The following is a 242,989-nucleotide window of genomic DNA, read 5'->3' as shown; positions in this document are numbered from 1 at the left end:
GTTTGTTTTGAAAAAGCTCAGCGCTGCAGCTCATGGCATTGTAACTGGGTTATCCTGTGAGTAGCAAATGACTGTAAACGGATGCTTCACTTGAAATACAAAGCAGATTCTGTGTTTCATTGTATACTACATGCTGTACCACATATTGTATCAAACATGAAAAAGAATAGAAAGAGAAGCACAATAATATTTCTGTGTATGCAGTTTTAATCCAGTCTGTAGAACATACAGAAAAACATAAATGGGATCTCTCTGGCTGCTTATGTTCAAGCTCATCTGTCACAGATAATGACCACATACAGTATTTTAAAATACGTCTGGAGTTTCTGAAGCTTGTCTTATTAGATTTCCTCATTTCAATCAAATGTGCATGTTGTCTGTCATCTGTTAGCTTTTATTATATTACTATTAAGAGAATCAGATGAGGAATGGACAGTGACAGACTCGCACAATGGAGACACAACCCCTCATCCGCGTCAGACATGGTACGGCCCAACATTAACTGTCATACTGAATGCAAGCTGGGCATCCATTAAACAACTTTGCTAGCATCCTCCCTGTGCCAAGCACTTTTAATAAGCTTCAAGGGCATTTGAACGGGTCCAGAACTTTGCTTTGCCAGAGATGGACTGGCCCACATCATCCATTACATTAAATTGGGTGGCGGCCTCCAGCTCATATTTATGATTTAATTAAATTCACTTGTGAGGCGTATCAGAAGCACTGCGGCCTCCCTTTTAACGCCAGCCTAAGCAGCAAAACACACACACGCAGCTACACACGAGTGCATGCACAAGCACAGTGTTTCTGACACTCGCCCAAGTGTGAGACTTTGTGGGCGCTTTGGCAGGGGCGTTCTCAGGGGTTCATTTAAAGCAATATAATTACACAGCCCCCAAGTATTCTTCCATCAGAAAGCAGCAGAATGGATGGCTTGCTCAGAGATAACTTAGCCTGGCTGATCCTCTACGGTGTCGTCGCCTGAACATAGCCTCAATGCAAGTGGCACTCAATGCTGCTAAGAGCCTGGCCGGTCTTTAGTGGAGCTGGGCAGTCGGGCCAGATGTTTGGGAGTAGCCGAAATGCCATTGTTCTTGTCCAGGATGTGTGCGAAATGGCATTTTGTTTTTTCGTTTGACAGGCTAATACCCATGGTCCTCTAGGGGAAAAGAGACAGCCTGTGTTAAGACTTTATTAAAGAATTATGAGATCCTACTGAACCTGTGCAGTATGTTGCCACCCAAGAAGCTGAAAATGTGCCACTTTATCCCGTACGAACAACCTGCACAAATGTAAGTATGCATTCAGCGCTTGTCCCTTGTGTTCCACTGTCCTTGCTATAACTCTTCTTTGGTGCAAAAATTTAGTTTGGTGAAAACTCCACATTGTTAGGCTGCGCATTCCTCCCACTGAAGGAGACCTCAGAGACCTCTTATGGCATTCAATATGTGCGCCCAAGCGTGAGATCCAGATCCATTTGGCCGAGAGATCCATAGGGAGTGTCTGGGGTAACCCAATCTCTCACACCGGCACTCCACATACAGAGAGCCATCTTTTCACTTCAGAACTGTGTCAGCAAAATGGAGGCCTCAACCTCAGTGCGCAGCCCTGCCACTGTGTTTATGGATGGAGCACAAGGGCATTTGCTATTGTCTTTTGTGTATGTCCTGTGTGATTTCGTATACACCCTGGGTCTATGTCTTTAGAATGACATTGCAGGAATGAGAATAACATTTTGAGAAACAGTTGTGAAAGCTATAATTCAAATTGTGCTCCCCAAAGAAAAAGACATTTCCTCTGCAAATGTATGGACGGTAAGTTCTTAGGTAATAATTAGAAAAGGGGCCTGGAGCATCAGAGGATGCTCACCCTCATTCTACACTTCAAACTACAGAACTGGAAAATGCAAAAAAGGAAAACCTTCATTCATAGTTGATTTATGTAGGAAGGATGCATCCCTCATGTTTCCATCCATTTTCTAAACCGCTTACCCTGTTCAGGGTCACAGGGGACTTGAGCCTATCCCAGCACACACTGGGCAGGGCACACTCTGGACGAGTCGCCAGTCTATCACCAAGCCAACACACATATAGACAAACAAACACATTCGCACTCTTCGCCTCCTCTGTAGCCCCTCCTAATGATCCCCCCTGTCTCCTGAACTGGGAGAACTGAAGGTGAGTATCCCCCTCCAGTCATCTCCCTCTGCCTCACCAAGACAAACACTTGAAATAGACAAGGCTCTGGATTTTTTTTCTTTTTTTTCCGTGGACGGGATGGGGGAGGATTTTCAAAAATGTATTAAACACCAAGCAATAAAATATAGACCAGGTGGGGTCAAATTCACTGCAACTCTCCAGGCTCCACAGCCAGTGTGGCCAGTGTGATGATATGAGGACAAGGGAAGAGTCTAACAAGAGGAGAGAAGAGGGAAAGAAAGTATCAATAATGCAGCGTACACCGTATACAGCTGACAGTAAAAATGGAAAACACACTGCCTGAGAGATAGCAGGGCAAACCAAATTCTAGGCTGAGTGTCTTCTATCAATGTGCCAGAACATGAATTCATTGGTTAAATGATTTGAATTTCTTGTTGCTGCTGAAACCAGCTCAAATCTGTCAGTGCTGTGGGTGCTCGTGACCAAGTACGCAGACAAGTCGGCTCAGATTTCTGCAGGATGCAGTGCATGTCTTCAGCCACGTCTTATAACGAGCAGGAATGTCTGCATGTGTACATATTAACACTGATGCGAAGTAATATTTGCTCTCTGACATCTGCCATGTGTTTATTTAATGATCATGTGGCAGATCAACGCTGATATGTGTTGCAAGGAATGCAGAAAAGGAGGCCAAAGTCGAATACAAAAAGGACTTATTATTTTATTACTTTATTTATGACTTTCTGGAATGTCAGTTAAACACATCCTGTCAGCTTCACATTTATTTTCCTCTTATTTGTGATGAACTAAAAAATGCTCCATAATGGAGCCCCGTGGGAGAACAAGGTCCTCATTCTCCCAGTGTTTCCCCTCTCTCTCCCGTCTCTTCCTCTTTTCCTTTTTCTTAATTCTATCCCTAGCTTTTTTTTTTTTTTTTTTTCAAAATTTTAAGAGCTCTCGCTCTTCCACCACCCCTCCTCTCCCTTTGCATCTCTTGTATTGTAAACAGCTCACAAAAGCATGACAAGGTCTCAGCTCATGTTCCCCCTGCCTCCCTCTCTGTTCTCCCAGCTATTTGTTATTGTCTCCTCGCTATCGTGTGTGTTTGTCTCTATCACGCGTTCTTTATTCTGTTTTTCCTCTGCGTCAGAAAAGCAAAAGTTAATTAAATATGGAACGAGATGGAGCAGCATCTCTTTAAACCATCATGTCATTAAAATGGCATCCCTGGGAGATCAGCTTAAAAGGAGTCGGAGAACAATGTCTTCTCCGTCAGATATTTATGGGCCTGGTTATGTAAACATGCTCCCTTTATTCTCTATGTATATTTCATGTAATTATCACTTTTTGTAGCGCTTCCCCCCTGAGATTCGTAGAGGCAAGAAGTTACTAGGGGAATGTCATTAGAAGAGACTATTGTTACAGCTCTGCTATGATACTGCAGCAGGAAAAAGGCAACATTCCCGTCCTGGTGAAACCTTTTATCTATATTTGACTTCTTCATATAAAAATCATCGGTGTCTTGTTACAGTGTATCTGCAGCTGAGACTACAACTCGTGGCCCATTCTCGGCAGTTGCCCATCTTTATTAAAACCAAGAAACACACTGACGAAAGTATTCAACAGCATTCTCTCCTCCTTCCAGCATGCATCTGATCTTGATATCAGGAAGTTCACAGATGATTTACAGGTTTGCAAAAACCTTGAAGCCTCTTGCTCAGCCCGCCCATGTATCCATCTGTTAGAAAAGCTGAAGATCTGGAGTGAACTGGATTCCTTCAGCAGCAGAGGCCAGTCGCTGGTGCTTGAAGGCCTGGGTGCCAGCTGACGGAAGCCGCTAATTAAGAGGGCTGGGGAGCCAGTGGGGTGCCTTATGAAACAGGGGCACCTGGGTTTCACAGTAGGGGGCTGGGTATCCATCGCAACTCATCTGTGTTGCACAGGGAAGACTAAAGTCCACTCCACGTACGTTCGTAGCACTCTTTCATTCGAGTGTAATGTCAAATACGGCTCAGACAAAAGCCCTCCTTTACCGTGTGCCCTCTCCCAGCTTGTTTGCCATCACAGAGGGAGAAGTTATTGCATGGCATGATGAAATTGTATATGTCAAGGTGCATTTCATTCAAGCCAAATGCACTTCAATGTGGCTGCAAAAAAGAAATAGCTGTGTATGGGCACAGATACAGATATGCAGTGTAAAATAATGCGCGCACACACACACTTGCACAGGATCTGGGCTCCCACATGCATAACTTAATGTCCCACTCCTTTCTATTGTTCCTCGAGTCTTCTTTGCTGTAGGGTCAAAATGTCTCCAAGTAATCTAACTAGCTCTGACTTAAGGGACAATATAAGGTCTGCTATGAGTTCTGTCATTACTGTTTTACCCGCCACAGGCAGATACAGCTCTCGACCACCACTGAACCTGCCATATTGCTATCCAACCTGACCCCACAGATGCAGTAAACCTATGTGAACCACAGTTTCGAAAGTCGACAGCAATAACCACTGCAGAATTGCTTTTAATCAACGTCTGAAATGAGGGTGACTTGAAGCGTCGCCCCATGCTGATTAAATGTAATTGTTTAATTGCCAAGTGCTGGGAACCCATCCTAAGAGGATTCCAATGGAATTATTTAATCTCTAGTCAGGAAGTACACTGCAGGAATAGGCAGAGGGAAAAACGGAAGAGCGGAAAAGGCAAAAAATCAAGCAGAAACAGTCTGTTTTTCTTTTTGAGTATATCCCTCATGAAATATTAACTGTGGTTTACATTTGGTTAGCTGAGAAAGTGAACGGCCGACTCAGAGGAACAGAGCGTACACTAAGTGACACTCCAACTTCAGAGAGGTCAAAGTTTTGACCTGTATCTGCAGACTAAAGTGGTTTAATCTTGTCTGCCAGTTCGCTTTTATAGCCCATCTTTACTTTAAGATAATAGTGTAGAATATTGTTCATCACCTTGTTGTAAAGCATGCTGGTATGCTGATATTAGGCCAAACATTACAGCCACTGCATTCCACATCTGTCCTCTTTTATTTATCTATTGTGTGCAGCAGAGGTGTTATCCAGCTAGAAAACAAGACTTCAGCATTAAGTCATTCTAACAAAGTGCTAAAGGGGAACCTCTAAGAGTTTAACTATTCAGAGATTCTCATGGGGAAGTTATATAGGGCCTCTTTCCCCCTCTGAACAGTGTCTGAGTCTCTACTAATGGGGCTCTATAAACTTCAGGGGCACAGGTGCACTCCATTTGGGGTCACAGCTTTTAGATACATTGCTTGAGGTCACAGACATCCAAACCCCCCATTAACACATATGCACACTTGAATATGATTAAAAGGATACACACACCTTTGCATGCGCCCATAATTACAATTTCTCATCTGTATTTTTCATGGTGCTACCCATCCTTGACCAATTTAACCTGGCATTATCCCCAACATAGCCCCCAGTCTGTTAGCCAATCGGTTTGGCACACATGCCATGACATTTCAATCCATCAACAAAATCAATAGCAGTAGCCCCCCTAATATAACTGCACACAGAGCAAGCTCTCCTCACAGTGATACGGCTCTTGCTGTCACATTTAGATACACAGGGAGTAAACCCAGGCTTGCCATTCTGCTGATAAATGCAGTTCTGTCACCCCCAGGGAAATGTGCCTGCATCCCTCTGGTCAGAAGTGTGCTTCTGTCCCCCGCCTCCAACCAAGCCATGGGCAGAGAGGGAGTGAGGGGGAAGCACAGGCCTGTTCTCTGCAGCTGTGCCCTTATTCCCAGCACCTGACCAGGGGCCCAGATGTGCACACGGGCAACAGCAACAATTTGAGCAATGTAAGTCCCCTGTGGGACTCAGGCACCTGCAAACGTAACCCCACTATCTAACATGATGGCGTAATTACATGTCTAATAAGTCTACATCTGGAAAGAGCTCTTTTAATCTATCAAATCAAACCTACCTAGACTGCGGAACAATACAAAAATGGTATTGCACTCTCAGCATTTCATCTGCACATCAAACAAAAAGCCTCTCGTTACACGGCACTGACCCAATTAGCCATCAGGTAGACAGCCACTATAGGGCCCATTTACGATGCATCATCTAGCTTAATCAAATTATTTTATATTATGCATAAAGATCACCAGCCAGTAACAGACATATGTTTATTATTAAAAATCCTAAATTTCATTCACTTAAAATAAGCACAAAAAGTGACTATTTTTCAGTAATGATATCATCATTTTCTTTTGAGCCAAGAGGACAACATTTAGGCTACGACTCAAATATTTAAACTACACAAACAGGTACCAAAAATATGTAGCATAACAGCACTTAAGGACTATAGAAAACATTTGCTAAAGCATAGGACGTACTGTAACTGTTCAAGTTTTGCAATCACAAGTGACACTATGTGACAGTCAGAGGACTCACTGGGAGAGCACCATCAAGTTTACAGACCTTTGATTATTAGGTTACAGTCATTACAGTCAGGGCCCTACTGCAAAAATATACCGTGTATTTAACTTACAATTCAAACTCAAAAAATAAAGTGAGACAGTTAATGGAAACCATGGCCCATCTCAAAGACTGACTTCAACTACAACATGATGAATGGAGGCTAAGTGCTCAAACGCTGCACACACAGCAAGCTGTAAAGGTTAATGGTGACATCTAGTGGCACATAAGTATACATACACCTGCTGAGCACAGTAAAATGAACTTTGTGCACTGCTTGTAAACACATTCTTCTCTTCTGTCTCTTACATGAAGCCAAATATTTGTATGTAAATTCAACAATAACAATCGAACATTTTGTGCCCTAAAAACAGAGAAAATAAAATGTAACACATTTCATTTTACATACGTTTCTACGTAATGGCACTTTGTGTTGTCATCACTGTGCTTCTTGAACATTAAGAGTAGTAAGCTCTCCAACAGCAGAGGGTGATAGTGATCTGTTTTACTTCAGCTGAAGCAAGGATGTCACGATGTGTTCAAATGCAAGATACAATCTGGGTAATATAAAGAACAAGACAACATAATCAATGAGTTGACTTCTGGACTGTATGGTATTCAGTAAAGACAAACTTAAAATCTAGAGCAGTTGTGTTTCATTTTCTACGGTATGTCTATCACATAACCTACATACAGCAAGTGAACAATGGATGTGGCAAAGAATGTGGCACTTAGTCAGCGATGTGTTTATTTCACTTTACTCTGTTGTTTGTGTCCTAACCAACAAACGTCACAACAATGCCAAACTGATCCAGTTCTTAGAGCAGGTGAAACCTCCATTATATTAATTATCAGGATCCTTCTGTTGGTACAATGAGATTTTTTAGGAGACTGCCTATGATTAATGTTCAATACATACTTGATGTAAAACACAGAGAACTGATTGACAGTAAATTACATTATACTGTACAGTACCATCCTTGTACATCCAAAAACACGGAAAAGCACATTTGAAAACAATTAATTATGGTCTATATGACAAATTGCGGTGCTCAGTTTTGCTTCATCGGCTGAAACTGTGGAATTTATGGGTGAGATGTGAATACTTCCATCCATAGTTTTGGCACATTGTTCATCCCCATCCATTCATGGGTATCTGCTTGTCACTGGCCAGCACGAAGGACAGATGATGGGGGAGTAGTATGTCGCCTTGGGCAGAGAATCTTGCTAAAGGCCCTGCGGAAACTACTGTGGCAAAGTGGGTACAAGAATGGATTAATAGCAGAGTTGAGCCACAGGAGCCAGAAGGTGACCTCGTACCAGTGATGCTGGATGCACCGCCCTCTGCAGGCAGCACGGATGATCATCAGTAGGGTGTACGGTGCCCAGCAGATGGCAAACACACACACTATGATGGCCAGGGACTTAGCAATTTTCTTATCCCTGGACAGACGGCTAGGCTGAGCGGCCCTGCTGGTTGAGGGATCGAGTTTACCCAAACTGGGAGAGGAGGTCTGGGAGTGGATAGAGCCTCTTACAGCCAGTTTCATCCCAAACCCCCAGTTGTGGGACAGGGGGATACCTTCCCCCTGGGCAGAGGCAGCTTCGTTCAGCTGAGGATGAAGCTGGGCCTCCCTGCTGTGGAGCCTCCTCCTGCGAATGCTGAGGTAAATGCTGAGGTTGAAGAAAGCCACTGAGATGAAAGGAGAGAAAAACTCCAGCATGGAGGCACTCAGCAGGAAGTACCAAGAGTAATAGAACTCCGCAAAGCACTCATCCTTTGGCACGCGGCTTCTGCCCACTACCAGCTCCCAGAATATGATAGCTGGGCCATACAGGACAAAGGCTAGCACCCAGACAGCAATCATCTTGATTATGGCTTGATGAGTCATGCTCTGTCTGGCACGGTAACTTATCTGCAATAAATATAAGCATAAAGCAGAAATATATATTTTCAGTCATACTGCCGCTCAATTTTATGTGCAATTGCTTCATCCTACCATTATTGTAGAAATAGGGGGCAAACTAACAATTTATTCGCCATAAAAGGCCAGGTGATGTTCATTTAACTGCAGTGGTGGAGGAGGTTTAATAATTCCTGCACTTATAAACACAACTCTGATCTCCTTGAACTAATCACAGCACAGTGGTACAATGAACATGGAGGCCAGCTTTCAACCAGAATCTACAGCTTCAAACCACCATGTCACTGATAAGCAAACAACGGGGAATTGTAAGATAATCAAGTATTAAGCTAATAACATTTAATATGCACCTTTTGATTGATACATACAGCAATTATATGTTTTTGAAATCACATTTTGATGGAAACACAGAACATATGAGCTGTTATTTCCAGCATGCTGACATTGTGTGCTGCAGGCAAGTTTATGAATGAGTGTTAAGTCCATGAGGTACCTCTCAGGACCACTCTCAATTAGTGTCCTGCCCTACGCTCCTGTCCACATTCTCGTTGAGCGGGCAGCACACTTTACATCCTCTCCAGCTGCTCTGAAGATGCGCCCATGCTCTGAATGAAAAAAATTAGCCGCAGTTCATCTTCAAAGGAGATGAAAAATGGTTCCACTTATGTTTGTATAAATTAATTGGTATACCGTGCTTCTTGCCCCCTCTTCATGTAGTGACGCAGCACTCAGTGGAGAAGAATCAGGTGTGCTCATAAATCCAATCTGAAATGTTGCATTATCTTCTTAAATTGTTAGATTCCTCCTGAGAGCTTCTAGGGTTCACCTTAGCTCACTCTTGAGTAAAATCTTCTCTCTCTAACATTGTGCAGTTAGTGCTTCGCTAATGCGCTGACATTTCATCAAACTGCCAAATACGTGCATCTAATCTGACTCCATCTTTTCTTTTAAAAGACAGACTTTGTCCTGTGGCTGTTGACGATCCTTTGTCTTTCAGTATTCAGAGAGGATTGCTTTCAGGAAAAGGCAGCTTGGCTGCCAGTGGCCTGTTTCTGCGATGATTGATCTCTCCAGGTTGGAAGGACCATAGCACAGAGGAGGATCTCTATGATCAAAGCTAGCTAATTAAAGAAGAGGCTCTCTCTCTCTGGTGTTATTTGTATTCATTGCTCTGATGTTAAGTGTTTGCTTGTGAAAGGAAACAGAACGCTCTCTTTGTCTGCTATGCCAAGCCTCATCCCACCTTTGAGTTAACACACAAGTGCATAGGATACAGTCAGGCAGCTAACGCACAGACAAGCCCCAACAAAAGGTTGAATAGGCCAAACAACAGCAGAGGTTTGGAAATGTATGCTAACTACAAGACATGCGCCAAGACAGGCAGAAAATGGAAAATCGACATTACTGTTGCTGTACAATTGTATTTCAGAAATCTGAAGCAGTGGGACATAGTTGCTTGGAGATTAAACTGTTTTAAACTGTTGAAGTGGAAATGAAATGAAAGGTATTTAAGTTCAGTCATCTAATAATGGATTTTTCACAGTCACATGTTGTTTCCTGCGGTTTTTTTTTTTCTGAAGCCCAGTCTCTCCCAAAGTCGAAATGTGACTTTTTTTTATGTTCGTCATGGGGAAGGGCTATAATTAGGGGTGGCACTGGGCCCGAATGGGTCAGGAATGATTAACCTCTGCAGATGGGCTCATTTGGGAGAATGAGGTGGCATTGCCCCTACCAATGACCTGGGAGACTCCAGTCAGAAATTAAGCCACAGACCACAAGCAGTGCACATTTGTATGGCTATGAGGGAAAGGGCTCTTTAACTTTTAAAATTACACTTTAAGAGCTTCACTCGAATGAGAAGTTTAGACGTAATTCGAATCATACTCTGGTTTTTCAGATTCTTTCACACATATGGCAGGCTACGTCTTCTGTGAGTCACAATCCTAAATTGACTTTGATGGCCATGTGCATCACAGATGTGAGGCACAAGATGTTCCACTCACTGCTCTGGTGACCGACAGGAAGCGGTCGTAGCTGATGAGGACGATGTTGAAGACAGATGCAGAACAAAGCAGGTAGTCCATGACCAGCCACAGCTTGCACAGCCCTCGGCCCAGCATCCACCTGCCTGTGAGGATGTAAGGGATGTAGACTGGGATGCAGAATGCCCCTACAGAGACAGATATACAGGCAAATACAGTAGCGCCCCATTTATGATTTATAAATAGTCTCAAATAACATTTAATAAATTCACTATAGTGTGGTATAATGTGTGCAAATATAAGTATTTATTAATAGAGACTGGCATAAACAGAAAATCAGTGAAAACACAGTAAAACTCAGTTGTCTAATATGAAATATGTCACATGGGAGACATTATAGTATAGTTAGGCTGTCTCTTATTACATTATAAAATCATCTTCTTTTTTTTTTTTTTACGTTACAGAACTATAAAGGAAGGAAGGTGATGAACAGTGATGAGTGAGTGTGTAAGAGCAGATCATACAAAGACTAAGCAATGCCACGCCAAATAAGAAAATAAATAAATGAAAGAAAAATGTGTCAAGCACTCCAATTATTTATTGTTGGTCCCACCAGTTGAACTCATTTGTAACTAATCTGTGAATATAAACCTCCAAAACTACTGCAGTCTGCATAGTGTTACACATCTACAGTACAGCAGGACTGACAGCAACACAAAGGAGCACTAAAGATACTTTAAAGACTTCAAAACTTAATTCATCATTCATCAATCATAATTCATCATCATCATATATCAACATGGATCCATATGTCATAGCACAGAAAACTGCCTTTATGGCAGAAATAACACATTCATCTTTTAATTTTACTTGTTATTCCAGTGAGTATTGAAATGAAAAAAAAAAATAAAATAAAAAAAAGACTCAGAATGGACTTACCTACAAGAAAATCTGATATTGCCAAATTCAAGAAGTAATAATTGCATTGTCTTCTCAAACTCTTGTCCACTTTAAAGGCCAAAATGACCAGCGCATTACCCAAAACTATCACAACAACCAAAGTCACCATCATCACCATCAAAACGACAAATATGGGTCCTGAAAACACGAAGCTGCTCTGGACTCGAGTTGAGGCATTGCCAAAATGATACCGACTGGAGTTAGAATCACTTTCCTCCTCCGACATGGCCCTGATGCTGTCGTTAAATCCTCAATAGACCAGCGCTGGGGATAATAAGGCAGCAACAGGTGCCGGGCGACAAGACACTGCATCCAACATCCCCCATCTGTCCACTGAAAGCGTCGGTTTCCTGCCGAAACTGAGCACAGTGTCCAGGAAAATCCACCGGGGAGCGCACAACGCCCTTTACAAAACGCAGGACCGCATGAATTCACGCCTTTGCCCGCAAATGCATTGACGTAAAGCTTAATATGATCACCTCTGCACGCAAAAAGTAGATTTTGTAGTCACACATTGTATGCAGTGTCACATTATGATTTAATTGCGTTTTTATGGCAAAAATAAGCTTTATTTTGGCTCTCATTACTTGTGTGAAAGAATTATCTGCCTTCATCTTAAATGGCCACACTTTGCTCAAGGCAAAGAGGTTTTGGAAACACAGCAAACATGATTAGTGTCTTAATGCTGACATGTAAACTGACACTGGGACTTTTAAATAAATTGGCTGATGTGCAAAGTTCTATTTCCTTCTCTCTTTATTCATTTTTATGCTGTGGCTGTCCTCCAGTCTCCAGTCTTAGATTTTCCCTTGCTGAAATCCATTCACAGAAAGCTCATTTTTGATGCATGAGCACACCACCACACAAGCAGCCTACCAATTTCTCTTGTTACCTCAAATGAGCATGCAGTGGGCGTGTGGACATGGTGTGAAGGCACAATCAAACTGTGATGACCCTTACCACATCCCACACTGTACAAAGTATGAGGGTCATTGCCTTCCAGCCATAAACAAACAACAAAATAACTACAAGTGCAAATTACTTTGTGTTTTGTTGTTTTTTTTTTTTAAATTTCAGGGCTATAGCTATTTTGTTTCATCAAATCTGACACTCTGGATATTCAAGTTTTTCACCCAGCAACATTTTTATGATTTATATTGGTTTAGAGATATGTCACCCAAAAATAAATCCCACATTTTGGCTTTTTCATTCCACCCTGCCAGCAGCCAATGTCTTCAGTCTGACTGGCATGGAAAAGGTCAGCAACATCACAGAGGACAAAAGTGGAGTGAGTGGGAGGAACACATACCAAGGGTCTCTCGCTGAAGCCCACATCAACACACCTTGAAGAGATAGTTTAATAAGGCATGATCAAATATTCAGCATTTTTGCTCACGGCTGCTATAAGTCCAGTTATCATGTGATAATCAGTGTATTCCATGTACCTGCTTGGTTACTGGTGTGTGAGTATACAGCCTCCATCTGGCACACAGTGGAAGAAGCTGTAGGTCTTATTTTCACTCTGATACTATCCTGTTAGTCCCCGAGCCGGGGTCCAAGAGAAATTGGAAACACCTCAAAACAGAAGAGGTGACTGAAGGAGCCAAGCTTGAATTACTGTTATTTTCTCACAAATGGAGCCACCAGTATCTCTCCGAGTTAGTCACGTCACGGTTGCAAGACAGGAATCAGTGCAGGCAAAGACACAACCGCGAGAGCGGGAGTTCAAATGCAGCTTCGCTCAGACTCCTTACCGCTGTCGTTCACAATGAGCTCGATTAAAGTGGCATGTCTGCTCTCAAGACATGACCACAGCTGCTTTCAAAGCTTCTCTTAACCAGGTGGCGTCATCCCGCGCTGCACTTTTCATAGCCAATGTGTCAGTTTTGGCGAAAGAACAATGATTGAGGGCTTTATCACATGATAAAATGTGTTAGAATGAGCAAATACAGGAATTTGTACATGATTTCCACATCGTAGTGGCTTATAGAAATCATGTAGAAAATGTTTTTTGGATTTATTTCAAAGGCAAAAATGTGAATGCTTCTACATTTGGTATTGAATGTTGAGCAGCACTCTAAGGGATACAGTCTCATTTTACATACTATAAGCTGACAGCACTAAAATTCATACAGTATGATTAACTGCTCTCCTTTTACTAGGAAAAGGATGCCTTACAAATAACTTTTGATATTTGAGTAATCTCAAACCCTGCTGAATCATAACTGCTCATATCCATAAACTGTCGCTTAAAGGCCAAACTTAATGGTCAGGTAGCCTAGTTTCTGGCTGCCATAAAAAGCCGAGTGATACTTAAATACACATTTACCAATGTCAGTCATTCAAATGTGCAACAAAGACATGGAGATGTCATGGAAACTGGCGCCACGCCGTCATGGAAACTAATGCACAATTTACAAGATTTACACCAGTGCTGCACTTTTGCTGTGCTCCAGAGAGCGTGTTCGCAGATAATGTTGTCTTCTTGTCTGCCATCATGAGGTGCCTCGACCAAACTGTAAATATTCCATTCCCAAGAATTAAATAAACATCATATATAATGTAAAGATCATGCAGGTGTCTCTACCCAACATTAATATTAGATAATTTCTCCAAAGGTCATGCTAAAGGTGTTCTCGATAGCATACAGAGTGGAACAATATTGGGAACAACATCTCCACAGCCTAAGGTGTATTTATTTTTTATGTAGTCGTGTTGTGCCTGCATATAATATGTTAAACAACTGCATACATATGAAAGTGTGTCAGAGAAGCAATCAATTTGGCAGGTGCGTTGTGGCTGGATTTGGAAATGCAAGTGCAGTGACTCATCTGAAAATGGAGGGCACTCAGAAACAAAGCAGTGCCACGGAGGGTACACAGAGGCTCTAGTGTTGCCGATTATACAGTGCCCTGCTGTGGCTCTCCATTACTCTAGTACTCAAGTGTTTGTGTTTGGATGCTGGGCTGGAGAACTGATGCTATCATACTGTACCAGTGTGCCTATCCATAGTAATCACAGCTAAAATTAAATGATTACATGTGCAGTGCATGTCCCATTTCTCCCTTGAAACTGCACTGGAGGCTTTGCAGGAGTTCTTCCAAAGTCATATTCATAGTACAGTATGCTGCACAGATTAAGAGTACAAGTTGTCTCCATATCATATCTGACGTTCACATCATAAACATCAGTCTTTAGACTTGTCAAAAATCTATTATTGATCAGGTTTTAAGGTTTAGAAATGGACAAATTTACCTGAAGATATTAAAGCTGAACACACGACTGCAAACACCCAGTGCTGACATTTAAATAAATTGTTGAGGATTAAAACACACTAAAACTAAAAGCCTTTGTCAGAGAGAGAGAGAGAGAGAGAGAGAGAGAGATGACAGATCTTCAAGTCAGCTGCGATAAGATGAAAACATTCAAAACAAGTAAACAAAACTATAAAACAGACCCAAGATTGATTATTTAACAATAATGTTATTATTTAGTGTCTGAGCAGCCTCAAAGTAACCAACTGAGAACTGCATTCTTTATAAATTTCTAAGTGAGACCTGACTTGGCCGATGACTTTCCACTGTAAGACATGTGAATCCAGGCTGCCCTCTCATTTGAATTTTAATTTAATTAAATTTTGTAGTAGTGTTTGGGCCATCAAACCTCTTAAATTCTCATAATGTAATGCTGGACATCTATCAGAAACATCAAAAACTGTCTCACAGATGGAACTGTATTCATGCCAAAATGGCAAAGTCTTGAATTTTTGCGTTTTCCTCGTTCCCATCTCTGGGAATTTTGCAGTTCACCGAAATGAACAAGTGATATTCTCACGTTCGGCAAACAGAAGCATGAACAAAAACATTACTTTGGATTACTTTAGAAATTAGTCCTAATCTCGTTGTGTAGATTTGCTGCGACTTGGCTCCATCCAGTTCTGAGTAATACTGACAAACCAACTGTGACGCCAAAGTCAGAAAAGACAACAAAAAATGTAGTCATTCTGCAAGTGAAGAGTACGACAAAACATCTTATGATTCTTCTGAATGTACATGTTGTATATACATTTAATTGCTATGAAAATGCATTTGGAGATTTACACTGAAATAGGAGGACTAGGACATTTTACAGAGAAAAGCATACTCCAACTGTTGAACGTACACGGCTGCATCACTGTGCTGGCTTTGGGCTAATTGCCATTTGAACACAACAGAACCATCCCCTGGTAGTCTCAGTATCCACATCACATCAGAGCTGTCACAGTTTACATAATAAATGCTAATCATTAATGAGAGAACTGAACTCATAGTTGGATGGCTTCACAGCCTCACAGTCTGTTTGGCAGAGCCGCTTGTGAGATGAAGGGTGCTGGCATTTACCTTGTGCTCCAGATCCACAGAAGCTCATTGAAATGCTGTGGGTGTGCCTCATTCGTGACAGTATTTTGACTTGTTAAATTTTTCATCTGATTTTCAAAAGCTCCAAACTGAATCACTGTACCCTGCACTCATATCCAAATGTGTTGAGCAAGGCATCATTGTAAACATCACTGTGCAGTAATCATTCATGTGAGACTTATGTAAGCATTAAAAGAAAACCCCTAAATGTTAAATAACTAGAATACACCATGCTTCAGCTCACGGGAGAATTAAATGCAGTCGAGGACATTTTTGAGCTATTTATATAATCCAAAAAACGAAGACAATTGTATTGTGCAATCAGTCCTTTTTGCAAAGGGACACAATAGCAATTATAATGTATCAAATGTAAATACTATGTAAATATTATGCAAAAATTATCTTTTAAATGCTCGCTTCCACCATGATGCATACAGCACTGGTGGTTTGTTTTCATTTCTACTGAGATGCTTTGGCAAGACTTGCTGCTTCCACTTGCTTTTTAATAAATCTCACTTATTATTATGCAAATATGCATTAAGAATGCTTTAAAATGAAGTTGTTTACTTCAATTTCCTTGCTAAAGGTGAACAGACAAATAACCGCAAGTAATTTATCCCAAAATAGTGTCACATCTATGCTGCAGCATCAAGGTCGTATTAAAGCAATTATTTTAGAATAATATTCCTCCTATGAATATAAATGTGTTAGGATTTTAACAACTATCAGTGTTATTGACAATACCCCGGTGAAAATAATAGCTAAACCTGATGATCCACTGGGGTTCATTCAAAGAAGAGACAATGCATTTGAGAGCATTTTAGACAAACAATGCATATATCTGGAGATGAGTCACATCTGAAGTGAAAGTTACTTTATTAAGAATCGTAAACTTTATGATAACTGTGGCACCTGGGTTCATTTCCATATAAAAGGGCCACAACATTGAAAAGAGAAGACAGGAAATAACTAATTACTTGCATCATTTATTTCCTTAAAGACCTTCACCGTCAGTGGTGCAAAGCACGGTACCATAAAGTAGATTTTAAAGGCTCCATACAGCCTTGGTCCTTGCACACAGTTGTATTCACTTATTTTGCCTGACTGGACTTCACTTGAGAACTGAGTGGGCTTATTAGTGCACAGAGTTTGATGATATCACTTAATTCCCAGTGTAGCTCCATCCAACATCCACCTGCCTTGAGGTCTGATCAGCCAAAGTAATCGCAAACTGTGTGGTTGTGCATGCCTTTTAAGGACACAATAGTACCCATCAAGGCTGAACAGTGGCCCCTTTTTATACCTGGTACTGACATGTGATCTGTATCCAGACAAATTATATGGATAATGGGATCTGATCCATGGGCCTCTGCATTTTCAGCTTGCTTCAGTGTTTTCATTATCTCGATTCTGCCCCCATTTTGTTTTAATCTCAATGTGTAAATTGGTTAGATGGGGATGGCAGACAGCAAACATGGCTTGTCCCTGGTCAAGGAAAGCAATGCCACGAACAGGCACCATTCATCCTTAAATCACTTTTTCTGGGGTAAGACCTACTAGCTAAGTGCTAACTGTTTTTGTCAGGGTTGCTTTAAGAGAGCAGGAAAACATATGAGGTGATTTTTCTCTGAAGACTGTGGTCATGCTGAATGGTTTGTATCTACAATTTACATTTAAATACATGTAATTAGCAACAGCAAATACATGACAAGTGCATTTGTTGCCTAAACCTACAGACCCACAGACATTGTGGCTGCGAAACCTGGATTCTGCATTGAGTCCAGTGTCACACTCATGCACTTCATACACTTGTCATCCTCCCCAAACGCCTCCCTGCGACTCTGGTGCAGTACATAAATGCAGTGTTTCATTCAATCAAAGAAACAGTGTCACTGAACATAATGGCAGCGATTATGTTTGTCAGCCCAACGTAATTCTGTATGCAAATGAGTCGTATATAAACAGAATTTCTAGGAGGCAGTGTTGGCACATCCGATGTGTTGTGGTCATTTATATTAGAAATGTTTCCCTGCACAGTGCTGCCTACCTTTTTGACAGTTAGCTTTTCTCGATTCTTGGCAAGAATTCAGCTTGCAAAAGCTGACTCTAAAAAAGCATTATCTCTGGTGAATCCTAGTTGGAATAAGCTTTTAATAGTCTGTGTGGCCCACAGGTGAGCATGCCGCATGTTGGACTCGAGGAGAAAGAAGGACAATTGATCTGCGGTTGTTAGCTGAAACCTCCACTGAGCTCATGCTGTACGTCAAGAGAAATATAGAATCAAAAGTAATTTACTGTCAGCTGTTGTCATCAAAATATTTTTTACATGTGGAGTACATAAGAAATGTGCTACCTGTTTCATCAGTAGGCAGTCACTTTACCAAGCAGTCAAATAAGCCTTTTCTACTCAGACTGCTCTACTGTATGTGAAGGGAATACATGCTGTACTTCTTTCCCCTACCTTTCCCTCACTCACTGTCTCTCTCCCTGCCTGTCCCTAAAATGTCCCTGCTGGGGATTCTATCTCCTGGTTCCTTTTGAAGCGGTGGCCTCTCTTTGCCTCCATTATCTTGTAATTTGTGAGGGATTACGCTCTGGAGCACACACAGTCCACCCCATTGCTTAAGAACTGTGACAGCTTACAATAATTGCCATGCTAATTAGCAGGAACTAGCCCAGTGCGCTTCTTTCCCTCGCCAGACCTGATTTGATGAATATGCTTTGATTAATGTCTGTGTTTCCATAACTTCCGAACCACTGTAATTAAATATGTCACTGATGATAATGACTGACTAATATATGTTAACAAATAAAATTGAGAAACGATCGTTTTTGAAGGACAAAGAGAAAACCTGCATTCAATCCTGCCACTGAGGGGGTTTTATTTAGGTGTTGGACCAGTGTAAGGAGCAGTATTGTAATTGCAATAAGATCAATACAAACATCCCTGGAGTGTGAGGCAAATTATGGTCAGCTCAACTATAATGACTTGAAAGAGCCACCTTTAACCCATCATGCATTTCTCATTTGATGGAAGTGGTCACTCCTTACTTTCATCAGCCTTCAATCTGTACGTAGAGCATGAAAATAATTACTCTCAACAAGCAGACATGTACGCTGGCTGAAAGTTAAAAGGAAGCTGTGAAATGGCTTGTTCTTCCTCCCAGCATGGGGTGGTCCACATGGACTTGTCTGTGTAAACAGGTGAGAGGAGCAGCATCGAGCACATTCTCTCACTAATAGTCTGCAACATCATTTTGGCTTAACAGTCATAACATTGTAAGAGGATAATGATGCTTGAGCCAACAAACACACGACGCACATTGCTTGTTTTCATCAGTGATTGCTTACAGCAAAACCGTCAAATCTACATTTTTATTAGAGAAGCTTGTCTTTGTTTGGTGTAATTGTCATAATTTCCGAGACTTGTACCCTGTGACTGTGAATTCTGCAGTCATTGTGACAGACGCATCCACAATAATGGCACAGTGGAGTTAGCCGTTGTTGTGGTGTGTCTCGTGTTGCTTTGAAAACTCAAATAACACAGCAGCGATTTACCTTTATTTTACGGCTAACAAATGCTGCTGCTGCTTTTCAAACTCATGCATTGTGCTTCCGCATTCAGGTCTTATTCCACTGGGAGTTTATCTTGTTTTGTCTACCCAATGCAGCTCTACTGTGTACGAGCTCTGCCTGTGATCGAGGGTCCTGGTCAACACGTCCACTCCAAAAGACATCTCTCTCCTCACAGGTGAAGCACTCCGTGACACATTCATTACAGCAATATCCTCCCATTGCTCTCTCTGCCAGATATGCACATTCCTCAGGGGACCTAATTGCTTGAAGGGCCTTCAAAGCTACTCACAGAGAACTGACCTTCAATACCTAAAAATGTCTGAATATACAGTTTTCTACATAGAACGGTGCAGCCCAAAATGTCGAGGATGAATGACCTTTAAAACAGAAGTAAGGTAAATTAAGGGTAGGCCAAAATGTGACATTGATGTGCAGGTTTCTGTGTCTTGCTCAAACTTTGTTGCTGTCTCTCTGACAGAAGCTTGGAAAATAAACATTTCTCCGACCTGAGTGGACATCACCTGGTGCAGCAAATACTTCCATCTAGTGTACCAAAGAAGAATTGCTCTGCTGAGCAATTAACAACATAAACTCAAGACCAACAAAGTATTGTATGCTATATATATGACATGTTACATGAGAGGATATTGTCTCTGATGTGGTTATACTGGGGCACAGATGAGGGAACAAAATACAACAAAGCTATCTGGTGTAATGAGCTGTAGTAACTGAGTGGGTGTGTAGAGTTTTTGGTGTTATTGGAACAAAAGTGAACCTGCTCAATTAGCATAACAGTAGGTCAACTTGTGATATTTAAGTTTCATTTAAGAAAGTGTTTTTTGCATATATTCTGTGTTTTATGAGTATGTACATTTAAACTGCATATACAGTACAAATATATACACTAAACATTATAGCTTTTGTAGCCAAGTACGAGCAAGAAGAAAAATAATTGGTCCTACAGTTTGTTTTGTCAGTATAATAAAAATCAAGGTTACAAAATTGAAAATATTAAGCTTTTAAAAGTCTTTTATCACAGATCCTACTGAAGTCCTGTCAAGCTCAATCGTACTCATCATCAAATCATTGTTGAAAAACGAAATAAACAAAAAGATGTGAAAATTTAGGTTAAAAATAACTGGGATTTGGCTGGGGCAGTGGAAGTCGGCAGTTGAAGAGGGTTAAAAAAAAACATAAATAAATAAATCCGGAAGTAGCTTGGAGCTTGGAAGTACTTGAGAGTTTCTTTGAGTGTTGGGAGAGGCAGGATCATTTGAGGGGTGGTCGGGGATCACACAGCTGGCGACGTCCGTGCACACACCTGTTCATCTGCTGCGTGGTCACATGACGAACACCGACGGCTGTCAGCTGATTTGCATGCTCAAATTACTGCTGCGAAGTGTGTTTGGTCTCTCAGCTCTACCTTATCTAGACCAAAGTCTGCGAAAGTTGGGTGAATAAAGAGATTTAAAGTTATTATCTGTAAGTCTGAAGCTGTTATCTCATTCTAGCTAACAGTAGCCAACAAGCTAACCTAGTTAGCCAGCTTGGTTTCAAGTAAATTAGCCCCATGTCCTCTGGACGTTGTGTTTTTACGCTTTAAAAGCAGCTTCAACTCCACACTCGAGCTAAAAGGAAGTAAACAGGTTAGCTAAATAAACTGTGTGACATACCATGTAGACGACTTAAGGTTACGAAATATTTAAATTAGTCTCTAAAGACTTACTTTCCTCGTGCGCTTTTAATGGTTGTATTTACGTCTGTCTAACACTTAGCATTGTGCCACTAATATCTTGGACCGGGATTTAAAGTTATCAAAGGAAGTGAAGTGATGGAGGAAGACACACTTGAGGACCAGCTTCTCCTGTATTCTCAAGCGGGCAGCTGTTCTCATGTTCAGAGGCTCCTTCAGTCGAGGATGGACCAAAGCAGCTCTCTCAACATCAACTGCAGGTGTAAGTGAAGTAGATGCTAATACACGGCTAGCACTTCAGGTAGCTAGCAACAGGAGAGTGGTGTTCATGTCGCTGTCTGTCTCTGTAGCCAGGTCTAAAGTCAGTCCAGGATGGACACCCCTCCATCTGGCCTCTTATTTTGGACACAGGGATGTTGCGGAGCAGTTACTGAAGGTGAGAGCTGATGCTGCTCTGCATGTAATGTCCAGGGCATATTTGCACATATGTGAAATTTAGCTAATGGAACACGTTTGCAGGCAGGTGCTGATGCAAATTTGCAGAACAACATGGGTGACACACCTCTACACAAAGCAGCCTACACTGGGAGAAAGGTAAGACATGGAAAAAAGCACAATCCCCAGTCTGCTCGGAAACTTTTGATTTACCTTTTTCTCAGTAAACCTAATTTCAGATGGAATCACAGACTTTTCTCTTCCCCCCCTTGGAGCTTTTGAGTGATGACAAGCGATGGTCAGATTTTTTTCTTTGCTTTTGAACCTTAAGGAGATTGTTCTGTTGCTGCTGCGGTATGATGCCTGCTCCAACATAATCAATGGAACAGCTCAAATCCCTAAAGATGTCACAGAAGATGATGAAATTATTACAATGCTGGAGGGTATGAAATGATGGGAGCATTTTTTTTTTTCTTTTTCTCATTACTGTAGATCAGTTGCCCTTGTTCTCAAATAGTGTTTGGTTTGTGCAGCTGCAGAGAGAAGAGAGACAAGGCGGCAGGAGGAGAAGCTTCTGGAAGCAGCCAGAGAGGGAGACCTCTCCACTCTGTCCAAGATGGTCAGCCTCTGTCCTTTCTAAGAGCTTTAGCAGACTATATTACACTTTGACAGCATCTGTGCTTTTCGTGGGTTCCACCGTCTCAGAGATAGTGAAAATGAACAAACTGCAGGATTACAGTCAGACAGCCACAAACAAGATAACATGTCTTAGCGTCTTGGTGACCTGACCCTGTTTTAGCAGACCAGAGCAGATCTTTGAAAAGTGTTTCTGTGTGCTGTTACTGTCTTCAGGTGGCTCGATGTGTAAAAAAGGTGACTGTCGGTGTCTTCTTCTTTTTTTAAGTTCTCTGTCTCTGTTCTCTGTCCCCCTGTCTTCTAATCTTCAGCTCAGTGGAAAAGAAGCTCCAGATATTCACTGCAGGGATCCGGTGGGGAACACGCCCTTGCACTGTGCAGCCTACAGAGGGCAGAAGCAGTGCGTTATAAAGCTGCTCAAGTCTGGAGCCAGTCCCAGTATTAAGAACAGAAATGGTATATCACTTAACTTTAAGCATCACCTCTTACTATTCTGACTGCATTATTAGTGCAGCAATATTTTGCAGTGGTTGTTTTAAATTGTGTTCAAAGAATACACATTTTTGTAAATACTGCAGTATGTTCAGCTAGTTTTGTATGATAATTGTGTTGCAGAGCAGACAGCATTAGATCTGGCCCGCAGTGATGAACTCAGACTGATTCTAGCAGCGTATCAAAACAAGGTAAGAGCAGATGAGCAGTTTTTAATTACTCTAGTCATTAACCACATGTTAAATTTGGTACTTGAGTCGTGCTCCACAGAGGATGATTTCTGATTATTTTAGTGATCCTCTGGTCTCACGTTTCCTAGAGGATATTACAATTTCTGTCACATACCTTATTTTACTTAATTCTACCACCTTAATCACAGATTAGTTGTTTGAATTTTCTTCTTTTTAGGAAAAAGTGGACTCTGCTGTCCTGCACTGGGCCTAGATCCGGGTGCCCAGTACTTTCTGCACGCTCCCTTTTCACACATTTCTGTACATCTTCACTTTAGGTCTGGTGGCTGTGGAGTAAAATCTTGCAAGTCAGCAGTCTGATGAGCCTGGCACAGCTTCAGTGCAGTGTTGCACAGTCATGCTGGAAATAAAAAAAGGCTAAACACTAAGCTGTTAAGTAAATTAGAAATATTTATTATTAACCTCAGAAACTGTGCAGGTTTTTACTGTAATACCAAACTAAGCTCAGTTTCTCATCACACCAAAAACTCTTGAAAGCTGTCGATCAGGTTGTGTCTGTACACAAGTCAGAGAATTATTGTTTTTCCCCACTCAGGATGTGAGCAGTGGGGTGCAGAAGATTGAAGGCCCTCTGTGGAAGGTACCCAGATGTTGAAGTGTATTCGTTTCCACACTTAATATGTCGGGCAATGTGTTTGACTCCTTCACGTTTGATGATATAGACTTGACTTTTTCCCTGTCACTCAGCATACAGTATGAACAAGTCCCATTAGACTGTAATAGTATTTTTTTCTCTCCATCCACATATGATATATTTATACATTTACATGATTTACTTTTGCTGCATCGTGTGTCTGTCCTTGACTTCATGTGTCACTGGCAGAGTTCACGCTTTCTTGGTTGGCGGTCCCACTGGGTGGTGCTTGAAGATGGAACTCTCTCCTGGTACCACAGACAGTGAGATAACTTTATATGTATGCAGTTTTCTTCAGCTAGGAAAAGTGTAGGATGTGCGTGTGTAGTATATCTTTAGATTCTGTATATATGCCGTTGCCATGGTTGATGTTTCTCTCTTGCTACTCATCATCCTTGGTTCACTGTGTAAAAAGCCAGACAATGCTTTGTTACCTGCAGTGGCTGACATGAAAGCGTTTCCAAATAATTCCTCATTAGAGATGGAGGCATCAGTAGTTACCAAGCCTGCAGTGAAGACTGGAACTTTGAACAGTGACTACATCTTTACTGTAGGTAGATGACTGCTGTGAGGTTTTTTGTTTTGTTTTGTTTTTTAACACAGTGTGTCTAGAGTCTGATGCCATGTCAGAATGCGTTTGTCTGTGTGCTCTCTCATCTGTTTGTCTTTCTAGGGCTGATGCACTGGCTGGTGTCCGAAAACAAGGCTCGAAGTCTCTAACACAAGCCTACTGCATGGTAGGTGGCAGAGTTTATATGCTCATTGTGATCAACCTTCATGATTACGCAAGGATGCTCACTCTAAATGTTCCAGTTTGGGTCACATTGTACTTGTACACGATGCTGTTCGACATCTAGTGCGGCAAGCGTGATTATGTAATTTCACTTTTGTCATTGTAGGTCAAACCATGGGATCATTGCTTCTTCATGCTCAGGTGCTTTGATGACACTGTACATTATTTTAAGGTCCCCTCAAAGACACATTCAGTGGCAACAAGAAAAGTGAGATGAGATTCACCTTCTATGCTGTTGCTATACCCCCACCTCCTGACTGATTTGTCTAAGTGTACCTGCAAGGCTTTACAACGTTGTAAATCTTACTGATATTTGTCCACGTAGAAATGGTTGGATGCTTTCGAGGCACATTCGTCTTATAGCACTCGCCACTGCACCCAAGAAAAGGTTATTGACGATGCAGACGCTGACAGTGGCGCAGCAGTGAGGAATCTGCCACAAGCCCTTCAGGTGAAATTAAGTTCAGACCCTTTTAATAGTGTGTATTAATAGCTGATAGTAGAGACAAAGTGCTATTGAGGGAGGACGAGTCCAACGTTAAAGTGTCTCTCTTGTCCTATGCTCTTGCAGGCAGCCAGCGCTTTACAGCAGAAACTGGACAGTGAAGTGTCAATATTTCTGTCAATGGTGAAGAATGAGGAGAACTGTGGTAAGAGTCCTGGAACTGGTCACATATGCTTGTAGTTAATCCCGTGTCCTTTTCAATCAATGGATAGAAAATTAATTGCAAGCAGCTTTGATGGACATACATAATCCCAGCTCTGTGTTTCCCCTCAAGATAAATCTGAAGGGTCGAATGGAATTAAAAATAAAGAACAGAAGAAGGCAAAAAACATCTCAGCTGCATAGAAATTTTCAGATTTTTGTTAAATCATTGCTTCTTATTGTTAAGTACCCTAGAGTACATCTCCTGACCTCTAAAAAGTATTTAATTGAAATAATCTGATGAGCTACATTGCAAATCTTTAAGGTGTGGATTGGTGGTCAGACAATTTGAAAACCTCTGGGACACTTTGGGATGGGAAGCCTTTCATTATCTTTTTCTGACATTTTATTGACTAAAAGATTAATTTATGAGTCATGACAATCGTCAATAGATTAATTATAATTAAAAATAGCTGTTAGTTGAAGCCAAATTCCTGTTTTGTTTTGTTTTTTTCCTTCCGGAAGCATTGGCTGCCCCTCTGTTACTGAAAGCCAAAGAGACCAGTGAGCTGTCCAGTGAAACCTGTGCTGCTCTCCATCTGTGCCTTGAACTGCTGTCAAAACAAGAGGAGGTAGGGAAGCATCTTCACCGTCTTAATCAAGCCCTTATGAGCATGTGAACCAACAAGCACCATAAAACACCGCTGACTTTTGGATTTGGGCTACATTATCCACATCATACCATTCCTCACACATAATTAAATGCAGCCAGAATTATAAAAACGTTACAATGGTCTGTCTGGTGAATAGACTGTATTACTGTAATCTTTGCTATGGTTGTGAAACCGTCTTAGCCTTGTGATGCATAACAAATTGTACTTGATGTAATAGTTTTGGAAGCTAGTTAGCTGCTGCCCACTGAGCATGTATGAGTCTTCATCTCATTGACTCCTATACCCTCACCCATGTGCTGTGCTCCCATTGGCTGAATAAATCATATTGAATGATTGTGAAATCCTCAAGCCCCTCCCCTTTACGTTAGCTTCCTTTTTCCAATCAGGTTTGAGGTGTGTGTGTGTGTGTGTGTGTGCGTGTGTGTGTGTGTGTGTGTGTGTGTTTCCCTGTCCACCTGTCCCAGTGGCTATGTCGTGCCCTTGGGGGAGCAGTGGAACCGTGTGGTAATCACTGGCACGTCTGTAGGAAGGACACAGGCAAGATCCGCTTTTATGCTTAGGTCTGCACTCAGCTTGCAGATCAGTGTAGACACACACACACACACACACACACACACAGACACCCTTGGACTTGGACCCACACTCTCCCGCTCTAGGGAAAGGCTGTGCATTGAGCGAGGGAACTGAAGCGCGTGCATATTCACAGGCTCAGCTGGAGATACATGCATTCACCCTCACACAGTGATAATACACGCTCGCAGGCACACTTCCACATGCCAGAGCATCTGAGCACAGGAAGAAGAAGAGACAGTGGAGGCACTCTCGTCCAGTGTCCGCTCAGGTACAAGCCAAACACTTGTTCTTGTTTCGTCTTTATCTCATTGTTTTTTTGTTTTTTTTTTATAATTAGCTAAATAGCCTGGCTCTGTTTGCAGTGTGCTGTTCCCTGATGACTTATCGTGAGGTGTTTGAAGTTTGGCAGAGATGAGATTCAGTGTGATGGTTTTAGTGTGTTGTAGATGTGAGGGCTGGTCTGAAGCGTTGGCATAGGCGAAAGCTGTTCATCAATATGCGGAGGTCATTCCCATGGATTTAATTATCTGGATTTAGAGTGTGAAATTGAGCATGTTTGAAGTGGTACTGGTTGCTACACTGCTCATTGCATCTTTTTAATGAGATCAATTTATATTGTAATGAATTCTGTCAAAGTAAGAGCATGGGAAGGGATAGATTAAATTGCATTGAGGACTTATTGGTATGGTAATACTTAAAGTCAAGCTTTTCAGACAAAGATTGTGGGTTTAACCATTTTCACACATCAGTTGTTCTGCTGTGATTCACTGCAATGTACCACTTAAATTAAGACCTTGTGTCAATTACCAATTCATTTTCAATTGGCACTCTGTCAAAATCGCACACTGAAATGCTGAGACTATGTCTGCTGATGGTTATAGTATGTTATGTACTGCAGCTCTCTTCTGTTACACCTTTTGCAAAGCAGGGATTAAGATTATATTTAATTTGAGATGCAGATAATGATTCCTGTCTACATGTGTGTGGTTTTGTGCAATGAGGTAAAAATAACTGAATTAATTCCTCATCAGATCCAGTAAAACTCTGTTTTGAAGTTAGTTGGATATAATGCTCCACAACAATGCCAAATGCAGCATGTTTACTCAGTGATACGTGCATTGCCAAATCACATTAACTTCGTATGAACTGGCCACAGCTGCTGTCCTGTCACAAGGAATAACCCGGCATTGTTATCACAGGGAGGCAGAGAACATTCATTGCAGTCTCATCACCTAAGAAGCATCGAAAGCGACATGACAACAGACACTGAATTCATTTCTGGCAACCAGATGCTATAATGAGATGAACATGTCATAACAAGCAAGCTACATGCACTGGTCTCATACTAAGATGGTTCCACTACATGTACTAACTGGATTACATTTCTCTACTACACTGCTGAGATTGGCTGTATTAGGCAGTATTAACTCTAATCCCACATTCCCATTGTCTCACTCCAGATGCTTCTATTTGCTGCCATTTGCACATTTGTTTTCTACAAATACAGTAGGCGCATGCTGATGTAATTGTGCCCTGACATTCGGGCAGATGTGTAATAGTTTTGCAGCAATTACAGTGTTACCCTTCAGCAGAGTATGTGGTCTGACCCATTTCAGCAGCTGCTGCAGAACTATAGTGTGCCAGTGTAAGTGCCACATTTATACAGTACACGCAGGGCACAGTACGACCGGTTGGTTAGATTGAGCTGCAGAATGACAGTCCTGGGCAGAATCTCTGGTGGAGCTTGTGGCAGTAACACACACAGATTTGTACAAGCCCAACTGAGGCAGCGGGCTTCCACACCTGTCAAGAAAACAAATGGAGGCTTACAGCATGAAACCACTTAGTGTGACATGCAGTTAAGCAGATCTGTCAGTCTGTATTGCTCTGAAGGCAGGAGAATGGCAGGACAGTACCTTTTTTTTTCTTAAATTTTTCTGTCAACAGACTGTAAGACAGCAGATTGTCCTTCAAACCCTTGAAGACTGGAGTGAAAAGGAAGTAGCGTTTGGCCGTTGCTTCAGCCATAGTCACGTGGTTAACTGACCTACTAACTGTCCTCTCACACCCTGGAGAGACTTCACTGGACTCAGCTGAATGTTCTTTTAGGTCCCTGCACTGACCTCCTTGTTTGTTGGGTCATACGAGATCTGTATGAGAGGAGATGGTGTATATTCAACCTTGTGTATCTGGATTCTGACCTTTTAGCCAAGTAGTATTTCTATGTATTTGGTTACTGCATGGCTTTTCTGCACCTGTACTTGCATTACCCTCAAATGACATCATTTTTTAGTCGCTTAGCCCCCAGCCATCGCAATCATGTGCAGTTTGGCGTAGGCACAGAGTACTGTATAGAGCTATAATAACTGTGCCTCTGAGATTTGCTTCCCCTTCAGCAGAGGAAACAGATTTTAGAACAAAGTAAAAGCTCTACCCTTTGGGGTGTTGGCCAAGGAGAAGCTTTCCTCCCAGGTTTCAGCAACAGCTACTGCACACAGCCTCAGCAGGGCTTAAAATAGGGCTGTTTGTGCTCAGGCGAGAGGCTGCAGTGAGAGCGAAAGAGCTGGCTGGGATAGTTACACAATAAAGTGTTCTGTCCCTGGATGGGCTCTTAAGCCAAGTGCCTGGGACAGGGAGTGTTAACACAGGCTCCTACACAGCGAGCTCATTTACTTTACACCAGTCATTCAAAAAAAGAGTCTTGCAAGGACAATCTTCTGGACACATATATGTCAAATGGGGTCTTCTTAGCCGCTGCCACAGTGTGTTCTTGCTGCTGTTAATTGGAAGCATGTTCAAGATCAATTAACTTGCTCAGAAATGTGACTTTTTCTTCTTCTGGAAGGAACAGATTCTGCACATCTACAATGGTACTGCATTTCTGTTTCTACAAAGAACATGACCTGAAGGGGCTGATCAGAAAATATAACATATATAAGTGTGATGACAGTAAGAGCAAAAGTGTGAAGTTTGTCGTGGACTCTCGGTGCCAGACTGTTGAACTGTATGTGAATGACACTGTTTTCAATATTTTGTCTGTTTTTCAAGTATACAAAGATATCGGTGTATATAAAGTGACCGCGAATAACATTTGATTGCGAACAAACTGTGTTTGTGGGTGTTTTGGTTACATCAGATGTGTGTACTTGTAGAAAGTGGTATGTGGCAAGGTCATAAATGCTTCAGGTCAGATAAACTTAATGCAGCTTGAAGTGTTAATGCTCTCTGCAGAGTTAGCATCTGCATATTGTTGCATGTAAGTCATTCTCACCTTTCTGTGTCAAGCCTTGGGCGCAAACAAAATCACGAAACCACCCGCCCACCCCCAACCATTTCTGCCATTTTATGAACAGAATGAACCCTTAGCTGCTATTAGGGTTGCTCCAATCAAGTGTTAATGGATTAGAATCATTCAATATTCATTAGCCAAAAATGGCTGCATCGGCAGCCTTGAAGTTTGCTGATCAGGAAAAACAAATCAGCCAATACGTTAATACGTCACTCAGTGTTTTCACCGCCTCATCCATCATGTGGCTGCACCACACAAGAATCTGAAGCAGTTTATGTTCCTTGAGTGAAGTTGGATTCACTGACTTCAGGGTCATTACCTGTATGCTGTACAGTATATTGTCTTATGAAAGTCTTGTCAAAACGAGCACTGTTTAATCAAAATGACAGGCACAAGAGTGTATTTCACATTAATAGTCATGAACATCTTGGTGTAGAATTCCATCAGAATAACTTTTGACCTCAATCACGTAAAATGTCCTAAAACTTACTTGGTTATAGGTGTGAATTATAGCCCACCTTGAGTACATCAGCAGATGTGATGACAGGTGTTTCTGTGTGTGCACACAGCTGATCATTCTTCAGGCAGTGTAAGAGATGATCTTTAATAGAGGACATTGGTCTGCTTTGCAGTCTCAGATTTACGGTGTGATTTTAAGCTCCTCTGTCTCTCAGACTCCACTGCCTTCCTCAAGGTGACTCTGAGAGGTCCTCTAAATCATGGAAGTTAAGCTCCATTTTTTTGATCAGTGCATTTTTTTTGGCCTGTTTGTAATACTTAAACATGCTTGTTCATAATGATTTTATTTAAGGTTTTGATTTTTTAGGAAAAGTATGTTGTTTCTCTGTATATTTTTTGGTAGCACGTGTGGACTTTTTGTTTAGTCGCCTGTCTTGTGTTTTGTTAGTAAAGGACGCAGAAATGGCAGCGTTAGACAATTGGAAACACTGATCTGCTCTGTCCCACTGTGGCCTGGCTCAGGTTGCTCCGGAGGGACACTCAATCCTGGTCTACGGAGCTCTCTGAGACTGGGGTGTTTGGTTCCAACTGGAGGAAACCAGATCTGTGGGCAGGGTTAGAACAATGACCTGCCATCAGAAGCACAAAGACGCGCACACTGTGACAGCAACAAAACCAGATCAATACCTTCAATCAAACCATCAGTCAATCACAAATTTGCCAGCAATACTGTCTGTACTGTACGCATGTTGGCTCAAAATAGAAATGAGCGTACTGTGTTCATGTCTCTGGTGTCTGTGCATCGTCTGCTCCTGTATTTGCAGGTGTGGAGTCTGAAGTTAGAGCAGGAGGTGGAGAAGAACAAAGCTCTGACAGAAGCTCTGCAGACATTAGCAACCGAGCACCACGAACTCAAGCAGACCCTGTGTAAGAGCAGGAGGTCATCTACCCTCACTACTCTCACTGAAGATGACTTCTATGATGCTGTGTCAGGTCAGCAGCCCCTAGGCGGACAGTTAGTGAAATAATCAAAAGTTAATATCTTACTGGGGTTACTTCAGATCAGTATACAGTACATCTTGTTCTTCATGCGGTGTCTTGGCCAGGTCATAAATTATAAAGCATTTTCTGAAGCATCTCTTATAGCTTTTTTTAAAGGTATCTCGTGGGTTTTTTTAATCTCTAGTAGCCCTATAGAGCAATGCTTTTACAAGTGGGTCCCTATTGTGTTTGTATCATGCATATGCACCAGCCTGCAGGCGATACCGACACACATTCCTGCTGCTGAGAGGAGGGCGAGCTCGCAAACAAGGATGTAAACAATGTGGAATTTTTAAACTTTAAAAATGTTTTACAAGGAGGATATTTAAGAAGTTTGTCAGGCCTCCAGCATGAAGACAATACATTTTAAGTGAACACTGAATGTAAACGTTTCTTTGTTCACGCTAAAACTCCACAAGGCAACTTTAACAATTGTATTTGCATGGAGTTCAAACGCTACTTACAGAATAGTAAGCATGTGTTTGTGTGTGTGTTTACACCCAGTGGCGCTCATGGGAAATGAGATAGTGATTAGCCTGACACTCTCTCAGCTTCAGTTTTTCAAGGACTATTCATCAGCAGTTAAAGGGGATTATTTGACAGTGTGTACTGCGCCATACATTTACCATGCACAGTATTGTCTCTGGTGGAATGGATCGTGGAAAGTTTGCTCCGTCGTATACCCCAAAAGCCTCGCCATGGTGATTATGTACAGTAGACTTCATTCTACAAAATGCTTGTGCACTGTGGACCAATGTTTCTTTGGAATCACTGCATTATTCATAGATAGCCCTGAGTTATCTACTAGCCAGAGACACTCTGCCCATAGACTCTCAGCTGTGCTCGGCATACATATGAGAATCACATGCCGGGCTGAGTGTGTAAAACCCAGTCACGTGTTTTTGTTCTTATATTTATGAAGCTGTTTTGTATGTGCTGCTCCTTAAACACAGTCCGTTTGGTTCAGCTGAAACTTAAATTTCTTCAGCACATTATTCCGTGTACGACTACGAGGACTCACAATAAGCACTCAGACTAGCATACAAAAACCACACTATTCTCCCTCCCTTTGTGTGTGTGTGACAGTACCTGTACTGCACTGACAGTGCTGGATAGTGGGAGGAGTAGCATCCAGCAAGTGCAGAGCAAACAATGTCAGAGGAAATGAAGCCTCAGTGTGGCCTCTCATTGGAACACAATCCTCAGGTGGGGTTTGGCTGGCAGCAGGGAGGGGGAGGTTGGAGAGGAACTCGAGCACACAAGTGCTTATTTGCAGACAGTGCACTTGTTCAGGCTGCTGCTTTTGCGAGCCTGTACGTATGCGTGAGTGTTGAGCCGGCACACTTGGCATGACCTGGCACCTGCCCCCTCTCATCATCCCACAGAGTCGGAGTCGGAGCTCTCTGTGAGCGGCTTCCTGTCTGTGGCCAGTCACTCCTGTGAAGAGGACGAGGGGAGAGACACCCCCCTTCTCAGCCATCCCAGCGCGCTCAGGGGGCCTACCGGAATGTCAGGAGAGGGTGACCATGGCAACCAACCAGCGCAGTACAATGGAGTCAAGAAGCACAGGTGGGACACGCTCCAGTTATGATGTCATGCTTGTTTACTGGCTTAAATGATGGGAAAGAGATGAGTGGAAATGGGATGTTGGCCATGCCGAGTGCTCCCCAGACAACCTATTCATTTAGCATGTGCTTTGTTTAAGATGCTTACCACAGCTGGTCACAGGAATCAATAGAATATGACTGGAAATTGCTGAACTTCAATACATACTGTAAATGTGACTTTTTAGTATGCATGTCTGATGATGGCGGGTTGCAGATCTCAATTAGCAAAAGGATAGGCCGGTAAAGGGCAGAGCTGCTGTAATGGGATACCACCTTTCCACTCCGGTCCTTTTTATGTCATCAGGTGTTTTTTGTTTGAGCGCCCAATCCGCAGAGAATAGCCTGTTTTGTTTGTGACAGATCCAACTCTCCAAGCGAACAACCGACGTAGCGCTTGGTGTTTGGTGGCGGCGGTCGGGGTAGTGGTTTCGTGAAGATTTGACAGTCTTTTTCATTTTCCGTGGATGCTGATTCTGGCTTGGCCTCTCTTCCTTAATCCAACAAGTGACCCATGAATAATTTAGCATGTGCTGGCTCAGAGAAGAAGTTGGAGGAAAGGGGACTGGCTGGCTGGCTGGCTAGCTTTGTGTGTGTGTATGTGTGTGTGCGCGTGTGTGTGCGTGCACGCGTGTGTGTGTGTGTGTGTGTGTGTGTCATACATTAAAGATTTATGAGGTGGTCTGTTTATTTGGAATTAGTCCTGTCATTCAGACATATATTTGTCCCTGGTTGCCTACTGTAGATCTAACATTTCCCTCAATCTTTACCTTTCTATGATGACACCATTCAATAAATTCTCCAAAAAACATCAAAATAATTTGTCCTTGGCTTAAGGGTGCACATATACAGTAGTGTAGCTATGTATTTTCATGCATGTAATAATAATGATTTGAAGAGTGATACAGCTCAACCGTAGACAGCGTTGGCTAACAGAAGCATTGATGTGGCACGTTCACGTGTATGGAAAATCCTGCCTCACTTCCAGGTTGACTTGTGTTTCAGTAGCCTCTGCTGAACACAACCAAAAACTACAAGTCCCATGAATCTTCAGACATGTACAAGCGCAGTAATATTGAGCCTTAGAAAATCCCCATTGTCTCGTTTCAGTTTCTGGAATAGTCCAAGCAAAGAAATCCTCTATGTAAACATACATTTTTGGGCCGAGGCTGATGGTACACAAACTGGGCCAGAAGTATAGTCTGCAATGCATCACTGCATCGCTCATCCCACAAACGAAGCAAACCCCCACCCCCTACCTCTCTGTTTATTTAGCTGAAGCAATGGCTTTTATTTGTATAGTTGCCTCGGCACTCAATTTTAACAAGGACACCATCTGCCTCCAGCCAGCATACCTGTAAAACAGTCCACTCTACGGTTGTTAGCAAGGCTGGAAGATAACTCAGTCACAGCACAGACCAGATTTAGTCAAATGGGCTGAGAAAGTTTGGTCATGATTCATCTAAAGGGTGTCCAAATGTAATAATCTTATGAGAGTGTTTTGTGCCCAAACTTCATATGCAAAAATAACAATTTAAGGACTCTTGAAAACCAGCACACACAGATGCAGTTGTACATCCATTCATGAGTATTGCATGAGGCTTGACCAGTCTCGTTAGCTTACAGGTGTCAGATGACTTCGTTCCCAAATGGTGGTTCAAGCTATGTTGTCTGCTCTGCAGCATTTAAATAGTACAATCTCTCAGCACGCACTAGACAAAATAATGGTTTTAATGTGTGCTTTACCCAATACTTGGATAAGGTATTGGATTTGCGCTCTGTGCCATATTAGAACAGTAAATCATTTTGAGTGTGGAGGAGATGAGATCACATGCCCTCAGGTGACAGCGTCGGCCTGCTATAAATTGCACAATCCTGACACAAAATAAACCATCCAGTGATCTCCCTTCAATAGAGTAGATGGATATCATGGCACACAATATGGGCACTGATTGAAAACCTCTTCATTATTTTAATTCTAGTAGTTAGTAGAATAATAATAATAAACTTTATTTGTGTAGAACTCTTTGTACAAGAATGCAACTCAGTGCTTTCCGACAAAGACGTCCGGCCCATAAAAAAGGCAGAAGGAACATAAAAATAGGGATCGAAAATGAATGTAAAATATGACAGAACATGCACCTAGAATGCATAAAATCAAGAAATTTACAGCATTTTTAGTGCAGCAGTGCCTAAGTGTGAGGCAAAGCGCAAACAAGAGTTTCAGACCTGTATCAGGAAAGTCGTAGCTTGTTAAAGGCTGAAGTGACAGTTGCAGTTTACAGAGTTTCTCCCTCTCCTCTCACTGCTGTCCCACAGAACGTGTCTGCCGGCTCCCATGTTCTCCAGGAATGACGTCAGCATCTGGAGTATCCTGAAAAAATGCATCGGCATGGTGAGAACAGACAGTCCTCCTCCTTTATTTGCTGTGCTCCGAACCACTTAATGAACTGAGATATTATTTTTAAGCAGGTTTGTTGAATTAAAAGCTAAAACTAATTGTGAGAAATGAGTTTTCGTACATTCTCCTTAACTTCAGTGGCTGTCAGAGTACAGTCATTAGTATCAGTGTGTTGGAGTCCTAAGGGATCTCAGTCATCACTCAACCTCTGCCTGGATTTAATTACATTTCATAATGTCTATTAATGTTTTATCCCCCAATTAAATGTAGCTAATGATTCTTACATACACAATAGAATGAGCAGGCAGATAGATATACAGACACACATGGGGTATGCATGAGGTGTTTTGTAGAGTGCAGCCATCTTATATTGTAAACCTGCCAACTACACCTGAAGTACAGTGGACATAAATCCACACCTCAAGCACCCAAGAAATGTCTTTAACTGTGCTAAACACGTGTCAGTAAACTGATTTATATGAGTTAGATGTTACCTGGTAACGTGATAGTTCAGAGTAGAAGTGCACACAATCGTCTGCCTATTCAGCAGTCTGTGTCCTCAGTTTCTTTCATCAACATCTTTTTCAGGAGTTGTCAAAGATCGCCATGCCTGTGATATTCAATGAGCCTCTGAGTTTCCTCCAGCGGTTAACAGAATACATGGAGCACACCTACCTCATCCACCAGGCCAATGCCACCACAGACTCTGTCGAGAGGATGAAGGTACCACAAATGCACTTGTTTACTTTCTTCAACAAAAACATAGACTCAATAGTTGTTTTCTGTCAGTGTGAAAGAGTGAGTTACTTCCGTGTAAGTTGGTCATCATAAGTCAATGCTCTGCAGTGTGTTGCAGCGTTTGCTGTGTCAGCTGTAGCATCGCAGTGGGAGAGGACTGGAAAACCCTTCAACCCACTGCTGGGTGAGACCTACGAGCTCATCAGGTAAGACATCGCTCCATTAAATGTGCAAAACATTTTGCATTTCGTGAAGATGTATTTTTTAGTTCTGTCCCGCGTCCTCAAACGTGTTCCCTTTTCTCCATCAGAGACGATTTGGGCTTTAGGTGGGTGTCAGAGCAAGTAAGCCATCACCCTCCAGTCAGTGCCTTTCAAGCTGAGGGCCTCAAGGACGATTTCATCTTCCATGGCTCCATCTACCCCAAGCTCAAGTTCTGGGGAAAGAGCATAGAAGCTGAGCCCAAGGGAGTCATCACACTGGAGCTGCCCAAGTGAGCACAAGACCGCTTTGTGAGTCAGATTTGAGGTTTGCGTCAGCTTTTGTTACTTTGGTCTTTACCTTTTTGCTTCTTTGTCCCTGCAGATATAATGAAGCCTACACCTGGACAAACCCCACCTGTTGTGTCCACAATATCATTGTTGGTCAGCTTTGGATTGAGCAGTACGGCAGCGTGGAAGTAATCAATCACAAGTAACAGAAATCCCTTTCTCTTTGTGCTGTCTGCAAACGCATGCTCGTCTGGTGCATCTGCGCGCACAGAGACTTGCATGAATGTCTTTCTTTCTGCTCTCCGTAGCCAAGTGTTGATCCACTTTGAGATTCAGCTTATTGATCATGGGAGCAGAACTGGGACAGTTGCCGTTAGAATAGAAGAGCAGGATAATTAATGTTTGAAAGCCTCAGCGAGCAGAAGGAGAACAGTGAAAGAGAATTGGTAAACAGTCTGTCACTCTGTGGTAGGACCGGAGAGAGATGCAGCATGATGTTCAAGCCCTGTGGCCTCTTTGGAAAAGAGCTCCATAAAGTGGAGGGATACATTCTAGATAAAAGGTATCTTCTTCCTTTAATTGGCAACAATTTCATTATTCATCTGATGTTTTAATATTGCCTTAAAGTAATGGAAATTTGCTAATTATCTGTGCTCGTATGTTACATAAGATTTGCTCATTGTATCATCAGTTTTACTCGTCAGTGTTGTCTGAACTGTAACGCTCAGTAGCTGTGTTTCCATCAACGTTTTATTTTTATGGGCATTTGGAAGTATCGCATCAGAAGAGGTTGATAGAAACAGCAAAATTCAAAAAAAACTTTCTCAATTTCACAAAAAGGTTTTTACACGTGCTTGTGGTGGTGAACATTTATCTCACATGCTCAGCTGTTTCTGCTCTGTGAGAGGAGGAAGCAGCTGTTCCACACAGATCTGATGTAACCTCCCTCACATTAATACATGAAACTACCAAATTAACCATTTGAGGTTCGACTTCTGCTCTAATTACGTAATCTTGTTACATCTTCTTCTTCTTCTTCTGCAATGGCATAATGGTTTTCTAACAGGAGAAATGGCGCCACCTACTGCTTGTTTTTGTTTTGGTGAAAAAACTCCTGATTGCACAGTGGTAGTGGATGGAAACACAGATTCATTTGCTTTTTTTTTTTTTTTTTTTTTTTTTTCAGAATTTCTCGGCAAAATTTGCGATACATCTGGATGGAAACCCAGCTACTGACGATGTATCTGAAGCTGTGTTTACTTACATTTGTTTCTGTGGTTTCAGCAAGAAGAAGCTCTGTGCAATATACGGCAAATGGACCGAATGCTTATACACAGTGGACTCGGCTTCCTTTGATGCCCACAAAAAGGCCGACAAAAAGAATTCAGAAGAAAAAAAAGGCAGCAAACAGGTATCCAGTTCGACTGCTTTCAAAGTCGACTTTGTTCCGTCTCCATTTGATCCAAGTTAAACGAAAGTGTGTGTATCTCTGTGGCCCCAGAGCAGTGTGGATGAGGAGCCAGAGGAGATGCCTCCACCTGATGCTGAGACGGTCCAAGTCATCCCAGGCAGCGAGCTCCTCTGGAAGATAACGCCTCGACCTGAGAACTCCGCCAAGGTGCGAGAGGACAGGAGGGGGTGGAGGGAGAACACGGAGAAACTCAGGCATAATATTTTTTTAGATTTTGTTCTAATTTCATTGTCTCTCTGGCAGTTCTATGCATTCTCCACATTCGCCATGCACCTAAATGAGCTGGAGAAGAGCATGGAGGGAGTCGTTCCCCCAACGGACAGTCGCCTCAGACCTGACATCCGCGCCATGGAGAATGGAGATATAGGTGCTTTGTATGACCTTGGTTTGACTTCCTATTATACCACGCTAGCTTAAATACAGCCTCTGGTGATGTACAGATTTCTACATCCATGCGCTTCTTTATAGATCTGGCAAGCGCAGAGAAGAAGAGACTTGAGGAAAAGCAGAGAATGGCCCGGAAAAATCGCAGCAAATCAACAGAGGAATGGAAAACAAGGTTAGTCTCTAAGTAATTTGATGTAAAGCCTTTGCCCCGTGGCTAATTTGTTTTACTAATTGCCTCCCTGTTGTCTTGTGTTACCAACGATGCCATCCTCTTTATTATACTTGAGAAGGAATGCTGCACTTGGCCCAAGGTTTGATTCAAAGCTTTGCTTGTTGCTGTTGTTTTCTCTGGTGTGAAGTTGCAATACACCGCCCTCTTCAGGACAAAATGCACAGCTGCAAGTGTGTGTTCTTCAGTGCATGTGTCAAGACGCTGTCACTCAGGAAGATGTTTGATGCTGGATAATTGGTTTGAACCAGGAAGACTAGTGCCATGCTGTTTGCTTGTGTTTTGTTTTGTCTCTCTGTCACCACTGTTAAGAGCTGCAGTCATACTAAATAAATCCTCTCGTTAAAACTCTGCAGGTGGTTTCAGCAAGGACCCAACCCTCACAACAAAGCTCAGGACTGGCTCTGCTTGAAAGGCTACTGGGACAGGAACTACACCCACCTGCCTGACATCTACTAATAAGTAGAAATACACACAAATACCATAAATGTGGATATCTACTTTTACCACCTTTGGACTTTATCTGCTGTACAATCATTGTGTTTAAGCAGTCAAAGGCAGTAAAGCACTGAATGAACCCAGAGACATATATTCTTCAATAGATGTGTGTGTGAACAATAAAGCACAAAAACTCTCATTTGCTTATTTATCGTGGTCCTTGACCACTTGAGTATGGTATAGGCATGTATTGGAAAAACTAGAATGTATTTTAGAGATATTTATATATATATATATGTTAGATAGATGGAGTGTTTGAACAGCAACCTTGGTTTTGTTGTTGGTAGTCTGGTCATAATTCCTGCTGGTCATGAAAACATTTTACTCATCATCTTCGATGCAGAGACACACGAAGCTACGAACAGCCACGGTGGAGTGCAAGATGCATCCTAATTAACTCTTATTCTACTTGTGCATACATACTATAATGCAGTGCAAAGTATTAAAATGGAGCTTTTGGGAAGATTTGCCTTGTTTTCACTGTCTACTACAATGAATGTTGCAGATAATAATGAGTGTTTAACTGGATGCGTTCAATATCTGCTCGTTTGCAATTGATTGTAAATCTGCGACACGCTGTTTCTCTGCAAAGATGATGATGATGGCAAGTGAAATGTTACCACATCTGACAAGAATCATGGCTCGTACTCCAGCAATAAGACTTTTCACAATAAAATAAATGTTTAAAACATCATTAAGTCCTGAACTATGTACTGTATAGGTGTTTATAGAGACTAACAGCATTGCACATAAGCCTACCTGACTCTGTGGATACAGTAGCACTTTCTTCTAACTGTACTTAAGCAGGGACACTGGCTCTGCACTTACTGATTTGTGTGTGCGTGTGCGTGTGTGTGCGTGTGTGTGTGTGTAAAGGTCTTGCCATGGTTAAAGGATAATTAGCTATATTCCTATTGCTGTTGATCTAATTGAAATCTAACCATCCCAATAAATGCATGTGCATCACTATAACTATGCAAGCCTTACCTCCTCCACAGTCGAGCACTTCACTGAATATTCCTTTTCTCATGTTGTGGATAGCTGTTACAAGTTTTAGCTTTTTTTTCTGTTATCACTCTTTTGGGTATCAAAACAGAATTTCTATTGTTGCTAAATAAAAGCTTAATGTTAATTGAACTCCTTTGGTTCTGTCTGATTTGCATTCATTTTAAGAAAGCCTGTGTGCACCAGGTGGGTGGTCTGTTGGATTATATTGTTACGAGTGGCATTAAAATTTTTAATGTTACTAGATCCTGTCTACCATGGGCCATGTCCTACTTCTGCCCCCAGCAGCCATACATAAAATCTGTCTTTGCCTTCCTGTTTTAGTGATTTACCACCAAATTATGCATATGTTCTTTTTTGTGATTCATCCATGGATCCCTTGGGGATCAGAAAACTCCAGACTGAACATTTTTGGCAGTAGTTAGAATTTTCCCATAACACAATTATTTCTTTTATGTTTTGCCATTGTAAAATGCACTCATTTACCAGTTTATTAGGTGCACCTGGCTGAAAGTAATGCAGTCTAATGCACCAGTCCTGCATTAAGTCCTGCCTTCATGAAGGCTATGATGATCAGTTTTTGTTTAAACCGTTGCAGAGGTGTGGGTTGAGCGTTATGTTCCTTTTGGAGGCTGAAGTTTGTGCTGCAGTTGAACTATATTGCAGTGGGAGTGAGGTGTTTCTAATATTTTGTCCATGCCATCGGATTGATTGAGGGTAGACTCATGCAGTCGATATTGCCTGCAGCTCATGTGTTATTAAAAGATCATTTGTTGTTGCACGATGCAGTGTATGAATTTCTCATGTGCACGGTGTCCAATACGACAGCTAATCAAGCGTAGCGGAGAAAACAATATTCCATTTTACATTAATTTTATTATTTTAAAACAAATATAAAGGAGAACCAGTTCACAGCCAATAGTATTATTGTGCGCACAGGCCACTCAATAGCAGCCCAACATGGTGTTGGCTCATTAAAACTTGTGTGCAAGACATATTTACACAGTTAAAAACAATTCTGCTTAAAAAAGAGACTATGCTTGAAAAAAAAAAAACAGTTTAGCACTCATGCCTATGGATGAGCGAAGCCTTTACAGCACGAATGTCAAAAGTCAACAACCAACGCAGAGACGTCATAGGCTGAGGCGGTTATTTTAATTGCTTTGTCAATTAACACTTCAGACGTGCCATTACCCTACTTGACCTGGCTTGTGTCCATATCAGAGGAAAACTGTCCCTCTGTGGAAGCAATATGATTGATGCAAGTGGCATCTAGATTCGAAATTAACCATGTAAACGATAAAACCCAGATTTATTGTGAAATACAGATAAGTTAAACTCCTCTTGTTGCTGTTCTCCCTTAAATCATTTATATGTAGCACACATTTTAAAATGATACATTGGCTCAGAATATGAAAATAAAAATAAATTAAAAACAAAACTAACATTAGTGCCCAGAATGGTTGTCGCTCTTCCAGTTGTTTCTGAGGTGCAGATAAAATGTCAAGGCTGGGCTTCAGCCTTCATAGAGGCCAGAGCGGAGTGAATACGAACATGGAGCCTGTTCTCAAAGTCATAGCCGGCGTAGTCCTCCTGCATAATCCATGAAAAAGACAAAATAGTGAATAAAATAGTCTTACTTTGCTTGCTCCTCAAACAAGCCATGCCTCAGTACTCTCAGATCTATCGATGCACTCGCCACCCAATCACGTAGCAGCGTACCCATTACCAAAGCATAGAGGCCGCTGCCCGGCTCCACCCGTTCTCCTGTCAGACACTGCTGCATCTGCTCTGGCATGCAGAACGGGCCGCTACAACAACAGCAGAGAGCGTGAGATCTGTGCTCCGTCAATGTCAGGTGTCCATCCACTGACAAAGTCAATGCTGCTGCACCAGACGTCAGGTGGGTGAGGCTGCACCTCAGCAATGCAGGTAGCATTTACTGTACTTGGGCCAGGGTGTAACTACTTTTTTTTTTTTGCTATTAAAAAATGTTCAGACACCTCTCTGATATTCTTGAGCAGGGCACTCGGCTCGGTCAGCTCAGTGCAGACGACGTGCGGCCTGCTTTGCTGTGTCATGACTTCATGCTGAGGTCAGACAATGCAAATACACCGCAACTAAACCAACAGGGCGCAGTAGGAAGCAGAACAGCTCTGGTTCCCTAAATCACTGACCACTCCGCGAAGACACACAGACAGGAACCTTGTTAGTGCCTCCTGGTCTGGTGGCTGAGCAGGGAAGACGAGCTTCTCTTTGATCATGGAGGCAGTTTCAGTCTACATCTATAACCTGCACACTCTGGTTCAGTGCCGAGCCGCCCCACAGTACTCAGCTCACTGACTTCAAGGGGAACCCAGCAGCGGGCTTGCTGCTCCCTTGTTGGGTATGCTATTACTTAATCAGACAGTGAGTGCATTGATCTGTCGGACATGTACATCCCAAGAACTCCAAAAACTTTTAAGGCAGAAATAAGGTCAAATCCAAATGCTACTAATGACTGTGAATAAATATAACAAAGCATTTTTTTTCAGACCTTTGCCAGCTTTTTTCAGGGCTAAACCAATAATGAAAGTGTTGGAGGAGAATGAGTTATAGAACTTGAAACCAATTGACATTGAGCAAAGAAGCCAAGCAATAAAGAAAGCTACTGTACCTTGGCCTGAAGCATTAGCATTCTGCCCTTCCCTACAGACTGGAAAAAAGACAGAATAAAATATTTATACTATGTGACTTCTCCACCATCCCAGACAACCGAGTCTCTCTATCACACACACACAAACAACCAAAAAACTTGCCTCTGGGGCATTCAGCAGCACACAGCCCAGTTCATAGCAGGAGTAGGGCTGCACGTAAGAGTTGCTCAGACGACCCACCTCATCCCTCGCAGCCAGGTGGAAATACTGCAACACAAAAAATGGAGAAAAATCAGTTTATGTCTTATCAGCACAGCATTGACTTTTATGTGAGGGGCAGACTGTTTATCAGTCCTACAGCTACTGTTGCAAGTGCATCCTGCAGTGCCTCATATTTCCAAGCCCTATACAATGTATTAATTAGACATGGGAGTACCTGAATGGCATCTTTGGTATTTTGAAGACATTTGCTGATGGCACCGAGAAGCAGGTTTTTCAGGCCTGCGCACGAGGCATCGTCAATCCCTTGCAGGACTGGAACAAGGAAAATGTTAAGCTACATTCAGTGAAACGACAACAAACAAGGCTGCAAAACGACACACAGAAAGTGCAGCTGGTTTGATTTAAAAGTTTTAAATCGGAGTACCTTGTGTCATTGTCTGCAGCTTGGCGGCGGAGCAGTTGGGCAGAGCTTTCCACAGGTAAAGAATCTCGATCACAGACAGGATGCAGAGTTCTTTGGATAGGCTGGTGCTCCTTAGCTTCTCCGCCTGATTAAACATGTGCATACATGCTGATTTTTATCGTATTTCATACCAAAATTTTGCAATTGAAAATCAGCTGGATACACACTCACCCTCTTCATGGAGAACAACTCAATCTGATTATTCTTGCGTTTGAAAAGTTTCTGAACATCCTTGAACACAGAGACAGCTCCTTCCAGGTCACCTGTGGCTCCCTGGCATACTACAACACAACAACATATAATCTAGATTAGGAGCCAATCCCAAACTCACCAAAAATACTGTTAAAGCTTATCCATTTGCACTGTTACCACCTCCAGTTAAATAGGCGTAGTAGCACTGGGACCAGCGAGACTCGGTCTTCAGTCGCTCAAACGCTCTGTATGCTTCTCTGTAGTTCAGTTCGATCATGCTGCACCAACCTAAAACGTTCAACAACCAGAAATTATGATGCAGACTAGCGCTGAGCAAGCCGGTTTGAAATCTGAGAGGGAAAGTAGTACCTATTTCATATAAACACACGTGCTGAATCTCCCTCTGGTCAGAGGCCAGATCTAAGGCATCACGGAAGGACGTCAAGGCACTACTGATCTGGCACTAGAAAGGGGAACTTTGTGGTGTGAGTTATAGGCTGAGACAATACTGGCTTCCCAAGTCAGGAGAGAAGGCCACATAGATGATAAGGTCTATTCTTAACATGCACTTACCTCAAGGCGTTGAACTCTGCCTTTGAAAAACATGAAGAGGGAGGAGTTTGGATAAATAGCCTCCCTTTGTTGGAGAATGGATTTGGCTTCCATCAGGCCAGCCTGTGTGTCTGTGCCGTCCAGAGCAAAGAAGGGCTGCACTACTGTGTGGTACCACAAGAGGGCCAGACTGTAAGGGAAGCACAGAGACGGTACTAAGAGGGATTATGCTGTGCAGCCAAAAAATAAATAATTTTCCAGTTAGAAATATGACACCATCTGGTACGAAATTAGAACAATTTGTAATGATTACTAGCTGTCATGTTCTGCATTTCACTGATTTTTTATTTGTCTAATGTTTGTCCAGTTCTACATGGTTGAAAAACTGATTAATCAGCATATAATGAGTTAGTGATGAATATCCTGGTAATTTTAGAACAGTAACTCTCAATTATGGCGTGATTCATGTTAGCCACCAACACGACAGTTCTTCATCTCCTGAAGACGACATGTCATTTCTTCGCTCGACAAATTATGCTTCCATAACTTTGTCACATTGTTTAGTCTGAATCAGCTCATGTTTCAGTTTAGTCTGAATACCGATACACAAACGTACTCACTCACGTACTCACGTAGCTAAGGGGGCCTTCATGTCCTTACTTTCACTGGCGTACGTGAGCGCTGACAGGCCTTGGAGGCGGTCTCCAGGAAAACCCAGCAGGTTGACGATCTTCAGTAGGTGCGGCGGCACCATCGAGATGCAGAGGTGGAAGAGGCCGTAACCGAAGCTGACCGAGCCTTTGAGCCGATCCAGAGCCTCTGGGCTGACGCCGTCTGGTCTCTGGGACGGGCTCGGCCCGGGCGAGGAGGAGCGGCTGTGGTGGGACATGTCGGAGGAGGAGGAGGACAGAGATGGAGGCGGCATTGCTTGCTGTTCAGACGCTCTTCTTCTGCAGCCCTCCTGCAGCTGTGTGATGTCGCTGTAACATTTGTTGTACATCTTCCAGGCTTTACGGAGGATCCAGCCTCCTTTGATGTATGCTGTCAGGAGATTGAAGTTGAGGTCAGTGAAACATGCCATCGTCGGAGAAGGCATCTGGCAATATTAAACCTCTGATTGGAGATCATTATTTTTCATTTCACACTGACAAATGCGCAGTCTTATCGTGAACCGACAAGTGCTAACGGCTCGCTTACATGACAGCTCCTGTTTGATGAAAGACAGCACTGCAAGGTAAACCTGGCAGTCTGCAATGATGATCTGCCTCTGGAGTCGGTCCACTGCCGCCACCCCCGACCTCTGAGAGTCCATCTGCCCACACAAACACCTCACACTCAGACCGATGTGACAAACAGACATGTCTGCAGGCTAACAAACCTGGACGTCATGCTAAAACGTCCCTTTTCAGGCAAATTGCATTTGTTCTATATATTATGCACGTACATCATTGAGTTCCACTCAATCAAATTAAGTGTTGAAGACGTTACTCACACTCCTTTTGATCTTGTTTTTAATGGCTTCAATGACACCAGTGTTTTCACTCTCACACAGTCTCTCTGTAGCTTTCAGGTCCTCAAAGGCCATCTGCATTTTCTCCTCCTCAAATGTCATCATGGCGTTCTACAAAAAGGGGAGCCAGAAAAATACCCCTTTTATTAACACACAACTACTCCACAGTAAATGAATAAATGTTGATGATCCACAGGTCTTAACAGTGAAGCAGAAAGTCTAATCCTGGATTGAAACCTGGAGCCCAGAAAGCAGGAAAATAAAGCAAAAGTGAGCTAATCGGTCTTCTTACTTTTCAGATTTTATGCACACACAACGTGTAGGCGTCCTGCTCTATATTTGAGGTCAGTGTGTCACGACCTTTTCAAACAACTTGAAACCAACAGCACAAAACCAAAATCAGGTCAGCTTGACCGTAAAAAAAAATACTATTTTTTTTAAACTGAAGTGATCACGAAATGCAAACTGTAAGCAAATGTTAAAGATAGGCTGACACATTAGCAATGAACATAAAAAGTTTGAACACATTTTGCGGTTAAACTTTCAAATTCAATCATTTGTTCATTACTTAAAGACAGAATAAGGAAGCAGAATTCTTAATTGGCAAATTTTATTAACTTTTTAATTAATCTTCCTTAGTTTTAAGTTATAACAGCTCTGCATTGACTATAATTAAACACTGTAAAAGTCTATATTTAATCCACTGGCACACTCCAGGCTCTAAGTATTGCTGCACTAATTACTCGTCGAGGTGAAGGATCCCCATTACTTTGCCTGCACTAACATTAGTTTTATTTCTTAATTATTAGGGTTTTCTTGAGAGTTTCTCCTTGCATGAGCTGAGGACTGCGGTGTCTGTTAGCTCTGGCCAACTCGAGCAGGTTATGTGCTTTGTCCTGTCGCTTGTTTTAAGAGATAAAAAAAGATAAGAGAGACCGCACTGGCATCTGTATAAAAGTGCAGTACAGTTAAAAAAAAGAAAGAAAGAATGATACAACACTCAGTGGGAGTGGAGCAAACATTCAGTCTACACACAAGGCGTAAACAAAAAGGTACAAAAATAGGTACAAAACAACATACAAAGCAACGTACAAACTGTTGTGCAATAGAGTGCAACGTTTTTTACAGTGTTTTGCGCTAATTGTTTTTCCAGTCAAGCTAAATGGGAAAAAGATTAAAGGTCACAAGGTTTGACATGAACCATAAATAAATTAAGGTAAACAAAAAAGTGGTTAAATGACTGTTCGATAACAGTGTAGAGTACGACAGATGGTGACATCATCTCGTACCACTTGTTGGCAACGGGAGATCAAAAATATGGTGCTGACAAAGACCTCGTGATAAGGTAAAGGCTCCGAGAGAAAGTGGACCCTCAGTTATGACATCAGGCTCTTGGTTCCTATTGAGTTTGAATGCACTTACTGGAAGTGGCTTTGGGCAAAGGAATGTAATGTAACGTCATAACAGTGCGAGTGCAAGTCCTAATTTATGAGGGCATCAAGTTTGACGGTCACATCTCCACTTTTGTGCTAGAAAAAATAAGAGATCTAGCTTTGTGTCAGGCAGGGAAATTCCTGGATCCTCATTATGAGACGAGTGCTTTTTGCAGAGCAACTTACAGAAATTTTTGTCAGCATTTGGACCACAAAGTGAAACAGTGCCACAGAAGGATGTTGCCTCTTGACTCACCAGAAAACTTACAAAACTGGCCCCGAAACTCATCAAAGGACTGTGGTTCCTGAAACAGAAGATACAGAACAGGTGACATGTCAGTGAGCTACCTGCTGTGCAAACAGGCGACACGTCTGGAGGGCAGCTCATGGGTGGAGTGATAAAAATTTGAAAAGCCTGTTTCGTGGATCAAGCGTAGAGTGAGGTGAGGCAGAAAGTCACAGCCAAACAAAAGCAACCTGATTCAACAGGAATGTGGTCATTTCAGTGGGTGCAGGTGTCCCTTCGTAACCTTGGTGGTGATTTAAAGCATCAATGAAGCCAAGTCTCAAGCTCATCCTCAGATGCCACGTACATGTCTTTCACTTTCCTCCGTCTTTTCAGCAGGAAATGAAAGCAGGATGACACCTAGCGCTAAACGCAATTAGTGGAAGAGGTGACATTTTAGCCTTCACCGGGAGTCAGGACACATGGGGGTTGCCCTTCTGTGGCATCAACATTCAAGCTGAAAGCAAACCCTTCCTAGAGATAATCAGCCCCTTTAATAACAGCACAGCATGACTGAAGGATGTGTACGAAATCCTGCAACCAGCAAGTGGACTGTGGTCAGAGCCTGTGGTTCAGAGCAGGGGTTCCCAACCTTTTTCGCTTGTGACCCCTTTAAAAGATTTAATGTCTACTTGTGACCGATCACTGTTCGCTTAAAATGAGGACACATTCACACACACAAAATAAGAAGGAAATGATAATTATGTGGGAACAAATAAGTATTATTTAGCATAGCGTAAGTGTATATTTCAGCTTTCCTATCGCATTAATTGTCTCGCGGGCCCTCAGACTGGGGGGTCCCGATCCCGTTAGATTAGATTAGAGGATCATTGCAAGAGTAATTTTTACATTTGGACACTAAATAGCATCCAACAAATGCGACTTGGACTTTCCAGAACAGGTGCAAGGTGCAACCATCCAGTGCCTGACTTGTGGTTGTGATTTGAGGGAACTAGCAGGACCAAGATGACAAATTTAACACCAAACTACTCAAAGTAAGTGGCGCCACTGCTGAATGCAAACCTGTTTAGGGGTCTCCTCTTTGAAAACACTTGCACATTCACACTGATGGTAGTCACAACGCTTGCAGCAGTATGTCACCCCACATAAAGAGCAATACTATTACAGAAACACAGTCATTGGACTGTTTGAGCATCACACTTCCTGGTGCGGATGTTTGCCCAGGGTATTCAAACAACATCCATCCTGCTTGTGACCTGATCATATGGTGCTACGCTGCACAAGCGTGACAGGGATGATGAGGTTTTGTTTTGGCAACTAAGCAAAAGGCAGCGCTGAGGGGAACTGATGCCTTCACGGCTTCTTCTCACGACGGCTGACCACAGCAGTTTGGGAACATTAGCTACGCGTGCCATGACATTTAACAACCCCCTGTAGAGAGAACTTAAGTATCCATCATTAAAATGCTTCCCAGACGTCAAAACAGACACTCGGGAGCAGAGAGACTGCTTGGGTTATTGTGTCTGAAACAGACAGCCACACACCTGTATGCCCTGAAGAGCTCGTCGCTTTCCTTGAAGCCGTTGTTGAGGAGCATGTTGATTCCTTTCAGTGCCAGCTCTGCGTCGTTGACACGGTCGGTCTGCTCATCCTCCACGCTTGCCGGGGATGGTTCTGTCGGGTCCGCCATTGAGATACCTGACACCGGAGGCGAGGAAGTGAAGGGAGAGGAGGGGGTGTGCGGTATGTCTCGTTAGTTTACTTACAGGCGGAGTAGTCTCGGACAGTGGCGCAGTGTTTTTGGAGCAAACGCAGTCACGGTCATAGTCTTACATGAGGAGCTGACAGGTTAAACTCACAAACAGCTAACTACATGCGTGTGTTTGCTAGCTGTGAGTCCAGCAGTTGTGTCCTTGTTCCGTATTCTGCCGCCTGGCCGGTGGCTCGCGCGTTCCTGCGCAGACAGGAAATGTGATGCTTTTCAGTGCTGTCGGAATTCTTCGTTTCGGATCAGATTATACATAAACGTCAAAGCAATAACCAGTTTTGAAATGGGGGAAAGTGTAAATTAACCAACGTCAGAATGTTATATGCTCCTGTTTGATATTCTGAGTAAGTATTTTAAATTGTTATGTCTCTGTCATATCATATTTTTCCGGGTAATTACAAATTGTCTGACATTTCATACGAAATTAAGAGGCGTACAGGATATACTTTATCCCATTCTTTATTTTTATAGTTATTATAAATGTATTGCTCAACAGCTATCAAAATATGTGACAGTGTATCTGTAGGATCAATTATTTTTATTTACAGCTAATAGAATTCCTGGCCCTATCCAAATGCTATGAAGGCATCATTTTTGGTAACAGATGTTATTAAAAAAGAAAATATGGGACAAAGCTGGATAAAATATTTGCTGTGGCAACACAGCTAAATTTCCTAACTGGGTCACAGAATCTGATGGGTCACAGAATTTGGTGCAGCGCATCTGCACGACTTTGCCACTTTCACTCACGACTTCTCAAAGTCCGTGAAGGCAGCATCAGAGTGGGCGTGGTTGTTTCTGCAGGAGATCCCAGCCAAGGAGATAGCTGACCATGTAGGGTCCAAAGGATCCAGGAATTTTATAAAATTTCTCCTGGTCAGGGAGATTTTCCACTACATTAAAATAGTTCTTAAATAGTAAATAATCACAAAAAATACTAAAATACTTAAATTGTACTTTTTGGTAAATCCCTGTAAAATGGTCTAAAGGCTTTGTTGAAGTCTTCTCACCCAAGAGGATAAATTTGGAGGAGTTATACACCTCCAGAGGTATATCTTACTTACTAATTATTGTTTTTAATTTCAGATGGTCAAATTTAAAGATAATGGTTCTTGAAAATATTACAAACAGCTCTGAAAGAAACATGATGTGTCATTATACCATGTAAAAGGACTTCAGTGTCCTTATTGGTAACTGCCTCTCTCTCAGTCAATTCTAAGAATATTATTATTTCCAAAGGGCCATAAAGTGTGTGTCACCAAAGAGGAAAATCCTGTTTAGAAGTGCAATTACTGAACACCATTTTAGACACATCTTAGTCTAATTCTGAATCACCCTGCTCCCAAAAATGTGGGAAGATGGAGACAAATCAACATTATGCACTGTATTCCAACACAGTAAATGTGAATGATAATTTTATCAGAAAAAAATGTATATTTGTCTGATTTTACAATCAAAAGTATACACATTTTGCTGAGTATAATTCAACAGTTAATCCCCGATGTCCGAAAAATCGCATGTCTTGGTACATATAATAATGTGAGTTGTCACCATGATCACAAGACCCACTTATGGCACTGAGAAGTATTTATAAAGAACATTAATTGAAACGATTACAAAATGGTTTACAAATCAGTGGTCACAAGATAGGAATGCATGTAAAAATATGTTCAATCATCATGCATATTTTTTCTCAAATCACATATGTTTCTACAATGTACAAAGCATTTAAGTAAACACTTGCTGGGGAACTTAAATACATCAAATACCTTTTCTATTCTTATCATGTTACTTTCAGCTTTATAGTAATGTGGGCTAAATGGTCCCAAACATGACTGACCAGACTTGTGAGTCTTATGCTATTGGAATCTATGCTGTTTTTTTCAGCTCCTAGACAATGCTCCACAAAATTCAGTGCATGCTGTTTTCTGGTGTAACTGGCGTTATCAGCCACACAGAACATCCTCATGCATGACAAAGGAATGCAACATGGAAAATGGATTGAGAAGACCAGTAATATGAAATGGGAAAAACCATGTGATTTCATGGCATCTCTATTAGACCAGTTAAAATCCAGAATTGTACATGCTGGCATGCGGATATGAATATAAAATAACCAGGAAACCCCTGAAGTGTCACTCAACTGAGCACCGTGGGCGTAAACGTAATTATTCTAGTATAAACCTTTGAGTCCTACAAACAAACAAATAAAAAAATCAACTAATAATGTTGATCTCCATTAAAGCACCATCACAAAAGGCATCATTTGTTTTCTTAAAGTGCTGGGTTGCTCATACTGCAGCCTGACCAATCACAAGCATATTTAGTAGCATTTGAATGTTGACAGAAAATGCATGGACCAACACATCCGAGTCTGAAACATCTGTTAGAATATACATTTGTGAACCGGTGCCGTGACACATGATTTTATCACAAAATAAATACAGAAATGTAGAACTGAGCAGCACATATCGTGAGCCTGTAAGCTGCTGCTCATACCTCTATTTTACACACAGGCTCACACACACTCACACTGAAACACACGCCTCATAATATACACAGTCTTACACACAAACACATTCTCTGTCTTGGTAACAGATTGCACATGGTTGGCGGTGGACATGGTCCCAAGGATTGTTAAATGACGATGCGGTGAGATGCGTTTCGTTCAGCCTGGACACTCTTTGAGGTTGACCGAACCGAACACACCCGACAGTCTGTCGAAAGAGACCGAGTCGCTGTTGATCCTCATGTCCTGGATGCATCCCACAAAGGACGACGTGACGGGGAGCGTCTGTGGCAGTGACATCTCTGCAGGAGGAGGGTAAATGTTTTTTTTTTTTTTTATTCATGCGAATAACTTAAATTGAACTAAGTCGATTAACTCTCAGATTAAAAGCTTATTTTAATACTCACCAGGAATGCCACCCACATACAAGGAGTCTTTGGTCAAAGTTGTAGTGGATGATGGTGGTCCAATCTTGTAATTGTCTATCGTGTCCACATGCAGTTGCACAACATTTTTCCTCTTGATGACTGGAAGACACATGGACAGTGATTTAGTGCAAAGGATTGGTTTTGATCTGTCTGGTTCTTTCATGAAGTGACCGCATGCATTTTACCTGAAATTTTATGAAACATTCCATCACATAAAGAAGCTTTTGGCTTCACCGACACCATGAATTCCCCTTTTCCATTGTTCACTTGTGCCACTACCTGTAAATGAGAGCCAAACACAACGCTTTTTAATCACATACACAGGCAACAAGACACTAAGAGATGTGTCTCTCCAATCCAGACTCGACTCGACTGAGTCTTTATTGTCCAAAAACTAAAATTTCAGGTTCAGAGTATCTGGCTGGAAAAACCAAGAACAGACGGCCCCATTGATCTGATGCAGGGTCAGGCCTTACCTCTCCTCTTAGCATGTAGACAGTGAGATAGTGGCCCATCTCAGGTCCAAACTGGGCCTTGCTGAAATCACCAACGTGCAGCAGGAGTCCTGTTGGACTCCGTGGACGAATATTAAACAGCAGCTCAAAGCTGGGGCCCACGACAAAAGAGTCGTCTGAAATACAGAAAATCATGTTCATGTCATCGCTGGCATTGTTACAGACATCATAATTCATGTATCACAACAATGAGGAGACAGCCACGACATGAACATATCAAGGACTCTTTCTCATTGTTTCTTAGAAGGAACTGACATGTAGCCATTTTCCTGGAAATGCCCTTAAAAGAACTTTCTAATTTGGTGCTAATTATAGAGAAAATAGAGACAGTGTTCCTTAATTATCAGTCCCCATTAATCTTGTGCAGAACTTTTCCTCAGTGGGCAGTAGGTAAGCTGAAGACGCAGGACACTTCCTAGGAAATTAAGAAGTTATATCCTTTCAGATATGTCTGTACCCCTAAATCTTTTTCTTTGTAAGCATTTTGTGCCATTGGCTTGTTCAGGGGGGACACGTTGTGTGGCTGTGGTTGCAGTTCCTACAGATGGCTGACTGGGGTAGTATACTCACTGATGATGACATGTGCTCCATTCCCTGAGAAATAAGCCCCTCTTTGTGTCTGTCCCTCAAAGCAGGGGCCAGCACCATGGTTTGTGGTTGGACTTGACATCGGTGCTCCGTTCATTTTAAAATTGCGGATACAGCCGGGCACACTCTGCTTTGGAAGGGCCTTCGACTAAAGGTAAAAATATATGTATACATATATAAAATATATATAAATATAATGAATTGGCTGGTAAAGTAAATTTCTTTGTTCTATTTTACCTTTAACTCCTTGTGAAGGGACACCGGAGCACTGCCCAGGTACACAGGTGACACAAAGTGCTGCATGGACATCAGCTCAGCGTTTGTCAGCTGACCATCCTGAGCTCTGATCCCATCCACAACCAGTCGAAACTTCTTCTTCTCCAGACTGAATATGACCTACAAGCAACATACATTAGTCACTGTGCAAATAAAGAATAAGAAAGTATTTAACTTTGTTCTATAATGTGGACTGAGTGATTCCACGGTAACATGAGATCAGTATGATATGAGTCCACTGACCGAGTGCCACTTTCCATCATTGTACTTCTCCCGGTTGAAGATCTCCTTCTGTCTGTCCACAGACAGTCTGATCCTGCCTTTGGATATGTATAAAGCGAGATGAGCGCGCCCTCCTCTGGTAGCAGCAAAGAACAGCAGGCCCTCTGGAGCTCGGGTCCTGACATCCAGAGAAAAGTGGGGCCTGGGGAGGATAAAAAAAAAAACATCATCTTTAGCCATTGTGTGTGTTGGCTCTGACATAACTGTTGTATTGTTCCTGAGATGATGGACTCAGCCAAGCAATTTTTTTTAATTAGAAGTCCTCCAGTGACAGTTTCATGTGTCTGCATGCTGCATTGTGAAATGTGCAGTGAGGTAGGACAGGTATACAGTATACTCACCTGGGCTGCAGGACCTGTAGTGGAAGGCTGTAGCTCAGGCTGCTAACAGGACCGCCCATACGATAAGCATGTTGAACCAGAGCTGGTAATGTACACGCTGATAGACTCTCGTTTATCGCATGTGTCACACCATCCTAAAACAGCACAAACATAAAGAGGCACTCAGAGCAAGGCTCAAAGTTGGCCCTGAAATCTTTGTTTGCTCACACATGTTTGGCAAGTCTCTGAAGCGGTTCCACTCTGTCAAAAAATAAAGATGGGAGGGTACAACAATGTACAGTGGTACAAATGACACAACATGTAAAACACTAAATATACTGTGTTAAAGTGGGGCCCTTTATAAATAAAGATTTGGGTGCTATAGTAATACACTTTTGTGAGAGGATTTGTTGCTACTTTGAAAAAATAAATGCAGCACCTCAACTAACAATTTTTTCATTCATCTGCCGATTACTTTATAGATGAATTGATTGTTTGGTCTGTAAAATGTCATAAGCAGTGAAAAATGTCCATCCTATTTTCCCAAAGCCCAAGATGACTTCATTAAATTGCTCGTTTTGTTCATCCAACAGTCCAAAATCCAAATATATTGAGTTTGCTCTCACAGAAGGCTGAAAAAAACAGTAAAGAGCTTGAACCAGAGCATATTTTTTGTTTTTTGCCTTAAAACATGACTAAAATGATAACTGTTGCAGATATACTGTCTATTGCCAATGCTATTAACACAGACCAGAAACAGTAGATGTCTGCCAAAGAGACTCAACTACCTGCATATCATCACATTGATAATTAGCCAAGTATAACCAGGCAGTTATGATTTCATCAGTCATATAGTTAGCACTGATGATAACTGGTCGGTCAGTATGAATCATGCAATTACAGCTACGAAATAATATATCAGATGCTTTATGTCAGTTACATTGAGTTTCCTGTAGCAGCACAACATCCACAAATCATCTGTTTATTCAGAGGTGTGTTTGGTTTCAACATAATTAGTTTAGAGTTTTGAGCTGTGCTTGTTATACTGTTGGGCACAGCGTGCAGGAAAGTAGGTGCTTATGCGATATGAGCGATTCCAGTCAGGGAAGTCACTCATACACTCAAGGACAACAGAGGTGACCTTATAATGGAAGTGCAGAGATTATGAAACTGTAAACAGACTCGAGTACCTTTTTGAAATGGCGCATTTGGTCCTGATACTATAGAAAACAGAAATAATGGATGGCTGTTGGCTTAGACCAAAAAAATCATATTACACACAGATATTACATAATGCGGTAAGAGACGCCCATGACTGAGTTCCACCGCACTGTCAACAACTGATTATTGCACTTGCATGAACTTGTGCAGCACATAAGAGTTTATTATTCAGGCAATCTCCTGTGTGTCAGGGGTTGCTGGAAACTCGATTGTGGTGATTCGGCGTCCTTTAGTCAGAAGCTCTAAATCAAATACGCGAAGCTTAAATTATGATGGCATGCAAGATCCACACTGATATGAGAAAATTGCGTAATCATGCTTTTGAGAACACAGAATGAACACAAACAGGCAAGCTCTACTCTCAGCTGTGAAATACCAACATTTCAGCGTTCCTCAACCTTAAATGTCGGGAACCCTTTGAGAGTTTCAAGAGATGGACGACTGATAAATTTAGATTTGGTTGTTTAGTCAAGTTTATTTGCATAGCTATTGGTGTTACATACAAAATCTCACAGGGCTTTACTGGCCCACAACTGCGAGGGTTTCCATTTGATAAGTGCTTTAACTTGAAATAATTTAACAAGTTTGAAATATATTATTTGCATCCCACTATATACTTCAAAGTAGAATATAAAAGTATGCTATAAGCAACTTCACCTGAATATTATCATGTAAAACAGGTTGAGAAACTCAGGTGCAGATCCTAGTGTGTTTACTGGATATTAACTGTTTATCTCTTAGATAGTAAAGGTAACATCTATGTTGTTATATAACTGGTACGTCAGTGTTTAGGTCTGACAGCAGTGAGTTAGTAGACACGTGCTTGTGAATGACTGTTAGAAAGTGGTTCATTACTGAGTCACAAGAAGGAAAGAGACATGAGGTGATTTCAAGCTTGTTATTGTAAGTGTTTGTTATTACTGGATTTTTAAATAGAACAGACAAAGATACAATACATTTAATCATTCTTATGATTATTGGGAACGTTCATGCAACTTTTTTATTCAAGTACACAGCAGACAAATGAGCTTGTGCATAACCAACAGAACATCGCGCTGCAAGCTGCCCGTTTTTCCTGTCAATATTAGATTCTTGTCAGCGTCAGCAGGTCTTAGGGCTCCTTCTTCTTCATCTCTGGAAATAAGGCAGCAAGATGTAATGTAAACAATGCCAACATAGGACACACACTGTGATTGTTATTTCACCTTCGAAAAGCAGTATTACACAGGAGTTTCGCTCTGTAAACATTACAAAGAGAGAGATAAAGGTGACTTACTGCTAGTGAGTGGACTCAATCATCAACTCACCATGTTCACCATTTACATCTACATAATAATGTACCTTGACACACAATAATGTCACTTGATTCAAAGAAAACAGAAGCACATTTTAATTACTTCAAATTAATAATTTCCAAATGTTAGGATTTTAACTCACTAATATGAATTACAGTATATGAGCGCATGAAAGACAAACACTCACCTTCTTAGAGATGCGGTCCAGCATCAGCTGAGCGGGACTGTCAGCAGTACACACATCCACAAAGACATCTCCAGACGCCGTGAAGGTGCTGAAGTCCTCAGCCTTGTACAGGTTGGCTGGCCTGCAAACAGAACAAATGACCGGTGTAAACACAATGCATAGAAGCACATACAGCGGCACCTTTGCATGCCACTGTAGATACAATCACAGTGAAATTATGGAGCGATTGCAATGCAAAGTGAGGGAACCTTACCGTCTTGTGTAGAGGTTGGAGATGCAGCCTTTGAACTTGTCTTGTCCCAGGAACAACTTGCCACTTGTGTCAGCTATGGAAGTGCTGCCACTCTGCTCCTGACCCTTGTCTTCATCATCAATAACCAGCTCAATCCTGTTTGGAAAAATCATCATGGATTTTTTGTAAGCAGACTCAAGCAGTTGTTGATTATTTGTCAGAATTTGTTCATTTTCATAGTATTTGAAACATACACCCAAAAAAACACCAAATCACAGACTAGTTAACAAAGCAAAGTTAAATATGTGTGGATGTTATTTATTACATGTTTGAATGTAAAACCATTGCCTCTCTCATACCTTCCACCTCTTCTGATCACAGTCAGATAATGCCACTTGTCATCGTGATATTGTTTGTTTGATTTCCAGATCTTGTTGTCGAAATTGAGAATCACGTGACCATTTTCCAACACAAGATTCATCCCGTTAGCCTGGAAAACAGGGAAAAGAAAAGTTCTTTTTAAATCTGGCCTGTTGTGCTAATTGAATCTGATCTCAAAAGTCAGAATTGAAACATGAGATTTCAAAATAAAAGTGATGACTGACCAGCTGTTTGTCCTGCAGAATGAGACCCTGTTTCTCGGTGCTCTTGAATCCGACGGAGACAGTGACGTCATTAGCCAGACTAAAGCCGGCAAGGTCAGCTGACAGGGAGCTCCCCAAGCTGAACTCCGCTTTACGAGTGACCTACACAACAACATAGACATTATACATCAGTTAATTAGTTACAATACAATACAATAAGTGTGGTTTGGATGGTGATGTCAGCTGGTAACTGGCTTGAGATGCAGAGGTTAACGTCCTACCAGGGAATCCTTGGGGCAACCTTTGCTGATGCCCACATGCTCAGCAAGAGGTTTAAAGTTTTGGTTCAGCTTCAGATTCTTCATGCATCCTTTGAATGGCTGCATGGTGATTTTATTCCTGTGAGGAGGAACAGAAACTCAAGTTATTCTCCATGAATGGGGAAAGGATCGGTCATCTAACTCACAATACACAGTGATGGAGGGGAAAAATGTAAAGCACGTACTTCTCCCTCAAGGCTTGTGGGGCACCACCAATATAATATTCTTTAAAGTCGTTGTTTTTGTAGCTGGCTTGAGTTGAAATCTCATCATTTTTCCCATTACTGGTCACCCGAACTGTCAGTTTTCCCTGGGCTGTGCTAATGATCAAGATGTCTGCCCATTCCTTGATCTGTAGAAAGGATAGAGGAGCAAGACACGGTTGAATGAATTATGCATTATTTACAAATCTGGTTGTTGAGGAAGGAATGCAGAAAACAAAAAAGCATCTTACCGGAAATATTTTCTTGTCCTGCTGTTGTTTAACTGGTGCGTTGAGCAAATTACCACGTAGGACAATGATGCCCTTCTCTAGCGTCACGGTCAAGTAATTGTCCTATGTTTAAGAGGAAATAGAGAAATGATATTCTTGCAAATAGTACAGATAATAGATAATACTACTAAAAATGCATCAAAATGTGAGATTCATAACGTAACCATATGAATAGCTTACCTCACTTCCGATGTAGAAGAGCAGACCGTTTTCTGCACGAGTATAGATGGTCATACTGACGACGAGGAAAGAATACTGTTTTTCAAAAACCACTTTGCCATAGCCAGTGCCTTCATAGTAGTCAGAATCCATTGGAGGTACATATCTGGAGAGAGGGCAGAAAAAGTCACAAAGTGTTTTCCGTCTGCCCTTTTTCTAGGATCACGTATTGAGGATCGCAGTGGGGCTGGAGCCCACTCAAACATTCACTGGGCAGGTAGGGCTAGCACACTGCTAAACACCAGTAAAAGGCTGCAACCAGCCTGACCTACGTGCCTTTATGAGAAAACACTCAGATCACTACAGGAAATCCACAAAAAAAACAACACGGGAAGATCAAATAAGTGCTGCATAGAATGGGCTAGTGCCAATTTAAAAGCACTGTTCAGGCAGATAAGAGGGGCGAGAGCATGAGCCACAGGTATGACATCAAAAACAGGGGTGGGGTGAGACTGAAAATGTCAAACACTAGATGATTATACAAAGATAAGTTATTTGCTGCATGTTGAAATAATGCCACAACATGCTTGTGCAGATAAGGCATAGAAGCACATCATACTCGGTCTTACCTCTTGCATGGAGTCTCCACATTGATCTTCTCTGCCTTTTGGAAATTATAGAGACTGACGATTTTGTCGTTAAGAGATGAGAACTCAATGCAGCCCTTGTACATGGGGTACCTGAGAGGAGGTGGGGGCTGAGGAGGAGCAAAACAGAGAAAGGTATTAATCAAATCCACCTTAGTTAAAAAAAATAAATGTCTTGCTGTTCTTATTTCCTTGCTGCTTACAGTGAAGTCTGCAGGGTAGCCTCCAACATAGAAAACGATATCACTGGGACTGATGTCCAGGAGGCTCTTGCTGTCGTCTCCTTGCGCAGTGCCCTTAATTGGTGCACCAGGTGTGTTTGAGGTGATATCTTTGGTGAGGACCATCTCTGCGTCTTGATAAATTCTAAATTGCGAGAGGGGGAAGAATATCCACATATTCATCATGTTTACAATCCGTTCTTCACGTTGTTAAATCAGGGTGGATCCAAGTGAAAATATAAACAGATGCATTACTGAGAACAGGTGAATGAAGCTTTCTGTTTACCTGCGTAGGTCCACTTTATCGAACTTAGCCGGCTCAGACGCAGACTTGGTGATGAATCCCGTTTTCATCTTGTGCTCGACTCCGTTGAGCTTGTACACACCGTACAGCACGTTGTCTCTCAGGACCATACCCAGGTAGTTCTTAGAGGACTGCAAGACACAGTTTGTTAACGCCATGTGTACAGTTAGAGACTAAATCTTATATTAAAACATTCACATGAAATTGGAGTTGCTTACATCTTTGTTGCCGAGGTACAACACAAACATGTCTCCTTTGTCTCTGGTCTGTCTGCGTCGGCGGCTTCCGTCTCCCCTGCCTTCAGGTCTCTGCAGCGACAAAGACAGGGCTGTGTAGGCCTTCAGATCCTCCAGATTCTTAGGTGGGCGCAGCTGCACGTGGCCATTGCCTGTGAACTTCATCGGGATCACAATCTGGAGAAGACATAAAAAAACAGAGAAATTAGACCCATCAAGGAAAATAGGGAATGAGTTGGTTTGATTTGGGCTGGTTACTCTATGGATGTATTCAGAGTGGGACCTCACCCTGTTGGCTGCGTCCCGGGCTTGTTCAATGAGCTCCTTGATCTTCTTGATGTTGTCAGTTATGTTGTTTTTGGGGGGGAACTTTGAGGTCAGGTTCTCCACCTCTGAGATCTTATTACTTAGAGATGGGATGGATTTCAGCAAGTTATTCACTGCAAGTAGAAGAGAGGGCGAGAAAACAAATTGATTCCGAGAAAGCTGGGACGGTGTGCTATATGTTCAATGTTTGACCTCATCAACTTCATTGATTTTTGTAAATATCTGCTTATTATGAAGTTGTGGAATATTCCAAAAGATGATTTTCTGTTTTTATTTACGTATTACACAGTTCAAAATCTCACCCGTCTGGTTCACATCATTCAACACATTGCTCAGGTTGGGGTCCACAGGAGTGGCACCGATCTTGTCAATTTCCTTTTTGATGGCATTCAGTTTGTCCATAGTGTCATTGGCCGTGCCATTGGCCGCAGCTGCCTTCCTCTTGGCTTCGTCGATCATACGAGCGATGTCATCTGATTTGAAGAAAAATTAAGAAAAACATGAACTCTGTGGACAGACTGGGTAAAGAAATATTCATGCTATACTGTCTTGACTTGTTCTACCTCTCTTGATGTCTTTTAATTGGTTCTGTGCATCAAGCAGGTCTCTCTGAAGATCTGTCTTCTTCTTGTCAGCATCCTTCAGGCGCTTCGTCAGGTCAGTGAGGTTTCCTGCAGCGCCTGTCAAAATAAAAAAAGAATTCATGACTGAGCTTTAGGGTTATTTTAACAGCTATCTAATAGTAGGGCCGACTTACCTTTAAGGTCTTTATCTGCCTCCTTTGCATTCTGCAGTAGATCGTTACCAGTCTTTTTCAGGTCTTTTGCTCTTTCTGTCAGCTTCTGGTTTTTTAAGTTCTAAAGGAAGAAAAATGTTAAAGTGAACCAACATTTTAAAACGTCATTATCATAATATCATTCCAAGAAGCGTGTACGGTGATTTAATGATAAAGGTATCAGGTCTGTGGCTTACATTCAAGGCATTGTCTGCTGCACCTTTGGCCTCCTTAGCTGCAGCCTCCGCAGCATTGATTGCATCTGTGATGTTCTTGTAGGCATCAATAGCGTCTTTGGCATTACGCACTTCAGTGCGTCCACTTGCGTTCTTCACAGCACTGTAATACACAATAACACGGGAAGAAAATAAACCCAAGACACAAGGAGAATGGATGCACAAAACATGAAAATCTCTAGCATAAGCAACAGACAGTGTTTTGCTGAAATCCACTCATTAGACCTCAGGTTATAATGAGCTTGTGTGTCTTTATTGTATGAACAGAAGACCTACTCCTCAAGTTCCTTTGCCAGCTTCTGAAGGTTCTTAGCGTGTTGCTCTGCAGCCTCCACAATGCCCTCCTTGGCTGCTGCCTTGGAAATATTATTCACCTTCTTGGTCAAGTCAGTCTTGGCACCATCCAGCTGGGCTGCCAGCTGTTCATATTCCTACAGAGGAGAAGGGCAGGAGAATGAGTGCAAGTTACTCATAAGAGCAGAATATGTCATTTACCTCACCTCAGGGCACAAGGAGCAAGAAAAAAAAGAAAAAGATCATAATCTGAGTAGGAAGCATGTTAGGACCTGACGGCTCGCGGGTGTGGGATGAGAGATGAGGCCGTTCATTATAACACAGCTACAGTGTGTCACAATGTTTTGGCTCATGAGAAGCAACACAGCATATGTAAGTGCAATAATTTGAGGTAAAGAGCACGTAGGCTACAGTTTTTCAAGCGTACCTTTTTGCTGTCAGACAGCATTTTGGCCAAATCCTCTGTTTTCTTCAGCTCATCTTTTGCCATGCGCACTTGGTCCTCAACAATCTTCCGCTCCTTTTTCATATCTTCGATACGTTTCTGTCGGGAGAACAAGAGTATTTACACACACTGTGTAATGACAATGAATAGCAGTTCTTTCAATTTGTTCATTCTTTACTTAGTTTACGTAATACTATTTACCACTGCTTTCCGTATTAATCATTAACCAGCAAGCCCACAAGTTTCTCAAAACTACTTGTCAGTTATTACCTGCAGATCTCCGAGTGCCTGAGCATTCAGTCCGTTCTGGGTGTTGGCTTTTTTCACCGAGTCCATCGCCTCCTTCAGAGCCTTGTCCAGGTCCTTCAGCTTGTCCTCAAACCCCTTCAAAAGGCCCTTAATCCTGTCTGCTGCATCCTTGTTCTGGTCACACTGCTTACTTACATTAGCATTGATGTGGTCCAGCACTGGAATAGAGAGTCAGTGAAAGGAAATGTGAGCAGTCCGTGGTGACTTTTTCTCCAGTCATCAAACAGCTCTCCACAAAACTAGTAGCATCTTACATTTCTTGGCCTCGTCTCTTTCTTTCTCTGCAACTGTCTTCAGTTCGGAGAAGTTTCTGTTCTTCATCTCCTTCACCATGCGCTGAGCATCTTCTAGCATTTTAGTCATGTTTGCATTGGGAAACATGTCACCACGAGTGCCTGCCTCCTTCAGTTGGTCCAGCAGAGCTTCACACACACAAAAACACGCAGTCAGTCAAGCAAATACTTATGCTCTGATAGTCAGCGACATCCTGTATTATTGGAGACTATTATTTGACTATCTATTAAAATAAACTACGCATGCTGGAGGACAAAACATAAAGACATTAAGACACTAAAAGACAAAACAGACAGAGTTGTGGTGCTGAGCTGAAATTTGCCTTTACCTTGGATTTTCTTGAGAGTCGTTCGAATGTCTGAGTCCAGATCTTTGGCCCTCTTGTGGGTTCTTCCAACATCTGCCACAGCCTTGTCTGCATCAGCAGCCTTTTTATCCGCCTAAATAAAAAAAAACATACCGACAATGCACATTTACACACATACTGCGTGCTGATATTGCAATAAAATGCTCGGCCTTGTCTCCAGCACTCTACCTTGTCTTTGAGGAAGCTGATGTCATCTGAGAGATTGCGCGTCTCATTCCCCAGCTGGTTGACTCTGGACTTTTGGGTGTTGATGGCAGAGCTGAATTTGTTGACAAGAGTCTGGAAAAAGCACGGTGGCAGAAATGTAAATAAAGTTGCACCAAGTCACATTCAGACACTGCAGGTGGTGTGCTGGAGCTTGAGGCTGATAGGGGCTGTTTTCAAATGGTGCAGCTGCGGGAATTATCCAGTGGTGTATCATGGATGCACAAAGGACGCACACTCAAATGAAGTGGATGTAACAATCGAGATTATGAAGGGAAAGAGAAACGACAGGTCAGTGCAACAAATACTAGAATCCAGCGGTGTGGTCTCTAACTCGCGTCGACACACAGGCTGTGGGACGAAATTCACCGAGATGGCTTATCAGCAGGAATCTCGAATGTTTGGACAAGCACACCCATCCTGTGCCAAACTGTTTGTGTGCCTGTGTGTGTTTGTGTGAGTGTGTATTGTACGTGTAGGAAACAGCCATGCGCAGGGTTACAGCGCACTGAGACGTTACCTTGGTGTCTGCCACGGCCTTTTCCAGCTTCTTCAGCCTGTCCTGAGAGGAGGCGCTGGCAGTGGCGTTGTCCATCTGAGACTTGATCCTTCCCAGCTCATCATCCAGCCTCTCCAGACCATTTAGTAAATTCTGAGCACAATTGTCACACTCTAGAATGCAAAAGGGGATTGGATTAAGAAAAGTTTGTCCTGTAAACTGCATGTCACAGCGTCAGACCTCAGCTCTTTTTATTAGCTCACCTGGGCAGTTCTCATCGGTGTTTGTGTCTCCAGGCTCCAGTGTGTTCTTGCAAACTGGGGAAACAGTTCATTTAAATGAAATGTATGATGATGCACAGGAATATAAATGAATGAATTGAACTAATTAATAGTGGATTCATGCATTGCTGAGTCCAGAATCTGACCTCCAGTCTTGGGATCACAGTTGTTGCTATTCCCATTGCAATTACAGGGCCGGCAACTTCCTCCTGGTGTCAGTGGATCACCATAGTAACCAGGAGCACAGCTATAGGAAAAAGAAGTGAGTGGCAAAATAGGAATAAGTTGAGAGTCTTCAAAAACACATGGTATATGCACAGGCCTGTTAACGGATCTCACCTCTCACACTTGTCTCCAGTGTAGCCTGCTCTGCATACACACTGGAAGTCTCCAAAGACCTCCCTGCAACCTAAGGCAAAGCTGCACATCGAGAGAGACGATCATGAGTTCATCCTTGAAATATTATTTAATTCCCATTTAGTTATAACACAGCTGTTTGGAGGTGTTTCATTCTTTTCACCCACCTGTTTGCGGGCACGCTGAACGGGCACGGGCAAACTCTGCATGTCCTCTGAGCCGCGCTTCCATAGTAGCCTTCTTTGCAGCGTTCACATCGGTCCCCAGCTGTGTTGTACTGACAGTTCTGAAAGTGACAGAACGCGATCATTAAACCACTTTTAAATCACATGTGTAGAATGAAGCAAGTAAAGAAAGAAAATACCGGAGAGAGAAGGTATAAAAAACAAATCTCAAGTACACCCAGCGCACTGCAGCGAGCCTGCCTCTGTCCATTTGTCTGCTAGGGTGTGGATCCATGCAGCCATTGTACACACAGGCCCGGTCCTGACTGTCTTGCATAACAATAACACAGCAGAGACGGCTGAGATTTTGAAATGCATGAAAAGGATCCTCCTCCCACCAAGGAGAATAATAAGCGAGAGGGGCCCCGTCACGGGAAATTAGGGTGCCAAATCAAATAATGTTTCTGATGTGTTGATGTAAAAAACACAAAGATGTGCCCTGAGGCTGCGAAGTCTAGACTCTGACTAAACTGTGGTCCACAGGCACACTGGAGTCCGCTGGAGGTAATCACTCTCGGTTTTAGTTGTGTGGGTGTCGGTACTGTGTACCTCTGGTCATGACGCCATTAGTAAGGGTTGAATTGAGTGTGTTTCTTACCAGGCACCTCCCGGTCTTGTCTTCACACTCATCAGCCAGACCGTTGCACTCACAGGGCACACAGCGGCCCAGGAAAGGCCCACTGCCATCTCTGTAGTAACCAGGAGAACATTTCTGGAAAAGAGAAACATAAAAACATGATTGCCCTACTGGAAATGACTGCTTAAGAGTATAACTCATACATGCAGATGTACCACTGCATATCTGGATTCAAAAGCAACGTTATTTAATCTGAACAAATATGACACTGGGGGTGGTCGATTTACTTGACAATGATATTGATATATATTATGACAGATATATATTATGGTAGAGATAGATGTTTTCTGGAAATTATAACTGAGGAACATTTAACAGGCTAAACAACCAGACAGGAGTGTTTGTTTTTGGCTAATCCAGCAAATTTAATACTTTAAAAATTAAGGCTGTTCATCACAATAATTTAAAAAACCTGTAAATTGGTAAACTGATTTGCCTGAAACTCCAATTATTAGCAGTATACGTGTAAATAAATCTCTCATAAATCTTTGACATCTGTCCAATAACGACCCAATGAGAATGATATCATGGTATATAACAAAACACCAACTATCACTGCAGTTTAGAGAGACTAAACCATTAAACTGTGAACACAGAATCTGCTTTATTTTGCCTAAACAGTGGCAGTGTTTCCAGAGACTGTGCCACCATTCACAGAGGACGACAAAAAGCTACTCTCCCAGACAGCACCTCCGTTTGGTGTGTTATGAAGTGTGAGAGCACACAGCAATGAATTTGACCTGAACTGAGTGTCATAAACAATTAAGACTGATGGGCCAAAGCGTGACCTTTGCTTTGAGAGATAACAGCCCCAGAGACAGTAACAAGACACACCTGAGACGCTGAGAAATGTGACCTGCAGTTATGGTAAAACAACATCCCTGCAACAACAAAGATCTTCACAGACTTTACCTGAATCTGAGAACTGGCACCATTGTCATTGACAGAAGGAAAGTGAACTCTCTGTCCTCTGTCATGTACCGAGGGGTAGCGCACCCTCTGGGTACCCTCGTCATTCACTGACGGATACTCTATCCGCTGAGTTCCCTGGTCATGAATTGAAGGGTAGTGTATCCTCTGAGCCCATCTGTCATGATGCCTGGTGTAGCGGGGTCGCTCCCCTCTGCCGAAGGGCCTGTGGCCAGCACAGCAGAGTCCAATCAAAGTCCAACATAGCAGGGTCTGCAACAAAACCCGGGTTCGCCACCGTCTATCCATACACGTATCTAACATTCCTTACGTTTAGCCTGTGCGAAATAATGCTCCACTCTCCCCTACCACGGCCTCTTAAACACACATACCCACGCTCACACACACGCACATGAAGAGGACACGCCCCATGTCCCACCTGAGTCAGTCTTGCAGATCAGTATGAGTGTATGCAGGCGCACAAGCACACACATGCAAGTGTGTACTCGCCGTCTCTCTCTCTCTCTCTCTCTCTCTCTCTCTCTCTCTCTCTCTCTGGCACACACACACACACACACATGCGCACACACACAAAATAGCTTGAGACACTTCAGTCAAATGTGGATGCACACACAGGAAATCAGACCAGAGAAAAAGAAAATCACCATACTGTGTTTACTTAAGGCTACAGGGTCTGGTGATAAAGCCTCGACTTGAAAAAGCAAGAAAAGCTTTCAACTGTGTATTAATATTCTGTGTGTGTGTGTGTGTGTGTGTGTGCGTGTGCGTGTGTGGTTTATAACAGTGTTTGTGCAAGTATACAGTATGTGACTGAGAAGAAAGTCAGACAACAGACTCACACCTGAATCACGCTCCTCAAACACACAGCAGACACAACTAGGTGTGTCTGCTGTACTTGCAGACACACACACACGCTGTAGGTGCGCTCAGGCGAGCACACTCAGCTTTATGAGTAACAATGTGTTGCCAGCTGCCACACCCCGTGTGTCAAGGCAAAGCCCCTTGTCATGCTGCCTCTGGGCACATAAAATCAAACTTCCTTTAAAGCACTCCCCGTCACACGATGGCTCACGTATTCATGAGTGGGTAACCACATCTATGGCAACAGCACCCGCTGTAGAACAACACTTTAATGCTTTCTTAATGTTCCTTTTTCTCTCCACTAATAAGTGATCTCTGTTACATGAAAAACACTTTTAATTAGCAGACGCTCTTTTTCTCTCCTTTTTAATTAGCTTCTGTTGGCAACGCTGCTGCCATCACGTGTGTACAAATCAAACAGGAGAAGCACACGCTCTCAGTCTCGTCAGCACTTTTCCCAGGATAAAAAGAATTCAAGTAAAGCTTTTCCTTAGCAACAACATCACGGCTGTTTGCACTATGTTTCTGTGAGCCGTAGCCATGCCAGTGATTATAGCTGTACAATCACTAATATTATGTCTGCGTGATTGTGCATCATATCCCAGCCTGGGGCTACACAATTTGGCCGCGCAGCCCTCTGGCCGGTATTTTCCAGTACATTCCACCCAAGCCTCCTCAGATGATGAATTTTTCCTCTTGGTGAAGGGTGTGGCACTTGGTTCAGGCGTGTCAGAACACCCTAAAAATATGAGGAGGAGGTCCAGCTCCTCAAAGATGACACGATGCATTGCTCCACCCTGCTTGTTGTATCCAGTGTTTCTCCGACCTGACAAAATGATTCTAATCCCCACCCCGTCACCATGTTTTTCTCAGTCATTGACACACCTATATGTACACTTCAGGTGGAGAAAAGACTTTTTTGGGAATGGAATTTTTTTTTTTTTCAGTATGTCAGTGAAGTTGGATTCCTTTCAAGTTTTAACACCCAAGCTAGGAGTCACTAACATGCTAAACTTTTATTGCTGCTACATTTGTTTGAGCTTCTTTTTTCTCTATCTGTTGCGTTTACAAGGGTCAGGGTCAATACAGAATATTTTTTGTTTTCCCAAAAAGACACAGCCTTTATGCCCTCTTTTTATAAAATAAAGAAATAAAGACCAGCATTATTGAGGGAACTCTGATGACCTTTAATTCCTCACCTCACAGGAGTCTCCGGTGTACTGAGGGGGGCAGGAGCAATCTTCCACATTGTTTCCAGGACCACCAGTCCCTGTGCTAGTTGCCCCCTCCAGGCCCACCTCGCCTAAGCTGAGTCGCTGGCTCTGAGTAAAGTACAAAGCTCGGATCCTCAGGCCAACCAGGCCGGCTAGGACCATCATCAGTTCCTCTCTGGAGACGGGCTTGTTGGTGATAGCATGGCGCCAGTTTCCCTGCAGATAACAGATCCATTATTTTCTGACAAAAGCTGAGAAATCTGTAGGGGAAGACCATACTCCAAAATCATATTTCATTAGATTTAAGATGATAGAGAAAACAGTATGAATATGTAAAGTCCTCTGAGGATGAATCTTAAATGCTTTGGTGGCTCCCCGACCTTTCCCCCGGTACCGTTATCAACATAACATTTCTACCCAAAAGTGACAAAATCTAATGGGAGATTGCTGCGAACTTTTAAACACAGCTACACTCCCCAGAAATAAACCCTTCTGGACATTCAAAGAATTTTCTAGTAGCCCCACTTTCTCTTCAAAATCTACTTCACACACACATATCTTATAATCCAACAGTCAGATTGCCAAGGAATCATAACTGCGGCTCAGTGTGCAGTTCATCCGCTTTGATATCATGTGGTCGATCTGAAATCACAGCCCTGTGGTGCTTTAGACTCTGAGTCAAATAGAGGAGCTGGTGTGTACTTTACCTCCAGGAACTGGACTCTGCCCTGATACAACCTGTCTGGAAGTGGGACTTGTGAAGCCATGTGGATCAGGGTCATATTCCGGCCCTTGGGGGAAATATTGAGTTAGATAAACTGTGTGTCTATTGCTGAAAAAAGAGGTTCAAGAGTGAAGAAACTAGCAGCCCTACGCACAGTCAGCACAACATCAGGTCTTCTGTCCATGAGAGTCATCCCCTCACTGGGAATCCCAAACGATTTGGACTGGTAGGTGAGGTAACCACCATAAGATGAAACCTAAGGCAAAGGGCCGAAGCAGAAATGTCTGTCAGCTTTGTCTGAAAGGACTGCAGAGGCCACTGGAACACAGAGCTTAAAGGAAAATTCTGTATCTCTGCAACCTGACTCTGATTTCACACCAAGGAAGTAACAGTTAAAGCCATCATTTCGATCAGTCATGATAGCGTTTTATCTCTCAGTTACGAAGATTTACCTCCCATAGCAACATTTGTAAAACAGAATCCACAGGCGAGATTTAAGAAGATAAGGCAAGCTGTTTGGAAGTGAAACATATTTTAAAGGTGTGATGGGAAGGTGAACTGAAATGTCCATTACAATCCTCTACTGCACTGAAAAAATGGGTCCATGTGTAATAATGGAAAGTGATGTAGTAGCTAAAATTTGAACTTAATAATTCATTTTCACTACCAGTGGAGTCATGACATGATATGTTTAGTGAGTACTGAGTGAGCTGTAGTGAGTAAAATATAGAGAAAGCTATGAAAATGAGACCCAAGAAAATGCTGACTTTCTCTCCCTCCTTTGACTCACTCTGTCTCCCAGGTAGGACGATGGTGCCACCCAGTGTAGAGTCTGGACTGTACGAGGCAGCTCCTGGATGTCTGCCACCACTGTGTTGCTGGCTGTGTTCAGCACAGAGGAAACCTCCTCCTGGTCAGGGCTTTCCAAACGCCAGCGCTGCATGTCTACAAACTAATAACGGGGGGGGTATTTTGGGAGTTAAAATTAGAAATCCATCTTACAACTGCACTGTACTCACAGTTTACAGGTGGCAACTGACTCCATGGGCTTATAATACACAAACAGAAGCACATTCATTGTAGTTGAAAACAGACGTGACAGTGTATTAAAGAATGTTCCCAGAGCCAGACGTTTTCCTGAACACCATGTTCAGTTTTCATTAAACAAATGACGTTGTTCACCACATAAGAGCTATCAGCCAGACAGCTTTGCAGGCATAAAACTTCCCGAGGCATTCACAGACATGCAGGGGCACGAACAGCGTACACACCTTCCCCCTGCGCTTGCTGGAGCTCTGACACCGGTCAGTCGCTCCGAAACAGAAGCAGCTGGTGCAGCCTTGAGGGTTGGAGGGGTCAAAATAGAAGGAACCTTCCCGACAGGTATCACACTTGACTCCAGCAACATTTCTCTACAAACATGGCAGCAGCGACAGAGAGTCAGAGCGGAGGAAAGACCAAACGAAGACGAACGAGTCAGGGGGAGTTTTGGATGGAATCTACTTACCTTGCAGAGACACATCCCCGTGTCTGGGTGGCACACATCAGCTGTGACACCACCTTGCTTACACTTGCAAGGCAGACAGTCAGGGAAGCGATAATAACCTGCAGCACAGCGGTCACACTGCCGGCCCCCAACCCTGGGCTTGCAACTGGAAACACACAGGCACATTATCTTTAGTAAAATCATGGATGTGATTTTCAAAACTGCACAAACCACATGTGGTTTGCACATTTATATTAGGAAAAGTCTACATTTACACATACAACCGGAAGATTTTGTGCATTACTTGCTTTATGCATTCAACATGCAGTCAGTTTCTTTATTAGAGACATCAAATGAGCGGTGGATTGAAAACATAGGTGACAGAAAAGCCAATCTATGAATGAACATGACTGGATGGTGAACTTATCCCCTCGTTAATTACTTGAAATAGTTTGGTGTCATGCTTCACTTTCACGGTGAAGAGGCTTCAGGCATCACATTCCAGCCTCTTTCATCACACAAAAAAACGAGTGACAACCATTAAATGCAAATTACAGAGAATTAAGAAGAGTTCAAAATCATATCCAATTACATATTTGAGCAACTTCTATTATAAGGTGACAACTCAACTGTACAGAGGATTACAGTAAATCTATAGCTAGCATCTAAGAAACATAAATATAAAACAGAACCATTGCAGGTTATTATTATTACTGAGGTTTGGAGTGATGTGGTAAAGAACCAGTATTTTCTCTTCCCAGGTGTGACCTAAAAGCTGCAGCTGCAACTACCATTTTGGGAAAGTATTTGGAGAGTCATGCAGTATATTCTTGGGGGCGACAGATTCCATTGACATGCGAGCCACTTTTTTAGGCAATCTGCCAGAGGGAAGAACGGGAAGTAACAGATACCTCCTGAAAATACCGACTGCAGCAGGAAAAAAGGAATCACTTGCAAATGGTTACAGACGCACCTGCAGTAGATAATTGAAATCGTGAAAGAGATTGATGAGATGGAAAGACAGAGTTTCTCACTGAGACATGACTTCTACATTGCAAGATGGACGAAATGGATAATATATTTGCTGGAAGAAAGAACGTGCTCTCTCCCCTCATCCTCACTGCTTAAAATGTCATTTATCTTCCTCCTGCTGTATGCCCTGCCAGTCAAGGAAACGCATACAGATTATATAGTCCAGTACAGACCCCCTGTTCATAACCCATAATACATTATGTTTGTTATCTGGGTGTTGTGGATGTCATGGTGCCTGGCAATATGTTGTCATACTGTGCTGTTGTTTTTGCCAAAAAACTAGCCTAATCAAATCCAAGTGTTAACAAAATTCTAACCTCCATCTGAATAAGTACACAGCCTCAGTAGGTTTCCACTCACGTGCACTGTCCGGTGATGCGGTCACAGTCAGCCCCTGAGTTGGTTTTGATGCCATTCGGAGAGCATTCACAGCCCTCGCAGCCCAGCAAAGGGTGATAGCTGAAAGTCTGAATCTGACACACGTCACAGGCTGGTTTGACCGTCTGAGGAGGGCAGATGCAGCGTCCTGTCACCTCGTCGCACAGTCGGCGGCCACACTCGCATGCTGCGGGAGGGAGGCAGAGGGGATTTTCAAGATAACTCAAGCTTTGAGACCAGGAAACTCATATTATAACCAGAACAAGACAGAAGTATCCATTCACTCACGTCTGCAGTAGGGGAAGCCGTAATATCCCGTCGCACACTTTGTGCACTGTTGACCGATGACATGCTGCCTGCAGGGACACTGTCCTCCATTCGGATCACAAGTGGTCCCCGTGGAGCCAGACTTGTCACAGTTGCAAGGCAGAGCTCCCTCGTTGTAGGCTGCTGCAAGAGAGCGGGCAGAGTCTCTGCAGAACTGGGAAGAAGTTCTGGGGCTGAGGAGGTGGACAAATAACAGGCGTTCTTTCAAATACAGATGTGGTTTTCACAGCATTATCACAGCTAGAGGGCACCATTTCCAAAAACTTCCACTGTGATGTTTATTATTGTCAAACTGCTGCACTGGTGAATAAATTGAACAAAGTATTAATATATGACAGATTAGAAGAGAGAAGAGCTTAAAGCAAAACCAAGAAACAACAGATCACATCTTTCAGATGGATTCACAGTGGATACCTACTCAATATAGAAACCTTCTCCTCTACATCGCTGTATGAAATCGGCAGATTTAACCAGCGGATTCTCTTTCAGGAGATCTGGGGTGTAGCTGCTATCGGGAACCAGCAAGATATAATCCTACAAAAAAGACACAAAATCATAACAAATGATAAAATCACACACTCTCACCTGAGACTTCCAGGTTGTTTTGTGCTTAAAACGCATTTTATCAGTATGATGGAGAGACTGATAAATGGATAAAGCGAGGATTTGAAGTGTTTAGGTCATATATTTCTGCTCAATTTTATCTGAAGGAGGAAAAGTAAAGCAGGTGAATAACAGGCATGCAAAGCCCAACCTGCCCCTGCCTCACAGAGGCTGGAAGCTTAGCTTTAACAAAGCTGTGTGGGGCTGCCAGGTAGAGCACAGTCCCTTCATTGTTGTTGTTGGGGATATGGCATAACACTGAGGAGAGAGGACCTCAGCATGCCAAGTACTGAACCTGAACAACTCTAGTACAAAACACAGAATCCTCAAAGCTGCAGACTTTACACAGAAGTACGTCTTACTCATTCATGCAATTTGTTTCCATCTTTCTCTCAAATTTGGTGGGTAAACATGACTTGTGTGAGTGTTTGACTGACCAGAATAAGTGTCTTCCTAGGTGGCACCATCACAGAGATGGTGGGTGGCTGCCAGGAATTCCTGTCAAAGTCAAGGGCAATGCGTCCATCGGCGATCACAACTTCCCTGCAGCCTGAGACCGCAGGGCAGAAGGATGCATTTATTGAACCTGTAAGAGAAGTTAAAGGAATTAAAGTAGAGTGAAGAAGGAGGAAGAAACGCAAGCATGCTGCACAATAATCCGCCCCTCCTTTAAAGCCATATAGGGAAGTGTGTCCAAGGCCTTTGATCATCTTGTCATGAGCCGGGGACGTAATCTGCTCTTAAAGGAGGAATCAACCCCTCACTGAGAGAGCTTTCCCAGTCACTGCCCGAGTAACAATGCTTATATCCAATGTGAGCCAGTAAAATGTTTAATTCAATTTCACTTGACAGAAGTAAAACCTAACACTTCCTCCAACACACTCACCCTTCCACTTGCGCCCTGCATCCACTCGGACCTCCACGGGGAAGGAGGTATGTTCAGGCTGGCGATAATGGACCACAACCACATACCTGCCTGAGAGGGGCACCTTGGGAGTGAAACTGATCTCCGTCTGCAAAAAAGAATGAGGGAAAAAAGCTTTGATGCACAGTCTTTAATGTCTGACACGAGGGGTCTCTCAACCAAAACAATAACAAAAGACAGAGTTTGATGATGTAGTGAAGTAGCATGGGATCATGGGAGTTGTTGTCATCATTGGCAATGAAAATTAATAATCACGCAACAAACAATATTAAACAGAGTGGCTAGCTCGCTAGTTCGCCAACTTCCTTCCGCACTCTCTGACGCATCATCTGGTGTTTGTCGTGTTTCCCCACAAGTTTTGGCAACTAGAGGGGTAAAGGGGATTTGACACCATTGACAGGCGATTACCTTGAATAACATTACGGATTTCTCATCTCTAACAGCAGCAGGGATTAAGTCCAGGAAAGATCAGATTATTTAACAGGTAAGGAAGGGCCAGGAGTTTTTACCTGAGGGTATTTAAGCAGTATCCCATCACTCTGAGGTTCATGGACAGGGAACGCCCCAGTTTGTCGTCTCCTTCTTAAAGCGTCATTCTCTGCTCGTCTGGGAGAAAGAGCTGATGCCGAAGACAGCTGTCCATCACGGCCAGCATACAAGATCCAGGCTGAGGTTGGCTTGTCGAACTGCCTCTGAATGCAGTGCCGACTGGAAACATAAAACAGCAACAAGATGCTGTTATCTAAAGCCTTCTGATAGTGGATGAGGTGCTGGCCGAGCGGAGCAATGTGAGGTGTTATGAAAAGACACTATGTGAATATCTTCGGGTTTCTTTACTACTCTGTGAGAGTAAAACTGATTCATCGAGAAAATAATAATTTCGTGTGACAGACAGAGAAAGAGAGAGTTTGGCCTAAAGTTCAGCCTCAGGTGCATGACCTTTCCCAGCTGGAGGAATGCATGCAAGCACACCTGGAAAACAGATGTGTGTCTCGATACGCCAACACAACATAGAGGTCTAGTCTTGCATTATCATCTCGTAAATTGCAGCTTACGTTCATGGGTGTTGAAAAAAAATCTCCATTTGTTATTAAAAGCATGCAATGATGTTTATACAAGGTGACGTACCTGTCTTCAGTGAAGCGGCCATGAGTGGAGACACAGAGCACCTTGGGTTTTACGTACTCAATGGAGAACTCCTCTGCAGGGACTGCATACACTTTATACTACAGAGAGAAACACGTTTATTTTAGATTTCATGCTGCTGTCTACATATTGAGTTATTCTAAATCTTTTGGGGAAACATTTCCCTCACCAGCAGGAATGACGTAGTGGAAATCTGCAGAAGGACTTCCGTCTTATGAGAAAGCTGCAACACTGTCACGCGATTATTACTGTCCACTGCCACGCTCCGGCACAAAAAGCTGCAAGGGTTAAGACACACAACAGCTGAGAAACATATATATTCTGCAACTTTCTAATTGCAAAGACATAAATCAACTAAAAACTAGAACAAGAAATGTTTTAAATGCTGAAGCAACAAATAGGGGACTCACCTGTAGGCACAACTGTAAATGTTGGCCCTGGCCGGAATTTGGCCACCTGGCTGGCCACTGATGAGTACGTTGACATTCTGGACAGCGTCCACTTCACTGGCATACTCCAGGACAAGGACATATGGGCCTGGACGAGGCACACGTAGACTGAGCTGGAGCTGCGACTACGGGACAGATCATACAAAGCTGTTTTCATTTTAATGAACTTCAATGAAAGGACAAACAAATAAGGGAGGAAAAACTCGATCAGTAAAAGATTATAAAAGCATGTTCAAGTGCTGACTTAAAAGGTTGAGCCTTGGTTAATTGGTCAGTAGTTCCACAGTTGTGACGCTAAAAGCCCAGTCATGTCCTTTTATTCTGGACTTTGAAACAGCTGATAAGAGCCTCCCTGAAGACCTGCTTTATAGCTTTGTGTTCAGTAGGGTCATGATTTAAAAGGTGATTCACTACAATATTGAAACCAAACTCTGAATCCAACAGCTCTAACTATATGTAAGCGTGTATGTGAATCCAGGCCCTTTACTGTACCTGTCTGCCATCGAGAGCGACCATCTCAGGGTGATCTGGCGTTGGACGCTGCACACGAGCCTGCCTCCTCTCACGACCGTTGCGGCTGGAGAGTCTTCCCTGTGAGCCCAGTGCGGAGCTGAAGCCATCCATGGCCACATGCTTATACAACAGACAGCTGGGAGAGAGACACAGAAGCAGAGGCAGAATCAGCAAGAATGATGAGAGATAATTACATGATCACGCTATTTTAGTTGATGTGAAAGTTAAGTGCTGGCTTTGAAAACAAAACCTACTTATGTCATGCATGTCTAGTGGTGAGCATGAAATAGGAACAGACCTCAAAGATACTGAACAGAAATCTTGAAGATTTACTTTTTGTCCCTGTTTGCAGTGGGTAAGTATGTGCAGGGCTGGGTGATCTTTTCCTGCAGCAAAGGTGCTTCATAGTAGTCCCGGGGCAGCAGCACTAAATAGTCCTGCAGAGTGAGAGTGACAGTGCGCATTGTAGTTTACAGCCTATTACACATTTACTATTTCAGAGTACAATATTAAACAGGAAGACTCAAATTCTTGTTCTTTCAACTCTGTTTCCATGATCATTTTGAACTCACCAGCAGAACCCCCTGTGCCTTTATGTGAATGATCCATTTCCCAGGGGTCAATGCAAAGGGCTCAGCGAAGCCCTCCCCCGGGACAGTGAGGAAGGACGGGGAGGGACTCTGAGGGAATATTACTTCCTTACTCTGATCTGACCCTGCAGAACAGCACAGCAGACATGTCTGCAATGTTACACACTCACAGCTGAGAGCACAGGAAACAAACAAGTAGGACATCATCAGCGTAGAGTAACACACGGCACACTGTATGAATGTCATAAAGGAAATGGGTTATTTACTGTATTTCTTCAACGATGGAGTGGGTTTGATGATATGGTATGAAATGCATATGAAGTGTAAGAGATGACTGAATGTCAGAGGCAGCCTCACCTGCAGTGCCTCTGTTATTGGTAGCCTTGATGCTACCTGTCACACTGGTGCTGCTCGGGTTAGTGAACCGCAGAACCACACGGAATAAGTGCTGCCTCCCGTCTTTCGGGTCAACATGCACTGTTACTTTGACCTCATTCTGCAGAGACGAGAGTGACACACAACTGACTACAATGGCACAGGTTTGAGTAGACGATGAGGGTATAATGCTAAGAGGAAGGTTAAAGATCATGCCAGGTGGGCAGAGGAGAGGCAAACAGAGTGGGTTAATCAACAGACAGCGAGCAAAGGTGAACAGTGGAACACACAGCCAAAGGAAGGCAGGCCCTTCACTTACAGTCACAGCAAGACTGAAAGCCAGCTTCGTCCACCACCAAGATCCTTGCTCTCACTTGTGCTCTCCCCTTTTGTTGGGGGGTGGAGTAGCGCATTACAATATGGAAAGTGCCAGGAAAGCCAAGGGTAAGCGTTAGGATCACCTCCGGCTGAAGAGAGATAGTGTTAATTCTAAGAGGAGCTGGTGTCCACATTCCCGCATCAGCTTGTTGTGGCTGAGTGCTTTAAGCAGAGACTTCAGTGCAGAGGTAAAAGCAAAACAATCATGGTGGTGTCAGAAAAGACTGAAAAGGAAGCTAAAAGGTTATTGAAGTAGCAGAAAGTCATAAAAAAAATAGCCATACTGTGATTTATTAGAATAATCACATCAATGTATTCAACATATTAAGGTAGTGATGTGAATATTAACCAACCTGTGACAGAGACATTATGGCATAACCTCTCCAGCTGAAATTTGGGAACTCTTGGGGGCTATAACCAAAGCGCACCGGTCTGGCATTTGGTGTGGTGCCATCTTCAATCTCAAACTTCAGTTGGTGCAGAGTTGGAAAATAGTAGTTTGGTGCTGGCCTAACAAGGTGGATGAAAGTTAAAATAAAAGTAGGTTAGTAATCAATTTGGAGAAGCCTTGAAAAAGAGAAAAATATTTCAAGTCAAATTTTCTCTGAATCCTAATGCATGATGACATCTAAGATGGCCACATCTTACTCTGTGCATTTACGGCCGACTACATTCTTCCGACACCGACACTGTCCGGACATCTCATCGCACGCCACACCAATGGCGCCACCCACATCACACTGACAGCCTGTCAGTGTCAGAGAGAGTAAAAGTCATTATTTTGATTAAAGAGTAACTAATACAGGACTGATGAGCAGTGTTTCCCTGCACTCTATGGTTGAAACTGAAGTTGGCTGCAACTCCCAGCATCACTAATGGGAGGTGCATCTGTAACCACACCCAGCGGCGATGTAATGCTGTACTGACCACACCCTTATACTGAGATGAGAACTTGGACCACTGGAGGTCAGCAAAAACAAGGTTTTCAGGTAAACCTGAATAAATCTTCTGTAGTCTTGAAGGTAGAAGCCTGCAAAGCCCGCTCTTGTTATGTGTGGATTAAATTAGAGTTTCCTCGTAAGCTATAGTAACACAGTACACAGTGTTTGTAAGTACGATGTGACGTAAGACGTGTGGATAAGGAGGATTATCTTACCTTGACAACCAGAAAACATCTTTTTCTGCAGCAGGAAGTATCCCTCCTTACAGGTGTCACATGCATCTCCACATGCATTAGGTTTACAGTGACACTGTCCACTTTTCTAGACAAACAGATGATGAAGAGAATATAAGACAAACAACAAAAATGTGACAAAACTGTGGCTGAGTACGATAACAGTCTAATCTGAATCCCAGTTTGATTAATAGGTGACTGGAGGTCTTGGAATAATCACCTGTTCACACTCTCCAACACCACTCAGGGTCCCTTTCACATCGCACTGACACTCTGGTATGAGAGAGACAGAGAGAGAGATGGGAAAGGTTGTGGAAAATATAAAGGGGATCTGCAGTGAATAGACTCTGATTACGGGATTTTGTCACTTTCACGGGTGAAACGCAACAGCACAAAAACCCCACAATCTTCAGAGATCTCCACATCAAAGGTCCAGAGGAGATTTACTATCATGGCTTGCTTTCAAGAAAAACTTCCCCTTAATGTCCGGCCACAGTCAACCAGAGGCATTCTTTGGATATTAAAAGCTCATTTCCCCCTCCTTCTTGTGTCTTCAGGCAGCGTGATAGTGACAACATTCTTTCTACAGTGCAGAACTGTAACATTAGACAGGTATCTGGACAAAGCCTGGAGCTGTTCTCTCACCGGCTGGATAATGGGAGGCAATTTATTTTCATATTAAGTATTTTCAGTGGATTAGGACGGAGCTATTTCTTGTGGGGTTGGAGAAGGGGCAAAGCAGAAGTCCAGAGGTATTGTTTTTAATGTGCCGCTGGGTACTCATTACTGCAAAGTCACAGCATGAAATCTTGCAGCTTCGACTTGCAGCTCCACACTGAGAGCTGTTAGCAGGAATTTGCCTGTATTTACGTGTTATTCCTCAGCTCCCCTCTGAGAGACAGGAAGGCAGATCGGGCCTTGTTGACAGGAGTATGTTGACATATCCTCTGGGTAAGAGAGGCCAAGACCCATATCAGTACCATGTCAGATTGCTACTGGTGATTTAATGCAGTGGAACAAAACGAGGTCGGTGATCAGAACTAATACTCTGACAGGAGGTCAGCTAAGTATTTTTCTCTTTTCTGACATCTTTTACAAAAGTCAACAATAGTTCCCTGTTCTCTTACCTATACATCCACGAGGGTTGTCTGTAGCCAGATTCCAGTAGAGGGGTTTACACCTGTCACACAGAGTTCCCTCTACATTTGGTAGGCAGTGGCAGGAGCCCTGAAACAACAGATAACGAATCTAAGGATTGTTGAGACTGGTGGCTACTGTTGAAAGGCAGGTTATACAATCAGATTGATGGAAATCAGACGCAAGCTGTTGCATATTGTACTACAGTGCCAGTTTTCTGAATGACTGGAAATTTGTGGTTTTTCTTTCTTTCAAATGTAGGCTGTGTTCCAAAACAGAGGTGAAAATGACCTTCCAGAAATTCATTGTTGTTTTACTTCCTCTTCAAAATGGAAGGAAGTCTCTTTTCCTTTGTTTTAATTGCATTTACATTTCAGAGAAAAACACTTCCTTTGAAAATCTGCTGGAAGAGCAGCACAACTGTGCTGTCAGTTATAGGACTTTGAGGGAAAGCAAAGGGCCAGTGCTGAATTTAGACTGTGATCCCTTCTGTGAAGGATAATGAAAACACGATCAAGATTCTGCTTTGGTAGACAGAAAGCTAAAGTTTATTGAGAGTGACATACCGTTTGAGGATCAGCAACCTCAGTTCCTGCTCGGTTACACATACTGATGGGGGCTGGAAGCACAACAAAGTGAAAACAAGGAAATCAATAAACTGTACAGTTAGTCTCTGCAGTAGACTATCAGACAGGGCCCAAGGTGAAATAGCTACATAATGTTGCTTTAAGGGAGGCTGAAGGAGGGAATATTAACACATTAAACACATTACGTCCTTCAATAATAGGACATTACTACATACAACCAAAGAAACACTTCCACATTAAAGATGACTGGACTTACTGCTGCTCTTGTTCAGTCCCAAAATGACTTAATTTATGACTATGATGTTCCTGATGTAGTTACCTGAGCACTGGGGGAACCTGAGTCCAGAGGCACAGCGGTCACACTGCTGGCCCACCACCCCTGGGAGACACAGGCACTGACCCGACTGTGGGTCACATATGTTGCCATATGAGCCTTCCTGTGAACACCGGCAGACTGGGGACAAGAAACAAAAAACTTACAATGTAAGCCTGTACTGTTATCATCATTAGGGTTAAGTGAATCTGAAAGAAAAGGGTTTAAAATAACCCCATTTCCATCAGTGATGATTCCCAGTTGTCTATTCTGGGGAATAATCATAACCCTAACCCTAGAAGGAAGATGTCCACATATGTCTCACGTTCCAGCTCTGTGTAAAATGTTGGAGATAAATCTATGCAGATGACGACAAAGGGTTTTACGGGATACTGTGGGAGAATGAGGATGTTTCCTCCACAGAGTCATGAGAAGAGGCCACAGTATGCCCAGTGAAACCAGAAGCAACATTTTTTCCATCCGCACAGAGATCACATGCACCCAATTGGTTTATCTGTCATAGTCAGACGGGTGGACACAGAGGGATGAAGCCCACTCACCAGCACACTCTGGGTATCCATAGTGGCCGGGTGTACATTTGTCACACTCCTGCCCCCCATAGTTGGGAAAGCAAACACATTGGCCACTTGGACTGCACACGCGGTCAGCCACACCAGCGCCATCACAGCGACACGCTGGAGGAAATTAGCAAAATTAGATATTCATATTCCTCATATAGAATAAAGTCAATCATTCATTTTATCTGCATCTTAAAATGTACTCAATCATAAAAAAAACTGAAAATGCATAAACATACAGAATTATATAAAGTGTGCATTGTAAAAGCAAGGACCTGTAACATGAACAACTAATAATTAACTTACAAAGAATAGGATGACAGACTACACATTATACAATAGACAAACACATCCTGCCAGCTGGTCCCTGAACGCAACATTTACATAGCGGTGATGTGACATGTCAGTGATGACATGGAAAGTACAACAGATGCAGTGTCGCACTTTTCAAGAGAAATGGACAATTTTTTTTTTTTTTTTTTTTTTTGTTAAAGTAAATCGCAAGCTCAAGGCTAGAGACAAGAACTGAAGTCTGCATCTCTGATTGGGACAACCTACGACTGTGAGTACCTCTATTCACGGGCTGACAGGCTCGCACGGACTGACAGGCCCAAACCTGGAAAGGCAGCTGTGAGTATCATCATCATAACTACCATCTGACATCAGACGCCTCACCAAAGCGAAGCACTTCCAGCCATCGCATTAGAGGTTAGCGTGATATATCTCCTCAATAATTTAGCATGGCCCTTGATAGGAAAGAGGTTCCTCATCTCTGTTTTGGAGCCTCAGGGTTCAAATGTCAAAAGCTTAAAATGGGGGGGGAAAGGCCTTGCTTGAAGTGTACTTGCTCCATAAACTAGTGCAAACACATTCATGCAGGCAAAGGAACACTTTTGTGTACAATAAAGTTCATACTGTGTAACTGCCAGCAATTAGTTCAAAACATCACTGAAGGATGCGGAAACATATCCCCATTTCTTTTTCTGGTATGCTACCTTAGTTTACATCTACTTTGTAACATCCTCACGGCCATCTCTTTCAATATAAAGGTCATTTTCCTTCATCATTCACTCAAGTTACACTGATGAGGTTGTGTTTTTACAGTTCATGGGGGGTGAGTGCTCATTGGCATGATATGTTTTCTTACCCTGGCAGTTTGGGAAGGAGTGGTATCCTGGTTGACAGCGGTCACATCGCTCCCCCTCCACACCCCGACGGCACAGGCAGCGTCCTGAAGCATCGCACACCCCGTATGCTGTCCCTCTGTAGTCGCATACACACGCTGTGCACAAACACATTAGAAATGTTTATTCTAACAATAAAAGCAAACAAATTAAATCCTCACTAATAGAAATTCAAATGAGTAACCCTGCTGAACCCTGAAAACTGCTTATAAATGAGCCTGAGCTCTTTCTTTGGTCCAGCTGAACAACAAGGAATGACAAATACTTCCGTCAGTTGAACTATATAGTATTGTGACACACAGTGGTCCGGCCACACTGGTGCCCAGGTCTTGCCAAGCCTCGCCTGGTATTGGTATGTGAATAGACTTGGCAGTAAGACAGAGCAGCCACCACAGAGGCTGCCACCGTTTTCTTTGCCCCGAAGCAGCTCAAAAACATTAAAATCAGCCTTTCAAAGGCCGCCGATGAAATTCCTTCTCAGTCAGCTCAAAGGACGAAAGACATGTTCTTGAGATAAGTTTAAGGAAAGTTATTGTTTGCCTACATTCTTTAACAAATGATAAAACAGAAAAGGCTAAGGGCTAAAGGTCTTTGTTTGAATAGAAATGCCATAATACTAATAATGGGTTTCCCAGCTTGGAGGAAACCAGAAAAGGGAATTTAGAACAGGGCCCATAACTAATAATAGACTGGTTATTTCTCACTGAACAGTCCCAACTGACTACTGCAATCAGGAGAGGACAGAGCCCACTTGAACTTAAATCCCCACTGACGCACATGACAATGTAAGAGCATCAGTGCTCACCAATTGCAAGAGATCTTCTGTCACTGAGCAGCAGATCTACTATTTCAACCACTGCATTAAACCCAGCCGTAATGAACCGGACGTTCTGATTTCATAAGGGTTGCAAACGTGATCTGACCTTTAGCCGTGCCTGCATACATTAAGCCTTTTCTTGACTGACCGGTGCCACGTGTTCTTAACATTTAGCTCTGCAGAAAACCGAGTCAGACTCACTGGTGCCTTACATGGTCCTCTAAAGCTCTTTTTAACAACCTGGGCTGCCTCTAAGTAAAAAAAGTCAAGGCTTGTGCTGTAAAAAAGCTCTTCAAGAGGATACAAAAGAGCAGGGATTTTCTTTTTTAGATACAGCAAATGAAAATAAGAAGAAGCTATAAAAGCAGCATAGCATAGCCGTCTGAATGACTCTATAGTAGCACAACAAATCAGCTCTAATCACACTCACGCTGACAGCTCGGTGAGCCAAAATAACCCGGAGGGCAGGCGGTGGGCCCTAAACAGAGAGACAGAGAAAAAGATGAAGCAAAACAGAAAAAAGAAGGAGCGACCGCATTTTAAATGACTGTTAAAAAACCCTGCGAGTGGTAGGAGACACTGCAAAATCTTCTTTAATGAACTTACCCACAATAGGTCCTGCAGGGGATTTGGTAGTCGTCTGGTACACGGGATAGCCTGATTGCAAAGGAAAGGCACGAAATTAAGACCTCCACGGACGGGAAAATGTGATCAAGTAAAACCTCAAATGTCACCGTTATTTATTGCAGTGGGGAATTGCTTTCGCTGTAAGATTAAAAATTCACAAACCAGATAACAAGGTAGCTTGAGGCAAACATTATTAAAATAAAAGTTCAACAGTTTGGTAAACATGATCATTTAATTTGTTATTGAGACACGGCTCTCACAGCTGTACAGTAAATATGTCGCTGGAGTCAGCAATAAATCCCTAAAACCACAACTTGTCATTTTAACGCTTTCATTTTTGTAATGATCAAACAAACAAGATATAACAGGTAAATTAGTGAGCTTTGGAGGTGCTGGTAGGTGGATTTTGTCACTTTTGGACAGAGCCATTGCTGTTTCCCCTGTATCAAACAGGCTAAGGGAACTGGCTGCAGCTAGCAGTAACACTGCAATACAGACCAATATCAATCTTTACATTTAGACTTTGACAAGAAAGCAAAAAAGTGTATTTCCCACAACAATTCATTTAACATCGTGACCCTCCATATGTAAATAATCACAGCCTTCCAACAGAAATAAACTACATCAACTTTGATGTGCTGTATCACAAACATAAATTTCATGCAGTGACACAAAACAGCAGAGAGGAATCTCCAGAAAGCCCGACGGCCTCCTGATGACTGTGTCAGCGTGTTTAGACTAGTTTGTCACTGCTAACAGCCTGGAGATGACAGAACTGTGTTTTAATAATAACTTCTAGTGATAAATCATTCTGCTCCTCACGACATGCCAAGTCTGAATTTCTCAGTCTGCAATTAATTTTGTGTTTCTGCAACATAAAGAACAATACACCTTTGGTGCTTTTCATGTATAAAAATAGCATGAACGTTTAAGATGATGCCACAGGTCAATCAAAACGGTTCACATTGAAGAGTATGATTAGCATTAGGGAAAAGGAACTCTTTACATGGCTAAGATGCCTCTCTGTGACTCATCATTTGGAACACAGAAGCTGAATGCAACAGCAAGTTCATGCAGAGATCCTGAAAAAGACTTATGTGAGGAAAAAACACTGGAAGTAAAAATGAAAATTACTTAAAAAGATTAATTATCCGATGAAAGACTGGGTGGCTTATCTTTACACCCTGGCAGCCTCTGACTCTGTGGCCTGATCAGAATGAGATAAGATGCATGTGTCTACTATCTGCATCTGTTTGTTGAGATAGAGGAATGGCATGCGGAATGTGCGTTAGTCAATACTGCACCATGTACACGCAGCCGTGCAGCATAAAAGGCATAATTCTTTGAGTATATAACAACCATAAGTCTGGTCAAAAAAAGCTTTTATTCTTCCCTGAAGGTTAAAAACTGACAGACTGGAACACAAAGGGTGGACGTGAAACAGACTCCTGCCATCAAAGGGTGGGTACAGTTTCACCCGACCGCGTGCACACTGACACACCGAGCTCCCAAACGCATCATTTCATCAAATACAGTTTGAACATTAAAGTTTTCTCTGACATCTATGATTCAAACAGACTTCATTTCTCACACTGCCTTACTCGCAGTTATCACAGATGTTGTTCAAGCAGTATAGCACGGCATGCACACCAGAATGACAGCTTCAGCACATCCACCCCTATGTTTCCCAACTGCCCATTTATTCATCCATCCATCCGTTAGGTATGCTTGGTATCCAGTGATAAGAAAAAACTTACGAATGCACTGAGGGTAGTAATAGTATCCGTCAGCACAGCGATCACAGTTTTCTCCAGTAAATTGTGGCTTGCAGAGACACCTTCCAGATCCCATTTCGCAACCGGCTGTAGTCCTTTCATCACACCTGCAGGCTGGTGGGGTCACATGTTTTGTTTATGTTTTTTTCAATAACATATATAGACAAATGTGCACACAGTAGATAAAGCTTTTAACCATCCGTCACCTCCAAATGAGATATCTCAGAAGCAAATAATGATTACTGAACCTTCACTTAGTTTGTTTTTGCCATAGAACACCTTCCTCTGTTCGGCCGACTTAATTGAGTTTGTGGATTTTATGGTTTACGTTTCAAAGCGCTGAGGGCAACCGGTTAAATTCCACTACTTTCTAATGTCCAAACACAACTGGCAGCTATTTATACTGCGAGGAGCAGCCATGGACCATTAAAGTAATGTCAACACAAGTGGAGCCCAGTTTAGCAATAATACAAGCGGTGGTGCCAGTGGTGCTTGTGCAGTGGTGCCATTTGTGTCTGTCTCAAGCGAGACACTGATGCCTCTCTTTGAATATAAGCCTGGTTTGGCTTGGATGCAAACTTTGGCGTCATGTATACTGTAGGTCAAATAAGTGCACGGGGAGACAATTTTTAGTTCCCAAACTTATGCAGTGCTGTACTGGAAATGTGACCGATGAATCAAACCAATGGCAGTGGGCTTTTTGGCTCTCATTTGTTTCATATAGTTATTTCCCCCTCCATATGTATAGAGAAGCAAAATGAAAACAGACTGCAGCACTTGCACACAAATCACAACATCCATTTCAACCCATGTCAACCCCCAAATTAAATAGAATGAGGAAAAATACCAAAACATACACAAGGCAGTCACAACTCTAAAGATTGAGACACAAATAGGCCCAGATACATCCAGGCAACATTACACCCCAGTGGTTCCTGAATAGTCCAGCAACACTCAGATCCTTGTCAAGCAAAGTTCTTTTAAAAAAGAACAAATAAAACAGAAGCAAAAACAATCAAAAAGTGAGGGAATAAGATATGAAAATGAAACTCACGTATGCATCCAGTGGGAGACTCTGGAGGTACTCCAAAAGGTCTGTAGAAACCTTCAAGGCATCGCTCGCAGTTCACTCCAGCAGTGTTGTGCTAAAGAAGGACATGGAAATAATGTGTGAGCCATAGCTCCGACATAAATGAACTGGGAGAACAGAACAGAAGACAACCTTAGACGAGCACAAGAGTCCTCTTCACTCCGTAAAAAGTCTCTCGTTTCAAATGCGCATTGACGCATATGATGTGATACAATGCTTACGCTCTCTGCATCAGTGTCATATTCCCGAGGGATATCATATCAACAAAACACTCAATACAACTTTATCTCAGCAAATGAAAATGACACAGAATTCATTTCTTGAGGGGGGGGGGGGGGGGGTTAGGGGGAAGTGTGTAAATGGAACAGCTTTGTTTGGGCCTCACAAACCCGTTCGCACAAGTTGCAGAGCAAATGGTGCAGTATCAAATGCTCCACGGACGACTCCATAAAGATATGCACAGACAACATGGAATTTTTCTTCATTTTCTTATACCCTCCTCCTCCCCTACAACCACACACATTCACACAGGGGAATCAGTTTAGACTTGAAATGCATTTCATACCTGGCAGTTGGTGCACACGCCTCCACCGTTGTACCTGCCGAAGGTGTCTAAACTTGCTCCCCTCCTTTCCACCTCTGGGTCGTAATAACAGTCAAAGGCATGGGAGAAACACTGGCAGGCTGAGGAGGAAAGCCCCGAGACAGACGCGCAAACACACACACACACACACACACACACACACACACACACACACACACACACACACAAATTATTCTATATGTCTCAGCAAATTACCTTTGACTCCCCGTCTGTATTTAAGCACCCTAAGCTACTCATTCTCGAAAAAGGAGTTGTAAGTCTGGTTGTTAAGTATTAAGAGAAACTATAAAATCCAAACTAAACGAGAAGGCACATCCTCTTCCTGTATACCACCCCAGTCTCTCATTAATGTTTATGAATGGTTAGGGTGCATTTCCACTGCACTGTTTGGATTATGAGTCTTCTTCATCTTTCTCTCTCTGCTTTTGTGGCTGCTACAAGGTCATGTTTCATGAGCAGAAAATTTGTCAGCAGTCCAAAGCAATTAGATTCCAGCTGACACAGGCCCCGCTGGCTGACTGCATGGCTCGCCGATAAGCCTGCATGGGGGACTAACCGGTAGGCTGGCGCGGGCCCGGCTAACTGGCTCACAAGCTGGCTAAGATGACAAAAAACAGTTATCCTGGAGCTAGTTGTGCACTGTGCTGCTCATCACACATACCATATGAGGAATGTCCTCTCAACTCTTGACTGAGGCTCTCCACAATACCATATCAGGGCATCCACAACAGGGCTTAAATATCAAAGGACACTTCAGTCCTCTCCGGGGGTCGTAATTCAAGGAGCCAGCAGCGTGGGGAGTAGCAGAGTGTGGTTTTGTTTACACACTGAATGAACTGTTGTACATGTACACTTACGTTGACACTCATTGGGGCTGTCAACAGTTGCAGCACGCCATGGCTTCTGGTTAAAGCCTGGGCAGCAGCGGTCACATGACTCACCGCACGTGTTGTGTTGGCACTCACACTGGAGTCTAGAGACAGAAGATGAGACAGCTGGATTTAGTGATGCTCAGACTCTCATTTGCAACACAAAATCCCAGAACGTTCTTTCAGGCTGCCTTAATTAATTTTTTAACCACTTGGGGATGGCAGAACAAGCTGTAAACACAGTATTGACAAATTATTATTACCTCATTAAGCTGTTATAGCAAACAGCTGCCTATTTATGCAGCAGACACTGACACTAACATTAATTTCTTGATTAATGCAAGTCCAACATTCACTCTACTTTTAGCTCTGTCTTGGTCTCCACCAACTCCTGAGGGTGGAGCTTTAAGCCAATGGGAACATTCATTTAAAATACCCAAGTTTCTAGCAAACAATAAAACACAATGAAGCATTCAGGGATGTTACATTGTTCTGTTGTTTAGTTGTTGAGAGTATTCTCAGCAGCAGTGGTTCAAAGCAGAGCTTTATCACACATCTTGACCTTTTACCGACTATTTACAAAGTTACAGCCTGTAATCAGGGTAAGTAAAATAACCTGGTGTCCTTTACAATGGTGATGTCAATGAACAAGCGTATGAGGTAACGCTTCCTCTGAAACAATTCACTATCACTCAAATCACTTGATTTGGCAGCATCTCTGCGGCCTCAAGGTTTCCAGCATGTAGTCATCTCAGTGCACTGGAGGCCATTGTACAAAAAGACTACTCAGCTACTGCATGTTAATGAATAAAGACATACTTCGAAGTTAACTTTTAAAATGCTTATAAGGAACACTTTTATGTTGTGTGTGTATACATATCATTGTTTAAGATAAAAAAGTGTTACTAACCTGTTTGGGCTGTCCTGGTTACGCCCCCCACCACAGACCCGTGCATGCCCATGACAAACGCAGCGTCCACCGATGCTGATGTCTTTGATACTATAGTAATACTGTCAGCAAACAAGGAAAATGTTATCATCACTGCTACTTCCAAGTAAAAGCGGCCTTATCAGCAACTCTGCAACATCACCCACACCAGAGCAAATATCTGCCTTCGCCTGGCAGCAACAGTGAGTCACACATGTTGACGAGTACAATCCGAAACCACCATCCATGAGCTAAGGCTTGTTTATGGGGTGAATCGGTGCATTATACATACAAAAAAATAAGATAAGAACAGCTGGCATCGCTGTTTCATTCTGAGACTGTCAAACAAAGAATGAATGATGTTTGGACATGAATTCTGAATTACGTCTACAAGAGATTTACAATTGTTACAGACCATCTAATCAAACATCAAATAAGAAACACAGGCTTTAGCCTCATTACTGACAGTTATTATCAATATATATCATCCTGTTGTATGTGCCACATTATGCACCTGCAGCCTGTCGGAGCTGTCCACAGCCAGTCCTCGCTGTCTCTACCAGGGGTATTACCGTGATGACTGGACAGACAGATCTGGCACTAGGCCTTGACAAGGATGAATGTGTGAGCAGGAGGGAGCAGGTTAGTGTCTTTGTGTCAGCAAAAAGGACGCTGGAGGGTAGCTGGTACAGAGTTGTAAATCTGGCTTGCCCAAATGGGAAACAAGAGTGTGCCAGCATGACACCTCTGTGTGAGGCTGTGCGGTATGTGCCTCACCCTGCGTGTGACGGTGGGATCTCTCTGGGCCTTGGAGATCAGGTGGCCCAGCAGGGTGCTGGTGCGGAGGAAGCGCAGGCGGATGTTGGTGGCCTTTGTGAAGTCTCGCAGCAGCGGAGAGTAGGTGAAGTTTTTGGACCCCGGCCGACCGTTGACCAGAGACACCACAATCTGGACGGCACATAGTTATTTCTCAAAGACTGTTCTTGATATCTTATAAAATGTAGCCGCTTGATATGTTACCTCTCCGTTCTCCAAAGGGACGATCCGTGAGTACTCTGTGGTGCAGAGCTGGTCGTTGTCATTGTATATACGAGCATTGGGCTGCTTTCCAAACTTCTCAAGGCACTCGCGCTTTGAATCTGCCAAAAAACAACAAATAAAGAATAAGTCTTTTAATCTGTCACTCCATTTTACAAGCATTTCTCATCTTAAAGTAATAACAATAATATTATCACATGGATGACTTCTGTAGAGCCACCCTCTATCACCAATTAATATAACATATCATTACCTAGTTAAAGAAACATTGACAGTTGTGTTCAGGTGCTCTCGTCTCACCTTGTATTTACAAATCATGTTGTTGGAGAGTCAAACCCAGAAGGCAAACAGCAAAGAAGACGCATGTTGAATGGATTCACCTGGATTCTAAATATGTATTATGTGAATGTCTTGCATTACTACCTGTGTATTTTGGACTATTGGTTATTGTATAAGTGATGTCAATTCTAGGAAAAGTAATATCTAATTACAGTATTTGTGACAAAGCAAGCAAAGCCTTCAAAGCATTAAAGTTAGGGGAATGAATCACGAGTGTTAAGAAGTAGAGTCTGTGCTGAACTCTTTTAAGATCCTGAATGAACATGAACTTGGATGAAGTGAACATGAGGGCAAAGAGAAACTCTGAGATCGTAAATCTGATGAGTCACAGTCGTGTCTCCTGGCAGTGTATACATGCACTGCTGCCTCCCGGATATTAGTCATCATAACTCAGATATGCCAACTCAGCGAATTGAGAGTGTGTATTCAGGTATGTAGTTCAGGTAATTTATAAATGGTATGATATTACAGAACTGGGCAATTAAGTTTGAAATTCACTGCATGTCACCGCTTGCCATGTTCTACGCAAAATCGAGTGCAAAACATCAAAGTTTTAAGCCTGACATTTCTCCTGGAATTCATTCAAGGTTTCAGTCTTTGGTTGTTAGTTTTGATTTCCTTTTAAGACGCCATAAACAAACACACTTCCTGTCTTCTTAAGCAGGCTGATCAGTGAACCAGGATTACATGTCTGCTGGTGAACAAATATAAATCCACAATCTTCACAAAGGCTCTTTTTCAGGGCCGACGTTTTGACTTGTCTTAGCAGAAAAGACACAGGTGTATTAATGGCTGCAGTGCTGGTTCCAGGGTTCTGGTATCCTACATGCTGGATCTCTGGCATGGCTTAGCGCTCCATTGTTAATGTTAATAGCTGCATCTGTGTGTGTCCTTATATAATGTATCTGCCAGGAAAAATGCCTTTTTCAAACAAAATCTGCTAATTATAATTGAGTAGCTGTTTATTACAAAGGCAAAATAATCCTCCACATCTGTGTTTGGGTGACTTTACAGGATTTTGCTAATAAGTGGCTGCGTCTGTTCTGTTTTTGCACCGCAAATCGCTTTGCAGTCACGTATGTTTATTACAAACACATTATTGTTGCATCTGAAGTGAAAACCTGCAACCAGGTGCAACGAAGAAAAAGCGTAAAAGCTTCTGCCAAGCAGGGATGAGCTAAATCACTACTGTTTTGCACAGATGACTGTGTAGAATAGCAGACATTTTTTTTAACAAGAAAACAATTTACTCCAAAAAATCCAAACACGCATTCCAGATTTACTAGATTTACCTACAAATCACTGACAGCTGGGGGACTGGTAGGTTATACTGTATGTGTAAGCAGCTTTAGCTTTGATTTTCTAGCCCATAATCTGAACAACTCCAGAGGGGAATTCAATCATATTGTTTCAACATTAGAATCATAGCACAAGTACTGAGACAGCATGCAGGAAGTGTTTGTTGAGAATACAATAAAAACTAAAATGCTGCAAAATACAATGACATGAGAACTTACGTGCAAAATACTGCCAGGGGGTGAAGGTTCTCCCGTTGTCTACAGAGCGCTCCAGCACCCAGAGGTCAGGACGAGGTGAATTAGCAAACTTGATGAGCACGTACGCCACATGGAAGAGCTAAAAACCAGAACACAAAGAGCGAGCAAAAAAAAGTCACTGCTCTGAACGGATTTTGGCATAATGTTGTAGTTTCCTGCTCTGCTTGGTGAAGCCTTCTTGTGAAAGCCTTCTTGGCCAGCAGCTCTGACAATACTCTTATTTCCTTTGCTGTGAAAGCCGGGCACAACATCAGTATGGTTGTTGCAGCCAACCCAGTCCCATGGCAATTCATGAAACAGTCACGAAATGTAATCTACAGGATTCGCGCACATTAAACATGAGCTTTCCATTTTTTCATGACTTTCAATTTAATGTATTTCAATCAGAAGTATCTTTCATGCCTGCACCACGTCCACCATCCTTCTCATTTCATGGCCAAATGCGCAATAATAATGTGTAAAGTCCAGTTAGACTTTCAAAATAAAACTTTTCACGTGGACAGTTGGTTTCACTCGGGAGTCAAACATCGACCTCCTGTGTTTACCCCATCCATCCACCCTGGCCATGGACCTCTTGCTCTTTAATGCAGCATTCATAAATTCACTTTTATGACCATGTCACGAACTGGCCCGATACCAGGCTGGTGCAGCTTGACTCTGTGGCCATACAGCAAAGCACAAACAATTCGCCAACATTTGTCAGCATGAAGTCAATAAAAGTGGTGCAGGTGCAGCCAGGTTAGTGAAAAGACATGAGCTAAGCCCACATGATCCACGTCTGTTCTCTGAAGTCTCTATCTCCACCTTCCATCAGAATATGCAGTCCTTACAAGGGCAGAAAATGATGCCAATGATTGTTTCTGCCAACACTGAGCTTTCTGGCGGGCTCATGACGCTCTGAGTAGCATGTTTCCTTTGCAGTTCATCAACATCCTCATCAAGGCCTAAAAGCGGGTGACTTCAGCTTGATTGAACATTGCACAATGGAAAGGTAATTGGTAACATTCAAAGCTCTCTTTGTTATGGTCTGGCATGGACTTGGTGTGGCTTGGAATTTAAACCCTGTGACACCATCCTGCACGTGACACCTGCAGTGTCAACAAAAAGCCTCACCTACACCTGACCACCACACCCGTCTTGTTTTTGTGAAACACAGTTTATCTCTGTTCAATTTCAGTGCTGGCGGGGATCCTAAAGCAAACATTAACATGTTTCAAAAATAGGGTGTTGTAGGCATATTTGCTGAACGTGCGTTACCTGCCCTCAGGATTGAAGTGATGAATGAAAACTGTACCTGAAATATTGTGTGCTATATAAATAAAAGACATTTCTATAGACGGTCTTCTCTTTCAGGAGGGTGAAGACAGGCCCACACTCGTCTAGCGTCCCTCAGAGCCTTGATGAAAACCCCCACGGGCATTTGAAACAGTCAGGTTGCTATCTCTCCTTGCATGAGGCACTCATATCAAAGCAAAGTAAAACACAGCAAAGGCTCTGCTGTGGAGTCAAGAAGGATCCACAATTATTTTGATGGATTTCTCCCCAACCCCTAAAAAGTAATGGCCTCAAGTTCAAGTAGTTCTTAGGTTGATGGATTGTGAGACAGGTCAGAGGTCAGCAGGGGAACTGTTGAGTCTTGTTCTGTGAAAACTGTCAAAAATCCTCAATAAACAACAAAATCATTAGGCTGCAAATAGCCTAGAACAGGCTTTTTGCACTGACCGAAACAGTCACTCTGTAAGCAAATAAAACAGCTTCGAACACCTCTTTCTGACCTCAACTTTGAGCGGGGTGTGACTTGAAATTAATCAGAGACCACTTCCACCCACACGCAACAGGATGTGCAAAAAAAGATGAACAGCGCACACAAACAAGACGTGGGCTGTCTTCCAGCTAAAAACAGAAGCAACGCTTTTCCAGAGGAGCTGCCTCTATCAATATGTTGGTTCTGCTGAGGACCAGAAGGAAGTTTAGTTCACACGGGCTGCGATGACGGTGAGGGAGGGCCGGGGGAAGGGCCGGGTGGGGGAGGGTAAAGAGGGTATGGGTGGCTAGAGACGTGCTGGCTGCCATGTGGACCCATCTCAGATTCCAAACATAGCGCCACATTCCCCATCCCTCCTAATGCCCCCAAAGCAGAGCCCGCTGGTGCTTTCAGGAACCGTACAGATAAAGATGGTAACTGCAAGAAATTCTGCCTTTTCACAAAAGTAAGAATGTCCTTTATCACCCATAAAAATATTTTGTATCGGTTCTGTTACAGTCTAACACCAAAAAATGTGCTCTCTGAGGATTTGTGGGGTTTATGAGTGGCACATTTGCTATCGCTAGCAGCAGATTAGCTGTTATTCTGTGTGCTGAACTGAGGAGTTTTAGCACACGCTTTATTCAGAAAGGGCAACTGTGTACAACTTTTACCAAGTGGACTGGTAAAAAGAGCTCAGCATCATTAGAAATACTGATGCCAACATGCTGGCTATGAATATGACAAAAGCATTTATTCTTTATTCTTTCTTTGGATGCCCATTAGCTTCCATAAAGTGGTTGCTTGTCTTTCTGGAGTCCACAAAAAACAACCTCAAAAATAAAAGACAACAACCCCAAATCACAGCATCAATAACATAAGAAAATGGAACAAAAGCCAAATCCAAAAATCTGAAAAACACACGGCAATCCAACCACATTTTCTTTTTTACTCTCACCCCTATGGAAACGGTGTAAATTCTGTGATCTAAAGAGAAATGTAAACTCCATGCAGCGCTGATGCCATTCACTGCTGTGTCTGACTTGATGCCAATAACTGAGTGATGGTGACAAGACTCCTCCGGAAACAAACCCAGTCAGAAACAGACAGCGTGATCTTGGAAAACAAGGCCTGTCCTGGCACGGCTTTCCTTAATTTCAGGCCTGTCCCTCCAACTGTGTCCTGCCAGTCTAAACACACACTCTTGAAATATGTCCAGCACCTACGTATTGTTTGCAGAGAGTGTGAAATATCGTCATGGCATGCTAACTACATCAGCACAGGATTCTAGCGCCGCACAAAGACATGAAACAGATTGACAAGCTTGTGGCAAAAACACTTGGGATAACACTTGTGTAGAACCACCTTCTGCCCCTCCCTGCATCTGCAGCCTCAAGCTTTAGAGTGTCATGCCAGGAGGTTTAGTGTAGGAGGCTGTGGATGGGTGTCAAAAAGGTCAGGGGTTGAGCTGTGGCAGGAATGGGCTGTTTGACACCTACACCCTCACTGTCTTCTTACCACATCTCAAATTCCTGACCTTGACCCCGTATAATACTGTCGCATATACAAGGTATAAAGTATCCAGATCTGCTCTAACCTTGTACTTGACACAGCACAGCCAACCAAGTCCCTCAAGACCAAACACCATTTTAACAACAGCATATTAACATTTTTCCTTTCAATGCACTTGTAGCAACGTGTACATGCATATTGACAAAACATGCACGGCCACATTCTCAAATCTGTTGACCCCTGACATTTCATGCCCACTGTGCGTTTGTGTGTGTTATTATTTCTGGACTATTGACCCCTGACAGTTTATGCCAAGTTTGTGTGTGTGACAGCTCAAGAGTGATAAATGTGCACCCTGAAGTGTGAACAGCAGCAGCACGGCGGCCTCTACACACAAACCCTGCCCTCTAACTTCATACATGCCAGCGCTTCAGGTTATAGAGCCGCGGAGGAAACAAAGATCTCAAAAAGAGGCCCGATTGCGTGACCCGTTGCCAGTTATTCTGAGCCCGCCACGTGGATCTCTTCAATTCTAATCTCTTTGTGTTGATCAAATGAAGTGTACTGTAAAACGGACTGGTTAGGAATTTCTCACAGCTTTCTCAATAAGGAAGTGTCTGCAATTACTGCTCTGTTATTTCATAATCCGCGCATTGGATATTTTAACGTTATTGCATTGCCTTTATAGCAGGTAATGGATGCCATGATGAGAAGATGAGATGTGCAAACTCAGCACATAGCTAATCTAAATCCAAGGGTGGAACTCACAAATTCCATTCACGCTTCTCACTGGAACTGGAGGTTGTTTTATAACTTTTGTGGTGAGAACAACTACAAACTTCGTGACTGCTGCATGTTTTTATTCTACTATTGATTCTATGTGGATGTGGAGGCTGCGAAGTCCCATCTACAGAAATGAGTAAAATGTCTTTAAAGTTACAGCCCTTTTACTTGACTACAATATTCTAGCACTCCTTTCATCCATGTGTAAATAATATATCTAATTTTATCTAATGTCAAACAGGAAGGAGGTGTAGGCCAACAATCTAACATCAATAAGTTCATTTTTAGAAGGTGCAGTCAAGAAGCAGATATTTAATATCCTAATCCCAAATTCCAACTAAAGGGCACCGTATAGCCAAGACGACTAAATCTGCAGTGAGATCAGAATCCTGACAGGTAGAAGCCATCTGAGCGAGCTCTGAGAGGTTGATGTGAGATCAGAGGAATGCAATTCAGAGGGGAGAGGAGGCATCGCCTTCTGTTGGAGTGGATCAGCCCTGCCAGACAGAGCGCACTGGAGCAGTTGTCCTCCACTTTGTAACAATGCAGTGTACAACTGTTTGTCTGTGTGCAACAGGTGGGAGGGGGAAGGGGAGAGGGCTAGTCCGGTGTATTTTTCTCTGTCTCCATGACAGAATTAGTTATATGGTAACAAAGAAAGGCTGGCCAGAAGTCACAAGAGCACTGTAGGTGTAACAGAAAACATACAGTATAATCAAGTTTCTACTTGTTAGCGATCTTCACGCTGTAAAAGCCTGAGGTGCAGCTGCTCAAGAATTGTCTGTTCGCTTTTCTGCATTAAACACTTTATGTTTGGCTATTTATGTGATGACATTATTAAAACTGTTAGAAAAAAAAACCCACTTCTTTCCTCAAACACCTTGAGATTTCAGGATAGCATGTAATGATTCAAGACTGCAAACTTAATATAGTATGTGTAGGATACTATTGTGATATTGCAGTATTATACTGACGCAGTATTCCCTTCCACCTCTGTCAATGACCTTAATTGAAAGCGAGCATGTGGGCAGACTACTGTTCTGTGGGTCTCCACTCCTGTTCTCTAACACATCCCATTGCATCAATGCCTGCGTCAGCAAACCTGTGACCGCCGATTAGCATTTCCATGTATGAATTTACGACAAAGGCCTTGAAAGGGTGAAAAGATCCCACATTAACCCCCATAAGCTTTTCCACATCAAGCGCTCCAGATTTAGGAGGAACCGCAGTCCAACAGTCACCCGTGATGCATTCGATAAGCCAGACTGCTATACCGCTAACTAGCGTGAGGCGGCTGTTAGTGGGGTAGTGAATATCAGCTGGGTTGGCCGGGCGCCTCAGGCAGCCTGGCTAAAGACGGGCACTTACATCACCTCCATCGTCACCACAGCATTAGGGGCACGTATAACTGCCAATCTTGTCACTAGGGTCGGACTAAGCCAGCTGCATTGTGTGAACAAATTTTTATCGCCAAGAATATACAACAAGATAAAATAGATTTGCGAGTTGAATCTATTCTTTGTATCAGAAGGAGAAGAAGATTCAAATTACATGACAACTGAGATTATGGCCTCTATTTGCTACACACCTGTTGCATGATTTGGAGAGATGCAGCCATGCGCAGTTTATCTGTGTATCATACACGCATGCAAGCGCCATGCTTGTTTCTGAATGTCTACTCCGTATGAGGGCAAATGTCAAGGGAAAATGGAATGTTTTCAGTCTGAGACTTGTGTGTTTGTGTGAGTGTTTTCTGTTCAAGTACTTTCTCACCACCAAATTACACCACCTCTCCATTTCTATCCATTTATCGAGTGAAAAGAGAGGACCAGGCCACTTTCAGGGCGGCTTAGAAAGAACCAAACCTTTGTGAGAGTCTGAGAGCACAGAAAGGATGTCACACAATACTGCCTAGAAGAATTCTAACACAAAAGGGGGCGACGGCTGCAAATAAAACATTCAAACCAACTTCAGTGGGAGGTGGACCCCTGAGAGAGTAGATTAGGTTCCAGGGGAATGTCTCTAAAATTGAGTTCTTGGAAGCTTTGTCTCTTGACGATTGCAGAGCTGTGAGCAGTGCTAAAGCCACTGCACTAACCTGAACCAGATCACTCCCATCTCCCAACTTTACCTTATTCGTATCCCCTCTTACAAAGTGAAAAGCATATATACCTAATGTCATAGCCTGCTGGGCAAACAATCTATAAATCACAGATTTAAAAAAAGACAGATCTGTAATTTAAAGCTACAAAACCATCACACAAAGCTTCATCATCAACACAATATACACCTGTCACCTACAGAAATAACCCACAGCCTTAACATTAACATAAAAATACCAGTCATATTCCTTGAACATCAATCCAGAAACTAATCAAATCTTAATTTAAACCATGAATGTCCCATGTTCATTCATTGCCAGACACCAACCAATCCAAAGCAGCTCATCAGTTGGGAGACGGACAGCAGTAAGCCCTGGTATGTTCGCCTCACATGGTCTCCTCTGGGCTCACTCAGGCAGATAAGCACATGTGGTCAGGGCTCCTAAAATACATTCCCCAGAAAAAAGGAGTGACTGGCAGTCTGATACGTGGTGTAAATGTTTACCAGAACAATGGCTTGCCTACTGTGTCCTGTAAATAGTTTAACAAGGGCAAAAGTCCCTGGAAAAGTAGCTGGTATACTGGTGGGAACAAATGCAGAATACATTATTATGGACAAGGAATGCCTTACTTGTACTTGACATATGAATGTATTTAGCTGAACAAAATGGTCAAAAGATAAGATAAACAAGTTAAAAGTTGTATTACTGAAAATCAATTAAGACATGATCCTATGATTCTCACAAAATGGCAAATTCATTCATTTTTAGCTAATTATTCTGAAGGTAAACAAGCCATTTATGCCAAACACAATCTTGATCTACACAGAAGCCAAATGAAGATCACTGAGGTCATTTCCTGATTGAAGGTAGGATTTGTCATGGGTCAATGGTCATAAGCCAAGAAGCCACAAAAACAGGGAGCAGCTAACCTGCTCGCATTGGCCTGTCTGAGACACAGGGCTCATCCAGAGGAGATTTCTGAGCCGGGGGCCATTTAGAGAGCGCTCCTGTCACTAGACGCTGTCAGTCTTTGGGCTAGTTAATAAATGTAGCACTGAGATTTGAAGATAGATAGAAAACAAGGCTGAGTCTACAGCCCTGCTGGCAGCTCTGTGAGGCTGCACAGCAGGGCTAAGAGAGAACATCAGCATGCTAACGTGCTCTGAATGACTACACATCCATGCTGGTGTTTAGCAGGGATACTGCTGACCATGTTCACAAAACACAGAGTGGTGGTTGATGGGACTGTCGTTAGTTTTCAGTCATAAACTTAAGGATTGCACTTTAAAACTTTTGTCCGGAGATCCCTTAAGTCATTGCACTTCATCGTGAGGGGGGTATGAATGTCAGGCTGACATTGCCATCTCTGGAGCCACGCTGCTAGCACGGTAAAAACTTAGCAGACCCTGCTTCAAACAATAATCCTCACAGAAAGACCGGAAAACTGCTCTGTCAAAAAGGCCTCTCTCTTTGAACCTCGCCGTTTTAACATAAACATCCACTGTGCCATTATCTAAAATATCTACTAAGAGCTATACAGATAACAGCAGAACAGCCACCTGGGTTGGTCTTGAAAGAAAACCACAAAAGTCATTCAGCTGGGCCCAGCCCACATATTTCATTGAACACTTTATTTATCCTTTGGATTTAAAAAAAATAATAATCTACAAAGCGATCAAAGCTTCACATGAAACAAACAACTTGACAGCTCTAGTCCCGTCTTCGATCATGCATGAGAGTTATTTGTAGGGTAAAGAACAGCTACAAAACACTCTGATACGTAAGTAAACCACTTATTTATACTCAAGAAGATGCCAAAAGAAAACCTCCTTCCAAGCCCAAATCAAAATCTATATATAAGATGTTGTATTCATATTCTGTGGGTCTTTCTCTCAATTTTGGCTTTTTCTTCCATTTATAGAGCAGTGCTTGCTATTCTATTGTCTTTTGTCAATAAACAAGAACACAGAGTTTGTTGATTTGATGCACCAGAGGTTAGCCAACTGATAAAGTGCTCATTACTGCACAACAAATCTGCTCCCCACACGCCAGACTTTGTCTCACAGAGTCAGTTGTTCTGCTGTTTATGCAGACTCTTTACAGAATATCAGAAAATTTAAATGCTACAACAACAACTGCTGGTCTTAAAATGCAGCGGTGACAGGTGAGCATTGCTTACACTCTTAGTGTTTGCTTCAGATGCCACAAAAAGAAAAATGTGTGTGACAGGTGTGTGCCTGCTTGAGGTGGCGGTGTTGTGGGGAGGGAAGGCAGGGGTTGTGTTGTTGGTAGTCACCATCACAGATCTAGCCATGCTCTTTTTAGCACACCATAATACAATAATGCTACTTTCCCCGCTCCCAAATAAACTGAGCATTACCACGTATTACAGTCAGACATCCCTAAGGGGCCTGAGTATGTCCATCCTCTTGTAAGTGCGGACTATATTTAGCCATGCGGGATCTTTGCTCAGCTCAGTCCGTCTAAAAACAGAGATAGAAAAGCCAACACCCATTGTCTGACACAGTGCCCAGCTGGGGCCAAATATGCAACACGTGTGAAGAGGAGCTCTTTTGTTGTTCTCTTTTTGAAGACTACTCCAAAACTGGTCAAAACCCTCCTCACACAAGAGGTCCACCTGCACTCCAATCTGATTTTCAGATCCTTCTGATCCCTAATCCCAAAACAGAATTCCTCTCTTTCCTCACAGTGGATAAGTGAGCATGAGGTGCAGTTTTATGGGCCGCGAGCCAAACTCCTGCCAGAGACACGGGTCATGATGGAAGCATATTCACCGGCCAAGGGGGGCGTGAATCTGATTCCTGGCAGGCATCCAACTGCAGCACATTATTCACATGATCACTGCTGCCTGAGGTGATGAAGCTCAAAATGAAAATATCATCATGCAACACCTTTGGAAGATTTTGTGAATGAGACACGAAGAGTCGGTTTTCTTCTTAGCATGTGCAAAGCAATTGAAGACCAGCAAAACACCGCTCTGAAAATGAATACTCAAAAAATATTCCCAGTTTCACACCAGCGAAGCTGCTCTGCCACCTCATACAAATGACAGAACTCATCTCATGGCAGCAGAGCAACCACCAAGGCATGAAACACTTTCCTCCTCTCCCCTCTGCAGCATCCAGGTGCTACATTTCACTGTCACCACAATGTAATGATTCGTCAAACTGCAGGTAGCAGCAGGTAAACAGCTGTTCACAGCAAAATAAGGTATGATAATCTCACCTGCCCAAGGTCCAGGGTAACATTCACCTCGTTGTAGCCCAGTCCCCTGGAGAGAGGAGGACTCTGCCACCACCGCTCTGTCCCGTCGATGGCGTTGGACACCGGGTGGGCTTTGTTTGGGTCAATGGAGTGGCAGTAGTCACAGAACTGACCCTAAACGGAGTCAGATTGTTGGCATTCAGATACATGCACACCCAAATAATTGCACTTAACTACATGTGGGTTTTATAATAGAGGCAAGCACTGGCAAATGCCTAACCTAATGCAAATATTTTAATATGCAACCACAAGTGACTCTTAAGTTTAGAGGAAAAAGTATTTGCATGAGCACGTTAAAGTGCTGTTCTTACAGTATTGCGGAGCCTTTCGGAAGAACTCCGGGGTGGGGGGGGGTTGAAAGGGCATTTCCTTCAGAAAACTTAACTACAATGGTGTTTAACTATTTCAGGCAGTTGTACAACTTGGCAGAGCTGTCAGAGCTTTTACTAAGACACATTTATATTCAAGGGAGAGAAAAAACAGAAATTAACTTTCTGACAACAGCAATATAACTTACTGTTCGCTATGAATCGGACTGCAGTGTAATTTCATATTTCAGTGCCTGCATATTGTTGCTATTGACGTTTTACGCACGGAACGAAAGTTAAAGCAAGATCCCATCCAGCTTTTCTTACCTGTATGTTTTGAGTAAGAACTCCAGTCGGTCCTCCGACAAGTTTACAGTATAAGTCATATTTCGGTGCCCCAGCCTCATCCTGACCGCAGGTTGCTGTGGCAGAGATTCTAGACCCCTCAGCGAGGTTGAAATACGGAGGACTCAAACTAAAACCTGTTACGTCGTTAAAAGTGTTTTGTCCGTCTGCGTGCCTGAAAATTGCAATCGAAAACGTAAAAAAAGCAGCGAGGAGATGAGCTCCTCTCATCCCACTCGCCATGTTCCACATTAGAGATCCCAGTAGATGCTGAGAGCAACCCGCAGCGTGCAGGTCTTGTCATCTATAGATCTCCATAAAATGCGCCTAATGGGCTGCGCGAGTTACGCGCGGGGCTCCTTCAGCACACGTCCGCGACTGACAGCAACAAAGCTTCAAGCTGCTCCTCTTTCCGCCACATGTTTCCACACCAACAACGCCAGCTCTCTGTGATGTGTGTCCTCACCAAACTGTGCGCTACCCTGTAGCTGTTAGACTGTCGACGGTCTGAGCTCGACGCTAATCCACAGAGTGGGGCCAATGGTCTCCTGTCACATTACACTGAGTTTCCCAGCAGCACGCCTGGTGTCCGTATTTTCTTTTCACTCTAAAAAAAAAAAAAAAAAACTCTTTAATGCAAGTTTGAAATAACCTATAAACTGTAGACTATATGTCTAAAAGTGTATTTTATGCGCATACTTGTTATTTGCAGAAATCTTAAATCCATCAACAAGGAACAACTTGAGAATGTTGTGGGTTGTCATTTAAAACGGACACTGTTATACAGTGAGATGAGAATTTCTAAGGTAATGTGTACTGCCTGTCTCTTACGAATGAGTGAAATGCAAAACAAACCACAAAATAGGTATAAATAGCCATGTTAGATAGGTTTTGATTATGATTACGAATTGGAATAGAACAGTGCAACATGGTGAATATGGAAGCTGGTTAAAAAAAACTTCTCTGTATATACTGTATCATCAGTATTTGTATTGCTACATAATATCTCAGTAGTAGTAGTATTAAGTAAGTATTGCAAATGAATTGGGCCCATTATTTTAGTTTTGTTTTTTGTTTTTTTTAACTTTGATATAAAAGTATAGTGTTCCCTCTTATAAGACGGTCTTGGAGCCCCCACACCTGCAGAGTGCTCCATCAGTGGGTTTCCAGCTTCCTGACATCACGGGTGATCTTACAGTGATCTTGGGGCGACCTCTAGTGGAGCGCGCGCTCATCACACGAGTCGTCAGTGTGGTGGAGTTCAGTGTAGCGCACGCGCACATAACTAAAGTCCCATGTTTTTCCGTGTCACTTGGCCTCCTGTAATAAGAGCCACCAGACTGAGTTACAAGTAAAACGACTCTTTTCTGTCTTATTTCATGCATCTTGTCGTTGTTGTCTACCGCCTCAGAAAGGATCCACAATGAGCGCTCATACTTATTCCATCTGTGGCATTAAAACAATGGCTCAGCAAGCTGTCCTGTAAACTTGCACGACAACAATTGCGCGTCGTGACTCACTGGCAGGAGGGTTTCTGTGTACAAGCATCGCTGTCATTCCTTTGACTGGGCAGGCTGTTTTCTGCGCGTCGTGTCAGCGCTGAGGGAGCGATTGGCAAACAGGAACTTGCCGTGTAAACGAAACAAAGCTGGCAGGGAGCGCAGGTCGACTCTGTTGGCTTGTTTATTCTCACAGGACTCCGCATGGAGCCGACGAATCTACAGGTAGGATGAATATTAACCCTGTAAGTCTGCAAGCTTCTCGTTTGTCTGTCTGAATCAAGTATGGCAGCTCACATGAGTGAGCTCCTGTGTGCAGCCTGACTGGTGTCAGTTTAGACTAACCCTTTGTAAAGGTGCTGTGTGCTTCATTAAAAATACTTCCAGTGTTATTTTGTACTTTGAATGCAGGACCTTTTGTGTCAGCATCAAGAGCTGACTGAACTCCATCACTGACCAGAAATAGTGATTCGCACGAGTCCACACATTCAATGGCAGTGTGTGATATGATTCATTCACTGTTAATTAAAAGTTTTAAGATGAGAATGTGACCAGTGGTATATTCTATGTGTGATCTGAGTGGTTTAGATCATATTTTCGTATCCAAGATAGCAATTGCACATACCCTAAAGGTGATCATAGATCAGGTGGAATTCACATAGACCCTCCCTCTTACACATCATTGCATAAAAAGCACCGGTGTAATTAATAACACTTAAAACAGCTTCATTACATTTTTGTAAAGCTGTTCTGGGGCACTGATGCTGTCCATGTGGCTCACTGGCATGAATTACTGGTACACTGTGCCATAATTAATGTCATTAATTACACATGTACTTTTCCTGCAATAGCAAGACAAAACACCTGCTGTGAACATGGTCCGTTATTACACAATAATTTACTAAAATGTTTGGATAACCAAAAGTGGAATTAATACATTTTCTAGTGATCAACTACTCAATGGGTCAATTTCTCATTTCAGCACTGGCTCCAGTGCATTTTTAGAAATTATTATGATTCATTTATAACCGCCATTACTATAATAACAACACTGAACAAAACTACTTTTCTTTTGGCTTAAGTAAATTTATGCTGTTCATGGGACTCTGAGACGATGTGAAGTCACTGAGTTTTAGGTTCCGGTACAGACTCTGTCATGTGGTGATTTTAGGAGAAGCATGAGGTGTTACAGTGTCTGAAATATTCATTAATTTCTCACTCTTTCAGAAAGCTATTGCTGTGGCACAGAAGGCCTCACAGGAGGACCAGGAGGGAAACTATGAGGAGGCCATCCGCTCGTACCAACATGCTGTCAAGTATTTTCTGCACATTTTAAAACGTGCGTCACCATGGCTGGAAAGAAAATGCATCTAATGCCAGGCTAAAACACCACACCTACAATAACTGAGACATTTCACGTCATCCTAACAGTCTGTAAATAGGTGTCCATCACTGTCATTGCCTGATGGACCAATTAGCATCTACAAGTGAAATTAATTACCTATTAGTGTTTTCTGTTTGTTTGTGTGTTTGTGCCAATTTTAAGTTATGCCATCCTTATCACTTGTTACGATAGATAGTTTATGAAATATCCGTAACAAAACTCAGTGTTACAGAATGTTATTAAATGGATGTTTTCCTTCCCATCAGGTGAACCCCAGGGTAAAGATGGCAACCAGAAGATCAGAGATAAATGTAAACTGTATCTGGACAGAGTGGAAGAACTACAGGAGTACCTAGTGAATAAAGAGGTTGCTACAGAAATTAAATACATGTTAGTTTTAAAAATATGGATATGATTTTTCTATCGTACCAATGTCACCAGTTCACAGCGGTGTGGATGTGCTGCAGCAGGAGTGGACTAAATTTAGAGTTAATTTAAGAATCAATTTAAGTGACTGAAAGAATGGAAAAATGCTTGAAGTGAGAACAAGGGGGTTAATAGTTAATTCATAGTCTGGTAGTGTTTTATTTTTTAAAACCCAGAATAAAACATGGGGAATAAATTTGACACAAACAGGAGACAAATGATCGTTAATCCGCACCGCCTCGTTTTAAAATAGAAAAAGTCATTGTAATTGTAAAAACACAGGAAGATCCTCTGAAGTCTACAGGGGCTACGTCTTGACGTCATTACATTCCGTGCACGCGAGTATCGACTTTTAATGCGGAAGTTCCCTCTTCGGTCTTCGGGAGTGATAGAAGAAACGAAAACAAGCCTCCTAAAAGCCTGGGTTGTCGAGTTAAAAGTCGACTTGTAGGGTTAAATTGCAAAGCGGTGTGTTTAAAAGTTGTTTACTCACGGCGGTGTTACATTCGTTTCGATTAGTGGACAAGTGATCAGCCCTTATGGCTACCAACAATAATTTACAGGTAAGTTGAGGACCAACCCAAAGCTGGCTAAAACGGGTAACTAAATAAGCTTAAAAAGTTGTTTACGTTAAGGATTAAGCTGAAGAAGTAGATAAATTGTTGATAATCGAAACGTTTGCCCTTGTTGTGTTGGGTGTTGTTCGGTATAAACGCTTCCAAAGGTGTAAAATGCTGTTACGTTTTTTGACATTAGCTGCTAATTAGCATGCTAAGCTAACCCAGGCAAGAGTTCGGCATTTAACTTGTGAACAACAAAAGACTACCAAAGGTGCCATTGTGGCCTATATGTAACATAAAGGCAGGTGTTATCTGTTGTTACAGTGCATGCAGATGTGGCAATTGCCGTGAAATTTCATCGTGATCTTGTATTATTCACGAATAAGTCAGCTAATGGGATTAACGTAGCTAGCTAACTAGTTTTATTTGGCCTTTGAAAAGACATCCGCTTCAAATAGATAGCAAAGCTGGCATCGTTACATCCAGTACAGAATGTGTTAAAAATGCTAATTGTGTTACAGTTACTATTTATAGCTACGGTAACCAAAAGGAAGTGAAAGCGCGTTCAAATTCAGGTTCAGGCAACCCTACCTCGGTGTGTGTCCTGTCACCACATACGACAGGTCTAGTATCCAATCTGATCTTTACATTTAGTAGATTATGTTAAGCATTTATAGGAAGGTTGCCTGCGACGTACATGTTCACTGAAGTATTTGTCCCCCTATATTTAATTAACTTCATAACCTTCTGTGGTTACATTTGTTTTGTTGTTTGTGACGACTGGCTGATATGTGTCAATACTTTAAGTCGAAGATATTATTAACCTCACACATTTTCTTCATTCAAGTACCAACAATCGTCAGCATAACCAACACTGTCCCGTATCTCTGTCATTCTAGAAAGCCATTGATCTTGCCAGCAAGGCATCTCAGGAGGATAAAGCTCAGAACTATGAGGAGGCTCTGCGTCTGTACCAATCTGCTGTTCAGTACTTCCTCCATGTGGTGAAATGTAAGGCATAAAACAGCATATTACCATTAAGTGTGCAGTCTTCACAGTCTGATAATCACAGCTGTCACATTGTCACAACAGGACCACGATCTGATAACAATCCCTCTTGATATAGCTGTAGATTGTTACAGCATCATATCTCTCACAATGACATGCAAGATATTTTGCACACTGCCGTAGCAGCGGTGAGGGCGAGAACACTGAAATGACAATAGGCAGATGTGATTTTGTGTGTGTGTGTGTGTGTGTGTGTGTGTGTCAGTGTGTGTCTGTGTCTGTGTATTCTTCATATAACCAAGTATATCAGAGTACACTGCTGAAATGCTAAGAGGAAGGTGATGTCTCATTTGGGAACAAATACTCAAGCCTGAAATCTTTTTCTGTGCCCCCTTCTCTGTACCTTTTCCTGACAGATGAAGCCCAGGGTGACAAAGCCAGACAGAGCATCCGGGCAAAATGTGTGGAATACTTGGACAGAGCAGAAAAGTTGAAGGAGTATCTAAAGAAAAAAGAGAAAGCTCCTCCTGCCAAGCCTGTCAAAGAGTCACAGTCTGATGACAAAGGGTATGTTTATGGATGAGGCAGTTAGTATATTTACTCATGTGTTGCCATTCAGACCTAAATGGGAAATCAGTGTTCTTTTTGATAGACAAAATTATACATTTGTATTTTTTTTTTCTAATTATATAATTATGTTTCCAGGAATGAGAGTGATGAAGGTGATGATCCAGAGAAAAAGAAGTTCCAGAATCAGCTCTCAGGTTTGTAACATTCCATTGGGGGACTATTAATTATTTTCATGTATTTACTTAATCTGTACTGAGTTGTCATAGTAATTGTTGATTTCTTTTGAGTTTCTTACATACAGTCTGTCATAATTAAGGTATTATTTAGACTCCTCAGTAATGTGGTGTTATTTTTTCCAGGTGCAATTGTTATGGAGAAACCAAACATCAAATGGAACGATGTGGCTGGTTTAGAAGGAGCCAAGGAGGCACTGAAAGAAGCTGTTATTCTTCCAATCAAATTCCCTCACCTTTTCACAGGTATTTAATTTCACTTAATACGAAGGCTACCTCATTACCCTGCTTGTAAATGGTAGAAGAAAATATCTATGTTGAATGCAACAGTTATGTAAGAGTGAAGTTGATGGTTCTTGGTGACATTAATATAGACGAAAGTACCGTTCTGCTTGACCAACAGGTAAGAGAACTCCATGGAGAGGGATCTTGCTCTTTGGACCGCCAGGTACAGGAAAGTCCTATCTGGCCAAAGCTGTTGCCACAGAGGCAAACAACTCAACCTTCTTCTCCATCTCCTCGTCTGATCTTGTCTCCAAATGGCTGGGAGAGAGTGAAAAGTAAGTCATTATTACGGCAACCCACAGAAGCCTGGGTCAAGCATTAAAAATATACTGCAGCCAGCAGCATGTTCCTGTTTCATTTCTTAAAACCCCACCTTTTGCTTCCCAGGTTGGTGAAGAATCTTTTTAGCCTTGCAAGGGAGCACAAGCCCTCTATCATCTTCATTGATGAGATCGACTCCCTGTGTGGCTCAAGAAGTGAGAACGAGAGTGAGGCTGCTCGCCGTATTAAGACAGAGTTCCTGGTTCAGATGCAGGGTAAGTCTGATGAGCCAAAACAACTGTTTGTAATTACTGCATATGGGGATAAATTAAATTAAATGTATTCTCCCAGCACTGCATGTTAAATGGTCCCCATATTAACTGTTAAACTGCTTAAAAATCTTAGATATCAGTGATTTTTGTTTTTCAGTAATATTCAATGTTCTGAACAAGTTAACAACCTGTGGGATCTAAAATTGCAGCTCAAGTAGAAAACGGCTGTTTATGCACTAAGTAAAGCAGCCCTTTCAGATTCAGCCTCTTTCTGCTTCCTAAATTTTTACTTATAGTTGCATAGCATGACAAACATATCGCCATACAAACTCCAGCTGTGCACAGGAGACAATTATAGCTGCAGTGGCTAGGTGACCAGAAGGTACTTCTGGGTAACGCTAAAATATTTGCACTGTTTGGTTCAATGGCTTTCAGATTAATCTATTGCATGTGCAGCGCTCTAAACAGAATCAAGCTTTACAGCATGCTGATTGTGGTCACACCCATAAACAGATGTCATAGCAGATATGTTCTTTGATGGGTGAGGCTAAAGCACCTGTTGTGACATCACTGATTGAGGTGTGGCTGGACTTGCAACATAATTATTAGGTGAAAACCCACCAACAGCAGTGACCTTAAAAGGAAATTATAGTCACTTTCTTCAACTATTGTAGCTAAAATTAATCAATAATCTGCATCAAGTGAATAATGTATATAATAAAGTTACACTTCATATATTATCCAGCCATAATGGAATTCATATGATATGGACCCAAAGTGATGAAACATTGTAAAATATAATGTAGTCCATTATCCAGTAGTACAGCATCCAGTAGCCATGCAATAAATGATATGTTAGTGAAGGTTGCTTTTCTATGATCAATATTGTTTTCTTCTTTTCTCAGTTGTTATTGTTATATGTGTTACATGTTCAGCAGCTTTAGTCCTTCTATGTGCATACTCAGTTGGCACCAAGAGGGTTGGTACAACATCACGTGTTGTGTTAGGATCAGGGCTGCTGTCCTGTAATGTAACATATGGTCCCAGATCTAAAGAAAGCTGAAGGGATGATCACATGTCAGTAAAAGCACCAGAGTATCATTGTTTAGATGATGAGTATTTAGGTGTGCATATTTACCCTGACTTTGTTGTTTTGCAGGTGTGGGGAATGACAACGAGGGAGTGCTGGTACTCGGGGCAACAAACATCCCATGGACCCTAGACTCAGCCATCAGGAGACGGTAACTTTTATTTCTTGGTGTAACTTGTTAGTAATTGTGTTGTCGTTCACCTGTGCTCACTGTTCACCCATGATACTTTCTCAGATTTGAGAAGAGGATCTACATCCCACTGCCTGAGGAGCACGCTCGCTCCTTCATGTTCAAGCTCCATCTTGGCTCAACCCCCAACAGTCTTTCCGAGTCTGACTTTGTCACTCTGGGCAAGAAGACAGATGGATACTCGGGAGCAGATATAAGTATCATTGTCAGAGACGCTCTGATGCAGCCTGTTCGAAAGGTCCAGTCAGCAACCCACTTCAAACGGGTACGTCTTTTAAAATATCCATTTGTGTTTGATGCGTTAGTGTCACATGAAGTAGTTGACTAATTTGTATCCTTTCTTATATTTTTATTTAAATAAGGTACGAGGTCCGTCAAGAACTGACCCCAACAGTCTTGTAGATGATCTCTTGACTCCTTGCTCACCTGGTGATCCCAATGCGATTGAAATGACATGGATGGAGGTTCCTGGGGAGAAGCTACTGGAGCCTATAGTATGCATGGTAAGGAAGTAAAATATTAGATGGCATTATAAATCCCCTATACTTTAACGTTATGCTACTATAACACTGTTTTTGTTTGTTTGTTTTGTCTTTTCAGTCTGACATGTCGAGGTCTCTGGCCCACACAAAGCCAACAGTCAATGAACAAGATCTGGACAAACTGAAAAAATTCACAGAGGACTTTGGACAGGAAGGCTAGGGGGGATGATTGAGCCAAGCCAAACCAAAGCAAAGGAATCACGATTGTCTCTCTTTACTGTCCTTGTCACGATTTTCTCTCTCTGTCTCATCGTAATCATTCATCAGGCCTCATGGTTTGTCATAAATGGGTAAGGTTACTGCTCCGTTTTGCCAATCTGACAACCACGCAAAGGGTGGAAGACTTAGTTTTGTTTGATATTCACCATTGTCCAAAGAAGATTAAAGACTTCCCAAATGCAGCTCAGCTGACAAGGAATAATATGATATAGGGAGTTTCGAGGGTTGTTTGATTTATGCACTAAAGATTAAAGGTATGAATGAGCAGAATACCCACCTGACTTAAGGAAACTAATGGCAGACAGACAGCAGTTATTGCAAATGAGGCTATTGAAGTTAACATAATTTATTTTAAGGCAGAACTAGCTCATGTGTCCTTATTTTCCAGCCAGAATACATCTCACTAGACTACTAAACACCCCCATATCTATTTTTATTAGGAAAAACAAGCATTTTATAGTGTATACTGTACTTTGTGGAATGTCTAAAATTGGGCTAAACGAGTTAAGTGGGATATATTGTGAAATATGTCAGTTGTCTCAAGGTGGTGGATGTTTAGAGTTTTGAGACAGAGATACTCAGGATGAGAGCTGTATTAGGCCCTGTGGACATTTGGATTGTTTATCGAGTTACCTAACAAGTGACAACTTGTATGAGATTACTCATTTGTCTTTTGAATTAAATACGACCATTAGGATGGATCACCAGTGGTGCCAGACCAGCGTTCTTTTACAATTTTTCAAGGACTCAATAGCTTTGAATTGCTTTGTCACTCAGCTTGCAAAAAGAAAAGAAAAACGTGGGTTGTTTTTTGCAATCTACTGTACATATTTTCCATTACTATCCACAGGCTTCGCTGATTATCCTTAATACATATGGCAAAAAACTAAGCCTTATTCTAAGATAAAGTCTCATTGTGAGTTTTGATAAAACAAGACTGAGGTGTTGAAGTTCAGATACTGATGGCTGTAATGGAGAGATCATATTCTTGTATACTACATAGGAATGCATCTCCAAGCATGAACTTTGTGCAGCCATAAGTGGCAGCGTGCACCATGTGCCTTCTAGAAAAGCTGCAAGATTCTTTGGTTATTGATTTATTTTTAAATTGGTCATACTGCGTATACCCACAGCTTTGTCACTACAACTAAGAAGTGTATAACTTGCACATTTCATGTAAGCTCTTTTAGAGATTGTGTACAACTGTATTCTTTTGCTCCTAAGGTGTGAAAACTGTCTCTTTTGAGTTATGATGGGGAACATCTCTTATTTTTCTGTAAATGTCTATACATATAGCCAACTCTTGCGCCTTTTCTATGTGAAGAGGTCACTCATGCATAAGATTTTCTGTTTTTCATTTCCATAATGTAAATAAAAGTTATAGCTACGTCAAGAAAAGTTGTTTACTTTTGTGCAGTAAATTAACGAGTTGTTATAAAGATTTACAACAGAAATGTAGGTTAAAAAAGAAAGATTACACAAAGTAAAATAGCTAGCGTTTACTGTCTCGTAATACTCAACATACCTGGTGGGTGGGTATGAAGCTTAGCTTGTGTCTAGCTAGCTGAAACGCATACGTCGAACGAGGAAGCGTAGCATTGCATTGTGGGAGTTGTCGTTACTGCATACACAAGAAGCGTTGGGATCCAGGGAAACGATTTCAGCTTGAAAACTACAAGTACCAAGCGCGACCGTTAGGCGTACGTTTACAGTGCACAGTTCGATTTGTTTTGGTTTATGCAGACTGCGCTTTGTCACGGGGAGCCGAAGTCCGCCGCCGTACTTTAACCTAACCGTAACATATCTTTGACTCCCTGACGAACCCTGGAACAACTCCTCCTCCGTGGTCCGTGTTTCGCCACCCCCTTTCAGGGCCGCCTCCTGTCTCGTAGCTCTGTTATCGGACCCCAGAAGCTGGCCCGCTAGTTAGCAAACAAGCTAACGATTGCCTGATTTCACCCATGTCCTCTGAAGAAGGGTTGAGCTCAACGGTCACGGATTGGCTTTTTATTAATTCGTGGTGGCTCCTTCTGCCATTCATAATGCTTCTTGTAGTTGCAGCCTTCATTGTTGCTTTTGTGTTGCTGTTATACATGATATCGCCTCTTATTAGTCCCAAACCTTTGAAACTGAACGGGGCCCACGTCGTGGTAAGTGCACCAGAGTGCTAACTAACTACTTCACTATTAAAGCTTGTAACGGCAGCTAACGTCAACTTATGACTGTAGCTTTATAGCTAGCGCTAGGTTCAATTTGAGCTACGTAACGTTAGACGCTAAGTATGTAACGTGATGCCTATTTACATGAACGTTACATCTAGTAACTACTCATAACTTTCTGACAGGAAAATATAATGTTTTGTGTGCCGAATTTATGACAGTCACCCCTCAGTTGTGAGGAGTGACACGCCCACATAAGTTAACGTTTAAGTTAACGAGCCAACGCTAACATCAGAACTTACCCAAAGCTAGTCACCTTTTTTTTTATACTCAGGTACACCGAGACGAAAAATAATGTACTTAACCTTAAATAAAACCGATGTAGTCAATCCCGGTGATACACCGTATTTCGTGACCCAGATTCTGTGACCTGAATAGAATTAGGGTTAGCAAATATGGGGGTCCTACAGTATTTGGATCATAGAATCTGGTGGATCATAGAATCTGGTGGATCATAGAATTTGGTGTAAAACCAGTCATGTATCCTGTCTTTGTCAAGGTTGTAATCAGTTGTTGAAGCGGTTGTAGAGAGGTTCTAATTAACCTTAGTCATTTTATGATTATGCCAAAGTGCTAAGCCGTCAGGCCTGTCATTGTAGACTGCCTTAATTTAGCTAGGTGTACCTAATAATCTGTCAACTGTGTAGTTTGACTCATTATTCAGATATGCACACACCATGGCAGGAATTACTTGCACATCTCTAAAAATCTTGTCTTGAGTTGCAGATCAGTTGCCTGACATTTGACCTTTGCTTAATGATCTTCTAACCCTTGAATTATCAGGTGACAGGAGGTTCAAGTGGGATTGGTAAATGCATCGCAATTGAATGCTACAGGCAAGGAGCATTCATCACTTTGGTGGCACGGGATGAGGTCAGCACACATATTCAACCAGTCATTCCTTTGTGCTTAGCCTAGGTGCAACCTGTTTGTTGTTGTAGTCAACTTCATGTCACATGAAGGATGTGCTCCATCACGTGAAATTTACTTTCTGTACTTTCTCTCTTAGGCTAAACTGCTTCAAGCAAAGAAAGAGGTGGAGAAATTTGCCATCAATGACAAGCAGGTATGGTTTAAGTATATATTTCACTGAAAGATGTTATTTTCAAATATTGTTTTAAAGCACTGCTTATTCACTGTGCACATGTTCATGTGACAGCTGATACCATTTTGCATTATATTACATAAGGTCATGTACAATTTCCCCCCTGTAGGTGGTGCTTTGCATATCAGTGGATGTTTCCAGTGATTATGGCCAGGTGGAGAGTGTGATTAAACAGGTAATGGTACACTCTTGGCAACAGTGGAACATCTCAGATAGCTTAAATAATTCAGTGCTGAAGCATTGAAATGGTATTTTCCTGCCATGCAGGCTCAAGAGAAGCTGGGACCCGTCGATATGTTGGTGAACTGTGCTGGAACATCCTTTTCTGGGAAGTTTGAGGATGTGGAAGTGGACCGATTTAAAGTAAGCACCTGATGTACACATGTTTTATAAATTCTCTTTACCAGAAAGGTTTGATTGTTATTTTGTTACCGTCAGAAAAGATTAAGAAGCGGTTGAATTCCAGACTATTACAGTATTCAGGTTGAAATGTGCAGCTGCATTTTTGCAGTGATACACTGTGGACAACTGCATTATAATATGTGGGAACTTTCGGCCTCGCTTCCAACAGAAACTAATGGAAGTGAACTACCTGGGCAGCGTTTACCCGACACGGGCCGTCATAACCACCATGAAGGAGCGAAGAATGGGCCGCATCATGTTTGTGTCCTCCCAAGCAGGCCAGATCGGCCTGTTTGGATACACTGCCTATTCCCCATCCAAGTTTGCCCTGCGTGGCTTAGCAGAGTCGCTGCAGATGGAGGTGAGTTTTTGGCCAATGCTCACCAAGCAAGCACACTGCATTGAGTCAACCTAACAATGCATCTAGTTTAAATAAAATAGCTCACACAATATCTGTTATATTTTTGCCATTTTGCTGCTGAGGGATAATAAGGGTGTGGATATTGTAATAAGGATTCCCCTTCTATCAGAAGGCGATAAGATTATTGCCTTAAATCCTTTTTGTATAACATCTTATTATCAAGATCAAATGGTTGGGCAGTACAACTAAAGTGAGTGTTCCTATTCTACTTCAGATAAAGCCATACAATATCTATGTGACTGTGGCCTACCCTCCTGACACAGACACTCCAGGGTTGGCTGAGGAAAATAAGACAAAGGTAAACATCTCTTCAGCACAGCACATAGCAACATGGGTTCATGTTCATTTCCTCCCTATATAAAGGCTTTTCCTGCTTTGTTCTTTTCTCTACCAGCCTCTAGAGACCAAATTAATCTCTGAAACCTCTGGAGTTTGCCAACCAGAGCAAGTGGCCAAAGTCATTGTTCGGGATGCAGTGGTAAGAAATCCAGTTGAACTGCCACTGAACGCATCATGCCCCAGTTATAAACGTGAAGTAAATGATTTTGGAGGAAGGTGGATAATCAGTCGTAAATTTACCTTCCCGTTATTTCCTTTGCTCTTGCAGCAGGGAAACTTCAACAGCTCCGTGGGGCCTGATGGTTACATGCTATCAGCCCTCACCTGTGGAATGTCACCTGTCACCTCCATCACAGAGGGTCTCCAGCAGGTAAAGCCACATACATTGACACCATATTGTAACATTGACCAAACTAGTGGCATTATTCCAACCTCAATTTATCCTCCGCACAGATTGTTACCATGGGATTATTTCGGACCATCGCCCTCTTCTACCTGGGGAGTTTTGACAGCATTGTCCGCCGCTGCATGATTCAGAGGGAGCAGTCGAAAGCAGCCGACAAGAGGGAGTAACAGCAGCCTTACCTTCTTCACAGCCCAGTGCCCCTCCTCCGCACCTGCCATCCCATCCCTCTCCTCCTCCTCCACCCCCCCCCCCCCCCATTCCATTTCCCTCCTCCAGCCTGTATTAGTGCACAACCGTAGGTGGGGGGAAAAGGCCAAGCCTTGAGTGAATTTCTGGTATCAGCTTAACAGATGGGGATGAAAGAAAGATGTTTACTCTTGCTTGTCCAGTGATGTAACACCTCCACAGACTTTAGTTATTTCGAGTTTTCCTCTCAAAGCATTCCAGTGACTTTTCAGTTTAATGTGTCCACCTGCTTCTTTTTGCGGGAGCAGCCTTACTTTCAGAGAATGAGGGCAGACTAAACATCCCACAGCCTGCTTTTAAAGTAGGTACCCTGTTTAAGCCACTGACATTACGGATTTCAGGCCTCCCTGCCTCCACTTGCACAGTGCTGTATTTTTTTTTTTTCTCACAGAGAAGAAAAGCAAGAGATAGCCTGTCTGACTGGTTGTGCCAAATATGGCTTGAAGTTCCTTCCTATCAGGGGCTATAGTGAAAACCAGAATGGTAACTCTCATCTTTTGTCATATTGTTCCATGTATGTCAAAACTAGGCTCTCGTCATTTTACAGTTTTCACTAAATAAGGCCCTCCCTCACTACTTCTCGAAGTCTTTGCAGGCAAAGCATCTTCCTGTTTGACTGAATAACCTCTGTGTGTGAAGCCAGCTGTGACCCTCAGCGTTTTGTTTATGCTGTGGGATGTTCTGTTTTTGTGCTCTGCGTGTGAACCAAGCCAAGATGTGATACAGCACTACATATTAGAGAGCGAGAGAGAGAGAGAGAATGTGTGATGTATTTGACTGTTTGGTGAATTTTACTAATGCAAAAACATTTCCAGATGATAATAATAATATTCCAAAATGTTAGACGCAGTGTTGGGGCAAAGATTTTTGGGTGAACTGTGTGCAATGAGTGTGTGCAGTGATCTGTTTTTGCTGTGACTGAGCCAACCCCTGGGGAGAGATAAGCCATTAGATTATATTGTCTCGGGAAACAAAACCACACCAAATTATTTTCTCACAATCCCGTCGTATTTCGCTGAGAAAGGAAAGCAGGTACCGTGGGTTGAAGCCATGAATCAAAACATTGTGGGGGCGGGGGACTGACCAGCACAGGTAATTCCACTTCTCACCTGTGAGCTTGGCCATGTTGAATACACTTTTTTTTTCCAGTAAATGTGTGAAAGGAAGCGTATCATTTTTACATGCAGTTCTGTGTGTCGGCGCACATACTCAGCCATCCCAGTCGAGACCCTAGTGGGATCCGTAATCTGTTGGGGTGGTGCCAGGCAGGGCAGGGCAAGACTTGCTGGTTCGAGTCATGTCCCTGCTGGTCTAGTGAGGGCGCTAGAGATTTGTTTTACGTAAAGGCCAAAATAGCAGAGGGACTAGCACGGAAGTGAGATCCTTGCCCCTCTGCTGTCACGCTGTCATGCACAGTTGGGACTTTGTAGCTCCCCTAATGTTGATTCCCTCCTGATTTCTGTCAAGCCTTGAAAAATCGTGTATTTACCATGTTTCTTTCTATATGCTTTGCATATAGAGGGTGAAAGTTACAGCGTTGACTCTTGCAAGTCTTCCTTTGGTCCATCACTAACAGGGAGAATGTACTTTAATATAAAGCATACAAATCAGAACATAGGACTCTTATTTTTAAATACACCAATATTTGAATGCCAAAATGTGTTAAGACAATTTCTGTAGATGCAATGCATTTATTTGAGATTCATTTCGATGACGCTGCTCTGTTGGTCTTAGAGTTAGTTCGTTAAAGCTGTGGAGCAGTGTGAGGACCCATTCTAAGCCTTAAGACGTGACTACTGATGAAGCTAATGCTATAAGAATGGACCTGTCCACAGAACAATGTGGCCTAACCCACATGTTGTTTACCAGTTCATTTAATACTTAGATACTTTTCAGTGTGAAATGCCAGCTGTTTTTCGTGCATATTGTCAATTTCCAGTCTTTGTATGACAAAAAGACGCCTTACTGAAATCCGAGATATGAAAGTGAGAATGGATGACTCGTGTTGGATGATGTTCTCATTTGATATTGGTTAAAGGCTTACTGTCCAGCACTTCAGAGCTTTTCATTATTGTACATTTATCACCATCTAAAGTTCTCTTTTACCTTGAGGTAGCAGCACATAGTTGATAGAACACGTAGCCCATATAAAAGCAGTTTTGTTCTCAATTTTTGTTTTAACCTTTAAGCTATGCAATTGAAGCCTATGCTTACAGTATGTGTGAACATACAGTCAAGATTAGTTCTGTAACAGTCACGCTAGTTTCCCCTATTTACTGGTGTCATCATCGGATACTTAATGAGTTTTTAAGTATTGAACATGAAAGTCATAATGCACTATTCTTTCATTCTTTCCTGCTTTTTTATTATTTTTTTTTTTTCTGCCAAAAAACTTAACACCTTCACCTTGTGTGCCATTGAAAGAAAATGTGAGAAGTGGAGTGTTTCTTTGTCTTATTTTCTTACATGATAAACTAAATAAATACCTGTGAAGAACAACAAAATCTAATTCCCACAGTCCTTTACTTTTTGGTGTTGATGGATGATTGTGTTTTCACATGTCGTGCATGCTTTGTGACAACTATTTTCTTCCTGTAATGTGCTTCTTTCTATATCTGCGGGAGGGCTGTGGGAATTCAAGCGTTCTGTTTGAGGTGATGAGATTTTAATCTTCTGTGAGGGAACTTTCCAGAGTAGCATCTCTCTCAGATTCGCAGGAGACACCATTTTTGTCCCGTCAGATAAAAACAAGAAATGTAGGATATATACAGACTAGACAGAGAATCAAAGAACACAGGGAAATTCTATACATCAGTTTTGTTCTGCAAGATTGGATCTCCATCCACAAGGGGGTGGCTGGACCGCATCAAAGCAGCCCTCAGCAGAGTGGGATGCTCCTGTGCTCCTCATGAATTAACCAGGACCCTCGAAGAGCTCTCCTTGCGCATCTCAAGGCTAGCGCGGCTACATTTGTCTGGATTTCACTCCTAAAACTGATGGTCTAAACAAGCAATCACGAAAATAGGGGTTATTAGCGAATTTTAGTGCAGTTCTTCGTGTGCACTTGGAGTCTCCGAGCGCAGCCAAAGGAATTACTTTGCGTAGCTGACGTCAGGAAAATACCTCACCAGCAGAGTGCGACCAACTGGCGGTGAGCAGGGAGCTGCTGAAGAGGATGTGAGGAGCAATCGTGGAAGAGGACTCAGTCCGACCTTGTCTGGCTCACAGTCCCGCGCCTGGCTGTGCGTAAACGCTGCTAAAATAGTTGGCGGCGTTTAAAGCCTCTTCGGGCGCGTATAACTTTGGCCCTCATTCATGTTTTTTTTCGCAACACATCCACGTCTGGGTGATGTGTACAGGAATAGACCAACACTACTCCAACCTCTTCCGCATATTGGATTTCTATGCAAAGAGAAGGTCGCCAATGTCCCTCCAAGGATTCGGGAAATGAAGACTGCTGCTGACACGGACTCAGTCATTTTGGACTTTTGAAACGGTGTTTTACGCAGTTTCGATCAAGAGGTTTTCTTTAACTCACGAAGCATTCGCTCCGTGTGTGGGATTACTCGCTGCATTGCTCATATTGAAATCTAATCGACTTTTGGATAACCCTGTGCTGTGCATCGTACAGTGCACAATTCGATCATAATGCATTTTATTTAGGGCAAGCTCTGTCTATACAAAGTGCCAAATTAAACCGGAATGGCGAACGAGTGTAATCGTAACATTGTGGAAAAGTATATCTGCCATAAACTCTCCAAACAGGGCTACGTGTGGGGATTTGACGATGTCCGGGATGAAGATGCTGCTAATAATGGGTCAATAGTTGCCCCTCCACCGACTTTGGTCCGCCGGTGCCGTGAGGCCAGCACCGGGCCTGACAGCGAGAGCATCCCGCACCTCTGCAAACGTCTCCCGCAGTCGGACCCGCACGCCGCCATCCACAGAGTCCTGCGCGAGGCTGGAGATGAACTTGAAAGACTATACCAGCCGGACTTCACGGAGATGTCGCGGCAGCTGTATCTGACCTCCACCACGGCTCAGAGGAGATTCGCCGAGGTGATAGACGAACTGTTCCGGGACGGAGTGAACTGGGGGCGGATTATCGCTTTCTTCGAGTTCGGGGGCACGGTGTGCGTGGAGTGCGTGACGAAGGAGGAGATGAAACCGCAGGTGGACAACATCGCGGAGTGGATGACGGAGTATTTAAACGGACCTCTGAACAGCTGGATACAAGATAACGGGGGATGGGTAGGTCTGATTCCGTGTAGTCGAGCGCTTTGCAGTTGTGTGCCACGGGGGCGCAAAAGTCCTCCTTTGCTCTGGTTGAAGAGGTTTCAATCAGTACGCTCAGTTAATGGTTATATGATTAATCAAGATCAAAACGTCGGTTCAGATACGATTGGATAGAACATAATATCGAAACCACAGCTGTAGTTCATCATTAATTAAAAAAAAAAAAAAAATTCTCAAGATGCGCCCATTACGCACGACAGCGCCAACGCTCGAGATGGACGGCCTCACATATGAGCTGCTCTGATTGGATGTTTATGGTGGCTGTTAAACTTACTTGACCAATCAGACAGCGTGCTCTTGTCACACCTCCCGACGCTCTAAATAAAGGCCGCCCTGTCAACTGCAGAGCCAGTGGTGGTCACGCTGCTGTCATGGAGGGGAGGGGACAGTCTTGTATATTCCAGTGGGAATTAAATTTACAAGAACAGTATTTAATGCATCACACTAGAGAGAACTAAATTACATTTTAATATCTACTTGTATGTAAAGCTTTATGCTACAAAGTGCTGCAATGGTGTGATGTGATGCATTAGGTTGAGGTTGTAGCGGGAAGAGAAGAGGCCAGACACATGTCAGCAAACAGAAAACTATTGAAATAATGTGTTTAGGCCTCTGGGCATGGCTGGACAGGGCACAGCTATCAGGGCTGTTCTCTGCACATCTATGTGACACATAAACCTCAGGTGCTAATGAGGAGAGGCATCTACTCTCTGCCTTTACCTGCCTACACGCAACGGCACTCACAGAGCTGTGAACAGAGAGTTGAATCTAGAAGAAAAAGTGCAATATCATGTCCATTTTTGCATTTCTGCAGCCACTTAAGAGCACAGCAGCCTTCTCTCCTGAGCTCCCCAACAGCTATTAAACCAATCTGCCATGAATTAGCCTCTAATTAGCAGAGGTGCTCTTAATGAGAGCATAACATTTGTGTTGCTGGCTTATCTTTGCTGGAAGGTATCAGAATTGGGGGGGGGGGGTCATCAATGATTCATATCGAACATTTCATCTCAAAGGGAAGGACCGTTTAACATTCCCCTTGTGTCTGCCTTGCCCCTGGAGGTGGCAGGTTGTGCCACATATCAAAGGCTGGCAACAGAGGGAGGGCCCTCCAGGAACACAGAACGCTAATCCACAGCCACTGTGTTTAACATACCGTCCTCTGTGCATCTAGGTTGGAACTCTTTTGTCTGCTTTTTTAGACCTGTGCCTCGAAGCTGGCGCAGGCTGGGCCAGCTCGAGGTCTCTGGAGCCTGTGCCCACTGTACAATAATGTAGGTCATCATAGTCTGTGTTTTCCAGCTGGGCGGAGATGGCTGTGTCTCTGCTGCTCTGCGTCCACTTTAAAGAGGGAGAATCTTTTAATCCAAAGGATTATTCAGGATTATCTGAAAGCATATGTTTCCACTTTGGGTCATTTTGGTGGATTTCCGCTCCCAGCACTTAGGAAGCCCTAGCTGAATGATTTTGGCTCAAACTAGGCTCTTGAAGAACTTAATGCAGAATATTAAACACTGGCTCATGGAAGTTTATACCTTGAATGGTTTTGAGCCTCAGTATAGACTGAACGCTGGTGTTGATTTATATGATTATTTGAAGGCCCTTCAGGTGGGGAATTTCCAGGTGTGTGTGTTTGTGTTTCACTTATTACGGTTATGACATTTAATAACTGACACTGCAGACACAGAGCATTGCCTGTGCTCTAGATTGCATTTGTGAGATTAAACTTCCCCTTTTTTATTGTTGCCAAGCGCTTGAAACACAGAAAACTCTTTGTCCCATTCACCATGTGCCAAAAAGCTTGTTTTCCCGTGCTGCTTGTAGCTGCTCTTAGACCTAAAGGGCCACTTATACTGAAGGGTCTGGAATGTTTCTTAGGTGAATAGGAAGTAAAAGTTAGTTTATTTTGTCCATATTTCTTCCTGAATTATGCATCCACACCCTGTTGCTGAGATTTCTTATCAGACACTTCCCCTTGAGTGGTCTCAGCCAAGATCTTAGAGATACTGAGATCATGAGGACCCCCCCCTCCAGTGCACCCACTCCACGAATCGAGTTCTGCTCTGGAAATGGTGAATGCATTCTGTTGTTGTTCATTAATTTTTTTTTTTTTTTTTTTTAAATTGGCTTCAGAGTAGTCCACTTGAAACATACTCAAGCCTAAAAATACTGGGATCAGCCCTTTAAATACCCATCATATGTACTTTTTTTTAATTGCAGAATGTCAACGCACCCAGCCGAACAAATTTCCAGAAAATGCGAGGACATGACCTCAGTGTCCTCAATGGTAGCTACGGTCCTGACAATGGCTGCCACTGTTTGGGTATAATCTTGCAGGCGATCTGTTTCAGTGTGAAAGCTTTGAGTGGATTGCGATGACACAAATGTTCTACGTTTTATGTTTTATCTGCTCATCTTGGACTTCGCTGAGGGTTTCCATCCATATTGGGGGGTCACTTTTCTTTCAGTTCATTCACTTTCAGCCATGTTTTATTTTTCAATCACTGCAGCTTTCTGACGAGCTTTTGGCTGCGTGAAGGGTGGATGATAGCAGTGAAGACATGAAATAAACATAGTTACATGTGTGTTTAGACAGGTTGTCTCTCCAGTCATTTACACTGTCCATTGTGTTATTGTGTGCAAGAGGTGAGTCTTGTGTTTTCCACCACCGTTAAAACAAAGGTGGAGGCTAATCAACCAATTACTGACGTTTTGACATGTGAGAGTGGTGTGGAAACAGCTTTCCATCAGCCACCCTCTGTTTCCTGTTGTTTTTGAGACAATTTGAGCCCAAAATAGGAGTGCCCACTAATCTTTGTTGAGTCTAGGCCTCACCAGTGACTCAAACATACTTTTAGTTAAACAAAACTACCTGCTCTTTAGAAATAACAAAGCAGTTACTGTATTTGCAAAACCCAGCTGAGGGTAAAATGGCTCCCGTTCTGCACTGATTGCTTCCCACACCCCGGGATGTAAAACACTGTCCTTTCATTGTCCTCAACACTCTGTTTTCTCCACCTGTATGAATTCATCCTTTGTGGTGGCAGAAATTGCACTCATCAGGGGACGATTGCATTTAGGCTGCAGCCTCACCCTCACATGGTGCACCTGTGTTTATTTACACACCCTGGCAGTAAATACCAAGTGATTGAACAAAGTGGCAGACGGCGTCCGACATCTGAAATTACATGCTTGACCTCAGACATTTGACTGGCTGAGGGGGCGGCACCGAGCAAAATGCCAAAATGTGCTGCAAGAGAAAAACAGCGGTTTCACAACTTTGGAAGGCCGACTGTGAAACGGCCTCAGAAATGATGCTGACAAATTAATTTCTTCGGTCCAGACTGAATATCTCAGCAACAACTGGATGAAGTGCCATGACATGTTGTACAGGCATTGATGGACCGTGCAGAGGATTAATCATACTTTGGTAATGTCCTTACTTTACTGGTAGTGCCACCATGAGGTTGGTGTGGTGATCTCAAGACATTCATCTTGCACCATCATCAGGTCAAAATCTGTCCATGTTATTCCAGTCAACCTCAGCTTACCTTGTGTTTACTGCTAATGAGTCATGTTAGCATGTTAAGACTTTACGCTAAGATTCCAAACATAGTACACATGCCTGCTGAACAGCAGCATGTGAGCGTTGTCATTGTGAGCATGTTAGCATTCTGAGATTAGCATTTAGCTTTGTACAGCTGCCCGTCTGCAAGCTTGCTCCTAAAGGTGAACTAGGTTGAACTTTGCTTGATGCAGGGGAAAGCCTTCATGGTGCGGAGCATCAGGAAACGGTGGGTTTCAGAGTGCTGTGGTGCCGTCGTCGTGTCTGAAAGGGCCTTCACGGAGTAGATGGCATGACTGTAGGTGTGTCGTCTTTTCATGTAGATCAGAGAAAGGAGTTGATGAAAACCATTTTTGAGGTCTCAAACAGCAGGATCGGGTGTCTGAGGAATGCTGCTAGCCAGGTGGCCTATTTCTGTGTGTGTTACAGGTGTGTGTGTGTGTGTGTGTGTGTGTGTGTGTGTGTGTGTGTGTGTGTGTGTGTGTGCAAGGAGAACACAATGTAAGTTGGCTTGGGTTGGGTCCATCCTGTGGGGGGATTCCCTGAGCACAATCTGCTCGTCGACGGGTGGGACCTGCGTGTTGCTGCGCTATTGCGGGCATCTGGCTGCGCCCTTCTCCTCCCTTGTCGAGACTGAGTGGATCTGGGACAACGAGGAAGTCATTAATCTCCATATAGGTGACACATCAGCAGAGTGTGTGTGGGGGGGGAACCCAAACAAACTCACTCACAAAGGGGACACAAGCAGCCCCTCACAAGACAGCAAGAACAAAAAATCCAAATGAGATCTCACTTACATCCAATTTGTGTCCGCTAGATGCAAATTCAGTCTGAATACTAACACAATACTAACTGTGGCGACGTTCAGGAAGTGTTCATCGCTTTCCAATTACTTTGAACTGTCCTCCCAACAAAAAGAAGTCTGTATTGACTGTGAAAGGAAAGCTCCGTTTGAGGACACATGCTTTCACGGTGTAATGAGCGCCACAAGTCCCGATTGATCCATCTGTTCTGAGCTAGAACGGATGGATTCTCTTTTCACTCTGCACGCCGCTCTTTTCATCTGCTAATTTGTAGTTGTTTATCAGCCAGGCCCCACGAAATTAGTGTGCAAGACCAACTCTGCTTTCTTGTTTCCAGCAATCAGAGGACTAAATGATTACTCATGCAAATAGCATTTAGGGGTTTTCCCTCCCGCTCGTCATTCCAAAACAGAGAAGTAACGAAACAATTTCGCTGCTGGAGAAGCGAAAAATGTCTGCACTTAAGGCTGAGTTTTGGAGATTGTGACAACAGTGTTATCTCTTGATGTGGACGCTCGGCTCTGTAATGGAGCCTGCACACCACAAAAGAGCTCAGTATGGTGAGGAGCAGCCAAGATTTTCCCCTGTACTGTACCCCATTTGCTACGCAGGCCGCGGTCGCTCGCCATCTGCCACTGTGTTTACACCCATCAGCCCAGCAACTGTAATCTCAGAAACATTTCCTACAGACGCAGGCAGCTCTGGGCTCTAACTCTCTGAATCAGTCTGACATGAATACTTTCTTTCAGGAACAGGCCTGGAGAGATCTCTAGTCTCGCTGCTATCTGGGTCTCTGAGATGCTCAAAGCACAAAGACCTTTGTTCCAAATATTCAGTCCTGTGTGTGGAAATACTTTGGAAAGCAGATCCAGTAACACCTTAAAGGTTAGCTGGTGCCGTGTGACTGACAATAAAGAGACTAGTTTGGTCAGTTTTTAGCCTGCGTTCACTTGTATCCAAAGTGAAAATAGTGGTTAATTGTTCTGTGTTTCCATGACAGTGTTCATAAAAGAAAAAACGGTGGATTTTAGACCTTTTTCTGGCCATTTTCACTATAATCAACTACATTTTCTCACAGCAAGAGCAAGTGCTGCCTTGCATTACGGCATAGAACTACAAACATAAGGTTTTGCTGCAGCTGCAATGAATAATTTAGCTATTTATTCCAAATTTGAACTGCAGTTCTTTTATTTTCTGACAATAAAATCAAGTCGATTCTCAAGCTGTAGACACGCTGTCAATCCTAATTATAGAAAAGGCTGGCATCATGAACACGGAGTAGCACCGTCTCTGTAAAGCGAAATTCACCCACACAAAGGGTTTTTATCGCACGGCTGATTAGAACGTAAGGTCAGACATTCAGTTTGATCTCTTTTCAGCTTGGCATCACGCGTGTTTCTTTACCATTCCACATGCCAAGCATTTCAGGAACACACCAGTTATGTGCACCTTTGTTGTGACTGGAAATCACTCGGTTTGCACAGAAACTCAGTTCTGTTACTGTGTCTAGAACATGACTCTGGTCCTTTGTGAGTGCTGTGTCTATTTCCACAACTTCACCTCTCCCCAAAGACCCTCCACCCCGTCCTGTGTGCTTATTTCTGGGCTTCCTCAGGAGAGCCGGAGGAACGTCTGCTGGGGAACAGCGACTGTAAATAAATAATGGAGACGACCTGGGTGTTTCTTTCCTGAGTGGCCGGTGAGGGGTGTGGGCAATTTTGGCGCTGGACGGTCGTGTCAGCTGAGCGCGCTGCATTCAGGAACCACTGTAGGCTGTTCGGTTGCTGACGTGCTCGTGGTTTTTGTTTGTTTATTTTGTCGCTCACATGTGGGCCTCTGGAGCCATGTGAGCCTACAGATTGGTGTTTGTGAATTCAGCCATATGATTGTGTTTCCTTTTTATTATTTTGTTCAAATCAGTAATCACCTCAGCCTGCTGTTTTCCTGCTTCCTGAGGGACACGTGCCTGAGCTGTTTAAAAGCACTACCATCCCAGTCAGAACACACACTGATGAATAATATATGGAGCAGATAAACTCGGACACTAAATGGATATCCCTCAAGTAGAACCCCAAAGGCTGTCTGCGCTCCAGTCGAGAGATTACCTCCTCTCTTTCCCGTCTTTTTTTTTTTTCTCATCCTTTCTCCCTCTGTCTGTCTCTTACCCGCCACCATCAACATGCACTCATTTACACACATCCACATGTCCAATCCTACCCACTAACAACACACTAATACCCTGAGACCTGGCTTTTAGTGTCAGGTAACGTTCCAGATTCCTGAAAAATGCAGGGACACGTGAGAGGCCTCTAAATATAGAAGTGTTGCCATCGCTGCTCCCGTGTGGTCCTTTAATTGTCATGTTACACATGAATCCCTGCCCTGTTTGCTTCCGTGCTATCATCGCTTTCACATCACAAACCCGCTGCCAATCTGCATGAAAAAATGTCCTAATGAACCATTTGAGACGGCAGATGAAAGGAGTTTTCCACCTTTCCTGTCATGGTGGGAGCTGGATAATGAGAAGCCCACTGAGACACTAGTTGACTTTGCCACTGGGCACACCCTTGTGAGCTGCGCAGCATATCAATATAGGGCAAGGTTAAACGGTTCCTCCCATTGTCTCGCTACTGTAGATATTTTTGGGACAAACCCCCAAAAGGGTTTTAAAAGAGATTTGATATTCTCAATTAATTTTCGAGAGCAACAACAGCGACTGCTGTTTGGAATGCAGCTGGGAGTATCTCCTAAATGATTTTCTTGTTCACAAAGAAGCAGCCTGTTGCATGCATAGGATAACCCAAATCACATAAACAAGATTTCCTGCTTACCCCTCATGGTTGACGGTTTTCTCTGGGAACTGTTTCCTGCCAAATAAATAGTCACAATATAAACCTCCAGAGTCGCTGTGACATTGTCTATGGGAAGAAACATTGGTGTTGAGTTTTCTTTTGATGCTGCTGATGAATATATCTTCATTCACCTCCATTGTGTTGGGCTTGTGGCAGAAGACTGTAAAACAGTGCTTACCTTGTCACCTTACTATGTCAACAGCATTGACATATTATTATGTCACCTATTTACACATTTAGCAGACGGGGAGCGCCATTTGCAGTCATTTTAATTCAGCTTAAACTTGATCAGTTTAAGTTCAATATTTACTCTGGTTTTGGTCTCCACCAACACCTGAGGGAAATATCTGTCTCTGTAGCTGCTAAATGCTCCACTGTGATCTCCAGCCAGTCACTAACTTTGTCTGCTGGGCAGAAAAAGATACCAAAACAATAAAATTGCAGGTTGTGAAACCAAAACAATGAGCTAAAGGATGCTAAAATGTCCCTTAGAGTTGAGAGAACGGCAGGGTCAGGCAATCATTCTCTGTTCAATACTCATCAGCGACACCTTTCCCAGTTTATGTGGACTGCTGCAGCTGCAAAGCCTACAAACATAGAACAATCTGCACGACGAGATACCACCAGGAGAAAATATGTTTTTGTGATTTGGGTGAACTGACCCTTTAAGGTTAACAGAGATCATATACATACACAAGCAGGCAAACACAGAAGCGGATGTACTGGTGCAAATCAGTTATTTGCTTTCCACAAAATGGCTGTGTACACACTCACACGCATCTGCATACACACATACACTGCGGCACATCAGCGTGTACACACAGAAGCGGATGTGGTAGTGTGAATCAATAATGCTGTGTTGTCACAGGGTGACATGTGAGCCATGGCAGGGAGCAGATGGCCCCGGGGTGCCTAGCTTCCTGTTAGCCGTGCCATTCAGCCTCACACACACACACACACACACACACACACACACACACACACACACACACACACACACACACACAGCTACCATCTCCACTGGGATTTCCCGGTGCAACTAGCCACAGCGCAGGCCATTAACAAACAGCATGCCATTATTGGCCCTTTTGTGAAATGCTGAGTACATGCCCTCCCAAAAAATGACAACAGCCAGATAATGGTAAATAGATTTCTCTGCCTTGTCCATGGAGGTCTGGGGTAAATAATTCTCTGACCCCCACCTCCCCAATGTGATTTTTGCCAGCAGAGCAAATAGCCCTCAGGAAATCTGATCTGTTCAGTGGACTCTGAGTGAGGTCAGCCATTGCTTGGATATCACTTTGACTATGTTGTATTGATTGAGCATTTCCGATGGTTTGTGTCGGTATCTCAGAGCAAAGACTCAATTAACGCAGCCAAACCGTGGCGGTAAATGTCAGGTCGTATATGAAGGCTGTTTATCGAAATTCATGCTGCAGGAAAGAGCGTCTCTGTGGAAAGACCACGGCAAGATGTTTTAGCACTTCAATGCTGACGGCTTTCAACTGGTGCAGGTTAGCGTGTGTGTGCTCTGGCTCCTGCTAAGACAGCACCACCCTGTTGGCAGTCACCTTTGATGGCGACTGATTAGGTTTGAAGTGCAAAAAAACGACACACCCCCAATGTTTGGAAGATAAAAGCTTTGCAGAGGGAAGGTTGCTGCTGCTACATATTGTCTCAGGGCAGCGTTCATGTAACTCCTCGCCATCCTGTCCTCTGAAACCTCCAACCAAATTCTGTCAGCATGCTGCAGTGCGCAGACATTTTGTCACTGTCACAGATAACCCCTGCTGTTTTCAGAGGACTTCTACTGCATGCTGCTTCTGACAGGAATATCTCGCCGGCAGGGGCGTACCCGGTGCTGCTACGGTGTTATATTACATCAATTTCACTGGGTTGACTCTGAAGGTATGCTGCCTTTAATTGGTTGTTTGGCTGTCATTACAACTTCAAATAATGACAGATACTTCAAAGAAACGGGGAGAGTTGAAAACAGGAGAACTGACAGCGATTCTTCTTCTTCTTCTTAGTATTTTGTTTAGCATTTTTGGTATTTTTTGACAATACAGTTATGCCTGTTTTCCCGGCGTATGTTCTCAGGGTGCAATCAGCTTGTGACTTATGTCAGAGCAAATTTTTTAAGATGCCTGGATCCAGTTATGTCAGGCGCCATTTTACTTTATTGAGGAGGGTTAACTGTGACATGTCTAGACGACTCTCATGTTGGCAAATTTAACCACCAGAAGTTTAATTAACTCTGCAAATTGACCTATAAAAGGCTTCATTTATCTTTCCCATTTTATGGAGAAAAGGCTGTAAAAAAGAGCAAGAAGAAAGAGAAAGAGTGTATGTATTTTCTCTGGTTTAATCAACAGAATTTCACTGTACCATTGTAAAGAAGAAAAAAAAAGATCTTTGATTGTGAACGTGCTGAATTATCAGCTCGCTTTGTGAACTCATTTTCTGATACCGCCCAGTCTATCACGACAGGCGCTCAGACCCCTCGACCTTCAATGTTTCCAGAGTTGAATTAATGTGAGTCCTGCACTCCAGGAGGACAGGGGGTTAAAAAATATTCCTGGATGAAATGACCGGACTTCACAAGGTGTCTTTGATCAGGAGGTGAGGCTAACAGGGTTTAGAAGGAGGAGAGATGGAAGGCCAAGCAAGCAGAGGAGGCTTATAAAGCCAGAAACAGGCTGTCCAGTCCCCCTCACTGCCACATGGGCTGCAACCAGGTCGAGACTGCCGGGGTAATTGCTGGAAAAAAAAGCTTATGGGTGGTTGGCAAGGCATGATCAGGCCATCGGGGTTTAAAGACCAAAGCAAATGGCCTTGATTGGAGTTCATGCTGTCGGTAGAGAGTTGGAGCAGCAGGAGTAGATTAGCTCACTCCATAGAAATTTATAGAGCAAACTCGGATAAAGTTGCCTGTTAAAGTCATCTGACTCAACAATCATCTGATTCTCAGCTGATCCATCTGCTGACTTTGAAAGCAGAGGAATGCACTCGTGAAACGTCCACACGGCATTACAAAGCACAACATGAAAATGAAAAACAGTCACATCTCAATATACAGTACGCATGCATGCTTTTTCTGGATGATTAAAAGTTTGAGGCAGCGTATTCTGATATTCACAGCAGCATCGAGGCTACGCGACTCACAGCAGGCAGTCGCTAAATGCCACTAATGACATTTTCTATGGATTACTCCAGAGAGAAAATGCCAAAAGACAACAAAAAAAACCTCCTCCATTATGAAACTGACATGTGCCTTATTAGCTTTCCGCACATTTTCAGGCCAGACCTTCAGTGTCACAATAGGCAAGTTATTATCATTCATCAGGTAGGCTGTGCTTGTTTCCCTTTGGTCTCTGCACACAGACAGGGAAGGTCACAGAGCTCCGAGTGAGTCAACCTGCTCCAGATAGTTCAAACAATCGGCCGTTTTTAAAGCATGCTGCTCAGCATAGCTCTCTCCAAGGTCTCTGTGAGTCTCATGGAGTTCAGACCAAAGAAAGGATGAAGCACCGGGAACAGACGTGGTGTCCGCCCCGGATTTTAGCTGCTTGATTAGGCTTTAATTACATTAATCTCCATCTGAAAAGGATTTAAATGTGGTTATTATGTTACATAATGCAAGTGTGTGGTGGACCTGTGTTCCTTGCTTGGTTATCTTAAGGTTCATTCCTTCTCATATCAGGCCTCTCGGGCACACACAGTGCAGTTGTTTGTTTCCACACATCAATGCATTCCTCTCATTCCTCTCCCCCTGGATGAAAATCAGCTGGTTGCCTGAGAGAGGTTATTGAACTTTTCCCCAGTACTCTCTCAGCCTGTGAAGAGAAAGAAGGGAGGGGGAAAAAAAAGTTTTCTCAGCCCGGAGTTCATTCTGGGATTGCTTTAAACACAGCTGACAAGTCGGCATCTTATAGGCTGCGGATGTACTGTATGCTTCGATTTCTCAGCAGGAAGTTAAATTGTGTAAGAATAATTATTGCTTCCCCTTCCCCCCACTGTTTGAAAATGACCTCATGCTCCATGCAGGATAGAGAAGTTTTGTCATGCATTTCACAATGTCAGCGCTCAGCCTGTGAGAAAGCTGCTTTCCTTCCCGTATTCAGCTTCGTCTTCCAGCCTTCTTTTTTCAATTCCCTGATGCAAACAGGGTAGACAGTAGACAGAGGTGGAAGAAGTACTCTTTACGGAAGTTAACAGTACCAGCACAACGCTGTAAGAATACTGCATTACAAGGCCCCGAGGACATCCCAATTAGACACTGCTTTTATTTAAGGGATCACAAGCCACTAAAGTTAATCTGTGAAAATCGTATTTTGGAAGCTTATCATGTGATTTTTAGATAAAATATCAACTGAAAAGTAACACATAACAGATTAATGTAGAGGAGTCAAAAGTATAGTATTTCCCTTAAAATTGAAGTGGAAGTATAGACTAGAAATACACAAAGTACAAGTTCCTTTAAACTGTACTTAAGTATCATACTTGAGTAAATGTGCGTAGTTACTTTCCACCACTGGCAGTAGATGTCTTCACTTTGACTGTGTGGAAAATTTTCATTGTGGTTCGGCTCCTCTTCTCCCCACTTCAAAGATGTTCCTGAGGGAGCTGCACCTCAACCAGATTATTGTTTTCTCCGGCATTATCGGACATCTGAGATCCTGGATCTGCTCTGCTCTGCTCACAGCGTGCCCTGTCCCAGACTGTGGCCTCTCTCATTTACATGGGCTCACGGGGAACACTGCTGAACCTGAAACCTGGCCTGCATGTGCTCCAATCACGTAAAGCGCTCCAATATCTTGTTGCCAAAACTGACAAGCTTTCATTTAGCGGGCGACTTTAGAAGACACGGCTCGTATGAAAGAGGAGACTGGGAGAGGCACCTCGCATCTGGCTTTGATGTTCTAATACTTTCTCCTTCGCTGACATGTTTAATTCTCTATTAGAAGAGATTACACTCGATTTGTTTGGCACTGCTTCTTAAATAACAGGGGAAACTTGGGATTTCATCAAAGGAAAAATCACAACGTTGCCGCTTTTTTGTGATCATAAAACCTGCCATCTTGTTCCAGTTTGCTTTTTCTTAGACTCGGAGCAAGGATTTAGGATTCAGTTAATGGCTCAAAACAAATACAGATCTCTTAGTTACAGTGTCTAACCAACTATAGCTCTCCGCTGCTGCTCCCCCTCCCTTTCTCCACGGTATTAGTATGACTACATGTTTGGCTTGCCTCTAGTCTTTCCCTAGTTACCCACACAGTCTGTGATTTAACCATACTTGGCTCTACCACAGAGAAGCCATAGTCTCAAACCAGACAGTGATGTCATCCCCGCAGCATCTGGCACAGGAAGTGACTTAACACTAAGTGAACTGTCAAGATCTTTTACAAAGACTTCCCCAATCACTGCTTCTGTGAAAAGACCCTTTTTGAACATCAGGTTGTGTCATCCTGTTATGTCAGGGCTTGAGACAAAAACACCTTGTCGCAAGCACAAAAAAAAAAAATGCTGAATGCAGCTTCAGAACAATGAGCCACCACATGCTCTGCACGTCGAGCATGCTACAGATGGCGTTCCCACACATCCCATTCATTATGCCGTATACAGTAGTCGATTTTGGCTCAGATCAGTCGGTCTATTTTCTGCTCCACTGCATTCGAGATGGTGGTTGTGTGGTCTTGAGGTCTTAAGGGGTCAGTGGATATGACTTTTCAGGCTTGAAGCAGCGTGCCGCCCCTGTGACAGGAAACAAGCCTCTCCCATGGGCTCCGTTTGTCACAGGAGAAGCAACAGGCCACCTGGGAATCTGCTGGTTCCCACGGTCTCTATCAGAGGTTTCTATCTGAGCCAATCAGGCGAAGCGGCTCGCCTATGTGGGGGGGGGGGGCTCCCACGCTCCCTTGTTTTGCCAAAGTAAGAGGTGCTCTGGTTCCTGCACGAAGCAATTCAAAGCTGATTTGAAGCTGATAGAGCAGCCTGAAATGTTAACGCTTTACCTCGGTGTTTAACCATTAACCCAAACTGCAGAGTGAATGAGAAACATGGCATCGCCTTTTCAGCTTGTGTGTGCTTTAAATGCCACAGTCACTGCTTCAAGTGACCGAGTGGTTCTTTATACAAGTGTCCCTGCATTCCTGAGTGCAAAATGTGAACAAAACAACCCAAGAGTGTCACACGATTATCTCAAAAAAAGCATATTTTTGGGCTTTGCCATGCATGTTTTAAGGAAACCACAAGCACGTCGCTGGAACAGTGGACGTACTATGCAAGGCTTCCTTGGAGAGAGCTCGGAGCTATTAGACAGCCAAGTGGTAGACATCCTGTCTTCACTGGAAAGCCACTCAAGCCAGCTTTAATGCACTCCAAACACACCAGCCTCCACAAGTGTGGATGATGACTCAGCGGCCCTTTTCCATTCTGTCCTCCTGCTCTTGCGCGTCATCGGTGGCCTTTTAAATGGGCTGTGCAGCGGTGATGAGAGTTGTTTTATTGGACTCGGCAGCTCTGAACAAGGAGCTCGCTTGAAGCCTCTTTATATTTATAGCAGCACAACAGTCTTGCTGCCTCTGTCCGGTTCAGTATTGTCACTTCCTCCTCCGCTGAGGGCCTCATAGGCTCAGTGCAGATATCCTCAGATGAGACAGACATCCCCTTTCAGTTGCATTGTATCTATTTTAGGAAACCATTGTGCCAAGTTTTGGCTGCCACGAAGGGTTCTAGATCAATTGTTGAGGTTGATAAAGGTTTCAAGGTCAAAATCACAGGCCTGCCTTTTTTTTTTAAAGAGAGAAAGAAACATATTGACTGAGCCGTTTGATTCACTGTGAGAGAAAAGGATTCTCTCTCCGCGGCTCTCCCTTCCCTTTGATGTCTCCTCTGCATGCAGAAGTGACTGATTGTAAATGATACACCCTGAGCTTCAGTAAGCCGATAAACCAGGAGTGCAGGTGGAGAGTAAGTGAAAGGAGAGCAAACACGGCCTGCGTCCATCCTCTCGCCCTCACCTCTGTGAGCCTGCAAGGTCACGCAGTGCTTCATTTCATGTGGGATCAAAGCTCTTCAATACGAATCAATGAGCTCAACAAGAACAAACGGCCTGCGAGGATCATATAGCTACTCAGTCAAGGTGAAGTAAATAGATCATAAATGTTTGTCTAATCAAAATCTGTTTGTGCTCTCCAAAAAAAAATAAAATAAAATAATCTCAATGCTGCTGCACAAATTGGATGGTTTAACTCCAGTGGTTCTCCTCCTCCGCCTGCCTCCAAGTGAAGCGCTATTCATCTCCAAAGAAACCACAGTCTCATGTGTAAAGTAACAGTCCTCATTTATCTGGCAGTTCAGACTGTGAAAAATGGAGACAATAAAAAAAAGAAGGGAAAAAAAAAGAAAATGCGGAGTGTCATGAGGAGTGTGGGTGATTTACTGGCGATCACGTTTCATGTTCCAGTAGAGCGGGCTCACTCCCACGGGAGAGCGTGCTGTTTTGTAAACACACAAATGCTGCTGCTGCTGCCGCTGCTGACGCAAATTTGAATATTTATGAGCCTTTAGGGTAGCATCCAACGTCAAGTCTGTTTCTGCCTGTACAGCGGAGTCCAATGAAAGTGCACTGCCAAGTCAGAAACCTGAGCCCTCAATGACACCCAAAGCGAAAGCAAATTAAAAAGGTTTCCCGTTTCTTTTGATTCAAGTCCAGACTTCTGTTCCCTCCTAATCAGACAGACTGACGTTACTCCATAGCTACCATCTTGTCTGGCCATTTAAAAGGCTGCTAATTCCCTGGGTGAATATAAAGGATTATTTAAAAGGAGCTGATGTGTTTCAGTTTGAAATGGTTCTCCTTGGTTTTACCTGTTAAGATGGGGTTCATGTTTGAACAATTGTTCATCTCTCCTGTGGGGTTTTCAGAGGCGGTTTGATGCCTCCGAAGCAGTTTCATGGCTCTCTGTGCTCCGACTTAAAAATACTTAGTTATTATGCATTGAATAAGGACTGCTTTTAATTATTATTTTCATTATTGATTGATCTACTGACTATTTTCTTGATTAACGGTTTGGTCTATGTAATGTTAGACAATATTAAAACGTGTGCATTTCAAGGTCCCAGAGCCCAAGTTGACATCCTAAAATGACTTGTTTTACCCAACCAAAGGTCCGAACTTGAGGATATTCCATCAAAGAGATGTTAAAGGGAGAAAGAAGCTGGAAATAGAGAATATTATTTCAGCGGAATAAATAGTTTTTTCATTATTCTTTTTTTTCTTTTCTTGGAAATACCCCTATATGCTTTGTTTTCTATCTATTTTGTTGAATCTGAACAAAAAACAAGGTGGAAAAAAGACAATTAGTCATTTACAGGAGTTTATGTGCTGGATTCTTTCTGCACTATGACCTGGAGCTTGTTTGTTAGCCTGACAAACAAACAAGATATCAGATATTAATTAGTCAGATGTAAGATTGTGCTACCTTTGTACAGCTTCGTATTTACCATTCTGACCAGAGTGATATCAAACTTCACATCTAACTCTCTGCCAGTAAACGAATGAGCAAATGTCCCAAAATGTCGAACCAGTCCTGTTGCAAAACTGTTTGTTTCTGTTGATCAGCTAATCTAACAGACTAATTGTTTGAGCTTTGAGTGTATGTTTTAAACCAAGGATGCCTCTCAGACATTTAAACAGGCATTACTGTTTTGTTTGTCTGAGCCACTAAGATTTGGGTGTATTTGCCAGATTTGTGCAGCTTTCCACCCAGTTTGTCTTCACTTGGCTGCGAGGCTGCTGTTTCTAAGTATTGCAGTATTGTCACAGTGTGGTGAAGGGCTCAGTGCCCTCCAAGCTGTTTGGCGCTGCTGACACAGGGGGATTCACTGGGTAATGAGTATTGCAACAAACTCCTCCGTCATCTCATTTTTGCCAGGCAAGTCGATGGATGACACTCCAGAGACCTGATCGAATGTGACCTTCTTGCCAAACGAGAGCTCGCTGTCCTGTCACTTACTGTGTCTGGAGAGGGGTGGTTTGTTTTTTTGCTTCTTTTTTTTTTATATCTGTGCATGCACTCGAAACAGATCAATTGCAAAGGACGTTAATGCCATCCTTGCAATTTTTTTTTATCCCCCATTACCCCCCTCTCAGTTCCTGAAATGAGAGTTTTGTTTGACTTTAATTAGCTGTGGAGAAATCTGCAAGAAGCTCATTAGAAAATCAAAGAGGGGCAGCAGCAGCAGCGTATGCAATATTATAAGTATGTTACCATGTGAATGCTTAGGAAATAAACAGAGCGTGGGGGGAGGCTCGGTTCAGAGGTGAATATAGCAGCGAAGCCACAACAGGCACTTTAATTACAAGTTGAACTTTAACCCACATCCCTTTCTCTCAGCCTCAGTCTGCCCGCAATTACCCACAGAAACGTCCCAAAACAGAGATGACTGCCTAATCATTTTTCTGTTTTGGCAAAGTGCTGCTTGGGGTTTTAGCTGAGCCAGCCAAGCGCACAAGATGACTCATTATCTTCCACACAAGTCGAGGGATCATTCCCAATAGCAGGGGGATACCCAAAGGAACGGCAAATGTTTGGTATTTCCTGTTTCCCTGAAGACAGCGTATGGCCATCCGAGGAAGACGACAGTGTAACATCTCTTTGTGTCCATGAGAAAGACTGAGCAAAACCCAGAGGTCTAAATCATGTGAAAAACAAATCAGAGGTCGAGGACAGTCTCTCTCCCGCTGGTGGGAAAAGCAAATCATGTGTGAAGCTTCCAGTCTGGGTAACCATGACACTCAGGGCAGCAAGTTGCCACCCCATGGCTGAGTATGGGATCCTCTCAAGTCCTCGCTGTTCAGTCGGACTCCTTTACTTTGTCTCTCTGAGGGATTCACTGTGTGCAACCGAAAATGAGGCAAAGGGAGTGTGTAAACCTGGCTAGGCATTTTCCCATTGGATTCTTGCCTTCTGTAGGACGGCTGTGACCTTTAAAAAGCCATTGATCCAAAAAATTAATACTGTAGAGAACTGCAGCCTGGACTTTATTTCCCAGATGCACACCTGCTGTGGATGGCAGATGGTTTGCTGCAGGGCAGTGAGATGAGTTTTTGAGGATTATAGAGTCTTTTGTTGATGTGATGAATGCAGATGTTTTGTCCTTTCCTGTCCCTGTCAACCTTCTGTGTCCTCCTTTACCAGCTGCTTATTATTATTTTCTTCAAAGGCTCAGGTCTTCATAATGACAGTCAATGCAGCAGGAGTGAAGAGGGAGACAAAGGGAAAAATAGAAAGTACCAAGGTTTGTTTTTCACACCGCTCACATGGTTGCAGCAGCACTGCTTGCTAACGTGTGGGTGAAAAGTTCCCGGAGCTGAAGTGGAGCATGCCTCAGTCTCATGATATCCACCTGACACCCCCCCCCCACCCCCCCGTCTGTCTCTGCTTCCCAGCTCTCCCCTGGGTCACTCTGGAGTTATTACCGTCCATGCCCTTGTGGGATTCTTTTAAACATCCATCAGCGCTCTTACGAACCTCTTACAGTAATTGGCCCGCTTTTGTTTCAGACTTAAATAGATGATAATCTATGCCGACTGTCTGGGACATATTGAGGACGCGCATCATGAGTTTGCCATTTTGTCAAGCCTTGCGAGCTGTCAGTCACATGCGTCTGCTACTGGACCCAGTGGCTGGTTTGTCTTGTTGCCTCAGCAAACTGTTATTTTCCTGGAGTAGGTGGAAAAAAAAAAAGATGGAGGCATTGTTTTTGCCAACTAATACATTCCTCTCAGCTGGAGGTTTGTCTGAAGAGCTTGGTCTCTAATTAATACCTGAATCCTGGAGAGGAGGAGGGGGGTGTATCATCACTGAAAGACAGGGCTTGTTCGGTCTCCTCTATAGTAAAGCTTTGTGACATTCTGCTCTCCATTTTTAGCCATGCTAGCAGCATGTGTTTAAGGATGGCAGTGCTGATCAGCCCGCCACTTTAGTCCAGATTGAAATGTCTCAAAAACTAAAGGATGAAATTTTGTTCAGACATTCATCATCCTTTGTATGAACCCTGCTGTCGGTGGCTGAAATTTGTTCTCTGTATTTAACTCATTCCCGAGGAGCAGTGGGCAGCTACTGTGTGGCACCCAGGGGCCATCTCCAGCTCTGAGCCACTGCCTTGGTCAACAGCACTGACCGGAGAATTGATTGGGTCAGATTGTGGGTCAGAATAGCTAAAAGCCGGCTTGCATACTACAAAATGTGACCGGATGCAGTAGGACATCCTGGTATTTTTGGCATACATTTGACAAACTAGATATTTTTCTGGCACATGCAGCAATGAGTGTATGTAGCAAAAGTGATGATCCCCTGACTTTTCGTCTAATGCCACCATGACGGTTTGTGGTTTTGAGTAAAAGTATCTCCGGAACAATTAGAGGAACTACCATGAAATTTAATTCAGATATTGGCGATCCTGCAAAACTAATGACTTTCCCATCAGCCTCAGCTGTACCTTGTGTTCAGCGCTAATCTGCACTTATTAGCATGCTAAAATGCTAAACTACAGTAGAAAAAATGGTAAACATTAAACCTGCCTAGATGTTAACATTGCCACCGTGAGCATGTTAGCATGCTGACATTAGCATTTAGCTCCAAGCACAGCTGTGTGTGATGAGTTCAGTCTCACAGAGCTGCTAGCATGACCGTAGACTCTCCGTCTTGTTTTAGCCCTGGATAATTAAAAACGCTCGGCTGCAACAAAGGAAATGCCATGCGGTTAAAGATATTGCCGGCTGATTTAAGAGCGCAGTGTGTTTTGACACCAGAGGGCCTAAAGTGGGAAGAAACTGCTGATCCTTCCTCCTCTGTGACACCGACGGGCCCCCAGCCTCAGGAATGTGAGAGGACGGAAAGGGAGGAGAGGGAAACAGGAAATACTTTTGTCTCCCCACAGCACTTCAGAATGAATGTCTCCTTTTTTTAGTCCTGTGTGGGCTTTTTATTTGATGAAAGGAAACTGTATATTAAAATGTGACACTTGTGAAAAAGAGCATAATGACCCAGTTTTGCTTCCACTAGATCAAGGTCGAATAAAACACGTGTATTCCGGTTAGAAATCACACAAAACACAATTACTGTAGTTAAATTGAGTTGAATCAAGACAGATTGAAATAGAATGATAATAGATTCCCATGGGAACTGACACAGTAATGTTGTGGTGAATTAAACTTAACAATTCGCCATTGTTCACAGATAGGTCAAGTTACATCGAAAAACAAAGGCATCAAAGGAGCTCAAATGTACAGCTTCAAAACACTGCTAATAACATGGTTACTTCATAACAAAAGAGTTGATATTCAATAGGAAACTGTTGATACACGTATCCTCTCTACACTCTGTTCTAGTTGGGTTCAACACAATCTACTTGTGTGTGTGTGTGTGTGTGTGTGTGTGTGTGTGTGTGTGTGTGTGTGTGTGTGTGTGTGTGTGGGAGAGCAAGGAGCTTAGCACCATGACTTCCTGTCCAGCTGTTCCTGCTGTCACTGCCTATGAGCAGATGTCTGTATTTCCTTGTATAAAGACACACAGCCGTGGTATTTTCTCCACAGATCTTACACACACTCACACATTCTCAGTTTGTAACGGCTGCTTTAAAATCTCCTATCAGCAGCAGAGAGCAGAGCCTCCTCTGAGCAGCATTCATATATTTATGCTGGAGCGCTGCAGCACTTGTCCACATGCGGAAAAAAAAACAAAACACCACAAAAATTTGTTGACATGCTGTTCCGAATGGGCTCTTTTTGGTGATTCCCATGTTTGTTTAGTGTGTTTCTGGGTGTGTTTTGTCTCTCTGCATGAAGGGCGTCTGAGGTTGCGCGTGGGAGGGTGTGAGAGTCTATCACCATTAATGGATCTGCTTGCAGAATGGGTGTAATAACACTCTATTTCCACCCATATTTAGTGGCAGTGGCCAAGGGATTGTTGTTCCTTCAATACAATTTGTGCAGGCACCGCACTTTATTTTGAGTCCTGCTGCTGTAAATGTCATTAGAGCACTAAATGTGTCTTAATCCACAACTGAAAATAGTCCCCAACAAACGCACTGTTGTCTTCTGCTTGAGTAATGTTTGTCAAATACTGCAGTGCCCAGCTGTTTTAGGCTTTTTTTTTTTTTTTTTTTTATAAATACAGTTATATATTCGTGACCTGCTTTTAAAGATTTACATCTTCAGTTGGAGCAAATCAAATGTCAGCCTTATCCAGTTTGGTGTTTTCTTTGGACTCCGCCCATCAGATAACTGACTGACGCAAGAACACACACATAGGTAAACACATATCCTTTGACAGCCCAATTAACTGTCTGTCTGTCTCTTCCTGTCTTTCTCCCAGGATGCCTTTGTGGAGCTGTATGACAGACAGAGGGACTCAGTCTTCAGTTGCTCCTGGCCCTCCATTAAGACGGTCTTCGGTATGGCTGCGCTCGGGGCAGCGAGCCTCACCATCGGCGCATACCTTACACAGAAGTGAACAAGCCCTCTTTCTACCGGCGTGACTTTCTCATCCTCCTTCTTCTCCCTCTCCTTGTGCCTCTTCTTTTTCCTTTTAAATACGCCCCTGACCCCTCAGAGACAACCTTCAGACTCCTCTGAAGCTGGCTCTCTTCAAAGCCCTCTCTCAAGAAAATTCCCTCTTCCTCGCCCCTCCACGTCAAAACAGACACAAATCAAAACAAAACTGAAGCAACCAGATGAAGAGCCCATACGCAGCAAAGGACGTCTTGAGAAGAGGCAGCTTAGATGTAATCGCACTAAGCTGAGCACAACTGAGGAGAAAGGAGGAGTTTTGTTGTTCTGCCTGCTTCTGTACTAGTTATAGCATGAATGTTGAGTGTTAGTGTAGACGTTGCATGTGTCAGAGCTCATGCGGGACCTCTATTTGGAGGCCTTGATGATGGGGGTGCAGGGACAATGATGCCCCACGCCGGAGAGGAAGTGGCCGCAGCCCCGCCCCTGCTTGTTAGGGTGAAGAACCCCGTTTGAACTGTGTACTCCAGTTACCCCCCCTGCAGCCCTCCTTCAAAGGACTTCCTCCACAGAACAGCTGCTCAGAATGTATAATGGAAACAGCTTGCTACAACCAGCGAGTTGTGTGTGTACTGCTTTCACTCCTCAGACAGCTCCAGTGAACTCTGAACACTGCACCATTATACGCTCCCTGGCCTTTAACAAGTGGAGGAAGGGCCAGTGGGAGACTGATCTCTGCTGATCTTTCTTTTGCAGAGGTTTCGAAAGCTCCTCGATTGCAATTTGTACGCCAGTTTTGGCTTCTGCAGCACTCCGACCCCCAAATTGTGCAGTTTTACCGCAGAAAAAGACAACAGGATTTTCCATGGAGTTAAAAACGTCAGAAAGTAGCGTGAAATGTCACGAGCAGGTGAATATACTGAGAAAAACGTTGAGCACAGCACAAAAGAGTGGGGTAGAAATACAACAAACATTGCATTTTGCATCTTAAGAAGGGATGGATGAGATGTTTAAGCGTGCATTCCTCAAGCAAAGCGACGTTAACGAGGCGGCTCCTCTGCTAAAAATTCCTCCCCCTTTAAAAGCATCCTCAGATTAGCACCGAGCGATTCTAACAGCTAACACTTCTTTTCTATTTTCTACCTCTGTTGCAGCTTTCCTACTCTTAGCTCAGTCCATTTGTGGTCAGATTGCATGGGCTCACCCAGGTTTCACAGCTGACCCTGTCAGCATGCGCTGCCGAGGCCCCACGGCGTCTCGGTAATGCTAGAATCCACTCTGACAAAGACGCTTGTTGACGTGGACCGAGAAAACCTCGCCCGGCCGCAGATGACTGAGTGGAATACCACGGCAGCAGGGTTTCAGTTTAGGACTAAAGCCAGTGTGTCCCGGGTGCTGGAACCTGAGATGTCCCTTCTCTCCGCTGTGCAGATGCATTCAGTCATTGATTTGTTCCTTTCAGCCTGTTTTATTGACGTCTGTCTTGTGTTACAGTCTGATAGAAAAGTTTGGAAATGCTCACAGGCTCCAGAATATTTTTTTTGTTGTACACCGTACTTAGCAAGTCAGTTATGGAAAAGTGATTTTTTTTTTTTCCCTTTCGTGTGTCATTAAAAATCTTCAACTTCTTTGTTGCATGGATGAAAGATCTTCACACAGCAAGCATTCACAGTGTGTAAGCATATTTATAACAGAATAGGGTAGAAGATAACAAATAACAGCAAAGGAGTTGCATTTTCTATTTATTGAGAGGTACCAGATCACAGATTTTTTAACAGTACTTTGATTTTTTTTAAATTTTTTTTTATTTTTCACCTTTTTCTATTCTATGGAATCACACTGTAACTACATTTTTTTTTTCCTGGCTGCTATTATAACAAGAAAAATGTTTAAAAAAGTGAATTTCTGTGTCGTATTAATATTGGCTTAAGGCTGCTATACTGTCGATTTAACTTTTACTTACAGCTTAAACTGCCACAGATTTACAGTATAGTTCTAGAGAGCTGGAAACCAAAGTTAACTTGTATTAATCTTTAATTTAAAAAAGAAAAAAAAAGAAGAAAAAGAGTAGCTTAACGAGAATACGTGTCGCCTCACGTCTCCGAGTCTTCGGTGAGGTTTTCTGATCTCTCTGTGGAGGGTTTGTCTAGTGTTACTGTACTATATCAGCTTAACTTTTGTCAACTTTGTGCTCCTACGATAACTCAGTGCTTATCTGTATATCTGTAAAAATGTTGGCCTGCCGGAGTTAAACCTTGTCTCAGTTATCACTATAAACCACCCCATTCTCACTACAACAGCTCACAGTGTGTGACATTCCTAGTGATGTGTATGTAAGAGACAAACAGAGGGTGATTTATGAGCAGGAACAGTTCAACAGCAATATACTGTAACTTTTTATATTCTCTGTGCATATATATATGAATGTAGGCACTATGGTTGCTGTACTGTTTTATGTCTATAATCACAAACCTGTAGCACTTAAAAAAAAAAAAGTGAATTGTGTTTCTGTTGTTTACTGCTATATCCACAATAAGCTAGCGGGATCATATTGTTCCTAATAAACCAGATTTCTCAAGCAGCTGCAGTCCAAGTTCACGTCTGATTTTATTTATCGATTCTCATCTCTGAGCTTGTCAGCAAGAGAGAAAGAGAATAAGAGATGTTTAGGTGGAGAGTGGTGCATCAGCAGCGCTCTTTTGATTATCTGTTCTCCATCCAGGGCTGTGAACTGTAAATATAAGCCTGCCTGTGTCACCGTGACAAGTCTCCTTGTGAAGGGGCTGTGCATGAGCAGCAGCCGCACCCCATCAGACATCAAAGCTGTCCCCAAACGCTGCACTTGTCAGCCTCCCTCCTCTGCTCCATACGCTGCTAAACATGAGTGCAAAAACCCAAATGCCCTGCGGCCAGGTTTTTTTTTTTTTTTTTTTTTACACCCCCTGCCTCTGTTCTGATCACACTTGTCTTCAAAGGCTACGGCACTCTTGCTGCTCGGTGGAATTTGTGAAAAGCATGATGCAGTAAAACTAATGTTGAAAGAGTTGAGTGGGTGCGAGAAAATGAGGGGAGTGAAAGAAAGTGGTGTGTGTGTGTATGTATGTGTGTGCATGTGTGTGTGTGTGGATCCATCCCTGAGGAGACCAACAGCGGAGGGAAGTTCATTTGGGCTGGAGCCCCACGCAATCCCTCCTCTTCTCTCCCACTCGCCATGCATATAAAATGCATGACACGCTCTGAAGAGGAATTTTAAATCAAGCCCTAGACTTTCAAAAGAGAGTCCGGTGCGGGTGTGGGTGGTGAATATGTGTGTGTGTGTGCAAAGAAAGAGAGAAAGATGGGCAGTGAGAAGAGGAGGAGGGGGCTGGTGAAGCCCTCCTGCCTCTTCTGCTTTAGGGCTACAAGGTGTAGAGGAGGCTTTCCCAGCGCTCGGTATCACAGGGGAGATTGGGAGATCAAAGCAGATTGTCTGGAGTAAGTCTGGTCCAGTTTCACCCCTCATTTGGAAGTCCATCAGATCCACTCATGGTACCTTCGCCTCATTTAGAGGCAACCTTTGCTGCATTAAAAAACTTCCTGCTGAAATCTAGCAATTTCCTTGAAAGAGATAAAAAAAAAAAAGAAGAAGAAAAAAAAAATCCTCGCTTGGAAATCATTCATCTCTTATTGGAGTGTAAATATTCAATGAGAAAGAGGTTGTTACTTATTACACCACTATGGGATCAACTGTGATTGAAGCCCTGCGCTGCCTGAACTGTGTACTACAGTGTCACCTTGTGGCTGCTCCACAAACACTCCAGCAGGGTTTCAAAACACGCCTGCAATTTTCTACCTCATCTACAGGAACACTGCGGAACACTGAGCAGACCACCTTCAGACACAGAGGGTGAACCATCAGCTGCTTTAGCATGCAGCTGAAATGAAAACCGGCCTTTTCTCGGTACACTCTGGCACACGGCTGCCTATCCCTGCACTAAAATATCCTCAGGGCAGCATGCCATGAAGAGAAAAGGCTCCAGGGCTGAGAGCTCAACAGCTTCCAGCTTTGGCGATGAGTGTTCATCCGTCTGTGGTTAGTGATACTCTTCTCAGAAATGTCTAATGAAAAAGAAATGTGCGAGACAAGCGTCTCAAATCTCACGCAGGATGGTAATCAGCAGGAAAGAAGGCTCGTAACTACCAACCACAAATCATGTCTGTGATCACAGACCGCTCGAAGCTGTGAAAAGTGAGATAAAACTCTCTCATGTCTAATTTAAAGTGATAGTAAACTGAAGGTTAGTGCATACCACGGAGATGTTTTAGAATTTGTTTTGAGGTGCTGCTTCTTCAGCGTTTCGGCTGAAAGTACGTATGAAATAAAACGCAAAATTATGAAACTATTGCAACACTGTTACTGTGGTCCATCATGAAAGTGGCTGAATGAGTTAAATGCATAGCGTGTTCGGCCGACAGACAGCTGAAGACTGACGGCTAAATTCTGAGTATTTTTGTGGTTTTGTTAGATGCACATTTGTCTGCTCAAACACTGTGTGTGTACATGATTTTTAAAAGCTACTTCAACTTAACATGTTCATCTACAAATGTACTGGGATGCAACAACAATTAATCATTTAGCCTGTGTGTCATAAATAGTAAAATATGCCCACTGGACCGTTGTTTGCCTTCAGAATCGTGTTTTCGTTCCCTTGGAATGAGAAAGAGTGGGTCATCTTCTGTGGAGTCCACCATGCTGCACTGCCGTGTTTCTGCAGAATGGACAAATTCTGGCTCCAGAAAGCACCTTTTGTGTCTTTCATGAGCCTCTCCTAGACACTTGGAGGGAGACGTGGTTACAATCTGCAACCTCACCACTAGATGCCACTGAATCCTACACACAAGTCCTTTAATTCTTCTTGGCATTGATTCAACAAGGTGCTGGAACATTCCTCAGAGTTTCGCAGTCCACGACATGATAGCGTCACACAGTTGCAGCAGATTCCTCGGCTGCGCATCCCTGATGGAAGTCCAAGACATCCCACAGGTGCGTCTATTGGAGGGACATCTCATCTGGTGACTGTGGAGGCCACCTGAGTGCACTGAACTCGTGTCCAAGAAACCGGTCTGAGATGATCTGAGCTTTGTGGCGTGTTATCCTGCTGTCTCAACAGAAAGCGAGACTCGTCAGACAAGGCAACATTTTTCCAGCCTCCAATTGTCCAATTTTGGCGAGCCCGTGACAACTGTAGCCCCGGTTTCCTGCTCTTAAGCTGACAGAAGCGGCAGCTGGTGTGGTCTTCTGCTGCTGGAGCCCATCTGCTTCAAGGTTAGACGTGTTGCGCGTTTAGAGATGCTCTTCTGCATGTCTTTGTTTTGACGAGTGGTTGAGTTACTGTTGCCTTTCTACCAGCTCGAACCACTGTGGCTGCTCCCTTGACCTCTGCCGTCAACAAGGCATTTTTGCCCAGAGAAACAAAAAACCATGATACATTCAAAGTCAGCGGCTGATTAGATATTTGCATTCATGAGCGGTTGAACAGCTGCCCCCAGTACCATGGTCAGTAAGTGTGTGTCCACATATCTGCGAGGCCTATCTCTTGTATATTTAATGCCAACAGCTAAAAAGTTACAAACACAGCATTCAAGTACATTCAGTGTCCATTTATTTTTCTGCAGCCAGAAAAATAGAAAAAGTAAAACAAAGAACATTCATACTGCTGAAGTGTAGTTTCTCATGCTTGCACATTTACAGTACATGTTGATCTGATACAAAGTCTCTTTGAACCGGACATATTGCAATATATTTACAAAAATAACATTAAAACCGCGGTCTCTTTAAACATGTTGACACATTCATAAAAATAAAGCTTTATGTGACACGTTTCCCGAAAAACGAACCTATTTACAGTCAAAGATGGAGATGAGTCCTGTCGAGCTACAGCTGAGATCACCGAGTTCATTTGTGTGTTTGTGAGTGTCTGAAGCGTGAAAACGACTAAAAATAAATGCCAAAAAAAAAAAAAAAAAAAGCTTATTAAACATCTAAAAAGACATGTTTCGGTCTTGTAATGTGATTACAAAAAATAATCCTCGTAATGACTCTGAATCACGACTGAAGCACTCGCTCGCAGTTCTTGCCCCGACAGATTTCTTCTCATGTACAGCTGCATTCGACTCTTGACTCTCTGCACGTTTTTGTGCTAAAATGATTCCGATTTTATTCCATTTATGATTCAAATGTAATGTATTGAAGAGAATTTCTCAACACTAAAATGAAAGAAAAAGCAACCGAATAAAAGGAAGCCGTTTCTCGAATTAGAATCAGAAGGTAGAATTTGCACATTCATATGCAAAAAAATAATAATAATAATCAAAATAATTGCACTCGTTTGACAATAAAAAGTCAAAGGACACAAATCCTGTCAGTTTTAACTGACCAGGACGGGCAAACAAAAGGCACAAATAAAGATTGGGCGTCAACGTTGGCACTAGCAAACAGCTTTCATAATGTCAAAGAACGGCCACATTGTGGGTGAAGTGTAGATCTGCTACCAAACAATAAGTTGCATCTGTGGATATTCACCTTTCTGCGACGAATACTGAGGAGAATGCAGGTTTCCCTTGATGTAATGACATTCAGTATGCGACTAAAATCGACAGATGACAGCAGCACGATGATAACTACACAACCCAAAACACCGAAGCCCTAAATCACTCATCGACTCTCCCACCTTTTCCCGGCTGGTGACCATGATGCATCTCTGTATGTGTGTGTGTGTGTGTGTGTGTGTGTGTGTGTGTGTGTCAGCGTGTATAAATACAATACACTGTGTGTGTTTATCTGATCAGTGTTCAAACAAACAAACAAACAAAAAGAAAAGAAATTCAGAAAAATCAATCCTCAGTGCAGGAACTCCACTTCATTCAGCTGTCTAGCTCTTTGGTTTCTAAGCCTCTATAGTGCACCAGTTGCAGGCGTCTCTGGGACCTTCAGACTGACTGTCAGCCTCACGCTCCCTACCTCAACCTTCAAACTTATTTACTTCCACCACGTCTTCCTCCTCCTCCTCACTCGGCCAGGTTCTCCTCCTTACAGGCGTCTGCGGAGGAGAAGAAAGAACACAAGTTAGGCGGCGACAGGGAGGCGATGCGTAAATAAGCCCGCCGTAGCACAGGCAGGATTAGTGCTGTTTAACCCAAATCTTGTTTAAATGTTTTCATCCATTTTCATCATTAATAATCATGCACAACACAACCTGCTGCAGGATCTCACAAGGAAAAAAAAAAAACACCACGATAAATCTCTAGTTACACATATTTTCAGATGTTTTATGAAAACATGTTCACATATCAATGTTTCCAGCAAGTTTTAATGACTTTATTTCCACACTTCTGTGAGGATGCAGCATAAATAAAGTCAATACAAGCAGGAGTAAGCATAATTCTGCTGCTTTTTATCCGCACAACATGTCAACATGTCTGTCTAAACTGAGCTTCCCGATTTCAAAAACATGATCAATCATTCTTTTTGAAGCCCTGAATCACTGCCCCATCGGACTCTGTTCAAACCCAGTGAGAAGCTGCAGCAGACGGGTCAGTTTCACAAAACCGAGGCTGCGTTATGCGCAAATATAAACGATGACATAAACATTTCAATTAAGCCTGGGTTGAAAAACAGTGAGCCTGAACCTAAACGCGTGTGCACGGCGTTTTCCTTCACAGCACGCTGCTGATCTGCAGCCTGAACACACAGCAAAACACTCAAACACTGAAATCACTAAAATTATGCAGACATCTGTTACTTGTTTTCAAGCGTATCAATACAAAACATGTTCACATCAAAGTAAAGCTTGCTACTGGCAAAATGCAGCTACATCTACTAAAAGCCAAACATAAGTGAGCAGAATTTCTAATACGTCGAGCCTCTGGACAGGACAGGTTATGTCTTAGTTTACTAAACTAAAATCTGGGATTCAAACCACTTATTTCAGTCAGAAATGTGTTTTTCTTCTTGTTCCTACGGTTGAATGTTTGAGCTTCACTGTCTAGAGAGAACTTCACGTATGCCTTCGTGCCTGTGTGGAGGAGATCTGTAACTTTGTTGACATTTTGCATTTCGTTTGTTTATTTCACAAAGCCCTATTCCAACGGTGAACCGCAGGCTTTAAATATAGTAACAACGGCCTCGTGTTGTGTAATGGACAGAGTTTGAGTAACGCCTCATCCCACCGCACTGACAGCTTTAGGGTTCAAAGCGAAAACAAACCAAACACAGCCAAATGAGACCTTTTCATGCTCGCTGTAGTTTACACTCTGATATTTATCTAAGTCAGAAATGCATGAAGGAAGAGTTTGATATGAGGATCGGCACAGGCCTGAAGCTCGTCTTGATTCAACACATTTACCTCATTTCGACACAACGTCTGTTCTCAGATCAGTTTGACCTCGGCTCGTGTTGTTGAGCTCGGCTTTCGAAGCATCAATGCTGCCTGACACGTGTCAGCATCCATCGCCTTACATCCACTAAACTTCAAAGCTGTTGGAGGGTTTTTGGAATTTCAGTCTCATTCCCAACAAATCGCACCACGTCTTGTGCTTTTCTCTCAATTAGGGGATGTGGTGCAAACCCAAATATGTTCAACAAATTAACATGTGTAGGTAAACGAACCACATTTTCACCGCTGGGCAACAGAGGTGCTGGCCAGCTTGAATTCCCTCAATCTTGCAACTATGAACGTATCAAATACAAACACAATTTGCAACTACCCGACAGGTGCATATCAATACATTTCAATGCAAAGTGAGAGCAGACTTGGAATGTGTCTCCAGAGGACGACACCCTCTACATCCTGACACAACACTGCTGCACACGGCAGGACAAACAGGCACCATGCCACCTTACAGCCAGCTACAGGCGACAACCATCCAGGAGTAAAGTCGGTGTGTTTCCTACCCGGGACAGGGTTAGAGGGCAGGTTGGGGAGAGAGCTCAGAGTCCGGGACAGAGGGTGAGTTGAGGCTAGCAATGCTGAGCTTCTATACCTGCAGGGCTGAGCACCAGAGCCTGGAGGATGTCCGACAGGGAGACGATGCCCTCAATGCTGGAGCGCTCATCCACCACGACCAGCCGATGCACCTGGCAGAAACATAACATCGCAGATGAACCTGAAATCATTACTGGGTCAATAAATAGATGTACACATCTTTGTGTTGTAAAAAGTCTCACTTCTGCTTTTACTATTCTGTCCACAATGGTCTCCATTGTTTCCATTTTGTGGCACTTCATGACTCCTTCGAAGTACTGAGAGCGATGTTTCAGAGCCTGCGTCACGGTGTTGTCCAGGTTGTTGTACGTCTTCTCAGCGGCCAAGTTCTGCACACAAACATGAAAACATATAAAGTGAGACAGCAAATCACAGAGCAGTTCATTCTCTAATATTTGGCATTTTGTCCATTCAAAAACAGAAATCATACAAATTTCTACTCACAATCACGTCAAACTTGGAGTAAATATCCACCACTTTGCCTGTAAGAGAACATAAAGATCTCCAGTGAGAAAGCAGGTTAATTTCTCATTATTATACATCGTCTGCACCTCAGTTCGTGATCTTACCAGACTCATCCACCACAGGCAGGGCAGACACTCGTCTCTCCACAAAGATGTTGAGTGCTTTGATGATGGGCGTGTCCGGGTGGATGAAAGCAATGTCGTGGTACGTACCAATGCCCAGCTCCCCGAGAGTCTGCTTCATGAAAGCTGGCTTTGGCATTTCACACATCTGGCGAACACAAATACACACACAATGAGACAGATTCCTCACTTAATTCGTTAATGTCACATTTTAATTAATTCCGGCGTTGACCACTAGGGGGCAGCAGACAAGTGAAAGTAAGACAGGCTCTCAGCTTGATCATCATCATCCATCATATAGATTAAAATGCTCTTCAAGCTCAACACCCATTCACAGACAGACTGACGGTGATCGTGTTGGACTCACAAAAAGCTGGAGGAACTTGAGGATCCTCTTGTGTGTGAGAATATAAAGTGCATTCCCCGTGACAGGGTCGATGACAGGCAGGCGGTGAATTTTGTTTTTGATGAGGGTGTACACTGCATCAAACAGGCTGCAACACAACAAACACAATGATTGCTTACAAGAAGCACAACAAACCCTGCTCGCTCTCTCTCTCTCTCTCTCTCTCTCTCTCTCACACACACACACACACACACACACACACACACACAGATGAAATGTGTAAAAACAGACAGATCCATTATTTATTGTCAGGTAACGCACCTTGCATCAGGCGATATGTTGACCAGAGGTTTGAATGTAGCTTGCAGGTAAACTTCTGTGTGGAGAGAAATAAACATTCTAAGTGTTTTTTTATCCTTTTGATAAAACAGTCCATCATGCATGCTACACAAACACGACAGCATGATCACGACACTAACCTCTCCACGTCTCAAGCTTATGTTCCTCTAATTCATAAATTTGCACCTGAAATACAACAAGAAATAGACATTAAAGAGAAAAACATTAAAAAACCTCAGTGAAAGAAGTAAATCTCATGCAAACATTAACTGGCAAGTGGACCTACCATCGGTGACTTATAGTATCTGTGTAGTATGATGATGAAATCTGTGATTGTCAGCATTCCTGCAATGGAAACGGCATTAAAACACATGAGAATCAGCACAACACACAGCGCCGTGGCTGCAGGCATTGTGCAATTAGGTCGAAGAGACGGCGCTTACAAGGGCGTGGCCCAAACAACACATCACTGACACCCCCCCCTTTATCCTCATGCGGACTTGACATTCATTATTCATCACAGGCTAATTTGCAATAAACTCAACAACAAAGCCAATTCACCGCTGCTTTGGCTTTTGATACAATCTTACTAAGAGACTTTTTTTTTTTTTTTAGAGTACACAATTTGTTCTCAAACTCTCTCTGAACACTGGTCAATACAGAGGAGCCATTGCTATGCTTAATGGTTTATGACAGCTCTAATGACTTCTGCTCAATATAGCATCGTGCTCCACGAGCCATGACCATCAACATTAAACACAGTTTCCTCTGTGTTCATTCGGCAATGATGCAATAGCACAGCAGGCGCATTTTCCAACTCTGTTCAGAGGAATTAACTACAAATATGTAGACTGCACACTGAAGTCTTACTGAGATACTAGAGTCAAATCTACAGAGCAAGTAAGACGAATACAGGCCTCTAAACAGCTTTTCTCTTGCAAATGTTCCATTTAATGGAAAAGCTCTGTCTCTTCTTTGGAAATGGCATTTGGCTGAAAGCTTGGCAATTAAATCTGAAATGTGCAAAGTGTGTGGAAGCCTTTTTTAAACCTTATTTGGACCAAATACTTGTAAGGATTTCTAATTTAATAATGTGTTTATACATCAAACTCAATGTAAAACTAACTTAACCTGGACCTGAACAGCAACAAATATCAGAAACCAACCTAGAAAATGTCTTTAAAATACAGAAACTACACTTCCTATACATATTAAAGAAATTATATTAGTCCGTGATAAGAGAATAAAGGTCATAAAGTCAGTTTTGTGACAGGTTTTGGAGTTCTTACCCACAAAGCTTTGCTTCTCTGTGTCCCATAGTGGAGCAGCTCGCACACCGTTGGCGACCAAAGCAAAAAACGCTTTCTTAACCTGTCAAGCAACAGTTGAAATGAAAACTCCAAATCAGATTATACAACAACATTATACACAATAATTGACTTCTCTGGAGCTGAATCACTTATTCTATTAGCTGATGGATGGAAAACTAATCAGCAACAATTCTGATAATTAATCCAATCAGTTGTTCTATTAAGCAAAGACGATAAAGCCTCTCTGGTCCAAGCCTGAAGATTTGCTCTCTGAACTTCAATTCTTCTCTTGACATTTCACAGGCTAATCGATAGAGTGAAAGAAGAAAAATCACCAAGTTAATGTGTAATCGGATGTAATCCTTGGTTCCTTTATCCTCATCTGACTTTTGGTTTTGTCACATTCTCACGAGCGGAGGAGCCACTTGTGATGCATTTTGTGAAGCACACTCTGAACTGTGGATGGCTTTGCGCTGGTTTTAGTATTTCTGTGTCTTTTAGATAAGAAATCTTAACTCGGAGCTTCTGTGGATTTAGTGGTTGAAGATCTACACATCAAAGAAGGTCGGACCTCCGCAGGATTACTGTTTAACAGCCTGATGACAATCCCACTAACCGCAGGGCTATTGAACATTAACTTCTCCTCAAGACAAGCAACCTCGATACCATATAAAGATTAATCTGCAGGAACAGTACTAACTTGGAGCGCCGTGTCGAACACAACCAGCTTGGAACTTGTGGGGACGATGTCGTAGCACTTGTGGGATTTCATAAAGCGCATGTAAATATCACTCTCAGGTTCAGCAGCTGTAAGAAGTAAAAAGCAGGAAAGTACTTTTAGAGGAAGGAGAAATCTCACAGGGAATATATAATGAGAGCCTGGAAACAAAACACACTCTGAGAGCCTAAACAACCATTATGGGTCTGGACCACTTACTGCCACTTTACTGCTCCATCTTACTGATAATTAAGCTCTACTTTAAGCACCCACAAGCAAAGAAACAGTGGAAAAACACAGACAAAGAAGTCCTGTAGGAACATGATGATTACAGTCATTTTTTTCCCACGCATGGTGCTGAAACACTGAGCAGACTAACCTGTTAGTTTAATGACAAAATGAAATTCAGAGTTATTTGTTTATCATGAAGCAAACTGTAAGATTTAAATACTCCAAGGGGTCTGGGTACTTTTGATGACCATTTGTTATGACTTTTGAGAAATATTTTCAAAACTGAATGATGCTTTAATTACCGTAAGAAAAGACAGGAGGCGTGCTGAAGATCTCTTTTAAAGGTGCAATATGTATGTTCATTATACTTTTTGCTGCAGCTATCTTTGGCTGTAGCAACCAGCTGCTGTTGGCTGGTTAGCTCAGTTAGCCCTGCAGCTAACTGAGGCTGCCTCAAAGCCTGAGCTCAGCAGGCTCCCAGTGAACACGGCCGCATCAGGACCGAACGCAGCCTGTGAGACTGACGGACGGCAGTTTGACAACAGGGAAAAGAGTGCGAAAGTGATTTACAGCAGCTCTGACCAGGACTCCACCAAGCCATGGCAGGCGGGAAGAGGAGAGGCGTGAGGCGGGAGAGGAGCGAGGAGCGAGGAGGTCGGGACCAAACCATAGTCGCCGATTGTTGAGACAGTCGAAAGTGAAACCAAGACAGTTTTGGTGGGTTTTGCTTTGTTTCTGTTGAGTATGAATAAAAGCTAAGACATTTGGTGGGTTTGGGTTTACTGTGTTTATTTAATAGGCTAAACAAGATCAGAGAGCTTGTGAAATGTAGGAACTTTGCTGATAGCAAACATCTCCCCGCTGAAACTATGACAATCAGACTTTATGTATCAGATCTGATGATAAGGCCGAGGGCTAGCTGGTTAGCATGTCGACTTTAGTAGATATCTCTGCAATACAGGTCTTTGACAAAACATCAAAACTGTTCTGGCTCTACACACTGTGGATATGTACAGCTAATTTTGGATGTTTTAAACAAAAACTATCACACACATATTACAAATTGCACCTTTAAATGGAAGCAGCCTCTCCAGCATTTCACAGGCATCTGCCATCCTTTCATCAAGCCTTGAATTCTCTTAAAAAGAAAAAAAAACTAAAAAAAAAATCCGACTGAGACATTTAGATTTATGATGGTGACAAACCGGTCAAGTCAGCCTCCTAATGGGAATCCCTCAAATTTCTTTCACAGTTCAGATGTGATGGATCTGTGTGGAGAGGACTGAGCAGACGCTGCATGCGGCGCACTGCGAACACATCTTTAAAAACACATTTATCTCCGGTACTTGAAGACACTCTGACTATCCCTCTGCCTAGAAACAACAGTCACACCTGTGATATCCTGATGTTGTGGAGTCACCTTTACATCGCATTACTAATTGCGCTGAAGGTAGTAAACACTTACCATCATCATCTAGTTCAAGTTTCTCCAGCATGCCTTCGAATAAACCGTAGACCTGTGAGAGGGGAAAATGCAGAAGTTTGCGGTGAAGGTGCGCAGCAAATCCTCCAAACAACACACGGCAGAGCACGACAAAACTTTGCTGGAAATTATGAGTGAGCAGCAGGGTGAAGCGACTTCTCCCCAGCGGCCCCAGCGGACGGCGAGCACGGTGCGCAAAACACCAAAACACGGGGGAAAAAAAAAAACGTCGTGCGCCACCGGCGTTTTACCGATTAAACAAAGCTCCTCCGGCTCCGCTAAATATACACAGGTAGTGTGACAAAAACCTTGTGCCGTGGAGCTGAAACTTCAGTGGCTCAGTATTATTAGACTACACACACCCCTTAAAACTCGGAGTGGAACAGTCCTGATCCATTTGCTGCAGTGGGGGGACCAATGCCGACACGCTGCCTAAACAGCCACTACACAGGCGCGCGAGACCTAATCCCCTCCACAAAAAAATCGGCCGAATTCATTGTTACAGTCACAATGTGCCAAACAACACTCACCACGGGACAAGTCTCTCACATGAAGAGTGGAGAAAAACCAGGAAGCTCCACGCGCTGTGGACACACCCCTCCATGCGGAGCAACCTGGCTGCTTCACCATATTAGGAAATCCCTTACGTTGCTTAGCAGCAAGAAGCTGGGGATGCCTTGTCACATCCTCAGAGTTAATTTCTTCTGACAAAACAAGCCACAAGGCTGATCTCGACAAAAACGACTCTTAGGAGCATTGACAGTGGCGGCAACATGGTGCAAATGACATGCAAATTGTGCGGTTTGCATCTCGCGCACAACGCAGGCCAGGCCCCAGCGTGAAATATGCTGTGTCATGCTGAGAGATCTGTCGATACATGATTTCTCTTGGTCCCTAATTTGCAAGTATGTGCACAACGAGCCACAGCTGCAGTATGAGACAGCCTGCATACCTGCTCTGGGATGCTAAACAGTCCCCAGTGTCGCCCTGCAACGGTGACACAGCGCTTCTCTCGCCAAAAACTACTCCTGCACTTTCATAAATCTTGTCCTGCTGCATCACAAAGCGAGCACGCAGCCTGCATGCTGTATTACAGTAAACTCCCGGGACGGAGACATACGCAAATCCATTAAACTGATTGCTTTCGAAACTGCATTTGGCAAAAAAAGTTAACAACAGCATCATTCGGATTATTCGGTGAGCTTCCCTTATGTATGATGGAGGAAAGCACAGAGGGGCTTAAAGGCACTGACTCATCGCTCTTCAGCCACAGTCATGAGTCCTTGGGTGTTAATATCAAGAGTATACAGTGTTGGTGATGAAATATTGATCTACCCTCTCTGGCTAGGATCCACAATAACTCACAGCAGACACATCGAGGCAGACCTTCAGATAATTATTCATTAAACAGGCACAAAAAGTAATTCTTCAGTAACTGTAGGAAATCTGAAACCACGCCTTAGTCGGGCTGGAGAATCCTAAATAAAACACCACTATGAAAACCCCCGTGACAAAACCCCGAATTCCCTCTCAGCTGTTATTGCAGTAGCAGTCAATTGTGCACCCGCTTAGCCCGACAGCCAACGCTGTTTGAGATACCGCCTCGATGCCGAGATAATATTTACACCCTCTGTTCTGCCACTGTTGCTCAGAGCAAGCAGTGCAAACACACACAGCATGCTCAAGTATCAGAGCTTGAATTGAAGAGATTTGCATCATCCCTGCTTTCTGTTCACCGCTGTCCAAGTAAACCCTTATGACGCTGAGTGAAGCAGCACATGACTCATGGACAAAACGCCACTGTTGTGTAGCCACAAAGGAAATATAGTTATTAGTTTCAGCATCTTGTGACAAGTATGTTCAAAAAATATGAATTGGCATTATAAATGTTGAGTTAGTGGAGAGATAAAGCACTTTACATGCAAATTTAGTTGCATACTCGGTCTTACTTTTGAGACAAAGCAATAAATATTTCACCTATCTTAGGAATTCACACACATATGCCATTCCTGAGCAGGAGGGCAGTTCAGTCATTACATGTGAACTTACACCACTCTCCCCTGAAGCTAGAAACAGGAGAGCTGACCTTTACACTGGTTTTGTACCCGTGATGTAAAAATCTCTCTGCTCCATAAACAACAAAGGGTCCACTGACTTTGTGGAGTCATTAGATGCCTAGTGGACGCACAAAATTTCATTTGATTTAACGTTCAGAGATCACAAGTAGTGACTGAACTGTCCCAAGGCAAGCAAGTGATACGGAGTTTTAAAATAGATGACATTCAGCTTTAAATGGCTTCTTAAAATGAGCAACATCTCTGCAGTGCGACTCACTTGTTGTGAGGTAGAGTAAGATGGCACGGGGTTCGAGGAAGGGATCGGGGGTTTCGCAGAGGGAAAGCTGAGGCGCTGCCCTGTGTCTGGAGGCGTGGAGAGGGAGCGGGATCGGGAGCTCGCCTCCAGGCGTTCGGGGCTGGGCCTGCTCGGAGGGGCCTCCTGGGTGAACAGGGGTTGGCTGGATGACTGGGTTGGGGTCGTGGGTGGTGTGGAGAGTCCCGAGGCTGCAAAGAGATAAAAAAGATCCACAATAGACTTATCTCAACAGCTTATCTTTTGTTTCTCTCGATGTCAATCTTTAGCGCATTCTGAGTGACACAGTGCAAACTGACATCGCTGACAGGCTTACTGTAGCTGGCAAAGGCGGAGGTGTTGCAATCGCGACTGCTGCAGACACCATCAACGCTGTCACATGCTATAACACAGAAGGAATGCATATCTGATCCATCAGGGACTGAGAGGACTAGCTACCGAGGAACAACAAAGATACACAGAGATAAAGCCTCTGCCCAGCCGCTGACAGTCGGGGATGCACTTGGTGAACCACCATCACAAAGACAGCCACAGAACTAAATTCTATTAACCTAAATAACAATAAGCAGCATGCATTAAAAAAACTTATAAAAAATTAAAAATTTAAAAACACAAAGCAACTTAAAAATGTAAAAGGACCAGCTCGTACCTGCCTCAAAAATCACCATCACATTGGAACTAAAATGTGACTTTGTTGTAGACGAAAAGTGCAAAAAACCTCTCCTTTAAAGGTAGTAGCTCCCACACAGGTGTTTTCACTTAATTTGCCTGATTGGCTCTCGTCTAAGGGCTGTGCAGGGATGTAATTACTGTATAGCTGCCTCCCCACCTTCGACTTTAATTAGGCAGAAATGAAAACACCTGCATGGGCGTCCACTGGCGTGCCTCGTTATCGTACCCTTGCTTTGTCTCTCGGTTTCTTGTTTAAAAGTTTGTTTTCGGCCACACTTTAAATTAGGGACACTCCTCAGTTCAGGAAGAGGTGGCTTGAATCCTGTGAGGAGATCACAGAGCTGAGCAGTGAGAGCGGCCTGTGACATATCCAGTGTTTACGGTGACAAACCGGCTGCATGTCTTTACATAAACATGAGGATGATAAAGAAATTGTAAAGGCAAACTTGAGTATCCCTAGAAAGCATAATGAAGTACAAATATAAGATTGCATATTTAACGGTGGTTATTTTATTTTACACGTTTAATGTACATGCAATTATCCCATTTTAAATTGCTTTAAAAAATGTATTAATCCATTGATTATATTCGACTGCTAACTCTACACTGTAATTATTCCTGTGACATATTCCTCAATAATATCACAGTAAACTGACAGCTGTTGATCTGCACGACACGGTGTTAATCAAAAATCCCTTAATAGCACTCAACTCATCTAAATGAATGCTCTACAAGTGATCAATACTGGATCAATACTGGAAAAAGAAAATGCAAATTGTCTCTTCCCTGTTCCTGGCGTCGCTTCACAATAACTAGGCCGATTACAACTTAAGCAGCCGCATTAAACTTATGTCCAGCGTAACAGTCAGCTGTCTGTGACGCAGCTCTTCCTGCAGCAGTGTCCGGTTAAAAGGTGTCAGTCACATGACAGCCCCTCACATGCTCTTTCGCATCAGGCACCACAGTCTTCCACAGGGTGACATGCGACACTCGTGCTGCCTCGCTCCACCCCGCTGACATATTTCCGAGGCCAGACAAAGAGCGCCATGGGTGATGTGGACCAAATGGTGCACATCACAAGGACTGCACCATGAGACGTCCAGTTCACTTTAGTCATGTCCAAAAAGCCGAAGCCAAGAGTACGTAAATGTCACATGAGGACTCACCCGCCGGATTGAAAATACAAGATTCAGTTTCAGCAAATCGTCCCACTTGACTGAGTCATATGAAACAACCTGTGATCATTAAGTAATTTGACCATCTGACTGAGAAATAGTGTCGTCATTCAAAGAAAACAAGTTGTCCGTACTCCTAAATAAAGCAGGACAGAAGTATCCATATCCTGATCAGTATGGGACCTTAACTCATTTCCTGTGATGAACTTTTTCCGCAATCAAAACATCTTGAAACGGAGAACTAAAGAATCTAGTTTGGAGACATTTTTCATAAATGCAGGCCCGGTGCGTTCAGCGAACAGGTCTGTCCGAGTGCACTCCACACTATCTCTTGCCATTTAGCTGGCATGCACAGGCCCTCTTTGGCGTGCCCTGCTTCCGCTGTGCAGCCTTCTTATTTTAGCCACGCTGTTGTGGCACATTCCACAGGAGGAGATAACAGCGGGGCTGGAAGCCCTCTCTGCAGCCTGGTTAATAGGGGGCAGCTAGACACCACCCAGGAAACAGGAAAAGCTGTTGATGTTCATACTCCAGTTCTTCCAACTTTATACACCCAGACAAAAAAACGCAGCACTCTGAAAAATATTTTGGAGAGAAGCTACCAAAGAACATACCACATACTGATGGACACAGCTCTGTGTGGGGAGACGAAAGCAGCCTCGATTTGTTAGGTTAAACTGTCCTTCGTCTGACACTCTAAAGAGTAAATATCTATTTCCATATCACTTCATGACGCCACTATTTGGACTAGAGATTAAACAATTAGTCAAATTAATCAATTAGCTGATAGAAATTAATCTGCAGCTCTTGAGTACAGAAACAGCCTTGGTCAAGGTTATTAATGACTTAATAATCAATGGCGAGTTTGGTAGAGTTTCTGTATAAGTGCAGCATTTTGACAATGTCTTTAAAATTGTCTCTGGAAACCTCGATGTCTTCCCGGATGCTGATCTCACTTTCCAGAGCCACATTACCAGCACAGGGAAAAGTGGACTTTCAGTTGTCTGATTTGCCCATCTTTGTATAATTTTTACTTCTGTTATTGATTTTAACTCTCTTGTCTTATCATTGACTGTTGGTCTTAATTACCATTTCTATTCAATCTTATCCCATTCTTACTTTTTAATGTGCAGCTTTTGCTTGGAATGAAATGTGATGTATAAATAAAGTTTTGCTTACTTTTGATAATTTATTTCTAAATAATTCACTAAGTAAAATGGCAAATATTCTCTGGTTCCACGTTCTCAATTTTGAGGATTTACTGCTTTTTTGGCTCATGTGAAAGTAAAGTGAAGGGTTTTCAACTGCTGGTTCAGACAAAACAACCAATTTAAAGACTTTGGGATTTAGGAAACTCTGATGGGCATTTTCACTATTTTTCTGACTTTTTAATTTACATTTTACATGAGTTTCAGTCATTCTTCATGCAAAAATAAATAGATAATGCTAAACATTCTCTGGTACGGTTTTCTCAAATGAAAGGATTTCCTAATTTCCTCTGATTTGTATCAAATTAAAACTGAATATCTTTGGGTTTGGGAATAGACTAAACAATGAAAAAATTATTGCCACATTGTTCAATAATGGAAATAAACATTAGCTGATGCGCTATTTGAATCCTTGAATAAAAATTGAGACGTGGGCAGTGATGAAAGAGGCGTAGAGGCTACTCCGACGGAACTAATCACACTGGGATGTCCTATTACAATTCACGGCAAGTTGTGTTAATGCAACACCCATAAAAGCAGATCCCCTCAGACAGGGTGCCCCCTGGGGAGTCCACAGGGGTGTTTTGAGTCCAGTGGGGCTACGGTGACACTGGGAGCAACATGAGCCTCATTGGTTGACGTCAGAGCAGAAGTGAAGCTGCTACAGGCCCAATGGATGCGCTGCTGCAGTTGTCTCTGGCCAGTCGCGTAGCACAATGAATCATAACTCTGAGCGGTTATGTTTGTGTAGGTGCACTGGTCAGAACCGGTACGAGCACTGCGAAGCAATAGGTGATATGACAGTCAGTGACTCCAGTTGGCAATAACGACTTTGCTAGGCACACTTGAATAGAGGAGCTCTGTAACAAAGGACTGACTGTTCAACGCTTCAGTTATGGCACGTTCACTGACTCATATAGGTGTGCAAACTGCATCATGGCAAAACATTCAAATGAGCAGTCACTATTCAAACTGACACTGCAAAGAATTTCTCAAGCAGATTCCAGCTTCTTAAAATGGTGCAGTGAGAGAGAGACAGATGCACCTCCATAGTGTAGAGAGGCTCTGGATCAAAGGACGTGTGGTTTAGGCTGAGGTGTCACCACCTCGTACACTGTCTTTACGATGAGCTCTACATCTTATACAGCCACATGTGGACGTACATCATCATGACAAGTCTCTGTTCCTCTCATCTACTCCACCGAGGTCAGACTGGCTCTAAATCAGGAACTGTAAAATCTGTGATAAAGTGCCACTTGAACACCACACAGTGCGCCCCAGTGCTTCACTCATGAGGGATTATGCGCTAACTCTTTACTATAACTGCATTAAATTTGAATGGTGATCTGTGCTATTCGTTTGGCATCCATCTTTTCTGTCACCGTTCATGGCCTACTTCCTGTTCTGAAAAACTGATGGCATATTATGCACAGAGATGCTGTCCCCACACATAAGGAAAAGACAGAAAAAATCCACCTTAGCATGCCCTGACTATCCCCACTTCAGCTGAAAATGCTTCCTGTCAATTTAAATAAAGATTTCAAAATGGAGCAGCTATTCTGAAATGACTCCCTGAGGATATGGGACAGAAATAATGACATTGAACTGACAACCGTGTCAGATAGAGTCACTCTAAATTACTTTAACATAAAGACACAATAACAACAAAATAAGAATAATTTTCACTTATGTTTTCCTTTTGATTGCAACGCTGCATTAACAAGACCACCGTCACAAATAACAACACTTAAAACAACACATTCAAAGTACTGGAGGCATATCAATAAAGCACAATGCATAAAGCGTTACGTGCAATAATTCAGATGCATCTATATGAATTTGGGCCAAGTGCTGACTAACCTCTGGCCCCAGGTCAGCCCCTCACAGAGAGCTTTGCCACTCTGGCCTGTGTCCTGTCACTTTGTGCAGATGCACTGCATGCATTTGTGAAACCAGAGACCAGCCGTGTAACCAGTACCTAAACTATAAGGGGCACCTCAGGCCACAACGAACCAAAATCAGCAGTACATATATATATATAGGTTAAGAACAGATTTCTACTAAACAAAAATAGATGCTCTGCTGGTGGCTTTTTGCTATATAGAAAATAACTCACATGTGACGATTACTGGAGTTTAGAATAAATTACTCTGAAGCCTTTAAAATTTAATGTCCTTAAAACGTCGTACTGGCATGTGACTGCATTCACTAGACGAACGTAATAGATTGCTGGACTACTGGACACCGCAGGAAAATAGAAAAAGGAGTCGGTGGTGAAGAGTACAGCACATTACCAGACAGACACGATGCCTCGGACTGATGCCTCCCTCCTAGCCCATCCTGCTCCTTCCGTTTCTTGCTCCTCCTCAGGCTGCCAAACCTCTTCATGGAGCGCAGTGGGTTGTGGGTTCAAAACTAAATTTGACCATGACCATCCGCATCACGATAGGGGTGTAGAGATGTCTTAAAACTGTCCCAAGTGAGGGTTACTCCATTTGCTAGATGAAGACAGTTGCACAGAAATGAAGTTGAAAAGTATATCCAACTGATGCCGGTCGACAGATCTAGAGAACGGTTTGTCTTTGAAGCTGTTTAGTCCATGTTTAGGAGAAAGACGGTCCTTCAAATCAAAGGATGAAGAATACAGATTAATGGTCTTCTTGCGACTTCAGCAGGAGAAAAACTTATTTCTGCTATTCCCTGAAACTGAATTTTACTTTCTAGGAGCCAGCGGTACTAGTTACAACCAGAAAATGAAAACCGTAGCAAGGCTAAGATTGTATGTCCAGGCCAAAAAAAGAAGAAATCCTTCAGGACCACAGAGCGCAGAGTCAGCAGCAGGAAGCAGTGTGAGCTCATACATTTGATGCGTATGAAAGCGGTATTCCACACAGCTTCAGCTGAGAAATGTCCCCCCTCGCGAGTGATGCAAACAACTGGGACCGGAGCGACTTTTCTCCCCTCTGCGCCGATGTCAGTGCTGTAAATTGTCAGGTGCAGCTGTGGGTGGCGTCTCTTTAATATAGCATGCATGTCAGCAGCCTGTAAAAGGAGGCCAGTCTCTGAAGAATACAGCAGCGATTGGCTCAGGCTGCATGTCGCCCCCCCCTCCTCTGGCTTCCACTGCCCTCCCTCTTCCCGCAGAGTAAAGTCAGCACAGGCACATCTGTCTCACTCTGTCTTCACACAATAACATAACATTCAGCATCAAACAATATCAAGCTTTCATTTCTAATTCCTCTGAGTTTGCAGCTCAGCTTTAAAGGGGACTTACAAATAAAGACAGAAAGACTGAGGTTTTGAGCTGGCAGCCCTGCAGCTCTGTCATTTGTACAGTCAGCTGTCTATAACTTTTGGGGGCCTGACCTTTAAGAGCGCTGAGGCCAGCCCCCGTCAGATGACAGCAGGGGGACATCCCATGTTCTGTCAGCTGATCAGAAAGCCTCCATTCAATACCACCAGCCTCCCCTACCCTTAACAGATGGCCCACTCAGTATTTGCTGCTCACATTAGCCACAGCATGTCCAGTACAGATCTCAATTAACATGTTATGCAAGTGTTCCACTCCGCTCAGTGGGCCAATGGTCAATGTGAGTGAGGGGTTGAAACATCAGTGATGAAATCAGCCACCTGAAATATCCCATGATGCTCGCTGTGACAAAATATTCATTATCCATCTCAAACGAACTCACTTCACTTTGTATTGGAGGTTGCTAAGTTTCAGATCCATGAGGATTTTAAATGTTTATGTGCACATCTGCGTGTTCATGGTGTTATGTTTGTTAAGCTCTTCCCTAGCTTAGCTTCCCTACTCAAAGTAAAATCATTCTGCCCTTGTAAGGCCTGCGTTTTTGTGAATTTGGAAAGTCAAAACTGCCCGCTTCCTTTATTTACTGACAACATACAGCACACAGTAGCAACAGAGAGAGTGAGAGAAGGGGGTGGGTAGGTGGGGGGGGGGGGGGGGGGGGGGGGGGGACTCTGCATGGTTGTATGAGGAGCTCCTGCGAGTCTGGTCACTTCCAGATAAGGGTATGAAAGTGCTGCAGTTCCCTTCAGCAGCGGGAGACTGACAATGTCCAGGCGAGGGCAAAACACATATTTAAAGTGGACGGGACTGAGAATTCATTCTGATCATATTTGTAGCAAATATGGATTAAAAATGCACGTGAGAACGCACAGAAAAATGAATATTATGCAAGTGATGCAAAATCTGATGTTCAGGAACACAAAAAAATCTGAAAGATACCTCTATGTTTAATAAAATGGTAAAATATCCTGTTAAGAAAAATACATGGGTTATAAAATTGACAGTTTCTTTAACACTAGTGTGAGAGCTAAATCAAGACAGGCCTATGCCTTCAGCACACCCTTGTGGCGAAAGTTGGGTGTCTACAAAAACATCCCACTAATAAAAACAGAGACGATGGTGAGCCCACTCCATCGCTGTATGATATCCACTTCTCAGCATATTTTGCTGATATTATCATTGGGACCCGATCGTTTAAAGCCACATCATTAGTCAGAAAATGAACCAAGACGTTGTAAAGTCTCAAACCACATCAGACTCTAGACGTCCCGAGCGGCTGGCACGAGAAGGCTGCAGCAGTTGGTGGGTTTTAGTTTGGTTACCATCAATAACAACATCCAGAGGAAACGGAGCATGCTGACTCTTGAGGTCTGGCCCTAGCACAAGTATTCCACCAGCCACTGCCAAAGTGACCCTCAGCGAGGAAACAGAAGAATGGGTACATGTACGAGCCAAAAACACATGACTCATCTTTGTGCCGTTTGATGCTGCTTCCAGCAGGGCTGTTTCCGTGTAAAACAGGCTGGTTTTCGTTATGTAATAATCAACCGCCCAAATACATGGAGACATGAGAGCTGAAAATCTGCCCAGGTCTGTTCTTTATAAAACAAGGCCTTGTTCTGACTAGCCTGTCTCATTTCCATTGCTTTGTGCAGTTTTACCATTACGTAATTACTGATTTTTATTTTTGACATGGAGAATGTACTATGATTGGACTTCCACCTGTGGGATGCCAAACCTGTAACTTAACCTGATAAACTGCCTTTGAAATGCACTTCTCGATGCAAGGTATTTGGAGCTGAAAATAAATAAATAAATAAATAGCCATTTTCTTTTCTTAGAAAAAGTTGCTGCCATCAATAAGAGGATGGCTGATAATGAAAGAACATCTAGTTGTAATAAAGTGATGACCCATCTGTCTGACGAGGCTCCAGACCACGTTGTCCTGCCGGAGGTCATCTAAGCTTCTACTTCCTCCAACTCCCATGTGTATAAGCTTAGAAAATGCTGCTCGACATGTTTTCATGTCACAAGCAAAAATACCTGAACTCACGAACTCGATCAGATAGATTCCTGTATGTGGCTTTACCTCTAACATGCAGCAGGAAACCCACATAATCTCTCAGATAACATAGTTTCATCTATTGTGTCTCACTTCCTTTAAAAAATCTCTAGATCTGCTTCTGCACGAAATGACAGCAGCATATTGCTGTACTTCACAAAGTTCCTTAGTTGAAGCCATGACAGTTGCTCTTTCAGTTTCCACCAACAACAAGTTGCGTGCTCGTCGTGAATGCGCAGTCAGTGCAGTGTTAGCTTTTCGACTCACCTCTCCTGGTCCTGGAGAAGAGCTTGATGCTTGTAGGTGAGGAGTTGGATGAGGAGCGGAAGATACCACTGAAGCTTAGGCGATGGGGGGACTTGGGTGGGGAGTTCTGATGGGAGGGATATGGGAAGATAGTTTTGGGTGAACCTGAGCTGGTCTTCGATTGCACGGGAGCAGACTGAGGACATGGGGGCAGAAGGGCGCTGGCTGGGCTCCTCGCTCCTTTGGTGGGGCTCGCCGAGCGGATGCAGCGCTCTCCCTGAGAGACAATAAGGAGGCAGTTTTATTTCCCTGCAGTTTTTAAGTGTGTGGTTTAATGCTCAGTGTGTACCCACAGTGTTATGTGAGACAGTGAGAGGTTGCAGGGCTATGCTGTGCACAAAACAAGATCCAAACCAAAGGCCGCACTGACGGAGCAAATTTAGAGAAGAGATTTATTGTGAAATGACAGTCGCTGATTGCACTTTTTGTGGGAGTTTGTTTTTTTGGTTACTTCTTCTTTGTTCACACATGAAATGCGGCTTTGTGTGGTCAGCCAACTCTTAATGGCATCTCATAAAAAAGCAGTATAAGAATGTGAGTATCATGTGCAAAGTGCAAAAAAGCAAATGCTCTTTCGGGATCTAGTTGTTAAACAAGGTAAGGCGATGAACGTTACTGAAAACCAACAGGGTCATATAATATAATAAAGAACATTGTGTTCAAACCAATTAAATCGGAGGCAGAACACCTCATTTTTGTACAAGGCTTACAGTAATTACAGCTGAGCACCAAACAATATTCACAACTTTGCAGTTCAATCACTATGTTTTGAAACAATTTTATGAAAAATTGCACAAATCCTGTCTTTCTCCATTTCCCCCTAAGACGTAATGTCATGCTGCACAGTGTGCTCACAGTGCATCGTGCTTAACGGCCTCACCCTCGAAGTACCATCAGGTTCACCATCAGACAATCAGCACTTCTCTAGGTTAAACAACAGTGACAACATTTTTCATTTTGACTTTCTGTGTTTTTAAGCCTGCCTTTGCAAGGTCAATAACATGTAAACAGACTGAGAAATCCCTCTCTATTCGCTGTGCAGATACCAAAACAAAACATGAGAGACGACAGCCAATCTAGCTGGAGACAGAGAGAGCCTCCTCCCACCACTGACTGCTGCCTGCTCTGGATGTGCCAACAACAAATCTTTTAACCATTTGTGGACTCTGATACAGTGGAGCATTAGGATACGCAGGGGTCTCCAGCCCGGAGCTTGTGTTTACAGAAAACAGCGAAATGTTACAGGAGTGTTTTGGTAACATTGTTCGTAGACAAAAGCCTGCATAATGACCAGTCTCAACAAAAACAGATGAACTGCAGGATGATATGAAGCACACGAGGATCCACTGCTGCACTATGGGAAAGAAAATGCACCGATAATAACAGCAGAGGCTAAATGGTTGAATTTGTAATAATTCAAATCAAGAAGGGAAGAACTGTTTTGTCCGGTCTCCTCAACGAGGCTTCAGGGTGGTATTTGCGAAAGGCTGGCCCTTTTCCATACGCACATTTTTGTGTCAACCAATCCGGTGACAGATCGGATGGAGCGAGAGCACACACACCCATCCTTTCTGTTTGCCAACAACTCTCACTCCGTCGTTGTGCAAGAGCTTGTTAAGGCAAGTGAACAGCTATCAGGGTTTTGTCTGGATATAAAATCAGCTCTTTCGAAACACAACAGAATGCAGATTTGTTTTGTTAGCATTGCACAAATATCGCTGATGTCAAAGCGAAATATGTATTCTGATGAGCATGAGGCGATGATCAGCGATTTCTCTATTCAAATCAATCAGAGCAGACAGTAGAAGAGACTGCTCTCTTTTAGAAAAATCAATTTCCTGTATGCGATCCTGCTATGGCTGGACACAGTGGGCGTAATGTTACTGTAAGCCAGTGAGGGTTGGCAGAATAAGAGAGACGGCCTTGTGTAATATTTTGCTCTCCCAAATCCTTGTCTAAATGTGTTCAAAGCCAAACAAACAAGAGCCACTGAGACAAGACAAATCATGCGCTGGAAAAAAAAAAAGCAAGCTTGAGAAAACAAACAATTGGCAAGTAAATGGCAAAATCATGACACAAAAAAATAATCAGATGAAAATAATTTCTGTACCGTCTGAGTGCCACGTTTGGCTGAGCCGCTCGTCTCCACTTGTGGGGAGGTAAAGGTAAAGTCCTGCACATAAAAGAGGTCTGAGAGTCAAGGATAAAGCTAACCTCCAGGAAACAGAGCAGAAAAACAAAATGACATGTCACAGCAGGTAAGAAGAATGCCTCCTTAGCCACTACATACTGCTGTAGCCACTGGAAACACAAAACGGACATCGACGTCCTTCTTCACCGCTTTGAGCTTAAGTAAAAATATTCAACGCCACCTTTTTAGGCATTTGGCATGTCACTCAGAAAGAAGAAAAACATGTTTCACATTCACTGAATCCCAAACAAGCAAATACAACACACTCCTCCGTATCAAGGGTTGGGCTTTACATTCCACTCCTGACGGACGGTGCTTAGCATGCTGCGGCAGAAAGTCAGTTCAATTTAACAGACAGAAATAGGTGAGCGTGCACGCCGATATCTTTTATGCAGCTGTATTAGTGCTTCCTCTGTGCTGAAGTCGGGGGAGTTCATTTAGGGGTGGAAAGCTCCAGTATTCAGCGCTAGTGCTGGCCACAGAAACAGTGCAGTATTCGCAAGCTCGCTTCCTATTGGGAAGCGGTTTTTCCAATCTGCACAGCTGAAAACTCAAATAACACCTTCTACTACATTTTTATTAGGTTGTTTTCCAATAAAGATGCAAGAAATATACATATATTGTACAAATGACTGACTATTTCGCAAAAATCTCAAACTGCAAACACAGATTGTTTCCAGTCCAGTTAGGAATAAGATGGGGAAGCACACAGTAACGCGGCTGTTGGCCCATGTTACACGACAAAACAAAACAAATGAGTGGTCCCCAAAGTGTCCGGGACGTGTTTTGACATTGAATAACAGAAGGTTCAAAAAAGCTTTAAAGGCCACAGTAATGTCATTCATTCTACAATGCAGGCCTGCAAAGCGAATGAAAAAACAATCCCACACATTAAGGTTGGTGCATAGAGGAAACTGTGTACCAGGATGGGCTAGTGACATGAAGCTAAATAAACAAAGGCCCTGAGTATACTCAGCATAATAAATCATCACTTGCTGGTTGGGAGCAGTTGGTTCCTCTGTGTCTGTGTGTGTTTGCTTTGCTTGATACAACTTGTTTTTCTTCACTGTACTTAAAATGCATAAGCTGTATTAGTTTAGTTGACAAATCAATCGGTTGATTAATGGAGCAACCAAGTCAATCAGCATCCATTTCTCTTATGATTTGCTCTTTTCTCTGTTTCATTCCATTATCATCTGAATATCTGTGATGTTTGGACAAAGCAACACATCTGAGCAGCTCATTTTCTGACAGACTATATGTCAATCGCTTAATCTAGAACACAATCCATAGGTTAACCGATAGTGAAATAGTCTTTAATTGCAGTCCTATGTTAACGTCAGATGTTAAAGCAGGGGAGTTGTCAGCAGTGACATCACATTAAAGGGTTACTGCTGGACGCACTGATGAAAATGATCGAGGAAGTCTAAAATATATTTCCAACAGCGCAAACAAACTAATGGTTACAGCGAACATTAGATCCACTTAAAATGGAATTGAAATAAAATAAAATCCACAGATTTAGGGGCAGTTATCAGACTGACAAACTGAGAAGCCGTAATCCAGAGACAGCTGTCAATCACGCACGTTCTTCTACATCGCGTGCCAAGTGCAGGCGGAGATGCAAGCAAAATGGCTAATAACGGCTAAAAGTTCAAGTCCTGGTTGCATGAACAGTTCAACTACAGCCCCGTTTTTGTTTTTTAAACAGTCGCAGTAAGAAGCCAAATTAGCTGATACTTCACCGACTCACTGGCATGTTAATCCGCAGGCTTCTCCTCTTCTTTGGCATTTTCTTTGAGCTCTCCTTGCTCGACTCCATCACCGTGCTTCCCATTTTTCTAGCTTCGAACGAGCAAAACAACAACAACAACAACAACAGCAACAACAAAAAGTGTACTCGTTAACTAGCTGCTGTATCGCGACTGCAGACCATCAACAACCGCCTCCACCTTCTGCTCAGCTGCCCACAGTGACTACTACGACAACACCGAGGCGCTGCCCCATCCACCAGGAAGTAGGCTTGGCCGTGGGGAGGCAGGGCTGCACGCATCTTCAGATCAACGCTGACCGTTCGCAGGTGTTACACGGTTTGTCCCCCCCCGAGAAACGAGCGTCCCCTGCCGAGTCATCGGCTCGCTCTGACGCCTGACAAATATTAACAGCATCATTCCGTCGTTTTTGGAGCTCTGGTAAAAACAACGCTGTTTTTATTTATTTTATTTATATCTTTTTTTTTTTCTTTTTTTTTTTTTAAATCACACACAGTCCTACAATCTGCTTATCGTTTCTTTAAAATGGGAGGCGATCATAACCACAAGTTTATTTGTTCTACCAGGAAGTAGGGCTGCATATTTGCCATGGTTTACTTGTCATTTCTTAGGCGCATTTCATTTCCGTCCTCAAACCATTTCCTTGTACGTTGGCGAAGTGAGGAAAGGCAAAAGCGGAGGACGCACAGCCGGGAAAACACGTTCCTGACGGGGAACCTAATTTCGACACACCAGCAAGTGTCACATGTGCACAGATGCCTCACCAACAGATGTCAGCACGACTCAGATTTTAACTGGTTTGATGGACAAGAATGTAAACAAATCGACAAACAACATGATCATAAGAATAAAAATAATAGCAGTAGTAATAGTAGTAGCTCGTGATGATAAGCAAGATGACAAATATAAAATGACAAATGCTGGCACTAAACATACTCAATTAAGAATATCACATTAAATACAGGGTCATCATATACTTACTTCTACCTGATACGCTTCTACGAATGGACTCCAAATGTACAGTTTACAGTATCTTGAAATCAGATGTAAAATCCAGTGGTAGCCAGTGCTCGGACACTAAAATGTGGCTCATGTTACCGGTTTGTTTAACTTTCGCAATATAATGATTATCAGAAAGAATGTATCTTGGGCAAAGTTCTCAGTTGGTGGAAACATGATTGACAAAGTTATGTATGTTTTTATTTTTATTTTATTTTATTTTTCTTTAATCAAAATTACAATCAAAAGTTACTTCAACATTGTTACAGTAGCTGAGAGTGTGGTGAGCCAAAATCACCTATATGTTACTTTTTTACACAAGGGCCCAAATGAGATGACTTGATTCGTTCATATTGAGGAGGCTGAGGACGGCCGTTTTTATGATGCAGCTACACAATTCTGACAAAATGTGAGCTCTGTTAGGGTTAATGTTGTATATGGCAATGACACGAAAGGAAAGATGTTACCAAAGGCCAGCAACAAAAGAGGACCCAAAACAGAACCTTGAGGAACTCCACAGTTTCCCTCAGAGGGGGAGGAGGTGAAAATATCTGAGACACTGTCACAAGTAGTTATTCTTTTTGAAAATCCACTCCAGGAGCTGCTGTGGCTCACTGAGTAATGAGCAGTTTAAAGCGCAGCCTAAGACTGTCATGCTTTTGACTGGTGAAATATCTTCCTCTCGCACCTTTGGCTGCAGTGTAATGCTTTTGCATTATGTCCTCAAGGTGTAGCTGGTTAACATAAAGTTTAGCATGTTACCATGCATAAACCCAGTTTGCACCTGTGGCACAAATGAGCTGCAGGTCCACTGTACATGTGGCCTGTCACTCTCAAGTACTAACGATTAAGTACAGTGCACACTATGTGTTGATTGAATCACCCAGTCTTCGTCCAAAAACTGCACAGTACTAATATACTAAAATGTTATCTACCATCAGGCATGCTGTATGTCAAGTAGGTGGTAATTTAATTAAACACTCATATTACTATGCACCATGTAAGCACGTCCTTAACTGAAATAGGAAGAGGAGCTAAAGAGAAATCCTCTAATCCTTGCTCAAAGCGCATGCAAGATGTTTATAAATTTTCTGTCTTATCGTAGCAGTATCAGAGGTATCTAGAGGCAGCAGCAGTATTTTTAGTCAGTCAAACCTGCAGTGAGACTCCCAGGAGTGTTTGTGGGAGGCTTGATCAACATCCAGGCCTCGCACACACAGCAGATTAAATTCAGTAGAATCATATCAAAAATGATCATATATCTTTGTACCTACGGGTCGGGACCCTCCACAGGGTCTCAGGATGGTTGGAGAGATATGAAAGATTAAAGCCATTAAATATACTGGCCAGTTCTTATGATGATAATTGGCACATAGTTATATCCTGCTAACTGCCTTGAGCGTGAGTTGGCTTCTTCTTCAAAGATAGGTACACAACACTATTTTACCACCACTGCTCTTCATGTTTAACAATTTAAAACATGGAATCATTGATATCACATACACAACTGGCTAACATGTAAAATAGTTTATTTTTGTAAATGTTTCTAAATTCAATTCCACAAACTCCAAACCTCATACTCTGTACACTTCAAAAGGCATTTCAAAAAAAAAAAAAAAAAAGAAAGAAAGAAAAAAAAAAGAGAAAAAAGAAAACAAAATCTGACTACACGACCAAGAAAATGTAGCACAAACACACTGGCAGGATGATGTAATATCATACAAGAGAAGAAAAATATCCAAGAAACAATTTTGTTACAACCATTCATTGAGAAAATATATACAATTGAGTCTTCGGAAAGTTAAAAAAATACATGCCATATACATTACAAGTTCTAAGACTGTCTCCAAAATTTTACAGTCAACTTGAAATTGTGCACGCAAAAACTCTTCCGTTTCTAAGCATGTGACTTGTGAAGTGTCAGTATAAGAAATATTTCTTATTAAGGAGAATGCCGTCTCTGTCCAAAAAAGGTAGAACCACCTACGGTTCCACATAAGTGTTCCCCGCGCTCTTTGTCTTTCCGTCACACACTGGTTTCGTCTAACTCACAATATCGTTAGACGTTTGCACCTTATTTTAAAAGCAATGTAAAAACAAAAACAGGTAAATACATGTCGGTGTTTCTATTTGTGTTAAAAAGTTAAAAAGTTGTTTTTGGGTTTCAAAACCTAATTCACAGTTCTTTAAAATCAAACCTGATTAACAGCAAACAGATCACACTGATCTCTTACTATTTGAAGTCTTTTTTTTTCTTTTTAAGATTCTGTAACTGATAACTCGTTACGTTAGTCAACAAAAATATTTCTTTTTTGAGTGGTCAAAGTATGTGTAAGTCACAAAACACTACGCTACAATACCTTACTTTTAATACAACAAAAATACTTTGTGAATTATTGTGGTTATATTACAAATTCTGTACAGAATAATCATAATATATACTCTCAAACTGAAATAACGTCCATCTTAAATAAATTTCAATGACAAACAGAACAAAAACAATTTAAAAACACCCAAACATCAAGAAAGGTTAAGGTAGCATTTGGTCGGTTATTCCTATAGTTTTCTTTATGTACATTTATACAAAAGTAACAGCATGTCTTCCTCAATCTTCAAAAACAATAGCAATCTAGCCTTCTTTAACTCAGTCTCATCATTTTGAGAATAAAATTCATTCACTCAGTAATAAATACAAAACCTCTCGAATTCCACACAAATCACATGACAGAGACCTATGATAAAACTGACTCATGGAATCAAGTATTTTAAAAGTTTTTGTGTGTGTTTTTTTTTTGTTTATTTTCTTTTTTTAGTGCAAGTTAATATTCCCTTCGCAGTATTCATTGCTGTACATTCCTCATTCAGTGATGTCTACATTTAGTCATACGGTATACATTAACAGTATGAAACAAAAGGGCCTGCCCTTAGTAAGCAATAAGGCCGCACCCTGCACAGTGCTTTCTCATTCGCTGGTGGATTCCGCACCCCATGTACACCAAACACACAGATACACACATACAGACAGACAGAGGCATCTCATACGACAGAGCCTCTCACATATGGCACAAGTCACATCCTGCTACTGTGTTACATTTCCCTTCCTCCACCCATTTGTTTTCCTTGATCTGGATGAACCAACATGTAAATTCATTCATCTCTCCAAGGGTTCAGGCCTTCTGCTCATTCATAAAATGACTTTAGTGTGATGCCTCTTCTTCTCCGTGCAGAGATCACAGCATCCGCACACTATAGCAAGGAATGCGTTTAGATTTGTCGTTTTTGTTTTCTTTAGTTAATCCACTTCCTGCATTCGGGAGCTCCACAGTGGCAAGCAATCTTGTGCTGACCCTCCACAGCGTCAAACTGGTAGTCGAAACACAGCTGGAAAACAGGGAGGGAAACATCAGTTTGTGAGCGACACTTTTAACACGTTCATTCATGCAGCTGCATAAGTGAGAAAAGCAATCGCAGAAATCTACCTCCTCTCCTTTTTCAATTCTGCGACTGCAGCTGATGATGATTTTGTAACCCCTTTCAAATGTGACCACCTCAGCAACACAGTTCGGAGCACAAGAGTGGTTGATATATCTGGAAAACAGAACAAAAATGAAGATGATAGTTCATTTCTTGCAACATTTTACACAAGTAGCTGTATGTTCAATTTTACATTCAAAAACATTGAAACTAGAAAAAATGAGACATTTGTAACTTAAAATTGAGTGTTTTGATTTAGGTCTGAATTACGAAGAATGTGGAAAAAAAAAGGTTTACTTAAAAATTCAAATTTTTTTAACAGGCAATTTAAATGGAAATAAAAGCAGCTTTAAAATGACATCTAGAAAATTTAAGTATGCCAGACGACATGTTTTCAAAATTCATTCTTGCTATTTATGGCTGCAGGAACGGCGGAGGGCTATGAGTCAGAGTTGGCATTGCAGAATGAATGAGGCGCCATCTTGGAAAACAGAATCTAGTTTTTTTAATATGAAGACCAGCACCATGCCGCATTCTGAGCTGCAGCTTGACGAAAGACTTTATCCTGCACACATCAATTACAAAAGCATTATCACGATTTGAACCATTATGCCCGGTATACAGTATATTTAAAAGCCACCAGCAGCTGTATGAAGACATTACAGACACTAACGCAGGAGCTCCACAGTGGCAAGCAATGTGTGATGAGCATCTGGGAAGGAAGTGAAACAACAGAAACTGTGTGTAGGAGCACAGTAAGCAGTTTGAACGGAAATTAATGGGTTACCAGCAATGTCTAAAAATCTAATCCTTTATTTTTGCTGCCCATCTTTTGCCAATACATACAATCAAACTGCCATCAGCTTCCATCTTATTTTAACAAATGATGCATAAAAAATCTTGGTGGTCATTGCAATACGAAATAGGATAACACTGATTTAACCACAGACAAGCCACCCACACATGAACGCAGGGTCACGGTTTGTGGTGCTGTGTTAGCAGACTGAAACAGATACAGAGACAGAGTGCGTTCTGCTTTTAAGACTGTATCTTCTATGTCAGGGACAACATGCTTATGTCCTGATTTGATTCTATCATGATACTTGGGTGCCGATTTGATATGTATTGTAATTTCACAAGCAGCAAGTCGATGCTATAATTTATATCAGTTTTTTTGCTTTAAATCATACACTTCTGGAGACTAAATCATGAGTCGTATTTCCAAATGTTATTTCTATGTTCCCATTAAATGTCGAACAACCAATGGAATCTTATGGTACCTTGCCAGCCCTCCAGTTCGAGTGGCATCAACAACATGTTCACTGTCGATGCGGAACATGAACACCGCTCGGTTCTGTCAGGGAGAGAGGACAATTTATTTGCTGTTTGTTTTGCAGAAAGTAACTTCAGTCAAAAGAAATCACAGCTCAAAAAGTGTTAAAAAGAAGATAATTACCTGAGATCTGTAGATCTTCTCTTTCATGATGGCAACCTCATTTCGGAGGATGGTTCCATTGTACTCAATCACCATAGTTTGTTTTTCAATGTCTCGAGCCGCAAACAGCCCCAGACCCTGTGAGTAATATTACACAAGCAGGTAATCATTGTGTTCACAGAACACACAATCCAAATACATCTGCCTTACTCTGTTAAAACTAAGAAAAAAATCAAATAACTATGTTAACACCAACCTGGATGCGGGAGCGGGCCAGGTAGACATTGGCTCTCCACTCACTCTTCATCCAGCGGTACTGAGAAGACCTGGGGTGCACTACTGGAGGCTTGTTATGGGGGGCGCCACCCTCTCCTTGGGCTACATTCTGGTTAGACCTGGCACTGCTGCTGGATACAGCCTGTGGCTGTGGCCTGTATGTTAAGAGGGCAAAGGAAAGAAAATAATTAGAATATTAGCAACAATCCAAATTAAATAATGTGTTTTGCTTTGAAGCACCTTATGCCCACAAAGATAATTTATGTCCACTCAAAGTTACCTTATCACCAGTGAAGTGTAGGAAGAGCTGGTTCTTGGCTGGGCGCGGGCACTGCCAGCTGGATTGAACATGAGAGGCAACTCCACAAGAGGGTTGCGTCCGTAACGGAATGAGTATCTGTCACAAGCCTCCACTCCTGGGAGCTGGAATAAATGAGTGAAAAATGGGTTTCAATACGCAGCTTCTGCAGAATATGATCCATCACATTTTATTTTAACTTTATACTCTTTAATTGCAAAAAAGCAGCTACAAACCGATTCAGTGATCTTGGTGACTGCAGGGACTGTGAGCCCAAACAAGTCCTCTCCCTTCAGGTAAACTGGGAAGAGCTTCAGAGTGCCTGATTCAGTTCTTTTCTCGGCGACAGGACCCAGAACCTTATCCCACACTCCTGACATGATAGTGAGACAGGCACACATGTTGGTTAAAAAGTGTACTCTGAAACACACAACAATAACATTTTTCCAAAGAATCCATGAGGACAAACCTTTAGCAGAGGTGTCAGTCAGGACCAGGTCTTGGTAGCCCTGTTCAATAACTCTGATGGTGAACTCTGGCAGTCCCTCTCGGTCCTCAACAGAACAGATGTAGCGGCAACGGCGGTTGCCATGGCGCATGCTCCAGTAAATGCGGCAAGCCTCATAGCCAACTGGAAAGATGGCTGTTGGCGAATGGAAGGCTGCTATTTGTAGAGGGGTTAGTTGGCCCACTGCATGTGACACCAAGCTGCCGACTCGAAAGGTATAGCCCAACTCTGGCTGCCGTACAGCAGTGGCAATCTGACGCACTTCGTCTCTTTGGACGTAAACACGTCGGAAGACGGCAAAGCAACGCAGCTCATGCTCCAGTGCCTGTCCGGCCGTTCCCCTGGGCCTGTGGGCATGACAAAGCATGGTCTTGTCCTTGAAGAAGGTGCACTGAGCTTGCAGAGCGCAGGTGAAATGGTAGACATTGGTGCAGCGTAGGCGGTGGCAACCGCTGGTGGCTCCAGTCTGCTGGCAGTAGGCGCAGCGTACGGTTTGGCCACGACGCAGCGCAAGCTCCACATTGATGAGGGCACCAGCCTGCGTCTCATACACCTCAGTTGACCACAGGGCACAGTTTAGGTGAACCCATACATCAAGATCTAGATTAAGAAGCCTAGCGGGGCCATCGGTGATCCCATCTCCAAACTGGTGGCAGAAACAGCACCGCCTCTGGTCCCGGAGTGAGAGAGGAGGACGCAGGGAGGCTCCGAGTTTATTCAGGAGCTCATCAATCTTGTCCTCATCTGGGAGTTGGGAATTCCCTCTTGGCACCACCACCTGGACGGTCCACTTCCTCCAGCGGAGTCCTTTCTGTCTCTTTCCCTGATGCCAGCCATCATGGGACCTTGGCCGGGCCTTCAGCTTCACTGTCACTTTTATGGCATCAGACTTGGTCTCTGTCTTAGATGTCTCACCTGCTGTGGGGAAGGGGATAGGAGGAGTAGAGGGGGGAGACTGCTTGGGCTGAAGCTGGGCCAGGCAATGAACATCCAGCGATGACATGTTGTTACTGTACTGGTGCAGAGTTTTAGAAAGGCTCTCTGTTTGCTCAGAGGCAGGGAGAAGGGACACCGATTCCTAAAAAGATGAGACAAGATCCATGATATTAAGTGTATGTTATTTAGATGCACTGTGATGCTCCTGCATAAGTTACAGTGGTACAGACCTTAGTTTCTGCAGCTGATCTGGACTGCTGTGATGGTGAAGAACAGTAGAGAAGGAAACAGCTGTGACTGCAGAAGACCAGGTCTTCTTCGGATTTCAAACGGCCATCAGATTCCTAACGAGAGAAATCAGTAGTTTTAACAGGCTGAATAAGGAATGAGCAGTTTAATCAAAGTCTGACCAATGTGAACTGCTTAAGCTCAACTGACATTAAAATAAGTTATGAAATAAACATCAAAAACATACAATATTTAAAAATCCAAAATACTCTCAAGACTGGAGTCATAGGGTATGCTGTTTAACTCACTAATTGATCTGAAATGGATTTAACTCCAGCAGGCAGGATTTACATAATCACAGGATATAGGCAGTATTACTGTGGTGCTGTGTGTATACAGATGTGCATGGCCCTTTCAGGCTGAAAGTAGATAATACATCCTCTCAAGTAAGGTCTGGATATTTAAAGCATGCTGTAGTTTATTAACCTCAGAATCACACCAAAGCGCTCCAGCTGAAAGGTGGCCTGCCTACTCAATATACCATGCTAGCGCCTGCCATTCAGAGTGTTTACGTCTAATTAATGTGGTACCTTCATGTGGGCGGGGAGATCTTTGATGGATTTCTGTACTCCATTTCCCAGAACCACCACCTTACAGTGGCAGCACCACTGGGGCTTACATCCAGGGCTGGCAGGGGTCTTCTGGTCAGGTCCTCGAGCTAGAGCTGCACCTGCAGTAACAGAAGGTATGTTTTTAAAAATGATGTCAAAATGCAGTCTCTGATAGTAAACTTTCAATGGTGTGACTTTAAGTTAGCAAATAAATATTAGCTGGGAAATTAAAACACCCTATTTCAGAAGTAAAATAAATGAGACTAGACAACTGAAGCAACTGGCCATGGACTCTTGATGAAGTGCCCACTTTGTTATCTAAATGATTCTGCGTGAACAACACTCATTAGGTCTGTTACTCATATTCTTAGAGCAATAAGCAGGAGTTTGTATGCCACAGTGTTCTAAACAAAAATCGTTTACTCTATTAGCTGAGAGGATCGCTATAATCAATAAGGATGGCTGTCAGCACCTGCGCTATATGCTCAGCACCAGACTATTGATGATATGCATGACAAAAGGGCAGTTTGTAAACCTGTTAAGAAAGGCGATTGCTCTGGACGACGTGTAAGGATAAACAATTGCATATTGTGATTGTTCTGCTGCTTTGTGCTTTTTCACGGGAAGTCATTATGTTTAGGTTAAACAAGACATGACATTTCAATTACAGGCTGTATTACAGTACTTAGGGGAATCAGAGATGCTCTTGTTTCATTTAGTTTCATTCCATCACCTGGGCTGTTGGGATGGAAACGGAAGTGATGTGCCTGCTGCGGGTGCATCATCCCATGTGCTCCACCGGGCCTCATTATCTGTCCCGGCCGTCCGTGTAGCCCTCCGCCGTCTCCTTGTCCATGGAAGAGCATGGGAGGCCGAGGCTCCATACCGTGGGGGCCCACCCTTGGACCACTTAGTATGGATAGGGGTCCCCTGTCTGGGGTGCTGCTGACCTCATAGCTGCTGGGGATCTTCACACATAGCAGGTCTGAAATGGCTGCCACTACACCTGTGATGTTCTGAGAAAAAAAAACAACAAAGAAAAAACATAAATATCTTAGTTGATTCAGTCTTTCATCAAAAATCTCATGGACAGTTCGAGCAAGATATATATTTTTTAAACAACTTTTTTATTGTTTATCTATTTGGTGTTTTTTTTTTCTGTTTATTTTTAGGATAAATATTTTGAAACAAATGCCAGTCCTCCAAACGATGCTGCAATTAAAATGTCTGAGCAGGTGAAGCCACTTTCTTTGGTTTGCATGTTGGCCTTAATCTGATGCTAATGACAGAAAGTGGTGCCCAACGTAACCTGAGAGCATGTTGTCCACCAATTGAAACAGCTAGTTTGGAGAGAAAAAGCCAAAAATTTGGACACGTACTGACCTGAAACTGTTTTTTTTTTTTTTTAGACAAAGTAGAAAATAATTGCAAGATGACCCTTAATGTCTCCACAGTCACAGGCTCAAATGACAGTTACACTAACATCTGTTAAGATAAGTGGTCTGTGTCACTGTTGTAATGCAACTTTACTCAAGACAGCCTCTTAGTAACAGTGATTACCTTTAAAAACAATTTAGATTTAAACTGAATTGGCAAGACAATCAAGACTTAAGTTAAAAGTGCTTTCACAGAAATTCAGAATAAACTTGAATATTCCTACCTCTGCTGCAGCTGGTCTCAGTGTGATAGCTACAGACACCAGCCCTTGTTTGGAATCATTAGACATGGGGCCAAAGGGGGAGCCGAAAAACATTGCAGAAGGCTCTGTTTTGATGTCCTGCAGTTTGATTTCTGACCCTGGAGAATGAAAAGGGAGGACATTCATAAAAAAAAAATGGCACACTGTTAAAAGATTCTGCGTTTAAACTGCAGACACAAAAACATCCAATAAGTTATGACTGGAGTTACAGGAATAAATGTTTTAACAGTGATGGTTATGTTGGGTGTTGTTTGTCTTTACCTTTCCCATCAGGTGCAGGAAGTATGGGGAGGACAGGGGACAGGCAGGGGGACGGTGGCTCTTCCTTCACCAGAGACAGGTCTGGGTAGCGACTGATCTCAAAGCCAACAACACTCTCAGGAGATGAGGATGGAACAAAACTGTCAGGTGTGTCCCTGTCTTTGCAAGGCTCCTGTCCTCTATTACTGTAATCATTTAATGAGGAGAAAGAGACCTCTGTCAAGACCATTCAGCCCAAATAGATTATCATAACATGATCACATGAATCATCAACACAAACTAATTTTATGACAGCTGTTAATAGTGCAGTGGCCCTCCAAAAGACAATTGGAAAGAATTACTGGTATTTGTCTGTTACCTAAGCTCTTCTTGGTTGTTGTGAGGAGGGGTAGGGAGGGAGGCTGGAACATCCACAGTTTTGGGTCCCTGCGCGATGGCCCGGGCTAGTAGATCTTCCTCAGTCCTAAATGGAACATGTAACGGCTTTGGGACCAGGCCTTTGGACACTGTATGAAACAGGAGCACAATGTCAGTATAAATGTACACATGACGCTGCCTGTTATGATGCTAATACTCCATATCTGAGTTCTGTAATTTTCCTGAACCTGTTTCAAGATTATAGTAGTGTAGATACTGGGGGGAAAATGTGACATTCATACCCCATTTACACCATTTACAATGGGATTTGTATCCGGATATGTTATCCAGATAATATACGTTCCAATCCTTGTGCCAGCCTTTGTGTTTACACCTAATATTTTTTTAATGCTCTCATTATGCTCACTGAGATTGGATCTCTGTCCTCCAGAGCAAAACCTGCCTCTTGTAAATTTGTCAAATGTAATGCATTAAGTTATTCCTTTCTTCGTATAAAAAAAACATTGTTTCAGTCTATCCCTGTGTGTTGCAGTACAGGTGTGTAGGCTACTCTGTGACCAGATAAATTATATGCCTTATTAACAGCAGATCATCTGCACAGATGAGTGAGTTGTATCATGTATAGATGCCAGGACATTGTATGGATTACATTTACACCTATGTAAGATCCAAATTCAATACGAGCCAAACTACCTCCGGACATGGTCGGGCAGATCTGAACATACTCTGATCATGACGCATTTACACCCTACATTAATGTGTCTTTCCTTACTTGGATAACATGTCCATTTACAGATCACATTTTCATACCAGGTGTAAATGGGGTCTAATGTACGTCCGTGTGAATGCTTACCCATTGCAGCAGCTTTGCTGGCAAGCTCTTCTGTTGTAGCAAATCCATTGATCATTTTCTGTCGGTTCACAGGTGGTGGGGTGGGAGGAAGAGACGCCGGAGGTGTTGGTGGATTGCTCAGATTACTCTGCTGTAGGAATCACCAATACAATGTCAGCACAGCTTGCTACAGACACACTTGAGACACATCACTGTTTACCCAGTCCCAACTTCGTAAGGTAAGATCTCACCTTGTACGCCAGTTGGGAGTAATAGTCAGAGACTCCATCAAGTGAGGCGCTGCCAAAGGTACCCGAGAGGAGGTTCTCGCCATTGAGCTGGCCACTGCCATACGGAGCAAAATGGGCAAAATTGACCCCAATCAGTGGCTCCATGAGGGGCAGCAGGGAGAGCTGCTGTGTTGGAGAGAAAAACAGGACAGGATAGGAGTGGAATTAGAACAAGTACAAATATGATGTTTAAGCATATCCACAGCGCAGATAAACAGCACACAAGATGGTACAAAGCATGTATGAGAAGTACTCAAAAAACAAGACATAGCACAGAACACACTATTTTATGATCAACCTACATACCCAGCATCATCTTAGACAGAATGATGACTCATAACATCACTTTATGTAACATATTAATCTTTTTAAAATAATGCAGTGTCACTAACTAAAACCTTTCATAAATCAATCAATAAAAATTCAAGCGTGAATATTATTTCTGCGTTTGGCATGTTGAGTTACGTCTTCATTACGTAGTTCTTCTACCTGTAAAATTCCCAGAAAGAGAAACCTCAAATAAATCTGGTCCAGTCTCATCTCTGAGTGTATCCTCAAGTTTGGACAGAATATTGGAAGAATAAAGTTATTCCTCTCATTATTGCATCTTGTATAAAAAGGTTGGGTGGGCATCTCTAACAATGAAACATAACAGGCATTGGTTTCTATTTACTTATAAAGCCCTTAATGGCAACATGGCATCATGCATCTCTTCCTTATTAAACTGATCCCATGATCATTCTTTTACCCAAGTGACTGGCTAATGCTCTAAGTCCTGCGTGCCAACAGTGAATCTGGGAAAAGCGCTTTTAATTTTTGTGCTGCACACAGTTTTAACTGTTCTCTTAACATCACTGGAAATGAGAGCATGCCCTCAGTAATTTGCTGAGATTCAAATAAAGGCTGGATGAGATCAATGAAAAAGTCTATCATCTTCCACTGCAGACAGCAGAACAAGGCAGGTAAATAGGGGCAGCCTCAAACTATTAGAAGTCCAATATGGATTTCCAGCTCAAAGCCACACACATGTCCCTTTTAGCAAAATTGGTAAAGTACTTGTGAGAAACTTCCAACTACAGTAACGCTAATTTAGTTCCGCTATGATGATGACATGGTATTGTACTTAACTTCAAATGAGTGACTCAGCTTCATAAAGTTTCAATCAATAAGCATCAGCAGGGGCTTGCAATATAATACAGCAAACTTGCAATATAATAATGAATCCCCTTCCACTCTCCTGAATAATAACAGCTTCTAACACCTGTGTGTCCAACTGTCAACAAGTACCTAATTACAATAATATGCTTATGATATGTGAGAAAGGTGCAATTGTTGGAGACACTTTTCTATGCTGGCAGTAATTAACACTGTAAAATTCTAAATAAAGCATTCATATTTTAATCTATAATCTTTCTACTATCCTCTGGTCCCGAAAAAGTGAAATGGTGCAGCTCCAACCAATTTTATAAGGAGCAGGTTGTAAGGTGGTAAAATCAATCTTACCTGTTTGATCTGGGTCATTACAGTGTCAGGGCCAGAGTGCATCAGTTGCCTCTCATCCCCTTCCTTCTTTCTCTTCTTGTAGCGAGAGGCAGGTTTCTCCCCTCCTTTCGGAGCCCTCTTGTTTCTCCCTTTCTTCTTCTCCTGTTCAGGGAGCAGAGGTCCAGGAAAGTCTGCGGTGCCATCTGAGTACGCCTGGAGATGAGAAAAAGATGTTGTTGTATACAAAGTCATGCATAAACTTCAATTTACTTGAGCAGCATTATGGCTTCAAGTTAGATGTTTTCAAACACATAACTATGACTCATTCAAAAACTGACAGCTATGACTCATACCAATATAACTATGACGTGCCTTCCATCTGAATCACTTAGACTGTCTATGACTCACTGTGTTGATCACCCCCTCAGCGCTTTAACTGTAGGACAAACACAAAGACTCACCCCATTGCTGTCCATGGAGCTTTGCCTCAACAAGGACTTGCAGTCTGCAGGATCCTCCTCCTCTGATCGCAGGCTCTCCTCTGACCTCTGTTGGGAAAATCCAGGTGGAGGTGTACTCTTGTTCTTCAGAAGGTGTTTCAATAGCTCATTGCCAGCCTCTCCCTTGTTTGGACTTTGTCCTGGAGGGAAGGGAGACACACTCCCCTTATGACCCTCTTCCTTCACAGAGCTAATTTCTGAGCCGATAGGCCCTTCTCGTGGCCCATGACACTCACTGACATCAGTCTGCTCCAGTTTTATGTTGTTAAGGATCCTGTCATGTTCCTGAGCCTGGGTTCTTGCTGTGTCTGATGAGAGACCAGGTTGTCCAGACTGGCCTCCAGAAAGCTGCCTCTCAAGCTCTGAATGACTGGGGGTGGAAGATCCCAGTAAGGGTGACCTTGACAAGTCCTGGTCACCGAAAAGATGGGTGTTTCTGGTTGGAGTTGAGGAGGTGTCTGAGACACATGGTGTGAGAGGGGCTGTAAGGTCTGAGTGTGGAGTTGAAGGTGTCTTAACTGAATCTGCGTCATCATCTTTCTTCTTTTTGCGGTTCCTCTTCTTTTTCCCTTTCTCATCTGGGATGATGTTGGAGTAGAGTTGGATTAAAGACTGACCTGAGCCCGGAAAGTTAGATGGCAGAGGTGTAGCTGTGTCGCCTCCGAATGGTGGACCCTCACCTGGCATCTGAAGCATCATTCCTGGTCCACTGAACTGACGAGGTCTAGGTTGACCATGGGGAAAGTTGGGTGCTTGTAGGGCAAGATTATCAGGCCCAAAACCAGGCCCCATGTCACGGGGCATCATTCCATTGCCCATCATAGCCCTCCTTTCACCTTGCATAAATGCTCCAGGTGGTGAGCCTATACCAGGCTGCATGCCCTGCTGCTGGGAGAACATTGGTCCAAGTTGTTGCTGTTGTTGCAGAGGAGGCCTCTGAGGCTGCATGAAGTCCTGTGGCAGTTCTGCATTAAAAAATGGCATCTGAGTGAGTGGTGCCATGTTCCCATCTGGCCCCATCATCCCTTGCTGCTCCATTTCCATACGGTGTTTCAGGGCTCTCTGTCGTTCCACTTCCTGCATTAGCTGCACTCGCTGTCTCTCCTGCTGCTCCCGAAGCCTCTCCCTCCTCTCCCGCTCTTGGAAGCCCTCACTGAATGGGTTGTTGTCATCAAACTTCACACCACCTGGCTGCATGGGTTTCACACCACTCTGTGGGGCTGGTGGCGCTTGGGGATCCAGAGGCATTTGCGAGTGCTGAGGTATGTTACCCATTGGCATCTGATGAGGTTGGCCTGGATTTCCTATAGGTACCTGGGGGGGCATTATAGGTGGCATTCCTGGTGCACTCATGGGCATGGGAGCACCAGGATGCCAGCCAGGTGGTGGGTTGGGCATGCAGGGAGGTGCATTTGGCTGGCCAGGATGAAGTGGCATCTGCATCATTGGATTCATAGGAGGCTGGACCATTGGGGGTCCACTGGGGACCATTTGGGGTCCACTAGGGACCATTGGTGGTCCACCGGGGACCACGCCAGCAGGGCCTGGCATTGGGTGCATCCCAGGTATTATGGGTGTCATATTGTTTTGCTGTTGTTTCACTCTGTACTCCTCTATAAGTTCAGCATGCTCCTTCTGTTGCTTGCGGATCTGAAACAAAACACATTCACAAAAAATGTGATTGAGAATGTCTATGAAAATTAAATTATGTTTTGTTTGCAAGATGTTTTATCACATTTATATGGCAACTTTATGAGGACACAGGTTTACTCAAGGGAAGAAATGAATTATTTCACTTTCAAATAACTGGAAGAACTGAAGAATTTAACTTTAAAGCAGGAGTTGGAAAATATAATCAGCCAAGAGCATTTTTCAGCAGTGCTTTCTTTGGGAGTCAAAGCAGGTTGACAGGTGCAGTGCAGACACAAGCCTGTGTGTTTTGAATGCCTCAGTCTGTTGGGATATTGTTTTATTTTTGCTTGGAAAGAGAATAGCTAGATACATACCTTTCAATATATACCCTATACCTACATTATGTGTTAGGTCAATTTCACTAATATTTAATACTAATTAGGCTATAAAAGTAAGATGCTGTTAGCAATAAAAATAAACTATGTAACTCAAAAGTATGAAAAGGAATGAAAGTAATAAATGATGAAAACACAGACATATGTGTTTCATTTAAATCTTATACGGTGTGTGTTACTCTTGGCCATGTTTTCCCGTTACACCAAATAAACTTGCTGTTAGAAAACAATATCTTTGCTTAAACTGTATTGGTTAAATTGTTTTGTTTTCTCACCAGACACTGTCCATAACATGTTCCTAAGTAGCCTGGCATTTGTTCCCACGTGTGGGCAAGTATTTGTGGTAGAAGGCCAGATTTGGCCCTTAGTCTGTTATTTGCCAATCCCTATTTCCAACATTAAACTCTGCTCATTGGGCCAATGAAAGGACAATACTTAGGGCAGCTATCGTGCAGAGGAGGGCTGAGATAGAATTAAGTGGTGGAGCTTGACGGGCCATCATTTACCTGCTCCAGTTGTTTCTGCACTACACCCTGCTGCTCTGTGACATGTTTGAGCTGCTCAGCGTCCTCCTCAGGGAACTCTCTCCCTGCCTTCTTAGCGGTTCTCTGTTTGGCAGACAGGGCTTTCTTAGACTTCCTGTGAGCTCCAATCTTCTCTTCCAGAAACTTCTGCTGCATTTGAAGTAGTTGCTGAGTCTCCTGGAGCCACTCCTCGTACTGAGCCCTCTGAGCATTGTCTGCAAGAAGAAAAAGGCTCTTTTGTTAGCAATCTTGACAGAATAAAAAAACAAACATCTTAACATTTCTAGGCCTGACAGACCTTCAAACCAAAAAGTTGAAGATGCATATACATTTTTTGGGAACTTACTGACAAATCCTGGTCCAAAGTTTGGAGGAGTTGGTCTTGCTACTTGTGTCAGTTTGCCATCCTGAAAGCAAGGTTGATAAGAATGTAATTATATATTTGTGACTTTTTAATTTTTCATTTTATAGTTTCAAACAACATCTAAACAGACTGACTGAATTACCTGTCCAACAACTTGTGGAGGAAGTGGTGTGCTTTCAGGGCAAGGTGTTACAGGACCAGCAGGAAATCTGGAATACAGCAATAACACAAGCCATTTTGTCATTCAATCAGTCACAGTAGCAATTCACCAGTTCTCCAAATAGCTGCACAATATCCTAGTAGCTGGGTTATATGGTTGGTATTACCATTACTTTAATACCAACACTAATAAATAAAATCCGACCACCAGTTTTATATTTTGTACTTAAGAAAATATATTCAAGCAATACCAAAGTTAACTTTTTACCTGTTCATGACCATTGGGGTCATTCCCATGTTGTTCTGAACCATGACTTTGTTGATGCCTTTCAGAGCAACCATTTTAGCTTTCATGATGGGGTCAGTGATGGCATCAAAATCTGCAAACAACAAATAATGCAATCTCAGAACGAGCCACTTGGCAAAAAAAGACTGGTAATCTCAAATATTAACCTATACTGAAACTAGAAGTTGTGGCCTACATAATTTACCAATATTGGGGAAGAAGGAGTCGCTGGAGCGCTGTCGTATCATTGCTTGCATCTGCCTCTGCTGCTGTTGCTCCTGCCTCTCCTGGTCTAGGAGGTCCTGCAATAGGAGTGGCTGCTCCTCTAGAAGAAGAGGACGGTGCTGACCGTGCTGACCCATCGCCTGGTTCAACGCTGTCTGCTGGGCCTGGCTCAGACCACTCTGGTCTACTCCAGTAGCTAGCCCCACCTGGTGGTCTGCCCCAAAGCCAGTCATAGAAGCTTCTCCTGAAGTGGTGGCGTCAGGTATTGTTTGAGTCATTGTAAGTCCGGAGGTATGAGTGTCAGTGCCTTGGTTCTGCTGGGGCATGAGGTTACCTCCTTGATTGACAGACTCAACGATTGGATTTAATGACCGCTCCTCAGGTTGCTGCTTAATGAGTAAACTAGACAAGACTGGGGTGGAGTCAGAGAGCACTCCCTGCTGGTTTGAGGTTAAGGTGTTTCCAGTGGCTTGCTGGTCTACCACCTCAGGGGGTTTCTGACAGTCCTTGACCTCTGTTTTAATTTCCTGCCCAGGTGCCAAAGAAGCAGAGTCCTCACTCCCAGGGGCATCCAGCTTAACTGCAGTTGAAGAATGCTCACCTGAGGCCTCTGACTTTGCCAGTGCAGATTCTGAACTGGATGAAGCCTCAGTTCCCGTGCTTGAGGTTTTGTTGACATCTGCAGTGTCAGCATTATCATCCATAGGATCACTGAGATCCAGTTCCTCATTAAACATGTCTTTCTTTAGGTCATCTAGGTCAGGATCTGTATAGGCAATGATGTCAAATTTCCCAGATGTTAGGAAGTCATCAAGGTGCAGGTCATTTGTCTCTAGATCCAGATCTTTACCATCATCGGGATCCAAATTTAGGTTTTCCAAGTCAGCATCCACCAAGTCTTTCACCTCCACATCCTCAAGATCTTTGACTGCTGATTCTTCTGCATCCAGTTTCTCCTCCACAGCTTCACTGCTGGCCACTGAGACGGTCTCAGTCTGCCCAGCAGGGGGTGCAGTCAGGATCATAGATGCTGCCATGTTCTGGGTCACGCTTGAAGCAGGCTGGCTCATGGATCTCATCAGTGGAGATTGTTTGAGAGTGTTGTTTCCTGACATTTGGGCTTGCTGATGAAGATTGTCCATGCTGGCAGATAGCTGTACATGAGCAGTCTGGCTGCCGATGGGGTCTGCCATCCTGAGCCCCTGATTTAGGGGGAACCTGGAATCTGGTGCTCCTGGAAAGCCTGGTGGCCTTTGACCCTGCAAGTTGGGATCTACATTGCCTCCTTGCATGGCACCTGGGGCAAAAGGCATACGTGGCCTGTTGTCTGTTGCTCTGTGTCGTAGCTCAATGAAAGGCTGGCCCATTATGTTGTGCTGCTGCACTGGCATACCACGTGGTGGGAAGTGCTGGGGCAGCCCCATAGGGTTGCCTCCCATACTCTTTGCCATTTCAGCAGACATGGATCGTCTCATTTGAGGAGGAACATCCTGCATTGGGTGCTGCCCCCGAGGAAAGAATTCTTGGGCCCCATGAGGTCCTAGAACCCCAGGTGGAAATGCAAACCTGAAATAGGATAAAACATAGAGAAATTGAGAGGAAGAGAATTCATAGATTTGTGCAGTGCTGTGCTGTACTTCACAGAATATCTGAAACACAAAGGTGTAATAAAAATAAAATCACAACGCAAACCTTGGTCCTTGATGTCTCAAATTAGGATCTCCGGGATGTGGGCCCCGAGGGATTTGTCCCTCATTAGGAAAAGGGGCACGCTGATCGCCTGGAAAAGGTCCAGGAAATCTCATTGGCCCCCTCATGGGTCCTTGTCCTGGATAAGGTGGAGGAGGACGGTTGAACATTTCCCCCTGTTGCCCAGGGCCCTCCTGGGGCCAGGGTTGTGGTGTTCCTGGGGTTACATTGCCAGCAGCCTCCTGAGAACCCCTCTCCTGACGAATAGCACTCCTCTGCTGCTGCTGCTTGAGGATTAGTTCTCTAATTCGTTGTCGCTACAAAACACAACAATCATACAGAAATGTAAGCCTTTTTAGACAGAGGGTCATTGTGCCATATATAGTTTACAATAATACTGTATTTTTTGACGAGAGATTTTCAGTTAATTTTGGCCTACTGACATCACAGTCATCTTTTTTTGCAGCCAGAAATAATATATACGTGGTTTTTAAGTCTATTACTTATAGTTTTACATTATTAAAAGGGGAAAAAAAAGGTCTCTGAGGAAACATCAGAAATCTCTTTGTCTTAGCTGGCTGGCAGGGTGTGTCTGTGTTTGACTGACAGGAGCTGGCAGGCAGGGCTCAAGATGGGCAGAGACATACTAAATTCTACTGTAGCTAACAAGCTCAGACAGTGCTGTTGGCGCAGTATTTAAGAGTAAGAATCATACCACCATCTAAATGGGAGAATTTTAGATGTTGTTTAGTTTGCTGCAGCTGACCAGCTAATTACTTATCTAGCCTGCAAACCGATGTTAGCTGAACACTTGTCCCTGGTGAATTTTTGTTTTGTGTCTCGTTCAACAAGCAAAGGTGTAAGACCAGATTTGTTCATATTCATAAGTTAGATAAGAAGGGGGCTTAAGCAGGAAAGCTAATGTGGTTGTTATTCAAAGCAAGCTGCTCTCTGGCTATTAGTCAGTGTGACCGTCTGCCTACGACAGAACAGTGACATAACTGTTTTATGCAAAGATTTGATTGGCTGTCATTCCTATATGATATAAAAACATTTTACCCACAAGCATTGCTGAGGTCAAGAAATGTGGTGTCATTGAAGAATGGAGTAAAACAGGGCAGGTCTGTTTGTTCTGTATACTGTTTGTAGTTTGTTTTACTTTATATTCCTTTTGTATTTATTCCTGCCCATGTTTCAGGCTGGATTGAATCATTTAATTATCATTATTATTATTATTTTTGTAATAAGCTGTGTTATGTGTAGGTTGTAGTTCAAACTAATCAACAACAGTGGTCAGATGTTAAGACATGTTGTACAAAAAAAAAAATTTCTATATTTATTTGGAAAGAAGACGAAAGTTAAGGTAAACGTAAAATTGTCCATTAGATTGTGGAAACTGAGTTCCTGCTCCAACTTTGACCTACCATTGACGGCTGTGCACTCACACAACTCTTCTGTGGAATGAGGGATTACAAGACGTTTCAGGTGTGCTCACTTAATGTCATCTGTCTGCTTTTGATTCTTGCTATGTTAAACAAGAAATGTCTCTAGAGATCTTAATAGCTGACTTGGTGAGTAAACTGTTGTAATAACTGATAGTAATGATAGCCAGACTTAAAAATATAACCCAAGATATTGTAAATAAAACAAGAAATCCTTGAAAAACATAAGAAATTACTTAAAATGAGTGAAACACATTGAAAATTCAATGATAATGTATGAATGAAGAGATTCAGAAAAGAACATAAAAAGCTATATTCATGTACCTGTCTGAGTCTTTCCTCACTCTCAGCAAGAGCAACACCCTGAGCCTCAGAGGAAGCACCAGGCATTTGTGGGTTGTTAGATAGCTGGCCTGGGTCTTGAGGGACAGTTCCACTGTTAACCACACCTGACTGATCTTTCATTTCCATTTTGTCTGTTGACTGTGGATGAGAGGTCATGGGGGCTTGTTCAAATGGGTCATGGCCAGGTGTCTGACTGGGTCTCCTGGAGGGTGACTGAGTAAATCCATCTTCTGAAACACTAGGGTGTTTTGGCGTTTGTGAGCCTGGATGAGGGAATGACTCTTGAAGCCTGCCTTGAGGTGGGGAGAAAGGATCCTGGCTTCCCATTGGTCCTAGCCTTGGCCCTTGTCTGCTGAGCCCATCAGGACCAGGCCGTGGGGTCCCTGGAGGCTGGGCGTAGGGGTCATTGAGCATTGGTCTGGGGGCCCCAGGCTGGGAAAACCTGTCACTATTACCAGGCCTTGATGTCCCAGGTGTACTAGTAAATGGCTCTATTGGCCCCCTCTGGCTACCCAGTGACTTGGAAAACCGCTCTCCCACAGAGGGCCGTGGAGTTCCTGGTGGCTGAGCATAAGGGTCCACTGAGTGGGAAGGTGACATCCTCTGTCCAGGGTGTGACTGATGAGTGAACTGGTTCATCCCACTGGGGCGAGGAGTAGAAGGAGCCTGCGAGTAAGGGTCTGCAGATGGGCTAGGGTTTGAAGACTGCCCATAGTTGTCATGTGGACGTGGGGTGCCGGGCGGTCGTGCATAGGGCTCAAAAAATGGCCGAGGTTGAGCACTGGGTTCATTCATGGATCGCTGGCTACCTGCAGACTGAGAGAAAGGGTCAGCAGCTGGTTTGTTGGGACCAGAAGGCTGGGCAAAGGGGTCATATGTGAAGTGGTCAGGCCTTGGAGTGGAAGGTGCATGAGCATAGGGATTTCTAGACATCTGAGTCACTGGTCCTGGCTGAGCAAATGAGTGCACCTGAGGGTGATGCTGGCCCATTCTAGGAGGACTGGTGAAGTTGTCATTCCCAGATGGTCTTGGGGTATGCGGAGGCTGAGCATAGGGGTCATTCTGGTGATTCTGAGAGAACCTGTCAGTAGGATGTGAACCTAGTCGGTTGAAGGGATCCTGAGCCTGAGGAGGGGGCATAGGTGTTTTGAACAAAGGGACAGAGCCAGACTCATTGCTTCCAGGGATTGGTGCTAATAAAGGCCTTGAGTAAGGGTCAGACAAGATCATCCTGTTCTGGGCCATGCGCTGATAGGCCTCATTTCTTATCATTGGCCTTGAGTATGGGTCTCTGCCTGGAGAACCCATTGGGGGCCTCCCCTGAGCAGCCTGACTGGCCCTGGGGGGACCCATGGGCTTAAGGAAAGGGTCAATTTCCCCTGTTGGCCTTGGGGTATCAGGAGGTTTGGCATAAGGGTCACTGCTCATGGATGTTGGAGAGCCAAATGATTCATGAGCAGGAGAGGGCCTCCCTCTGTCCTGCTGCTCCATCAAGGAGGTGGGGGATTTACCAGACTCCACAGGCATTCTGCGACACGTATTTGGCGGTCTTGGTGTCCCAACCATTTTGGCATATGGGTCCCATGGAGAAGAGGGTCTGGAACCAGAGGAACCTGGTGAAAATACCTGTGGGGACTGAGGTTGGGAGGAGGGGCCAGATGGAGGGGGAGGAGGGGGTCGTAAGAAGACATCCTCTGGAGGACATGAAGTGGGAGTCCCTGGTAGCTGCGGCCTTGCAAATCCTTCTTTAGAGCTGAGCTGCTGCATGGGGGACATGCTGCCATTGCTGGGCTGGGAGGCTGGGCTCTGGTTACCACTGTTATTTCCATCTCCCTCTGACTGGCTGTTGCCCTGCTGTTGCTGCTGTTGTTGTTGCTGCTGGAGCTGCTCATTCTTAACTTGCTCCAGTTTCTGAGTAGCTTCAATTTTTGCTTGCTGTTTGCTTTTCTGCCTCATTTGCTGTTGGAAGGGCACAATGAAAAGTGGGATTAGACATCAAAAGGGACACAGCAAATATCAGCCTCATGCCAAAAATGAACTGGACCTACTAACCACCAATGTCATCAGGGTTAATGTGGAGGATAGTGCAGTTGTTTAGGGAGCTTTACTAAACCACCACTTCTTAGCTGTCTTAATATAAAGTGGACCTGCCGCTGCATTCGCTGACTTCATTGCATACACTCTTACCTGTCTAAACTTCCACTCTTGTTCATGCTCTGACTCTTTTGGTTTCAAAGGGTCTTTAAACAGCAGTTCTGTGTCTAGTGGTATGTTGGGATCAAACACCTCAGGGGGATGTTGCTGTGGATGGTGCCTCTTCACAGTCTCATTCGACATCTGGACTTTGTTGATGCGCAGGGCTGCTCGGTTATCTCTTGCCTTTTGCTAAACAGCAAATCAATCGCAATTGGAAAAATACACACAGACACACACACACACACACACACACACACACACAGACACACACACACACACACAGACACATACATCAGACATTAATACTTGATAAACAAAATACTGTAAGGAAAAGAGATTACTTATACATACTGTATCCTGATTTTCTGTATTAAATGTGATGCTGGAGAAATTTCACTCATACTACTACTACAACAACTGGTGTGTATGAAATATTGAATTTTCTATCATAGCATTCATTTCAATATCGCATGATATGTCCGGGCTTCAGTACTGGCAGGCAAGTTCATATCTAGCTTTCTCCAAGAGCAAAACTAACAGACAGTGGACCTCATGCTCATAACAGTGTGATGGATAAAGCGCTATGACATTCAAATTTTATATCCTCCAACATATATGGGTCAAGGACCAACCAGCACAAACCCGAAACATGGTAGAAGAAAACACCAAAGTGCTAACTATTTGTGAACATTCTCCACTGGTAAAAATAACAGTGGAGGTTGGAAAGCAACAACATCCACAAAGAGGAAAAACTACTCTCACTCTGACAATATTCATCCTGTTTTCAACAGCGGTTACTTGGGATAGAGGTTCTCTCCGCATTGGCAAAGAGTTGACACAGAGAGAAAGGGGTCCCCATTCCCAAGGCCAGGGTGGTTTGCGAACCTACGATAAAGTCCTGGCTTGATGAAGAAGTGCATGGTCCCAATAATGTTAAAAATAACATGGCATGGCTATGGCATGCTGGGTCATTTGGTTGCATAGAAAGGACTCTCTTTGAAATTAATATTCAGCACATGATGGAGTTCATCCTGTTACCGCAAATCAGGTATCTCAAAAGTTGCCTTATCATGAATGGGATGTTTGAGTGGGATATCAAAAGTGAAAGCCATGAAAGTGAAACGCCACGATGTAACCAGTGGCAAAATACCCTAAAAATCACTAATCCAGGGTACATTTTTTAAATCAAGAAAAGGCCTTTGAAATTTGCCTCTGCCAGATAAAATTACTTCTAGTGAACTTAATTACAGAGACCATAGTGAGTTCTAACACTGAGCAGGGCTTCCTATGTTAATTAGTTCATTTGTGAATGGCCGGATTTCAAATTGCATTGGCAAGAGGCAAGAGGCCAGATGCGATAAAGGAGTCTGCCTTCTGCATACTAATATGTCAGTGCAACTAGCAGTGACAGTTTGTGATCTGGCAAGGGTTTAGGCTTTGAGATAGCACAAGAAAAAATGGCAAATTCAACAATATGATTGATCTTACCACATATGGGGCCCTGTCTTGCGAACTAGCTTTCCTCCAAAGTTTTGCAATTTGCTTTACTCTTGTAGACCAGTCTGTTGAGAGAATAAGAGGAGTTGTCATGCCAGCAGTCTCACAGAGCATACAAGGTATTTTTGTACTGTATGACAGACAGTTCAGTGGGTGCACCCAAACAAATACCCAGAGATGAGCAGGAATTGGAAAGATGACAATAGAAAATGGACAGGCGTGAACATTATATGTTAAGGCTTTTAAGGCATATACAAACCTGGGTATTCTTCTTTGAGGTTGGGGAAATTGACATTGGTATATAAGACGGGCGCTACAGTGGCTAGCTCTCCGAGTGTCTCCTCCTTTTCCCACTTAAGTGTACTCCTTTGGGCATTTGACATGGCTTCAGTCTCCCCCTCAGGCAGAGATCCAGGGGGTGTAGGGCCAGGGCCATGGGCAGGGGAGGGCCATGGACCAACTGCCTCTCTAGGCATCTGATTAAACTTTCTATCCCTGTAATAACAAAGAAAACAGCTTTAATCTCCTTCTTTTTTAATTCTGGTTTTGCAGAGGAAAAAGGGAAAAATCCATCAAGGCGTCTTTAATAGTTTAACGGTCAGATGCATTATATTACCTTGGATTGTCAGTGAAAGGCATACGGTTAAGAGGGGGGAAATTGTCTGGGATGCAGGGCCCTGCTCCTGGATTTGTAGGGAAGCGTTGGTTTGGTCCCATCATACCATTGATCATTGGCATCCTTGGAAACATGGGATTCACTACACACAATTTAAGAGGTGAATTAGATACATAGATTTTCAAAAACAACAGAGTCTAATGCCATCTTTGCATTGGTGCTTAATGATATACCTGCGTTGGGGTGAGGCATACTAGTGCCAGGTGTGGCAGGGAGGGGCCCTGGACCCTGGGGGTGAGGCACCTGTGGTGGTGGAGGTGGTTGGCTCGTGCTGGGGCTAAGGACTGCTGTGAAGAGATCCTCCACATCTTTACCCTCCAGCTCTGTAACAGAACAATGTTGTGAGTGTAAATATTAGTCATCAAGGTGGTAATTGTGAGCAAAATTAATAAATAGTCAGAATGCATTCTTGCTGTAAGTATTTTTGATGCCAAATGCTATTTGCATTGGTAACTGGGACGGCCCATTACAAAATACTGACAAAATAATAATAGATAATAATAGACTGAATTTATAAAGAATTTAAAATAGCAACATCTTACATTTATTGTATTTCCTATGAGAGGTAACTGGAAATTTGATTTTATTTGCCTTAAAGACACCCACTAACCTATAAAACATTAATTAGCAAAACATTGAACTATGGTCTAAGTGCTGTAACAACACTGCATAGGGAGTTCACAGTCACATTAATCAGTGTAGGACAATGATGAATCAATGCTTTTGGAAGGAAGGGTGAAATTACAAACCTGGAATTTTGTAAAGTTTGCTGAGAATTGATTCTGAAAAGAGAGAATTAGAGAAAACAGATCATTATTCATCCTGCACTAAATTTTGAAATAATAGCGTAAACCAACTGAAAGTGTCTGAACGTCCGGTCTCCCACACTGACCATCAGTGACCATCTTGTCTAGCTCTGGGCTGAGAATGCCGTCCAGGGGTTCCTCTGGGAGGGTTCGAGGTGTCCTCCGGCCAGCCTGAGACTGGGGCACCACTGGGGAACTGTCTGTCAGGGGCCCAATGTCCAGACCAGCTGTGGAAACACACACAGATATACAAAAACAAATGATAACAAGCACGCACGCACAAGTACACACACAGAGCAACAACAACCAACAAAAACAACAAAATACCCAACCAAAAACGTGATCATAAATATAGACTTGAAGTAAGAACATGTTTATCGTCTTAACAGCCTGTGGAATGTAATCAGAACTCGACAGTATACGATTACAGCTCCGTGGGGTTCCTGTGCTGTTTAAAAGGAGTGTTTTGGTAACTGTGAAGAGACAGACAGGTCATACTAATTCTCAGTAATGGTACAAAAACACTTGAATGTTTATGTAGGAAAATGTTGCTTACATGGGTCTTCTGCACTAAGCACCTATTCATTTCTTTAAAAAGGAAGTCTTCATCAGCTTTTAAACGGCTGATCCAATCCATAAGAAAACCATATAAATAATCTGAGTTACTACACTGCTGGCAGATTAAAACATCGTTTTGATGGAATTTCACGAGCTTGTTGCATTACACAGCATAACTATTACTGCTGTTATGACTGTGTTGTCCTGCTCTTGTGCATACTTTCCATTTTTTCTATACTTTAACACAAACCTTTCTACCAACATAAGGATGGTTGCAAGCATGTGTTGGCAATCTGTTGTAGAACTCTATCAGCCCATAAGATAATTAAGATGAATAGAGTAGTTTTAACAAAGAACAAAGGACATGTACTTCAATGCTTTTTGGTCATCCAGCCTTCAAAGTCTTCATGAACTGGAAGGCCAATCACCAAGTCCTCTTATTCTCTTAACTGCTTGGTTCTAAACTGCTCATTTCTTGAATGCCAGGATGTCCTTGTCACTTTGTTTCTTTGTTATCCGGAAGACATCTTTGATTTGGCAGCTACGACTTTCTTGTCTTATTTCTTTTAAAAACTGTCACCACTGTGAAAGGGTTTAGGAGGCTCACAAAGACCGACACACCATATGCATTTATGTGAATACTGTGGACTGGGTTAGGTAAGCACTAAGCAGTTTATGAGTGTTAAAACAATCTGAAATGGCTGAGAAAAAGCTAAGTATGAAGCAGCTTATTTACATGCACACTCAAATAGAGACACAACCGCAAGAGAGGAAGAATGCACTAAAGCAAGGGATTAGTAGGCCATAGCACCCTTACCAAAAGGAGGAGGTGAGCTGTCAACCTGGAAGGGGCAAAAATCAAGACCTACAAGAACCCAAAACCAGATAAAATGAGTGAAAAAATCGTGAAGACAGAACAAGCACAACACGCTTCAGACAATGCAAACAAAAGATAAAACCAAAGATGAACAAAAAGTATTGTTAAAGAATGTGACATTAAAAAAAAAAAATCATTAAGTGGTGAAAGCAAAATAAACTTGCTGTCTGAGGACATATCTGAACCGCGAGGGAAAGGTTTTGAAAAACCCACAGCTAGGTGACTATTAATAAGTTCTTGCTACTGTCACTGCCTGTGAGGTATATGACGCACCAGAGTCACTGCTTGGCTTTCCGAGCATTCCCAAGATGTCTGCATCAGTGTTCAGAACATCAGATAGATCAACTAATGGTTCCTCAGACGTCTCTGTAGATGGAGAAAAAAGGAAGAAAAAAAAAAGAAAGAAAACCAAACCGTCACAAATCATAACTGATGGTGATGTTGAACGGACATGAGAATATGACTTGGAACCAATCAATTGGAAGTCACGTGGTATTTGGTCTTGAGTCAGCAAGAGAGGAAATCGCATGTAATTGCATGACAACTATCTATCTAAAACATTCAGGATTAATTCACGAAAGTTTACCTGGCCTTTAACTCATTTGGCCTCAAGCTTTGTGTCACTATGATCGTTAAAAGAAAAGAATTGACTGCAGATGCACTTTGCATACTCAAACTCTTGCAAAATGCTCCTCACCTAAGCATGCCACAATCAGTTCTATGCTACAGCCTTTTCCCGTAAGAAAGTTCTATGGTCTGTATGAAACATTAAAAAAAGAAATTCACATCACCGCCTGAAGGTCGCAGTTGTCAAGGTTACAGTTTTATTTCTTCAAACTATTAAAACTGGTGAGGTTTATTTGGAGTGAGATACCAAGACGACACCTGTCATCTTTTCTTTTGAACCACACTTTGATGGATGTTGCTGTGCTACATTTGGTTGTGTTGGAGTGCCACATGGTGCGCAGCGCCAAAAGTGGGGAAATCATCACGTATGAAGTGAAATCTCTATCAGCTGATGTGAAAACAGTGACGCTGTTTAACAGTATTGAAACAGGTAGCGACCATGCTCTGCAACATAATTAACATGTTAAACCAGTGTTAGAGTGCTGAATTTTTTCAGTTTCATTCAGGTCAGCACAAAGGCTATGTGCGATTTCATGTAAAATTGAGACACAAGTTGAGAAAAAAAGAGATATAGAGTGAGTGGGCAGGCGAGACAGAGCAAGCTTGCAGAGAGAACAAAAAGTGAAATGTAATTTTATGTGGGAATTATGAAGTTGAAGTCTGTGTAATTCTTTAGTGTAGAAGTTGTGAATGGAGCTGCAGTTGCACAAACGAGTCCATGAATGTGAATAGCAAGAGATTAACCTTTGACACTTTGACTTTAATCTTGTGTGAATGGGTGAAATGCAGTTTGGACATGTGTTCAGTGGACCTCTGTAATACCCATTTACTCTTGTATGAAAAGGGTTAATACTCTCATTGGGCAGAGACAAGAGAGAAATGCATAAAATACAAGACGTTGTTATGTGCCAAAATAAATATAAAAGATACCCCTGTTGTGTCAGGCATTTCCAATACCTGCATTGAATCCTTTCCAGTGCTCGTCTAATTTAAGCTGTTCTCTGTTATTCGGTCATTATCTAATATTTAGTCCAATGGGTCGCTTTCAATCAACGAATCATTACATCCCTTGTCCTGGAGAGTTGAAGTGTACACGTACGTGCTGCTGGTGGTCTTGTGGGAAGAGATGTTGAGGCGCTGAGCAGAGGGTCTGATGAAGGGTCCAGGAAGCTGGTGGTGGGGTGCTTCCTCTCCACTTGGCTTTGCCCTTCTTCCAGTAAGCCTGATTCCACCCCTTGCTGCCTGCTCTGTTTGCTTTTGTCCAGTAGGTCCTTTCCAAAGAATGCCTCCTGAACATGACAACATGAAGCACTGGGTCAATTTTCTGTGTTCACACATTTCATCGAAAACTGCCAGCTTACCTTTCTTGACATCATTCCTGGGGAACACATCACTGTGTCACATAGAGACATTCAGCACACACTGAATGCCCATGAGAACTGACCGAAGTGAAACAGAGAAGCTCGGAAACTAACAGTCATGTTGGTACTGGCCTCACTCAGCACCTACCTCCCCACCCCACTTATAACCACAAGTCATCTGCTATCCTCTATGACATGCAGCTGCAGCTCCCTGCTGCACTGAGACATTAAAAGCCCAATGTGTTGCTATTTCAATAATTAATGAAATGTGCTTCGCTGTGTTGGACCTTGAGGTTAGACTGAACATCTCCCTTCTGTGGTGGGATAGAGAGCAGCGCTGACAGCTGCTGGTGGCTTAATGCACATCACATATCTATGTTTTGGCCAATAAAAGGTGACACTGAGATACTGGCTAGAGACAAGGGGCCTTCAAGTCACCTCCAGTTAAGCTTTTGTATGTCAATTCACAACCCAGACAGGCGCCATTTAAAGAGCATGATCAGAGACTAGTATCCTCTGCAGTGAGTTCCTCTAGGCTGTTCCCCTTTCAAAAAAAAGCTCACAGAAGGGGCACTGTGCACAAAAGTTCTGTAAGTGGTTTCCAGGCAATGTACTTTGGATTCCCAACCTTCCCAAGGGTGGGATAAAATGCATTTTATGAAGATATGGCATGACAAGACTAGACAATCTGTGCATATGAATGGGAGGCTTGCATAACAATAAAACACAGATACATTCGCAACCGAATGATGAAATAAGCTGTTTAAAATAATGCAACATTTCTTTCTTATAGCAAATGTGCCTTTTAGAACATGCAATGTTTAAAATATGGTGTGAAGTGTTGATTATTATGAAAGGTAGTTATTTGTGGATATTTTTATGCAATACTGAGACAGAATTCCAAATGAAATCAGTTTTTTCGAACACACTGATTACACTACAGGAGTATACAGTGGTTATATACTGTAATACTACATACTCATTCTGTCCATACACAGTATTAGTTCTCTGTTAATTCCAAACAGTTGTAATGTGCCATCAAAGGTGACAGACCTGCAGGTAGGCGGGAAAAGCTTCCTCCAGTTTTGTTTTCTTCTTTCTGTAGCGTTTCTTTATTTTTTCTGGGACCTCTGGTCCAGGCGGAGTTTCGTCCACGGGGGTATCAGGCAGAGCCTCTGTCCAGCCTACAACAAGCAAAAAATTACATCACATTAAAACATGTACAGATCCATCAACAATCTATTGTTGTGCATATATTAATGTTGTACAGACCCTCCTCTTTTCCAATGGGAATCTCTGACACGGAGCCAGAGGAATCCTTTCTGCAGAGGGCTCGCTTGGCCTTGCCTGGACCTTGACCAGGACGGTTCCTCTGGCGGACCATGAATCCACCAATGCCTTGAAAGGAGTAGTTATTAATTTATTAGCAATAAGTCAATACACAAACAAAAAAATCATTTTCATTACAATCATGTAGGTGTTATGATTTGAGATGTATTGAGTTTGAGTGTATGGTTCAATTGATTGTCCAGTGCGTTCAGAATGAAAGCTCAGAAACACTAGATAGAGCCCTTGTACATCAGAGGCTCTGAGATGGCAGTGCTTTGCTACTGCTACAGCGTCAGGCATGTTCTGCACCATTTTATGCTTCAGAGGAGCTGTCTCCTTCAATCAGGTGCCCTACCCGGCCGGTACGGTTTCCTCTTCCTCTTCTTGCCGCCGTCGGCCCCCTTGGAGTCATCTTCTGCTGGCTCTCGCTCCAGGCTCGAGTCAGACTTCGCCTCACAATCTAGGAGCTCCGCCTCTGCAAGAGGGAGAGAGCACTGATGATGAGTGACAGCCCTGCGGCAGAGAACACCCCAGCCGGGCCCCACAACACAGCACCAGGGTCAGTTCTATCTGAACTCAACTTAGTGGCAGGACATTATCCTGATTGAAATTAAGTTCACCAGTTCTATTACTGAGGACCTTAGTTTCCAGGGAGAATTTTTCTTATTAGACATTTTTTAATCGCGGCTTATGCAATTTTTTTCAACTCTAACTTACAGAATTTTGATGTAGGTAAATGAGGAATAAATTGGGGATATTCCCACACATATCACCTGGATTGTACCAGGGCTGATTGATTATATGAAGCATGGCCCATTTCATGTACATTTCTGACACACTGTGGAGCTTAAATGAATTAATAAAAATTACTAATAAAGCACAATAAGTAGCACCCAGCAGTGTCAACTAATGATATTCACACTGACTGAGCATTTTGTCCATGTTGTGAATACTGACTTCAATACCCAATGATATTAAACAAAAAAAACATAGATACAATAGACACAATATTGTTGGGGATCATTAAAGGGAATCTGTGATGTAGGCCACAATCTGTCAATGCAGAGCTAACTGCAAAACATTCAGAAGTGGACCAACTTTACTAATATAAAATGTGAATTTTCCAGCTGTATAATGTTGAAAACAAGTCAAATTGGCAAAAACACACACACACACACACACACACACACACACACACACACACACACACACACACACACACACACACACACATAAAAAAACCAGCATTGATAGTCTGAGTCAATATTGTGCTAAAGGCCTCTAACAAACAGCCTGAGATGAAAGAAGAAGCTTGTGCGAGAAGAAAAGCACCTCTGTTGTCCTCCATGTCTTCATCACGAGAGTGCTCTGAGAGAGGGTCTACAGGAGCCTGAAGCACTGACACGCTATTCTGGTTAATGATCTTCAGCTTCAGCTTGGGTTTGGGTTTCCTGCGCCTTGACGCTGTAGCAGACAAGCTCTGGAGCTGGCAAAGCCCAGATTCTGTCAGGCAGACTCCATCCTGAGTGTAGGTCCTTGACAGATCTGCAAAGACCAAAAAAAAAAAAATAGCTATGATGTGCTGTGTAAACTTAAGTCGATCATCATCTTGTGGAAAGAAAAAAAATCTCTGGTATTTATAATCCATCAGTTTTGAACCTACCAATTTCTTTAGCCTTTGTGACAACCTGCGTCATAACTACAGGCTCAATGGCGTCTCTGGCCTTGGTCACAACTGCAGCAGTACAGGACACACAAAAGCCATTAAATACAAACAGCAGAAACAGGAGGATCAAATGTCATAGTTACGTCTATACACTCTGCAGCAGACGCATAAAAAGGAAAAAAATGAAGCATTTAGAGGAGTCACTGTTCAGTCACCTTTAGTGGTCTTGAAAGCTCGGCACATTGTGCAGTCGAAGCTAGTGTCTGCAGCTTTTTCTATATCTTCCTCCGAATGAAGACCCTGACAAGACGCATGGAACCATCTATCGATAGAAAAGGAGGTTTTGATAAGAATTATGTTACAAAAAAACATTAGCAGAGACAAGTTTTCCTGAGCTGGCATGTTTAGTAGAAACAGTGCACACCTGTCACATTGGCGGCACTGCAGAATTGTGGTGCCTTCACTGTAGTCCACCAAGCAGATGGGGCATGTAGCAAGGCTGGCACAGGGGGCACACTGGGTGTAATTATTCTGCCACTCACACCTTAGACCTGGAGTGGTGGCACCACACTGGGTACAGGACACACACCTGCAGGACACACGAAAGACAGAGGTCATTTTACTCAGGTTACTTCAAAGAACATGATGCAGATTAACTGTGCTGCAAAGCTCTTGTCTACTCACTTCAGTGTCCACTTTAATTTCCTTATAATGTGATATTTTAGAGGAATCTTAAATTCATTTTTCCCTCTCTATTAAAATACTTTAAAACATTTACTTTTTACATGCCTTTGTATTGTTGAGAAAGTACATTTTTGGGGCTGATCTTCACTTTCATTTTTACATTGGGAATTTAAATTGGGAACTTCACAAATTAATTTCTACTTTAAATGATTGTCTATTTGAATTATATCTGAGTGAGATGATCATAGAGTCAGTTACCATTTGCACTTCCAGCTGTCCTTCGGCACGTTCTGTAGTGGAGGGTCCAGGCAGTAGGTGTGATAGCTGATGTCACAGTCATCACACAGCAGCAAGCGGCCAGGATCTGTGGCCTGGCCGCAGGCCTCGCATACTGTACACTCCAGACAACGCCAGCCTTTACTTAGCACCACCTTGGTGATCTGTGAAGATAACAATGAGACATTTATACGTAGGTCTGTGTATGACAGGATGGTATTTCTGCTCTGTACTAAGTACAATGTATGTGTGGTGTACAAACTCAGTAGTAAATGTACCTTTATTCCAACACAGAATGGATGGTAGCACTGGCCACACTGAGCACAGGCCAGAAGACGGCCCTCTGCGCCAAGGCCAAAACTTCCACATACCACACACATGTCCTAGAAGGAAATAAGACACTATGAGTTACTTCTTTTTGCTAAAGGTGTTCAGTTCAGATGCTGAAATTTTAAAGCTAGACAACTCCGAGTTGCATTTCCAGTTAATATACAACCCTAATTCCAAAAAAGTTGGGATGCTGTGTAAAATGCAAATAAAAACAGAATGCAATTATTTGCAGACAAACTATGTTTACTTGCAACACTTTTAGCCCGTGCAGTAATATCCTTTATACAGTAATGTGTTTCACAAACTGGTGAACCTCACTCCATCCAAATGCTGAACTTTTAATCGTCACCACCCAATCATATGTGTATCAATATGTCCTGTATATTCATTCAATGCCACTGGCACTGTAAGCAGCAGTCATTATATATGTTGCTGCATGCTATCCTGAATATTGCTTTCTTTACCCTAAGCCTGTGGTGTACAGTGCAGTTGGCTTCTATCTTCAAATATAACTGCGCACAACAGCATATTGAAATGCAAGCTAAAAGGAAATACGTCGGAAACATTGGCCTTTTAAGACCTTTTCTTTTAAACCAAGATGATTGAGTGAGCCCTTTTCAACTCCTGCTTCACACTCACATTCACAGCTGAGAGCTACAGTGCACAGTCTTTTGAGAAGTGACCAGTACAGCTTGAACCATTCAGGCGTTGGTGCATTAATAAGAAGCACCTTAGCTGTACGGCTTACAGCTCCTTAGCCACTTTATATGGATATTTATTCACTAACTTTAGTTACTGCTGTCTGTGAAGACGATGACTATTTGACTGTGGCTCCCAGTCAACTTATTGTTTACAGAATTAAATTTGGTCCATTATTTTGAAGGCAGAAAGTAAGAAACAATAAAATTTCAATATGATCCTGTGTTATATAACTGACAGCCTTTCCTGCAGGCAGTTGGCAGCATCTCCACAGGAATTAATGATCTCCAGTGGGACAGGTCTTTAAGCACAGATTTAATTTCAGGCCATCTAAATGAATGGAGAAATTCAAGGACGAGGACTCAACATGAAATACATCAGTAACACTCTTAAGAGTTCAATCAACAAAGACCTGTTTTAGCGTGAAACTGTCATTGCTGGAAAATATGACCACTGTGTTGTGCATGGCATTCTCCTCCTCCTCCTTGACTTGGTATGGTGTTTCTATTGTGGTGATCTGAAGATCAGAGGGGGAAAAAAACACACAAAATAAACAAACATTCAATACAGTATCAATATCATCATTCTTCACTATAAAGATCAAACCTTTGGTCACAACAGTTAATATGAGTTGGGATATGACTACTATAGAGGAACGGTTACTATCATGTATTACTTTTCATTATTCACAACAGCTTTATTTGTCTTTATTTAGGGTTTTAAGGAACTGGCCCTCATGAAATGCGCACCCTTTACCATAAATCGAAAGTAACCATTCACTCATGCTTCTCACGGTACATCAGCCATACCTTTAGCTGGAGGGAAAACAAACACTGCTTTGCATATGATGCAGTAATTGCCAAATATGTTGAGATGTCTTCCAGCTGACAGCACATACCCCAGGGTTGATGCTGGGACTTGCTCCATTCTTGCCTCTGGCCCTGCCACGTCCAGCTCTACCTGACAGACCAGCCCCTCTGGGCCTCCTCCTCCCAGGGAAGCCTGAGCCTCGACCCTGTGGAGTCAAGACAAAGATCAGAAAATGTACTCTTCAGCTCCTAAGGGCTGGATATAGAAACACTGTTGAGGAAAACAGGGTCACTCCCCATCTTATTAACTTGCTTGTAAAAGTTTGTTTCTCTCTCGCATGCACTGAATTGCTCAAGTCATGTTTGCAGACAAAGATTTAAGGGTTTCTGCATATATTCTTGACTGTACAGACTGCAGAACAGAAGGAGGACTGTCCATCCAGTTCTACAGAGATGTCATTCTGCAGCAATATTCGTGTGGAGGCAACCCACTTGCATGATTAAGAGATTTATTTAATACGATTTATGTTGGTACTGCTATGGCTTTGAAAAGATGTGTTGATATTACAAACGGGCAAAATGACATCAGAAACCTTAACTTTTTAAAAATCTGTAACATCTGCATATCATGCAAATGCTAAACAAAAAGAAGACAAATGAAAAAAGGCCTCGGAGGTGTTGTTCTTGCATTGCAAATAGCACTGTGCATATTTCCAACAAGAGGTCTCTGCCTAATCATGACTGTCAAACTTCAGTATAAGTGAACTTTGTAGCACCTGCCCCAAAATCCCTTCCCATTTACCCCACATTTGACACTGGTCCCAAACCAAGGCCCCTCCCCAGCCACTGTGCCTCCTGACAGACACACTGTACGATGGTGTTTAACCTGGATGGGACCCCTGCCACAGCACGCAAATTAACCCTTACCCAGCTTTGCTAAGTGTAATGACCGTCACCATGGCAACCACCTGCCACTGGCTTTCCATTAAATCAAAATCAGAGAAGGAAAAAAAAAAATACCTGAATGGGTTTTAATAAGACAGAACAGAAGAGAACACATGGCTGGTAAAGCGGAAACAGGAAATATCCATTCATTAGTTTTTACCAAAATATAATAATTGTGTAGACTGTAGAAATGCCTTATTAAACCATGTCCTTGATCTCTCAATTCAACTGCAAAGCCAGCAAAGCCCACTGTCAATATAGCCATATCCTTCCACTTCATAAAGTCATTGCAAGGTGGTGGTAATTGTTAGTGGACGCTACGATACAGTACATCACAGTGACATTCGGGAGCACTTGGGGAGCGCACGTCACTAGGGTAAACAGAGGGCTAACAGAGGGCAGCTGCTGCCCTGCCCTCACTGGTGAGCCACAGTATTTACCACTCTGATGCTCCAGCCGGGGCTGCCAGAGGACTGCCTGGTCTTTGGGACGTCCCACCCCTCTGGCTGGTCTGGCGACCAGGACAAGGGGGAGCTCACACTGCTATGGGGGCTCCATGCACCCTAAGGTAAGGGAGGGCGGGTGAGAGAGTGAGAGAGAGGGAGGGAGGAGGGCGACAAAATGCAGCAACTTAAAAACAAAGCCAGCGAAGAAACAAAACATACAAAGAAAGATGTTAGAGAGATGTAGTGAGCTTCTAATGTAGCCATTTGGGAACTACTTAATACACATCCATCTATGCAGAGTGTCAGTATTAGAAAGCATCTGATGTGCCAAAATATGAACAGGGTTAATTTATTAGGTCATGTTTGCTATTAAGGCCAATCCTTAAGGTTTTCCATGCATATGAGTCGAAGAGTTATGCTTCTAATAGACTGTAAAGGCAAAACTGGAGAGCACGATTGTGTTAGTTGCATTGTACACAGCATAATTTGCCAGGGCATCACAGCACCATACAGGAGGAGAGAGGCCCTGCGACCTCTCGCCATGACAACCATGTATGTTTGGCATGTTGACAAAACGAGGGGAACTGCGTCAGCGCGGCCACGGCAGCACATGAGCGCATCAGACAAAAGCATGCTGGACTGAAGGAGCAAAATTTAAATTTTCTGGAATAGATTTCCCCAGGCCTTGTGTAGCAAATTAGTTTGAGCCATATAATGTTTATTTAAGAGACTGGATATATCTAGGGAAAAAAAACAACACATTTTGCTAACTAAATCAGTCTACCCTCACTAGCATCATTCATAATATATTATAGCCATGGGTGTAATTCAATTTCCATTATTTTTTATCTGAGAGAGTCTACATTCAGTGTCTCTATTATAATTCATGTGTTTTAAAGACACTGGGACCCTAATATTAGGAGACTAAAAGTTTTCTCAGTCATTAGTGACCCACTGCAGTTGATGGTGTAATATGGAGATAACTCGGACATGGTAATGATCACTGCATTTGTGACTTGATGAATGCTCATCCTCAATGGGACAATGAGGTGGCGCATGTGAGTAATGCAGACATGAGATGAAGAGAGTAACTGATGAAAGTGCCATTGAGGTGGAATATGGTGAGGACTCTCAGTAAAAGGTATTTCAGCCATAAAAAACATAATGCCTTCGGGAAATAATTAATACTTCAGCTGAGTTCTGCATGAACACTGTGATCGACTGGTCATATTGTGCAAAAACACATGAAGAAAGGGCAGGGAGTTGAGAGAAAGCATCGTTCGCCAGGTTGTCCTCCTGCTATGCTTGCATAGCGTACTACACTGCACTACACTGATAAAAAAAAAAATTAAGAACATAATTAAAAAAAAAACATGTCCTGAACAGTACAAGCCGCTTCAACCAATCCAGTGCACCAAAAAACCTAATCCACCTTCACAGAGCAACGCCCACAGGACACTTAGACACACGTCATTTGGGAGTACACAAGATAAGAGCACCAATTATTAGCCCACAATTCAGGGGTTTATTACTTGGGCTGGGACAGTGAAGAAGGCAGTACAAACCAAACAGTGACACAAAGCGAACCTGTGGTCCTCTGTGACTCTGTGTGATATCCAGATTCCTACCTGTTTCACTCGTGGCCTCCCAGGAGAAAACTTCCTCTTGGTGATGGCTGGCTTTCCCATTCCAATCTTAGGGGTAAGTGGTATAAGTGTGGTGGTGGGTATTACACTGGTGTGGTCATCGAGCAAAGGTAGGATCTGGGTCTGGGGCGGTTCTCTGGGAGATGTCCCTCGACCCAGAGGGGAGGAGTGGGAAGGAGAGGAAACCATTTCTGCCAACCTTTCCACAGATGTCTTCAGTGGTTTCTCCTCTGAAGACAGGCTGGAAAGTAACAGATTAGGCTTGCTCTCTGCTGTAGTGTACATCTCCTCTGATGTACTGGAGGCTGAGGGCTTAACAGTCTCTACCAGGTTCCTGTGAAAAATACCCTCACTGCTCTCATTGCTGAGTTCTTTTGGAGCAGTTTCCAGGAAAGAAGCCCCGACTACATCCATGCTCGAAGGCTGGGGTAGTGAGACCTCCATTGGTTGGTCCGTGAAAGGTACTGATGCAGTACTTGGTTCTTTGGTGGTTGAGATGATGGCCTTAAAATCCTTTGTGCTCGGGTTGGCCGTGCCCTCTTCAGGGCAGGCCTCTGTCTTTGCTGGTTTGATTTGTACTGTAGTATCCTGTGTCTGTAGTGACTCCATAGAGAGCTGGGCTGGAAAAGACTCAGACTCCTGGCTGGGAGTCCCTGAAGATGCAGGACTCTCTGTAGATGTAAGTTGGGCTCTTGCTGCTGGTTTTGTTTCTGTAGGAGGAGAGTAAGAAGAAACAGATTCTGATATTTTTAGATCACACAAATTATGAGCAGACAAAAAGAGAGAAGTGAAAACAGTGATATGTTAATGAGTTTCAAGTGATCACCATCACTACAAAAACTATCATTAAGGTTCTAATATAGCCACCTCTCTCTGTCTGTAGTCACCACTCTGTAGTTCTACTCAATGCCCCGCCCACAGCACTATCTGATTGGTTACACATTGTGAGTAATAGCCTGTGTCAACACTGAAGGGTACTAAGCCACAGACGGAGCTGCTCCAGCGAGCGAGTGGAGCTGTGTGTTAAAGGGAAGGTGGCAGATACTGCTGAAGTTGCAATAAAAATCACAATCTTATGATCTGTTTCTATGATAACAAGCATGCAGAGTTTCTGGGTTTCTTTTCAGCCTTTTCACTGCAACTCTGCATCAAGACTCAGGGAATTATTACTTTAAAAATTAACAATGGTTGAAAAACTGGAACTAAACCGTGGTTGACACATGCATGCCGAAGCGGGACCAGATTCAGGACCAAATAATTGGGCTATGTGTACAAACCTGGTTTGAATTCTGTTGGGGTTTTATTGACAGAAGGTTCAGTAACCTGCCTCTCGACAACGTCTGCTCCCACTGAGACTTCTAAAAGAGAGGAGAGTCTCATCAGAAACATTGCATACAATAAAAACTTTGATTTGTTGTTTATAGAGAAAAGTGAGTCTGGAGACATTGTGAATGCATCATGATGAATTAGAGAGGGAATAAAAGAAAGTTGGAAATAATGTGCTTGGATGCCCAGCAGTCAAACTGAGAGAAAAGAGATTGTGCTACTTGCACTGATTCGACCCACCCTTATTTAAAATCTAATAGTAAAACAAACAAGACTATACTATGATGCAAATCCAGATATCATGAACACTGTCCTCCCTTTATTAAAAATCCCTCAGCATTTTTTCTATGAAATGAACACAGATGATAATTCTTTATAACCTCTAATATAACACATTAAAACCTTGTGTTGCAGATCACCAATTATCTTTTGAGCCAAAAAAGGGAAAAAACATATATGGTTCAATATTAGCGTAAGAAGAAAACAAAAAAAGTAGAAATGTAGAAATTACATATGGATGAAACACCAACTTCACTGCTCGGATTTAATGAACTGTTGCATTGGCCTTGAAAAGGATGTGACAGAGGCGTTACTTAAAAGGGGTAGCTTCAGAGTAACAAGCAGTCCCAGTGCACAAAAAGACAGTGAGACAACCCTTTATCACAGGCTAGATTTTACCATTAATCTAGTGTATCCTTCCCTCTCTCGCCACTTGGTTTTGCAGTGTCTCCTATCCTGTCTCTCCAATTGGTTTCGTATTTAAGGCATCAGTGCATTTGACTAGTCCGGTATGAATAGAACTAGTCATTCCTGGCTATCAGGCATCCACACATCGAGCCAATATTCTGCCAGACAGCCTCTGAACGTACAGATAGCCTAGTCTTAACGAGGTGCCCACCATTTCAATCCACAAGTTCCCATGTCACACTGATCCTGACACACACATGCACCTGCTAAGCATCTCTGCCAGGGAAGGGAGTAACCATGACAACCAACATCCCAGGGTCTGTGTGCTCTGGGCTCATGACTGTGCAGCTTGCAGGTGCTCATCCGGTGCCGATGCCAGAAAGTCAATTAGGAGATGGGCCTCCAACCATCTCAAGCCTTCAACTATTGACCAAGCTGAACACTCATTCTCTTTCATATTAACACCCTGCTTCCTATATCTCCTACAGTGAATAAGGTGATGGTTGAGATAAATACACAGCTTTGATTAATACAGCAGAGGCCTAAAGCCAAGTCTAAGTTGCAGTCACAGAATGGATCTAACAACATCTGTCAGTTGAGTCACGGTAAGCCTGCTGTTAAACACAGAGTGGTGGAGAATCCTGGCAGGTGATGAGCTGCTCTGGTTAATGACTTCAATTACATTACATTGTACGGGAGGTAGGCAACATTTACATTTTCTCCTCTCAATTGGTGCAGGATTAGAAGGCACGCTGCAATAAATAAATAAATGAATGAATAAATGAAAATCCTAACTGTCTAATTCAACAAGCTTCAACCCAAATGCAAACCATATTTTCAGCATTATGACAAATGTCTTGAAAAAATAGGTAAAGCTTGAATCTTATTTTGGGGTGCTTAACATGAACCACCTTAAGCTCCTCAAAACACATATCTCATGTATGCCTGTCTTTAAAACCACAGTGGGAGAAGCATTGCCTTTCCTGCTATATCCGATGATGAAGCACTTACATGAACACAGGAAAAAGCTAGTAAAATAAGAGCACATGTGTACAGTGAGCAGAGCAAGCAAGCTGTGTGAGTAGCCATGAATGAGCCAGCGTAGCTCCAAGCCAGGTTTGCAGACATGGGATCTAATATCATCACCATCGTGCAACTCCTATCCATTCTCTGCTGCCAGTGGAGTCTGCTGTCTAGACAGAGTGGGCAGCACAGCTACCACTGGCAACCACAGCTCACCGATAATTTCCCTGATACTCCACTCCACTGCTGCCAGAACTCAGATGGTCCAGAGAGGAGATGCAGCCCTGAGCTTCATACAAGCAGATACCAGCAAATTTTCATCACATCCAAGTTTCCATATTGGTTCTGGCTTGAAAACAATGTGGCCATTTCCATAAATGTCACTGTAGATCAGGTATATCCTATTTAGTTAGTCTCTTAGGGTATAAAAGGAACCACAATTAAAATAACACAGTTCTTCTGTTCTGCTCCAGGTCTATGAATTCCTTGAATCCAATGGCCCTAACTTACAGCCTGTATCCCACTGAAGCCCCTTTTCAACTGACACAGATTGCTGTCTTTTGATTTGTATCACACACCTGTTGCTGGCAACAGGATTTCTGATTCTGAAGAAATTCTGCTTAAAATCATATGTGTTTATGGGCCCTATTTTCCCATGTTTTTGTGTCTAACTGACTGATGGGGACAACAATTTTTGAAATTGATCCAGCATTGAGCAAGAGCTCTACAGCTGGCACCCACTAAACGGGCTGCAATGTAATCCCTGCAGGCCTTTGCGTACTGTCAATGCACGTCTACTAAACATGTTTGTTTTTGCCACTGACAGGCTCAGATTGCTATCGTAAGTGTCTGACAACATTATGGAAAGGATCCCTACTGAGGTAGACCTTCTTGTTTAACCAGAAACAGCCGTTATATTGCTCTCGCCAAAACCACCAGACTCCATTTACAGAAACAGTAATTTCATCATCGTAAAAAACATTCGATTCAAACTCGACAGACACAAACTAAAACTCACCAAAACCTTCGTCTTTCCACTGTTCCACCACCAACTCTGCTTTGGTCAAAATAAACCATTTATTCATCGAAGTAGATGTGAAAATATCGTGAGAGGAGGGAGAGGGAGGGCAGACATCAAAGAAGCAGTGGGGGAAAACAGCGTGTAGAGTCAGAATATTTTCACATCTAACTCCGGAATTACTCTCACTGGATATTACGGCCAGAGAGATTTAAATATGTAAGATATTTTCCCAGTAAAAAATGGTAATTACCAGATAATGAAAACCTGGCTGGCAAGCATGCACAAAACAGCACGACAGACATCAGACGTGGTCACAGTGCGTCAGCAAACTCTCGCTCCGTTAAGAGGTATTAACAGGCTGACTGTAAGTCAAATGCAAAGTTGATTTACATTAAGTAGAAGCAGCCAACTCAAGCACCAATCTCTTAGCCTTGCACTTAGGTAAAACTTAAAAAAAAGCAAATGCTCTCAAGTATCAGCCTCATTCACACAGACTGGCAGCACATACTACCTCCCCAGGAGACAGGAGGGAGAAACAAAGTCCTTCTAATTTTCAAAACACAGAGTTACAAAGACAATGGAGTCGCTTTAATCTGTCACTAGTAGGACACCATCTGGTGATTGGAGAGTCCTCTAAAAGAGGGAGTGCTTCTCTCTGGTCTTAGTCCAAACAACTCCCAATGCCTTCATCTGCAACAAATGCGACTTTCAAAACTTCATCAGCGCTGACACTAGAGCCCAATTTCGTGTTGCATGGCCAAAACTTTCAACTGCTTCTACATGGCTAGAGGCTGAATGAATGAACCCTGAACTACAAAGTTTCTCTTTCATTTTCCTTTTCATTAAATCAAGATATGATTAATATGCTGATAAAACAGACTAGATTCTCAGGAGGGACTCTTTAGCATAGAGGAATATAAAGACTTCAAGATAACACAAGGCGAGAGATCAGAGCAGTTTTTTTCTCATGTATAATCTAACTTTTTTGGAACAAAGACCCACCAGGCTTCTGGGCTGACGTGGCCAGCTTCTCCTCCTGGACGGTAGCCTGAACAGGCTCTGGATCTGAGTGCAATGGAACAGTGAGTAATTCCGGTTTGGGGTCATTGTGCATTTCAGGAGGCAGCTGAGTGCCAGGTTCTAGGTCCGTGTGCTTTTTAGCCAGCTGTAGGCCAGTCTCAGAGTCTGTGTGCATGGAGGCTGGCTGAGGACTGAGCTCTGGGCCGGTGTCCATATCCTCTGCCTGTAGCGCCTGCTCTGCAGCAGGAGACCTGCAGTTGGAACAAACATAGTCCTCTCTGGGGTGGATTTCTGCTTGGCCTGAGTTCTGACGCTCACACTCCAGGTGTAGCCATCTGAAAGGAGTGCAAAGGAATTTTAAGGGATTGTTTGACAGGGAGTTCTGTGAAATCCTAAAATGTATTTATTACTGTGGTTTTCCAAGTGTTTTCTTAATGTTACCAGGGAACATTAATTCCCAAAACAAAAGATAAGAGTAATGAATTGAAGTACTTGAAAAACAATATTCCTTACCTCTTACAAGTATGGCAGAAGAGTAAGTCTTTGTGATGCTCAGGGTCCAGGATGCAAGCACACATAGGACAGCACAGAGCAGGGTCCTGATTTTGGACGCAGTTCTCACACAGCAGGCTGGTGTGGTGCCATTGCCTGCTGGTTCGCGTTCCACATTGGATGCATACTCTGCAGTTCTGAGGACCAAAGTGAGCCTTTTTAGTGACATGGTGACACTGAAAACCATTCAGACCCAATGCAGTACGAATACAGTGTTTCTGGTATACAGATTTGGTACTTAAGTCACAGAACAGGAAACAAGCATGAAACCTGCCCAGGCACACAGCGACTGTGCCTATTTTTAAGACCATGAATCTTATCCAGCAAAACGTATGAGGGAGAGCTGGGGAATAAAAAATAACATCAATAATTTTGGGTCTTGATGAAATGGATTTACAAGGTAATTTTCAGATCCAAAGGATCATTTAGACTAACCGATTTTTAGTAAATGCTATCAGGGTTAAACATAATAGCACAAACATTCTATGATTGAAAATTATCAATACAATTAAAATCTTTTTTAGATGAAAAAGGACTAAAACCTTTAAAACGATGGCATCAAACTAATCAGGTTTGGCCTACGTGGTGCGACATACTGCGAGCCTTTGTCTCCCATTCCATTCCAAACAGGCTGGTTGTTTGATCTACGGTACTGCTCTTTGCAGCTTTCTGAATATCATCGATCTGCAGAGCCGGAGAGCCCCCAGAGTTCTAGACACAGCAGTTCCAGAACCACAGTTTTAGATGCGCGCATGTGCAACCAGTTTTTTTCTCTTTACTATTGTTCCCAAATCATGATTCATTCAAACTCGATACCGCACTTCCTTGGGTCCTCAGCAATACTACACCCACCAGGTATGACGTCAACTGGATGAACGGTTGCCCAGAAAATCGTAGGATGTACATACATATATACAGCACAGAGATTCCTTCCATTTTAGTTTGATATTCGCATTGACAGCATGCACTAGCAAGCAGAGCTGCTTTGGGTTAAATGTGGTCATTTGGCATCTCTTTCAGCAGCATGCCTCTGAGGTGCTACTGTTCATTTATAATAAGTGTTTGGACTTCGGTATTTTGTTCAAGCTGGGAATGAAGAGAGGCTACACACATTTTGACAAAACCTTCATGCCACAAATGTACAAACACTCCTTTTCACATACATAACATCACAAGTTTAAGTATAAAATATATTAAAAGGGGAGAGTATTTACTTAACCCATATTTTGTTAACTTACTCAGCTTTCAAACATAATTAAATAGGTTATGAATTTTCAATGTAGTGCTACTTTAGGCTACCATGCAGCTGTATTATGAATGTAAAAATTGCAAAAACCATTGGGATCTGGGAAAAAAAGTCGATGGACATCATTATAATAACTTGTGAAATTGTGATGACATTATTTTTAAGACTGCAGAAAATAATGATGGTAATTCCCAATAGTCTTATTTTCCACAAGACACAGTCTTAAAGCTTGCTCATGAAAAGTGTACCAGCACTTTCTTTCTCTTTCTCTCTGGCTTTGGTACTTAGGAGACTCGCTCGCCACTCAGCTTGAGTGAGCTCGGGGCTCATACATGTTAGACAACATTATGAGGAACATGACAGAGCACTGAAACTGGAACAAGGACTTATTTTTCATTGACCTCTACTTCTGTAAGGTAATTAAACTCAGAACAAAGCTGCCATGTGAGCGGGAACAGCAGTTGGTGGCAAGCGCACAGAGGCAAGTGGCAAAGATGTGGGTGGGTTGTGTTCCTCCTGTGCTGAGTCAGATAGAGAAGCCAAGTGTGGAGACCTTTCATCACCTGCTGGCTCTCTTGCCATGGCCTCATCCGACCGCTGCAGAAAATTGCGTGGTGTGTTACCCAGCTGCCTGAGTGACAAGCATGCCTTTCACACTGCTGGAGGATGAAGGGCGGGGCCACACCAAGGAATGCATGTACTTAACATGCGCATGCGTGCATACACACGCGCGTATACACTGTGCTGTCTTAAGACACTGAGGCTGAAGTGAAACCTTTAAATGATCAGCCAATGTGAGTCATTCTTTTAAGCACAACAAGCGCACATTCAAATCGTCAAAGTTCATCCATGTTCTCATGGGTGAGAGACATTTTACTCTGTGTCAGAGCAAAGATTCACATCTTGAATACGTTTCCATTTAATATTATCGTCCTCACACAGTTGGATTTTGTGTTGCAATTCTCTGGCAAATTACACTGACGGAAAAGATCCAGGCATCATGTACAATAGGTTGACACTTCAGCCTAAAACCTACCTGACATCTCCATCCGTTGGTGGGAAGAGAGTCCATAGCAGGTTGCAGACAGAAGGTATGGTAGCCTTTGTCACACATGTCACACACCAGCATTTTAGTGTCCTCTCCTGGGTTCCTACAAGGAGACAGAGAAACAGTTGTATGAAATGGGACAGCAGAGGACTTTGACATCCTACACATAAACAGCAACAAGCTAAGCTGGATTTTATATACAGCAGTCACATGGATGATCACAGTCACCATAGTTCTTCCTCTTCTTGGAACTGTCACTTTTAGGAGGTTTCCTGAACAAAGCGTTTTTTACATCACACTCTAGTTCTCAGTCGAGCACTTGCTTCCCTTTGAGCTTCCAAGCCAAAAGCACATCAAGTGTATTCACTGAGACTTTTGCATCCTTTGTTTGAACTGATCTGTAGTTTCTATTCTATTGGAGCTCAGTTTTACTGTAAATATCAATTCCATTTCTTATCATTATATGAATGAGTACATGCATGAATCAGAACAGAGGACCAGCCTTTTATTCCCACAACTATTTGCTTTCTGTTCTTACTTTTCAGAGAAATGTAGGAAGAATTATTTGTTTTGTTTTAGTGTCCGTCTTGCCAACATTTCAAAACTGTACTTCTAAACACCCCCAAAAATGCAATAGTAATTCACAATACAAACCTTACTTTTGCTGGACCCGGATTAGCTGACACTGTCCCTTACTGACTGACTATCTACAGTTAATAAAGGCAAGATGAGGCCTGCAGCACTGTGTAGGCAAGCACATTCAATGACTCATCATGTCAAATCCAATGCCAGAGCGATAACTTCTGGAGAATATTAAGAGGGCTTGTTATACTAGTAAGGATTTATTGTTTTCTATCAGTACTTTCTTTACCTCTACTATGAACTAGTATATTCTTTTGACCTCACATGGCCAGCAGTGTAATGTTTTAATATTCGCTAAAGGTGGCAAACATAGCTTGTTTACAGAATGAATACAGGGATGACAGATTACTGTGCATAAGGATGGCAACTGCAATATTCTAGTGCCATGGTTTATCACAAACGAAGTCATGTTTGCTCCTGCAGAATGTTAGTATGCTAAACTATTGTCCCAGCTGATATACAGTAGCTCAGGGCGTGTAGCTGTGTGTCAGGGTGTGTGGGGGTGCTACATGTGTAATTGTGGGGTTGGTAATGTGTAAGGCTGAAGAATTGGTTGAAAAAGACAACATGACTTGACTGTAAATACACAAATAGCCTTTTCTTATGCAACATTATATGTATTTGAGTTATTTTGACTTCTATGAATGCAAGTAAGATTGGTATAACATCCACTCAAGCTATGCCATCCAAAGGTAATGATTAAAGGGTTTGTGGAGGATGTCAGCGGTTAACACACACACACACACACACACACACACACACACACACACACACACACACACACACACAGCTAACAGCTTCACTAGCTTTGAGTTTGAGGTAAAAAACTGAGCATGTTAAATGAAGCTCTGTGTGGGACAATTTCCTTTAGAAAGGCAACAACGTCAAATGTAAATCGTGTGATCAATTCTTGAGTTTAGTCATAGTACAGGCACCATGGTGTACCACATTAAGAACAAGCACCCGGCAACTGTGTCAGAGGATGGCTCACAGTCAAAGATCATGTTGCTGCTAGCTGGCGGGAGAAAATGTGAGGCACACCGGTTCAAGCTGAGCTAATATGCTGCCAATCAGTGTGGTAGAGGGCGAGCGATTCAAAGAGCTAGTTTGGTACCTGGAGTCTGAGTACATTATGCCATTGAGAGGTACTTTGACTAAATACAGTGGAAAAACACTTTGAGGAGAGGAAGGATAAGCTAAAAGTCAAGCAAGCAAGGGCAGACAAGCTAGCTCTGACCACCGACTGCTGGACAGCTCTCATTAACAAAAGCTACATCCCAGCTACCTGTCACTTCATCAGCGCTGACTCAGAGATGCAATCCAGTAGCACACTGGACAGCAGCTCAGAAATTAACCGGTTAGTTTCCGGTTAATGGGCATCAGGCTAATGAAAGCCAAATTAACTGAAACTGACAACCCAAGACAAACCTTAACAATCTAAAGGAATCAGAAAAATTGGAGCCAGTCTAAACTCCAATGCCATTCATCACAGTTTGTGACAATACACTACTCATCTTGAAAAATACTATGCTATGCCTATAACATGATGCTAGGATTTCTGTGCAAATAAAGAATTGAAAGCTCGATGGACAGTGTTCAACTAAGGCAAACAGGCCTGGCTGCCAGCAGAGCTCCTGCACTGTTTAAATAGGGTCAGAAGTTACACGACTGAGCTTGAGGGTACAACATCCAGTTAGCTCCTCACAAACCACAGAGGTAAACAAACCAGCAGTAAGCACCATGGCTGGTAGCTATAGAGAAAAATAGTAAGAAGAAAAGTGAGAGAAAAGCTAGAGAGGGCAAAAACATTCAGCCTGAGATACATTATTTAGGTGGGTGGAAAGGTGACTCACTTGCATGTCTGGCAGATTTTGCACTCGGGGCACTGCCAACCTGCCCTCCTTAGAGGGGTCACGGCCATGTCCAGGCATATCCCATGGTAATGCTGACCACAGCTGGTGCAGAAGAGCTGGTCCAGTAGGTCCCCTGGGCTATCACATAGCGCGCAATTTACATCATCTACAACTACAGGAAGGACAATTAAAGAAACAGTGAGTTAAATCAAGAAAATAAGAGAGAAACTTGCATTTCAGACATACAGCTGACATAAAGTCAAATACTTATGTAAATTTTTTTAATGTAGCTTCTAGATATGATGTATCCAATTCTACTCAACTTACATTTGTGAATGGCCAATTCAGCGTGTTCTGTGCAGAGGAGTGAAAGACTCCTGATATCCTGAAAGGTCCCAGCTGCCCCCGCACAGGGGTAATGGTAGAGTTGAGCACATCCTTCAGCACAGCACTTAATGGATGCTCCAAGGCGCTTACAGTATGCACAGTGCTGCAAAAAGAGAGAGAGAGAGAGATCATTATTATCTATATGTGCAAAATGTTAATAAACTCCATGAACAGCAAAGGAAACAAGAAACATGTCCATAACATTTTTTATGACTGACTTAGCTGATGTTAAGAAAATGTTTTATCCTTTAATGTCTCTGCAAAAATGGTCATCACGTTTCTCAGCTTAGGATCAAGACCCCTGTTTAAATCCCTGTTTTAGCCTCCCGATGATCAAATTCATGACAGAGCCTCACCCATTCCCTATTTCTCTCTCTTCTATGAGTGCGCACTAATAGCCACTCTGGAGATCAAGTGGAAGACTTGCTGATGGGCTGCAAATGCAATCGGAGAGCTGTGAGCTGTGCTACTGCTAACACTGGGAGCTAAGCTGCCATGAGAGCTCAGCCCCATTGAGTGGCGTGACCTTTTCCATTTCACAGCTGAGAGACCCACGCTGCCGGGCCGACCTTTACCAGCCAGTCTGATCCATCAGCTTTGCCGTGCCTCACTGAAGCAGTCCCTCCCTGCTGCCCCAACACATTAAGATGGTGTTAACACCTATTAGTCCACGGATGTTCTCCCCTGACTCACCTTTGTGCTCCCTGAGTCAATGGCTCTGTCCACATTAAGCAGAGATTGTCCCTCGCCCTCACAAACACCTTCGGACCACAAGGCACAACTCTGATGTGCCCAGCATTGCCCTGAAATTTCAAGACATATAAGGAGGTGATGATGATGAAAGGTTAGATTCAAATAATGTTAATTCTCCATTAAAAAAAGGGAACAATGTTTGGTAGAAAGGAGTACAAATGTTTAGTCTATTGATCTTACCTGACTCAAAGAGAGACTGGACGTTAAGATCTTGTGGAAGGCCGACATGAGAAAGCTCATCCCAAAATCGACTGGCTGGGTCAGGTTCTTCCTCGCAGTTTTCAGACCCACTGGAACAAAGGAAGAGGTTTGCAGAGAAAGCAGGTCAGCACAGTTTTTTTTTTTTTTTTCTTTTTAAGAGGACAGCTAGAAGATATGCAGGAGAACGACAGACTGAATCAATTTAGGAATGAATCGAGAGTAGAGACATAAAGGTAGAGGACGATGTGCAGTTTTTACAAAAGCAGAGAGATGAAGACAGAGAGAATGAGCTGGGGGAAAAATGTTAGAGAGCAAATAAAAGCTGTGTGGGGGAGGAGGGAGAGGAGGAGGAGGAGGAAGAGGGCCATCTTGTTTGGTGTGTGCACAAGAGGCTGGCTGTTCTGTCTCATAAAATCTGTTGAAAAGGATGCGTTTCCCCGAGTCCCTGGCTTGAACTAGTGAGCTGCATAGCATGCGGAAAATGTGGAGAGGGAGCATTAGCATTTAAAAAGGACCTAAGTTCCAGTAAACAAACCAACGGCCAAAATCAAGAGACTGGTTTCTGGAAGCATGATGGCACACTCATGACAAACAGCCTTGACAACTTATTGTTTACAGCCAAAGTTTCATTACCAATTATGAAATGATCTTTTCCCCCCTCCTCACATTTCACAGTTTTCCCATCTGTCCACCGCCTCTGCTTCTCTTACAAATCAATATACAATTTCTCCTCCTGCCCTGTGCTTTCTTCTGTGCCTCTGTGTGGCACAACCGAGGACTGGCCCCAATGACCAATCACACGGCAACAACACAACAGCTACTGGTTGGCTTGGCTTTCTGCCAGACCCATACTGCTTCCCACTGCCCATTACGTCACTGGCAGCCCGGAGAGACACCCAACTGGTTCCAAAGGACCGAAACAAATTAGGCAGCTGTCCAAAAGAGTCCAAGGAGGGTCCTTTGTTGGCACAGGGTGCAAATATGTGAGTGCTATCACACTCACACATACACACACCTGGGGACACTAACTGCTAAGGCAAAGTGATAATTTAGCCTTCAAATGTAGAATGACAACACAACCTGCTCTCTGAGAGAGGCCCTTTAGCCTGTGAGGTTTGTGTGTTAGTTTTGTGTGCATGCTCCTTTGTGTGTATGAGTAAATGTCATTGTAGTGAGGTCATTAGCAGATTTTTGTTTGTTGCAGCTGATTAACCTTCTAGAGGGTCTCATCACAGATGACTCTACTGTCCTGACCGACACTGACAGCCAAACCAGTTGTGACACCACTGTCAGCCAAGCCTACTTACTTTGTCTTTTCCCTCTGTCCTGAGGTGGTCTCTTCGGCCATTTTTGGCTGAGTGGTTTTATCACCATCACTGCTATCGCTCGTCGAACCTCCTCCAACCTTGTGGCTGAAGAGTGCTTCAAGCTGAGGTGTGGTACTGAATACTTGCAGATCCCCCTGACCCAGCAGGCTGCGGCCACCGCAATAACAGAAGGCACAGAGACGCTCACTGAAACAAAGAAAATGGGTGGTAGGGGGTGTTTAATTATATATACCTACTGTGACTTAATACAGTGCCACGCATGTCACCATGAATTAAGGCCTCCTTCTTCTGGTGAGGGGACTGTCTGTGCAGCACCATTATGTGTTTATACATATAAACACATAATGGCTACATGTGGCGGGCACACACTGTCTACACACACACATCCACTTAAAAAACCAACCACTTGTGAAATCCACACGGAATAGACTCAGCAAGCCAGACCCATTCTAACATGCACCTTAACCTGTAACCTGGAGTGTAATAGTAGGGAAATGTTTTCAGATTAGTTACAGTTTTTGATTTTGAGGTCACAATTAAATTTTTGATACAGTGCTTTTATCGTACATTTTATAAACACTATACAGCTTTGCTTTTAACAACATTTTAACCACACCAAGCAGTTCATTATGTGTGATTTTCCTACATGAAGTTGAACACAGAAAGCATCACCTTATAAGAATAACTGGACATGGAACTGTTGCAGATTCCATGTGAGAACGGCTTTTTAGAGACAGAGCGGTAAAGACACAAAAAGAGAGTGGCTAAAAGCTGGAAAGTTGAGAAATAACATAGGCGGTAAATATTTATCACATTTTTAAGGGATGAGATGGCCTTGTTAATAAGATCCCAGGAGATGCCGCTGGTCTGCCCTCCATCACTAACATCGATAGCAGAGACAGGCCAGGAGATTGATTACAACCTTTAACAGAGTGGCACCTGGGAGGAGAGGGCTGCCTCTACCAGCTGATGACACCGTTTCATTTCATCCATGCGTGTGTACACAACAAGGCAAACGGCACGTCACATTGCTGGATACAAATGCACAATTGCATACTAATTCTAGTATATGTACACATTCATATAAATACTTTTTTTAAAAAGTAGACAAGGATCTTTATCTCGCAAACAGTTATGGCTCAGGGGAAGTTTGGTGTTTCTAACCTGCTTTTGACTTCCCTACTCGCTGGGACAGATGGTCCTGCTGAATTCTCAGCTGGAGGGCTCTGGGCCAGAGGGGAAGAGGGGTTGTCCTCCTCTGGCACCTCAGTGGTCACCTCTTCCACAGTTTCCACTGGCTGGATTGGCGTTTCTGATGGTAACAAAAAAAGAAAAAACGATCAGTTATTTAAGTAAGAAATGAGTAAGCATTAATCCCTTCAGAGCATCTGCAAGCAGTGCATCCCATTCAATGTTGGCCTCTATGCTATTAGCTGCTCTTCAATCCGTTGCCAATTATGACTGTAAAATCAGCATGCAGCCTCAAACAGATACAAGCTGTCACAGGGCAGGTTGATTGCATTCTCGTCAGTTTCCTTCAGGTCAAAAACACAGCCTTTATTATTGAGATGGATGGTAAAATATGGGGACCATATGCTCAAGCACTGATTACAGTAAACCCACTGGGAACATCAAGCTCTTGTACAGAATAGTAATAACAATGAAGGCAGAGAAAAAACAAGAATCAAGGCATGCCAAAGTGTCTTAAAAAATGGAGTTTACTATTAATGGGGAATATTTTGCCTGAAATACAACTACACCCAATTTTGTTACCATCAGCACCATGAGTGCTTTTGATCTAAATTACAAAAAAAGGCTCAATTCACTGTGCTAATCATACAAAACAACTCCCAGACGTACCTCTCACTGAGACTTTGGGCCATGCAAAATTTTTATTAACATTTCATTGAGATGTAATTAGGCTAATACTGCAATGATTCAGTGTCATCCAATGGAATTACACAAGGACAAATTCAAGCTCATTACCTCCTAATAACTGAACGCACCTGTGAAAGACTTCTTACAGTCTTGGGATATGACAGACGTGTCGGAAATTGTGCATCACCTTTGTTTTTGCTTGTTTTTTTGATTAGAACTTAATATTTAACAATAACTTTGTTATTTTGATAAGCATGTACTATGTCACTATGCTACATTTTTCAAGGTAAATGTGTTTAAGTATGGGATTTGTGATCATTTTAAATACATTGTAAATATGTAAACGCTTTTAAAAGTGCTTTGCATAAAATATTTACATTTTACATATAAAATTATAATGTACAAGTGACACAAATCAAGGATTATATAGACAAGATTAGCACATGGTTTTAAACCCATGTCTTGGCTTTTTCAATATACATACATACTCTGCTTGACCTCAGATGCACACTTCGCTTTAGGGTTGAGACTGTATAGAAATTGTACATTTAAATTTAACAAACACCTGGAGGCAGAGAGAGCCACTGAGGGAACCACTGGGATGTTAGTGGACATGGGTGTAGACTGAAAAGGCGAAACTCAAGTCCACGGTCTATTCTTTTGAAATAAAAATAACAGCAATGGAGAAAAAAAATCTTAGCATTGGAAAGCTCAAGCTGCTAATAATTGCATATTGTTTATGTAACGTGAAGCTCAGCTAATACAAGTTAAGTTAGCCACTGGCAGAATTTCATTCCCCAATATCTCCAGCACAGCAACAGGGCAGCACTGAAATGTAGGAGAATGGGAGGCATGGTCACGTGACGTGATGTACACACATAAAAAAGCACATAAATGGGTCTGGAGAGACTGATGGGATTTTAAAAAGCTTTTAGAGGGCATTAGCCTTGGGCTCTTTCCCACTGCACCTCAATGCCAATCTCAGAGCAGGAGGAAAGATGGAAGCAGTAAGGGGAGGAAAAAAAATACACACCCACTGCAGCTTCACAGCTCAAGCTAAACCCTTTCAATTATAGCCCTGAAGTAGAAGCATGGGGTGCCAAGAAAAAGCTCTCATCCATCCTTCTCCAGGAGAGGGAGACTCCACTACCTTAACTGAAATACCCTTTTGAAGCACTCTCTGCATGAAGCTGCCTGGATGAGCAAGTTCAAGTCTTCTATCACTCCAAACGTAACCAACATGAACACAGCAGATCAAAAAAGGGGATCGCAAAGTCTCACCTGTGTCCTGAGGGCCTATGGACTCTGTTATCTCAGTTCCATCCATGCTGTCCTCCTCATCCACAACAACCTTCCCTCTGGTGCGACCCCTAGGGTGAGGAAGAGACACAAACAAATAAATACAGACAGTGAAAAAGAATAAGATAAGAAAAAGTGCCCGGGTTTGTGGGGGGCGGGGTGGTCATGAATTAGTTAAATATAGTCACAGCTGTCACTGATTTTTAATGGAGGCACTCAAGCCGCTGGGCAAGGCAAAAGGGTGGTAGTGTGTGTGTGGTGGGGGGACAGACTGGTAGTATGTGGAGTTTAAAGATGGAGGAAGGCCAATCTGGATAGCTCTTAAGATTTAGGTTGGGAATTAAATAGAGGCACTAATGCCATTAACATCATCCACAAATACATAAATGAAAATATCTATGTAGCATGGCAGTGTTATAACGAATCGAAATTAGACATTTACTGATGCTCATAAACTGAAACCGAGAGGTGTGTTCAACATGGAACCAATACATTCATCATTTACAGTCCCCTGAGGGATGACGACTCATTACAGACCAACTGAACATGCTCTAGTTGAATTTCAAATCAGCATACAGACATTACTTATTATATGATAATAGCTCTGTAATTTAAGACACCAAACAAATACGTAATCATGAATGTGCAAGAGTCATATTTAGAATCTTGAACGGACATATCCTCCTTGGGGCTTTATGAGTAATCACTAGGGGTTGTGATGTATAGCACATCCCAATAAAAGGGATAATGTTCATTTAGCTTGATGATGCAGAGAATGCACAACAAAGACAATTCATTTTATATCTTTGTGTTTGTGGGTTTTAGTCTTTGTTGTTATTATTCCTAAATTGAAAGTACTAAACAAACAATTACATGTGCAACTGCAACTGTAAAGTAAAAAACCCAACCACATTTGAGTCTGTCAGCTAATACAAAAATAAATAAATGAAAACAGCTAAAACCTCTCATTGTAATATGTATCTGTATGTATATGTATATCAACAGCTACTCTGTTGACAACGAGCTATTGGGGCTATTTTTGTGTAGAGGAAAGCATGTTGAACCTCTAAAAGCAAAGCTTGTTTTTTCTCCACTTGAGTCACACCGAGTCAAAAACGTCACTGGTATGGTCCGTACTTATATTAGTAAGAACGTGACTCTATGTTTGCAGAAGAGCAGGTTTATGAAAAGGTCTATGCAAATCAATTTTTCATTAGCAACCTGCAAAACCATCATATTCAACACATTTTTGAGAGGCCCATATAACCCGTGTCTAGACAAAAGTGTTTCAACCGCATCTCACGAATGCAACTTCGAGTGTTTATTTACTGCTTCAAGCCTACTTCTTCCAGCAATAGGCATGTAGAAGTAACGGTGATTCCCACTAAAAAAGGAACTGAATATTTTTTTATCTACACTTAGCAACCTAGGTAGAGAAGAGTCTTGCCCTGCAGCTTAGAGGCAAGACTTAGAAATATCTTGGGTACTGAGGAGCTGCAGTGTTTATGAGCAAACTGCAACCTATCCTGTACATTCACTGCCATGAGACAACTTCACTGGCTTCACTGCTCCGATCGCCAACACCTGCTCTGAGTGCAGCCACCAGCACTTTTCTTGCTCATCACACATTCACTAAGCATACAATCATATGCATCAGATGGAAAAATAGCTGAGGAACACTCACACATACGAAAGGTAAACTGATCACTACACAAAAACTTCTGCGGCTCAACACTCGCGGACATGTCGTTTCAGTGTCACGTGAATATTGTCGTCACATGAGCACAATACCGCTGATGTGACTTTTGCAGTCCAGAAAACGGGCAAGATAATAAACTAGAAATCATAGCTGTGCCACAATTTTGTGTCTGAAAACAATCAATTTCTTACAGTACAAGAAAAAATGTACAAAGCCAAGAAAATACTTAAAAAGCATTAAGGCTCTGCAACTGAGTTAGTATCTAAACATTTACAATGATACCAAGTCCTATTTATATTTGAACACTTGTTTGATAAACCTGGAACAATACTGACTTTTGGCATTCTGTTTCTCTAAGTTTTGCCCATCTGCGCTCAGTTAAGACACGACAACTCATTCCTGACACATAGTGTAGCAAGCATTGACTGTATACAAAGATGGACGACAGCTCCCCAAAGGGGAAGCCAAAACATCTCAATCACCTCCTGGTGGCTGTCTGCAGCGTAGGTCGTTTTAGGTAGTTCTTATCTAGTTCAAGTATCAATTATGTTCAAAGTGTTCATTTTTTCTGATTAATTTTGCTTTTAATTAGTTATTTGATGGTATGGAAAGGGGGTGTTAAATCACAATTTATCATGATTGGCTGCTCGTGCGTGTTCCTAACTGATTTGGCCGGACTGATTTGGAATCAGTGCCACAAATAGCAGCTCCTGTACCTGGGATATTTTGGCTTCAGTTTTGTACAGTGGAAGAAGTGGAGATGCGTCGTCCAATGTCATATACAGTCTATGATAGCAAGCAAGTGAACCATGCCACAGTATGAGGAAACAAACTACTGCTAGTTAGGTGAGAAATGCACTCAACCACTCAAGCAAATGCACTCAAGCTACATATTGACACTCCTCTCCAGAGAACACAATGCAAAATATTATGTAAAGGCTATTCAGATGTCAGATTACTGTACAATAGTAAATTGGAGTGCATCATGTATATACTTCGTATGTAGACAAAAAATGTTAGATCAAAACTGTGTATTGGCAAAAATTCATTATTAAAGGCCTTGGATTGAGATCCAAGGCAAAAAACTTGATCGGGATATCCCTTCTCAAGTGTCTACCTCCTGTTGAGTGACCTAAAAATATCTCATTACTGCTCCTTTTCAAGATTTTCTCTCTGGAGTGCCATGTTAAACATAAGCTTAGCCTTTTCTCCGCATCCCTCGTCATCTCTCTTTAAAGACGTCATCACAATTTTAAAAGAAAAAAAAAAAAATCAGCCATTATAAAGAAAGCGAAGCCCTTCCCTTATCTTACTGAATGTGCCCTGTCAGCATCATCAAACTACCATATGCATGTGTGCTAACTCATACAGATGTGTGCGCACACACACACACACACACACACACACACACACACACACACACACCCCAGCACATGCTCGTTTACATACAGTATGGAGAGATCTGTCAGTGTCAGCATCCTCCAATGGGAGCTCTGTTAAACTAATCTTGGAAGCGCCATGTGGAGGGGATAATTGTCATGGATACAAATTAAATAGCAACATCAATTGTTAGCATGCTAAGTGGGGAGAGCAAACACAGCCCAAATGAGAACAGCCTGTCTCAGGGGTACTCAGGAGGATACAGGGGGTTGGAAGTGAGGGAGGAGATGCAGGGTTGGAGGGGGCGGTGGGGTAATTTTCGGTGCCACTGGAGAGAAAAATCACAAATGGCTGAATGCCAAATCAACCCCTCCCTCTAAATGACTTCCATGTCAAGATAAGGAACAACCCTAAAACCAAAGAATGACAGAAGAGGCCTCTAGCAAACCTTGCCTGAAACATAATTACCTGTAAGCTTGAGTCAAATAGAAATATCTTAATAAGGTGGAACTAAACTCTAACAGAGAGCTCTTTTCATGTTATTGTGATGGTGCAAACAGTAATTGCTGAGCCAAAGATGGCAGAGCTTTCCCTTAAGGGCCGCCTGCCGACCACTGCTGCCAACCACAGTCAACTCCTTTATTATATAAATTTTAGATTTCACTAAAACAGTTTTGATTAACAAGTTGTGATTCGCTACATTTTACAATCATTAGCCTCCACTTCAATGCAAAGCAAACATGATGATAGAGAAATGTGCACATCTATCTGCATTACTCCCACCCCCACAAATATGAATGTATGTGCATGCTAAGCTGAGGCTGTGTCCAACAGAACAGAACGCTGAAGTCATCTTCAGCATTTGACAAATATTAACAAAATAATTGATGACAAAACAAATTAAGAATTGCACTAATTGCACAGACAGGAGAAATCCTCATCACATGGGCTGCTGTAGAAAAATAGGTGGCAGCAACTTGACAACTGCACAGTAAGCATCAAAAAGCCCACTGATGGCGGTGCATTTTCTACATACACCACACAACTGTTTATGGTCTTACAGAATAAATGAAGGAATTAATTGTTTGTTTGTGATGTTTCAAGCACCACGGAGCATCCTGGCAGTGCACTTTTTGAACTGGGTAAGGACTTTGATGACAGTGAAGATGAAGATGAGGAAGTTGAGCTTTTTCAGTAGATTCACATAATTTGTGTCAAGTAATTCACATTTTGTTATTTCAGAGTTACTTTGTCATAGGTTTATTTTAGAAATAATCAAATTAAAAACCAATCCACAGGCTAGACAAGACATCAGATTAAAACACGTTTCCCTTTAGAATCACCTTATTCTCATTGAGCAAGTCTGTATCAAAACAATTCATTAACCATCATTGCAGCATGCCTTGCTAAACCTCAGAGTGGCGGTACCAAGAAATAAATGAAAAGTAATAAATAAGGTCTGATTATTCTTAATTACAAAAGTTCAGTTGTAAAATCAGTCAGGAATAGGTGTTGTTTTAAACATTAATACGTATTTACAGACTGTGTGGGTTAAAATGCAGAGGAAGCCTAATTCTCCTTTAATAATTAACCAACTTCATTAAAATAATTAAGATTAGCGTATATGATGGAGTTATGGCATTACAATGTGCCAGACCCAATTGGGGCTTTTACAGTGAAAACTGAAGTTACTTTTTTACTGGCTACTTTCCCCCCACTGCCTAGCTACTGCATACCCTTGTGGAAAGCCCTCAGATGGACTGTCTTGCTGTTTTGGATCACACTGAGACATGTGTGTGACAGAGTCTGATTTTATATCACTCTCAATTATAATAATAAATGACTGAATGTGATATTAGAAATATAACCCAAGAAAAAACAACTGCAACAACTTAATGTGCGTAGCATCTGCACTAACAAACCAAAGAACCAAAAATGACAACTAATAAATAAGCAGTTAGATTACATTAAATATCTGATGTGATTTATTAGTTTGTATACCTTAAGCATAGGTCCAAATTTTCCCATACAGCTATTCATTTGAAGGTCTTTGATCAGTGCACAACTGAGCACTGAACAGATAGCAGTAAAAATGAATATCAGAATGTAAGTTAACATTTTCCGAACTACACTTGACCTGATCAGCACGACACAAGAGGGCAGAGTAATGTAAACCTGCAGACAGCCATGCACCAGGACCCAGCTTAATGAGTTTACAGCACCAGCAGCAGAGCAACAAACCATTCCCATCTTTCAGCCATATATCTCGCTCCAGTTTGTAGTACCACACCGCCTGTCTCACAGGCTTCCTTGACATGTTCACAACAAGCACTTTGACTGTCTATAGCTACTGACATTTAAGTCGATTTTGATTCCAGAGGGCAAATCAGAAGCAGAAATTAGCTCCATGTCACGTTTTCATCTATGACCACAACCTGCTATATGCACACCAGTATTTGGTGGTGGTGGTGGTGACGTCTTCACACACGCTGCTACACAACATTCAACTCTAATTATATATAACTACACTTAAGGCATCAAATTTCAGCACTGGGACAGCCAGTTATTTCACTGACAAACGCTCAAGACTAACATTCAACCCCATACCCTGCACCCCCCCCACGGCGCGTGCGCACACACGCACACACACACACACACACACACACACACACACACACACACACACAGTCCCACCACAGGGAGAGAGACAGAGAGAGAGGGGGAGAGAGAGAGGGGGAGAGAGAGAGAGAGAGAGAGAGAGAGAGAGAGAGAGAGAGAGAGAGAGAGAGAGAGAGAAAAAAAAAAGAAAAGGTGAAAATAATGCTGTGGTAAGTAGTCCCAGCCAGCGGAGCGCTGCCTGGAAAACCCGACAAGGATCATGCCATTCAGAAATGGATTCACAAGCAGATGGAGAGTGGGCATATCTGGTAAATTCCAGCAAGCAGAACTACAAGAGCATTTTCTGACACATCCTCCTTTGTCACAAGCAAACTAGCTTTTAACACTTAATACTGGTTATATTAATATTTATACACAGCTCTTATTTCCATTAGAAGAGGAAACCAGTTGGTCTGAACACAGGACTGTTCTATGAGGATAATTCCCAGCTCTGTGAAGTTGTTGCACTCTTAAGTGCATGTGACTGAGCACAGTCCGTCATTCATCATGTTATCACAGTTTGCACAGTTCGATATCTAAACAGCTAACAGGTAGTTTTAAGCCAGGAGGACCATCCACCCATTAGCCTATTGTTTTTGTGAGCAATAGTGAGATTAGAAATTAGGGTGTAGTGAATTGGTTGATAGGTGGAACAACCTGAGATCCATCAACAAAGATGATCTTTGTTGAGAGTTGACGTACAAGGATGCTCTACGGAATATGAACTCACTGTAGAGGTTTATGGAGGCACAGCGGATCTAATCCAGTGAAATTTAGGTTGGGATATAATTGCGATGACTACTGAACAAAATAACTGGAGATCATTTTAGCCATTTTCTGCAGCCTCACAAAAGCCTATTTTTACATAAAAAACTACAGTCTTCATTCTGACCATGACACCACTGACACTGCAACAACATTCATTCTAGAAGAGCAGAACAAGAACACACTTCTGCCGATGGTTTGGCCTTGACCAGTTCATCAGCATGAGGCAATTCAAGTCTGTTCCAGGTCATCCTTCCACTGTGGCATTAACGCATCGTCTGGATGCTTGCAGATTAAACGATCCATTGGGAGCAGGGTATTAAGATTGATTGAGAGGACAGACTAAGGAGAAGAGACTTAAGAACCTTGCAGGCATTGTATTACAGAGCAGCTCTAAGCTGTGCTATATGTTGCGCTATGGAAGTCATAAAGAAGCCACACGCCTTGTACAATACCTCACAAGACATTTCTGTGCTGGTGTTGCCTAAAATCAAGCTACTTTGGAACTTAAAAAGCCCTATATGACAAGGACTTCTAATCAACCAAACAAGACAATCTGCTACCAGTTAAATAGTCCAAACATGAAAAGTTCTGAACAACCAACTGCAACACCCAAAGCACCAACAAATATTTTCTAGGTTCTAGGTGACACTAACTCTCAGAAATTAAGACGGCCAGCTGAAGTGACGGGAGGCTTTGATAGGAGATTCTTGATATCTTCCACTGCAACGTCGAGACATTTTTGAAAGATACCACTTGACTTGAACTTCTCGTTCAAAATACGGGTTGGGTTGACATTTTCTTGTGTGAAATTTTAACTGTCCCATATTATCCATATTTCATGATATGGTTTTGCATGTCTGCACTATGGTTCACTTTACTTACAGAAGATATATTTTCTTAATAATAGGACTAAGAACTGCAAATAAGCATTAACACTTGCTGAGGTGCTCTAATTTAACACTTGCAGAATGGATCAAGGCCAGAAACACCATAATGCAAAGCAGGATCACAGTTTCTTTTAAAGCAATTTTATAGTCCATTTAACCACATGGTTAGTTCAGTTTTATCAGTTAGTTAACCAGTAGCATTGTGTCAAGCAAGTATTGACACCGCGCTGATGTAGAGTGGTGGTTAAAAGACTGACTAGAACTACATTTGAAATGTCATGATATATGATTTTAATGGATAGCTGTCTCTTGTGCCAGGAACGCCGGATTTTTCAGAAGAAAAAAATGATGTCATTCTAAGAGTGTTTTGATGACTCCAGACATGAATACGCCATCTGAATGGGTCAAAACGGGTCCTGTCTACACCTATAACAAATGGACAATCTTAGATGTGGGGCAAAGTGTGGACCTGACCGCCTGGCCACAGAACCACTACTTAAAAAACAAGTCTTAAGAAAAAATTTTGTTTTAATTCTACATTATATTAGCAGCATCAACGACCTGCATCTTATTGAAGGACTAAGAAAATCCCTTGTGGCATAAAAATACAATAAGATTTCTTGGTAAAAACCTACTTCTTCCTGTTCTTAGACGTAGATGAGGGTGGCGCCTGGGGTAGGATGGCAGCAGCATCCTTTCGCGGCCTACCACGTGGTCGCTTGTCTGCGTGGGCAGGACTTCCTGTGGACGTGGCCCCTACACTGCTGGAGGGCGGTGAGGGTCCCTGGTCAGAGGGTTCCACAGTCTTATCCTCTGATGACATTCTTTAAGAGATGGCAAGAAAGATGAGATAATGATAGGTGTTATATAGTAAACTTAGAAAAATTAACTCAACTTTCACCTTAATTGTTTTCAGATTGTTTACAGGTAAGAGGCATGGAGTCATGTCATGACAAAATTCAAACCCTTAATGCTGAAAGAAAATGGCTTGCAGCTTAGTTGACCAATACATCCAGATGTCCACGTTTTTAAGCATTTTCGATTTAGCTGTTTCTGAGATTAAGACAAAATGGAGTGCCTACACAATGAGTTAAGGTTTCCTATCTCACTTACATTCATAACACTGCAAAATGACGTGGAGAGTCCAACTTCTGTGTGATGATGTTCACTAGCAATCAGTTCTGATATAAACTCATGACACTGCATCCTTTTCTTAGTTTTGTTTGATCGCGCGTCACCAACCTAAAGCCTGGGCATCCTCTTCGCAGTGAAAGACACCTAGTTCTGATAATATTTATTAGGATGAAGCATCTTGGATGCTGTTTGGATGCCTAGGCTGCATTACCTTTCGTCCACCCCATGATCCCTGCATTTCTTGCAGAAGCACCCTCAGCAGCTAAATGTGAACAGAGTGGAGCGGCAGCAATTTCCACTTCTTAGTCATAGCATTCTGTAATCACTCCACATCTGGCGGCTCCAGGTTTTCTATTTGCTGCAACCCACCCACTGAAAGAAAACCCACTACAAACCGCTCAATGGTAAATATGGTGAATGCTGCCCTTTAGTTGCATTTTACAATGTGAGGAGAAAATAAGGTGGAATGAGTGAACTGGAGAAACAAAGGTAAATTGCAAAGATTCGTTCAAGCTAGGACTGAATGAAAATATATATCATGCAGGGGTAAACCACTATCACCAGTGTCACCTTCTGACATGAAGTGGATTTTGCAATATTGTCATTACCGTGATAGATGTTTTAGCATTTTAAAAATATTGTGCTTTACTGTAGCTCCAATAACATGCAGGTAGAAGGTTATACAAGTACTCATAGAACTGGAGATACATGCACTAGATACTAATTTCCTCGATATAACACAAACTCCGGAAACACGAAGAAGTGGAAGGCAGCAATACAAGCAAAGCACACCAATTTTTCCAACACAAAAGTACTCTCACTATTCGAGGAAGTGAAAACCCAGTGGATTAACTTCATGGTAATGTCCCCATAACAACTGGAAAACTCTGAGGCTATATGTGTGTGCTCCTCACTTTACCTCAGACTGCTTTGGGGGCCAATACAAAGGAGGATTCACTTCAAAACTGAACGATACCAACTCCAAACTTAAAATCTGTGCGCTTTTCAATTTTTATGTTGCTTTACCGTTCATTTTGCTGCTCAGCCTGTTGAATTTGTCATTCACACATTCTGAGGCTAATGTGGCTAGTAGCCGCTGCTGTAGACCCAGACTCTGGAGCAATGTTTGAACATTTAATATTGAGGGAGTCAAGAGAAACTGTGAATGTTAAGGTTGGATATGGGAAACTTTTTTTTCACATTGCGTTCATATGTAGTCTTGCATCGCCAGACATGACGTTATCTCCACACATCATACTGCAACACTAGCACAGCTGGTTTTGTTACATGAAAGGCCCCTCTGCTGCATGCTGCATTGGTATGTGTGGCTGTTGCTACCGTATATAAATGTACTTGATTGACATGCCCCTTGGTACACTGACTGGTGTACTCACCAGTCAGTGTACCTTCTTCTACTCACATCATATACTTTGGGTTTCCTGTCAAACCAATACGGGTTGTGATACCTAACCCTACACTGTATCTAACTCTGCGAATGAACGACATATAAGAAATTAAGCTGCATTATAGGGCAGGCTACTCCTTCCAAAACATTTAAGCCTAAACTTCATTGTCATCCCTATTTGGAGCCAACAAATATCTGATTATGAATCAGAGTATCCATTATATTTTGTAATACCTTGATATGACACCATACCTGATGGACAAAAAAAAAAAATTGTTCTACCATTTTTATCGACATATCTATGCATTTAATAGCTCCAGGTGAATTGGTCTACTGTCAGAAATGTTGCAAAATAAGTAAACAAGACTACATTTTGGCAATATTGGATTTTCAGGGTTTTGAATCAATTCGATGAAATATCTTATCTTTTATAAAGGTATTAGATTCACTGGATTAGTCTAAGATGAACATTTCCATCTGCTTACTTTATCTAGAAAAAGATTCTAAATATAATTTCCAAGAATTGAAATTAATATATCACATTCTGTATCAATATTGGGCTATTAAAAAAGTTAAAGTAGTGTGATAAAAGACAATTGCTATGATATCACCCACCCCTACCACAAACTGAGGCACGTCCACAACTCCATTTGAAATTCAGAGAAAAATTCATGATTGTCTTGTGCTGTGTTATTCCACATCAACAATATACAGAGGCAGAAGAAAAAGGCAAGGGCATTGTGGAAAATAGAATTAACTAGTGGAGTTTCTGGTAAGTTTTGAAACCACTTTAAATGACTGTATAGTTCCCATTAAGCACACTGGGGGAAAAAAGAAAATTTGAGGAATGGTTATGTTTTTGTTTTTTTATGCTCACATTGTTCTCTGTGTGGGGTGTGTTTGTGCTATGCCTTACACAAGTTATTTGTGATGAAGTGTTGTTGACAATACGAGTGAGTTCATGTTGAAAGGCACAACAAAATCACAACCCTTAGTAAAAAAAAAAAAAAAAGTCTTTCAACTACATCACTTTCTTTCTTTCCCACTATGGATTCTATTCTGTAGGAATATATCTTCAAAAGGTCACCTTGCTTTTTGAGTTTTTAGTTCTAATGTTGCAATCGCACAGTGTCGGTAGAAAGGGAAGTAGGGTTGGCCAATATGCTAAAAGTTTTCAACCGCAGTAAGCCCCATCTACAGGCCATTGTCGATATATTCACACAGATGTGCCTCCCACACCCACCCACAAGCAGCGAGTTCGGTATATGATTAGCTTTTTCTGCCTAATGAATAAACAAACTACACACACAAAATTCAAGCCTCTTTCACAGAACTGAGACTTTATAGCCTAGTTAACTCATAAAACAGTGACAGGAACAAACTAAAACTCACCATAACTATCTTTATCTATCCAAACACTGTTTGGTTGAAATTAACCCATAATTCACTGAGTCAAATGTGACTCTCTCTGCCATTGCTAGCTGTTTGGTGGGACTGGGCTTGCTGAACCATGTCTGTTTCTATACTGCAGTTCTCACTCATTCAGACCATTCAGGCAGACCATTAAATTAGCAAAATAAAATGACAAAAAAAAAAACCAAACTATATATCACTCAAAAAATAAATATAGAAATAAACAAACAACCGCTGACGGACTCAGCCAATCGGCAATAGTCAAAATATTAAATCAATCGCCCAACCCTAATCAAAACAACAGGAAAAACACCCCTGATTCTGACTTTTGACTGGTGGTTAGCCCTAGTGCTAATCTTGTAGTCACAAGGGCAGTATTTGACTCTTTTATCAGTCAAATCACATTTGGCTGTTCAATACGAAGATTTGACTTGTCGTTTCTTCCTTTTGTTTTCAGTTCAGTGCCACACTGAACTTACACATCAACCTACAGGTTCACAGGCTCATGTTTTAATGCCCTTTTTCTTCATCTGTGATGTCAAAACAACAGATTTCCACACAGACTAAAAGTGTGCATCCTGCTCACCGTTCAGTTATAAAATCCCAGCGTACCACGGAGCTTCTCTCCTGTCGGGCTGCTGGCAGCGCTGTCAGCCAAAGACTCTATCACAATGGACCACGGAAGAGGAGGTTGTACCTCCATCCGGTTCATAAGTAGTTCAGCTGACTTCATTGACACGGTTACTTTTTTGGTTTGTGTCATGTTGGCTTCTTTCAGTAACCTTGACGGCTACTGCAGTACATTTTATGACTTCTATTGAACATCACTTGACACCATTTATCAGTCAACTAGCTTAACCAAGCTCTCCCTGCTTGGGTACACATGCTGTGTGATCCCTAAAGTCTGATACATGTTGATGTAGGACCTCACACATAACTTAGATTATGCCACAGTTCGTGGCCATTTTGAGACTCGGTTGATAGAGTTTACAGTCTGCCATGCTGTTGCTCCAGCACTGCTCTTTGTACAATGGTGCAGCTAAAACATCAAAAGTCCAGAGATTCAACTGACAAAATGCAAGTCAACTCAGGGTCTTCTTGACTGACAACTCAAATAATCAAGTTTAAGCCCTACAGCCCTAATCATCACACCAGGTAAATAGCTTAAATTAACTAAATTTGTTGGGTAATGCATTTGAAGCAGTTTGTTACCAAGTGACACCAGATGCAAAGAAACCCTGTAAAGCTCCTTTAAAATGAGTTTGTATTAGTGTAAATACTGGATTTTATGTGTTGATGTAACTGCCAGTGATGGTGCATTTGCAGCCATCCTGCCGGCAGTTTGTTCATATATCTGTAGTTCTGTTCACCAAAGGGGAGATATCACAGATGTCAGAAATTCCCAATATGTCAGACTCTGAATTACAAATCTGAAGCTGATGTGAAGAGTTTTCCTCACTCGACTGCTTGTAATAACAGTTCAGATAATTTAATTTGTTATATTTCTGTATGTTATCTGTTCATGTGTTGGACGAGCTGCTTTGAAAAGTGTGTTTACCGGCACGTGTAGCTTGTGAGCATTAAGCCCATCTCAACAAGTCAGTGCAGGAAGATTTTTTCTGTGCTGCAGGTAAGTGATGCACCACATAAAGTGTTTGCTCATTACTGAGAGCTTAACCGTTGCACGACAAAGTTTACGTAATTAAAGATTCAGATTTTTTTCATTTTAGGGGCTGAGAGCACTGTCAAAACACTAATTTCGCAGCAGCACTGTGGCTGAAAACATCTAGTTTAGACAGTGATGGCTGCTGCTGCTGCTGTTGTCGTGCTGCTGTCACTACGTGCCCAATGTATACAAGGACAAAGTTAATAAGTAGTTGGTGAACATATTTGAGCATCTCGCAAGGTAATGATCAGATATTTTTCTTAGCAGCTGATGGGAAAAAAAAACAAAAGCTAAAAGTGGCAAGAGATGCTCATGCACCGGGATGCTGATGTTGGTTTGTATCTTCTGGACATGTAAGCAGGTAACTGTTTGCCAAGACACTAGTTCAATGTTTGATAAGCTCATAGTACTGTATATCATGACTGTGTCTCAGTGAGTTTATTTTCTCTCTCAACCCCTGCTGAATGTGGCTTTAGATTTAAGATAACTGATTATTACTATAAAGCCAAACACAATAATCAATGTGAAAATATCATTAAACATGAGTACGACCAAGGCGGGTTAAGATAAATATGTTCCAATAAATCATAAATAATCAGAGCCTACGAGAATAAAACTGACTGAGATCAAACATATATTTTTTACTGGTTTTATCCACATCACTCTTTGCAAAAGCAAACTTGTACCAAACAGCAAAGGTACCATGTTTTAACCCACCGGTAATACTTATTGATGGTTTCTCATCAGAAAGGTAGACACAAAAATCTGCACAGGACTCTTGCTGGCTTATTCTTATGTATCACAATGCAATTACATCAGACCACATTATGAGTAATCTTTAGGGTGAGTCATGAGAAAATCAACTTTGCTAAGATTTCAGTAAAGCAGTTTGTACACCTGGACCTGATTCGAACACTAAAAGCTTTCATTCATATCTTATTGCACTTCTGTACAGTGTAACGTCAATGTTGCAGGAATACAGTGTGCCATATTACATGAATGTGCTCTTAGCACATTATTGTCAAAAACAGTTATTAAAAAGCACTGCTATTGGTAATTAGTCATGTGCTGTGGCTTGAAAGACATTGTACAACCTGAAATTACGTACAAAAATATAAAGAGGCAATTTGTCATTACTGAACCTGTACCCAATTTGTAGTGTTAGATTTTGTGGAACTCACACCATCTTTCACTGCCGATCTGTAGTAATTCTCTCTTTCTCTTATGTCTATATTGGCCTCCACCAGCCTCCAGGCTCTGTGGACAGATGGTGGTCCAATAACACCAAACGCCACAAGAAATATTAGTCACTACAATGCTTAGATTGTCAGTACAATTATTCAGGAATCATGAATCTGAGTTTAAATCTTTGGATATGAAACAGGGGCTCACACTGTTCCCTCGACACACTTTAAGTGGTGATGTAACAAAAATTAGTTGGATAAAAACCATTTTACGACCAGAATCACAACCAGGTAAGCCTCAACTTAAAGGGGCGAGAATACGGTTGATTGTTAAGGCATCCGAGGTTTGGATCCAGTGACTACTAGGCAGTCACGACCACCACAGGCACAATTGGAGACATGCTAACTAAGGTTAGCTTTTGTTAACTCAAGCTTGGGCACAAAGCAGTTGCATACAGCTAACGATAGCTAGCCTGTTGTGTTGAACTCTGTCGCCTTTTCTTTGGCGACCGCAGACAAAAGTAACATTGACATAGTCTTAGTGTAACAAAAAACGCACAAAGAAATTAATTAATCTATCATGTTTAACTAGCAATTGTAGGTTGGATCCGGCTATAAGAGACATTAGCCAGTAAGACAACTTTGGAGGGGGTTCACATAGCAAACAGGTTACCTATGGTTGCTGTTAGTTGGCCAACTCATCGTACTAGCTTGTAACTGACGCCTACGCCAACGCACCAAAAATTAATGCTCCAGCCTTTTGTTGTCCCATAGCTAATATGAAATATAACAGCACGGGGATGATGGCAAACTTAACGAGAAACCTTAACTACGCTATCTGTTAGCCAAGTTACAACTGGGTACACGGCAACGATGATCATTTGGGCACACAAAGGCTCGGTCTATTCAATGGAACGAAACTGTTCTGGGGAACTACAATGCTACACTAAAAGTGAAAATGATAGGTTACACAATGACGTAAGCTATTATTTCTGCTTCTCGTTACGAACCAACGTTAGTTGTGTGTGGGTATAGATCGCATATATTGAGTTAAACAGTGGACATTTGCCCCTCATTTCAGATTATGTAGCACCCATGAACGGTTCTACTAAATGTTCCGTTCCGTTGAATAGTCTGAGTCATGAAAGCCAAGGCGGCGACAAACCCCCAACATCAGACTGGAGGTGGATAATGTTGGCTCAGCTTTACTTCACAAGGTGAATGGCAAACACATCTATCTCGCATGATGAACATTTTAACATCTCACTGTGGCTTACCTTCCAGTCCTATGAATAGCGAATTATCCTCTTCATGTCCAAAATACTGGGGGTTGAAACGTCGCACTTTTATCACCCAGCTAGCTAGCAAGCTAATTGAGCTAGCTAGCTTCTCTCCAATGAAGCAACACCGCAATTCTCAAAAATGCATAACGCATATCATTATATTCCAACGTTGCAATGTTATTCCCAACTTTGCCCATTTGATGGAAAGGCAGATGATGTAAATCCAACAGAAAACCGCTTCACAGGATCACGCATTTGGGGGATCACTTTCCTTTCTCCAATGACAGCTGTCGTCGCACGAGTTCGGCTTATAACGTTATAGCTAGTTGGTGTTAGCCACCCAAGTCTACGGCCAGCAATTTTACCATTAACGTATAAACAAATCCAAGCCAAAGTCCAATGCGCTGCTGAAGTCAACACTCCGTAAACCAAACTTTAAATGTGAATCCTCAGCGAATGTACAGCGACGCGCAAAGCAAACGCTGGGTGCCGACCGCTTGGTTGGCAACTGGTTCTATTTTCTTCAGCATCGACAAGCTGCTGGACCAAGCGGCCAGTTAGGAGACTCTCGCAGCCAGCCTGCCACGCAGTAACAACCGCCTCCCAAGACAGGTAAAAACAAACATTAGCTTGCCAAAAATCGCATTCCGCCTGCCACAAAGGCCGAACTGCGAAATTACTATGAAATATCACTAAATTAAGTTGAAGATGACGCTTCGGTGTACTCTGTAACGGTGGCCATATCTAATGATAAGTGGCACCGAAGCACAGCCCCTCTAGGCTCCTCAAAAAGTAGATCTAACTCCCCCTACCACAACTACGGCACACACATCTTTCCAAAACGGTGTGACCCGTCGAGAAAGGGATATTTCGCGAGTGTGGCAAATGCTTAATAACATCGACGTGAAGACACATTAAAAAAATACCACACAAACCATTTGACAATTTCTTCAAAATACTCTCTGACCCTGCGGAGGGATATGGGCATTTGGTAAATAAAATAATGGCTATGGAAGGCGCTAAAAGATGGAGAACTGGATTGGAACCGGGTTGGAGTGGAATTGTCAACCGTTTGTGTTCCAGCTCATGCTAATGTTCGCCAGCAGCAGCTGTGGTGACTGCAACAATCATCAGCTTTCTCCGGAGAGGAAGAGAGGAAACACAAAGATGCATTAACTTTAATACGTGAGTGTGGTGGTGTTGGTGGTGGTGGTGATGGTGGTGGTTCAGGGCTCGTCCAGTTAGCATCCGTTCAGCTAGACCAAACGAATCTCCACAGGTTAGGCCATGACAACATCCCATTTCCTGCCTTCTGTTTCTCTCATACACACATGTACGTACGCTGATGCAGGCGTTGCATCGGCTGTTTAGCAGTGGTAGCCTGCAAATTGTCAGACATACTGTACATGCAGGGGTTAAATTTCGGAAAAGCCCCCAGGGGTCGGCTTCCAGCAGCTATACATAATATGTAGTAGAACCGGTGGGTGTTACGTATTTACATTCATTCTGCTTTTTTGGGCGTTTTTAGTTACAACTTACTGAGTTTGTCCGACTGAAGCCCAAAGAAAATTGACTGAAAATCAACACAGCCCTGTTCCTCTCAATGGTAAACCTTGGCACCTCTTTCTTAGACCATGAGCGCCCCCTGCTGGTTAACACAACAGAAGACACACACACACACACACACACACACCCTGTTTGCAATGTAGTTGTAATTACTTTCAATTGATATTGGCCATTTGGAGACAATTCAAACAAATCAAATAGTAGTATGTATAAATGTAAATAAATAAAATAAATCAAGTATCAAAATACAATACAAAAGTATGGATCTAATATTATTTCCAAACACGAATGAGCACTGAGAGAGAATAAGCACCATAAGTACAGAGTAGTTAATGTCAGCAGAAGTGTTCACCAACATGTTTCCCCTTGAGAAAAGAAAGAAATCCTCACACGCAAGTTTAACAGGAACAGTGTCGGCGAAACTTAATTGTTTAAATACACCATAAGCTATTTGTCAGTAAACAGGATGGACGTTTTTATGCAGGGTTGGGAAATGTATCTTGCAGTGCCAGCATTCTTGGGTAATTTCAGTAGCAATTTCAGTTATTTTGCTTCAGAAATCCATGGATTGTTCAAAAGTCCATGGATTGTTAAGTGTTTATTGGACTGTTATTCGTCACGGAATTCATCATCAGCTATGCTTCATGATATTGAAAGGATGTCTACAGTAACTTATCAGGCTTCATAGATGTGTCTAAGTCCTCATATGCTGTCAAATTAAAGAATAAGAGTACCATTGTGCGTTATCGTGCATTGTGGCATCAGAAGTCTAATTTTTGGTCAGCTGTGTTGCCTGATGTCAGCGAAGTGTGAGCCACAGTACGTACAGGTGTCACTTTCTAAATTATGACCTTTGAGCTGGTGTACGCTTACACCACTAACCACCATTGACCTAATTACCCTGAACCATACGATGCTGCTGTTAAGTGTTGTGTCTGTGATACTCTTGCGGGTCTAATTCCTGTATGTGCAATGGTGATACAGACCTAGTGGCCTAGACTCAAGACTGCAATGACTGTCAAAGACTCTGTTCCTAACATTGAGTTAAATGGACGTAATATTTACTGTGTGCAATAAATTGTTTTCAGATTGCTATATTCTGGGACTTAATTTAGATCTGTTCATACAGATTTTCTTCAATTTGACATATTTGTTTCACTTTCTGTTGAAAATTGTCGTGGAACATGGAAAGGAAGGGTAAACCAGAAGTTTCTTCTGTAGGTGCAAGGACACAACAAGAGTTTCTTTTCACAGACCATCACCGTAATAAGCAGTGAAATCAAATATATAGCGTCTCTAACCCTGTAACACTAAAACCTCCACTTAGCTTCTCATAAATTGTATATTTACCGTTTAAAATACACACTTTCTAACATGCTGTATATACTGTATGTAGACCAGTATACATACATACATACACTGTATAAAACCACCCAATCCATGTACGTCCATCATTTCATTTGTATTGTTTACAAAAACTTGGCTTTTATATAAATTTGTATGTTGTTGCTCATTGTTGATTGTTATATATGTTTACATATGCACCTATTTCCCACCTAC

The 242,989-nt window shown here is 42.6% G+C and overlaps 9 protein-coding genes across 21 annotated transcripts; 4 read left to right on the top strand and 5 right to left on the bottom strand.

Moving 5' to 3' along the window:
• Positions 1–7,183: 7,183 nt before the first annotated feature.
• LOC143329555 (histamine H3 receptor-like) lies at positions 7,184–11,623 on the bottom strand. Its single transcript, XM_076745524.1, has 3 exons — positions 11,464–11,623; positions 10,546–10,712; positions 7,184–8,533 (listed from the first exon to the last, which is right to left on the bottom strand). The coding sequence occupies exons 1-3, from the start codon at positions 11,600–11,602 to the stop codon at positions 7,781–7,783; spliced, it is 1,059 nt and encodes a 352-aa protein (XP_076601639.1). The 5' UTR covers positions 11,603–11,623; the 3' UTR covers positions 7,184–7,780.
• A 9,665-nt stretch (positions 11,624–21,288) lies between these two features.
• Positions 21,289–40,029, top strand: LOC143329259 (oxysterol-binding protein-related protein 1-like). Its single transcript, XM_076745070.1, has 26 exons — positions 21,289–21,412; positions 21,501–21,586; positions 21,670–21,744; positions 21,917–22,028; positions 22,119–22,204; positions 22,533–22,677; positions 22,837–22,904; positions 23,500–23,544; positions 23,788–23,861; positions 24,272–24,335; positions 24,717–24,842; positions 24,963–25,041; positions 30,248–30,267; positions 30,857–31,025; positions 32,459–32,642; positions 34,997–35,072; positions 35,667–35,801; positions 35,925–36,022; positions 36,127–36,309; positions 36,402–36,509; positions 36,780–36,869; positions 37,592–37,718; positions 37,809–37,925; positions 38,022–38,145; positions 38,247–38,337; positions 38,751–40,029. The coding sequence occupies exons 1-26, from the start codon at positions 21,289–21,291 to the stop codon at positions 38,851–38,853; spliced, it is 2,709 nt and encodes a 902-aa protein (XP_076601185.1). The 3' UTR covers positions 38,854–40,029.
• Positions 40,030–40,755: 726 nt separating this feature from the next.
• On the bottom strand, positions 40,756–49,123 carry LOC143329868 (tetratricopeptide repeat protein 39C-like). Of its 2 annotated transcripts, XM_076745987.1 has the most exons (14): positions 48,697–49,123; positions 47,162–47,210; positions 45,455–45,583; positions 45,160–45,274; positions 44,595–45,003; positions 43,984–44,152; positions 43,780–43,873; positions 43,591–43,698; positions 43,390–43,499; positions 43,180–43,303; positions 42,970–43,067; positions 42,696–42,800; positions 42,554–42,592; positions 40,756–41,490 (listed from the first exon to the last, which is right to left on the bottom strand). In XM_076745987.1, exons 1-14 carry the CDS (start codon positions 48,840–48,842, stop codon positions 41,401–41,403), a joined length of 1,785 nt encoding a protein of 594 aa, XP_076602102.1. In that variant the 5' UTR covers positions 48,843–49,123; the 3' UTR covers positions 40,756–41,400. The 2 variants fall into 2 exon arrangements, with proteins under 2 accessions (XP_076602102.1, XP_076602101.1); XM_076745986.1 differs by having other exon boundaries at positions 43,591–43,873.
• Positions 49,124–50,322: 1,199 nt separating this feature from the next.
• Positions 50,323–101,987, bottom strand: LOC143328982 (laminin subunit alpha-3-like). 3 transcript variants are annotated; one of them, XM_076744563.1, is made up of 77 exons: positions 101,597–101,987; positions 100,923–101,075; positions 91,495–91,612; positions 89,621–89,739; positions 89,378–89,548; positions 88,583–88,683; positions 87,661–87,776; positions 86,765–86,883; positions 86,164–86,254; positions 85,092–85,223; positions 83,314–83,364; positions 83,138–83,185; positions 81,854–81,988; positions 80,689–80,823; positions 80,135–80,269; positions 79,795–79,847; positions 79,219–79,318; positions 78,312–78,364; positions 78,074–78,179; positions 77,566–77,665; positions 77,271–77,427; positions 76,522–76,660; positions 76,147–76,289; positions 75,908–76,011; positions 75,554–75,710; positions 75,023–75,186; positions 74,782–74,890; positions 74,595–74,692; positions 73,976–74,174; positions 73,428–73,554; positions 72,979–73,127; positions 72,357–72,472; positions 71,900–72,111; positions 71,594–71,798; positions 70,223–70,367; positions 69,987–70,127; positions 69,506–69,667; positions 68,870–68,971; positions 68,699–68,782; positions 67,977–68,207; positions 64,948–65,061; positions 64,293–64,411; positions 64,108–64,188; positions 63,915–64,015; positions 63,751–63,804; positions 63,509–63,660; positions 62,953–63,063; positions 62,746–62,857; positions 62,378–62,545; positions 62,085–62,281; positions 61,797–61,913; positions 61,352–61,506; positions 61,037–61,178; positions 60,822–60,921; positions 60,628–60,744; positions 60,367–60,537; positions 60,026–60,177; positions 59,720–59,914; positions 59,484–59,632; positions 59,180–59,342; positions 58,959–59,086; positions 58,351–58,495; positions 58,132–58,233; positions 57,863–58,029; positions 57,639–57,756; positions 57,379–57,519; positions 57,133–57,263; positions 56,795–56,929; positions 56,542–56,662; positions 53,860–53,993; positions 53,480–53,660; positions 53,198–53,356; positions 52,943–53,108; positions 52,334–52,488; positions 52,043–52,136; positions 51,837–51,956; positions 50,323–51,731 (listed from the first exon to the last, which is right to left on the bottom strand). In XM_076744563.1, the coding sequence occupies exons 1-77, from the start codon at positions 101,864–101,866 to the stop codon at positions 51,589–51,591; spliced, it is 10,260 nt and encodes a 3,419-aa protein (XP_076600678.1). In that variant the 5' UTR covers positions 101,867–101,987; the 3' UTR covers positions 50,323–51,588. The 3 variants fall into 3 exon arrangements, with proteins under 3 accessions (XP_076600678.1, XP_076600679.1, XP_076600680.1); XM_076744564.1 differs by lacking the exon at positions 69,987–70,127 and having other exon boundaries at positions 101,597–101,986; XM_076744565.1 differs by lacking the exons at positions 50,323–51,731; positions 51,837–51,956; positions 52,043–52,136; ... (3 more) ...; positions 53,480–53,660; positions 53,860–53,993 and adding an exon at positions 55,604–56,193.
• A 922-nt stretch (positions 101,988–102,909) lies between these two features.
• Positions 102,910–111,571, top strand: vps4b (vacuolar protein sorting 4 homolog B). 2 transcript variants are annotated; one of them, XM_076744567.1, is made up of 13 exons: positions 102,910–103,338; positions 104,341–104,452; positions 104,764–104,864; positions 106,383–106,494; positions 106,908–107,058; positions 107,197–107,255; positions 107,421–107,540; positions 107,698–107,854; positions 107,967–108,115; positions 109,272–109,353; positions 109,438–109,657; positions 109,755–109,895; positions 109,993–111,571. In XM_076744567.1, exons 1-13 carry the CDS (start codon positions 103,318–103,320, stop codon positions 110,092–110,094), a joined length of 1,527 nt encoding a protein of 508 aa, XP_076600682.1. In that variant the 5' UTR covers positions 102,910–103,317; the 3' UTR covers positions 110,095–111,571. The 2 variants fall into 2 exon arrangements, with proteins under 2 accessions (XP_076600682.1, XP_076600683.1); XM_076744568.1 differs by lacking the exons at positions 102,910–103,338; positions 104,341–104,452; positions 104,764–104,864 and adding an exon at positions 105,234–105,486.
• Positions 111,572–111,863: 292 nt separating this feature from the next.
• kdsr (3-ketodihydrosphingosine reductase) lies at positions 111,864–117,800 on the top strand. The gene is made up of 10 exons (XM_076745531.1): positions 111,864–112,303; positions 113,156–113,245; positions 113,382–113,438; positions 113,587–113,652; positions 113,745–113,840; positions 114,049–114,240; positions 114,515–114,598; positions 114,695–114,778; positions 114,908–115,009; positions 115,093–117,800. Exons 1-10 carry the CDS (start codon positions 112,115–112,117, stop codon positions 115,210–115,212), a joined length of 1,080 nt encoding a protein of 359 aa, XP_076601646.1. The 5' UTR covers positions 111,864–112,114; the 3' UTR covers positions 115,213–117,800.
• Positions 117,679–142,904, top strand: bcl2b (BCL2 apoptosis regulator b). 2 transcript variants are annotated; one of them, XR_013077885.1, is made up of 3 exons: positions 117,679–119,542; positions 140,190–141,233; positions 141,478–142,904. XR_013077885.1 is itself a non-coding variant. In XM_076745533.1 (2 exons), the coding sequence occupies exons 1-2, from the start codon at positions 118,994–118,996 to the stop codon at positions 140,325–140,327; spliced, it is 687 nt and encodes a 228-aa protein (XP_076601648.1). In that variant the 5' UTR covers positions 117,679–118,993; the 3' UTR covers positions 140,328–142,904. The 2 variants fall into 2 exon arrangements, 1 of the variants encoding a protein (XP_076601648.1); XM_076745533.1 differs by having other exon boundaries at positions 140,190–142,904.
• A 3,038-nt stretch (positions 142,905–145,942) lies between these two features.
• LOC143329561 (5'-AMP-activated protein kinase subunit gamma-1-like) lies at positions 145,943–169,848 on the bottom strand. Of its 2 annotated transcripts, XM_076745529.1 has the most exons (16): positions 169,408–169,848; positions 167,574–167,636; positions 165,425–165,680; positions 156,695–156,921; positions 154,343–154,394; positions 152,629–152,735; positions 151,908–151,989; positions 150,905–150,963; positions 150,759–150,804; positions 150,601–150,655; positions 150,301–150,427; positions 149,916–150,081; positions 149,791–149,828; positions 149,529–149,675; positions 149,345–149,438; positions 145,943–147,402 (listed from the first exon to the last, which is right to left on the bottom strand). In XM_076745529.1, the coding sequence occupies exons 1-16, from the start codon at positions 169,489–169,491 to the stop codon at positions 147,371–147,373; spliced, it is 1,635 nt and encodes a 544-aa protein (XP_076601644.1). In that variant the 5' UTR covers positions 169,492–169,848; the 3' UTR covers positions 145,943–147,370. The 2 variants fall into 2 exon arrangements, with proteins under 2 accessions (XP_076601644.1, XP_076601645.1); XM_076745530.1 differs by lacking the exon at positions 167,574–167,636 and having other exon boundaries at positions 169,408–169,640.
• A 3,338-nt stretch (positions 169,849–173,186) lies between these two features.
• Positions 173,187–240,619, bottom strand: kmt2cb (lysine (K)-specific methyltransferase 2Cb). Of its 7 annotated transcripts, none has more exons than XM_076745485.1 (61): positions 239,858–240,619; positions 232,414–232,602; positions 224,369–224,457; positions 222,374–222,521; positions 221,189–221,395; positions 219,861–219,970; positions 219,621–219,730; positions 218,868–219,030; positions 218,541–218,712; positions 216,034–216,148; positions 213,713–213,888; positions 213,182–213,534; positions 209,400–209,480; positions 208,105–208,832; positions 206,471–206,593; positions 205,175–205,291; positions 204,689–204,793; positions 203,526–203,630; positions 203,230–203,411; positions 202,712–202,876; positions 202,503–202,609; positions 202,285–202,356; positions 201,954–202,166; positions 200,977–201,096; positions 200,565–200,690; positions 200,346–200,476; positions 199,031–199,220; positions 197,578–197,670; positions 197,245–197,292; positions 195,956–196,096; positions 195,813–195,845; positions 195,237–195,386; positions 195,004–195,145; positions 194,647–194,882; positions 194,379–194,452; positions 192,882–193,079; positions 190,674–192,653; positions 188,911–189,224; positions 187,199–188,784; positions 186,976–187,087; positions 186,691–186,757; positions 186,531–186,591; positions 186,167–186,399; positions 183,595–185,283; positions 183,155–183,346; positions 181,613–181,777; positions 181,383–181,512; positions 180,510–180,657; positions 180,152–180,336; positions 179,852–179,988; positions 178,925–179,207; positions 178,171–178,310; positions 177,583–177,696; positions 176,378–177,494; positions 176,145–176,281; positions 175,891–176,033; positions 175,591–175,765; positions 175,356–175,472; positions 175,180–175,253; positions 173,905–174,013; positions 173,187–173,806 (listed from the first exon to the last, which is right to left on the bottom strand). In XM_076745485.1, exons 2-61 carry the CDS (start codon positions 232,599–232,601, stop codon positions 173,714–173,716), a joined length of 15,012 nt encoding a protein of 5,003 aa, XP_076601600.1. In that variant the 5' UTR covers position 232,602; positions 239,858–240,619; the 3' UTR covers positions 173,187–173,713. The 7 variants fall into 7 exon arrangements, with proteins under 7 accessions (XP_076601600.1, XP_076601601.1, XP_076601603.1 ...); XM_076745486.1 differs by having other exon boundaries at positions 181,613–181,774; XM_076745488.1 differs by having other exon boundaries at positions 192,981–193,079.
• Positions 240,620–242,989: the final 2,370 nt, after the last annotated feature.

Source organism: Chaetodon auriga, chromosome 12, assembly GCF_051107435.1.
Source record: "Chaetodon auriga isolate fChaAug3 chromosome 12, fChaAug3.hap1, whole genome shotgun sequence".
Taxonomy (NCBI): Eukaryota; Metazoa; Chordata; class Actinopteri; order Chaetodontiformes; family Chaetodontidae; genus Chaetodon; species Chaetodon auriga.
The sequence above is the reverse complement of the archived record's forward strand: the minus strand, read 5'-3'. Positions and strand labels throughout refer to the sequence as shown.

What these genes read in the sequence shown, in the direction of transcription:
- LOC143329555 (XM_076745524.1), bottom strand. Translation starts at nt 11,602, where the DNA reads ATGGTGATGATGGTGACTTTGGTTGTTGTGATAGTTTTGGGTAATGCG. An exon ending in AATATCAGATTTTCTTGTAG is followed by an intron (nt 10,713 to 11,463) that starts GTAAGTCCATTC and finishes CTGTCTCTGTAG; the next exon opens with GGGCATTCTGCATCCCAGTC. An exon ending in TCCTGTCGGTCACCAGAGCA is followed by an intron (nt 8,534 to 10,545) that starts GTGAGTGGAACA and finishes TATTTATTGCAG; the next exon opens with ATAAGTTACCGTGCCAGACA.
- LOC143329259 (XM_076745070.1), top strand. Translation starts at nt 21,289, where the DNA reads ATGGAGGAAGACACACTTGAGGACCAGCTTCTCCTGTATTCTCAAGCG. An exon ending in TCTCAACATCAACTGCAGGT is followed by an intron (nt 21,413 to 21,500) that starts GTAAGTGAAGTA and finishes CTGTCTCTGTAG; the next exon opens with CCAGGTCTAAAGTCAGTCCA. An exon ending in CTCTCCTGGTACCACAGACA is followed by an intron (nt 23,862 to 24,271) that starts GTGAGATAACTT and finishes TTGTCTTTCTAG; the next exon opens with GGCTGATGCACTGGCTGGTG.
- LOC143329868 (XM_076745986.1), bottom strand. Translation starts at nt 48,842, where the DNA reads ATGGCGGACCCGACAGAACCATCCCCGGCAAGCGTGGAGGATGAGCAG. An exon ending in CCAGTTTTGTAAGTTTTCTG is followed by an intron (nt 45,584 to 47,161) that starts GTGAGTCAAGAG and finishes CCCTTTTTGTAG; the next exon opens with AACGCCATGATGACATTTGA. An exon ending in AGTTGTTCTCCATGAAGAGG is followed by an intron (nt 43,304 to 43,389) that starts GTGAGTGTGTAT and finishes ATGTTTAATCAG; the next exon opens with GCGGAGAAGCTAAGGAGCAC.
- LOC143328982 (XM_076744563.1), bottom strand. Translation starts at nt 101,866, where the DNA reads ATGTGGAACATGGCGAGTGGGATGAGAGGAGCTCATCTCCTCGCTGCT. An exon ending in TTACTACCCTCAGTGCATTC is followed by an intron (nt 83,365 to 85,091) that starts GTAAGTTTTTTC and finishes CTTTGCAATCAG; the next exon opens with GCTATCCCGTGTACCAGACG. An exon ending in GCTACCCTGCAGACTTCACT is followed by an intron (nt 59,087 to 59,179) that starts GTAAGCAGCAAG and finishes GCTCCTCCTCAG; the next exon opens with CCCCCACCTCCTCTCAGGTA.
- vps4b (XM_076744567.1), top strand. Translation starts at nt 103,318, where the DNA reads ATGGAGCCGACGAATCTACAG. An exon ending in TGGAGCCGACGAATCTACAG is followed by an intron (nt 103,339 to 104,340) that starts GTAGGATGAATA and finishes TCACTCTTTCAG; the next exon opens with AAAGCTATTGCTGTGGCACA. An exon ending in CTTCCTCCATGTGGTGAAAT is followed by an intron (nt 106,495 to 106,907) that starts GTAAGGCATAAA and finishes TTTTCCTGACAG; the next exon opens with ATGAAGCCCAGGGTGACAAA.
- kdsr (XM_076745531.1), top strand. Translation starts at nt 112,115, where the DNA reads ATGTCCTCTGAAGAAGGGTTGAGCTCAACGGTCACGGATTGGCTTTTT. An exon ending in TGGAGAGTGTGATTAAACAG is followed by an intron (nt 113,653 to 113,744) that starts GTAATGGTACAC and finishes CCTGCCATGCAG; the next exon opens with GCTCAAGAGAAGCTGGGACC. An exon ending in CAGAGTCGCTGCAGATGGAG is followed by an intron (nt 114,241 to 114,514) that starts GTGAGTTTTTGG and finishes ATTCTACTTCAG; the next exon opens with ATAAAGCCATACAATATCTA.
- bcl2b (XM_076745533.1), top strand. Translation starts at nt 118,994, where the DNA reads ATGGCGAACGAGTGTAATCGTAACATTGTGGAAAAGTATATCTGCCAT. An exon ending in TACAAGATAACGGGGGATGG is followed by an intron (nt 119,543 to 140,189) that starts GTAGGTCTGATT and finishes TCTTTCTCCCAG; the next exon opens with GATGCCTTTGTGGAGCTGTA.
- LOC143329561 (XM_076745529.1), bottom strand. Translation starts at nt 169,491, where the DNA reads ATGGGAAGCACGGTGATGGAGTCGAGCAAGGAGAGCTCAAAGAAAATG. An exon ending in CTTACTCTACCTCACAACAA is followed by an intron (nt 154,395 to 156,694) that starts GTGAGTCGCACT and finishes CCCCTCTCACAG; the next exon opens with GTCTACGGTTTATTCGAAGG. An exon ending in ACTCCAAGTTTGACGTGATT is followed by an intron (nt 149,676 to 149,790) that starts GTGAGTAGAAAT and finishes GTTTGTGTGCAG; the next exon opens with AACTTGGCCGCTGAGAAGAC.
- kmt2cb (XM_076745485.1), bottom strand. Translation starts at nt 232,601, where the DNA reads ATGTCATCAGAGGATAAGACTGTGGAACCCTCTGACCAGGGACCCTCA. An exon ending in CACGTCAGCCCAGAAGCCTG is followed by an intron (nt 209,481 to 213,181) that starts GTGGGTCTTTGT and finishes CCTCTCTTTTAG; the next exon opens with AAGTCTCAGTGGGAGCAGAC. An exon ending in GACTGACACCTCTGCTAAAG is followed by an intron (nt 176,282 to 176,377) that starts GTTTGTCCTCAT and finishes CTATCATGTCAG; the next exon opens with GAGTGTGGGATAAGGTTCTG.